Source organism: Engystomops pustulosus, chromosome 3, assembly GCF_040894005.1.
Source record: "Engystomops pustulosus chromosome 3, aEngPut4.maternal, whole genome shotgun sequence".
NCBI lineage: Eukaryota > Metazoa > Chordata > Amphibia > Anura > Leptodactylidae > Engystomops > Engystomops pustulosus.
Genome location: NC_092413.1, coordinates 45,651,405 through 45,939,762, shown reverse-complemented (window position 1 = coordinate 45,939,762; position 288,358 = coordinate 45,651,405). Strand labels below are relative to the sequence as shown.

Sequence of the window (288,358 nt, the reverse complement as noted above, 5' to 3'; positions counted from 1 at the left end):
GCTGTTTAAGGTGCTATAAATAACATAAGGATGTATCAGATGCCTAAATGAGATGAGTATAATTTCTTTTCACAAATATGTTTTTAGTAGTGATTGTCATTGACATGTGAGACTTCCTTTAACCCCTTAACAACCAGGCCTGATATTGCGTAATAATTTTTCTCTCCCCACATTTAAAAATATATATTTCTTTTTTATTTTGCCCTGTAAAGAGCTGTATGCGGGCTTGTTTTCTGCTGAACAGATTGCAGTTTGCAGTGACGGTATTTAATATTCCATGTCATGTACTGGGAAGTGGGAAAAATGCACTGAAATTATTGAATAAAACCCATTTTGTAGCATCAGAAAATGTTCTTTTCTTTTTCATACACAATCGTTTAAAATGTGTTAAAACGCAAGAAAGAACCAAAGAATAGAGCACAGGTGTTATTTGGAGCGCACAGTGAAAGTCGTAAAAACTGAGCCCACAAGAACGTGCCGCTAACATGTTTTTTTTCCAATTTTTCCACATTTGGAAATTTTTTTCCAGCTTCCCAGTACATGGCATGGTCACTTTTTATTCCATTTTTTATGTGATGTAAAATGGTGTAAAAGTTGCGTTTCAGAGATTTGGGCACTATTTTCCGTTATGGAGGTCACCGCCAGCAATAACTGTTTTTATATTTTGATGGATCTGGCATTTTGGGACACGGAGATACCTATTGTGTCTGTGATTTTAACTGTTTTTATTACGTTTTATATCAGTTCTAAGGAAAGGGTGTTGATTTGAACATTTTTTCTTTTTATTATTTTGAAATTTATTGGTTACTATTTTTTTTAGACCCTCTAGGGAACATTAACACTAGATGGTCTGATTGTTCCTACCATATACTGTAATACTACTGTATTGCAGTATATGAAATTTTCACACAGTATTCATTACAATGAGCCACTGGCTCATTGTAACGAATCTTCAGAAACCATGCAGACTCGGGTCTGATGAAGACGTGGGGCTGTCATAGCAACTGATAGCTGCCCCCTGGCGTTCGGGGGAGCAACGATCAGATCTAATATAGCGGTGCCTACGTGCCGCCATCTTTTAAATGCCGCCGGCACCTTTGCAATGTGCAACAACCCCACCTGTGTATGTAAAGGCCCGTGAGCCCTTTACGGCGCGGAGCGTCAAGGAGTTAAATTCAAGTTTGCTTACAAACAAAGGGGTTATCATACAACAGAGTGACATAAAATAGACTTATAATAAAAAGGATAAAAACAGAACTTAATAAATTACGTGGTGTTAGAAATCTGGTGGTTAGAATGGTTGTATTTAAGTCAGAACTATATAATTTATAATTGTAGCCCCAGACCGAAAGTTTTTTTTTGGTCTCTGTGATAATTGGATTTTAAAAATGTCATATGAACCAGGATTAACAATAAAGCTTAATTGTTGACATCTCTGATAATTGCTGTAGCTGTTTATTGTAGCCTACAATGCCTCAGAATCTCTATATGATAATCTCTATATGATGCCCATGCGGGCATCCTACAAACTTGGTCTTACTTCCATCTTTTACGTCATGTTGTCCCGCACAAATACATACTAAGTTATTTCATGGCAGTTAACTTATTGGGAGTTATTTTTCTTGCTATGGTGTCATTCAGTGGCCTTTGACACAGAAACAGCAAAAATCTGGATGGAATTATTATGGAAAACCATGTGGCCGAAATATGAATTATGTCACATATTTCTTTGAGGTTTATTGCAAGATGGGGGATTCTAGATGTGACCTCAGGGTCGTCTGTAACTCGGGTACCCTTGGGGACCGGTAATTTATAAAGTATGGTAAGTGTTTCTGGTGCTAAAATTGATTGGCACAATCAACGCAGTTAAAAGTTGTTCTTTATTATTACGCAGCAATAAATAAAAACATTGGGGCACATTTACTTACCCGTCCCATTGACACCGCCAATCCGGAATGTCCGACGAGGATTCAGAGCTGCCGCGATTCACTAAGATCGTGCGTCCAATTTCCTATATGTGTCCCTTCCCCCGCTGAGGTCCACCAGAGCTTACCTTCTTTTTCCCTGTGCATGTGAGTGCTGATCTTGCGACAAAATTTCATTTTTAAATTTTGTGGTTTGTCCGATGCGCCACAATCTGGTCATGTGCGCCAAAAAACCCAGGGCAAATTGGAAAAATTCTTGAAATCCGACGAAAATGCGTCCGACGGACCCTTAGTAAATGTGCCCCACTGTGTCCATGTCCATGAACAAAACGTTTGGATAATGTCTACATGATAATAGTATTATCAGACAAATTCAGTTGTGTATTATACCTGGTATATACATGGGCAATATTCTACCAAGTTAAATGTTTGTAACGGTGTGAGGTACCTCACCTGTCTCCGAGACCGAGCTCCAGGTCTCACTTATAGTAATGCTGTCTGTGCAACTTCTTTTTCCATCATTCCCCTTGTTTAGCATCGCAAACCAGAGAATGCACATTGGTAGTTGCAATAACCTCTATAGATACCTAGCTGGCCTCTGCTTTGGATTGGCTGTTGATCAGACCAATGAACAATGGTACTTGTAGTTGTTTTGCAATATTTAGGAAGGTGATATGATGATGAGGTAGCTTGGGACACAGGGAAGAACAGACAGGATAGTAAGCCCTAAACTGAGCCCCCCAAAAATGTCACCTGCCTACTTACTGTTTCTCCCTAAGCCACAGTTCACACATGGAAACCCCAAAAATTAACACCACCTATCTGCCAACTTCAAACAGAGGAAGATCTTGGCACGTAACAGGTTTTGGATAATATCTCCAGTGGATCACATGTTATTGTCTCTGGGAGGGTCTCACCATAAAATGGGTTATAATGGATGTATATGGCACAGCATTTGGAGCTTTGGCGAGTGACACTTGTATTCTGTTGCTCTAATATTGTAGCTATCTATCATAGACCCTTACTCCTATTGTTCCATGTGGCTGTTTGTACTCTGTAATGTAATATTTTATTTCTATATGTCCCCTATGATTTGTAAAGCACTACAGATTAATATGAAGGCGCTATATAAATAAAGAACATTATTATAATTAGCTATATTTGTTTCAGTGGTGATAGACAATCTTGAAAGATTTTAACTAGAGATGAGCGAACACTAAAATGCTCGGGTACTCGTTATTCGAGACGAACTTTTCCCGATGCTCGAGTGCTCGTCTCGAATAACGAACCCCATTGAAGTCAATGGGAGACTCGAGCATTTTTCAAGGGGACCAAGGCTCTGCACAGGGAAGCTTGGCCAAACACCTGGGAACCTCAGAAAAGGATGGAAACACCACGGAAATGGACAGGAAACAGCAGGGGCAGCATGCATGGATGCCTCTGAGGCTGCATAATCGCACCATTATGCCAAAATTATGGCCAACAGCATGGCCATGACAGAGTGACAGAATGAAGCTAGATAGCATCTAAAACATCCAATAATTGACCCTGACACTATAGGGGACGGCATGCAGAGGCAGCGGCAGCAGCGGCAGGCTAGAGAGTGGCATGGCGACATACCCTAAATGGACTCAGGCTTCAAACCAATGGGTGGCAGAGAGGAACCAAAGGAGGTGAGCAAGAAGCGCTCAAATAATATCGGTACATGATAAAAGTTTGCCAGTATATTTTGTGGATTACACAGCAGGGTGGCGACAAAGTTAACATGGAAGCCATGAAAACAACCCAAAATTCTGCCTGACACAGCTCGTTTGATAAGGGGACCATGTATGGAGGCAGTGAACTAGTAGTAGATTAAAGGTGCTGCAGTTAAAACTATGTTAGTTGGATCTTGGCATGGAGCTGGCGCTCCGCTGCCAGGCGAGCTTTCGCCAATCCAAGCCCCTGTCTATAGGCTACTCCCCAAACAGCACTTCTAAGAACCTTTTGTATAAGATCAAGTGTAGTAGCGTTCTTATAAGTTTAGGATATGGCGGGTGAGGGGAATGTAAACAGATGCGCAAGAAGCGCTGAAATAATATCCCTAAATGGTAAAAGTTTGCAAGTATATTTTGGGGATTACACAGCAGGGTGGCGACAAAGTTAACAACTTTGATGTGGAATGCCCTGTAATAGCTCTTGGGCGGTGTGCCTTTTATCGCCTAGGCTCAGCAGTTTCAGCACCGCCTGCTGTCGCTTAGCGACGGCACTGCTGCTGTGCCTAGAGCTACCGACTGATGGCGCCATGCCCACGGATGGTAATTCGGAGGAGGAGGAGGTGGAGGAGGGGTGGGAGGAGGTATAGTAGGCCTTTGAGACCTGGACCGAGGTAGGCCCCGCAATTCTCTGCGTCGGCAGTATATGACCAGCCCCAGGGTCAGACTCGGTCCCAGCCTGCACCAAGTTAAGTGTAGTAGCGTTCTTATAAGTTTGGGATATGGCGGGTGAGGGGAATGTAAACAGATGCGCAAGAAGCGCATGATGCGCATGGAGCTGGCGTTCCGCTGCCAGGCGAGCTTTCGCCAATCCAAGCCCCTGTCTCTAGGCTACTCCCCAAACAGCACTTCTAAGAACCTTTTGTATAAGATCAAGTGTAGTAGCGCTCTTATAAGTTTAGGATATGCCGGGTGAGGGGAATGTAAACAGATGCGCAAGAAGCGCTGAAATAATATCCCTAAATGGTAAAAGTTTGCCAGTATATTTTGTGGATAACACAGCAGGGTGGCGACAAAGTTAACAACTTTGATGTGGAATCCATGAAAACAACCCAAATTTCTGCCTGACACACCTCGTTTGATAAAGGGACGATGTATGGAGGCAGCTATATGGACGACTTTTGGAGGTAGCAATGGAGACAACGTGTGGAGGCTGCTATGGAGACAATTTAATTTGGATAGTGCCTGTATGTGGCAGTCCCAAACATTTTTCAAACCAGAGGAGCAGGTAGGTGGCCCTCCAGTAAAATGGGATAGATTGAGTGCCTGTATGTGGCAGTCCCAAAAATGTTTCAAACCAGAGGAGCAGGTAGGTGGCCCTCCAGTAAAATGGAATAGATTGAGTGCCTGTATGTGGCAGTCCCAAAAATTGTTCAAACCAGAGGAGCAGGTAGGTGGCCCTGCAGTAAAATGGAATAGATTGAGTGCCTGTATGTGGCAGTCCCAAAAATTGTTCAAACCAGAGGAGCAGGTAGGTGGCCCTGCAGTAAAATGGAATAGATTGAGTGCCTGTATGTGGCAGTCCCAAAAATGTTTCAAACCAGAGGAGCAGGTAGGTGGCCCTCCAGTAAAATGGAATAGATTGAGTGCCTGTATGTGGCAGTCCCAAAAATTGTTCAAACCAGAGGAGCAGGTAGGTGGCCCTGCAGTAAAATGGAATAGATTGAGTGCCTGTATGTGGCAGTCCCAAAAATTGTTCAAACCAGAGGAGCAGGTAGGTGGCCCTGCAGTAAAATGGAATAGATTGAGTGCCTGTATGTGGCAGTCCCAAAAATGTTTCAAACCAGAGGAGCAGGTAGGTGGCCCTCCAGTAAAATGGAATAGATTGAGTGCCTGTATGTGGCAGTCCCAAAAATTGTTCAAACCAGAGGAGCAGGTAGGTGGCCCTGCAGTAAAATGGAATAGATTGAGTGCCTGTATGTGGCAGTCCCAAAAATTGTTCAAACCAGAGGAGCAGGTAGGTGGCCCTGCAGTAAAATGGAATAGATTGAGTGCCTGTATGTGGCAGTCCCAAAAATTGTTCAAACCAGAGGAGCAGGTAGGTGGCCCTGCAGTAAAATGGAATAGATTGAGTGCCTGTATGTGGCAGTCCCAAAAATGTTTCAAACCAGAGGAGCAGGTAGGTGGCCCTCCAGTAAAATGGAATAGATTGAGTGCCTGTATGTGGCAGTCCCAAAAATTGTTCAAACCAGAGGAGCAGGTAGGTGGCCCTGCAGTAAAATGGAATAGATTGAGTGCCTGTATGTGGCAGTCCCAAAAATTGTTCAAACCAGAGGAGCAGGTAGGTGGCCCTGCAGTAAAATGGAATAGATTGAGTGCCTGTATGTGGCAGTCCCAAAAATTGTTCAAACCAGAGGAGCAGGTAGGTGGCCCTGCAGTAAAATGGAATAGATTGAGTGCCTGTATGTGGCAGTCCCAAAAATTGTTCAAACCAGAGGAGCAGGTAGGTGGCCCTGCAGTAAAATGGAATAGATTGAGTGCCTGTATGTGGCAGTCCCAAAAATGTTTCAAACCAGAGGAGCAGGTAGGTGGCCCTCCAGTAAAATGGAATAGATTGAGTGCCTGTATGTGGCAGTCCCAAAAATTGTTCAAACCAGAGGAGCAGGTAGGTGGCCCTGCAGTAAAATGGAATAGATTGAGTGCCTGTATGTGGCAGTCCCAAAAATTGTTCAAACCAGAGGAGCAGGTAGGTGGCCCTGCAGTAAAATGGAATAGATTGAGTGCCTGTATGTGGCAGTCCCAAAAATGTTTCAAACCAGAGGAGCAGGTAGGTGGCCCTCCAGTAAAATGGAATAGATTGAGTGCCTGTATGTGGCAGTCCCAAAAATTTTTTAAAACAGAGGACCGGGTAGGTGGCCCTCCAGAAAAATGGAATAGATTGAGTGCCTGTATGTGGCACTCACAAAAATTGTTTCAAACAGAGGACCGGGTAGGTGGCCCTCCAGAAAAATTAAATGCATGAAGTACTATAGCAAGAGCCAGTGGGCCCTGTCAAAAAATAGCCATTTTCCTCTGCTTTACTGTACAAAGAGGAGGAGAAGGAGGAAAATGAGGAGGAGGAGGAGGAGTGGATCAATTATTCAGGTTGAGCTTCCTTCACCTGGTGGAGATTGGAAATTCTGAGAAATCCAGCCTTTATTCATTTTAATAAGCGTCAGCCTGTCAGCGCTGTCAGTCGACAGGCGTGTACGCTTATCGGTGATGATGCCACCAGCTGCACTGAAAACCCGCTCGGACAAGACGCTAGCGGCAGGGCAGGCAAGAACCTCCAAGGCGTACAGCGCCAGTTCGTGCCACATGTCCAGCTTTGAAACCCAGTAGTTGTAGGGAGCTGTGTGATCATTTAGGACGATGGTATGGTCAGCTACGTACTCCCTCACCATCTTTCTGTAAAGATCAGCCCTACTCTGCCGAGACTGGGGACAGGTGACAGTGTCTTGCTGGGGTGACATAAAGCTGGCAAAAGCCTTGTAAAGCGTACCCTTGCCAGTGCTGGACAAGCTGCCTGCTCGCCTACTCTCCCTCGCTACTTGTCCCGCAGAACTACGCACTCTGCCGCTAGCGCTGTCAGAAGGGAAATACTGTTTCAGCTTGTGCACCAGGGCCTGCTGGTATTCATGCATTCTCACACTCCTTTCCTCTCCAGGGATGAGAGTGGGAAGATTTTGCTTGTACCGTGGGTCCAGGAGAGTGAACACCCAGTAATCGGTGCTGGAATAAATTCTTTGAACGCGAGGGTCACGGGATAGGCAGCCTAGCATGAAATCTGCCATATGCGCCAGAGTACCAACGCGTAAGAATTCACTCCCCTCACTGGCCTGACTGTCCATTTCCTCCTCCTCCAACTCCTCCAACTCCTCTTCTTCTGCCCATACACGCTGAACAGTGAAGGACTCAACAATGGTCCCCTCTTGTGTCTCGCCAACATTCTCCTCCTCTTCCTCCTCATCCTCCTCCACCTCCACCTCCTCCGATATGCGCTGAGAAACAGACCTCAGGGTGCTTTGGCTATCAACAAGGGAATATTCTTCCCCCGTCTCTTGTGACGAGCGCAAAGCTTCCGACTTCATGCTGACCAGAGAGTTTTTCAACAGGCCAAGCAGCGGGATGGTGAGGCTGATGATGGCGGCATCGCCACTGACCATCTGTGTTGACTCCTCAAAGTTACTCAGCACCTGACAGATATCAGACATCCACGTCCACTCCTCATTGTAGACTTGAGGAAGCTGACTGACCTGACTACCAGTTCTGGTGGAAGTTGACATCTGGCAGTCTACAATCGCTCTGCGCTGCTGGTAAACTCTGGATAACATGGTCAGTGTTGAATTCCACCTCGTGGGCACGTCGCACAACAGTCGGTGAGCGGGCAGTTGGAGGCGGCGCTGCGCTGCCCTGAGAGTGGCAGCATCTGGGCTGGACTTCCTGAAATGCGCACAGATGCGGCGCACCTTCGTGAGCAAATCAGACAGATTGGGGTATGTCTTGAGGAAACGCTGCACTATCAGATTTAACACATGGGCCAGGCATGGCACATGTGTCAGTCTGCCGAGTTGCAGAGCCGCCACCAGGTTACGGCCGTTGTCACACACAACCATTCCCGGCTTGAGGTTCAGCGGTGCCAGCCACAGATCAGTCTGCGCCGTGATGCCCTGTAATAGCTCTTGGGCGGTGTGCCTTTTGTCGCCTAGGCTCAGCAGTTTGAGCACCGCCTGCTGTCGCTTAGCGACGGCACTGCTGCTGTGCCTAGAGCTACCGACTGATGGCGCCGTGCCCACGGATGGTAGTTCGGAGGAGGAGGTGGAGGAGGGGTGGGAGGAGGAGGAGGCATAGTAGGCCTGAAACACCTGGACCGAGGTAGGCCCCGCAATCCTCGGCGTCGGCAGTATATGAGCAGCCCCAGGGTCAGACTCGGTCCCAGCCTCCACCAAGTTAACCCAATGTGCCGTCAGCGATATATAGTGGCCCTGCCCGGCAGCACTCGTCCACGTGTCCGTGGTCAGGTGGACCTTGTCAGAAACGGCGTTGGTCAGGGCACGGATGATGTTGTCTGACACGTGCTGGTGCAGGGCTGGGACGGCACATCGGGAAAAGTAGTGGCGGCTGGGGACCGAATACCGAGGGGCGGCCGCCGCCATGAGGTTGCGAAAGGCCTCGGTCTCTACTAGCCTATAGGGCAGCATCTCCAGGCTAAGCAATCTGGAGATGTGCACATTAAGGGCTTGGGCGTGCGGGTGGGTTGCACTATATTTGCGTTTCCGCTCCAGCGTCTGGGGTATGGAGAGCTGAACGCTGGTGGATGCTGTGGAGGATCGTGAAGGCGACGATGGGGTTTTTGTGCCAGGGTCCTGGGCAGGGGGCTGACTAGCAGCTGACACAGGGGAAGGAGCAGTGGTGTGCACGGCCGGAGGTGAACGGGCTTGTTGCCACTGAGTGGGGTGCTTAGCATTCATATGCCTGCGCATACTGGTGGTAGTTAAGCTAGTAGTGGTGGAACCCCTGCTGAGCCTGGTTTGGCAAATGTTGCACACCACAGTCCGTCGGTCATCCGGTGTTTCCTTAAAGAACCTCCACACTTCTGAAGATCTAGCCCTCGCCGCAAGAGCCCTCGCCACGGGAGCTTCACTAGTTGACAGTGGCGCTGATGCACCAGCTCTGGCCCTGCCTCTCCGTCTGGCCCCACCACTGCCTCTTCCAACCTGTTCAGGTCGAGGACTCTCCTCCGTCTCAGAAGCACTGTGTTCACCCGGCCTCTCAACCCAGCTTGGGTCTGTCACCTCATCATCCTCCGATCCCTCAGTCTGCTCCCCCCTCGGACTTCCTGCCCTGACAACAACTTCCCCACTGTCTGACAACCGTGTCTCCTCATCGTCGGACACCTCTTTACACACTTCCACTACGTCAAGAAGGTCATCATCACCCACAGACTGTGACTGGTGGAAAACCTGGGCATCGGAAAATTGCTCAGCAGCAACCGGACAAGTGGTTTGTGACTGTGGGAAGGGTCCAGAAAACAGTTCCTCAGAGTATGCCGGTTCAAATGCCAAATTTTCCTGGGAGGGGGCAGACTGGGGGGGAGGAGGCTGAGGTGCAGGAGCTGGAGGAGTGGGGATTTCGGTGACATGGGTGGACTGCGTGGAAGACTGACTGGTGGTGGACAAATTGCTCGAAGCATTGTCAGCAATCCACGACATCACCTGTTCGCACTGTTCTGGCCTCAACAGTGCTCTACCACGAGTCCCAGTAACTTCAGACATGAACCTAGGGAGTGTAGCTCTGCGGCGTTCCCCTGCTCCCTCATCAGCAGGTGGTGTCTCACCCCGCCCAGGACCACGGCCTCTGACCCCTGCAGTAGTTGGACGCCCACGTCCCCGCCCTCGTCCTCTACCCCTAGCCCTCGGGTTAAACATTTTTAAAATGAGAGTTATAACTTTTTTTTTTTTTTTACTTCTTTTTGTTTTTTTTGGTGTTTTTTTGTGTGTTTTTTTTTTTTTTGTGTTTTTTGTTTTTTTTTGAGTTTTTAAAACCAAACAATCCTATCCTATTGCTATGGCTATTTTCTAGCCAAGTATCAAAGGAAGCACACTACTATGCCAGATGAGATGACACTGAGTTATTGCCTAATAGAAATCCAACCCCTACTGAATTTTGCCACTTCGGCCTTTGCTATGGATATGTGCGCCACTAAGCGCAGAACACAGCGGTCGCAAGTCTCACTACAAATTGCTCAGAATTGGCAAGTACATGCACTGCAGAAACTACAGCCACCAGCAGATCAACCAGAAATCAAATATATAGAACGCTACTGTAGGCTTCAAGAAGCTGTTTGTATTCTCCTATGGCTATTTTCTAGCCAAGTATCAAAGGAAGCACACTACTATGCCAGATGAGATGACACTGAGTTATTGCCTAATAGAAATCCAACCCCTACTGAATTTTGCCACTTCGGCCTTTGCTATGGATATGTGCGCCACTAAGCGCAGAACACAGCGGTCGCAAGTCTCACTACAAATTGCTCAGAATTGGCAAGTACATGCACTGCAGAAACTACAGCCACCAGCAGATCAACCAGAAATCAAATATATAGAACGCTACTGTAGGCTTCAAGAAGCTGTTTGTATTCTCCTATGGCTATTTTCTAGCCAAGTATCAAAGGAAGCACACTACTATGCCAGATGAGATGACACTGAGTTATTGCCTAATAGAAATCCAACCCCTACTGAATTTTGCCACTTCGGCCTTTGCTATGGATATGTGCGCCACTAAGCGCAGAACACAGCGGTCGCAAGTCTCACTACAAATTGCTCAGAATTGGCAAGTACATGCACTGCAGAAACTACAGCCACCAGCAGATCAACCAGAAATCAAATATATAGAACGCTACTGTAGGCTTCAAGAAGCTGTTTGTATTCTCCTATGGCTATTTTCTAGCCAAGTATCAAAGGAAGCACACTACTATGCCAGATGAGATGACACTGAGTTATTGCCTAATAGAAATCCAACCCCTACTGAATTTTGCCACTTCGGCCTTTGCTATGGATATGTGCGCCACTAAGCGCAGAACACAGCGGTCGCAAGTCTCACTACAAATTGCTCAGAATTGGCAAGTACATGCACTGCAGAAACTACAGCCACCAGCAGATCAACCAGAAATCAAATATATAGAACGCTACTGTAGGCTTCAAGAAGCTGTTTGTATTCTCCTATGGCTATTTTCTAGCCAAGTATCAAAGGAAGCACACTACTATGCCAGATGAGATGACACTGAGTTATTGCCTAATAGAAATCCAACCCCTACTGAATTTTGCCACTTCGGTCTTTGCTATGGATATGTGTGCCACTAAGAGCTAAACACAACGGTAGCAAGTCCCCCTGCTAATTCCTCACAAAATGGTAAAAGATGCAAATTAAAATAAAAAAAGTAGAACGTTATTGTAGCCCTAAGAAGGGCTGTTGGGTTCTTTGAGAATCACTCCTGCCTAACAGTAAGCTAATAGAACACCCTAACGCTTTCCCTGACCAGCAGCAGCTCTCTCCCTAGCGGCATCCAGACACAGAATGATCCGAGCAGCGCGGCCAGCGGCTAGTCTATCCCAGGGTCACCTGATCTGGCCAGCCAACCACTGCTATCGACGTGTAAGGGTACCACGTCATGCTGGGTGGAGTGCAGAGTCTCCTGGCTTGTGATTGGCTCTGTTTCTGGCCGCCAAAAAGCAAAACGGCGGGAGCTGCCATTTTCTCGAGCGGGCGAAGTATTCGTCCGAGTAACGAGCAGTTTCGAGTACCCTAATGCTCGACCGAGCATCAAGCTCGGACGAGCATGTTCGCTCATCTCTAATTTTAACGTCATCACAGCAGTTAGACCCAAATTGTTCCATCATTTATCATGAAAATGCTTTTCAGGACTGTAAGATGTAATTATCTCATGAGGTTTTGCTTCTTGGAGTGAGATATTCAAATATGCTTCAATTTTCTTAAATCCTCTATAATTCGAGAATGATCCTGAAATCTTCTTGTTCTTGGACCATATTTTACATTATTTCAGCGCAGCAATTTATTGCCAAGACTAATGAGTGCAGCTCGGGACACCAGAAGGCTCGATTCTATATAGCTTGTCCTTGACCTCCAGTTACTGCTATCGCTCTGTGGAATATTACTTGAACGTATATCCAAGTATCTATCTTTTACATCCTTTCTCCTATGTTTTAAGGCAAATTGTTTTAAAAGTCTATACATTTTACTAAATATCTTTTGCATTGGAGGAGGATAATGATTTTTTTTCTTCTTCTCTGAGACTGTCCCAGAACACAAATGCAAAAGTAACCACAAATCACAAATAAAACAATAGGTGCGCCATAAGCCTCTGCCCAGCTCAGTAAACTAGAATGTTCACATGTATAAAAGATAAAAAATTTCTTATAAATGTCAAATTGATGGGAATGGAAAAATGTATGTCTTGTAAGCTTGGCCCCCTGGACAGTCATAGCCATGGCTAGTATCTTCTCCGCATTTGACCTTTGATGGTTTTGATCAGCATGTCCTTATTATTTATTGAGCTTACTGGTGTCAACAAATGTCCAAGAACAAAGCACTTTTCATAAGGGACGGGGCTTGGAAAGTCGGCAGAAAAGAGGAAAACGATGTTGGAACTGGAGGCTTTCAAGTTTTTATTGCACCCATGGAAGTTTGGTGGTCTACTTCTTTGTATTCAGATATTCTGGCACCTCTAACTTTTTTTCTCCCTGAAAAAATACTTGAACCTATGGGGTGTGAAAACTATATTACAGTATATTGTAGATATACTGTTTCTACATTACAGTCTCAGACTGTAATATAGCACTGACCAGCGCCTTCGAATGACATCACGGAGGGGTACGACCGGCATATAAAGATGGCGGCATCCAGGAGTATATATAAGGTTCCTCAGTAGGCTTAACCACGCATCTAAAAAGTTAACTGCCATGATCAATTTGGGACCCTAAACCAACTACAGGTCCATACAGACCTGTGGTTTAGGATCCCATATCGAACTGTATAGTGGGTGGGGTAAATTTTTAAAAATGTAAAATTAGAGTCCAAATGAAGCTGAAAGTGAGAGGAAGTCTCTGTGTTCAGTGAAAAAGGCAAGTATAATTTTGTTAATTATTGTTAATTTTTTGTGACATTTCAAAAAGTTACACTTCTTAAATCCAGATAAATATTGGCAATGAAAGTGGCAGTAAATTCCCTGTGGAACTTTTTGACAAAAAAAAGTCGCAACAAACGTGTGACTTTTTTTCTTACCTTTTTCCGCCCAAAAGCCAACGTAAAAAAAAATTAACAATTTCCCCCTTTTCTCTCACAGACCTTTTATATATTTCAATATTTTGTACATAAAGGGGCTAAGCTAATATATCATTGTGCAACTGTGTACTTGGTCTGTGCCTAACAAATTTTGAAATAATATTTTATTCTTTATCCTGCCACTCATATGGTAAACTACAATATCAGATGTATTTACAAGGAACTCAACTATGAAATTTGTGTGACAGCTTTATATGCCAGTGATGGCGAACCTATGGCACGGGTGCCAGAGGTGGCACTCGGAGCCCTTTCAGTGGGCACCCAGGTTGTCACCCCAAGACAGAGTTCACCAGACAGGACTAGAATCTAACCCAGACATCTTGCTGCTCTCAATGTTTATTTAAGGTGACACATCCTTGACAGATTGGAACTGCAGGAAATGTGAGAAGGTGTAAACAGGACCAGATTATCTTCCTCTTGCTGGCCCAATGATTCTTCCTGTACAGAGAGAACCTGGAGAAAAGCTATAATGATGTCTAATTTTAAATTGCCATTTTGGCACCTGATGGTAAAATAGTGGGTCTTGGTTGTAGTTAGGGCACTTCATCTCTAAAAGGTTGGCCATCACTGTTATATGCAATTACGGTACTTCATTGAGAGAATCAGAAAACAATATAGATCTTTCACACACAAAGAACACTTTAGAAAGCTACAAGACACAGGTTTCCAGCATTATTGCAGGAGTATAGAGGATTAAAAAAAATTTACAAGATTGACAAGGTGGTGCCTTGTTTTGCAGGTTACTCCACATTAGGTACTTAAGATGTGCACAACTGATACATACAGGGGCATTAAACATAATCAGGTGAATTTCAGATTGGGGTGAGTTTCAGTTGCTACTTCTTTCTTGTGCCCAGGTATTATAATACATAGAATCATAGTAGATAAGGTTGAAAAAAGATGAGTCCATCAGATCCAACCTATAAATCATACAGGGGCATATTAACAAAGGGTCCAAATCACGTTTTTCTGGGGGGTTTTCCGAATTTTACTGTTTTGTGCCGAATTTCCCTGGGTTTTTGGCACACGCAATCGGATTGTGTCGCATCAGCGCCGGCTTGCATGCGACGAAAAACAGGGGGCGTGGCCGACGGAGAACCCAACGGAAAATCGCGATATTTTTTTAAAAAACACACACACTTACATGCATCAGGAATAGGATGGTGAACTCCGGCGGACCTCGGCACAGCAGCGACACCTGGTGGACATTGGGCGCACAACCTTAGTGAATCGCCAAATAACCCGAATCTTCGTCAGAGAACGCGCCGCTGGATCGCGACAGGACCGGGTAAGTAAATGAGCCCCACACTGTTGATCCCGAGGAAAGAGGAAAAAACCTGCAAGGGTAATGCCAATTAGGGTGAATTCCTTCCCAAGTCAAATATATAGCAGTACTATTGATTCGACATTTTATTAGTTGAGTAGGCTATAAATAAAAGGAGTCCTCTCACCTCATCTAACATAATGTGGTAGCATTTGACTATAACCTTTCATAGTGTTACACAAGCCAGATAATTAAATTAAAATTGACATTGATAAATACCTAGATACCTCTCAAGACCTTGTTTTGATAAGGTAATTTATGATTAAATTTTTGCAAGGATAGAAGCCAGTTAAAGCAAATGAAATCTTCTCCCACCTTTTTTTTTCACTGAAGCCATCTTGCCTTATGGACACTGTCAGAGTTCAGGGTCAGTGGACTCCCTGGACCACCACGCTAGATGGTACTAGCCGACACCTGGGACAGGAATCTAAGTGGCTCCTGGTTTTCCCCAGAGCCCGCCGAAAAGCGGGATGGTCTTGCTGCAGCAGGGTGCCACCAGGTCGTTCCACAGGTGCGACCAGCCCGTGGTGGCAGCAGAGGTAGAGGTACAGAAACTGAGTCCAGGCTCAAGGTCAGGAACAGGCACGAAGTCAGAGCAGGCGGCAGAGATGCGGAGGTCAGAGGTCAGGTCCGAGGTCACAACAGAAATCCAACAGAGCAGGGAACACAGGTACACAATGGGAAGCTGTCTCAATGGCAATGAGCGCAAAGATTCGGCTGGGAATCCTGGGAACAGCCGGCCTTTAAGGAAACCTGGGAGAGCCAGCGCCAATCAGTGATGCGCTGGCCCTTTAAAATCTAGGGTGCCGGCGCGCACGCCCTAAGATGCAGGGACGCACGCTCAGTCAAGCCGGACGGAAGCAGGAGCGTGGAGAGGTGAGTTTGGAGCTGGGAACGGGGGCAGCACCACGGAGAGTGGCACGGGTGAGTCCGCAATCCGAGACATCGATCACGGGGTCATCCATGACAGACACATACAGATTGGTTTTCTCTTCCTATCTTTAGTAATTTTTCACTGATGCCTTACTGAACCATTCTATTCAATGGGATTTATCACAAAAAAAGTCCCAACTCCCAAGTGGAAAAAATTGTGAAAAATCACATTGAAAAGAATGGGTTAGTAAGGCATCACTGAAAAATCACTGAAGGTGGTATGTATGTGTCCATAAGCCATTGTTAATCCACCCTTAGACCCATTCCACAACACCTTCCCACAATGGTTTACAAACCGCAAAATCAAAGTACACTTTTGGCATCACGTTACAGAAGTCCAAATAAAACACATAACCCAAATGAATGAGGTACTGCCGTTCTCCTTGAAATGTAAATGTTTCAAATGTGGGATCAAACTAGCTTTCTCAGCATATCAGATGCTTGATCCGAATGAGATCTGCTGAATCTGTCATGTTCATCAAACTATTCCTGGACCATTTTGCAGTGTGTCATTCACATTATACTATTGATGGAGATATACGGTTACTATAAAGGGGTTTATTTGGGTTGCAAGAACGTTCACATTTAACATGGCTAAGAACATCAAACTGCTTCCTCCGGTATAGATCCTCCTGGAACAAAAATGTTGCCATGCACATTATACAGGCGTTCCCCTACTTAGGAACACCCGACTTACAGACAACCCCTAGCTACAAACGGATCTCTGGATGTTGGTAATAACTGCATTTTAGCCCCAGGCAACAAACATCAGCTGTAACAGTTACCAAAGGTGTCTGCTATTAAGCCTTATTGTTAATCCTGGTTCCTTTGACAATCCAACATTTTTAAAATCCAATTGTCAAAGAGACCAAAAAATTTTTGGCTGGGGTTACAATTATAAAGTAGACACGACCAGCCTGGCCCACCACAGTACCAGGGAATCCTACTGGACCCCATTGATGAAGCAGAAAATAGCCTAATTAGAAGGCTGTTAGGGTTTTTTTCATTGGGATATTGAATAGTGGGCCCTCGGACTAAATTTATCTGCTGGGCCCAAGGAACCCTAGTGCAGGACTGGGGACAATAAGTCTCTTAGCGAGTGAAGGTGATTCCACAGAAAAGCTGCTGCAGCACAATTGCTATGAACATCTGCTGTCAATAAATGTCCTTCCTCTTTTCTAGATACTAACCATTACATACCGCACATTATTACATATGCATACAAATCTTGTGTACCTGTGCCGATGCCAATGATTCCCTATTCTAGAGCTGCTTCCTCTGATAACCAAGAGTCGTTATGTATATAACAGTAGCCTGACATAGCAGAATAATTAAAGCTTTATCATTTTCACCACTTACATATAAACATATGTTATAACATGTACATGACTGAGATTACTGCTACAACTGATGTAAGGGAGGGCGTTACCTGCAGCTTACTGTTCCTAGAATACAAAGAAAGATCAACCTGACATTTACTTAGTATTGATGTCAAACATGTAGGAGACTGACGCCCACATATATTAAATTTGTTTTCTGCTTGGACACAGAGTGCTGGTTTTACTTTCTGTGTAAAAAAAGTTCTTTAGAGAAAATAGTGAAGGTGTCAGAAATAGCAAAAAAGTATGAAAATGAATCAACATTTACCATAAAAATATGTGCGGTTAGATAAAACATGCAGTTCCACGCTGCATACATTCTTATAAGCCACAAAGCAGAGCACCCCATTTACTCTCTCATAGTCCCAAATACAAACGGCATTACCTTTCACCATAACCTGCAGCACAGGACATGCCCCAAGTACAAAGGTAGCCAACCACAGTATATAGGTAACCCAGTACATACTCTGGGTATATAAGTTGCCCACTGTATGCCCTTAGAATATAGGTAACCCATACTCTGGGTATATAAGTAGCCCACTACTTGCCCTCAGAATACAGGTAGCCCAGCACACCACCCCCAGTATATAGGTAACCCAGAACATGCCATCAGTATATACATAGCCGACAGCATACCCCAGTATAAACGTTGGCCCAGCACACTGCTCCAGTATATAGGTAATCCAGTACATGCCCCTTTATAGGTAATCCATTACACAAGTAGCCCATTTCATGCCCCCAGCAGATGACCAAAGATAACCAAGCACAATGCCCCCAGTATGTAAGTAACCCAGTACATGTCCCCAGTATAAACGCAGCCCACTGCATGCAGCCGGTATAAAGGTAGCCCAATACATGCCCCCAGTATATAGGTAGCTTAGTCGGCAGGAGAACAGAAGGGAGCTGCAGGGGAGCGCAGTATCTGGAGCACGAAGGTGAGTACAAGGTCTTTTAACGGGGGCCGGGGAGGCTATGTATACAGGGTTAGAGGATGTGTATACAGGGGGAAGCTGTGTATACGGTAGGAGAAGTCGTTCATTACATATATATATTAGAAACAAGCTACCATTATACTGTAATCACTGTACTACTTTTAGGCGCAGTTGTGCTGCAAAGAGTTGAAGACGTTTGAGTGTGAATTCAGCGGTGAAAAAACCAAGGCCGGGAGAAATCATAGAGAAAATCTCTTCCTGATAAAGCAGATAGTCACCTGTAAGGTACTAAATAATAGGTGTCACTAATTTCTGTTTCGAATGACTGACTAAGGTAACCCAGTACATGCCCCTGTTATATACATAGTCCAGGACATGCCCCCAGTATAAAGGTATTCCTGCACATGCCCACATTATATACATAGCCCAGGATATGCCCCCAGTATATAGATAGCTCAGCACTTGCCCCCAGTATATAGGTAGCTCAGCACATGCCCACAGTATATAGGTAGTCCACTGCATGACCCCATAGCACAAAATGTAAAATTATACCTATCGACACTCCTCGCAGCTTCTTCCTTGGCCCGCGCTTCTCCTCCAAGATGCTGACAGAGTGATGAAACAGGTGGTGCCGACAACCTTTGATTACTATTGAGAGGCTTGGACATCAGGGTGGTAGACAGGGTGGCGCCCTAGGTCAGGGCCAGCTGCAGGTTTCAGTGGGCCCCTGGGCGATAGATCCTCAGTGGGCCCCTTAACAGTGAACTCATGTGGCGGCATGGCCTTACCACCTGAGCTCAGACAAAATCATATATTTCAATTACAAAGGCAACAAGGATGCCGTTGTTGATGTAATTAAATTTTCTGATCAGGGGTGTAACCAGCAGAGGATGGGCTCCATAGCAGACCATTGAAGGGGGCCCCCATTCCCTTAAAACACATGTTTTTACACATTTTTACACATGTTTTTACACATTTTTACACACATACAGTATATACACAAATTTACAACATACATACACATGTATCCAGTATGTACATCATATATACACACACATACAGTATATACAACACATACACACAGCTATACAGCATATATACACCATACACACCATATATACACACACATACAGTATATACAACACATACACACAGATATACAGCATATATACACCATACACACCATATATACACACACACATATAGTATATACAACAGATACACACAGATATACAGCAGATATACACACAAACACATATACAGCAGAAATACACGTAAAAACATATACAGCATACAAACACATTTACATGTGTAGCAAATATACTCACCCCAGCCGCAGTTGAGGGCAGACATGACGCGCACAGGACAGCTCCGGCACGGAGGCCCGGACTGAGGAGAAGCTCACAGGCCGGGCCGGATGAGAGGCACGCTGGTCGGGTCAGAAGAGAGGTGCGCTGGCCGAAATGGAGGAGAAGCACACAGGTTGGGGCCGGACGAGAGGCGCGGGATGCGCCACGCCATGCAGGAGAGGTGCGCAGGCCGGGCCAGACAAGAGGATGCTGGCCGTGTCAGAGGAGAAGCGCGCAGGCCGGGCCGGACGAGAGGCAACTGGCCGGGATGGAGTAGAAGCGCAGGATACGCACTGCCACATGTGAGGTGGGCAAGGTGGAGCGGTCCTCATGTGAAGTGGGCAGGGCAGGCCATGCAGGCCATCCAAGCTCCTTCAGGAGCAGTCAGGTCACGGGACGGGCCGGGAGTGGATGCGATCATACTTTGCCGCCAGGCCCGTCCAACTACCTCTCCGCCCACCTCCTAAGCGGCCTGCAATCAGGGGAGGTAGTGAACGGGCCCGGGGGCACTTAATAGGGCTGGTATTGTTACGCCACTGTTTCTCATGGATCGTCGTGGTGGGCCCCTTTGGAGCTCTGGGGCCCCGGCACTTGCCCAGGTCAGCCGGGTGCTGACGCCAGCCATGCCCTAGGTGATCACCTACCATGCGTACCACTGGGCGGTTCAAAAGAAAATGCTTAAAAAAATTAACTAATGAAATTGGCCTGGACAAAAGTGGTAACATCCTTAACTACTATTTATTTTTACAACCTTTTGAGGCAATCGCTGCAAACACATTATTTCTCTATGAATAAGTCTTCTGCAGCTGTCCACAGGTATTTTGTCTCACTCCTCGTGCGCACACTTCTCCAGTCGTCTCTGCAGCTGCAGATGAGCATGACTGTATGGGGTTGTATTTTAACCCCTTATCACCGACACTAGTTTTCAGCTCAATGACCAGACTCGATTTTTCCAATCTGACATGTCTCACGATAATTGGTTATAACTTCGGAACGCTTTAACATATCCGGGTGATTTTAAGACTGTTTTCTTGTACTTCATATTAGTTATAAAATTTAAGTGATAAGTTTTGCGTTTTGTTCTGAAAAAAAGTGAAAATTTGGCAAAAGTTTGTAAAAATTCTTCATTTTCCAAGTTTGAAATGTTCTGCTTTCCAGACAGGAAGTAAAACTACCCAAAAAGCTTGATAATTAACATTTACGGAATGTCTGCTTTATGTTGGGATGATATTTTATCCGTCCTCTCCTTTTTCTAGGATGTTATGAGGCGCAGAACTTTAGGTGCCATTTTTCTCATTTTCATGAAAATTGCCAAAACTCACATTTTGAGGGACAACTCAGCTTTCAAGTGACTTTGAAAGGCCTAAATAATAGTAAAACCCCATAAATTACCACACTATAGAAACCCCTCAACGTATGTAAAACAACTTCTATTAAGTCTATTAACCCTTTAAGTGTTTCACATGGCTTAAAACAATATGGACTTTAGAAACTTTTGAATTTTTTTGGAAAATACATTCATTTAGGCCACAACTGACAGTTTCAAAATAAATCAAATGATGAAACGCATTGCAACGTATAATGCCCAATTCCTCCAGAGTGTACTGATACCACATATGTGGTGGTAAACTGCTGTACGGGCACACGGCCGAGTGTAGAATGAATGGGGGCGCCATTCACAGCAAATTTGTATTGTCACATTGTACGACCTATAAATTTTTATTTTTTTTGGTAATGCAAACATATGAGGGCGTATTATTTACGAGATGAGATACAATGTATAGATAATTCCTTTTGGGTTCTACAGCTTATTCATGAGATTTTATTAACTATTTCAAGGGGGACACAAACAAAAACATCAATTTTTATTTGGGATTTTTAGCATTTTTTCCCCCGCTCCCCGTAACGTAAAAATAATATTTTATCTTTATTCTCTGGTTCACTACGATTGCGGTGATACCTCATTTATATAGTTTTTCTTATCTTTGCTCAATTTTCCTGAGCAAAACCAATATTGGAGAAAATCACATTGTTTTTACTATTGACAACTTTTCAGGGCCATAACTTCTGTATTTTTCTGTTGTCAGATCTGGCTGAGGGCTTATTTTTTGTGAAAAGAGTTGTTCTTTTCAGTCGTATCATATTAAGGAACGTAACTTTTTTGATCACTTTTTAGAACATTTTTAGTGATGGTGTTTGATGAAAAATTGTATATTATGGGAAGTTTTTCGAGGTTTTTTTTTACGTCGTTCGCCGAGCGGGTTCAATATTGATTTAGATTTATTGTACAGATTGATATGGACGTGGTGATACCAAATATGTACATGTTTTTGTGTTTTATATACAGGCGGCCCCCTACTTGAGACTTACATACAACCCCTAGTTATAAACGGCAATTTACTGTACTTTAGTCCTAGGCTACAATAAGGAGCTATAACAGTTATCACTGCTGTCTACAATGAAGATTTATTGTTAATCCTGGTTCTAATGACAATCCAACATTTTTTAAATCCAATTGTCACAGAGACCCAAAAAAATTTGGCTGGGGTTACAATGATAAAGTATACAGTTCCGACTTACATACAAATTCAACTTAAGAACAAACCTACAGACCCTATCTTGTATGTAACCCGGGGACTGCCTGTACTTTATTTGCATTTTATGTGTAACTGGGGAGATTATGGGACTTTTATTTTATTTATTTAATTATATTACAAAATAACTAAATCTTTTTTTTTTTTAAATTTGTTTACATTTTCTATCCTTTGGCTTGAACAAGCGTTCATCCGATCGCTTGTTCAAGCCTTTTCACTGCTTTACACTTGTATTGCAGTGTATAGTGTAAGTAACTGAGCATGCTGAGGCGGAACCCGGCCCAGAGAGGAGCCGACAGCTTCGGGTCACTCGTCGGAACCCGGGGCTGCAGCAGGAGGGATCGGATCCCCCGGTAAGCACACCGGGGGGTCCGATCCACGGTGTGGACACGGTGAAAGTGCCGGGTCTGGGCTGTGATATCCGATGTCCCGAATGTCTCGAAATCTTCTTCTGACGAATCGCCGTAGAAAGGCCACTTCTCAGCATGTCATTTGACCAAGCAATGTCATCTATGGTCCTTTACCGAGTTACATTTGCAAAGTCTACTTCATATATGTATCTGATCACATGGCAGTATTGTGGTATGATCACAGTATTCCTTAGTGGACTTCTACTTTTCCCGATCCTCCAAGGAGGCTGCTGTGATTTCATGTGATCAGATACATATATCGGGTAGACATTGCTAATAAAATAGGACCTTGGATGACATCACCCTGGTCGCATGACATTAAGAGGCCATTCACGATAGCAGCATGTTCTGTGGCAGTGAGATGTGTCAGTCCGGAACAAGGAGGCAGGGTTATGCAGTAACCCATGAATATGCAGGACTTCATTGGACTTACTTAGTGTGATGGATTTACATCAGGTGCATACGATTTTTTTAACATTGCAACCATGGAAAGGAACCATTTAAGGATAAGAGCAATGCTTTCTAATCAATAGAGTTTTTTAATACTAATTTATTTCAGGTGGGTTAATTTGCATAAAAGGTTTCTTTAATGAATCTTAAATTGAACCTGTCACCAGGAATGTCATATTTAGCTGGTCGGAAAGAAGAGGACCTGCGGGGTTGTCGGAAAGTGGAGTATTCACTTTTATATTTTATGTGCAAGACATACTGGGGGTGGCTATATACTGGGGGGCTGGCTGACTATATACTGAGGGCTTGCTATATACTTCTGGCTGCCTGGCTAAATACTGGGGGGGCAGGGGGCTGGCTAGCTATGCACTGGGGGCAGGGGGCTGGCTAGCTATATACTGGGAGGAGGCTGTGACCAATGCATTTTCCACCCTAGGCTTATATTCGAGTCAATAAGCTTTCCTAGTGGTAAAATTAGGAGCCTCGGCTTATATTCAGGTCGGCTTTTACTTGTGTATATGCGGTATATAAAGTATGATTCTGAATGCTGACAAAGGCATTTTTAAAATCAGCATAGCATAGGTTGTTAGAAACTGACACCAGCTAAAATTTACATTTCTAGTGACAGGTTTGCTTTACTGTAGATGACAAGAAATAAGCAGAGAAGTTGTAGGTTAATGCAATCGCCTGACTGGCCTTTCTGAAACTAATCTCCAGATTTCCAAAATAAGTCCTGGACTGACTCATTAATTTTAGCTGTACTGCTTTAGCCCTGGAAATTTTGGTATTGACCCCCACCCAAAGGTGTTGTAGAAGTAACAACCGACAATGTTGTTCTTCCTGGCAGGTGTCTACTTCACTTTTCCTAATGAAAACATACATACTTGGCAGTGCCAAAAGCCAAGCATAGGGGAGTTGGAAAAAATAGCTGACAACAATAACCAGCGGTCTAGACCAGTTTACCAACTTCCAAAATTAAAACCAAAACAAAAATGTGTTGGGCACTTTATCAAATTTAGTATAGAAAAAACTTAGCACCTCTCCGGATCAGTCTGGAATTCCTCTGTAATCCAAAGCAGTACAAAAACAAGAAAATCTGTGTCAACAACAGGCCGCACTTCAATTCCATAAAAGTTGATCTGAAAATATTAAAAAACTAATTGTATAAAGAAGTAGGGGTGGGGATCTTAGAATAGAAAAGGTTTTGCTTGTGGGTATATTTGGGCCATAGTAAAGCTCTTCTTCCTGAAAGGCTTCTCTGGAGGTTGCATAACATGACAGCTTTCTTCCACAGCTCCTCTTCTAACCATGTGTAGTGTGTGATATTGCACACCTCTATACAGCTGAGCTGAAATATAACCACAAACCATGGTCAGGTGTGCCACTGTTTTTGGAAGAAAACAGTCAAGTTTTTCAACCTCATGGCAACCCCTTTAAGATTGGAAAACTTCTCACATTCCATAAATCCATAGCCACTTGGATTTTAAAGCTTCTCTATCAAGAGACTAGTGAACTGAGCAAGGTTAAGAAAGGTAAAGCATCCGAGGACGAGAACTCAATGGGAAAACCTGAAATGTCTAACAAAATAACAGCTAAAAATCGTGACAGCATTACTGTATACTGGCAACTTTCCAGAAGTCTGACTCACACACATTGCCACACACCCTGGATGTGCTACAATTCCTTGTCTCCAAAAGACATTCCTTAACATAAGCTCAAAATTGTCAAATAACTGGAAATAACCCAATAATAACAGCCATCATTTGGCCGATCTGGTGAACTTGATTTAGACCAGGTATGGATGTGGCACACACAATCCAATAAGACAGTCTGAATAAATAATGCTGAATTTAGTCTTAGGGAAAATATAGAACAAGACCGGAATGTAAATTATACAGTAGTCAGAAGATTATTGCAGATTTTTGACAAGTACAATAAAGTATATAATTAGGTTCCTCTAGTAAAAAAAAAAAGGTTAACGATTAATAATATATATTATGTATTTACAGTATGTTTATTTGGTGTCATAAGAAAATTAAAGAACCTTCCGGATCCATGTGTCACCTTCCCACGGGATAGGTAATTAATGTATGGAGGATGGGTTGAGTTTCAACCACATGGGCCCTCTGTCACAAATATGCCCAATGCTTCAGTCAATGTCTATGGGGCTGACAGAGATATCCAAGATCACTTTATAGTAGTACATTAAGAAAAAGGATATGCAAATTAGATTTCCTGGGCAGAATAATCAAAACTGGTCCTCTAGTGCCACCTATTGAATGAAAGTTCCCTATAGATCAGTCCCCAACTTTGAAACAGATGTCATGTCACAAGGGCTTTTTGAAAGTTATGGCTTCTCATCAGAGCAGAGCAGGGAATTTGTCTATTTGTGTGAGATATGTATAGACGTCGGAATGGAGGGGTAATTTTTCTCCTTGTGGAAGCTCCCTTACAGGCTCCTTTTGCTAAGATAAGCATATTTTCCCTATGGAAAACATTTGCAGGCTTGTATCATAGCATTTTTTTTTTTGCCCCAGTGACAAGCGGAGTTTCAAAATTTTTTGCTTTAATGGGAGCAAGGATTATCAATAAAACTTCATTACAGACACATTACTGCTGATCATTGTAGTCTGGGAGTAAAGCAAAGCACATGTCAGAGCACATGAGAATCATAAGGTATAAAGGAACTGCCCAAGGAGCTCTGAGACAGAATTGTGGCAAGGCACAGATCAGGCCAAGTTTACAAAAGAATTTCTGCACCACTCAAGGTTCCAAAAAGCACATAGACCACCATAATCCTTAAATGAAAGAAGTTTGAATGATCATAACTGTTCTTCCATCCAGCAAAACTAAGAATTCGTCGGAGAAGAGCCTTGGTGAGAGAGGTAAAGAAGAGTTCCAAGTCCCAAGATCGCTGTGGGTGAGCTTCAGAGATGTAGTGGGGAGATGGGAAATGTTCCACAAAGTTAACCATCACCAGGGCCACCACTAGGAATTTTGGGGTCCGACATGAGGAATGAGATACCTCCTCCAAAACGTCACAGGAAAGACTGGGCGTTCGTATACTCAGTGGAAGCCATAAGAAATGTAGCATGGATTTACTAGTGGACTACAGACTATGGCATAATAAGCCGAAGAACTGTGATGTAGCTAGGCTTTTTATGTCTTGGATTTAATTTGTATATAAAAGAAAGTTGAATACATGGTTGGTCTATGAATTGTCTATGAATCTTATATTTGATCTTACTAATTGGTTACAATTGGTAAGAGTGAAAAATATAAATGGGTCAGAGTACTTCCTGTACCCACTGTATGTCAGACGCAACAATGAAAAATTCTTGCACTTCTAACTTTGTGCCAAAATTTGCGACTTTTCCAATCAACTAGCAAATATGGAAAAGTGCCAAAAAAGTCACAAATATAAGAAGAAGAAAAAAGAGAAAAGCACAAGATAAATAGACCACAGGCAGCCCCCGGGTTACATACAAGATAGGTTCCGTAGGTTTGTTCTTAAGTTGAATTCGTATGTAAGTCGAAACTGTATATATAATTGTAGATCCAGACAAAAAATTTTTTAGTCCAGTGACAATTGTAGTTTCAACATTTTTGGATGTTATAAGGGATCCAAGGATTATCAATAAAGCTTCATTACAGACACCTTACAGCTGATCATTGCAGCCTGGGACTATAGTAAAGCATCCAGAAAGCTTCACCATAGGTCACAGTGGGCAGGGGGGTCCGTCTTTAACCAGGGGTCGTCTGTAAGTCGGGTGTCCTTATGTAGGGGACCGCCTGTATAGCGAATGACATTTTGCTTTGTATTAGGCTGCAGAAAAGTCATAATGCAGGCCCATATCCACCAAAAAGGTTCCTTTTATAGTCATGTAAACAACTGGAACAGATATTGGAGCAATAGAGGAAGGGGGCCTAGTACATCCCCATGACTGGATGTGTATGCATCGCTAAGGAAGAATTTACACCGCCATGCACTAGAAGAAAGATGACAAACCAGCGGAGATAGTAGAATTCTCTTAGCAATTTCACACCGATTCCTGCCATAATTGTGGATGTTTCAGCAGGACAGAGCTTTTTCAGCATCACGAAGACAAGTCATCTAAATTTGATTAAAAAGAGTTTTATATCCTGCATTAACCTTCAGACAGAACAGATAACTATAGAAAAGAACACAAACTCTATAGAAAACATTCAATAGGGAAGATTTATGAGAAGTGTCTGAGGTAAAACTGTTCTAGTTGCCCATGGCAACCAACCAGAGCTCAGCTTTCATTTTCCCACAGCTTTTTATAAATAAATAAAATTAAAGCTGAGCTCTGATTGGTTTCCATGGGGAACTAGAACAGTTTTACCTCAGACACTTCCAATACATCTCCCCCAATATAGTAGGATTATACTAGTTGTAGCTTAGCTGCAATTTCTATCTGCACAGAAGTAACACTCAAACATAGAACGCAATAAGATTGTGTCAGTCTTTTGCTGCACATCACCAAAACTCTGCTACATATAATTATGTAGAGGAAATATAATTTACTATAATCAACAATTGGAAAAAGTGTGATGCTTGGTGTATACTACAGGACAATATGTGTATTTATATAAACTAATATGACATTTTAAGTTTGTGAAAAAAAGAGCAAAAGCACAAATTTATAAAATACGTATAACACTTGTGATTACTTTTTGAGAATTTTTTTGTCTCAGTTGAAACAAATAAGTCCCCGACTGATTCTCAAATCATAGAAGAAACCAGTGATAACCCCCATCCACTAATATCTTTGGTTTCTAGGTACTATAAAACCGAAGATAGAGGTATCTAAAGTTACTCTCCCCCTGCAGCCTCTAAACTTGACTCTTCTCAGGCAAATAGGACTCTTCACTGCTCATTTGCATAGGACCATGGAGGAGTTTTTAGAGGTAATGTCGTGAGATTTCACGTGGAGAGAGTTCTAGAAAGGACATTTCAACTCCTACCTGAGGGGGGCTAGTAGTTTAAATGTATACTATCTGAGTGCCCCTTTAAATTGTAGACATAAGCTTCCAGTGAATAAATATTGATATCGCACATCCAAAAAAAAAAGGATTTTTTTTTTTTTTACATTGTAACTTCACAATAACATCAGCTCTCCAAAGACTTAACCAGGCGATGTCGTGAAAATAATATCTTATTGCACTTCAAACAAAATGGATATAGTTAAATAAAAGCTTACAAGAAAATAAAGGAAGCTTTGCTTTTCACGTACAATATGTAAATATCATTAAATAATTGCTTATATTTGGTACAACAAACATTTACTTAGAAGGAGGAAAAAGGAACCATTTTTACGTAAGAATCCTGTTCATCTTTAAAGGAATATACCAGTAACTGTATTTCCAAATGAAACAAAGAATAGACAAAATCGCACTACATTCTGCTTCTTGCACAAAAAGCTACAAACCTGGAGGTACATAGTTTGATCAGATTGGTTTCTCTACTTTTTTGGGATGATTGCCTTTGGATGATATAGTGGAGGAGACAGAGAGTATACAGTTCTACTAGACAGATTTAAAGGGGCTGTCCATTATACCAAACTTTAACAGGACAAGTGTAAGACCCTAATAGGGCTTCCCATATAGTACTTACACTTGCATGTGATGCTGGGAGCTGAGGGTCACTAAATTATGACAACATTGGCTTCTCTATAAAAGTACCCCAGATTACAATAGACTATTTATTTAAGTCCACTTGTATAGTCATATGTCACATATCGTTCTAGGTAACGTTCTTTGTCAATATCTTCCATCATGGTGTCGTACCCCATTGAAAAGAATGGTTCAGTAAGGCATCAGAGAAAAACAATCTGTACTTGTCCATAAGCCAAAATGGGTTCAATTAAAAAAAATCATTGATGAGGAAAAAAAAAAAAAATAACCAATGTGAACCCACCCTCTTTGCCCCCTCCCCACACAAAATTGATTAGAATAACTGCAGTTCCATAGGGAGACTAACAAAGTTGCACCTTTGTAACAACGCCGGAGCAAATCCAACCAGCTTTGCGGCAGGTTCTGGTGAAGACCGGGTGCCTTAGACTTAGACTCTGGTCTCAGGTGTCGGCTTGTGTCCGCATCCGGGGTGGTCCAGTGGGTTCACTACCCCTGAAGCCTGACCCAGTTCAACACATACTCAAACTTCAGAGAGAAGCGATAGGGCTATAAGCAGACAGTGTAGATTTGGCTAAAATGGTTGGCCTGTGCACTGTGGTGCCGCCCCCCTGAGGGAGCTGCTATCTGCCACCCAAGGCAAGATTTTCATCTTGACTCATGGCAGATGCATCCCGGTTCTAGTTAACTCAGATGTTGCCAATAAACATCAGAAGCTTCCAAATATATGACACCATCATATGGTCTGTCCCAAATGGTTTAAATGCATAGAATCTTAGTGAATGTATACCTTTGATTATGTAGAAAGTAATAAAAATTATCTCTCAATAGTCTGGCATTTCGCAAATATAAATAATTTTTGTAATTTTAATTGACTGGCTTCCATGCGACACAATTTAGGGGGTGTGCCGTTGGATGATCCGACTGATTCTGACTGAGCACATGATTTAACTTACACTTACATGCACCAGGAACAAGAAGGTGAACTCTGTCAGACCTGAGCGGGGAAGTGACACATGCAGGATATCGGGCGAACGATCTTAGTGAATCGCGGCAGAATGCATTATTCTCAGACAATGCACTATCCAGGAACTCACTGGACTGGGTAAGTAAATGTGCCCCATAGTTTTGCTTCCACATACTGGAGAAGATTTATTATACTACAAAATAGCTGGTGGACAAGGCATGTAATACGCCAGTTTTCCAACAGTTTAGTCAGAATTCCACTCCTGGTACCCCCAAAGTGAAATCCCATAGGCAGGGTCGGCTAAAGGTTTCAGTAGGCCTCTTTGCAAAAACTCAAATGGCAGCATTAAAAATTCAGAAATTAAAAAAACAACAGTCTCCTGTTTCCTAAAATATTTCCTAGTTTATCATCCCAAACAGTCCCCACATGGGTATTTTATATAAACCCCCAACACTCTATGGATTCATTAGACACAGCCCACTTCACCCCCATTGACTCCTTACAGCCATATGTGGGCCCTCCATCCCCCTCAGCAGCTCTGGGCCCCGACACTTGCCCAGGTATGTCCAGTGCAGGCGCCGCCCTGCCCATGGGTATGTATTACAAATTTGAATTCTCCACCAAGTCAGACCTGGGCTAAATTGGTTTTTCCTGTCAGGGGATAAAACCAAAGTTAAATATGTAAAAAATTACTTCTATGTAATATGCTTCCACTATAAAAATTGCACATTTTCCACAGAATATAATATAGACCATTAGTACATTATTGATTGTTCCCAGTTATCTTTCATCTCATGAAACAGCTGTAGTCAAGGAATTCCCTGTTCTAATATTCCATTGAGGAACAACATGTCATCTCACTTGGTTTTGCGTCTCGTTGCCAGTGTTGAGGAGACCGCAGCATTCCTCTTCACGAGACCACACAAGATGATTCCATTTTCTCTGGCTGTCAGCCTATTGCACTAGCTACATGCACAATATTACCTAACCAGACTGCTCCGTATGCCGGCGGCTTATGTATGAATAAGAAAAATTGTTGTTAGTGTTCACAGAGAGGGTGGGTGCTAAAACCCCTACAATATGCAAAGGGGTGCTTAAAAATTGTAGCAATAAATTTGGGAAATCTGCTGCTACACTACTGCTCTTCTTTACAAAACGTATTTTTGGATATCAATGACAATAATCTAAAAAAAAAAAAAAAGAAAATGGTGGAAGCAAGGCCCTCGCTAACTACAAAAGGGGTTGTCCTATTTGGGATGTTGTAACATCATGGGGCAGATTTACTTACCTGGACAATTCGCGATTCAGCGGCGCGTTCTCTGCGCTGGATTCGGGTCCGGCCGGGAATCATTAAGGTAGTTCCTCCTTTTTTTTTTCTTTTTAAATGTGGCGGTTTTTCCGAATCCGTCGGGTTTTCGTTCGGCCACGCCACCCGATTTCCGTTGCGTGCATGCCAGCGCCGATGCGCCACAACCCGATCGCGTGCGCCAAAATCCTGGGGCAATTCAGGGGAAATCGGCGCAAATCGGAAATATTCGGGTAACACGTCGGGAAAACGCGAATCGGGCCCTTAGTAAATGACCCCCCATGTATGTATTGGTTAGATGGACAATTTACAAACAAAATAAAGTCCAAAATCTCTGACTCCAAAGCTCAGAGAATTCAACACAGACCATTGAAGTAAAAAAGGAATGTGTTAAATGCATCTGTCCTGGGGATCTTAACCAAGACCATAAAACTTCTCCAAGAAATTGCTACACTCCTCCTTCTAAAAACCAACTTAATGGTGAGCAGTCTGTGAGCTCTGTGGGACAACAGGTCCTGGAGTGGAGGCTGGAGCAGATCATTTCACAATTTATATATTAACTAATCTACTTTTGCTCTAGGATTAACGATATAGGAAAGTAAATGTATGCATGAAGCAGCTGTCTAGAAAACAATCATGTACAGTATATATCACGTATATTCTAGTTATCCATAACTATTTATTAGATGAAGGATTCACAGCCTACATATAGCACAGCATTTCATATCTCCAAAGCTTCCAAAACTCAGAGAATTCAACACGGAACATTGAAGAGGGAACAAAGAAAAGTGCCAAAATGCCTCTTTCCTGGGGATCTTGTGCAACATGTAAAGGGCTGCGTCATCACCCTTGGCTGCCGATTGCCTACTGGACACTTTCAGTCATACCGGAATAAGAACCGGAAGAAGAATATAGCAAGGCCCCAGACACCAGCAGAGTGACAAAGGATGGGGATTGATGAAGGGGTATATAAAGGTATTTCAGGGTTTAGTCATTTGAAGGACTCCCAAATGCAATTTTTATACCTAATAAGTATAAGATAATGTTTACTTCAAGTTTTGACAGATAAGTTCTAAGAGATCATACACCTTGTTTCACAATAACAGATTAACCCTATGTAGAAAAACCCGAAAGGAGGCAGGAGTGTTGGCGCTTAGAAAATCCTCGATAGGTAAGTATAAATGGCTCAAAAAGAGCACTTTTTCATTTTACAAAATAAAAGATATTTCTTTTAAAAGATTGTTAAAACAATATTGCTGGGATTTTCTAAGCGCCAACACTCCTGCCTCCATTCGGGTTTTTCTACAATGATCCTCTTCAGCCTCGGAGCCTGGCCCGAGTGCTGCTGATCTACAGGAGACCACCGGCTGCTGGTATTACACTTTACATAGCATTATGCCTATGTAAATAGGTGAGTGACCAATTTACCCATCCATTCTTTCCCTTGTGCATTACTGTCTTCACGAGGTTGCGCTCTCTCTTTTTCTTCTCTCCTCTATTACACACTGATTGGATATCTTCTGACGAGGTGTATATAGAAATCCCAGTCTCAAGCAAGATTAACCCTATGTCACTGAAGGGCTCTGGGATGTGCAGGAAGCCTTAGGTGCAGGATTGTAGGTACATGCTTTTGTTTTTTATTAGCACCCCCTTCTTCCCCACCAGTGCTGCAGAGCCAGTATAGGGGCAGAGGGGGCAGGTGCTACACCTCCACAATCACCTATCAATGTCCAACCCAGAGGATGGGTTAATAATAATTTTGGCCACAGAAAACCCATTAACCCCTTCAGTATATAGAACATGTCTGGTTATTCTGTAAGAATATACACACTTTGGGAGATACTTGGTATTTTTCTGATTGTATGGGTGTCAGCCTTTCACCAATACTGTGTTTGGTGTTTGGTCTATAGAAAACCGAAAGCCAGAAGCTGTTCCCTCATCACTGGATGAAAGGATGAGCCATCAATCCAAATTCCTGGAAATCCCCTTTAAGTCACCACTTACATTATGAAGCTCCTGATGACTCTAACTGGTTTATTATTACTGTATAAGTTGTGTTTCCTCCGTACATCCATTCTAAACTGTGGGTTCCTGGGCTGCAGTGTTGTGTCCATTACCGAGAGAACACAGTTTCTTGTCTTTGCTAGGGTTTTCACTTTGACCATCTGGCTCACATTAGGAAAGTATCAGACACATCTGGTGTGTTGACTCCATGTCATTTATTTTTGCTCTTTCCTCTGAAGAGCATTCATTTGTTAAAAATATTTGCATGGCACATTTCCTCTGTGACTGAGAAAGTACTTTCCAGCATAAAAACTGTAGAGAAAAGTTCAGAGATGATTAGATTCATATTGTTAGAAATGGTCTTTAAAGAGAGAAAAGTAGAAATACAGATCATAGAAAAAGGTTCTATTACAGCAAAAGTTGCATAGGAAAACCTCCCTGGGTTTCTTTACAGTGTATTTTTTAATGAATGGGCCAAAAGTAATATTGTATTATCTGGTTTTTCTTGAATTATCATACATATATTGGCACATGTTTATAAAAAGTGTCCTAAGGTTAAACAGTGCAGAGTTAGACGACAGTCTTATTCTGCACCAGATTCATACAAGTGTCTAATGCTGGATGATAAGTCTGTCTACTGGGACTCTGCACCTACTATTACTTGGCTTACTTGAATCTGCACCTACTATTACCCCATTACTTGGGGTTTTTTGACGCGAGGCCATGCCCCTTTTGTCGAGCTAGTCGTAGGAGAGCCACCCTGTATAAATGTGCTACAGACACTTTTTTAGGGCTTTGTTTGCATACAGAGGTGAAGTAGTAACGTCAGATCAACATCTGCGAACCTGCTATAGCCAGGGACATTTTATTTAAAAAAAAAAAAAAAAAATCCCACAAGACCCCTTTATCAAGTTAAAGGTCAATTACATGGAAATACAAAACAACCACAGCCATCAATTCCCAATATTTCCCTGTACTGCATAAAAGCCCCAATTCAATTGACAGTTAACCCCCCCCCCTTATTATTCCTTGTTTTATTTTCATATTGCCCCTATCACTGTCAGTGATGATTATTTAATGGCGCTAAGAGAACTGCATAATAGATCACAAGTTACCTGGACTAGGTTGATAAAGCAAGAGGAAGGAACTTTTTTTTACAATATACACACCTATTATTTTCTCATAAGTTAGAGGTATATTACAGGAGATCTGTCACTGACAGGTCTCTACATGATGTGTCTCTATACATTCTGGTTCTACTAATTTACATGTTTCATACTGTGTAGGGACTCCTGGAATGGTAACACCCAGTTGTCAATTTATTGTGAACTTTCTAGGCAGAATAACAAAAGGAATCCCAGAGTCCTAAGAAGAACTGCTCCAGAATAGTTATTCATGAGAAAAGAATTTACTAAAAACAAAATCATGGAAACTTACAGCTCCTCTGTAATGACTACACAATAAAACTTCTCTGTAATGACCACACAGTAACAGTTACCCGAGAAATAAATGAACACAAAATAACTTTTTTATATATATGTATATTAATATATACAATGGGACAGATTTTACTGCACAAATATTTGAAAATATCAGCTATAACTTTTTAGAAGAACATTATTAGATTTCCCCCACTGTTAGATATTTTACAAAACACATATACTAATCCCCTAAGACCCAAAGATACGATCACATAAGACGGAGCGGTTCTGCTCGGGATGTAAGAAGTGCAACTGGTGTTTCTAGAGATGAAGGTTCCTTCTTAGCTGTTCTTAAAGAGGTCGATGCAGCTTTGTAATAAAGAGATGTTATTCTGTTAAAAAGAAAGAAAACCTTTACTTATGGAAAAAGGACCAGATGTCTTCATTGGAGACTATGATTGTTCGTTACAACAGCAAAATCTAAAGCTTAACCAACTAAAACATGCAGTTTTTAAGGGAATCTACCATCTCCACCAAGCGTTGGCAGCATGTTGTAGAGAAACATACTATGATTTTAAAAAATATCTCTATTATTTTTGCACATTATGCGGTATCCGAGAAATTCCCCTTTTAATCCATATGCTAATGAGGTAGCTGGTACACCTAGGATGTGTCCTTAGCACCCAAAGCACTTCTATTCCTGCCTGTACCATTCCCCAATCTGTCAGATAAGAAGGACATTTGTTTTTTGGGAAGCATGAAGCTACACTAGAAGTGGTATAGGCAATAACAGCAGTGCTCTAGGTGCACCCCTTGCCCCATTAGCCTACAGATCAAAATGGGAATTTCTTAGAAACAGAATAAAATAATGACATGCATGGAAATCACAGTAGATTGACTATAACATGTTGCTGGCAGATTATAACCCTTGGTGGAGGTGGTGGACTACTTTTAAAGAGGTTGTCTATTGAATAAAAATACACAAGGTCAGGATGGTGTAAAAAAAACAAAAATATAACAAATATAGTAATATAAAGGTATATTCACCTCAAAAATCCCCTACCCCTTTATTTCTGACATGAAGCAGTCCCCCAATGGTCTCTATTATCTGGTACGGGAAAGACATCCCAACATTGTGACGCAAGATCTCATCAACAAATCACTGACTGCAATGACCGGCTGCAGGGCTTTTACGTCCCATTGTAGTGATATCATCAATACAGCACAAATATGAAGACCAAGGGGGTACCAGGCAGTATTAGGAAGGGTCTCCTATTTTATATACAAACACATTTATCTTAGCTGAACAAAGGCTTAAAGGGAAACTACCATTTGGAAATGGTCATTGTGACCCACACAGTGGTTCGCGCAGCCACCCTGCTGCACTATGAGAGCCTGCAATGCGCATGCGCTAGTGCTCCTGAGGGTTTGGTGATGTCACCGGCTCTCTGGAGGGTGGCGGGGACGCACACTATGTGCCTGCCCTACTATGCTAATGCCCAAACGTGGATCGGCCTGTGTAAATCGCACAGAAGCGCCGAGTGGGTGATTAGCATAATATAAGAATTGATTTTATTATGAAACTGCCAGATTATGTGCTTGACCAAGATATATTCCTGCATCATCTCAAAATAAAAAGGAGAAGGCCACAGCATCCAATACAATGAAAAAGGTGATAAACCTTTATTCATACGGGCATGAAAATAACTGCAACGTCTCGATTCGCCATGAATCTTTGTCAAGCGAAGATTTGTTGCGAATCGAAACGTTGCAGTTTTTTTCATGCCCGTGTGAATAAAGGTTTATCACCTTTTTCATTATATTGGATGCTGTAGCCTTCTCTTTTTGTTTGGGCTTTCGGATCCTGCACACCAGGGCCTTGGGCTGCGTGCATCAAACAAAATCAGTGTTTGGTAACTACATAGGTTGCTGTCTTTTTTCTTTGTTTCCTGCATTATCTCAGCTACACCTATGTGCAGGTATGTTTGGGTCAGAATGTCCATTTCCAAATGGGAAGTTTCCTTTAAAGTTGATTTCCAGGTGCAGGTGTAAATAATGCCAGCTTTCGTTAAATAGTTAAAAAGGTAGTGAAGTGGCACAAACAGTGAAAGTTAGGTTTTTTTACAGCTTATTTTCTCTGTCCTTTTGCCCATGGGGAGTTTCTGAGAAGCTGGAACACCCCTTTAAGAGTAAACTTGAGATTTACCTGCACACTTTTGTTGTGTTTTTGTCACTTGAATAAATTAAAATTTCTTGCAAAATTAAAAATTAAATTAAAAAAAAAATAGGCTGAATATAACTCCACAAACCTTGGCATGTTTAATTTCTAACTCCGTCATCTCCACCAGGTTTTTCCGAAATGCAGATACTCTTCTTTGTTTGAAGCTAGTCAGTTCTGGAAATTAAAGTCAGAGATTTCTATTAAAGCAGAACAGAACTGTGGAGTCTGGAGTTGGAATGTAAGAAAAGAAGAGAAAAGGAAAAGGACAAAAATTTCCAAACTGGAAAAAATATATTAAATATTGTTGGTCAGTTTAGTTTACTCCTGAATGCAATATATTGCGTAACATAAATATCCAACTGCAAAACGGTTTCTGGACAACACCAGTAACGTGTGGTTACTAGTCATATAGGGAGATATTTATTAAAGGGGTTGGTCACTTTCGCTTATGTTTTTTGTAATGTGTGCAAGTATGAGGGGGCAGGATAATGGGTAATTTACCAATATACATCTTTTAGTAGTTCTGCTCTGCTTCCTTGATATGTTAAGTGGACCCTCCTGTCTTTTACCTCATCAGCCAAACATTCCTGTCCATAACATGGCTGCGGATGGAGGGTCATGTGATCTCTATCTGTTCACGAACAATCACCAGTTAAAGATCACATGTGAGGGAACACCCTCCATATGTGACCATTTTATGGTCAGGAATGTCTGGCTGATGAGGTAAAAGACAAGAGGCTTCACTTGACATATCAAGAAAGCAGAGCAGAAGTATTAATAGGTGTATATTGGTAAATTACCGAATATCCTGCCCTCCACACTTACACACACATTACAAAATACATGAGGTAATGTGTCCAACCCCTTTAACCTGTCTTAATGCAAATTACAACAAATTACAAAACAGAAAAACCTGTCTGCACCACATTTAGGCTACATTCTCACGTAAGCATGCTATATCTTTTCCCAGTGTGCGGCGTGGAACGGTGCCACATGTTTGGCACCAAACCGCAGCCGTACCACCATTGCAGCCGCATATACATCTCCATAGATGGCCGTCTGAATGAGCCCTTATAAAGAGTTTTTAGATAGTTTTCAGGCACTTCTATGACTAATACGACAAAACGGACATGGTCAATGAGGGGGCGTGGCTTTGCTACACAAAAAAGAAAACAGGCGCCAAAAATACTGCTAACCCGACAGAATTGTCCCATAAAATAAGCCAACTAATAGGAGGTGCAAAGTCTTATACTAAGACAGATTTATCACCCAGCATCGCACTCTTATATGAATCTTGTGCAGCATAAGACTGTCTAGTCTAGCTCTGTAGCATCTTCCCTTACAGCACCTTTCATACATCTGCCCATAGTCTCTGAATGATATGAAAATGTGACTCTGCTAGACATATATAGGTTTTAGACAAGTGCAGTGCCCTTGATCGGTTGTGCAGCACTTTGGAATATGTAAATGGTCCTTAGGTATTTCTTCTGTATTAGGCTACATTCACACACATGTATGGGGGACGTTTATACAGCAGACGTATATACGGCCGATATACGTCCCCCATACACTTCTATGGGCTCACAGCCCTGTATGGGAGCGGTAAAGTGCAGCACACATGCCACCGTACCGCTCCGTAGCCCGTAGAAAGATAGGTCCCCCTGCTCCTCTCCGCAGCACCGATGTTTGCGCGCCGTACTACGGTACGGCGGGCATACATCATGTGAATGTAGCCTTAGTGGTATTTTTAAATATTTTATAAGGTTTCTATACAGTGTTCTACTTTTTTTTTTAAGATATCTACTATGGCAATTATATGACTATGGTGCCTTTAAAGGGGTTTGCCCATGAAAGAAAGTTCTTCAATTATAACACCCAGTTTACACAAGAAAGATTATTTTTAAACCCCTTACTTTACAAATTTACTCAGTTTTATTGCCGTTTTAGCTCTTATAACTCATTGACGGTCAGTGTAAGATTACAAAGTATGGGCAGGGACTCTCTCTAAGCAGACACTTCATGAATCCTTTGTGATAGGAGTTGCTGTGAGCTGATAATGTGATTAGATTATCAGGGTACAGGTTTTTCTACACTTATTTAGCTTCTGAACATTCATTAGTATCTGACATAGATAAAAAGAGAGATGAGACAGATCGGAGTCAAGAGATGGATATAAATCACACAATGACACTCTGTTAACTCAGATACCGGGACAACCAAAATTGCGTCCACCAGGAATGACAGAGACTGGTTGGAATTACCGGTATATCTGTGAAATGCTGTATTTTTATTAATAACAGTGAATTAGAGAATGTGTTATTTTGTTATCCTGAGTATATTTAAGTATCTTGTCTTTGTGGGAATAGCCCTTTAAGCCAATGTATCACCTGTAGGAGGAAATGATGTGCATAAAGGTCAACAAAATGGTTGATATTTGGTTTACATAAGGGAAGTCCCACCTTAGAGATATCAGTCCTAGAATACAGAGAGAAACCACTCAAAGAAACGAAGCCCAAACATCATTATCCGTATCGATGTAAACAATGCAAAACAGCATCCGCTCATTAACAATTGCATGCGTTTATATTGAAAATCATAGGGTATGGGGCCAAGTCCCACCCCGTTCCATCTCAATTTGAGGAAAGTGTAAATGTACTGTAGCTACAGCTGTGCTCCACACGTTACTTCCGGTTGTGTCCCCCTGGTTGTAAAGTGCCTGCACATGAGAGGTTGGATAGAGTGATGGAAAAGAAGCAAGACACAGGGGGGGAGATTTATCAAAGTGTCACACATTAAACCAGTGCAGAGTAGGAATAGACCAGTCTTCTGCTGCACCAGATTTATCTCTTTTTTTTTTTTATTCTGAATGGGAAATCTGGAGTAGTTTAAGATGGCCATATCTATTATCCAGTCTACTGTACTGTGGCAAATTTTGGCGCATCGACTTTTCACACCAGGAGGTCACCCTGCCCCTTGTTGGAAAAATAGTCAAAAACTGTTTAAAAGCCTTGGAGATGTGGAGATGGAGCAAAAATAAGCTTAAGTTAAACTATGACCAATAAAATGATGATAAATCATCATGTGTACATAAAACAAACGTGTATTAATATATACAATAAATCCAGGTAGCTCTTTAGAAATGGTGGTTTCCTCTTTTTGATACTTGTCAATCTTTTTCCATTGTTGTTCTTGAAAGGAAGAACATGCAATGTACAGACATAATACCGGAGTAGTTAGGCTAGTGAAGTATGAATCCTGAAGAAGGAAGTGATGACGGAAAAGTGAAGTACCACTCAACCTTACCTTGTTTCCCAGACTCGGAGAGCTTCTCAAATTTCTGGCAGCACTGTTGTTGATGCAGCTCGGCCTGCTTCACGTCTTTGCTTTTCAACCTGGCCTTATCTAGAGATTTATTTGAGTTCTCATATTCAGCCAGACTCTTTGTCCTCCTCAGCAATAGGTCCTGAATCAAGGTGAACAAACATATATAAAAAGCTAATAATGAATCTTAACCCATTTGTCAACTTCTAGACCAACTATACCTTGGCGGCTTCAATGTTCAGCACATAGTATCTTAAGAGTTCAGACATCTTTAAGTCTTCATCTGATGCCACTCGGGCTTCTACTTTCTGGAACAAAAATAAGGTGCATAACTAAATACCGAGAGCAGCAACAAAAAGAAGCAAAAATACACATAAAAACATGGCTTACCCTGAGTTTTTCAAACAATTCTGCGAGTTTTAGGAAATATCTGGGGAGAAAAAAATGAAAATGAATGCGTATAGAACAGTAGAATTCATGTGCAGTAATATGGCGAATTTATTTTTGAAATGCATCCAAACCTAAACCAAAGGCGTCTTTGCAATGCAGGTGTAATGGAAATGAAGTCCCTGGTGACAGGTTCCCTTAAAGGGGCTGTCCATGATCACTAATTTTTCTTACTTTAGGCCCCATGGGTTTATGAAAACAACAAGCACTGAACAGTGTGATTCCAGACATGACATTACAAAGTCCACTGGAAAGTAAACACTGAAGTGTAGAAACTTTGTCCATGTCCTTCTTGTCAAAAATTAACCATGTGTATTATAAAATGAAACCGTGTGAACCTGTGCGTATTCTAGAGATGGATTCCCAGCACAAGAGACTTCCCGAAATCTTCTAATTCCCTGAGTTTCTATCTTAAATTTTATTTTATTGTTTTTTTTAATGTGAAATGGAGCAGACCCCCCCCCCGGATTTTTTTATTTTTTTTTTACTATGGGTCCAAGGGGATATGAAAATATACAATGAATATTCACCTCATTCCACTGCAGCCCAGCGCCCAATGTCACTACTGGTCTCTGTTTGATACAGAGGCTCAGCGGTGATGGCATGTTGATGGTCGTGCGTCCTCTACAGAAGTTGAAAGCGGGTCAGCATTGAGCCTCTGTATACAGAGACCGGTAGTGACGGGTGGTGCTGCGCTACATCATGGTCTGTAGTGGACACACAACCATCAACGTGCCGCCACCACCACTGAGCCTATGTATACAGAGACTGGTAGTGACGGGTGGCGCTGGGCTGCACTGGAATGAGGTGAATATTCATTGTATATTTTCATATCCCCTTGGACCCATAGTAAAAAAAAAATAAAAAAATCCGGGGGGGGGGTCTGCTCCATTTCACATTAAAAAAAACAATAAAATAAAATTTAAGATAGAAACTCAGGGAATTAGAAGATTTCGGGAAGTCTCTTGTGCTGGGAATCCATCTCTAGAATACGCACAGGTTCACACGGTTTCATTTTATAATACACATGGTTAATTTTTGACAAGAAGGACATGGACAAAGTTTTTACACTTCAGTGTTTACTTTCCAGTGGACTTTGTAATGTCATGTCTGGAATCACACTGTATGCCTTGTCCTTATTTTAATATCCGAATGTATTACATCTGTACTGTACCAACTGTGTAAAATGTGTTTAGCACTACAAGTTCCAAAACAGGGGAGACTTTAAGGGAAAAAATAAGGTGAAGTGGTGAACACCAATATATTTACAACCTTTGCAGTTGCCGTATTACTTTGTCAGGGTCATTCAATATATGGTTGTCAATAGAATACATGAATGGTGAGACAGTGCTACATCCTGTAAAGCTACAAAACAGAAGGGGCTTTGGTAAACGCACCAGAGCCCTTCTGCCTCATTAGTAGGATTTTAAAAGTTAATTTTAGAATGTAAGAGGCCATAGATAACAAATATAAGAAAATTACCACAGTGACATTGCCTGAATCTATGAGTAAGTGTCCCTGGTTTATCATGATGGATTTTGATGGTAAATTTCCTACCATTTCAAAATGGTCATTCTGGTCTAAACATACCTTTAGCTTGAGCTAGGTAAACTGATGCTGAAGGTGCTCTTAATAAGGCACATGAATCCACAATTTCTCAAAAAAAAATCTATTTATACACTAAGCAAATGACACCATTCAGCGCTCCTTGGCCTCTGACACACGGCACTTGGTCATGATCATAAAAATGCACGTGCCTTGCATGCAAGAAACTTCTCCCCTCACCCTCGCAAAACTGCAGATTTATGTGCCTTATCAAGACCACCTCCAGCATCAGCTTACCTAGCCCAAGGTAAAGGTATGTTTAGGTGAGAATGACCATTTTGAAATGGTAGGTTTCCTTTAATAATGGTAATTTACATATTCATCTGATCAACATTTTTATATTAAAAACAACAAACAACTAATGGACCCATAAACGATCATTGAAGAAATAGTATGGCATGGCGTCGTTAAGGGGGTATGGAGAATGCTTATGTTTGGGCTGCCCTTAAGAATAAAGGGCAAGGGTCAATATAAATAAAGGAATTATTATTAATCTCCCAAGAAAATGGTGCAACTGTGTTTTTGGTCAGTCGTACATTCCATTTAGACTTTTTTTTTTTCAGCTTCCCAGTACATTGCTTGGAGTATTAAATATACTGGCACTTGGAAGTACATTTTGACCTGCAGATAATAATCCCTCAGTTTAGTAAACAGAATAATAATAAAAGCTACGTATTTGGGAAGGTGGTGAGTGAAAAACAGAATCCCAGCCATGCTCTGGTTTACACACACAGATACCGATTGTGCACGCCGAGTGCACCCTAATAGTGCCAGACGTGTAGTGGTTACTAATGGGATCAGTAGTGTTTCACATAGGTTATCGAGTTTCTTAGAATTTAACCATAACTAGATGATTATTTGAAATATTGGTACAAGAGACCAATATTGGTACGGAGTCACACAAGGTACACAGTAATAATGTAACCCGACATAATAATGTCAGGGTGACCTGTGATATTTGATGGCAATTTTTATGCATCTTAGAGCCAAATATAGAACTGCCTCTAAAATTACATGCAAAGGTTATATTAGGCAAATGACACGTAGAACATGAAGAGAAAAGTACACATTACAAAGATCAACAGGTACACTGCAGCTCTGAGCTTTGGAACGTTTAATTGCAGCCAATTGGTAAGAGGTGCACTCTGCATTCCATCTTGAAAGAAAAGAAATCAGAAATTTAGTTATTTTTTGTTGATTAATAAATTATCAACTGAAATATCACTTGGTCATACGTACTCAGACCCTTTGCTCAGTATTGAGTAGAAGCAGCTTTTGAGCTAGTACAGCCAGGAGTTTCCTTGGGAATGATGCAACAAGTTTTTCACACCTGGATTTTGGGATCCTCAGCCTCTTCATAGCAGATCCTCTCCAGTTCCCTCAGGTTGGATGGTGAATGTTACTGGAAGCCATTTTCATGTTACTCCAGAGAAGCTCAATTGGGTTTAGGTCAGGGCTCTGGCTGGACCAGTCAGGAATGGTCACAGAGATGTTCTGAAGCCCCTGCTTTGTTATTTTAGCTGTTAGCTTAGGGACTTGTTGGAACATGAACCTTCGGCCCAGTCTGAGGTCTGGAGCACTCTGGAAGAGGTTGTCATCCAGGATATCTCTGTACTTGGCGGCATTCATATTTCCTTCAATTACAAACAGTCATCCTGTCCCTGCACCTGAAAAACACCCCCATAGCATGATGCTGACACCACCATGTTTCGTATTTTATATGCCCTGCACTGTGGAAAGTCTTCAGTCGGCACACTCTGCCATAAAGCCCAGACTGGTGGAAGCTGCAGTGATAGTTGACTTTGTGGAACTTTTTCTCCCAACTGCATCTCAGAAGTTCACCAACAGTGATGTTGGGGTTCATGATTACCTCTCTTGCCAGCGCTCTTCTTGCATGATTGCTTAGTTTGGCTGCATGACCAGGTTCATTAAGAGTTTTGGTCGTCCCAAACTTTTCCATTTAAGAAATATGGAGCCCACTGTGCTCTTAGGAACCTTGAGTACTGCAGAAATTGTTTTGTAACCTTGCCAGGTCATGTGCTGGGCTCTTTGGGCAGTTCCTTAGACATTAGGATTTTTATGTGCTCTAACATGCACTGTGATGTCTTATATAGACAGGTGTGTGCCCTTCCAATCAGTTAATTAAACACAGCTGGATTCCAATGGACTCCAGAGGAGAATCATCTCAAGGAGGATCAGAAGGAAATGGACAGCATGGGAGTTATATATGAGTGTCACAGCAATAGGTCTGAATACTTATGACTTATGTTATATGTTAGTTTTTCTTGTTTAATAAATTAGCACGATGGCTCAGTGGTTAGCATTACAGCCTTTCAGCGCTGGGAACCTGGGTTCAAGTCCCAGGGTCAACATCTGTGAAGAGTTTTTATGTTCTCTCTGTGTTTGTGTGGGTTTCCTCCGGTTTCCTCCCACACTGCAAAAAAAAACATACTGGTAGGTTGATTAAATTGTGAGCCCCATGGGGACAGGGACTGATTTGGAAGGTTCTGTGCAGTGCTGTGTAATCTGTGTGTGCTATATAAATAAAGGAATTATTAAAATATCTACATTCTGGCTTTTTTTTCTGTCAAGATGGGGTGCAAAGTGTACATTAATGAGCAGAAAAAGAACTTTTTTGATTTTACCAATTGGCTGCAATGAAACAAAGAGTGGAAAATCCAAAGGGATCTGAATACTTTCAGTACCCATTGCATATATATAAGAAAATTATAAATACAATAAATTATATTGGAAAAGTCACAAGTTCAAGTGGAGGTGCTTTATTATTCTACATCAAGTCTCCAGACACTACCCTCCATAAGGGAGGGGTACATCCCATGAGTTTGAGATTTGCGACATGCTGGAATATTTGTCAAGGGCAATCTAAAGCAATGTCACCCTCTAGTGGTAAACCTCAGCCCTGCACTGAGAAATGTATGGTGAGAATTTATAGGCCTCTGCTAAATGGAATGTGTTTACTCAACAAAAGGGAAGTCATCAAAATCACATCCTACTCCAAATTCTTTTTCCACCCACAACTGACAGCAAGACTTACTTTCTAATAGGAGTGTTCTCCTCATCAGCTAAGGAAACCAGACCGGCAGAAATGTGAATGTAATCGTCAGCCACATCTGCAAAACAACATATGAAACACTTAGTGTAGATTATGTAGTAACATAAAGGTCTACAAGTCCATACAACCCCTCCCAGTCCATGCCTAAGGCAACGTATTGTAAAATTTGTAATTATAAAATTATATTGAAAGTTACACTTGAAAACAACAATATATCACCTACCCAAAGTAAAAGGCATATAAAAAAACGGATGTCAAATTGACACTGGCTAAACACACGTTTGAACATGTAGACAAAGATTTCAGCTTTTACATATTTTTGCCGGACCACATTCAATGCGATATTGATCATCAAAGTATAAAAACTGTAAAATCCCTTTAAAACACTCCAGCTTAAAAAGGCCTCAGCAGTGGTAACCAGCTGGTATCAGCAGTAATCTCAGAACAAATGTTAACATATGAAAAGGAACATACCCGCCCTCCAGCACAGTTAAAATAAAAAATAAATAAATAGTTGGTTAAACTCCTTTAAAAAGGAGCTTAGCTATTTAAGTTATCCCCTATCGAAAAGATTGGAGACAACGAGTTGATGGTTGAGGGACTGACTACTGGGACTAGGACCAATCACAAGAGTGGGACCATCGGCAATGGTGAGAATGGGGGTCTCGTCCTGTTCTTACTGATTGATGGAGCAGTAGATCGAGCATGCGCTTTGCCGCTCCATTCAAGAATATGAAACAGTCAGAAGTGTTCTGCTTTCTCCAACACTCTAATAGACCGCAAAATAAGAGTGCTAAATAGCAAGGGTTAGGGGGAGTCAGGACACACGCTTGAGGTGCTGCTCATTAGTGAGAACAAACACCTCATTCTCTGGATCGTCAGGGGCCTCAGCAGTCGGACCCTCACCAATCAGCTATGTAGTCAGCTAGTCTTGAATGGACTGGCACTGTGCATACTGGACCTGCTGCTCCATTATTAGTAAGAAGCAGGCCCCTGTTCTCCGGATCACTGGGTACCCTGCGCTCTTGAATGGTCAGACCTTCACCAATCAGCTAGTTATCTCCTATCCACAGGACTAGGGATAACTTAAATAGCTGGTTCTACCACAATAAGCGTCGCACTTGATTCCTAGCTTCACCTTTTTTTTTTCCCAATTCAGAAATATTTGGCAATGCTTTTCCCTGTAAACCAAATTTGACTTGACCCTCCTTCCCGATAAAGCAGCTAAGCATCTATTACAGTGAAGATATACTGGCCAATAGCTTCCCAGCAATTTTTCATGCAGATACCACAGAATCAAACAAAAAAAATACACGGAAATATTTGTGAAAAATACACACTTTTGTGAGATCGGGTCATTTTGTCGGATTTGGCGCAGGTGTCCTTTATCCTATTGTGATAGTTGACGAGAAACATTTTTTCTTGCTCAAAGAATTCATCTACTTCCTGTGGGAGAGAAAATATAACATGGAGGTGGTCACTTTAGGGTCAGACTAAAACAATAACGGAATTATTTTATCCTGAAGATCCGTGAAGTGCTCTGCAGAGAACAGTGACAGCTGCATAGCCATAACACCCCACACAGTCTGCTCCAGCCCATAAAAGAGGGTGTGTAGGGTTACCAAAACATGGCCGCTTTACATCAAAGACAGCACCATGTTCTGCAACTCAACACAACAAACGCAACCAGTGGAAACATTTTTTGGTCTTAAATGAGAACACTCCTTACCTTTTGACAAATGGGAATGCTGGTATTAAATGGGTTGTACCACAACAAGGTAATCACTGAGGGTACAACTGCTGGGACCCCACCCTCCGTAATGAGAACAAGACCCCCATCAATCCAGCGAACGGAGGTTTCTCAATAATGGCTGCGTGATTTTATACGGCCATTCGATGGAAGGCTGTATTGCCCAATGAAAAGAATGGGGATATAAATACAATACCAAAAAGGACATAGGAGCCAGAGCGGAATAAAATTTAATTTAATCAGTATTACATAAAACATATACAGTATATACAGACCCACAAATATATAAAAATGTCAAATATTGGTGTATTGCCCCAACGTTTAAGGAGAAATCACGGTACAGGCAGTCCCCGGGTTACCTACAAGATAGGTTCTGTAGGTTTATTCTTAAGTTGAATTTGAATGCAAGTTGAAACTATATATTTTATCATTGTAGATCCAGACCAAAACATTTTTTTACCCCACTGACAATTGAAATTTCTAATTTTTTTTCTGTAATGGGAACAAGGATTATCAATAAAGCTTTATTGCAAACATCATTGCAGTGTGAGACTATAGTAAAGCATCCAGAGAGCTTCACCAGAGGTCACAGTGGGCAGAGAGGTCCGTCTGTAACTAGGGGTCGTGACCACCCATAGGTGGTGGACCTAGTGGAGCAGCAGGGCGCTCCTATAGACAATGAATGGAGCAGCAGGGCACATGCAAGTCCAGCATGCTCCATCCATTAGTGATAAATTGCCTGTTATCCAAATAGTTGGAGGACCCGTTCTTAAGATCAATGAGGGTCCCAGCAGTTATCATCTTGTGTATAGGTGATAACTTGTACAACACCTTTAACCTCTCTACTACCCAAGAAACCAATTAATGAAGTTTTTGCCAGCTATGACAGGATCTACACTACGTTACCCTTTGGAAGAGAATGTCTATGCCTATGTTTTTCACGCCCGGCTGCTCTTTCATGCCAAAACTTCACTTTAGCAATATGCAAATTACTCTCATAAGCTGGAGTGCTTTGGGGGGTATAAGAGCACCTCAAGGCTCTATCTACATATCTCGCTGGACCTAAGTGTCATATAACTGAAGGGGAAAGTATGAGAGAAGCTGCTGGGCAATGTAGTAGTGGGGGCATTATTACTGCTGTGGAGCTGGTGCCCTGAGGCTCTCTGATAATGCCCCTAATTCACTTAAGCCTCATTTGCATATTTATATGCAGCTAGACTATATGGAGCTAGACTATAAAAACAAAACTTATGGGTGATGTGTGGGCATAGTCCTATGTAACATAGTAGTTAGTGCAGGTACTGTAGGCTGCTGGTACTTAAAGGGAACCTGTCACCAGGAGACCCATTTCTAGCACTCCCGCAGTCCCCACAGAGCATAGTACATACACTGCCAAAGTGTTTTTGTATAAAAAATTGGTTTTACAGAAAAAAATATGTGTTATATTGTACCTTTCATTAGCATCTGCTGTGTGAATAGGCAGTTGCCTTTTGGGAGGAGCTGGAAAGGAGCAGTTTCCCCCCCACCCTTGGGAAACATGTGACCTTTTCAAATATATGAATAACTCCCCTCACTCAGGATTGGCTGTGGAGGAGCAGGGGGCGTCGCTAAGCCCAGTGATGGGTGTTTTCATATATTTGAAAAGGTCACATGGAGGAGCTGTTCCCCAAGAGTGGGGGGCGGGGGGGACTGCTCCTTTCCAGACCCTCCCATTTGGCAACTGCCTAGTCACACAGCAGATGCTAATGAAAGGTACAATATAACATATCTTTTTTTCTGCAAAAACAATTTTTAATACAAAAACACTTTGGCAGTGTATGTACTATGCTCTGTGGGGACAGGGGGAGTGCTAAAAATGGGTCTCCTGGTGACAGGTTCCCTTTAAGGAGGGACTATTATTGGTCATTACATTTTACACTGTGCAGGCTCCATCTATAACTCTCAGATGTCCTTATCAACAGGGTGGATATTCCCTGCTAACAGAGCACACAGAGAAACTTGTTATTTTGTTCCTGGTGCTGCATCTATGTGCAATATATTTTTTACTTGGGTTATAATCTCTCCCATCCCTATAAACTGTTATGGGCAATATAATCTGATACATCAGTGAGCAGCAGTAGATCCAACAACAATTTAAAAGTTAATAAAAAAATGTGAGTAAACAAGGAAGGAGGGGGCAGAAAAAATCACAGGGAACCTGTTATGACAAAAAAAAAACTCTAGCAGTATGTTGTCAAGCAGCTGAACACTTTCCAGATCAAGATTTTTTCCATGGTCCACTGTGGTGATATCATCCAGAAAAACAACCTTGACGTGAGATGTAAATTGCTTGTATAAGTCAGAGACTGAAAGAATAACACAGAAGTCAAGCTCTCCCTGCATCAGAACATCCCCCTGCTGTGACTGACAGTACTGACAGATCCTTGGACATCATAACTGGCTCTTTTGAAGACATTCAAAGTGGAACGAGCTTGACTTCAGTGCTGGACTCTCCACTTCAATGACTTTATAAAACCAATTTACATCTCACTTCAAAAGTTGATTATTTGAATGATGCCACCACACTAGGTCATAAACATGGAATGACATTTTCATACATTTAAATACATAAAACGTTTCATATATTTTCCTGTACAGATGGGAAACATAACAAAATTCTTACATAAATATATTAAAATGTTAGCGATCATTTCATTTTCATAACACTATTAGTCATTTTTAGATTGCAGATTATCTCACCTTTACTCCAGAAAGTAGAACTTCATCTGCACTTTTCACCATGCTCCGGAAAAACCCACCAAACATCTCTTTTGTATTTTTTCTTCTTACGCTTAACTAAAGTAAGGAAAAAAACCTTTGTTAGCTATATAATATTTGTAGCATTTTGCATTTACTAAAATCAAGAATCCTAATATAAATATATAATTTACATAAAATATATCAGGGCTCTGGTGGTGAAACAAGGGCCCGTCCATGTCCTGGCTTCCCAGGCTTTTACAATGTACAGGAGCACCATCTCTCTACCACTGTGAGAGATTACAGAAAGCAGAGGGAGCAGGGGTGTGGTGAGATGTACTTCTGCACAGTTTAACAAACTGTAAAGCCACAGCATGGAGGGGCTCATGTAACCACCAGAGCCCCTCTATGCCACAGATTTATGGTCTGTTTGACAGCTTCTCCCCTGCTTCCAGAGCACTTCCACCTCCCTCTGCCTACTGTAATCTCACTTCAGCAGAGGAAGTTTCAGCACACGGTAGGAGGAGGATGTGCTCCTGCACAGTGTAACAGCATTGAGGGGGGGAAATCACCAGGCATTACTTCTGTCATTAGAAGGATAGTTTTAAAAGTTGATTTCAGAAAGTAGGAGGTCGTGCATAACAAATATAAGAAGATTACCAGTCACAGTGTCTTGATCTATGAGTAAGTGCCTGTGGTTTTTTATGCTTGATTTTGGTGATAGATTTTCTTTTATCTTTGTTCTATTTAGAGCTGTAAATATAGGATGTCTATGCTTAAAGGGGTTTTTGCGTGTCAAAAGTGATGAGACCCCCACAGACCCCCCTCGTTGCTCCATCAGACTAAGGGAGCAGACGGCTGCGCATGACCGTTCTGTTCCATTAATCACTATGTAGTTGGCGGAGATTGGTGAGCGCGGCGCTCTGCAATTTTTGTCAGCTATATAGAGCTCAATGGAGCAGAACGGTCATGCGCGGTCGTCTGCTCCATTAGTCTGAGGGAGAGGCGAGGGGTCTGACAGAGGTACGTAGCACCCCATCGGACCCCTTGTTTTTGTGATCTGTGGGGGTCTCATCACTGAGACCCCACTGATCAGCAAGTGAGGCCCTATCCCGTGGATAAGGCCTAACTTTTGTTCGAGGGAAAACTTCTTTAACCCCTTTGCGCCGCAGCGTTTTTTCATTTATTTTTCACGCTCTACAACTTTTTCATTTTTTCCAGGTTCAGAGCTGTGTGAGGGCTTATTTTCTGCGTAACAAATTTTACGTCTCAGTGACATTATTTATTATTCCATTCCGTGTACTGGGAAAAAATCCAAATGTGGTGAATTTGGCGAAAAAAATGCATTTATGTCACTTTCTTGTGAGCGAAGCTTTTACAACTTTCACTGTGCACTCAAAATGATACATCTATTTCATTCTTTGGTTCGTTACGATCACGGTGATACTAAATTTATATAGGTTTTGTTTTAATTTTTAAAAATACAATGTTGTGTTTGTAAAAAAAAAAAAAGTGTTGCATGCAGTTCTATGTTTAGTTTTTGTTACTATTTTTTTAGACCCACTAGGATGCTTTAACCCTATTATAAAAGTTTATTTTTGAAGGAAGGAGACCATAACAAATATAAGAAAATTACCAGTCACACGGGATGGCTCCTGGTCAGGGGCGGACCGGCCATTGTACCCACCGGGAATTTTCCCGGTGGGCCGGTCGGTCCTGGGCCGGTGTGGGGCCGGTCCGGAGCCGGCCGTACTCCCTACAACTTTTCATCTAATCTATAGTACCTGCATCGTACGATCGTACGATGCAGGTACTATTAATTAGTACACAGACGCAGCACAGCACCGCTGCTTCTGCGTCTGTGTATAACGGGCAGCTACACAGGTCGCGCAATTGACGTCATTGCGCGACCTGTGTACCGTGGAGGAGGCTGGCACTTACCATGTCAGCTGTCCGGCCCTCCCTGCAGCTCCGCGGCTTGGTGTGGAGGCGCGGAGCAGTGACGTCACTATCCCGCGCCTCTACACCAAGCCACCGAAGACCGAGGGAAGAAACCTGTGCTTAGAAGGGTGAGTATTATGTTTTGTTTTTTTTTTTAATGATAGAATGGGGACAATAATTATTTCTGGGGCGGGAGGGGGGGGTGCATTAAGGCTGGCAGGGGGCATAAATTATATGTCTGGGGCAGGGGGGGGGCATTAATTATATGTCTGGGGCGGGGGGGGGGACATTAGGGCTCGCAGGGTTCATAAATTATATGTATGGGGCGGGGGGGGCATTATTGTATATCTAGGGCTGGCAGGGGCATAAATTATATGTCTGGGGCGGGGGGGGGCATTATTGTATATCTAGGACTAGCAGGGGGCATTAATTTAACATCTGGGGCTGGCAAGGGGCATCAATTATATGGTAGGGGCATTATTGTATATCTTGGGCTGGCGGGGGCATTAATTATATGTCTGGGGCGGGGGGGGGGCATTATTCTATGTCTTTGGTAGGCTGGGGCCATTATTCTATGTCTGGGGTAGGCTGGGGGTATTAATTCTATGTCTGGGGTAGGCTGGGGGTATTAATTCTATGTCTGGGGCAGGCTGGGGGTATTAATTCTATGTCTGGGGCAGGCTGGGGGTATTAATTCTATGTCTGGGGCAGGCTGGGGCCATTAATTCTATGCCTGGGGCAGGCTGGGGCCATTAATTCTATGCCTGGGGCAGGCTGGGGCCATTAATTCTATGCCTGGGGCAGGCTGGGGCCATTAATTCTATGTCTGGGGCAGGCTGGGGCCATTAATTCTATGCCTGGGGCAGGCTGGGGCCATTAATTCTATGCCTGGGGCAGGCTGGGGCCATTAATTCTATGCCTGGGGCAGGCTGGGGCCATTAATTCTATGTCTGGGGCAGGCTGGGGCCATTAATTCTATGTCTGGGGCAGGCTGGGGCCATTAATTCTATGTCTGGGGCAGGCTGGGGGTATTAATTCTATGTCTGGGGCAGGCTGGGGGTATTAATTCTATGTCTGGGGCAGGCTGGGGCCATTAATTCTATGCCTGGGGCAGGCTGGGGCCATTAATTCTATGCCTGGGGCAGGCTGGGGCCATTAATTCTATGCCTGGGGCAGGCTGGGGCCATTAATTCTATGCCTGGGGCAGGCTGGGGCCATTAATTCTATGCCTGGGGCAGGCTGGGGCCATTAATTCTATGCCTGGGGCAGGCTGGGGCCATTAATTCTATGCCTGGGGCAGGCTGGGGCCATTAATTCTATGCCTGGGGCAGGCTGGGGCCATTAATTCTATGTCTGGGGCAGGCTGGGGCCATTAATTCTATGTCTGGGGCAGGCTGGGGCCATTAATTCTATGTCTGGGGCAGGCTGGGGCCATTAATTCTATGTCTGGGGCAGGCTGGGGCCATTAATTCTATGTCTGGGGCAGGCTGGGGCCATTAATTCTATGTCTGGGGCAGGCTGGGGCCATTAATTCTATGTCTGGGGCAGGCTGGGGCCATTAGTTCTATGTCTGGGGCAGGCTGGGGCCATTAGTTCTATGTCTGGGGCAGGCTGGGGCCATTAGTTCTATGTCTGGGGCAGGCTGGGGCCATTAGTTCTATGTCTGGGGCAGGCTGGGGCCATTAGTTCTATGTCTGGGGCAGGCTGGGGCCATTAGTTCTATGTCTGGGGCAGGCTGGGGCCATTAGTTCTATGTCTGGGGCAGGCTGGGGCCATTAGTTCTATGTCTGGGGCAGGCTGGGGCCATTAGTTCTATGTCTGGGGCAGGCTGGGGCCATTAGTTCTATGTCTGGGGCAGGCTGGGGCCATTAGTTCTATGTCTGGGGCAGGCTGGGGCCATTAGTTCTATGTCTGGGGCAGGCTGGGGCCATTAGTTCTATGTCTGGGGCAGGCTGGGGCCATTAGTTCTATGTCTGGGGCAGGCTGGGGCCATTAGTTCTATGTCTGGGGCAGGCTGGGGCCATTAGTTCTATGTCTGGGGCAGGCTGGGGCCATTAGTTCTATGTCTGGGGCAGGCTGGGGCCATTAGTTCTATGTCTGGGGCAGGCTGGGGCCATTAATTCTATGTCTGGGGCAGGCTGGGGCCATTAATTCTATGTCTGGGGCAGGCTGGGGCCATTAATTCTATGTCTGGGGCAGGCTGGGGCCATTAATTCTATGTCTGGGGTAGGCTAGGGCCATTAATTCTATGTCTGGGGTAGGCTGGGACCATTAATTCTATGGCTGGGGCCATTAATTCTATGTCTGGGGCGGGCTGGGGGCATAAATTCTATGTCTGGGGTAGGCTGGGGGCATTAATTTTATGACTTGGGAAGGCTGGGGCCATTCAATTTATGTCTGGGGCAGTCTGTGGCATTGATTCTGTGTCTGGGGCAGGCTGGGGGCATTAATTCTATGTCTGGGGCAGGCTGGGGGCATTAATTCTATGTCTGGGGCAGGCTGGGGCCATTAATTCTATGGCTGGGGCAGGCTGGGGCCATTAATTCTATGGCTGGGGCCATTAATTCTATGGCTGGGGTAGGCTGGGGGCATTAATTTTATGACCTGGGAAGGCTGGGGCCATTCAATTTATGTCTGGGGCAGTCTGTGGCATTGATTCTGTGTCTGGTGCAGGCTGGGGGCATTAATTCTATGTCTGGGGCAGGCTGGGACCATTAATTCTATGTCTGGGGCAGGCTGGGGCCATTAATTCTATGTCTGGGGCAGGCTGGGGCCATTAGTTCTATGTCTGGGGCAGGCTGGGGCCATTAGTTCTATGTCTGGGGCAGGCTGGGGCCATTAGTTCTATGTCTGGGGCAGGCTGGGGCCATTAGTTCTATGTCTGGGGCAGGCTGGGGCCATTAATTCTATGTCTGGGGCAGGCTGGGGCCATTAATTCTATGTCTGGGGTAGGCTGGGGGCATTAATTTTATGACTTGGGAAGGCTGGGGCCATTCAATTTATGTCTGGGGCAGTCTGTGGCATTGATTCTGTGTCTGGGGCAGGCTGGGGGCATTAATTCTATGTCTGGGGCAGGATGGGGGCATTAATTCTATGTCTGGGGCAGGCTGGGGCCATTAATTCTATGGTGGGGCAGGCTGGGGCCATTAATTCTATGGCTGGGGCCATTAATTCTATGGCTGGGGTAGGCTGGGGGCATTAATTTTATGACCTGGGAAGGCTGGGGCCATTCAATTTATGTCTGGGGCAGTCTGTGGCATTGATTCTGTGTCTGGTGCAGGCTGGGGGCATTAATTCTATGTCTGGGGCAGGCTGGGACCATTAATTCTATGTCTGGGGCAGGCTGGGGCCATTAATTCTATGGCTGGGGCCATTAATTCTATGTCCGGGGCGGGCTGGGGGCATAAATTCTATATCTGGGGTAGGCTGGGGGCATTAATTTTATGACTGGGGAAGGCTGGGGCCATTCAATTTATGTCTGGGGCAGTCTGTGGCATTGATTCTGTGTCTGGGGCAGGCTGGGGGCATTAATTCTATGTCTGGGGCAGGCTGGGGCCATTAATTCTATGGCTGGGGCCATTAATTCTATGTCTGGGGCAGGCTGGGGCCATTAATTCTATGTCTGGGGCAGGCTGGGGCCATTAATTCTATGTCTGGGGCAGGCTGGGGCCATTAATTCTATGACTGGGGCAGGCTGGGGCCATTAATTCTATGACTGGGGTAGGCCGGGACCATTATTATTACACCTGGGTCATAGTCGGAGCTCTATCAATACTGGGGTGGAAGTGGGGGGTTAAGGAGGTTAAAGGAGAGAAAGAAGAAATACATTATCCTTACATTATGGGGCACTATTTGTGTGGTACTAATATTGTAGGGGGCTCTATTACAGTATTTGGGGCACAGTATTGGTGGTAGCAAAAGTTATAGTTATATTCTTGTACATAGGGGGCAGTATTATAGTAGTTATATTCCTGTACATAGGAGAAAGGTATATAAGGCTTACCGGGTCGTGTTTTTCTGCATCATTTACTGATCGACAGGTCACATTCTTTGCACATTAGATTCACTTACTAGTAAAAGATGTTCTTGTTTTGCGTTAAGGCCATCTACCAACAATTTGTCTGTTATAACCCCACCCACATTATCTGACCACACCCACTTCTTTTGACTCCGCCCATAAAATGGGGCCACTTTTACAGTTTTTTCCAGGGCCATTTTAAATTCCCAGTCCGCCCCTGCTCCTGGTGTATCATGCTTCATTTTGATGGTAGATTTTCTTTAAAAGGGAACCTTTCACCAGGTTGTAGAATTCTTCTTTATAGGTTACACATAAAAAAAGGAATTCTAAAAAGGTAATTTCATGCCCTGCCTGAGGGGACTGGTAGATTAATGGGGTAAAACCTGGCAACCCGTTTCATTTAGGCCTATTGCCCACAAGCAAGTTTGATCATTGCAACTCGCATCCTGTGCTGACTGGAAGGTCCGGCCGGAGTGCTCATAACCTGGAACTGAACAGAAATCCGGGGTTCAGTTCCGGTTTATGAGTATTCCGACCGGACCTGACAGTCAGCACAGGATGCGAGTTGCAATGATCAAACTCGCTCGTGGGCAAAAGGCTTTAAAGTGAATCTGTCAACATTATTTACCTACCCAAAGTAATTGCTGTTACATCTCACCTTTATCATCCGGCTACTCCTTACGTCCCACTTTACATCACCTTAGAAATATGCAAATTAGGCTGAAGGGCTTTGGCAAAGCACCACAGTGCTCTGCATCTCACTGGACCCATGACTGGAGTCATGTGGCTAAAGGGGGAAGGATGGGGAAATGATGAAGAAGGTTATGAGGGGATAAAGTGTAGCAGGAGGTGTTATTGCTGTGGAGGCCGAGCCCTGAGCTGCTCTGGTAACACCCCCAATGACTTTAGCCTCATTTACATACGTCTAAAGTGAAGTTTTGGGATGAAAGGAGCATCTGGAAAATAAAATCAAAGGTATTGGTGGCATGTGTGGGCATATCCCTACATAACATAGCAATGAGTAGGGAATCTGTCACCACAACTTACCCATTCTTTTTTTTTTTGACTGAAGTAAAACATTTATGAGAACTGATGCCACAGATACCATGAAAATATAGACAAACTTGAGATCCCTGTGGTCAGACCCCACAATCAGCACGATCGCCCAAATGCTGTACAAAGGGGATAACATCTGAGAGATTGTCCAAAATATTTTCTTGTCAAGGCCTATCCACATCACCATCTGAGTGGAAAACCCACACAGCAATCATTGCACTGGCCGAATGATATTTGTATATCCTGAAAATAAGCCATAAAAAAAAATTCTGAACAGCCCCTCCAAATCATGACCACGGATCCTAACAAGTAAGCAAACCTCACAAGTGGAAGTGATAATCTAATGGGAATGTTATCTCCGAGGTTCATATCAAGGTTTCATGAAGTACTAGAAATGTCAGCGAATAAATGTGCCGTCTCAGCATTCACGCTTCACTTTCTACACAGGAAGGAAGGGAGCTTACATCTTGGTCGTATTCCAGGAATATATGGAAGTTGTGGTCTTTGCTTAGGATGGGATGAGATGCAATTCTTTGGAGGAAGACTTCATGCACCGACACCGTCTTCTTAAAAACTGCCAGGTATTCGCTGTCAGGACAAGGAAAGCAGAGTAGTAAGAGATCGCTTACATTATTTACTATCCAGTACTTCTAAACCATGTTGGTTCTTTTACAACAAGCACTGGAAGCACAGGCTTGAGCCTTATATAACCTGGGAGAAAAGTTGGAACCTTGTTACCACTCCTGAATGTTTTAGCATACCACGAAATAACACTTCCAGAACTTTAAACTTTTTTTAATTTTTGTTTTTTTAAATTCACATTATACAACCTTCCCCTCATAGCTATTCCTCCTAGAAATATATATATATTTATACACCCATATTACCTACAGGTTCAGCAATTTATCAATGTCAATAAATAGAGATGAATGGGATTCCTTTTAAAGTTCAGGTCCGGGGTTCAGGCATGTCTCACGTGATCCGAACATCTTGCCGCATTGGAGGCAAATTGACACTCCGACCTTCAAAACATATTAACCTGCTCAGCTCCCGCTATAATATTCTGCCTGCAAATAGGACACTATGGGGCTCATTTACTAAGGGACCGAACGCCGCACTTTCGTCGGGTTTCCCGAGGATTTCCGATTTGCCCTGAATTGCCCTGGGATTTTGGCGCACGCGATCGGATTGTGGCACATCGGCGCCGGCTTCCACGCAACAAATCGGGGGGAGTGGCTGTCGGACAACCCGACGGATTTGGAAAAACCGTGGAATTTTAAAAAATAATTTGTGTCGCAAGATCAAGCACTCACATGCACCAGGAAGAAGAAGGTGAACTCCGGCGGACCTTGGCGCAACAGCGACACCTGCAGGATATCGGGCGCACGACCTTAGTGAATCCCGGCAGACCCGAATCCACATCGGTGAATGCGCTGCTGGATCGCAACTGGACCGGGTAAGTAAATGAGCCCCTATGTACTAGCAGCTCAGCAACTCCTGCTCTATATAATGCTGCCTGCAGATTGTATCCAATCTTGTATATAGTGGCAGGTTTACTGCAATGACTATTATGTGACAAATCATGACACACATAGTCACACCCCCACTTCGAAGCCATGCCCCTTTGGTCTTACACTAGGCCAGATTTATCAGCCAACTACAGACAGTGAGAAATTTGGTAGCAGATTTTTTTGGAACACAAACTCAAGTTATATATAGCTTTTTTTTTTATCTCAGACAACCCCTTTAATTAACAACCACTACAGCAGCTGGATAACAAAAGTTGGAATTAAACCAAACCAGTAATTACCGTACCTAATTTTAACACAAAAAACCTGGGGAAAAAACTATAAGCCGAGGGCAGGAATTGCATTGGTGCTAGCCTGCCCCCAGTATATAGCCAGCCAGCCCCCTGTCCCCCGGTATATAGCCAGCCAGCCCCCTGTCCCCCGGTATATAGCCAGCCAGCCCCCTGTCCCCCCTTATATAGTATAAAGATGTTCTGTTTAAAGAGTTCCAGTAACTTTACATGATCGAGTGTTTACAGCATAAAGAGCTAAAGGAAAAAAAGCAAATATCCGTGAGGACGACCAGCATGTAGTTTACAATTTATACATGTAAAAAAAAAAAAAAACCTCCGTCTAAGCCTTCTAAATAGATTTTCACTTTTTACCATGACTGCTCACACTTGGCTTGGATTTATTATTTTTGTTTTATGACACATCACATAGTTTATAAGCAAAATGCTAGAAAATTTTAACGTTATTTGTTGTAAAGTACACTAAAAGTACACTATATTTTGGTTATGATTATTTTCTCCAGAAAACTTTATACTCCTACGTTAGGTAAATTTTTTTTAAAAACAATTAGCACCTACATACAGGTTTACACCATTGTGTGGCCATGGTAACTGACAACCATTTGCTTTTAATTGTTTTTATCCATAATATCATTACATATGAAATTTGTATGTGTACTTCTTGATATGCATTGGCTTTTCCTACTTTCGTTTGTAATATTTAATTCCAAGAAATGGAAAACCCCTTCTTATTAGACTGTATGTGCTCCTCATTTACAGCAATGTAAGGAATAGGTTGCCAGGGTTAAAGGGGTTGTCCACTTTCAGCAAATTATTGATATGGTTTGTTTCATGAAAAGTTTTCCAATCTGCCAATATACTTTCTGTATCAATTCCTCAGGATTGTCTAGATCTCTGCTTGCTGTCCTTCTACAGGAAGCTTCTATGTTCATTCATGTGAATAGAAATCTGTCCATAGTGATGTGATAACTGCTTGTGCACCTGCATGTCTAACACAGAGAGCAATAGGAGTTGTATAATACTAACGGCTCATGCACATGCGTGTCCATTACATCACTATGGACAGATTTCTATTCACTGGAGTAAACATAGAAGCTTCCTATTGAAGGACAGCAAGAAGAGACCTAGAAAACCATGAGGAATTGATACTGACAGTATATTGGAAAATTGTATAACACAAACCATATCAATTATTTGCTGAAAGTGGACAACACCTTTAAATTATTATGTGCCATTTTAAATAGAGACATCCTACAAATGTACTATTTTATCACAATATTTTTTTAACTCGTTGAAGTAAAATATTGCACATAAGCATTACATTAGATAAAGGATTTAAAAAAATATTTAATGAGAACTATGGGCAAGTCATAAGCAGTTATGCAGAATGTGAGTCACTGCTTCTTTTGAAGAATTGCTCACAATTACATGTCACATGCAAAACTCAGTGGTCAGGGGTGCGCAGTAAACAAGTAGATGCTGAATCCAGCTGTAATATGTCTCATAAAAGCATAGAAAAGCTGCCAGGTTCTTCACTGAGCTGTAACATATGGGTGTGGAGAGGGACAGACTCCATGTACAAGAGCTGGCAGAAAAATAATACGTTGTCTTGTGCTCAAAGACCCAAGTAAAAACAGATCATACAAAAAGGCTATATGCTGTATCATTAAAAATGAGAATGGGGTAAACACGATCATTACATACATATACACAAACAAGACATTGTCTATTAACAGCCTGGATACATACGCTTCTAATTCTTGCTTCATTTTAGCAAACTCATCCTTTGTCATGGAGCCCTCGCCTTCTCCAAGTTTCTGCATTTTGTCTCTAGGTCCATCAAAATCAGGTTTTGCAGGAGCTGGCGGGATCTACCAAAATATAATATAATTCTAAGTGTAAAACACAAGGAGTTCTGTAGATCACTTGAATGATTAAATGTTATACAAAACAAAATATATAAAGGTGAAGTTTTTCAGATCTTCACAAAACAAAGTAATTTTGTCCTTCTTCAAATAAACTATAACGCATCATGTCCATGTGTCGAGGGGGCCGTGTAAACCAATAGCATTAACGCCTGTATTACTTTTTAATATATACAACATATGTCGTACACTCATGTAATTACAGCAGTAACAGCACTGAATCTACATTTATTAAATTATTAAACATTGTAATAAAACCAGATTGCAAAATGAATGCTAGGCTTTCTTCTTCCAGAGAAGTTGTCTTCTAAATCACGGCTTAGATTCATTGAACCATCAGGCGAATGTGTTACAGGCCCTTTCTTATGTTGTTACAATGGTCGCCATCAGGGAGGGTTTAATGGGACCCCAGTCACAGGCCCGGACAGAAGAGGGGGCCCGGCCCTCAGAGTCACAGAGACATCCCCTCCCAGTGTAGAGGAGAAAGGAAACTGCTATCCTTGCTATTAGGACCCAGAATAACATGTCAGACATGTGGGCCCCCTGCAGAGGCTTTTAGAGCCGGTCACACATCACTGGTTACTGACCACAGGAGGAAAGAAGGTGGGGGATTGGAATCAGTCACGGAGAGATGGCCGTGGAGGCCATCCTAGTGTCAGTATTTAATATTTCATGGCATGTACTGGGAAGTTGGGGGAGAAAGTCAAAATTTTACTACTCTCCTACCATTTTGGATACTGATCTGTTGTAAACAAAAATGTGCAATTTGTAAATTTTTTTATGGTTAATGGATTAACCACATGGTATATAATTTCATGTTTTTATATACCTAGCATTATGCAGGGATATTTGATTTGTTGTTATTTTAATTTTTATCTCTGTTCTATGGAAATTTGGGTGATTTTTTTTTTACTTTTATGTATTAAAATGTTTTAGGCCACCTAGGGTGTTGGGACCTGGGGTACCTGATTGCTGATACAATATATTGTATTAAAGAATATTGGCAATATATTGAATCTGTATTAGATCCCGCCTTTAATAGAGTCTAATACAATGCATCTATGTGATTGTCTTGGTACAAGTGCTATATTTATGTGGTTATACGGATTCTTGTAATGCACCTATATAGTAATCTTGATCCTGATAATGCAGTGTAGTAATCTGTGTTCTGGTAATGGATCTACATAGTTCTGGTAAAATATCTTTATTGTAATCTATGTAGTACTCCTAGTTCCATTACTTTCACTATGTGGTAATCTTGGTTCTTCTATGTAGTGATCTGGGTTATAATTAAAGTAGTAAACTTGACACAAAGGTAAGTAGCTGTCTTAGTTGTGGTAGGAAAATTGCTTCTGGTATGTTTTCTATAAAATAATAGCATATGTATGTAGAAGTTTGGTTCTGTGCTGTATCTATGTAAAGTAACCTTGGTTCTGTCTTCACGCTCCAATTTGACTGGACCTTGTAGTTCCAGGAGTTGTGGCCGCACCTCAGAAAATATTCATTGCAACTTAGATGACGGAACCAATTATACAAACCTGAGATTGCGGTTTGTAATCTTTATTCTGGTATTTTATCTATGTAGTAAGCTTGGTTCCCTGCTAGATCTATGTAGCATGACTGCAAAAGTGGTGCTTATGTTTCTGTGTTAAAAAAAAATAAAAAAATAAAGATTGATGCAATGGTTATAATATTTAAATTTTCATTTTTTGCGCCTTTGTTTTAATGTCACTAGGGTGTGCAGAGGGCAGGATTACACATATTGAATTACAGTTCCCATGTCTCCCCTTTCAGAGACTCTGCTTACATTCCTCCTACTAACATCTGTGCTTTAATCATGTATTGTATTTACACATAGGAAAGAGTGAAAGGGTAAGATAAGATGGATAACCCCTTTAAGTCAATAGGTCTACTTGTAGTTAAGACTTACAATAATTCCTCCATATTCCTCTGTCTCAATAAGTGCATCATGTAACCAGATGAAGTCTTCATGTTGACGGGTGACAGAAAACTCGGGGCTCTGAAAGGAGTTCAATGTGGTCTGAAAACCAATGGAGAGACTCGCTCATTAGTAAGTCAAACGTTATACCCCAAGAGAGAACAGTAGAAACATTGAGCGATCCACTATCTCACCTTTGTATGGACGGTAAACTTGACCTTATCCCGCTCGCTTAAGGCATCTGGAATATCAATCTGCAGAGATGGATCTATGTTGAGATCTACAGATACAGACCTCACCTGAAAAAAGGAAAAAGGAGTGTTAGATTAAAATTAAACATTTTCATGGAAAATCAAGCAATTGGGAATAAGAATTCATCGCAAAATCCCATCTAGATGTCCCAACGACTAGAGAAAAGTCCAGGAAATTCAGATGTTCGGTATGATCCTCACTATTCCATTTTATCAATCATGTAAGTGCACCAGCACCTTCTTCACAGAGGCACGTGCAGTGCTTCATTATGCTAATCACCTGGGGGGTGCGACGGTCAGACCCCCAGTGACCTGTAACTTATCTCCCTTTCTGTGGGCAGAGGCACGGTTACTTTTGTGGAACATCCACATTCAACAACCATAAGAGGCATTTTGTGACAGTCAAATGTGTATCAGAGTCAAGTGGATGTTCTCAAACATCTGAAGACATCAAAAATGAAATCTGCCATTTTGGATTTGAGAAGGTGTTCTTGCTAGATAAATAATGGTGGCAGTAGGATTAAAGGGAACCTGGCATCAGGTTTTCCCCATTAAACTTTCCCTTCTAGAATTCCCTCTTTAAAGTGAAACTGCACCTGTTTACCTTACAAAAAAATCTCCTCCAATATACAAGAACAGAGAACAGTCATAATTTGTCTGAGATGAGTCAAGCATAGAGGCAGCAGGAGGCAGGTCACCTCATATCCACCCATCTTTGCTTCTATGATAGCTAGAAACATTTGGTGTCATATTAAAAGTAACCTGTCACCACATTTGCACATATATAGCTAGTGACAGTTAATAGAGCTCTATTGGAACCTAACTGACACCCTTCTTTAAGCTAAATATTGTTTCTTTCACATCCCCATAAATCAATTTTAGATTATATTATCTGGAATCAGAGGGGGCGTGTTTTCCACAGCTGGCTCCTCCCACCTACTCCACCCTATGCCTCCATACAGCAAATTTTTGGTGATATGGGGAGCTCTTGTAACCCTGTATCTGTTAGTCATGGTGGTAAAATTCTGGTGACAGGTCTTCTTTAAGGATAAGAATCTCATCTTTCAGATCATATCAGGCTTGTGGTTCTGTGTGTTTGTTACAGAGCCATAGTCACAAACGGTTAAAAGAAACCTGTCACCAGGGACCTAATCTTCACTAAAGACAGGTTACAGAAGCCTATCCCATCTGCATTGCAAATATGTCTTTCTGCTTTCTCGATGCATTTACATTAAAATTTACTTGTATGTTTTAACTTACCTGGCTGCTTGACAAAATTATCTGTTTTGTCCCAGGGGTTGACTTTGGTTTGGATGCATGTAAAAAAACACTTGCCTTGTCTGTGCTGCTCACTCCACAGCTATCAGCCACCACCTTTGTGCTGCTTTACAGCTCCTCCCTCTCCCTTCCCCCCTAAGCTGTGAGCTCCATTCCTGCGAAAGAGCACAAAGGTGGGGGCTGAGGTAGCGTTTGCTGCATATTGCCGGTAACACCCATGATCTGTGGCAGTACAGATTGTAAGCAGGTGGCACGTGGGAGCCGCCATGTTGGCTTAGAGTGTCGCTCCCCATGGCACCATCGAAGAGCGGCTATCTGTTTCTATGACAGCCTTAACACAATGGGGCTCATTTACTAGGGGCTCCGTGGCCGCACGTTCGTTGGGTTTCCCGAATTTTTCAGTTTTGCGCCGAATTCCGACAAGATTTTGGGTCACACGATCAGATTTTGGCGCAATTGCGGCGGCTTTCACGCAAAAGAAATTGGGGGTGTGGCCTTCTGACAACCCGACGGATTCGGAAAAAAATGCATAATTTAAAAAACAAAATGTGTCGCAAGATCAAGCACTCACAAACACTGAGAAGAAGCAGAAGAACTCCGACAGACCTCGGTGCAGCAGCGACATCTACTGGATATCGGGGGCACGACCTTAGTGAATCCCAGCAGAACCCGAATCCACGTCGGACAACGCGCCGCGGGATCGCGACAGGACCGGGTAAGTAAATGAGCCCCAATGTATTACAATGTGGGATTTGAAGTATGGCAGGATCAATCAGACAACTTAGGGATAAAGTACCCTAGGGGATCCAAAAAATAAAACCTGTATTAATCCTTGTAATCGTATCGACCCAAGTAATAAAGTAGACATGTTATTTGGAGCGCAAAGTGAAAGACGTAAAATCCAAGGCCACAAAAAAACTGTGCATATGCACGGCATGGAATATTAAATACTGTCAATATGAAGTGCAATTTGTTTTGCAGAAAACAAGTCCTCACACAGATCTTTACATGGAAAAGTAAAAATGTTATGGGATTTTAAAGGTGCGGAGTAAAAAATGAAAACACAAAATAAAATGAAAAAATGCCAGAGAGTTAAGGGGTTAAAAAAACCTATTTTTTTATGCGGCTTGCATTCCAACAAACCTAATGCAATCTTAAAGATGAGATTCTTATCTTTATTATGACAAAAGATACCATAGAACAGAAGATAAGGGCATCTGAAGCAACACTCCTGCTGAAGCCTCAAAACCTTACTCATCTCTACACATCACCAGGAGTTAGATTTCACATAAAGTAGGATATTCTGGAAAGGAAATTTCATACCCTGAGGGGGCTATAAGTTTAATGGGATAAAATCCAGGGACATGTCCCCTTTAAATGCCCTTAATCTCTTTGCCTCAAGCCCCTCCCCCTCTGCATTACAAGAAAAACTCAGGCACTTCTGCCAGCAAGCAGGGTGCAGAGCCTTACTCTACAAACTACAAATAAGATAAGGTCTTTAGAGCAGGGGAAGAAGTATAGTTGTGCTGACTGTGTGCTTATAGCTGAGATATAGCAGAGCTGAGAGTGTCATTGTGGTTTATATCCATCTCATGGATCTGATCATATCTGATCTGTCTCATCTCTCTTTTTCTATATGTCAGATACTAGTGAATATTCAGAAGCCAAATTAAAGTGTAGATAAACCTGTACACTGTTGATCTAAGCACACAGCATCTCATAGCACAGGAGGGATGATGAAGTGTCTGCTTAGAGAGTCCCCGCCCACATTCTGGAATTTTACACTGACCATTACTGAGTTATAGGCGCTAAAAGTAAAACTATGTAAAATTGTAAAATAAGGGGGTTAAAAATTATCTTTATTGTGTAAACATCACTAGTGGATTAACATTTGAGAACTTTATTTCATGGGCAAACCCCTTTAAAAGAAAAATATGGGGTCACATAATCCCTGCCTGCATAATTTGTGGCCTCCAACTGTTGTATTTAGGTGAGGAAATTAGATTTAGTCTCTCTTTTCTACAAGCACATGGCATGTGCACTCTAAAGATAAAATCTGCAGCACAACATAGAAGCAGCAAAGTGGATGAGATCATAACAAATATCATCTACGAAATGCAAACAAAGTTCACAGAAGAAACTGACCTCCAGATTTTAAATCAGTAGGATGTCAATTTAAAAGTTAAAATGTTATTTCCCCTGTAACTACTGCTAGAAATGTAATAATAAATTGACATCTGGGAGTAACCAGATGGGGGTGTGCACACTCTGATACTGTCCAATCAATACTGGCGCTACAGGACACACCTCTCTTAAAATGGTAAACATCAACACCCAGGAGGAACAGAGGCTCCAGGAATGTTTTTTCATAGAGAAGACAAGTATTTCGTAAATCAGACACGTCAGCTGAGCAGACTTATGTCCATGGATATAAAATTGGGTAACGTAGATGAAGTACTGTAATTTATTACATGTGGTAAAACAATAACCCTACAGTATTCCTGCATATAAAACTAGAGAATAGAAGTGGAATAACTAGTTCATGTGGCAGAGCATCAAGAATAACAAAGACCAGTAGAATGTGATAAAGTCATCAGTGGGGAAACTCCTGGAGAAAACACTTCCTTTTGTATAACACTGGATGCAGTGAAAGTTACTAAGCGGATGTCATAGGTTCAGTGAATGTCCATTTCCTTCTTTACTAAAGGCCAAAACCAAACAACCAGAAACTGCTGAATGGGGGAAAAAAAATAGATAAGCAACAAGAAACAACATCCTAGAAGATAAAGGTCAGGAAACCCATGGATTTACTTAAAGGAACAGTCTACTCTGACGTCCGGTATAATTCAGCTCATCATTGACCACACTGTATATAGAAGTAGTATCTTGTGTTTCTATATAGTAGGTCTAAAATCTAATATAGAAAGATGAGTGTATGTCAGCTAAAAGAATCAGCACGGTCGCGTTTACAATCATCAAATTTTGCATAGCCGCTCACATCGACTCAGGGACCCAGATTTTGAATCGCTCTGCTTTCCAAACTACACTTATTAACCACCATATACAGGAGCCATTGCCTGCTGGCTGCCATCACAGTTGGCAACCAATCACATCTCAGTTTCTATTTTGCCACAGGTCATTTATATGAGCTCGGATTAGTGACTATAGGCAATGAGTATAAAACAGATTATATGTGAGGCAATATATATTTTCAATTCCTATGCTTGCATCTGAGTCACATCCAGAGCTGCAGCCATACCCTTGTCTTTAAGTACTTCAGTCACATGCAGAGCTGTACTCATCTATCTACTGTTATATCCTCTCAGATGACTGCAGCTCTGGATGTGACTGGAGTATCTGCTGTTATATCATCTCGGATACTCCAGAGCAGAAGTCTTAGATCATCTCAAATACTAGTCACATCCAGAGCTGCAATCTTCTATCTAGCATGTGACTGGAGTATATTAAACTGCCATTATTATAGCATCTCCTGTTTTTGCACCAGAAAAAAAAGGAAGAATGTGTTTTTTTTAAAAGGCTCTGGCATAAGGAGTTGCAGACAATTATTTTGTTAATCTGTGTTGCATATATGAGGTGTTGAACATAAGATTAGATTTTTCTATGATTTTTTTTTATTTTTCATAATAAAATGTCCGTCTTTGATTTGATCTTTGAGGGCAAAATATTTGTTAACACATTCTATTTTGTTATAGTTAAAGGGGTTTTCCAACATGCAAATTAGGCCCTATCCACAACTTGCTGATCGGTGGGGGTCTCAGCGCCACTGTCAGCTCCTTAGAGATGAATGAAGCAGATCGGTCATATGTGGCAGTCTATTCCATTCATCTTGCGGAGCGGAGAGCTGAGAGCCCCACCGATCAGCAAGTTGGGGCCTAAATTGTTTGGTGGGAAAACCCCTTATGAGAGCAGCTATTTACTGAAAAGTCCAGTTAAATTTGATAGTGTTATTTGGTGTGACTATTCCACACCAGGCAACAGTGGCAATTTTACTTTTATGGCATCTGCACGTGTAGCAGAATGGCTGTGGGATTTTCCCCAGAGGTAACCCCACAAAAATTCTGTGAACTACAGGCTGTCCCCTACTTAAGAACACCCAACTTACAGATGACCCCTTGTTACAAACGGTCCTCTGGTACCTGGTAATTTACTGTACTTTAGCCCTAGGCTACAATAAACAGCTTAAACAGTTCTTAAAGGTGTCCGTAATGAAGAAGCTTTATTGGTAATCCTGGTTCTTATGACAATCCAACATTTTTAAAATCCAACTGTCACAGAGACCAAAAAAAAAAAAATTGTCCGGAGCTGCATTTATAAAATAAACAGTTCCGACTTACATACAAATTCAACTTACAAAAAAAAAAAAAAATCTACAGAACCTATCTTGTATGTAATCCAAGGACTGCCTGTATATGGCCAATACAGTTGTCAGAAGACGCCATTTTAAAAACAGGAGCAGCTCCCAAACATAATCAATAATACATTTTCAATGTAGAAACATCTCCTTTAACTTGCTATATTAACTAGATTAAAGCGACAATACTTCTATAATTATGGTTTTAACACTCTCAAAATTACAATGGATGGGGCAACATCCAGATGATAATATGTAGTAAAATAGTCCAAAATGTTGCAACAAACCACGAATTCTGAGTATTTCCAGATATATCAGAATACTTGTGACATCTTGATGACACAGGAAAGGACAAAAGATAAATCTCTACAATAACTACAGGATCCCACAGCCTCCAGGCTGATGACAGTAATACTGCTTCTTCCCGTGTGCTACAAGCAGGGTCCATCCCCCAGCATAAAAAAAAACTCCAAAAACATTTTTATTACGACTATTAAGACTGGCTGTTCCATTCACCTACAGCTAAAAATGAAACTGTAATAGCACAGATACATGTAAAATTTCCAAGGACAGCAATCTTGTTTCTAAGGCACAACATGTCTACATTTACAGGAAATTATTTTCACACTGGTCATTTTCTTGCATTTGCATGGCAACTCAATGGCAGATTAATTCAATTAAATGTGAATAAGATAAGAATACCCCTTTAAGGCAACTTTTGCACTGCTCGCCCCTCCCTTTATCCATAGTGATGCACAGCCGTATATAAGGGGGAAAGATGGAACAGGCTTTATTTTTTTCCCGTGTGCGTTACGATACAGGCACCTATAGATACAGGCATCTATTGGGATGTATTTCTGGCCGCAAACTATCTATTATGTACATGATTTGTGAAGAACTGTATGATCACAGGAAATCTGATCACTCAGAAGGTCCCAAGTTCTTGTTCACTCTTCCCCATATGTGGTGTGTGGAGTTTATGGAGAGCATTAAAAAGTCTATGAGACTAACAAAAACTGAATATTTTAGTAAGGAGCACTCACCCCTCCCCTTCTCCAGCAGGCGGTATGGCACAGCCAGGGCCCAGGCATAAGATACTTTTCCTCTGAAAGGAGCATTAGCCTTACACAGTATACAAGCTGGGAGCATAATACCTTGTGTACTGGTTCAGTAACCTGGCACAGACACTACACAGTGTACAGAACAATGGCCATTACCAATGCTGGGCAGTATGTGCCATTAGGTGATTGTGGGGGTAGCAACAGTATGACCAGCAACACTGGTACCGATGAGCCAAAGATGGCTCTTCAATGGTAACATCCCGGCTGTACATTTTATTGCACATGTAGGTTCCCATTTGAGCCAAGAGAAGGGACGTGTTATAGGTACTGATGCAAAAACACAATGGTGATAACAATGAAAAAAATCTTTATTTCCATAAATACAAATGTACACCCAATGTGTAAGCCAAAACAGTAAAAACAATTAAAAAGCACAGTAAAGTGCGGAGTCTCAATATAGCAGCAAAGAAGGTATAATGTGCAAAGACAATAAGCACTTGTTGCTAAAAGCAACCCTGTAAATCTAATGCTGAAGGAATGAGCTAGAGAGGTTGCTAACCCAACTACCCTATATAGCCCGGCGAAACCAGTGCATGACTTGTGAAAATGAGAACTGTTTGTAATACATAGATATGAGTCAAGCACAGGACAAATGCACCAAAATACAAGCAAAGTAATGAAATGAAAAAATATCATAGCCCCATCTACCCAAAACCCGGTGATATTTTTTCATTTCATTACTTTGCTTGTATTTTGGTGCGTTTGTCCTGTGCTTGACTCATATCTATGTATTACAAACAGTTCTCATTTTCACAAGTCATGCACTGGTTTCGCCGGGCTATATAGGGTAGTTGGGTTAGCAACCTCTCTAGCTCATTCCTTCAGCATTAGATTTACAGGGTTGCTTTTAGCAACAAGTGCTTATTGTCTTTGCACATTATACCTTCTTTGCTGCTATATTGAGACTCAGCACTTTACTGTGCTTTTTAATTGTTTTTACTGTTTTGGCTTACACATTGGGTGTACATTTGTATTTATGGAAATAAAGATTTTTTTCATTGTTATCACCATTGTGTTTTTGCATCAGTACCTATAACACGTCCCTTCTCTTGGCTCAAATGGTATGATTTTCTGACGTGTGGTACTTTCATTGGCCTTTATCTATTTTGTGACATGTAGGTTCCCCCAACGTTGAAGCCATCAAATGTAAGGATACGTTGGGCAGAGTCCTTACAACGGAAGGGTTAGAACGTATTCCACTGTGTCCTTATACAAAGGGACACATTATCCTTTTCTGGGAGGAAGGCTGGCAATGGATGGCTGCTACCAATGTTCAGGGTGTTCCCCCAGTGATGTCACTGTCCTTATAACTGGGGAATTCCTTGAGTGTGCACTCAGCGAAGGCCGAGGATGGATGCATTACAATGCATCCGTCCTCCATAGGCTATTATTGCTTCCTCTAATTGTGTAAGTCTCTCACCAGGACACAGCAGGATGGAAAGATGAAGTTTGCTGCACAAAATTACATTGAGGATTGTCATAATGTAATCCGCTGCATATTTTCTGCACATAAATCCACACAGAAAATCTGTAACATTTGTGGACCATGTACATGGAATTCCTATTTAAAATGTACAACATTCAATAAAATAAAAGTTAAAAAGTAACAGATTGCACACAGAGCAGAACTTCCAAAACAATGGATCTAAATAATGTATTAAGCCAATAAACAAAGAACAAAGCGAGGTCATGGTACCAAGCCATTATTAACCACACAAGGCTGTAAAAGGGTTAAAAGCAGAAAGTGATTTCACATGCATACACGTCTTTGATTCCATCCCTCATTCATTTTCCATGCAGGGTCCAGCTTCACTGTCATTCAGCCGTCGCTGGGAAATCTTCCAAGTCATTTACTTTATCGGATGATCTCCTGAATGCGATCGGGTTACCCATCAGTAAATGCACATGACTGCCACCAAGAAGACAGACATTAGGTAACTTCATGTACTCTTACTACTTATAAAAAGTGAGATCCTGAATGAATACTTCCACTCCGTCTAGGAAATACTGGGAATTATTTCAAGGAAAAGACTCACTTCCCACGACCAGAACCTTTAGTCGAATTCCTTTTGTGAGGCTTGTGTGACATTTCTTTTAAAGGAAAAATCAAGCATGATAAACACAGCTGTGGTAACCTGCTTATATTTGTTATCCATGGAGGGTGTTATGCCTGTGCTGCAGCTTCATAGGCTGTGACAGTGTGCAGGAGAACTTCCCCTATCCCAACTTGTGAGATTACAGCAGGCAGAGGGAGGTGCTAAGGGAGCAGAGGGGGGAGGGGTAGACAGTGTAAAAGCCTGTGAAGCTTCAGCATGAAGGGGCTCTGGTAACACCTTCCATAGCAGGATTTTAGAAAGAAGAAGGCCATGGATAACAACATGAGCAAGTGCCTCTGGTTTAACTTATTTGATTTTGCTGGCTCATTTGCATATAGTCCTTCATCCTGGTGGTAGATGCCCTTTAATAACTTTTTCATTTGCTGCTTAAGAGGTTTCTGGTGATGTGCTGATATGTGGTCCTATGGTCACTTGTCGCCCTGTCGGGAAAATAAAATATGTCGGACTTCCAGCACTAACCCTTCCTCTGTCCCTAACTGGTGACATAGTTGTTCGAAATTTCTAGAAGAAATATTTGTCGCATGTTAATTTTAGAGAAAATAAATGTATTTCCTAAACCAGACAACTCAAATTAGATGACCTATACAGATGGCCCGTGTTTGATAATAGTGAAAACATTTCACCCAATTTTGGTAAGTATCTGTCTCCATGCCTAGTTCTGATACTGAAGCTCCTCTCACTGAAGACAGGGGCTCTCCCTACAAAACACAAAAAATACAGCAAACGGCTCCAGACAATCACAAGAATAAATACAAAGCTGTGACCTATAACAGCTGATGTGTAGTTATGAATACAGCACATTCTAGTGCTACCAAATCTCTTCCTTTTGACTCATTTTCCATCCCATCATGCAATCTGCTACATCTGAAGAATGCAGAGAATGTCGTTTGGGTCATTTCTATACAGATTTTAGAAAAGGGGAAAAGGAGTTGTTGTAATAAAGAACCCCTCTGATGTGAACATACAAGAGAATGAAATTACATGAAACACATGACCCCTGACTACTATAAGTAGTTTTTGAAGCGCGAGTTCTGCGCATGCTTTTGACGTGCAGAACTTGCATTGCACTCTGTCCCATTGTTTACAATGTGCTTGTCCTTATTTGCGGTTTTCACGCACGTGCGTGCGTTTGTTTTGATGCGCGTCAAAATCGCAGCATGCTCTACTTTTGCGTTTCATGTGCGTTTTTCAGGCCCCATTCAAGTCTATGGAGACGCATCAAAAACGCATTGCACTCGCAAGCATTGCAAGTGCAATGCGAGTGTAATGCGTTTATAACAGATGGGTTGCTAGGTGATGTGAAACAAAGTCATGAAGTACAAATTTAAGAAGGATGTGATTTAAAAAACGCGTGTGAAAAACGCACCAAAAACGCAAGCAAAAAGCGAACAACACGTGCATGAAAAACGCAAAATATCTAATGACTCCAAGGAAAAAAAGGACCAAAAACGCAGCCAAAACCGTCAGTTTTTCACGCATTGCACCCTGATGTGAACTGCAACGCAAGTGCGGAAGGGGCCTTAGGGTCAGATACGTGGCCATGCTCTCGTGGCACCTTATTTTACATCAGAGATGCAGCACCCTGCATGTTTACTGTGACATCTGCTTCCCATAAGAGTTCAGTGACCAAGACACTCAAGTTCCTGGCACTTACTTGGCTGCCCAAGCGATGAAACACACAACCTTAACCGTGCATATACTGAAAAAAAAAGAAAAGAAAGAAATGAAACCACATTTATCACATGTATTACAGTCATGGCCATAAATTTTGAAAATGACACAAATATTATATTTTCACATGATCTGTTGCCCTCTGGTTTGTCAGATGTTTTTATCACATACAGAAATACAAGTGCAATCATATTATGGGTAACAAAAGCTTTTATTGACAGTTGAATGAGTTAATGCAGCAAGTCAGTATTTGCAGAGTTGACCCTTCTTCTTCAGGACCTCTGCAATTCTCCCTGGCAGCTCTCAATCAACTTCTGGACCAGATCCTGACTGATAGCCGTCCATTCTAGCACAATCAATGCTTGGATTTTGTCACAATTTGTTGGTTTTTGTTTTTCCACCAGTCTCTTGATGATTGACCCCAAGTTCTCAATGGGATTACGATCTGGGGAGTTTCCAGGCCATGGACCCAAAATCTCTATGTTTTGTTCCCTGAGCCATTTAGTTATCACCTTTGCTTTATGGCAAGGTGCTCCAAGGCATTGTTGATCACCAAACTGCTCTTGGACCGTGGGGAGAAGTTGCTCTTGGAGGACATTCTGGTCCCATTCTTTATTCAGGGATGTGTTTTTAGGCAAGACTATGAGAGAGCCGATTCCCTCGGTGGAGAAGCAACCCCACACATGAATGGTTGCAGGAGGCTTTACAGTTGGCATGAGACAAGACTGGTAGTATCGCTCACCTTGTCTTCTCCGAACAAGCTGTTTTCCAGATGTTCCAAACAATCGGAAAGGGGATTCATCAGAGAAAATGACTTTACCCCAGTCCTCAGCAGTCCACTCCCTGTACCTTTTGCAGAATATCAGTCTGTCCCTGATGTTTTGTCTGGAGAGAAGTGGCTATTTGTTGCCCTCTTTGACACCAGGCCTTGCTCCAAGAGTCTCTGCCTCACAGTGCATGTAGATGCACTCACACCTGCCTGCTGCCATTCCTGAGCAAGCTCTGCACTGCTGGTAGCCCCATCCCCAAGCTGAAACACTTTTAAGAGATGGTCCTGGCACTTGCTGGTCCTTCTTGGGTGCCTTAAGCCTTTTTGGCAACAATGGAACCTCTCTCCTTGAATTCCTTGATGATGCGATAGATTGTTGACTGAGGTGCAATCTTTCTAGCTGTGATACTCTTCCCTGTTAGGCCAGTTTTGTGCAGTGCAATGATGACTGCACGTGTTTCTTTAGAGATAACCATGGTTAACAGAAGAGAAACAATGATGCCAAGCACCAGCCTCCTTGTAAAGTGTCCAGTGGTATGATTCTTACTTAATCATGACAGATTGATCTCCAGCCCTGTCCTCATCATCACCCACACCTGGGTTACTGGAGAAATCACTGAAACAATGTTAGCTGCTCCTTTTAAGGCAGGCCTGCAATAAAGTTGAAATGTGTTTTGTTCATCTTTATAACATTCTGGAGTGTGTGCAAATTGCCATTATAAGACCTGATGCAGTAGACTTTAGACAGTAAAAATTAACATTTGTATCATTCTCAAAACTTATGGCCATGACTGTATTGAACAGTCCTGTCATGTTGCCTGATCTGCGGGCACATCTTATAGAGCAGAACGCACTGGGCTGTAAATACATTTATATATTGATATATAGTTTTGGAAAAAAATTTACTTTTTACTGCCAAATTGTCAAACATTAAAACTATCCAGTGGACACCTAACCATCAAAATCTAATCCAGGGACCGTGACTGTGGTAATCTTCCCTTTGTTATCCATGGCCTCCTTCCTTCCAATATCATCTTTTAAAATTATGCTAATGAGCCTTGTAATACACCCCAGAGCTGTAAAGTGCTGCAGACTGACAGGGTGTTATACTGTGCAAGAGCACTTCCCCCTACCGCTGAGTGCAGAACCTTCCTCCGCTGCAGTAAAATTAAAGCAGGCAAAGGGAGGGGGAAGTGCTGAGGAAACAAAGGCGGAGACAGTAAGAGCCTGTGACACGTAGAACAATAGTGACCACACACTGTTGGATGGTGGTGCTCAATGTGGGATTCTCAGTCCGCCTTAATCCATGTAGAGAACATGGCACACTCCAGAATAAATTTTAATGATTTTATTTCAGTGAATATTGCACACAGCATAGCCTTCACAGTAGTATATGAACACAAGATATACGTTACACAGATCAAAAATAGTTAACAACGTTTCGGTTATCTCGACCTTTGTCAAGTAAGACCATTCCCTATAGACTCAGAAACTTAGTAAAAGCCTGTGAATCTTCAGCACAGAGGGGCTATGGTAACATCCGCCAGAGTCCTTAAGGCTATTTAGCATAGATTTAAAATTAGATTTTAGAAGAAAGGAGGCAAAGGATAACAAACAATCCTCTCATTTGGTCTCACGTGCTAACATATTGGGGAACATTTACTTACCCTGTTCCTACGCAATCCCCCCCTCCCCGATTTGTGTTGCATGAAAGCCAGCGCCGATGCGCAAAAATCCGATCGCGTGCGACACAATCCTCTTCTAAATGTGAACGGAAATGTGAACGGAAATCGTCTGAACGGAAATCGTCTGAATATCCGATGAAAGTGTGGCTTAAGGACCCTTAGTAAATGTGCCCCATTTGTCCCTTCTTCCATTAGAAGTTGTGGGTGTCCCACATATTCTTGTTGGTGTCCTTATACTGAGGTTCATCATTTCTCCTCTAATATCTCATTCCTGTAATGTCAGGGACATTTTAGACTGCAATCTAAAAAATAAACACATTATATTTACCTAGAGATGTGTCCGATGAGGCACATCAGACTCTTGTGCTCCCTGTTCCGTCGCAGTTCTGCAATGAAGCCGAATCGCTACACGCCGGCCACACTGCGTGTCCATGAAGGGACACGGAGCACCCAACCAAGGCAGGTATAAAGTTTTTTTTTTTATCTTAATAGCGGCAATAGAGGGACTTAATAAAGGGCGATTTGGGACACTAAACCACCGGTCCATAATGATCTGTAGTTGGTTTAGTGTCCCAAATCGCCCTGAAAAGGTCCTCTTCAACCCTTTCGCTCCCAGGTGTTTCTGGAAATTTTGTTGCCTTATAGGCCAGAGCAATTTTTACAGTTTTGGTGAGTACAATTAAAACTGATATTACAGCATAAAGAATTATAATAAACCCCAACAAAGCAGACACTTTCAAACTTGCATTAAAAGAGTTTATAGACATAGGTACCTTCATGCAATATTGATTCAAAGTGTATAATTTTATATAAAATGCATAAAAATGTATTTTGATGGCAAAAATATGCCCCATACTGAAAATATTTAGCTTCACATCTCCTAAATGTAATAGATGAACAGATTTCACAGATACCTCATAGTCATAAGTTCAAATGAAGAAATCATCATATTTATCTCCAAAACTGAAATAACCAAAAATCTGCTTTTCAGCTATAAATGACAGTCACACAACCTGAAAAATAGAGCAATAAAACAGATTAATAAGTAAAGGCACCCCTAAAAACTTTGTATTTTGAAGGCAGTCTGCCTTCCCGGCGATTGCATTAGTTTTGATTAAAAGTTGACAACCAGTACCCCCATCATGCAACTTTGTGACAAACACAAATTATTAAAAATAAAATGCATTGAAAATGCAATGCAAACATATATGCACAAAAATAAATTTAAAAACAATAAAGTGAGCAGATTTACATACATCACAATACACAACATCAACAAGAATTTACACTCCTAAAAGTATATCAAAATCGTATTTTTTCAGAAATAACCGGCTACCATGTACACAAAAATAACTTTTCAAATCATACACACTACCACCTTCATGCAACTTTATAGCAAACAGTGATAAAATGCAAAAATTACATGAACACTCCTAATTTCCATTTAACTTTGTAAGATCCAGAATACTTATACAGGCAGTCCCCGGGTTACGTACAAGATAGGTTCTGTAGGTTTGTTCTTAAGTTGAATTTGTATGCAAGTTGAAATTGTATATTTTAAAAATGTAGTACCAGACAAAAAATTTTTTTGCCCCAGTGACAACTGGAGGTTAAAAATTTTTTACTGTAAGGGAACCAAGGATTATGAATAAAGCTTCATCACAGACACCTTACAGCTGATCATTGCCATCTAGGACTAACGTAAAGCATTCAGAGAGCTTCACCAGAGGTCACAGTAGGCAGAGGGGTCTGTCTTTAACTAGGGGTCATCTGTAAGTCGGGTGTCCATAAGTAGGGGACCACCTGTATAAAGAAAATGTATTTTCCTTAAATCAGTAAGATGTGAGAAGTTCATACATAATCCATACGTGTATATTCACTAAAATATGCAGCAAAGGGAATGTTAAATCTACAGGGGACACCAAAAAATTTTGCAGAAAATTGCACTGAGCTTCACAAAGATACACAACAGTAACCAAAATAAAAAAAAACATTTATAAACCAAGCTAATAAGATAAAAAAAAAGTTTTAAATGTGTACCTTTGTATTAGCAGCATAATAACGGAACCTTTTGCGGTTCATAGGAATTTGAGTAAGAACGCCATAACGTAGGAATGTGTGTGTGTTGTTCATGTTACATATAACTTTTTGGCCATATTCTTGGTCAGGGTGGTAATATGTAGCCACATTAGGCAAAGAGGATCTAATGTGAATCTTTTCACTAAAATTACGTTAAAAAAAAAAAAAAAAAAAACACATTGCTCAATGTATGTATGAGAGCAAGTTAGGAAAGGGTTAAAAACATTATTATCCCTTATCAAAATATTGCAACATATAAAGTCATAAAAATTTACATAATCGGTGAGGTGCAACCAACTATGAACCCATAAAAGTGTATGGGGGACGTATATCGGCCGTATATACGTCCCCCATACATGTGCAGAAGAATCTCTGGTAATATTCATTTTAAAAAATGGTCACAACCAACATAAGTTGTTTCATCACAAACATCTCTTAAAGGGTCAGATTAGAAATGTTGCGGTTTCATATCATAGTATCATAGTATATAAGGCTGGAAAAAGACGCAAGTCCATCAAGTCCAACCTTTAAGAATTAAATAAATGTTTTATCCCCATAACCCGTGATATTTTTTCTCTCCAGAAAGTCATCCAGGCCTCTCTTGAACATGTACATAGAGTCCGCCATAACAACCTCCTGCGGCAGAGAGTTCCATAGTCTCACTGCTCTTACAGTAAAGAACCTTTGTCTATGGTGATGGTAGAATCGCCTCTCCTCTAGGCTATGGTAGAAACCTGGTGTCTCTCCTCTGTACCCGTTCCAGCTCTACTATATCCTTTTTATACACCGGTGCCCAAAACTGTATACAATATTCCATGTGTGGTCTGACCAGGGATTTGTATAAGGGCAAAACTATGTATTTATCATGAGAATCTATTCCTCTCTTGATACATCCCATAACTTTATTTGCTTTAGCAGCAGTCGCCTGGCTCTGGTCACTAAAATTAAGTTTACCATCCACCAATACCCCCCAAGTCCTTTTCAGCTCCAGTTTTATTAAGTAACTGACCGTTTAGAACATAAGTATACTTTTTGTTTCCATGGCCCAAGTGCATAACTTTACATTTATCTACATTAAACCTCATCAACCATTTCTCTGCCCACTCCTCAAGCTTCCACAAATCCCTCTGTAATGCTAAACTATCGACCTCAGTATTTATTACTTTACACAGCTTAGTATCATCTGCAAATATTGAAACTTGACTGTGTAAACCCACTACAAGGTCATTAATAAAAATATTAAAAAGAAGTGGCCCCAATACTGACCCCTGTGGCACTCCACTGGTAACGTCAACCCAATCTGAGAATGTGCTATTAATGACCACCCTCTGTTTTCTATCACTAAGCCAATTATTTACCCAGATACACAGATTTTCCCCTATTCCCAGCAGTCTCATTTTATATACCAACCTTTTATGTGGCACGGTGTCAAATGCCTTTGAAAAGTCGAGATATACAACATCCATAAAGCGATTCTCTACTTTTTTGGCACATTTGGGCTTCACACTACTAAGAATTCCTGTCACAAATATGTCCACTGCACAGTAAGCAAGCAATACTGGCAGGCCATTCTTGTACAAGAATGAAGAAGGCATAGGTGTTTTTCTGCTGAGGTAGCACAAGGATTTGTTTATACGGGTGACAGCACTAGTGTGCAGCGATAAAATGACAGATAGACAACCAAAATATAGATCATGGGGAAGACAAGTTACAGTAAATACACTGTCCAAGTTACACCACTATGTCTACTAAGAAACCAAAAATCTCACTGGTATGCAGAAATTAGTCAGTTCTGAGGCAAATGAGAAACTGAAGTATAGAGACTGCCTCCACAGACCAAGCAAAGAGTTATGACTCCATGGTCTCACATCACAGATATTTAATGCAGGCAACCAAATGGGGGCCGGTAATACATCTCCACAATATGCGGCCTCATCGACTATGGAGTCCTCATCGAGCACATGGTGTCTCACCACAGCGTCCAAACTTGGTCAGACACTATGTACTCACCGCACTGTGACTGGGTGCCATATGATGACTATGGGGGCCACGATGAGACCGCATATTGTGCAGCTGTATCATTGGCCCCCATACGTTTGTCTGTCACAAAATATAGGACATGTCCTCCAATTCGCCATTTTTATGGCGCAGGCGCTCCACTTTCAATAGAGAGGGCCACAGCCACTGGGCTACGGTTCAGGCGAGTATAGGATTTTGTGCATGAGGCCTCCCAAAGAATTCAGTGATGGGCAATATACAGATTTATATGTCCATAGATGTCCTTAGGATCAAAAGTAATTTTCTTTCCAATATAATTTTTTAAAATGAAACCTGTCAGCAGAAATGGATCTAATAAAACATTACCAATATGTCATCAAGCACATGAACACCTTCTAGATCATGTTTATTTTATGACCCTGTGCGATGACATCGTCCAGAAAATCAACTTTGAAGTGACATGTAATTTGTAGCATAAGTCAAGGAGGTGGAGAGTTTAACACTGAAGTCAAGCTTTCAGAATGCCCTCTTCACTGTAATCGATGGGCCTACATCCAGACATATCTTTAACCAGATCTCCTTCATTGTTAGGTGATTTAAAAGCTGAGCTCTCCGCCTCCATGACTTTATACATCCAATTTACAACTCACTTTAAAAGCTGATTTTCTGAATGTTGCCCCCAAGGTGGGCCATGAAAGAAACATGATCTGGAAGGTGTTAATCTGCTTCACAACATACTGGGAATGTTAAATTAGGTCAATTTCTGATTACAGGTTCCCTTTAAAATTAATTGTATAGTAATTTCACTTATTAGATTTTAAATGGGTGGAAATTCCCCTGTAATCTTTTGTTGATACTATGTGGGCAATGATACTATGTGAGCGGTAAAGAGCCATTTTCTACACTATATAAAGTTGGTGTTAATTTGGAAACAGTATGCCCTATATGGGAATTATACTGTATGGTTTTTACACACAGGTGCCCTTTATTATGTTTATAGCAGTGGTGGAGCTAGGATATGTTGCATTCAGTCCTATTTCCTGGGGCTGCAGGAGGAGTAAGGTGGTGTGGTTACCGTGATTCCTTCTGTTCAAGGGGACCCTGGAGGGAAGCAAAAATGATAATCAAATTTTCCCCTTACATGTATTTCTATAACAGTAATATGTCCTCCAATGCAAATAAGATTGAAAGCGATGGCAGAGCAGGGAGAAATACTTTCTGATTAAAATTTCAGAGTTGATAGGGTTTTTGGCTGTAGTTTGGGCACTCGGCCTCTTAAAGGTTCACCATCCCTGCCATATAGGGATGTAGTGCCATAGGTCTCATGTAAAATGTGCAGACCTTTTTTTTTGGAACTAACACAAGGCCCCATTACTTTCTATATGCTCATGTCTACAGCGTGGAGCAAGCCGACTCCCCGCACAGCAAATTAAAAAGTTAGTACTATTCCTGCCCTGACACTCATACTCTATTGACACCAACATATGATCAGACCCCATACTCAAAAAAAGGGCCACAGACAAGGAATCAGGATCCCTTGTTTGTAGCGTGCAAAGAACACACAGGGGGAAATTCATAAACCGCTCTACGCCAGATTTCTGGAGTCATTTCTACATTTATTGAGGGTTTTTGGACATTTTCAGACTGTTTCGCTGCTTCTCTGAAATTCCATCGGAAAAGACAAAATAACGTCCAGTCCTAGTGCAGTTTGTAGAACACTTGGACAGCACACAGACAAAAATGCAGTCATCTAAATGAGGCTTACTGACAGATATATGAAGCAGGCAGAAGAAAATTAAGCCCACAATCTTCTCCAGCATGTCTCAGTAGGTCCCAGCGACCCAGCATTGTACAAGGTAAATATGGATATATTTCTAAGAATATATTCATAATCCAGGACACCATGATAAACCATTTACAAGCAACGACACTGTTCTTGATTCTGTGACTATGATCGTTTCACCAGCTTCCCCATTAAGCAGTGTATATATCTATATACTACTCCATATCAGGGTGATGGACCCCAACCACCATTTATCACCATTTTTACAATGTCACAAGTGTTTCCCGTTATTAAACGGCAGAGTTTTGCCATTCAGATACTTTCATGTTTTCACATGACTACAGTGAGGAAGACAAACCGTGCCACACCTAGTCATACACAGCTCCTACCGTCATCGACAGCTGGGTTTTATGTAGTTCAAAGCTGGAAAAAAACCGTCTCTATTACCAGTGCCTGAATAAGGGTAAATGACGTTACCGTGCCATGTGTACCAAGGCTCATTATGGAAAGGACTAAAAATGCCATACGTTTAGGCCAGCTGAAGTAGAATGGGTTCGGCCCATGGAACAGATCCATAAATTGGTTCGATTCAAAGCACTTGGCACATTGATGCAAAGATTCCGGTCCTGTGCCTACTAAAATATCATGCCAGGACTCCCAGTCTGCCCACCAAAATGCAGGACCAGTACTGTAAGACCTGATACAGTGCCAACGCTTGACAATAATTTACCATGTTCAGTGCACCTGGATCAACAAATGTGTCCTGTTATAAGTGACTAGAGATTCACTAGGTCCCAAAAGTAAACATCTACAGACTATAGCAGAAGCAACCAACTAGCTGGAAGAATAATAGGGCAAAGGACACATAGTGCATTCACCTGAAATCCAGTTACTGCTGCAAGTATTTCTGCTCATTTGAACATGAAAAAGTATTAAATCCACCAGTAAAATCCCCTGTGTTAGTACATGGGATGAAAATCTCATTTAGAGACAGTTCCTATCTGTGTTTTGGCTTCGGACTGTAATTTAAATGGTAGATTGCTGGATCGATACATTAACAGCAAAGCATCCGGTTTTTAATTATTTTATATCCACACATTTATTTATTCCTACTATCCACTTAAAAAATGGTAGATCTAACAGAAGATGTAAAATGCATAGCTTTGCAAGTGCGTTGAAAGCAACAGCAAAAAATGTTATCAGTTATTTATCAGTTTTTCAACTACAAGATTACATGTCAAGTCGATTTGGGTGCATAAACTAACTACAGGTCTCATGGACCTGTGGTTTAGGGCACCTAATCAACCTTTTGGAGGTCTTTACATTTAAGAAAAATGTAAAATAATAAATATTTATTCTCACCTAGATGCGAGTTCGATGAGGCACACCAGACTCACATTTTCAGAACCTGCGCTGACACCTCCTCTAGGGATGCGGGATGTGAGGCCGGGACAGTATCCAGGCTTCACTCCACATGTGCAGGCTGGGAGACCACCGTGACTCAGAGGGTCCACTAGTGTTTCACCTGCTCTGCTATAGGGCATTCCAAACCTACACTGGAATTTTGTCCTTTTGGCCGAAAGCTAATGCTAATTTTCTGTCAAAATTACACCTTGGCATGATCTGACCATAGTAATTCAGTGCCCCAACTATATGACAGATGTCAAGGATGTAATCAATGACATTTTAGAAGAAAATACAGCGCAGACCTTGGACTCCAATTCCACATGAAAACTGATTTCTGCAGATTTTAAAGTGCACAGCATCAGATTCCCAGCTCCTAAGGATGTCCCAGAGTCTTTTTTCTAATTTTTGGTGAAAACTGAATGCTGGGAGCACTATTATTGTAGAACCCACAATATTCAGACAGAGGTGATTGCTAGGCAGCAGGCTGCTGACAGGCACCATAACAGAAACAGTCACAAGCAGGATAACAGCCATAGGCAAGTACTAGGTCTCCCACTGTGACAGGGGTCCAAGAACTAGGAAGCAATTACTAACAGACAAATAGTCTGGGCTGTTTAAGGAATTTGTTAATGATGTCAGGTAGTTTTCAGTACAGTTCACCCCAAAAATGGATTGTACAGACTGGTCCTCCCCACCCAGGTCTGATACATGTGAGTTGAGCCCTATGGAATGTCCCACCCCATCTATATCATGTATACCACTACTGTACTACCAGGGGGAAACTAAGGTGACGCTCCCTCTCACACTAGAAACTTTTATACTGATACTTAGATCATTACAGAATAGGATGACATGTAGATCACATACTATGGCAGCCATTATTATAGAACATGTCATGTGATAGTTACTCAGGTGCACACCTGTAAGTGAGCAGGGACCAGAGCACCTACACAGGGTTAATAGTGCCTCCCAGGGTTACACAGACATTCGGATCAGATATGAAGAAGTACAATGGACGCCAGGGCACAGAACTCAGTCTGTGATCACATGAGAACACAAGTGAAACTGTACACAACGTCTCAATTCTGCAGAACATAAACCCAACCACATGATGTGTGCACTGGAATCAGGAAGTGCCAGTGCGGTACCGCAGCTCATAAGTAACAAGACGCATCAGTTGTGTACCTTGTTGGGGCCGCTCTCTTCTACAGCCAGGGAGGCCATGCCGGTGCCGGACACCTCGATGTATGTAGTCGGCAGAACTTACTGAGCGCAAGGACTTTCCTTCCTGACCTAAAGTGCACACTGCACCGGCAGCACACAGAGCTCAGGCCACGCCCACTGCCTCCAGGGCCTCCCCCGACTGTGTAGCCACGCCCATAACAAGACGTTATACGCCTATCCCCGGACAGGCCACGCCTCTTATGGAACTTGTGTCAGGAGCTTGTTCCGCTTTGCAGTCTGTGAAAACTTCGTAGCTCCACCTATTTCTTGACCACGCCCACTACAATAGTAACTTTATTGACAAGGCTAGGCCATCTTATGAGGAAGAGCCTTGTATCATTCATGGAGAACATGAGGAAACTGATTCTTTATACTATTATATGACTTCCTCTATTTCTGTATTTATAATAATAGCAGCCACCAGTAACACACGTAAAACGCATATAACACATGTAGTAACACACATGTAACACACATCTCCTACATTGGAATGAGATATACACATATTACACTATGTGCACAGATAGCACATGAGTCGCTGTTTTTCATGAAGATTTGATGTTTTTCTTTTAAACACAGCAAAACGCCCGGTGCTGGTTCCTGATAGCCTGCGTCTCTGTGCAAACCCATGTACAATGCGGACAAGCCCCTTTCATTGTGTTTGAATTGAGTTTAAAAGCGCAGTTGAAATGCGACGCATGAACGCAACATTAGATTCTCAAACAGCCAAATGGTCTACCAACATAACTGAGCCCCGATAAGACTATATATGTCTTTATGTGTTACTGGGGTAACGCCGTGTTTATATGTATTACTGGGGGTGACGCTGTGCATATATGTGTTACTGGGGGTGGCGCTGTGTATATATGTGTTACTGGGGGTGGCGCTGTGTAAATAAATGTGTTACTGGGGTTGGCTTTGTGTATATGTGTTACTGGGGGTGGCGATGTGTATATAAAGGTGTAACTGGGGGTGGCGCTGTGTATATGTATTACTGGGGGTGGCGCTGTGTATATATGTGTTACTGGGGGTGGCGCTGTGTATATATGTATTACTGGGGGTGGTGCTGTGTATATATATGTGTTACTGGGGGTGGCGCTGTGTATATATGTATTACTGGGGGTGGCGATGTGTATATAAATGTGATATTGGGGGTGGCCCTGTGTATATATGTACTACTGGGGGTGGCTCTGTGTATATAAATGTGTAACTGGGGGTGGCACTGTGTATGTATGTGTTACTGGGGGGGCACTGCGTATATATGTGTTACTGGGGGGGCACTGCGTATATATGTGTTACTACAGGTGGCGCTGTGTATACATGTTTTACTGGGGGTGGCGATGTGTATTTAAATGTGTTACTGGGGATGGCGCTGTGTATATAAATGTGTTACTGGAGGTGGCGCTGTGTATATATATGTGCTACTGGGGGTGGCGCTGTGTATATATATATGTGCTACTGGGGGTGGCGCTGTGTATATGTATTACTGGGGGTGGTTCTGTGTATATATATGTGCTACTGGGGGTGGCGCTGTGTATATGTATTACTGGGGGTGGTTCTGTGTATATATATGTGCTACTGGGGGTGGCGCTGTGTATATATGTTTTACTGGGGGTGGCAATGTGTATATAAATGTATTACTGGGGGTGGCGCTGTGTTTATAAATGTGTTACTGGGGGTTGTGCTGTGTATATAAATGTGTAACTGGGGGTGGTGACGTGTATATCAATGTGTTACTGGGGGTGGCGCTGTGTATATAAATGTGTTACTGGGGGTGGCGCTGTGTATATAAATGTGTTACTGGGGGTGGCGCTGTGTATATAAATGTGTTACTGGGGGTGGCACTTTGTATATAAATGTGTTACTTGGGGTGGCGCTGTGTATATAAATGTGTTACTAGGGGTGGCTCTGTGTATATATGTGTTACTGATGGTGGCGCTGTGTATAAATAAATGTGTTACTGGGGGTGATGCTGTGTATATATAAATTTGTTACTGGGGGTGGCGCTGTGTATATAAATGTAGTAAATAGCCAGCCAGCCCCCTGTAGTACATAGTCTGCCCCCCTGTAGTATATTACCAGCCTACCACCCGTAGTATATTGTCAGCCTACCGCCCTGTAGTATACAGCCAGCCCCCTGCAGTATATTGCAGGCCAGCTCCGTTTAGTATATAGCCATCCCTGTTTAGTATATAGCCAGCCCACTTGTAGTATATAGCCAGCCAGCCCCCTGTAGTATATAGGCAGCCCCCTGTAGTATATAGCCAGCCCACTGTACTATATAGCCAGTCAGCCAGCCCTCTGTAGCCGACCAGCCTCCTGTATTATATAGCCAGTCAACCAGCCCCATGTACTATATAGCCAGTGAGCCAGCTCCCTGTAGTATATAACCAGCCAGCCCCCTGTAGCATATAGCCAGCCCCCTGTAGTATATAGTCAGCCCCCTGTAGTATATAGCCAGTCATCCAGCCCCCTGTAGTATATAGCCAGCCTCCTGTAGTATATAGCCAGCCAGCCCCCTGTAGTAGATAGCCAGTCAACCAGCCTCATGTAGTATGTAGCCAGTCAACCAGCCTCATGTAGTATGTAGCCAGTCAACCAGCCTCATGTAGTATGTAGCCAGTCAACCAGCCTCATGTAGTATGTAGCCAGTCAACCAGCCTCATGTAGTATGTAGCCAGTCAACCAGCCCCATGTAGTATATAGTCAGTCAACCAGCCCCATGTAGTATATAGCCAGTCAACCAGCCCCATGTAGTATATAGCCAGTCAACCATCCCTATGTAGTATATAGCCAGTCAACCAGCCCTATGTAGTATATAGCCAGTCAACCAGCCTCATGTAGTATATAGCGAGTCAACCAGCCCCATGTAGTATATAGCCAGTCAGCCAGCCCCTTGTAGCATATAGCCAGCCAGCCCCCTGTAGCATATAGCCAGACAGCCCCCTGTAGTATATAGCCAACCCACTGTAGTATATAGCCAGCCAGCCCCCTGTAGTATATAGGCAGCCCCCTGTAGTATATAGCCAGCCCACTGTACTATATAGCCAGTCAGCCAGCCCTCTGTAGCCAACCAGCCTCCTGTATTATATAGCCAGTCAACCAGCCCCATGTACTATATAGCCAGTCAGCCAGCCCCCTGTAGTATATAACCAGCCAGCCCCCTGTAGCATATAGCCAGCCCCCTGTAGTATATAGTCAGCCCCCTGTAGTATATAGCCAGTCATCCAGCCCCCTGTAGTATATAGCCAGCCTCCTGTAGTATATAGCCAGCCCCCTGTAGTAGATAGCCAGTCAACCAGCCTCATGTAGTATGTAGCCAGTCAACCAGCCTCATGTAGTATGTAGCCAGTCAACCAGCCTCATGTAGTATGTAGCCAGTCAACCAGCCCCATGTAGTATGTAGCCAGTCAACCAGCCTCATGTAGTATGTAGCCAGTCAACCAGCCTCATGTAGTATGTAGCCAGTCAACCAGCCCCATGTAGTATATAGTCAGTCAACCAGCCCCATGTAGTATATAGCCAGTCAACCAGCCCCATGTAGTATATAGCCAGTCAACCAGCCCCATGTAGTATATAGCCAGTCAACCAGCCCCATGTAGTATATAGCCAGTCAACCAGCCCCATGTAGTATATAGCCAGTCAACCAGCCCCATGTAGTATATAGCCAGTCAACCAGCCCTATGTAGTATATAGCCAGTCAACCAACCTCATGTGGTATATAGCCAGTTAACCAGCCCCATGTAGTATATAGCCAGTCAGCCAGCCCCTTGTAGCATATAGCCAGCCAGCCCCCTGTAGCATATAGCCAGACAGCCCCCTGTAGTATATAGCCAACCCACTGTAGTATATAGCCAGCAAGACCCCTATAGTATATATCCAGTCAGCCAGTGCCCTGTTGTATATAGCCAATCAACCAGCCCCATGTAGTATATAGGCAGTCAGTCAGCACATAAAAAAATAGACTGAGTACTCAACATTCCGACGCCCCGGGCAGCTCCTCTTCTACCTTCAGAGTTTGTGCACTGACGGGGCTGTACCTTATACCTGAGTATAAGCCGAGTGGGTCGTTTTAAACGCGGCTTATAAAGCACTAGCAACATTTACTTTAGTGAAAAAATCTGGCCCTGCTCACACCAATGACCAAACACGTTCAGGGACACAAACATGGGCAGGTACAAGATCTTTTGCGCCTCGGGTAGCCCTCGCATGCATGGCCTGTGAAATTTAAAGACGTGTGTATGGGCCCATAGAAGCAAATGAGGATGTGCGCTGGCTGTAGAAAATTCGACTTTCACACTGGCTCATTTTTTTCTGTGTAGGTGTATTGCTTATGTTATTGATGTCACTGGCTGCTGAAAAAAATGTAAAACAAAATTTTATTTTAAAGTTGAAAGTTTAAAAATGTAATCTGCAGGGGAGCCTTTGCTTTAGTCTATAACCCACAAGCGTGTCTGCAACAAATTCAAATCTAACTCGTATCTGTGCTTGTCAAAATGTCCATCCAGAACATTCAGAGACCGAAATCTGAGCCCAGCATGTCAGTTCAGTTCCTGTCTCTGAAGGTGCGTTCACGCATTCCGCTAGCGTCGCCTTCATAACGTGACGCTAGCGCACAGGGGGCGGGGCTTGTGTCAATCGCATATTAGTTTCCAGAGAAACGCATGCGATCAGGTTATCGATTGCATGCGTTTCCCAGGAAATGCATATGCAATCGGCCCGAGCCCCGCCCCCCTGTGCGCTAGCATCGCGTTATGATCACGAGGCTAGAGGAACGTGTGAACGCCCCCTGAGTGTTAGGGACTTGGTTGCATCAGACTCTCTTGTGGGTTCTAGGCCTCAGGCTGGTGGATGATGGTGGATTGTACAGAATCCTATATTTGGCACTGTGGGTGGTCCATGAGGATCTCGCATCACATTCAGGCAAAATTTTTGGTAAGATTGGGCAGCAGCAAAGAATAAAGTTATTTAACTCCACATATAATTGTTGTATCCGTAGATAGGACACGCTGCCAGGCAATCACTGCTTCTCTCAATAAGTGAACGGCTGGTGCCACACGCACCGCTTTGTCTGCGTTTGCAGAGTTGCATTGGGGGTATTAATATTGGAGCGGTTGGCCAAAGTAAGGGGAATTGTGCTATGAAGGGACCATCAAGGTCGATATTATACTATGCTTGTTGGTGAGACAATGGGCATGGTTTATTAAAAGGGGGATGGGCTTTTTGTCCCTCTTTCTCTCGCCCAAAAAATGGAAGGTATGGTTTACATGTAAAACTCGGGGTGCTTGTTAGGCCGCGGTCACACGTACCACTAGGCGTCCGTTCATAACGTGAAGCTAGCGCACAAGGGGCGGTCCTCGGCCCGAACGCACATGCGTTTCTAGAGAACCGCATGCGATTGATAAGCCGATCACCGCCCCTTGTGCGCTAGCGTCGCGTTATGAACAGACGCCTAGCGGTACGTGTGACCACGGCCTTACAGATTGCATGTGTTTGAAACGTGTATGGGATGGAGCCGAGCTCCGCCCCCTTAATAATAATTCTTTATTTATATAGCGCACACAGATTACAACGCTGGACAGAGCTTGCCAATTCGGTCCCTGTCTCCATGGGGCTCGCAATCTAAACAAGCTACAAGTATGTTTTGGAGTGTGGGAGGAAACCGGAGGAAAACCATGCAAACATGGAGAGAACATACAAACTATTTGCAGATATTGACCTGCATTGCATATCTACATGTGTGACCACCCTTTTAAACGATAACATGACAGTAACTCTCAGAATGTATTTTATTTTACAGAATTTTCTGCTTTATTTAAAAAAAATGCCAACAAATGAAAAATAATTAGGGCTCTGTGCAAAACTGCGATATTCTGTTCATTAAGGGGTTGGAGTGTCTTCTCAGCAAGTAAGGTGACACCTTCTACAAGGTTTCGGCAATATTAGGCTTGGGTGGACCATGCAGGGAGTGGACACGCGTTTTTGAGGGATTGTAGCGACACAGAGGCCACAGGTCACACACACAGGTAACGCGCCACCAAGCGGCCGCCGCCATCCGCTACCAATCACAGCGCTCACAGGCGCCTCGCGTAGCTTTTGCATTATGGGTAATGTAGTCTTTCTTTGCAGGACGCGCGCGCTATTGCACCGAAACTGAAACTACATTACCCAAGATGCAGTTGTCATCAAAGTCATGGCCGATGACTGGGAATGTGACTAGATGGCTTATGCTGCATTTCTAGGCGGGTAAGTGACGGGCGGGTGTACAGGATGATCTGATATGTGAACACTTGCGCGGAGTGATAGAGGCTGCTCTGTTCTATACATTCACCGCAGCTGCAGAGGTTCTTATGGACACTACCTGATCGGGAATATAATGGAGACTATAGGAAGTAATGACAACCTGTCAGGAGTATTAGGGACAATTAACCCCCCGTGTCATGTTCTTAAGTGCCATGTATTCCCATGGTAAGCCTGTCTACCCATGGAGGGACTTTGAGTGACGTGTATAAACTGCTGCCGCTTAATGCCCCTGGCTTCATCTATCCAGAGAGACGCCCCCTACCTGTCAGGGTTGAATTGCAGCAATATGTCGCTGCTTTCCTGCACATGTAACTGTCATCAAAACATTCACAGCATAGCCCGGGTGTACTGCCCCGACTTCACTGTGGATGGGCGCAGCCGTATATCGCGGACACATGGGGGGAGATTTATTCTCGTGCACCACTTTCTTGCCCCTGAAATATTGGCAATGCCTAGCGGACCTCCAAGCATTGCCTGAATAGACGTCTTTTACACCTGGGCAGGATCTTGACAAAGCCGGGCAGCTGCGCTGTGAAAGATAGGTCAGGTCCTATTCTGCCCATGGATACACTCAACCTAAACGCTATAGTTTAAAGGGAGTCTGCCACCTCCACAAAGCGCTATAATCTGATGTAGACGAGAAATGCAGTGTTATTTCCAACAAAACTTTAGGCCTGAAGGGTTACTGAACAGACCCGATTTTAGCGCACGTCAATGGGATTTTTAATTGATACATAAAACCTCAGTTGCAGAATGAGTGTCCTGTCACTTGGTTGAGGCAGGCGATTCACAGAATACATATAAACCCATTCATTTCATTTTAAACTAATCCTTGTACAAACTACGAAGCTGCACCAGAAATCCACGGGTCAACCTCAGATTCTTGTCATGGAAATAAAACTCAGACTTTGATCTGATTCCTGTCTTTACTTATCATTTTTGTTACCATTGTGTGTCTTCTGGATTGGAAAGTATTTAAAAGAAAAATAGAAACTTTATTAATTTTTTTTGTTTTTACCCCATTATCACCAACGCTTGTTTTCAGCTTAATGACCAGACTCTATTTTTAGTGTCTTTTTCAAATTTTCTTCTATGTGAAATAGTTGCATGATGGAGCGGTTTCCCCAGGGTGGGGCAGGGGGAACCACTGCTCACAGACCACTCCCATGGGACACAGGACACAGCTCTGCAGAGAGAAAAGTAACCTTTCATCAACTTTTCTTTTCATCGGAAAAAGCCAGTTTTATTATAAAAACCACTTTGGCAATGTGCACACTATTCTCTATGGGGACATGGGGTAGTCAGTTCAAGGGCTCCTGATGACAGGTTCCCTTTAAAAGTCAGAATAGACCTTTGGGAACTTGAATTTAACTTTTCTACTGTGCCTGGGGTTGCTGGTGTTGTAGAGAAATGCAGTGAGCTTTCCAAGATCGTGTATCTGGTGTGCTGGCAGTCGGCGGTATTCATTAGGGGGCGTGCCGACACACCCCCAGCACGATTCATAAGGGGGCGTCCCTCTGGTATACATCATATACTGTGGAAATCGTAGGATGGAATGACGCTGCAATGTACCTTCTTCCATCCTGCTAAGTGACGTTTATGCTGAACCAAGGGTATTAGAGGCTTTGGGTGATGGATGTAACAGTATTGCATCCACCCCCAGCCTCCGCTGAGTGTACATTCTGGGAGGTCATCAGTAATGTCACAGGTTAGTGTATAATTTTTTAGCTCATAACTGGAGTGTCATTTATTAGGCTTGACCATTTGTTTTTGTTTGTTTTTTTTTTCGTGAATTTTTGTAACTTTGTTTCTTTTCCTACAGCACATTAATCCTCTTTCTTTAGCAAGTCGCTATTGTTGTTGTTGACAATGAAACCGCTTCAGCTACTGGGCAGACATTGCAATAGACTGGTTAATGCTCTGCCCCATCCACTCCTCTCGGTTTTCTTATCTACATCCTGTAGTATCCTCAGCAGGAAGAAAAAATTGAATGGTTATGAATACGTCGACCAGGAGAAATATGCAGATTTAGTTCGTACAGTAACCACTTCCAAAACCAGTTCTCAGACCCCCGAGAGGATATTTGAAGAAGACAGTTTCTTGTATGGTAAAGTAATGAGATCGAAGGGTCCATTACAAGAATCGGAACCAAAGGTCCCTCAGAATCGCATTCCGTTAAATAATCCTAATAAAGTCCTTTTGGCTGTGGAGAAGACTGATCCCAACATCCCAGTGAAAATCGGCCTCCCAGGGAAAAGCCAAATGACCAATGGTAGACTGCCAAGTGTCACCCGAATCCTTCAGCAGACCATGCCCATGGAGCAGGCCTTCTATTTGGAAAGGTGGAAACAGAGGATGATCATGGAGCTAGGAGAGGAAGGCTTCATAGAGTACACGGCAGGTATACATACTGTACATACATGTCAATATTATGGGTAACAAGGATTTCATTTGACTTTTTGTAGGTGTATTTGTTAAGGAATGGCTGGAAGTGAAGTTTCTGAGTCTGTTTGAGAGGGAGTCTGTCATCAGCCTTGACCATAGGTAAAGGTCCTGGAGGGCTGTGGAATCATACCTTTGCGTATGTATTGAGTAGCAGCAGGAGAGTGAGACATGAATTTTTATTCCAGGTGTGCAAGTGCTCTGTGTGGGTCTTCCAGGCTGAGGAGCTTTCTGCTCTTTACAATCAACAGTTCTGCATCTCCCCTCGAATCATAATCCCAGAGGGTAAGAGGCTGTGGAGCAGCAGAGAGCGGAAAGACCTAAAAGACCTATCCAGAGCCCTTACAAGAGCTGCACAACTGAATTATAACTTCACTTTTTCACTTTCCTGTGACTAATAACATACACAAAGGTAAGATTAGACAGATATCCTGGGCCAATACCGAACACTGGGAGAGATCTATCAATCTGACTGTATACCAGAATTCTGGAGGAACTTGCACCTGAGATGCTGTGTGCCACAAGGTTTTAAGGCCATTTTTCCAACTGTAAATTGGAGTGGCCTAGCCCATGCACCAGAAAATACCGTCAGAAACTAGACCAAGAAATAGAAACTACTCCGGGTATATCATCCATCTTGAAATATCTGGCGTACAATACGACTGTGGAGTATAACTCTGCACTGGTCTATTCACAAACACTTTTTATACATCAGCTTCGCATGGTCAGAAGTTCTGACAGGTTCCCTTTAAACGTAAAGGTTATTTAAAAATGTTTAAGGTGTAGCAGGGAGCTTATAACATTATAAAGAAAAATAACCTTATGTACCTGTTGCAGTATCTCCCATTCCAGTGCAGCATGTCAGGTCCCCTGGGCTCACAAGCAGAAGTATTGATGAGATAATGACACATCTATTCCTCACATGACCATTCAGCCAGTCACTGGCCTCAGTAGTTATATGTAAATGACTGGCACGTGACTGCTGAGTCCAGTGAAAGGCTGAGCTGTCATGTAAGTGATGCAAATGTGAATATCTTTTCTGGTCCAACAAAGACCAGAACCCCCAGAAGGACCATTCTCTGCAGTGTTTGATTGGAAGATCCATTTAATAGGCAGAAAAAAAATTCTTTATTTATTTTATTCATTTAGTAAAGGGCTATTTGTTCTCTGATTCAATTTAAAATTCTCAGAAAGCCCTTTAACTTTATGGCTTATTTCTATCTACGTTGTGTATTCTGATCATCTGTTTAATTCCTTCCAAGCTGTGTTCTCACAAGGAAAGCTCTTCCATGCTCAACTCGAGGACTTGCTTTTGTCTAAGGAACCTTACACCCCGAAACCAGATGATACGGAACAACTGGTTGGCTATATGAACAGTGTAGACCATGTGCTGCCTGATATTGTTGGAGTCCGGACGCTGGAGAGCGCAGTTCTGCATTCAGAGCTCCAGTACTTGGGCTTTGTAGACTGTGTGGCTAAGTATAGGTAAGTTACATTGTGTTATTTTAAAAAGGGAAACTTTTTAGTTGAATGGGTGTATTTGTTTCATGGTATATCCACTGGATTGTATATATAAATGTCAGATAGATGTAAATCCCACCTTTGGAATCCAAATCTGTTTCCAGCATACGACTGATGTGACATCGGCCGCAACAAACTTGGGCTACTTTCACTTTTTTCACTTGAATTGGGTTTAGTAACTCAATTCCAGCACAGGGGGGTGGGGAGGGGGGGTAGGAGCTTTCTGAAGCATATGCGCATAGACTTAAACATTTGTGTTTGGGAACAAGTAACGTGTTTTGTCTTGTTTATCAGCATAAGGGTGATTGCACACGTGGCGTTTTGAACGCGTTTTTGGGCCGTGCGTTTACGTGTAGCTCCTTATCACCCTTCCCCTTGTGCTTGAATTTTGTTTCCAAATGCAGGGTGTGAACACAGCCTCAAGGGACCCTCATCAGGTTATACTCCCGTTCATACAATAGCACTATAACATGTTTGTATGGCACCTTTTATGAGCTCAAAAAGGGAGGTTTCTGTTTATGAGGTGAAAGAGGATAGTCATATATCCCAGACTAATTATTCATTAGCATTAATATTATAATATTTAAATCAAATTAGAGAAAATGAATGAATATATATTAAACTTTCGCCGCACCATGACATTCCCCAACGTCACAGTGCCGCGACGAGTGTATAACGAGGGCTCACAGGCGTAATGCAGCAAACACTGACTAACACCCAAAATCAAAGCTCAAGCAATTGCAGATGTTGAATTAAATGCCAGTGGCTATCGTGGGCCGGATCGTCAAACACCCCCTTTGTGATGTCATCGGGGGAGGGGGTGTAAATCCATTGCTGTGTCAGCTCGTGGTACACTGTTCTAGATCAGTGAGGAGATCCCCCAAATACTGAAAGGCAGTATATGTCAGGATCAATCAGACCACCTAGGGCAGTGATACAAACCTTTTAGGGAGTGAGTGCTGAAACTACAAGAAAAAGCCACATATTTTTCACTAAGTGCCGAATTAACTCAAAGGTTTTAAACATATTGGCATCCTGAGGACAGCCTTGCACTAGAAAGAAGGGGAAATTCAGATTATTATTGTAGTTTCCCTTTAAGGTTCCCTTAACAGGATGAATCACAGGTCTGGAGAAGGGACTACAATGATAATCAAGCTCTGTCGCACCTCCTTGGTCCTTCTGCACTTCAAGTCACTTTAAAACAGCGCTGAATGTGGCACGTCTTGGGATTCCTATGAAAGCAAGAGGAGGTCTTGAGTCGTGAATGGTGACCTTTGTGCCGGGTGATGGCCTGGGTGCCCACAGAGAGGACTCTGAGTGCCACCTCTGGCACCCGTGCCATAGGTTCGCCACCACTGTCTTAGGGAGTCTAAAAATACAGTAGAAAAATAAAATTTGAATAAATACAAATCACCACCCTCCCCTTCCATAGAATTGATATAAAAACAATACAAATGAAATCACAAATTTGTGAGATATCATCAAAATATAAAAAATGGTTACTCCTGGCGTGAACCCAATAACGTGAAATAGTGCCTGACTGTCCGAATTGCCACTCCCCCCCCCCCCCCCCAAAATAAAATAAAATTATTTTAATTAAAAATTGAACTGAAGTTTATGTAGTCCCCCAAATGATAGCAATGAAAACATCATCCCATCCCTCTAAAAATGACACCTTACACAGCTCCGTACAGTTAAGTATGAAAAACATTTTGGAAGAATGAAAATTTTTTTTATTTCTATTCTATTTCTCTATGAATTTGTTTTTTTAAATCTATTAAACATATAATAAAACCTAGATAAATTTGTTATCTCAGCGAATACCCGGGAGGTGTCATTTGGAGCGCACAGTGAAAGCAGAAAAACGGAGCCCAAAAGAAAATGGCTCAAATGTGGGTTTTAATTTTTTCCATCATGCCAGTATACGGCATGGAATATTACATAATATCACTAGCAAGTACAATTTGTTACGCAGAAAACAAGCACTTATTCAGCTCTGCACACAGAAATATAAAAAAGTAGGGAGTGAAAAATGGAAACACAAAAATGAAAGGGTCTTGTCCTTAAAGGGAACGTACGACCACGATTCTACCTATAAAGGTAGAACGGGTGCTAGATGGATGTATGGGACGTGAGGATAGCCCTTTTTTAGAGCTAATCCTCACGTCCCCGCGATTTTTATAAAATCTTTAATACCCTAATATGTACATTTTCTAAAGAGGCTACTGGGGAGTGGAGTAGCCGGATATGAGGCTACACTTCACTGTTACTCCACGCCCCAGTAGCCTCTTCTCCTCCTACCCTGACATCTTCAGCCCGCAGCTCCTCGTAGCTGCACGCCCATGTCTGCGAAGACACCGTTCTGGGCATGCTCTGGAGCTACTGCGCATCCGGCTTCTCAGACGAGGGCGCACAGCTACGAGGAGCTGCGTGACGAAGATGTCAGGGTAGGAGGAGAAAAGAGGCTGCTGGGGCAGGGAGTAGCAGCGATGTGTAGCCTCATGTCCGACTACTCCACGCCCCAGTATCCTCTTAAGCAAATTTACATATTAGGGTATTAAAGTTATAAAATTATATTGGGGACATGAGGATTAGCTTACCTCACCTCCCACCTACCTCTATAGGTAGAATCGTGGTGGTAGGTTCCCTTTAAGGGGTTAAAATACATCTATATTTAAATCCAGCAGCTTGTCCTATTTCCAGCACATGTTACAAGTAGAATCAAACCTTTCTTTCTCTGTATGTTTTTTTAAAAGCCATATGCACAATGTCCGTTTTTCCGCAGGGGGAAGTTGTGTGTGATCGACTGGAAAACCTCTGAAAAACAGAAACCCACCTTAAAGAACACGTTTGATAATCCACTGCAGGTGGCTGCATATATCGGAGCAATCAATCATGACAGTAATTATAACTTTCAGGTAAGCGATTGGGAAATTTCATGTAACTATACGCCTGTGTCAGCACAAAATCATAGTCAGATATCTTATAAATGTGGTGCCTATAGTCGGAGTCTGGAAAGCATCATTTACCTTTATCAGATTTTACCATATTGTTTAGTTTTATAGTGAACACAGCCAGGATCCCAGGAAACATTATTAAAGCACATCTGCCACCAGAATTAACAATTATGCAAATGAGCCTGATGGGCTCTTAACTCAATTAACATCTATGGAGCCCAGAGCCCCTCAGCTTAATTTGCATAATTTTTAGAGCCTTTTTTTAAGTTAAAAACCAAGACATAAGAAGCTAAAAGAGCTAATCCCGCCAGTGTGTGCTTGGTTTACAGTCCTTCATCCTGGTGGCAGATTTCCTTTCATGGCTTCTGTGCCTACTATTTACGTTGTGTTGACCCTATAAGAGTGGGAAAGAAAGATTTAAAGCGGTTTTCCCAGTATCTTGTGAACTAGCTGATTCGTGGGGGACCCATTGGGAAGACCCACAAGGATCAGAATAACAGGGGTCTGTTGTGCTCCCAAATGAGCAGATGGTCACACATGTGCCTGCTGCACTATTCATCTAGCTGGCCAATCATAGCCATGGATAGTTGCTAGTGGTATCCATTTGCCGCACTGGCTGTTCGCATACCAATCTGGTAATATGCCTGGATAAGCCGGCCGAACTCTGAACCCAAACTTCGGGTCCGCCAATTCCTAGTCTTGATCTATAAGGTTCCATGTATCCCAAATTAATCGAGAATCCAGTTGTACATTCGTACTACCGCTCCATTTACTGTCTATGGCACTGATTGAAGAAGCAGAGTTAGGCCAGCGCCACACGTGGCGTTTTGAACCTGTTTTTGGGCCGTTTTTAAGCAGACCGTTAAGATCATTGGTAAAACCAGTCAAAAATGAATGCGTTTTCAAAAATCGCATAGGTTTTTTTAATGCATGCGCTTTTTACAGGCTTAAAAATGGCCCAAAAACGGGTTCAAAATGCCACATGTGTATATCTTGTTGGACAACCCCTTAGCAGTGCTGTGGGGGTGTATGGAGAGCGCTCACATGCTGAACTCTCTCCATGCACAGCTGCTGTTACCTGTTACTGCCAGGGTTGGTGGCAGTTAACCTGTTGAGTGCCACGGTTGAACCCCCCCCTTACGTTATCGGATGGTGGCTATTGGTTACCATGATAGCTTACATTCTCATGTATAATGATCTCCATTATCATCCTATCAGAGATCATCAGTAAAGTTTCTATATACTGCAATACCGTAGTAATGTGGTGTATAGTATGAGCACTCAGACCCTGCAGGGTTACAGTACCCGATAGGGTCTGAAAAAATAGTTAAAAAAAATTGATTTTTAAATTTTTTAAAAAAAAGTTAAAATCAAACAGTAAAAATCATAAACCTGATCAAAAAATGATAATTCTGCCTGTGAACAGCTCCTAAATGATTGAATCAACACTTTTTCGCCATTTTTCCAACCATGAATATTTGAATAAAAAATTATCAGTCATATTCGTTTCAAATTAATAGAAGTTAATACACCAGCACATACCACAAAAAATGACACCTTACATAGGTCTGTACACCAAAGTGTAAAAAAGTAATTGGCCTCAGAATTTTGCAAAATGGCAAATATTGTTTTTGTACAAAAGATTAAAATTTTTTAAAATGTAATAAAACCTTTATAAATTTGCTATCCATGTGATCGTAGCAACACAAAGAATAAAGAAGTCTCATTTGAAGCAAAGAATAAAAGACATTAAACAGAGCCCACAAAAAAGGCCCAATATGTTGTTTTTTGTTTTTTTTTGTCAATTTCACCGCACTTGGAATTTTTTTCCAGCTTTCCAGTACATTGCATGGAATATTATATGGTGCCACTAAAAACTACAATTTGTCCTGCAGGATAACAAGCCCAGAGTATTATCAATACAAGGTTTACATCCTGCTGTTGTCACAAGAATTATCTGCCTGATTAGAACGTTTAAAAGTCTTTAATATCTTTATTCAAAATATAATTAAGAGTCTGCTAGAAATAGCCATAAGTATTTATTCAGGCTTTTCTAGGTACACCTTCAGATGGCAATCCAAACACATATGTGCCAACCGAAGTCTGATAACCCGCGCCAAGAAACAAGTAGGCGCAATCACAGGAGCACAGGCCCCGCTGTAACACCTATTATCAGTGTTTGTATATAGTAGGTCTGTCTCAATTATGTCCCTGTCTGACGTGTTTCTGCCTCGACCCTACTGATTGATGCGTCATCAGAGGCATACCAGAATACACTTGGACATACAACACTTATTTAGCGATTGCCCTAGCTGCCCGATATTGCATTGGCATTGCAGCTAGAGCCTGCTCCACACACACACACACCCAGCACTGTTGCGGCCGTGGGCATTGCCTGTAAGGGTTGTGCTCAGTAGAAAAAACACAGCGCATGCGCTGGTACCATTACCCGGACTGACTATGGCCGTGTGCATAGAACCCAATGGATCATATTGAGCGAGAGACTTTCATCTGTAATATAGAGATCAGGACCCCTGAAAGGTCATTGGTGGTTGATTTTGTTTTGCAGGTGGATTGTGGTCTTATAGTCATCGCCTATAAAGATGGGTCACCTGCTCACGCCCATTTTTTGGACTCGGATACGTGTTTGCACTACTGGGACAAATGGCTTTTACGATTAGAAGAATACAAAGAGAAAAAGGAGAAGCAATAACATAAGAGCACGGAATATAAACTCACTAGATGAAGGCGGCCATCATAAATCCTAATGCTCCTCCTGGGCATGAAATCAGTATGACATGTACGAGGACGCTGTCTACAACCACCTGCTGATTCTGAGAGATTATGGATTCTATAATGACTGATTTGAGGCATTTTATATAATTCAGATAATCTTAACCGTATAATAATTGGAACAGACAAGGGTTACATATTTTTGTATATTAAATTGACTGTTTTTAGGTGAATGGATCCTTTTATGTGCAGTACATAATCTGTATTTTGTATGAGGTACATGTACAAAGATTTATATTCTGACATAGAAGATGGGAATGGGGAGCTCATGGCATTAAGAATCTCATTGATGGTTAGTAAGAAGGGAAATGACGGTCCTCTCAGTGACGCAGGTGCACTGTAAGTACTTGTATGTAAGTATATTTCAGAAGACTTGTATAAGATGCACATTTTAGATATATGAAAAGAAAGGAAGACATTCCTGACATGTTTGAAAGTGGATCAGTACTGCCTCCTAGTGGTAACTGTTGTCCAATCTGTTCAATGAGAAATAATACATATAGGGTGGATGAAAATCAAATGGGAGTGGAGAGACAGGAGATTATTCATGAAATTATATTCACAAAATCCGCAGAAGATAAGGTGAGATTCCAAAGTTACACACAGAAATCCATATGTTCTGCAGAATTCCCCCCAAAAATTCACATTCAATCGTCATGTATTAGATGCAGATTCGCTTCTGCATTATGGACTGGACATAATTGAGGATTAGTTGTGAACTCTGCAATCGACTTCAGAATTAAAAAAAAAAAAAAAAAATCATAAAATTCAAACTACTTTTTTATACACGGCTTTAAATATTAGAGGTGGCTGGGGAAAAAATGGGCTCACAGCATCGCTGTTCATGTGTTCTTTATATTCTAAAGCCAAAACTAGAACTGGATGATAAGTTGTTTCCTAAAAAATAAGTAGTTATCCTAAAAACATTGTGTGCAGTGTGTGAATGAGGCATATATCTTATTTGTTCACCATGTTATACAGTATGTTATAGTACAGTGGTCTTCCCACCAGCATGTAGGGGATCAGGGTGTGTAGTCAGAGTGCGGCTACCATCCTCTAGGACTGACAGAGCCTTTTCTTCTGGTGGCCAGAATCCTTGTATTGGGACACACATACTCATCCTGCGGATATTGGATATGAGCCATTACTGCGAAAACCTCTTTAATAAGTCAGATCCTCCTTTCCTCCGACTAGTAGATCTGCACAGTCCACTACACCGTCCCAATCACACGTCGGAGAATAGGATATTTTACACATTAACTTCTATGAATACGCAGCTAAGAGTGGGACCCAGCCGTCTGAATAAACATGTAGTCAGCGGGGAAGACTTTAAAAACAGACATTTTATAACCGACCCTTTATATGACAATAAGATATTAGTCTGTGTCATTACTGAGTATAATAAGAATATTGATCATAACGAAGTATGAAAACATATTCTGATAACTACAAAGATCTGGAAGGAGGAGTTGGAGTTGACTGCTAATTTTGTGGAATAAATATTATTTTCATACAATGTTTTTCTTTATTAAATGTATTCTCTCAATTTCTATTCCTTGTGTTATTTCTTGTCACAAGGGAACGGGTGGAAGAAGTAGCCTCCAACAGCTCTTAGAATTTATCCCTGAAACTGGTTTATGAGGCGCTGGAAACTGAAGTCTTGATAACGCTTCCCATTTTATTTTTCTGCTAAAGGCCTTAAAGTTGGAAGGGACTCATATCGGACTTGCCAGAGCATGTAATCGGGTCCTACTAGCTGACTGGAAGACCTACACAAGTTGATGGAGCACACTGACTTCTATGGGAATTCTAGATTGTGACACAGTTGAGCCGACACACCGCAGTCTAGATACACCCCATATAATATATTGTCCACTCTTGTCTTGATCTTCAGAAGCTTTTTCTTACATATGTTTTATGCATACATCAGCAGCAAGACAAGAACATAGTCTAAATTTTAAATCAATCTCAAGGTATATCCACAGGATTGACGATAGCTCGTGGGACCCCTAAGAATCACGAGAACAGGCGTCGCACACACTTTACATAGACTGCCCGGAAATCCTTTATTCTTTTACAAACCAACGTACCCTAATCTAATTCAATGGGCGGTGTTCATTGTAGGGTTCTTGTTCACATGTTGAGTAGATCTGGAGACAAGGCACACACTAAAAAATGTTTTTTGCTTACTTATTGAATGCTTGTATCATTAGCCTTCGTCATAACTGAAACTTCTTTTTTTTGTTAATAGAAGATTTGACAGATCAAAAGAATTACAGTGTTTCTGTCATCTCAAACTTTATCAAGTGTGTCTGTGCAGTTCAGCAGTAGGATAATGTGGGTGAGGCAGATGCCCACAGGTTAAAAACGCAGTTGTCAGTATTCTGAATATTGCCTCATTTTATAAAAGTTTATTTCCTGGCTCCCTGCCAGATTCATGTGGTGAGTCCCAGGGGAAGTGCAGCAGACTGCCTGTATCTCAGTCTCCTCTTGTCCATACCCATCCAGATTCTTTTGCATCATGTGCATTGAGCTGGAGGGTATGGTGTGGAGGAGAGGAAGAATGCATCAAAACTAAGATACAGGTACACAGGCCGCTGCAGTTGCTCGCCACACGCTGCTGGCAGGGAGCAGAGTAATGTGAAAATAAGATTTATAAAGTACTGAAATGATGCAGAATGCTGTTAAAGAGGATCTGTCACCTGTAAAAACTGCACTAGGAGCTGCTTACTAAATTAAGCAGCTCCTAGTGCTACAACAGACAGAGCAGTGTTACACCGCTAGCGTTATCGGAACACTAACACTGCTGTGTCTGTTGTAGCACTAGGAGCTGCTTACTTTAAAATCAGCGTAGCAGGAGGCTATTGGAACCTGTCACCAGCTAGAAATGACATTCCTGGTGAGAGGTTTGCTATTAGCTCTAATGATGCGTCTGTTCAGAGATATATCATTGGTTAACACCAGAAAACCAGTTCCATTGGTATTCCTACAACCCAGTCCATAGCAGCGCCTCCGCATTGTGTATTATACATACTTCAGATCATGTGCCTTTTCTTCACTTTCTCTTCTACGGATCATTCTACTACACGTTGCTTTTTCTTTCATCTCTCTATAGACTCTTATTCCAGATTCTATGGGGGAGATTTATCAAAAGTATCGTAGAGCAGAACCAATCAAAGCACAGCTTTCATTTTCCCACAGCCGTTTTTAAAATTAAAGCTGAGCTCTGATTGGTTTCCATGGGCAACTAGAACAGTTTTACCTCAAACTTGATGATAAATCTCCCCCTATATGTTTATGTAAGAACAGCTCAACATGTTGATGATTAGGTTTTTAATTTACCTGCATTTAGAAAAACCCTTGTTTGTAGGTTTCTTTAATATGAAATTAAAATTTTTGATGAAAATATGGAAGAGAACACAAAATGTAAATCTTACATTTATTACAAAGGCACCAGCACCCATTATATATAAAACCATAAAAAGTACAATATTAAAAAAAAAAATCATAGTATACAAATTTTTTTTTTTTTTTTTTTACAATGGTTGGTAAAGACACTTAATATAGTTTTACATCTATCATATGTCATATTATGTACACAGCTCTTGACCCAGTACCAAAAGCAGGGAATTAAATAATGAAAAAAATGTAGCCCTTTTTTCCTGTAGTTTTTTAATTTAAAAAAAGTCAGTAGTTTCCTCCTATGATAAATTCATTGTATTAGAATGTAGGCTTCCCTTTGCCTCAGTAAAAATAATAAAATTAGCAGTAAAAATATACATATATATAAAATTTATATAAAAGTTCTTATTACTTGTAAACATCTGTGCAAATAGTTCATGTACTTCTCACTCCACTTCTTCATCTGGTTTAGGACTCCCCTGGAGCACGGATGCAATCTTGTTCTGTAGAAGAGCGTTGAGTTTTTTGGTGGTTTTCTTAAGGAAGGCACTGCCAGGGTGGGTGTTGTAGACGTGTAAATACAAGTCCTCCTGGGAGGGTCCGGTGTAGCCGCACTCTTCACACACAAAGAGCTTGTCTCTCCTCTGCTTATACGCATAACCCTGCTGCACCCCGTGGATCTTCTTCAGGTGAGACTCCAACGAGCAGCGCTGTGTAAATGCCTTGTTGCAGATGTCACATTTATACGGCCGGATGCCTGGAAATTTTAAAATTGTTAGAAATTAACTATATTCTCTATGTTTGCATCATACAAATGATCATTTTCTTATACAGAATTGACCTGTACATTTTAATGCAGGTAAGGCTGGATTTACAGGTGTCTGTGATGGATATATTTCCTGGACCGGTCATGTCACAATCGTATAGTTTTTGATAAAGGGAGCCTCATCCAAAACATGAAACTGCTTATTTTTAACCATTTAAACTACTAGTCCTCTCAGGTAGCCTTTCTAGAATTCCTTTTTTTATGTGACATCTTATTCACTTGCCTGTAACATAAATCTCCTCCTAATTCATGAGAAACTGAGAAGAGTCATATTTTATCTAAGACGAGTCAAGTTTAGAGGCTGCTGAGGGAGTGTCACTTAAGACGCCCCCATCTTCAGTTCTATAGTACCTATAAACATGCTTTTTCTGTCACCCCGAAGATACAGGCATTTGGAAAAAATTTGGGGAAAAAATTTGGATTTTTAATTGCATTACCAGTTTTATGCATCACAAGACTCTAAAATATGTCTCTTTTCCCCATTTTTAACATGACTTAACATAAAAGAGGGAATGTGTCCCTTTTAAAGAAATGCTGACTCGCTACTGGGCTGGCGCTCGCAATGTTATAGGTTACTATGATGCGCGAAGTTCAGGTCAGAGCCACATTTACTGAAAAATACAGTCGTGACAAGGGCCAAGTTTCCTGTACCAAAAAGGTCACCTGAAACTGCAATTTTATATACTTTTTAGCAATTCACATGAAACAAAAGTCTGAGTCTTAGGTCGTGTTTGGATGATCCATCTAGTAATGTGAACTACACATTGCTCTAAAACAGAGGTGCCGTAGCTGCCCAAAAGGCGCAATGAATGGGAAGTACCGATACGGTTTGTTTATTTATTTATTTTAATTTACTAACGTCTTGCTAGTTACTTGATAATTGATAAAATAGGGGGTAACAGCAAGTTACTTGAATCAAGACAATTAAGAGTGCTCCTGTATGAAGTAATCATTATACTGCTCCTAGTGGTTGAACTATGACCTTAGAACCTTAACAGGGCTGGTTTCAGGGTATATCCATTGCTTGGTCTGGTTCAGTTATGTCTGCCTGGATCTACTATCAGCGTTGGCTATTTCTGATGGAAACAATCCACGTGAATCATACGGTTATCTCCTGGGTGGAGGAGGAACTGCACCCAGCACACACAGGTATAGCGATGGGTTTGTACCTTATATCTGGGATCACACTATAGTACCAGCACCATGATGCACACCAGGGAGTTTACTCAGGCTCAGACTTTGAGCTTGTAATCCATAACTTTAGATGCAAGAAGCTGACAAGAAAGGCAAGGGTTGTGTTTCCTTACATATTAACCCTTGATAGTGCACACAAAATGCAATTATACAATCATGTCACATTTCCCAATTGTCACCATTCCTTATGTGCAAAACACATGTGAGGAAGGACATAGGTTTATGAATAACACTTCTGCTTTCCTATTCCATTTATCAACAAATTGTTAATGGTCACCCAGTTTTTTAGGCTACTTACAAAATACACAGATACATTGACAAATCGTTGCAAGACACCTCCAACTAATGCCACTGTCTATGCTAGTGATATGCTTCTTGTCCTAAACACAGAAAAGTGGATAATAGGGCTATAAATCTATAGGGTCCTGTCTACTGGGACCCCCCTCACTGATCAGCAACCATGGAGGTCCCATTTTAGTGTCCTATGCTCTAGCACTGTGCTCAGCAATTTCTGACACCTAATGGAGCGCACGTGTTCCACCAGTCATTCCAATTAGTGTCAACTAGACTTCTATTCTCATGATCAGTGGGGTTCCCAGAAGCTGTACCAATCAGATGGTTACCTCTAATGCTGCGCATAGGGGGTAACAAGCAAATTTGATACAAACCCTTATGGCTCCTTCACATTGGCTTTGTTTTTACGTCGTGGTTCAGTGATTTCCAAGGATGCCTCACAAAGCCATTGTTTTCATGTTAAAAATTATGAAACGTCCCTTTTTTTTTTCATGCATTGATTACGGAAGGCAATAGAAGTCCATGGTCCACAAAAAAAACTGATGAAACATCAGTTTTTTTTCACTGATGATGGTGAAAAACCAATTTTTTTTGCGGACACGGGGACAAAACTCAAGAAAAACTGAGACAAAACGTAACGGATGTCCGACTGAAGCTGAGCACCAATTCTAATGTGAAAGAGCCCTTAACCGGGGGTGTTATCTCACACAACCTAAATGTATTTACTAAAGAAGAGATGACAGAATAGAACCATTTAGAATCCGCACCTATAAAGTTACCTGCACAATGCGTGTCCCCATATAGGCCCTGTGCAGACCTTACTAGTAATCCCACACACCCGCATGTACGGTAATGAAGAACACGGGTGCCCTGCAGGGGGCAGCAGACACATGGCAGAGAGAGAAATGCTTCCTACCTGTGTGAGTCCTCACATGTCTCTTCAAATCAAACGTATCGTTGAATCCTTTCCCGCAGAAGGTGCAGAGGTGCCTTTTAACCTGGTTATGACACTTGAGGTGACGATTGAGCATGCGCTGCAAGCGGAAGCCTTTACCACAGATGTCACAGCTATAAATCTCCTCACTTAGCGATCCAGTGGTGACCTAGGAAAACACCCAACACATCGAGCTGAAAACAAACAGCGGCCATGGCATCATGTCTCGTGTGAGTGATGTGTGAGGCATGGCTTTCACGTAGCTAGCAGTAAATACTATAAAGAAGCCTTAGGCCCGGTCTGACCTGCTGTACGAGTTTATCACTTTTATAAGACGCGACACTGTCTAGAAAGATAAAACCTCTAGCATCAACAAACACCCACCTACAAGTAATATGTACAAATTCAAGAAAGTCATACACCTTATACAAGACATTTCTAATGACTCCCCTTTACACCCGTCTCCCACAAGCGAGTTTGGTTTGACTGCACACAGAATTATTGATCCCAGCATGTCCGTTCAGTTCAGTGATTCAAGGTTCGGTCCAGTAAATCCTGCAAGCATACCAAGCGAGTTTGTTGGAACATACTCACTCATAGGCTTTAGGATTTATACACATGCACACTTGTATCACCACTAGAGATGAATGGACCCAAAGTTTGTGTTCCTGTGTGTCCTGCATGACGCAGACATATTGGCAGCCAAATAGCCTTTGCGGAATATTGACCCCCCATTCTACTAGCCATGACTGTGGATGGACAGTGGAACGCACCCAAACCCTGAATGGAAACTCTGGGTCCGCTCATCTCTAGTCACCAACCTGGATAGGAAAAAAAAAAAAATTGTTAAGTGATCTAATGTTAGGAGTGGACGTGAATTGGTGATAAATTGGGAAAACGTGTTACAGTATTTTTCGGACTATGAGGCGCACCATCAATAAATGCCTGCTAAAACGTCTAGGTCCATGTATAAGGCGCCCTGGATTATAAGGCGCACCTGATTATAAGGATGAATGACCAGCAGGTGGCAGACCTGTGCACAGTTCAAGGCAGATGTTGTCTTTAAGTACGGTTCATATATAAGGCGCACTGGACTATAAGGCGCACTGGACTATAAGGCGCACCTTTGATTTGTGAGAAAATCAAAGGATTTTTTATGTGCCTTATAGTCCAAAAAATACGGTACTTGAAGTTTTGTGACACTATATATACAACATTATAGAAGATAATTTGTATCTGGTTTTCCCCTTTAAACTCCCTGCAGCTTCCCGTTTAGGCCGTCTCTAGAATAGAGCATGACATAAACAGTGGCCTATTCTTCCTGGTATGGAACAGAGGACATCTAGGTGTATAATCTGAATGTCACACACCTTCCCTGCTCTATTTATAGGATCCCACTGCAGTAAAACTACCATAACCTGACATTAAAGAGAGGTTGAATGACTAGATGGTGTGTGACAGTCATATAGAAATATACATAATATTCTATAGCTAAATAGATCTAATCCTCCAGGAAGCCTACAGAAAAGATAATAAGACATGCTTTTCTCATTATATGACCCATTGTTCGCCTTCCAGTTGTAACACATCTTCAAGTAGGCAAACAAAACCAGCCCTAGTCCTGCCAGTATTGATGATGAGGATTGATACTCATGTAGGGACTGATTTCTAAAAAAGTGTCCAAAATGAACTTAGCCTAAAACTGATCTCAACAAGTTCACACCTGCGGCACGAGTCTTTTTTCCCTGCTATACATAACAGGAGCTACATGGAAGTCTATATGTGACGGGAAGCTTCTAAAAATGGTACAGGTGTAAAGTGAACCTTAAAGGAAACTATGAGGAGTCTACTATCAGAATAGATTTGATGGTAGATTCCTCCTGTCTACGATTTAATAATCCTGGCATTTAACCTAACATTATTTTAGTAACATGCTAATTAACTGCAGAGGCTACTGGGGCGTGTACTAGCCTGGCCAGGCACTAGGAGCTACTGCAGTTAATTTGCATATTACTAAAATAAAGTTTATTTTTTAACAAGTTATGTTACGTTCCAGGATTATTAAATTACAGATTAGGGTGGGGAGAGGCAGGAGGAATCTACCATCAGATCTACTTCTAATTGTAGATTCCTCATGGTAGGTTTCCTTCAAACTTCTCCAGTAATATGCAAGTGTCTAATACTGAATGATAAAAGACTGAAAGATGGTGTAGACTTACTTTCCACTAACAGAAGAGTTGGCTTAGGTTACGCAAAAACAAAACATTTGTATAATTTTTGCTGAACATCCATGTTTCCTAAAGCTCAACCTGAAGTACAACCAGTTGGAAAAGTGTCTAAAAACCAGAGGCGCAAGGTATTTTAGACCAGGAGACTCTGAAACACGATCTGATCATATATACTTTCGTTGTAGTCAGCAGGAAGAATGGTATAGAGCAGGAGGAGAGATTTAGTGCAAGACCAAATTCACATCTATGTTCTGCTCCCTCCATCATTACATTTTGTTATTTATAAAAGTAAAAATAGTGCAATACTCAATTTTTGCTGCCATAAATAGTGGAAACTTGATGGAAAGAAAGCCTCTGCACAAGAAGACCATTCCTTAGGGAAGAATAGGATCAACCTTATTCATTTTTTTTTACATAGAAAGTGAAGACATTTAAAGGAAATCTACCATCAAAATCCATCATGATAAACCAGAGACACTTACTCACAGATCCAGGCACCGTGACTGTGGTGAACTTCTTATATTTGTTATTCTTGGTTATCTAACCTTCCTTTTAAAAACAACTTTTAGAATAATGCTAACGAGCTTGAGCGGCTCCTGAGGGTGTTACCAGAGTCCCTGTCTGCTGCAGCGTCACAGGCTGTTATACTGTCTTCCCCTGCTCCCTCAGCGCGCTGTAACGTAATGGCAGCAGAGGAAGTCTCAGCGGACGGTAATTTATATATAGGATAACAATGTTGAAATGTAACAGCCTGTGAATCTGCAGCATGGAGGTGTTCTAGTAACACCACCTAGAGTCCTTCTGGATCTGAAAGTTGATTTTAGAAGGGAGGGGGTTGTGGTAACAAATATAGGAAGATTACCACAGTCACGTCGCCTGGATCTATGAATAAGTGTGTCATCTTGATTTTGATGTTAGATTTGCTTCAAGTGTATAAAATCCATGAAAATCTATATTCTTTTCAATCTGTTCAGTTCCTCCTGCTCTATAACGAACTGCAGACTACAATGCATTTACATGGTGACATCTTCCCTTTAAAAGCTGAACGCATCCCACAGATCCCTTTGAACTCCAATGAAAAGTGTAAAGTCTATAAGGATAGTTCAGCTGAGCCAAGTTTTCCCCGAAATCAGGGCTGATCCTGAGTCTATGGCCGGGTGTGCATTCCTTCAGCTCAGCCATTGTGTTAATATTATTGATCTGAGGAAATAGCAAGGAGCATTACTAAGTAGTGACCGCACATTGTAGACAATTCCTTCAATTTATCTGCTCCGATTTGTAATTAGAAGGAAAAGTTTATCTGCCAGTGATCAAAGCCTCTGGTGCTGGAACAAAGTAGCTCTACAATCACAGGCTATGCCCCTGAAGAGACGTGTTAGGTCACATGTGACTGGCTCTGTATAATGCAGCTATATCACTGCGCTCCCCATTTAACCTTAGGGTCCCTACACTTACTTTTGCCACAGATCCACACCCAATCCACATATGTGACAGCAATTCAATGTGAATGCTGGCGAATCCAAGTGTTCCTAGCAAAACCAATGGGTCTGGCGTCTGTTCTATTCATCAGAATGTTTGCCAAAACAATTGCATTTAGATTTTCTAGTCTGCCAAGTGTTAATATACCGCAAGGAGATCGTTAACAACAGATATCTTAATCTTAGACCAGTATTAAGCGTTACAATGTCAGCTACTTAAATATTACTCACTGTACAATGCAATTTTGCACAGTCTTTCGGGTCAATTTTTCACAGTTAATAAAATCTCTGCATGATATCATCCAATGACTTATCCTATTGAAGATCTCTGCTTGCTGTTATTTAAGAGAAATTCACACAAAGTATTTTACAAGGTTGTATACATTATAAAATATTTGGAAATATCCCCAGGTAGATGTGTAGTTTCTCGAATGTGTAACAACCAAGAAAATATTTTATACAATTCCTATATAAATCAACAGACCAAATCTCCATCAATTTACAGGCATAAAGGCGGGCATTTATTATTGGCTTAGAGCCAATCTTTTGGTGGCGTTTTTTTTTATTTAATGTTGCTGCGCCATATTTATTATATGTCAGTGCCACAATTTAAAGGAAATCTACCATTGAAATCAAACATGGATAAACCATAAACACTTATTCATAGATCCAGGCACTGTTACTGTGAAAATCTTGTAAAATTTGCTATCCATGACCTTCTACCTTGTAAAATAAAATGTTTAAAATTATGCTAATGAGCTTGAAGGACTCTGGGGACATTACCAGAGCCCCTTTGTGCTGCAGATTCAAAGGCTGTTACAATCAGCAGAACATGTCTCCTCTCATGCTCATTAGTATACAGGCAGTCCCCGGGTTACATACAAGATAGGTCCCGCAGGTTTGCTCTTAAGTTGAATTTGTATGAAAGTCGAAACTGTAATAATGGTAGATCCAGACAAAACATTTTTTTGCCACAGTGACAATGGGAGTTTCAAAAGATTATGTAATTGGACCAAAGATTATCAATAAAGCTTCATTACAGACACCTTATAGCTGATTATTGCAGCCTGGGACTATAGTAACATCCAGAGAGCTTCACCAGAGGTCACAGTGGGCAGAGAGATCTGCCTATAACTAAGGGTCATCTGTAAGTCGGGTGTCCTTAAGTAGGGGACCGCCTGTAATTTTAAAAGTTGATTTTCAAGAAAGGCGACTATGGATAAGAAATATAAGAAGATTATCAGTCACTGTGCCTGGATCTATGAGTAAGTGTCCCTGGTTTGTCATGCTCAATTTTGATTGATTTTCTTTAACTTCTTTTCTTTATAACTGTGTTTTTATTAGGTTTTTTCATTTTTTCCATGCTTATACAACAGTAGAGAATGTTACATAGTCTACAATTGGGATATATCATTAATACATCTGTTTTAAAACATAGTGATGAGAGTAGGTCTTGCCAACCTGCAAAGATTCATTTATACAATAAAGGGGGGAATCCCCAGGAACCTAAACATTAGGAAAACATAAGAAACAACTCCCTAAAGAGAGAACAGAGTAAATTAACCAATGGGGGAATTTGAGACAAGACAAGACACAAGGTGGAGAGAGGTGAGGTTTGATATCCGAACTAGCTGAGTGGTGGGTGCTTCCTGTCATGGAAGCTGTTTCCTAACAAACATTCCGCCCCGTCCAATAGTCATCCCACGGAGCCCAGATGCCATTAAAGGTATCTATCTTATTCTGCAGGAGTGAAGTGAGATATTCCATAGTTCGAGTCTCTTGTATACGAGTACATAGCTCCACTCTAGAAGGTGCTGTGGGTTTTTTCCACTTCGCGGAAATTAAGCATTTTGCTGCAGTGAGGAGGTGCAGTAGCAGCCTGGATGAGTGTTTACGCATTCCTGCCGGGTAGAGATTCAGTAAACATATACTGGGGTCCGTGGGTATCTGATATTTGAGAACCGAGGATAAAACTTTAACTTCTTTTCTGACACTCACCCCCTTTTTTTTTGAGCTTGCACAATTTGGGCTCAGCTTTTGAATCACAAAATCCTGCACTTCTAGTTTACCTACACCTTTTTCTGGTGCGCACCAAGACCCACAAAAAGCAAGTAACACCTTCATGAACGTAGAGTCACTTCAAACACTTTCTGAACTGCGCCAAAATTATTAAGCCCTTGCGACACAAAAACACCAAAACCACTCGCCAACAAATGCAAGTTTGCAACAAATTTGATCCAAGTGCACGCTGAATTCTCCAGAACAAACCTAGACTTGCTGAACGTGCACGACAAGTTCGGGGCGTTTGTCCACTGATTTATCTGTCCTTAAAATGGACAGTAATATCACTAGGGACCTTCTTGAGCAAAGCTTAGGCCAGGGGTGAATGCAATACAGTTCCATCCGTCCCTCCTAGGCTATTATGGCCTCCACTGGGTGTGTACGTTGCACAGTAGAAGGGACCAGGATGGAAAGACATTTCTTGCTGCGTCTTTCCATCCCGTGTTTCCTACAGGATACAATGAAGCTTGCCAGGATATGTCTATGGATATGCTCAGAGTATAGGTCAGGAGCTTTCCCAGGGTATACGGTCAGCGTGTGAATATAGCCTAAATCTTGCACAAGTTTGCCAGAAGACCCATCTCAATCCCCAAATGCCAGAGGGGGGCAGAATTGTAGCTGGGACCCAGAAAGGGTGGTGACACACATGACGTTTTTAGGCCGTTTTTGGTCAGTGTGTTTTCAGATCCTAAAAAACTCATGCGTTTGAGTTTCAATTAAGATAATTGGTCAAACCTGTCAAAAGCGGCCTAAAACGCCACGTGTGTCACCACCCTAAGTGTTTAAATGAGATTAGGTCAGAAGTGCATCCATTTTATTGTTTCCCCTTCTGAGCAGGTTTAAAAATGACTTGTCATTTTTTTTCAATACAAGTAAATAAAAAATAAATATGTAAATTAAAATATGTGCGGGGTACATCTGTCATACAAGCCACCGTAGTATGGCCACACAGGGTCAAATTGCTGCAGCATTTCGTGTAGTACACTTATATGTTTTTAGCCAGTTGCTTTATTTACAACATTGCACTTGAACTTTGATGTATTATTGGAAACATCTTCCTAAATTTGTATTTTCTCTATTTTGTGAAGGTACCATAGTCGAGTATAAGCCTAGTTTTTCAGCACAAAAAAAATGTGCTGAAAACCCAAACTAGTAAAATAGGTTTTACTAGGTTTTTGTGGTAAAATTAGGCGCCTCGACTTATACTTGGGTCGGCTTATACTTAAGTATATACGGTATTTTATTTTTGGGTTTGGTACATACTGTGTGGCTGCCTAAAAGTTTTCTGTTTTCTGTTATCAGATGCTTCAGGGTGGTGGCACACGTGGCGCTTTGAACCTGTTTTTAAGCAGTCCAGTAAAAAACGCATCTGTTTTTGACCGTTTCCCCCAATAATCTTAATTAAGATAATTGGAAAACATTCAAAAACTGATGCGATTTCAAAAAACGCATTTGTTTTTTAACTGAGTGCTTAAAAACAGCCTAAAAATGGGTTCAAAATGCCACGTGTGCCACCACACTCAGGCTGACTTCATGAATAAAGCCGCTATCATTAACGCCATAATGTTAGGTGATATCTCTGTTTCACTCAATAGATTGCACCTAAATATTCCAAAATGTCTTGAACCTATTTTTAAGCGCTGGGGAATTTGACGGCGCTATATAAATAAAGATGATTATTCTTATTATTACTAGAGGCTGACGATCAGCATTCTGGCAATCTGCCCTATCACAGCTTAACAAATACCTTAATTTTGGACCTGACTGATGATTTCTTAAGATCCAGAGCTTGTTCCTCTGCATTCTCTTCACTACTTCCTTTTGCCTCAGGCGATGACTCTTCTTCACACTGGTCAGCGCTGTTGGGGGTGGTCAGGCAGAGGCTGGAGTCACTGCTGCCCCTCTCAGGACTATCTCCTACAGGGTCACCATTGCTGCTGCTGTTACTCAGGCTGTCCTCGGTCACATACTTGAAGATGCAGTCTATGCTGTCTGCAGACAAACACAAGGGTGGAGGTGAGCAGATAAGTTGTACAAAAGGAGAGCATCACCTGCAGGGTACAGTCAGCTAAAAGTGTGGCTTTTTTTTTTCTCTAAAGTGAAATGAAAGGCAAATATGTAAAGCTGATCCCTTTTCCCCAGAGCAACAATCATTAGACTGGGAGGTGGTGGGGGAGGAGGAGGCAGGTGAGGGCTGCGCTGTTTGAACTGAGGGTGTAGTCACAATGTAAGTCTCTCATTAACAAGTCAATGGCATAAAGCAAACACATAGGAGCTGGAGTGATGGCGTGGACTTTCCGTTAGATTGTGAGAGAAGGAAAACAAACATAACACAGATAAGAGCCGGCCTCAATCCACCAGACCCCCAAATATGAATTAGGCCCCCCTACACCCCAGACAAGTCATCCCATGCAGCCCCTGCCCTATACTGATCCTATTGTTCCAAAGACAAACATAAGATCACCCAGCATGGCACCTGCGCCACTTGTGCAAACAGCTCAGGTCCTGGAAACTTAACAATGGAGCTCCACAGGTCCTGCACTGACAGTCACAGTATGGATTAATAAGATTAGTCCAAAAACTGTGTAGGTAGAGGATAGTGGTGACTGTGACTCAGGGATTGTATGTATAAGTGAGAGAGGTGTCCAAACACGTACCTAGTGTATGGAGGCTGCGTGGGTTACAGAGGCATGTTCACAAATTCATAACACTACTCAGATTTTTAGTTTCATAAAAAAAAAAAAAAAATTGGATTGCAAGCGGGAAAAGGATCCATTACATAACAGTAATCAATGCAGACATCTCATAGGTCCCTTGGACTAAAAGGGGATCTGGGAAGAGGGCTACATTTTGCCAGAACATATCATGTAACAAATCTGCTACTAAGAAAAACTTTATGCTGGTGTGAATGCAGCCCAAGAGAAGCACATAGTATAGGAAGACTATACAGAATTACTGTATGCATGGAGGCTATAGAGATATAAGAAGACACACACACATATATATATATATAGGATTTAACGAAAAAAATACTTTTGTAAACTAGAAAAGTATATACAATAATGATTTTATAATTTTTATAGAATATACAATATATTATACTATAGAATATGTGATCTAAAATGTATTTTGGAATCCAAACTATACAATAGAATAGCTCCATTACAGCGCACATGAGGGGCTCTGCAGTTAGGTATGTGTATGATGTGCTGGACCTACCTGGGATGTAGGTGTCCGCTCTCTCCTCGTCGGGCAGCTCGTCCCAGCTGCGGAGCACGGGCGGCGGGGTCCTCCTCTTCACCAGGAAGGCTCGGGGCATGGTGAGCTGGCTGCGGGCACGTCTCACCTCCACAACTAGCGGGACAGGACAGATCCCAGGTGTCCTCCGCTACCTGGATCCACTCTCCAAAAACGTCCGAGGAGAGAAAACCGCACCAGGAACTGCGCCAGTGCGCATGCGTCCCACAAATATAACGGTGTCAACAAGCTCCTTACCTGTCCGACCGGTTGGAGCAGCTCAGTCCTGCCCTTCTCATGGAGTGTCTGCACAGGAATGTAACAAAGCCCAGCAGACACCGAGAGCCCATTCATCCCTGCAGCCCAGGGCCAGACACTGAGCCCACCCCAAATAGTGTCCTTACCTGCAGAGAGGGGCCAGTGCCTCACCACAGGAGGTAACAACATATGCACTAAAACAAGTTTCCTATCACCTTACACTATTTCTATACATAACAGAACGAATTGTGTGGCATTAGTTGGCTTCAGGTGTATATGCCACAGTTTGAACAAAAATGTTGAATATGCTAAATTATTTGATGCACCCCATAACAACAAATTGAAACCCAAAAGATCCTTATATCCCCTCTTGTTAATGGAATAGAATTACTATTAATGGAATAGTTACTCAGTTTTGAAACACATTGCAAGCATCAGGCTAAACAGATCCCCAAATGCATATGCTAATATAAGATGTAGGATACTAATGAAGAGTGTGAATATCAAAAGATATATTCAGGGGTGTAACTACAGCAGTAGCAACCGCTATGAGGCCCCATCATCCAACCTGACACTAAAGAATGGAGGATGTGCCCCTTTATATACATATTATTCTGCACATTGTACACCATAATATGTATTTAACATACTATATATACTCTAGGCCAGTGATGGCGAACCATTTGGAGCCTGAGTGCCCAAACTTCAACCAAAAGCCACATATTTATTGCAAAGTGCCAGGGCAGCAATTTAAGCAGTAATGTATTTCTCCTTGTTCTTTGACAACTTTCAATCCTTCAGCCTCCTAAGGACACCAACGCAGTTGAAAGGAGATCCAAGCTCCAGGCTGTTCCTTTATATCTTTACAGTGGCAAAGAGGTGATGGCGCTATACTGGCGTCGCTCTGTTCCCCCTTCACTACTGGACTTAAATACACACCTTAGAGATCATAGATCTTACTGCTCTTCTGCAGCACACATTTGGACAAATGTAATGACACAGGGTCTCATTGGGACACCTACAATGCTCGCCTGCTTTCTTGATAATTTTTGGTACTACATTGAACTACTTATTGTGATACCATGCTTATAACTCTCTTTTAATGTTGAATTGTGAGTGACAATTGTTCTTTGTTATACAACTTTTGTATCACTGTATTTCCTTGTTTATGTTCCTTCTTAGTAAATTCTGAAAACTCAAAAGTAAAGAGCTGGTTAAATAAACAATGAATGCCACAAAGAGCTACAAAACACAGTATATAGCCAAAAAAGACATAAAGTGGATAGTTATTAATAAAGTATGTGAACAATTATTTTACTGTTATTAGATAATTGAACAAGGAGGAATCGGTCCAGTAGAGAGTGATGTGTATATGCTCTATATATGTATGCATATGTGTGTAGAGTGAAGAGCTGCAGTATATGTACACCAGGATCACTACAATAGATGATAGAAGTACTTGGGTTTCTGTGATCAGTATCACTATTGATAATACATCTGATCTAATAACCCCGTCCCTTGCACCACCATTATTATCTCACACTGGGCTTTACACTCAATGTGTAATTTACACGTTTTGAGGGTCATCAAAGCTATTGTTAAAGCATCTTCTCTGTAAGGGAAAGATAACACTTAGTGACCTCCACCCTTTTACTACTACATGAACAAAGGGGCATTTACTAGGCACTCTTGTTTTCAGTGTCTAATGTTAATATAGAGAGTCAATGAACTATCTACACAATAATAGCCCCTGCCTACATGGGACTGGAACTTGATTAATCTATCATTATTGTTTAAAAGTCCCTAATTCCCTTCATGGCAGCCCAAGTTCCAACCGTCTCCTTACTGGACCATAGATGGTGACGTGCAAGTCCTGCAGCCAATCACTGGTATCAGCAGTGTCGTATATACGGTACATAATCACCACCAAGATCAGTGATCGGCTACTGCACTGTCAGTATTAAAATTTGGGACTTTCCATAGAGTTTTTTCTATTTTTATTTACATGATATACCTAATATAGGAGAAAGGAACACTTGTATTAGACAAATTGTATATCAGTCATACTAGTGTAGATGGATATCTGTTGAACCCACTGATTTTAATATGTTTGGCCAACTATCTAATGTTTACAGAGGTGTCCTGTCACTTAGATATCAGGGAAAAAGGGATGAAGGGTCAGGCATATTGCATTCCTTTGTTCTCAATGGCCGTAAGGTGTCTGACAGCTTTCGTTACATTCTCTACTGAGAACAGAGGTTTGGCTGAGCATGCATGTGTATTGGCTGAGCTGCTGGCCTCACAAGCCGTTTAAAGGGGTTATGCCATAGTAGATGGAAGTGGGAGGATGTATGGGTTACCCAATGCTACTCTATCAATTAGGGGGACTAGGACATCAATTTTTTTGCGTTAAGTGGGGTTCTCAGGATTCTGGCCCCTAATCTTGAAGCATGTTCTGGAAAACCTTTGTACATTTGGATTCCAATGAATCATGCTTTGGAAATTTACACTTCAGTGTGAGCTGTATTATGGATTGTACATCTCAAAATTGTAATATAACTTGATACATGAGCCTGCAAATGAGTTTGGAAATTGTAATGTTGATCACGTTGGATGTAACTTTTGTCTCAGAAACTTCTATTTAAAAGGTGATTTTTTTTTTTTATTGTGAGTTAACGCTCTTAAAATTGTATTGACAAGACACAGTGTATACCTTTTATACACTTCTGCTTTGTTTGATGATGTTACCACCAGGAACACAGTTACCTCCTTTATTTTCCATGTAGAAATGTCACACAACAAAGCAGTAAAAAAGAGGAGGAGAGTTTGGTGCCATGAATGTGCACAGTTTGGGTGGTGCCCGTCTATGTCATTCACTCCACAATTAGGATCATACAATGTGAACAGTCCTGTTTATACCAGGTGTTTTCTTAGAATTAACTTTGGTAGGGGGTGAAGATTTATGAGAAATGTTTATTTTGTCTTGGTATGTTATCTAGACCTTTATGTCATACGACCAGGTGTTGTTAACAACTTAAAAATATAAAATAAAATTGGATATTCCAATCCAATGTTTTTTTTCATTGTCAGCTTTTTCTACATTTTCCCCTATCACAGGCAAGTTGCATTCAATTACTTGCAAAATGCCAGGAAATGCAATTATTTTCCCCTTCATGCCACCTTGATGCCAAAAGGGTGTGTAGGATTGGCGTGAAGGGGGGCAAATGGAGGGGGCTGGCATATGGCGTATCTGCCTCACGCCTGCACACTTGCCAAAGCCTGTGAACATCCACCAATGAACATTTGCAGGATTTTGTGCAATTCTACGCCAGACAGGATTGGTTTAGAATTGATAAATTAGCATGTGATAAATTCCCATCAACAAAATATGCAATGAAACCTCTAGAAACGCCCAGGACTCTGCGGTGAATATTTCTGTAAAGGGGGTCATCTGCGGTGGACATTTCTGTAAAGGGGGTCATCTGCGGTGGATATTTCTGTAAAGGGGGTCATCTGCGGTGGATATTTCTGTAAAGGGGGTCATCTGCGGTGGACATTTCTGTAAAGGGGGGCATCTGTGGTGGACATTTCTGTAAAGGGGGGCATCTGTGGTGGACATTTCTGTAAAGGGGGGCATCTGCGGTGGACATTTCTGTAAAGTGGGGCATCTGCGGTGGACATTTAATGTGGTGCGGCTGCTGCTGGGCATTTTATTAGAATAGCGGCTGTATTTCCTACTCTGGGGGAGTTCAGCTGCAGAGCTCAGAAGAAGCATCCACATCTCCTACACTGTCTGGGAGATCTGGACAGGAGAGTAGTCGGGTGATGGGTTTCATGCGGTTAGGGAATGTGATTGACCTTCCTAAATAGATGGATATAAGAGCATGTGTGAAGTTCATCATTACATTACTTTTTTGAACAGTATAAGATTAGGGATATAAAGAGGATGTAGAGTAGTACCTAAGTCCTAACAACTGGGCACATGTTGGTATGGACGCTGGGGGGCCCCTAGCCGTGTGAACAGCCCAGGACCCTTGGGACACTTAATCTGCCACTGGATACATCTGATAAATTTCTCCCAATGTATGTACTATGTATGTAGGTACCCATACAGCAGCAGCAAGAGGCCAGGTGTCACACATCTCTGTAGACTCCATAGCAGCTTTTGAGAATAACTGATGCAAAAAAACAGTGATACATTAATTGAAAATCCAGATCAATTCAGTTGCAAATATTTGACAACTGTCGATAACAACATATGTGCCATGTATATAAAGTTTTGAAAATCTTATTAACTATTAAATCAGGGCGCGCTCACACGATGTAATGCGTTTTTGACGCATTCAAAAGGCTTCAGCCTTGATCACATGCTGAGGTTACATTGCATTTTAGCAAATGCAGTGGAAACGCAATGTAATCTTAGCATGTGATCAAGGCTGAAGCCTTTTGAATGCGTCAAAAACGCATCAAAAAACGCAACACATCGTGTGAACGCGCCCTCAATCTCAAGCAAAATCTGACTCTTCTCTGCATATTTTTACAAGACTTTGGATCCATTTTTTTATTGGTAAAAAGGAGATAATTTCTTGAATTCCATCTCATACCTTACCTGTGGGGACTAGTAATTTAATGATGCAAAATCTGGTGATGAGTCTCTAGAAACAAAACTCATCCGGTGTTAGAAGTACATATCATATAACATATGCAAAACTGTTATGGTTTCTGTTATAAATGGAAACCACCATGTTAATGTGACAAATCCTTACTACTTTTACTGTACAATAGTGTAAATGGTTTCTGTTATATATCATTGAAAGTAAGTGGTAGAACATAACACGGATTGGGGCTTTTCAACTGTTAAGGTACCAAAGGTCCCAGCAGGTCGCTACTTGCCTCCTCCCAGAAGCTGGAGAGCCACATGTTTTCTGGTGTTTGCCACATACATCCTTGTAGACTCTCTCAGACATACCTCTATCTTCTGAACATGCCTCCAGCATTGGGAGGTAACCGCTTACTAACCTGACACCTCACCTGCGTGGTAATGAAATGTGAGCAGTCACAGACATCCAGAGGCCCAGTAATCACGCAAAGCAATAGCTATCCACCTCCAGGGTGACCTTTGGAAGCTGAGCGCTTAACGGATCCTTCCTTCTCCACTTAGGCAACAATAGTGATTTTCTGGAGATAGAGAAGACATTACACAATGCAGTCATTCTTCCACGACCCGCAGTGCGCACATGTGACCTACATCTCTCCCAAAATACCAAACACTATCTTACATTCACATTGAAAAGCTCCAATTCTCTGCTCATTTTGTACCTAGTATATCCATTCATTTGCTAATACGACACCACAGTGAGAACTCCTGCACTGACCCACCTTCATTCAAGCATTTTTTAGGTGTGTAATTCATCTATGAAACTATTTACGACAACTTAGTTTTTTGGCTTTCCAGATAATGCAACGTGTGTAATTTCTGCCCTTAAAAATCTTTTTATGTGTGCACCACGTGATTTCATGTTCCAAATCGCATGCAGTTTAGTGGAACGCATAAACAATTGGGCCAAGCCCCTCCCCTTTGTGCTACCCTTGCGTTACAAAAAGCAACCCACATGCTGTGAGGATGGAGCTTGTCCGGTCATTGATGCGTTTCCATTGAAATACTTGCAATCAGGAACAAGCTCAAAATATTTGCTTATAGACTATGCAAAAACATGTAAAAAGATTGTCTCTCTTTTTTTGGGTAATTATAGCCGTTTTGCAAAGTTCACCATGATTTTTACACTGCTGCACCAGATTTATCATAAAAATCCAGATGTGATGGTGAGGACTAATTACCGTGTGTTATTTGGCGTTTTTAAATGCATCCAAACTGCATGCGGGATGGAGTTTGGCCAAACGTGTATGCTAAAACAAAAACGCCGTTTGTAAAATGTGAAATTTTTGCCCAAATAACCTGGGCTGGTGTAGGTAAGGGTCGCTGAGGCTGCATTCACACATGGTGTTAACGTAGCTTTTTGCAAATTTTGCATTTACAAAACACTGTGTTAAACAACATATGTGTTAACACTGCTTTAACATATGTATTTTGTTAACATAATGTTACCAAATACTGTTGTCTTTTGTAAACACAAATGTTAACAGCAACGTAATTAAACAAAATGCCTCTCATTACCTGCTTCAAAATGAAATGCAAACGCGACATGTTAATGCAGCCTCAAACGATTGAGAGTTTTTTGTGACTTTTCAGACAAAGGCCGCGGTCAAGTGTACCGTTAAGCGTCCGTCATAACGCGACGCTAGCACACAGGGGGAGGTCCCCGCCTGAACATGCGTTTCCAGGGAAACGCATGCGATTGTTAAGCCGATCGCATGCGTTTCTCTGGAAACGCATGTGCGTTCGGGCCGAGGACCTCCCCCTGTGCGCTAGCGTCGTGTTATGAACGGACGTCTAGCGGTACGTGTGACCGCGGCCAAAAGTCTCAGAAAACCAACATACTCAGATGCCTAGTTTATTAACCACTAAGATAAACCAAGTATCCCAAAACCTTAAAAAGAACCCCAAAACTGGACACTCTTTGTATACTGAGGGTGATGCCACACATGGCGTTTTGAACCGTTTTTAAGCAGTCTGTCTGAAAACGCATCAGTTTTTGACCCGTTTTAATTAAGATAATTGTTAAAACCGGTCAAAAACGGATGCGTTTTTTAACGGACTGCTTAAAAATGGACCAAAAAACGGGTTCAAAACGCCACGTGTGCCGTCGGCCTAAGTTTGAGGCGTGGGCAGACTTTTTATATGTCATCGATGTGTGAACGCTGCTCACCTGCCGAAGATATTCGGGCCTACAGGACTGTTGCATGTGGCCCGTGAAAAGCACTTAATTGCATGCAGGTACGATTAAGATCTGAATCGGAATTTTTTATGATCATTGGACCTTGAAACCTGAAAAATTGAAGAAATTAATTTAATGAGTTGTCTGATAGGACAACGTGAAACCTGCAAATTGGGTCAAGTGGACAGATATCTACAGGAACCCAGCAGTAGGCAAACAATTCCACTTGGCTAATTTGATCATATGCAAAACGAAAATGCATATTAATGTAGATATATCATTTAGTGGCATCCATTTCAGCATCAAATGTGTTAATGTGTGGATAGGTTCAAGACAATACCTTACTCAGTCTGTTGAAAGGATTTTTAGACTCCCACCCCGAGACAGAGAATTTCAGGCACACCCATTCATTCTTTGAATCACTCATATAGTGACTTAGGAGAATTAGGACACTGCCCTGCTTCTTTCACAAAACCAGCAGTTCCTCTAATGCTATGCTGAAAGGAACCTATCCATACCTCCCAACTTTTGTGGAGGAGAAAGAGGGACAAAATGGCGGCGCGCGAAGCGCGCCGCGGCGAATTTTTTTACCCACAGAAGCCACACCCTAGCCACGCCCCCTAACCACACCCCCTGCCCACGTCACTGCTCATACCTTCAACGCATCCACTGGCACCAATGTATATTTATGTATATAATTGGGGGGCATATTCCACTCCCCCTAGACAACGAGCATGTCCCCCCCCCAGACAACGAGCATGCCCTCCTAGACAACGAGCATGTCCTCCCCTAGACAACGAACATGCCCCCCCCAGACAACGAGCATGCCCTCCTAGACAACGAGCATGCCCCCCCCCAGACAACGAGCATGTCCTCCCCTAGACAACGAGCATGTCCCCCCCTAGACAACGAGCATGTCCCCCCCAGACAACGGGCATGTCCGCCCCCAGACAACGAGCATGCCCCCCCTAGACAACGAGCATGTCCCCCCCAGACAACGAGCATGCCCCCCCTAGACAACGAGCATGCCCCCCCTAGACAACGAGCATGTCCCCCCCCTAGACAACGAGCATGTCCTCCCCTGTGGCTGCGTGCCCTTTTTGTGTGTTTGTGTTATTTTTGTCTTCCAGGACCGTGCCTGCTGTGGACTGCTTCGGATTCAAAGGATTACGTCGATGACCGACATTTCTAACAAATAAAATGGTCAACGAGGGTGTGTCTGCGTTTTTTGTCAAATAAAATTTTCTGAAAACGGTGTGATTATTTATTTTTTTGCGACACTCTTCATAGTTTGCCATAGTAGTGGTGCCGGCTAGGTGACGGTGCTCATTACTAAGGGCTGGCCTTAGTGTTTGCCTTAATTTTTTTGGCAAATTCACACTAACGCCCATACCATTACCCCGGTACCCACCGCCACCAGGGGTGCCGGGAAGAGCCGGGTACAAACCAGTACCTGACCGTCTATAGATGGTCAGGTAGTGGGGCGGCTGCAGGCTGTTATTGTTGCGCTGGAATAGCCCCCTAACAGTGGCCTATCCCAGCTCAGTAATGGCAGGCTGCTGCTGCTTTATTGTATCAGGCTGATTTGAAAAATAGGGGCACCCCATGCCGTTTTTTCTTCAAATTTTTGACAAAAATATGCGTGGGGTTCCCCCTTTAAAGGGGGCTCCCAGGCTGTTTCCCCCATTTTTACAAAAAAATGGGGTGAAAAACGGCATGGGGTGCCCCCTATTGTTCAAATCAGCCTGATACAAAAAAGCAGCAGCCGCCATTACTGAGCTGGGATAGGCCACTGTTAGGGGGCTATTCCAGCGCAACAATAACAGCCTGCAGCCGCCCCACTACCTGACCATCTATAGACGGTCAGGTACTGGTTTGTACCTGGCTCTTCCCGGCACCCCTGGTGGCGGTGGGTACCGGGGTAATGGTATGGGCGTTAGTGTGAATTTGCCAAAAAAATTAAGGCAAACACTAAGGCCAGCCCTTAGTAATGAGCACCGTCACCTAGCCGGCACCACTACTATGGCAAACTATGAAGAGTGTCGCAAAAAAATAAATAATCACACCGTTTTCAGAAAATTTTATTGAACAAAAGACGCAGACACACCCTCGTTGACCATTTTATTTGTTAGAAATGTCGGTCATCGACGTAATCCTTCGAATCCGAAGCAGTCCACAGCAGGCACGGTCCTGGAAGACAAAAATAACACAAACACACAAAAAAGGGCACGCAGCCACAGGGGAGGACATGCTCGTTGACTAGGGGTCAGGGGTAGACATGCTCGTTGTCTAGGGGGGGGGGGAAATGCTCGTTGTCTAGGGGGGGGGACATGCTCGTTGTCTAGGAGTCGGGGGGAGACATGCTCGTTGTCTAGGGGGGGGGAAATGCTCGTTGTCTGGGGGGGGGCATGCTCGTTGTCTAGGGGGGGGGCACATGCTCGTTGTCCAGGGGGGGAGAAATGCTCGTTGTCTAGGGGGGGAAATGCTTGTTGTCTAGGGGGGGGGACATGCTTGTTGTCTAGGGGGGGGGAGACATGCTCGTTGTCGCAGTAAAGGGGAGGGGTCCTATGGAGCGCAGTAAAGGGGAGGGGTCCTATGGAGCGCAGTAAAGGGGAGGGGTCCTATGGAGCGCAGTAAAGGGGAGGGGTCCTATGGAGCGCAGTAAAGGGGAGGGGTCCTATGGAGCGCAGTAAAGGGGAGGGGTCCTATGGAGCGCGCAGTGAAAGCCATAAAAACCACATTTGATATTTTCCTTCCCGCTTCCCAGTACAGGGCCTGGAATATTTAATACTGTCACTAGGAAGTATAATTTGTTACGCAGAAACAGGCCGCACACAGCTCTGTACATGGAAAAATAAAAAAGTTATTGATTTTTGAAAGTGGGGAGTGAAATATGGAAACGCAAAAATCGTTCCGTCAGAGTAATGGAGCAGACGGCCGTGTATGACCATTCTGCTCCATTACTGTCACAGAGCGATGACCTTATGTGGACCCCAACAGACCCCTCGTTTTCATGATCTATGGGGGTCACATCACTGAAACCCCCACACATCAGCAGGTTAAGCCCTGTCCTATGGATAGGGCCTAACTTGTATTTGTGGGAAAACCCCTTTAACCCCTTAACGCTCTGCGCCGTAGCTCTACGGCGCAGAGAGTATAAGGAGTGTATGAAGAGGGCTCACGGGCTGAGTCCTCTTCATACAAGGTGGGGGGTTTTGCATGTTGCAGAAAACCCCCACCGCTAATAACCGCGATCGGTCATTGTCGCCGGCAAAGTCTTTTTTAGAATCGCTGTGCCCCCGAACGTCATCGGGGGGCGGCGATCGTTTGCCGTGGTAGCCTCGGGTCTTCTTTTGACATGAGGCTACATGGCTTCTGCAGATTCGTTACAATGAGCCAGAAGTATTGCTGTATATGGTAGGAGCGATCTGACCATCTAGGGTTAATGTACCCTAGAGGGTCTAAGAAATAGTGTAAATAAAAAAGAAAAAAAAAGTTTTAAAAATAAAAAAAATGTATAAAATATTAAAAATTCTAATCACCCCCCTTTCCCTAGAACTGATATAAAACATAATAAACAGTAAAAATCACAATATTAGGTATCGCCGCGTCCCAAAATGCCCGATCTATCAAAATATAAAAACGGTTACGGGCGGCGGTGACCTCCGAGGCGGGAAATGGCGCCCAAATGTCCGAAATGCGACTTTTACACCTTTTTACATCACATAAAAAATGAAATTAAAAATGATCAAAATGTCGCACAGACCTCAAAATGGTAGCAATGAAAACGTCGGCTCATTTCGCCAACAATGACACCTCACACATCTCCGTGCGCCAAAGTATGAAAAACTTATTAGCGTCAGAAGATGGCAAAATTTTTTTTTGCACACATTCGTTTAATTTTTGAAAATGTATTAAAACACAATAAAACCTATAAATCCGGTATCACCGCGATCGCACCGAACCAAAGAATAAAGCTGAGGTGTTATTTTGAGTGCACAGTCAAAGTCGAAAAAACTGAGCCCACAAGAACGTGACACGTGCGGTTTTTTAAAAAAAAATTTCCACATTTGGAATTTTTTGCAGCTTCGCAGTACACGGCATGTTAAAATAAATAACATTACGGGAAAGTAAAATTTGTTACGCACAAAATAAGCCCTCACACAGGTCTGTACACGGAAACATGAAAAAGTTATGAATTTTTGAAGTTGGAGAGCGAGAAATGAGAGAAAAACCCTGCGTCCTTAAGGGGTTAAGGGATTAAGTATATGGTACAATAAAAGCAGAATAGAAGGGCACTGGGGGAATTAGGGATGGGGGCAGGGGGTCTATGGAGGAAAGTTAAGTGTTTAACCCTTTAGCTGCTGCCTGCAGTCCCTGTAGAGTACCTGTTATCACACTGCAGCAGCTGCACACACTCGGCTCTGCTTCATCAGACGAACTTCAGTGAAGAGCAGGAGGAGGTGGGGGCAGGGAGCTATTGATGTAGCAGAGCTGGAGAGTTCCTGCCTGCACGGAGGCTGATCCCCTGGGGCTGCTGTGCAGGGGCAGTGCAGAGAATAGGACACTCTGCACTGATCCATCCATCCATCCATCCATGTGCCTGCAAGTGGCAGCTTGAGGACAGGGAGGGCTCTGCCTCCCAGGGGAGGGGATGGGGGGAGGTGCCGGCTCTGCAGCAGACAGCCCGGGAGCTGGAGAGGAGGAGGACGCTGCACCCCGCCCCCTGGCTTCTCTGTATCCTGAGCAGGACGGGGGCGGGACTCGGGGGGGCGGGACTCGGGGGCGGGACAAGACGGAAAAATCCGTGAAAACGCAAAAAAAACGGGACTTTCACTTAACGATCCGTGCAGGCGGGACAAGGGTTAAAAAACGGGACTGTCCCGCCCAAAACGGGACGGTTGGGAGGTATGCCTATCAATAGCGGCGTGTAACACTTTACAATGTACCAGAGTCTTATTTCTATTATATTATGGGGAATCTGACTTTTTAAGCAGTCTCTTTGCAGCTATCGGTTACATTGCACACACTCCAAAGCCCTCTGGCTCTGAAACTGTGGTATGTTCACAAGCAGTTTCACAATGTACCTGTAATGTACAAAGCCATTCCGTCAGTACATGTATTATTTTTTTTATACAGACATTTGCTACAGATGGGATCATTTTAGTTGATTTTATCCGATTCACATTTTTGCTTAATGTGGTTGTCCACTTTCAGAAAATAATTGATATTGTTTGTGCAATGAAACAAGTTAAACAATTTTCCACTATACTTTTTGTATCAATTCATCATATTTCTTTAGATCTCTGCTTGCTGTCATTCCACAGGAATCTTCATTGTTTACTTCCTGTGGATAAAAAACTGTCCCTGGTCATGTGATGTCACACAGGTGCATGGCTCGTTATAGGACATCTACCATCACATTTGGGTGTGGTAGACTGTCACCAAATGCAGGCTTGTTACCTTTCTAGTGTATTTTTTGTCAGGTCACATAGAGGTGTGGCAAATGTCTTACAGTAGAAAATACAAGAATGTTGGCACACGAGAGGGGACCTGCTCTTTTAAAACACATGCTATTATTTTCTATATATATACTTTGTATATTGTAGGAAACACAAGGTCCCCCGGCAGCTAATATGCCTATTTCCCTTCTAGGCCAGGGCCAGATTAAGGCTGGAAGAGGCCCCTGGGAGTAAACTGGTGATGGCCCTCCTGTAATATATATATAGCCCCTCGAGTAACACATACATATACAGCCTCCTCAGTTATGCAAATATATACTGCCCCCCCCCCCCAGTAATACATATATACAGGCTTCCCTTGTAATGCATACTGTATATACAGCCCCCCAGCAAAATAACAAAACTTTACTCACCTTCTCTCCTGCTCCCTGGATGCATGGCGTGCCCTCTTTCTCTCTACAGTACTTCCCTCTGACGTCACTGTGGCTCCTGCGACAGGATTGTGACATCCCATGTGTCCCTGTCTATGAAAGAGTGGAGAATATTCTGTTTTACTTGTGTTGCCATAGAAAGCAGAATGTGTGGGGAAGGAGGGATCCAGGTCAGTCTCCGGTTACCCCTCGGATTCGGTCCCCTCGCATATAGTGGTGGTCTGGAAAAGAAAAGAGAAAAAGAGCACTTCATGTATAGAGAAACATTACGTAATCAGTTAATGAATGGTAAAGTTTGGTGCTCACCTTTCAGTGTTGTGTAGTCTAGCACAACATGTATACAGCCCCTAATGATTGTAGATCTGTTGCCTCGTCAGGGAGCTCGTCACGGTGCTCCAGAAATGAGTGGCTGTAGCAATATGGTTTGGCCTTTCTATATATAGGCTTGATTGTGGTATTCCTTCCAACAATCCCCTTTTCACATATAGTTGGCAATTTTGGGAGCCATGCAATCACCCAAATCACTGTAATCCACCATTGATTGATGCAGGTCCATTTAAGAGGCAAGTGGTGGAGGCCGTGGGCTTGCACCCCAGGAGCCCTGCCCCTAATCCAGCCGTGGTTACGTCCATTATCTTCTCCACAGGATACTTCTACATCTATCTGATACTTGATGTGAAGAGGTCCTAGAGAACTATCCAATAATCTGAATTTAAATTCTGCATTGATATGTACCTAGTTTTCCCTAGTCCTTCCATAATTCCAACCAGATCCTGGCCAGGTCTTCCAGGTCATGATGTTAATTTTGTACACAAAGATCCAGCAAGAGATCTCATGTTCAAACTGTAGAGAGTGCCACTGTTGTGGACTCTTAGGGGCAGATTTATCATTAGGCAGGACCTTACTAAGTTTTTTTAAAGCTCTGTAGATGTCTTTTACACATCAGATTTATTATATTAGCTTATACACCTTGATAAATGTGACACATGAGGTGATAATGTCTGCAGTGGACATGCAACTTTTTATTTAAAAAGTTGCTAAAACAAATCACACATTTGGTGCAAATTGCCAGATGCAACAACTTTAAGACCTTTTTAAAGACAAAAACTGACGTAACTGCGTGGACCACAATGTTCAGGTCTGTGCTGATCATGCACCCGAACATCAGCCAGAAGTTCAGGCTCACCCCCATGGTAATATCCATGATCAGCGTTGGCCGGTGACATATAAATGCTGGTGGTGCATGCAAACCATTTTCTCTAACATCGTTGCTCTTTGTCACAGGAAGCGACAACCCTAGAGAACTTGAAGGGGACCCTGGGCAGATTGAGAGCTAACAATTAAATCTAAGTATTGACAACATGATTCTAGGTGAGGCTTCATCAGAGAGGGTAGTAATAGTATTTTTTTTTTTTTATATATATTCCAAATTTTATTGAATTTTTTACATACCATAGAAAATGTATAACATGCAAACATTGATCATCCCAAAGGATGATTAAAAAAGAAACCAAACATTTTCTTCTTTTATACATTATTAACCTTGTACAGTATGCTAAGACACCCTCCCCCCACTCTTTCCCTTCCACCCCACTGGCAAGAGAGAGAAAAAAAAATAGTAATATTCTGTTATTAGAAATAGTAATATTTCTAATGATGTCTTCGTGGTGTTGGAAATCTGGGCTGACTCCTATCCCCCCCCCCTTTTTTTAAATTATTGAGGCCATGAGACAGTTCCTAAGAGACGCACGTTGTGACTCTGTTGTCTATTGAATATGTCAATATAGAAGTCACAGGATTATACTGGGTAGAAAGAAGTAATATCTTACTACAATATATCTGCTCGATATGTCAAACATGTGCTTACTGAACGTTGTATTTCCAATGTTAACTGTATAACATTTCCTCTACCCAATAAATATCTTTAAAAAAAAAGAAAATTGACCACTCAAAAAGCACAAAAAACTTAGAAATACTCAGCTCTGCTCCTCTTCATCTTGATCCTGGAGCTGTCAATCGCTAGTCTTAACACATCGGGATCACCTAGAAAACAAACTTAGGTTATGCACCCCTCGCCACCTCCGTCTCCCATACTTAAACGAGCAAAGTGATGTCACGCAAAGGCATGAACTCACGGCAGTATGGGAGAGGGAGGTGCGGGGCGTGCATAATTAGCAGCCCGGAAAGCAGGTCATCTTGTCTCCGCGCTCCTAATTATAAATTTCTATTCTAGGTGATCCCGGCGTGTCAAGACTAGTGACAGAGAGCGCCGGTATCAAGGTGCAGAGGAGCGGAGGTGAGTATTTCTAGGTTTTTTGAGTGGTTGATTTCCTTTAACCAATGATGAGTGGACTTATTTCTTTAAATGCTGCAGGCAAAGCCATTCCTGGCTGTCACAGTTCATAGGGGGCGAACTGTCAAAGAATCTCTTAGGGAAGAGGCTGTGGACCTTGTGGACCACCGCGGGAGATGATGATGGTACTAGCCGACACCTGAAACCAGAGTCTAAGTGGCACCTGGTCTTTGCCAGAGCCCGCCGTATGGTCTTGCTGCGGCTGGGTGCCACCAGGTCTTTCCGCGGGTGCGACCAGACCCCCAGTGGCAGCCAATGTAGTACAGAAGGAGATGCAGGACTCAGTCCGAGCCTGAGATGACAGCAGGTGTACAGCTTGGAAGGATGAGCTGGAACTCATGGCAGGACCACAGGAGCTGGCACACGGTAAGGGCAGGCAGGAACTGGTACACGGAGCAGGCAGCCAGGAACAGATGAGAGGGCTCAGAGGAACACTGAAAACACAGAAACACGGAGGAACACTAGTAGCACAGGAGGGCTTTCACTTAGCAGGAAATGATGCTAAAGATTCAGCGAGGCAGGAAGGGAGGTGCCGGATTATAATGGCGAGCCGGATTAACGACCTCCAATCAGGAGGACGCTGGCCATTTAAGTCCAGGAGAGCTGGTGCGTGCACCCTAGGATCGGGTGACCTAGTCGGAAAGCAGGAGTATTGGAGAGATAAGTCTGGACCCGGGAGCGGGACACCCGTGACACTGGCACTGTTCACCGGTGTTACTAGTGGGTGTTTCGGGTTTGGTTGAAGCTTTGGCCAAACTCGGCAAACCCAAACCTGAATGGTTCTGCTCATCACTAGTCTTGGGCCTTGAACTACAGCTTCCCAGGGTCCACATCTGCAAAGAGGTCGTATGTTCTCTCCATATTTGCGTGGGTTTCCTCCGGGTCCTCCGGTTTCCTCCCACACTCCAAAACATACTGGTAGGGTGATTAGATTGTGAGTCCCATCGGGGACAGGGACTGATCTGGCAAACTCTGTGTAGCGCTGCGTAATCTGTGTGCGCTATATAAATAAAGAAACTGTTATTACACTCAACAATCCAGAAAATCTTTTTTTATTGTCAGGTGAATTATTTTCTTATTACTCATGTCTGATTAGGGGAACAATTACTGTAGATTCATGATCTTCAAAAGATACTATCTTTTTTCAATTAAGGTGATTTGTAAGGTTGAAAAATTGTCAAAATGGACAAAACTTAAAGAAGAGTTTGTATGTTCTCTCCGTGTTTGCGTGGGTTTCCTCCAGGTCCTCCGGTTTCCTCCCACACTCCATGGGGCCAGGGACTGATTTGGCAAGCTCTGTGCAGCACTGCGTAATATGTGAGCGCTATATAAATAAAGGAATTATTATTAATAATTATTATAAGAAGTACATTTTTAATCAATCTTTGTGGATCAAGATTTGCAGTGATTTAAATTAATTGTCCAGTAAATCACAATATAATTTTTTGTGCCTTTCCCATCTCCATCTTATCTTATAGTTCAGAGTACAAATCATGAATGGGATAAAAGTGGGAACTGAATAAGAGATAATAATTATGATTATTTCATACACTGTATACATTATGTAATAATAAGGTAAATAAAAAGTCTGTGATCATAGAGTTCGAGAGATCATATAGGAATGACTCATAAGACTTCAACATGAGTAAAACAAGACATAACAGATGTAACAAGGGCAAGAACGGAAAATTCCTACAATACAAATACTGTATACCAAGGCTTCAAGGAAAAGGAAGCTTAAAGTGCATATGTCAGGTGACCGTGTAGCGTCAATCCAACAAGATTATGAATGTGATCTTTGATCTCTAACTGTCCCAAACTTTACTACTAGATCCTGTTATCTGTTTTGCTTAAACCAATATGAGACATCTGTTTACTAAAGGATTATCATATGTAATTAACATGTCAATTCTACAGAAAATCTTTGTATTTTATACAACCTGTGAAATAACCAGCGAGTGGTTCTAAGGCACCATAGCTCCAAATTGGGTTTGTGTTTATTTATTTATAAAATAGCTGCCTCTAAGGTAAAAAATATGTATATAAATTAATCTTTGAATAAATCAGGTTCACGACGGCTTTTCATCTGTCATCCCACACACTTGAACCATTCAACTCCTCATGGCTGCATTCTTGGTTTTGAGGAGAACACAGGACCCTATCCTGGTAATCGGTAGGGTCCCGATCCTACAGCTGTCATATATACAGTGTTGGTTCATTCTACAAATGTATGGTATTGTTTAAGGCTATTGATAACTCAGCAAAAGGATTGGCCATGCTGGATTTTGACCTGCCCAATCCTTTCTTTGCCCACATTAATTTAACTGTCACCTAAGGTTAGTGAAAGTAACTAACTCCTCGCCCTCCTTTGTGAACACATTGATGATTACCAAAACTGCGTTAGCCTGTTTATGGGGAAGGAGGTGAATAGGAATAGGAACAACTATCTTATAAAGAAGTGAGATAGGCTCAGTTCATACCTTTTTGTACAGAAGGTTTAAAAATGTATTAGTGCCATATGACATACATACAGTGCCATATGCAACATACTTACATACAAGGTATACAGACACCATATACACATCACAGATACAGCATATATACATCACAGTATATGTTATATACATATTATGCTGAACATGTGCAGTACAATATACACTCACCGGCCATTTTATTAGGTACACCTGTCCAACTGCTCGTTAACACTTAATTTCTAATCAGCCAATCACTTGGCGGCAACTCAGTGCATTTAGGCATGTAGACATGGTCAAGACAATCTCCTGCAGTTCAAACCGAGCATCAGTATGGGGAAGAAAGGTGATTTGAGTGCCTTTGAACGTGGCATGGTTGTTGGTGCCAGAAGGGCTGGTCTGAGTATTTCAGAAACTGCTGATCTACTGGGATTTTCATGCACAACCATCTCTAGGGTTTACAGAGAATGGTCCGAAAAAGAACAAATATCCAGTGAGCGGCAGTTCTGTGGGCGGAAATGCCTTGGTGATGCCAGAGGTCAGAGGAGAATGGGCAGACTGGTTCGAGCTGATAGAAAGGCAACAGTGACTCAAATCGCCACCCGTTACAACCAAGGTAGGCAGAAGAGCATCTCTGAATGCACAGTACGTCGAACTTTGAGGCAGATGGGCTACAGCAGCAGAAGACCACACCGGGTGCCACTCCTTTCAGAAGGAAGGAAACTGAGGCTACAATTTGCACAAGCTCATCGAAATTGGACAGTAGAAGATTGGATAAACGTTGCCTGGTCTGATGAGTCTCGATTTCTGCTGCGACATTCGGATGGTAGGGTCAGAATTTGGCGTCAACAACATGAAAGCATGGATCCCTCCTGCCTTGTATCAACGGTTCAGGCTGGTGATGGTGGTGTCATGGTGTGGGGAATATTTTCTTGGCACTCTTTGGGCCCCTTGGTACCAATTGAGCATCGTTGCAACGCCACAGCCTACCTGAGTATTGTTGCTGACCATGTCCATCCCTTTATGACCACAATGTACCCAACATCTGATGGCTACTTTCAGCAGGATAATGCGCTATGTCATAAAGCTGGAATCATCTCAGACTGGTTTCTTGAACATGACAATGAGGTCACTGTACTCAAATGGCCTCCACAGTCACCAGATCTCAATCCAATAGAGCATCTTTGGGATGTGGTGGAACGGGAGATTCGCATCATATGGACCAAAATCTCTGAGGAATGCTTCCAGCACCTTGTCGAATCTATGCCACAAAGAATTGAGGCAGTTCTGAAGGCAAAAGGGGGTCCAACCCGTTGCTAGCATGGTGTACCTAATAAAGTGGCCGGTGAGTGTAGATATAATGGTGCACATCCTCTATTCTTTATTGTGTCAGGTCGGATGACGGGGCTCCCTGACACTGCGGGCCCCATAGCGGCTGCTATGGCTGCTACCGCTGTAGTTACACCTCTGATTGCAGCCTATGGTTTATGGCCACAAAGGCTATACTATTTACAGATTATTAAAATAGATCACAGATAAAGGTGCATTTGTATGTAAATACCAGACTGAGTTATGGTAACAGATGATTGCAGGTAATAAATGCTAGCTGTAAATTACATTTGTTACATTCAGAGTTGGATGGCTCAGTGGTTAGCAAGACAGCCTTGCAGCGCTGGGGACCTGGGTTCAAGTCCCAGGGTCAACATCTGCAAAGAGTTTGTACTTTCTCTCTGTTTGCATGGGTTTTCTCCCACACTCCAAAATATACTGGTAGGTTGATTAGATTGTGAGCCCCATTGGGGACGGACTGATTTGGCAATGTGTAGCGCTGAGTATCTGTGTGCGCTATATAAATAAAGAAATTATTGGATGAGATGAACCATATATTATTAGCTGACTTTTCTTTTTACAAGAACATTAACAGGCATCTTGGTACAGTGGGCAACACTTGAAATCAGGGGCTGTTTCTCTAAAACATATCCCCACCCTGCCGCTCCACCCACTAGTGAGAACAGCATCACCATTCTCTGGGGAGCTGTTACACTGTGCAAGGAGCATTCCCCCTCTCCCACTGTGTGCTGAAACCAGCTCTGCAGCAGTGAGATTACATCAGGCAGAGGCAGCTTTGCCGGCAGGATCGCTGGGATAACACCCGCGATCGGTGCTAGCGCCGATCGCGGGTGTTACCGGTAAGTCTTTGCTGCAATATGCAGCAAAGACTTACTGGCTATGGAGAGGCCTCAGCCCGTGAGCTGGTTAAATACCCTTTTATGGCAATCATAAGTAAACCACATATGGTTGCCATAGTTTGCTCACAAGGGGCCACATTTATCACTTTTGTGCGCCTAAGTGTAGTAGTTGCGCCTAAATTCGGGCGCACTGTTTTGCCAGAATTATCACAAGCTACAACCATCTGTGATAAGTATACTTTCTGCCTCTTATTAATCACTTTACTTTAACACAGTTTAGGCGCAGTTTAGGCGCAGTTTAGGCGCAATGTTAGATTCGGGCACTTACATGTGATCCTGCTACAAGCTCCTCTCTGCTTCTCCCACAGCCCAGCATGAGAATGACCCCCACAGCAGCACCCAGGTGTGTGACACCCAGCACCCAGTGACCTCCTCAGCAGTGGCTTCTCCTGGAGGGGATCCCCCAGTGCTGGTCTCCTGCTGCACCCCTGTAATTCTGCACAGTATCCCCCTCAGACACTGTGCAGAATGACATGGGGGACACTTGTTTGTAGTATCTGCAAGCTTCTGCAAACTTGTGCAAACTTCTCTTGCTCTTGCTGTGAGCTCAGGTTTTGCAGAATGTTTTGTAAATAAAAGGTGATGAAGTGTAAATAGTCTGCAGCTCCTGTCTGTAATGTATCTAATTGTATCTATTATATGTTCCAGTGTCTGCAGAGTATCTAATGTATCTATTATATGTTCCAGTGTCTGTAATGTATCTAATTGTATCTATTATATGTTCCAGTGTCTGCAGAGTATCTAATGTATCTATTATATGTTCCAGTGTCTGGCTGAGCTCTGCTGCTAGAAATGAGCTCTTCTGCAAAGGGGCTCAGTGCTTTCTTCTCAGATAACGCCACCTTCGGGCTGGAGTGTTTTTGCGCCCGTTTTTGCGCCTAAATGCAAAAGTCGCACGTGATGAATATCATTAGGCGCAGCAAAACATCTGGAATTGAACGATAGATGAGGGAAAGGTGGTTATTTTAGCTGCGCGGCTAATTTGACGTTTAATCGCAAAAATGGCGCAAAAACGGTGCGCCTAAACGAAAAGGCGCAAAAACAACAGAAAAAACAAGTGATAAATGTGGCCCAATGTGTTTGAGTATCTTAAAATGAATAAAAGCTGATAATAACACAATTTATATTTGTATAGGTAATATTATTCAATGGTTCTGTTCAAATCCTAGTACTAAGTGTTGTCAGTTTAATAATAGGGAACCCGAGAATATGGAAGCAATATTAGGTGTGTAAGCACTGACATTAGTTCAACGACCGAGTCATTCCTGTGAGTTTTGAGGCAATTAAGCTAATCAATATCAATCCTTTATTTATCTGTTAGAGGACATTGACCCCTGCTATCTGTTTAGATTGTGTGTAGCCATCTGCTTCCATATTTTCTGTACATTGCTCTGTATGATGAATAGTAACGGGACACGTTTTAACACTTGGTTGTCAAGATAGAAGACTAATCTGATGATAACTTGCTCCCAGACCCTGATAAAAGCAAAGGACATGAATAATATAAATATCCAGTGCCCATCAGTTGATTTATCTCCCTAGTTTGTGCTAGACCATGCAGATAATTCTCACGCTTCTATGGCTATCATAGATTGATCTGAATTAGACCCTATCTGCTACAGCGACCAGGCAGCCTAAGAAGCCACAATAGAAGCAAGTCTATCAAAATATACAAATGATCATTCCATGTGCTGAACCCCAAAATTCTAAATCTACCTTTACAAATCAAATAAAACGCCATCAAAAGGGAGTAGAGGGCACCTTAAAGTGAACCCGTCACCAGGAATGTTAGTTTTAGCTGGTGTCAGGTTCCGATAGCCTCTGTTATGCTGATTTGGATGAGTGTGGAGGAGAGAAGACTGCCACAGGCACACATAGGCTGCAGCTGCCCCCCCCCCCCTCTTTCTCTGAGACTCACCACAAGCTGCTGGTAGATAGACAGGTAATGAGAATTCACATTCCTGGTGACCATTCAAAATCAAGCATGATAAACTAGGGGCACCTACTCATAGATCCAGATACTGAATGTGGTAATCACCCTATATTTGTTATCCATGGCCTCCTTCCTTCTATAATCAGTTTTATAAATTATACTAAGGAGCCAGAAGAGGTGTTACTAGAGCCCCTCAATGCTCTGAATTCACAGGCTGTTCCACTTTCTAACCTTCCCCTCTGCTCCCTCAGGACTTCCCCCCTCCCACTGGCTGATGTTATCTCACAGCAGCAGCAGAAGAAGTTGAAGTACACGATGTGAGAGGGACACAGTGTAAATGCCTCTGCACAAAGAGTCTCTGGTAACATCCCCCAGAACACTTCTGGCTCATTAGTATAATTTTAAAAGTTGATCTTAGAAGGATGAAGGCCATGGATAACACATATTTGATGATTACCATAGTCATGGTGCCTGGATCTATGATTAAGTGCCACTGGTTTATCATTCTTCATTTAAACTCCATGGTCAGTTTCAGGCAAAGCCATTCCCCCTTTTTTCCCAGGCCATTCTCTTTTGCCAAATTTGTTGGAAAAAATGTCTAAGAACCAATGATACATTTGGCAGAAGGCAGTATGACGACAGAAGTCTGTCAAAAACAGATTAATAAATCTGCCCCAATATCTTTTTGTTGGGATTTTCTAAATTTTAACATTGTGACCAATGTACAGTGGGTACGGACACCTTTAAACTTTTCACACTTTGTTTTATTGCAGCCAATTGGTAAGCTCAAAAAGGGGTTTTCTTGCTCATGAATGTACACTCTGCCCCCCATCTTCACATAAAAAACAGAAATGTAATATTTTTTCTAATTTATTAGAAAAATATCTAATATCACATGGTATTCAGACCCTTTGCTGTGACACTCTCACATTGTCCATTTCTTTCTGATCCTTCTTGAGATAGTTAATTAAACTGATTGCACACAAAAGTACAAAAATATAGTTGACCGCTCACCTCCAATTGTCAGTCTCTGTGCTGGCTGCTACTCGGGGACCTCGGGGACCACGAGCATCGGACGAATACGGGACAGAAGAAAACGCATGCCGCACCAGATGTAGATAAAAGCATAATTCTTTAATTCCAATTCTTCAGATAAAAATGGTGAAGGTAATAAGCATGTGAAAAAAAGCTGTAGTTATGCATCCTGATTGACAAAAAAAAAAAAGTACCAGAAAAAATGTATGAGGCAGTGTAACCTACGCGTTTCGGACGTACCACGTACACCAGCCATGAGTAAGGACGTGTGGTACGTCCGAAACACGTAGGCTACACTGCCTCATACATTTTTTCTGGTACTTTTTTTTTGTCAATCAGGATGCATAACTACAGCTTTTTTTCACATGCTTATTACCTTCACCATTTTTATCTGAAGAATTGGAATTAAAGAATTATGCTTTTATCTACATCTGGTGCGGCATGCGTTTTCTTCTGTCCCGTAAACTGATTGCACTTGATAAGAAGCTGAGACAGAATTGTTGCAAGGCACAGATTTGGCCAAGGTTACAAAATAATTTCTGAAGCTTCCTAAAAGCACAGTGACCTCCATAATCCTTGGGTCAACTACAACTCTTCCTCGACTTGGTCGTCCATCCAAACTAAGCAATCATTTGAAAAGCCTTAGTGAGAGAGGTAAAGGTGAACTCCAACATCGCTGAAGATGAGCTCCAGAGATGCAGTAGGGAGATGGGAAAAAGTTCCACAAAGTCAACTATCACTGCAGCCTCCACCAGTCGGGGCTGTAAGGCGGAGTGCCGATGGAAGCTTCTCCTCAATACAAGACATATGAAAGCCCCATACAGTGTGCAAAAAAACACATGAAGGTCTCCCACACTATGGGAAATAAGATTCTCTGGTTTGTTGAGACGAAGGTTGCACTTTTTGGTGTTAGGCGGTATGTGTGGAGAAAATTAGGAAATGCTCATCACCTGCCAAATACAATCCCAACAGTGACACAGGGTGGGGGCAGCATCATGCTATGAGGATTTTTTTTTCAGCTGTAGGGACAGGACGACTGGTTGCAATTGAAGGAAAGATTAATGTGGCCAAGTACAGAGATATCCTGGATTAAAACCTCTACAGTGCTCTGGACCTCAGACTGCAGCCTGCTCTGGATCTTCCAACAAGACAGTGGGGCACATTTACTTACCCGTCCCGTCCTCGTTGTCCGAGGATTCGGAGCTGCCACGATTCACTAAGATAGTGGGGCAGATTTAGTTACCCGGTCCATTCGCAATCCATCGGCGCGTTCTTTGCGGTGGATTCGGGTCTTCCAGCGATTCACTAAGGCAGTTCCTCCGACGTCCACCAGGTGTCGCTGCTGCGCTGAAGTCCGCCGAGGTCCGTCGGAGTGCACGATCCATTGCTGGGTGCAGGTAAGCGTGTGTCCAGTGACAATTTTTTTTTTAATGCGGCGGTTTCTCTGAATCCGTCGGGTTTTCGTTCGGCCATGCCCCCCGATTTCCGTCGCGTGTACGCCGGCACTGATTTGCCACAGTCCAATCGCGTGCGCCAAAAACCCGGGGCAATTCATGGAAAATCGGCGCAAATCGGAAATATTCGGATAACCTGCCGTAAAAACGCGATTCAGGCCCCAGTGTGTCCAATTTCCTGTATGTGTCGCTTCCCCGCTCAGGTCCGCCAGAGTTCACCATCTTCTTCCCATCGCATGGCTTGTGACACAATTTTGAATGTTAAATCCGGCGTGTTGTCCGAATCCGTCGGATCATCCGTCAGCCCGCCCCCTGATTTCTGTTGCATGAAAGTTTGCGCCAAAATCCGATCGCCTGCGTCAAAAACTACTTCTAAATGCGGCGCACATCGGAAATCGTTGGGTATTCCGACCATAGTGCGGACTGCGGACCCATAGTAAATGATCCCCAATGACCCTAAGCATACAGCTAAAATAACAGAGCAGTGGCTTCAGAACATCTATGTGACCATTCTTGACTGGCCTAGACAGAGCTCAGACCTAAACCAAATTGAGCACCTCTGGATTGATTTAAAAATAGCTTCTACCAACGTTCACCATCCAACCTGAGGGAACTGGAGAGGATCTGCAAGAAAACATGGCCGAGGATCCCAAAATCTAGGTGTGAAAAACTTGTTGCATCATTCCTAAGGAGACTCCTGCCTGTACTAGCACAAAAGATGCTTCTACTCAATACTGAGCAAAGGGCCTACTTCAGTTTTTTTCAGATGGGGTACAGAGTGTGCATTAATGAGCAAAAAAAAAATAACTTTTTTGATCTTACCCATGGGCTGCAATGAAACAAAAAGTGAAAAATCAGTCCAATATATCGGACGTGAGTGCTTCCTGGTTCTTTGACATGACCTTGTTTCGCAACAGAGTGACAAATGTATAGGGCGGATGGGGATCGCAAGGCGACACCCACCCTCTGACATCACAGAACCACCTTGATTGGTCCTGCGATGACGATCGCTGAAACTGACCAGTCAATGCATACTAGCCAATGACAATGATCTCAGTAGTGCCCGCCGTATGGGAAGGAGGTTGTGGTGCACACAGTTTGAGAAGTTTGCTCTCAAAATAAGTTAGATAAGTTAAAGTGTTAAAAAGTTATTATGACACGAAAAGACATTGGTCAGATTTAAAAAAAACAAAATGGGCTGAGCCTTAACGTGCAAACTATCTGCGTCCTTAAGGGGTTAAACTGGTAAAAAAAATGAAGGTAAATTTTTTTAGTATTATTATTTTGACCCCTCATGACATAAATGTAGGGCAGATATTGGAACATTAAATATGAAGCCTGCCAAGAAAAACACAAGAATGTATGTAGCATTTGTGCACAAAGAAGTATAAAATGTATTATCTTTCATTAACAGGAGTGTCTGATGTGATAAATTGACAATTCTAGAATACCAAACGTATAATATGTTGCCACACCCGTTCTAAAAAAGATGTTTATACCTGCTGTATCCTTAACTATAGGTCATGAGGATGTGTCATCATTTAATTAACAGATATTTCAGGAAAAATAAGCCACAAAAAAATATTCTAACCTGAATCAAACAGTGAAACATTTTTTATAACCTGACATGCGTTGCTTTATATGGTTATAACTTGAACATACTACCAAAGTGAGAGGTTTTTTTTTGTAACACTTCATACTTCATGTTGTCAGGCACCTACCGAGTAGGCATCAAGCTGGAATGGTTTCTCTAAATCTGGCTGTGTCAGAACAGGAGCAGAAGCAAAGGCAGACTTCAGTTTAGAAAATGCTTCCTCAGCCGCCGGAGGCCAGAGTCTGAGATAAGCATCTTTTCTCTATCTTCTCTCGTATCTCCAATTGTGGCCTTAACAAGAAGTGTGGAATGAATTGCCAATCATAATTTGCGAACCCCAGGAATCTCTGTATGGCAAAAAGCCCTACTGGGCGAGGCCACTGAAGTACCACAGACAACTTGGTTGGATCCATCTGTAGGCCTTTATCGTAAATGATGTATCCGAGAAACGGAAGGCTCTTCTGATGGAACTGGCACTTCTCCTGTTTGGCATAGAGACGATTGGCCCTTAGGCGCCTAAGAACTTGTCGCACGTGGACTTAATGAGACTCCAGGTCAGAAGAGTATCTAAGTAGAATATGACACAGGTGTATAGCAAGTCTCTGAAGATATCAATAACAAATTCCTGAAATTCCACTGGCACATTGCACAGTCCAAATGGCATGACCAGGTAATCGAGGTGCCCGTTTCGGGTGTTTAAGGCGGTCTTCCACTCATTGCCATCACGGATGCGGATAAGATTATATGCCCCTCGAAGATCCAATTTAGAGAAAACCATGGCACCATGGAGGCGGTCAAAGAGTTCCGTGATCAAGGGTAGCGGATACCATCACTTTATTGAGCCCCCTATAATCAATGCAGGGGTGGAGAGATCCGTCTTTCTTGGCCACAAAGAAGAAACTGGCACTGCCAGGAGAAGAGGATTTGCGGATGAACCACTTCTGCAGGTTCTTCTTGATATAGGCCAACATGGCCGCAGTTTCGGGCACAGACATTGGATAAATTCGACCTTGTGGAGGTGATATGCCCGGCAGCAGCTCTATAGGACAGTCGTATGGACGATGCGATGGTAGAGTCTCTGCTTGCTTTTCAGAGAAGACGTCAGCATAGTCCAGATGAGCAGCAGGAAGACCCTCCAGAGACTTGAGAGACGAGGAGGATGGCATAGCAGAGACCGGATGGAGAGCCATAAGGGGCTTATTTACTTACTTTAAGGGTCCGCATCTCTATTCATGCAAGGCACCAACTTGCAGATATAGTGGTTCAGTGCGATACTGGACTGGGTCGCATAGTATCTGCCCACTGACGGATGAGATAAGCAGCGGCTTCTCTAGACGAACCACAGGGAAACGATCCCGGGAGACCAAAGCAGCATCCATGAAATTTCCTGCAAAGCTGGAATCCAGGACGGCTGAGACTTGAACCAAACCACTGGTTCCAAAACTGAGCACAAGAATATGCAGGTGTGGAGATGCATTGTTCTCACCTAGGGACGCTTCTCCCAAGAACCCTAGGTGAGTGCGTCTCCCTGGACGCGGAGAACGGCAGGGCAAATCTGCATTCTGGACTGGCACAATAGAGGCAGAGATTCTCCAGACGTCTGCTCTTGCGGAGTCAGCCATGCTCTATCCACCTGCATGGGTTGGGTCCTGACGCTTGATCAAGACATTGCTCTTCGAGGTGCTCAGAGAACTGGACATCTATCTGAGTAGCCAGGGAGATAAGCTCACTCAGGTAAGACGGCATGTCCTGTGCAGACAAGGTGTCTTTGATCGGTTCTGAAAGTCCTTTTTTAAAGGTATGGATTTGAACTGCGTAGTCACCAACGGAAGAATCCCCTTGGCGTAAGTTCAACAGGGCAGTCTCAGCAGATGACGCCTGGGCTGGTTCCTCGAAGACGGATCGGAATTCTGCGAAGAACGTGGTGAAGTCACCCATGACCAAGTCTGTCCTGTCCTAGAGGGGCGTAGCCCATGCCAAATCTTTCCCAGATAGAAGGTTGATTACGGAAGCCACCTTCGACCTCTCCCTGATGAACTTTGTGGGCGTAAGCTCGATGTGCAGAGAGCACTGCGTGATGAACCCCCTGCACAACTTGGGGTCAGCATCGTATTTGGATGGCATGGATAGACGCAGTCTGGGTGCTGCAGATGCCAATTCGGCCGCAGTAGCGGTGGGTACCGCAGGAACCAGATGCTGCTGCTGCCGCCGGGATGACAATAGCTGCTGTAGCATAGCAGAGACCTGTCCGAGTTGCTGACCTTGCACGGCAACTGCTTTGCCACCATGGTGGTAACATCAGCCAGAACAGGTAGCAAAACGTTAGCGGGATTCATGGCCGGATGTTACTGTCAGGATCAGTGGGACTGGTTTTCACCAGAGCCCGCCGCAAAGCAGGTTGGACTTGTTGCAGCGTGGTACTACCAGGTCATTCCATAGGCGTAACTTTGTCCATGGTGGCGGCCAAGGCAAAGTACAGAAACGTAAGGCAAACTTGTGGTTGGGGACAGGCAGGAGGTCAAGACAGGAAGCTCAGGATTGGAATCAGGGACGCAGCAGGTAAGACAGGGAGGGGAGTCGGGGACCGCGGGGAGGCACGGGTGTGCCCGTGACTTAGGACGTGGGGCGCAGGGGCACCCGAATGCCGAGTGGCATGGTTGTGCCTGTGACCCGGAACGTTGGTCGCGGGAGCACCCGTGACAGTCGCCATGTGAGGACTTCCTTTTTTTGTGGGATAAGATGTAATCTTTAGTGATTATTATGGGGTAGCTATGCTCTATTAATAAAAATGTATTAACTTTTTGTGAGGGTGTAGGAAAACATCAATTCTGTAAATGAGTTTTAGCTTTTTTTTTTTTTTTTTGGTGTTCACCATAAATTCTAAACACGTTACCTGTGTGAATACAATTACGGCAATATTTTCTTACATTTTACAAAATTTGCAGAATAAAACATGTGTAAAAAATATATAGTTTGCCATCTTTCAAGAAGTGTAACATATGGAAATGGTTGAGGGCTTGTTTTTTGCTGGACATTCTGTACATTACACCAGTTCCATTCTGTAGTAGATAGGTTTTTTTGATCACTTTTTATTGCATTTTTGGCCCCCAATTCCCCCCCCCCCCCCCCATGGCTGCTGCAGAACCTCATTAAGCACATCTCAGCTGCTGCAGAACCTCAATATACCCATCTCAGCTGTGGGTGTCTGTTGGAGGAGTGTAAAGGACACTATAGGCACTTACCTACAGCTGATATGGTTATCAGAGGCAGAATCATATAAGTCACCCTTCCAAGCAGGGCCACGATCATGGCAGTCTTGGGGGTGCTACTGTGAGGGGCTCAGTCACAGTGTTGTTGCTTGAGTACTAATGTAATTATGGCTAAAATTACCAACCAGCCCTTACACCCGAGATGGGAGGCAAAGATGGAGGATGCAGGAGCACAGAAAGTTAAGTTCATTTATTATTTTATTCTCCATTCTAAAAACTGTGTTAATTAATTCTGCAGGGCACTAGATCTAATATAATTATTCCTGTGTGATTATACCTATTATTATTTATTCCGCTGGACCCTAGATCTAATGTAATTAATTCTGGGTGGCATTACCCAGTATTATTCTGTAAAAATTATAAAGACCATGTGGGATATTTATCAAAGGGCCAGAGCAGCAATAGATTCAAATGTATAAAAATAGAATTAATCTTTATTGAAAATACACAATTACAGCATATATAATCCTCAAATGGGAAAAATAATAAATATCATATAAAGGGGACACAAATAGCCCCAGATGAAAAAAGGGCAATACAGGAGACCGGTGGCCACCCCTGTTAGTCCAGAGTCGAAATCATATATTGGAAAGTACACATAGTATGGTCATAATATTAGACTCAAATACATTTGGGCAAAAAGTGGCAGTAGTGCAGTAAAGGATACATATACCATACACAACACTGGAGGTACCACCCAGTGCTGGTAAAAAAACATCACAATACTATTGCACACTTACCCGAAAACATAATGGATGGACACTGGACACTTCAGGGGAAAGCCAAAGGATACACCCCAACGCGCGTTTCGCACGAATGCTTCGTCAGGAGGGGGCTATTTGTGTCCCCTTTATATGATATTTATTATTTTTCCCATTTGAGGATTATATATGCTGTAATTGTGTATTTTCAATAAAGATTAATTCTATTTTTATACATTTGAATCTATTGCTGCTCTGGTTCTTTTTGGTATTTTGAGTGCATTGTTGCAGAGGCTGCATTTAGGGGTATTTTTGGTTTTGTGTTCTGATATTTATCAAAGGCCCTGAAATAATCGCAAATGCTAGCTTATTGCAGTGTGTGTGTGGGGAAGGGGGGCGCTATCGTACGCCCCCAAATATGCCCCCATGTACTCATTTCTATCCACACTCCAGTTCAGCCACAGCACTGACAGTACGGTGCTGTCCCAGCCACTGCCACATGCCTGCTATGGCAGGAGTTTCAAGCTGTAGCAGAGGCTGTAGAGACTGGCAGTGGCAAGGGGCGCCGCAGTTCAACAGGAGTGAGAGAAGTGAGTATAAGCCATTTTTACAGTTCCTTCAGTCATTTATCATTTTCAATTATTCTGGGAGGCACTAGATCTAATATAATTTATTTTGGGGGCAGAATGATTTATTCAGGGGTCAGTAGATCTAATTTCATTTATTCTGGGGGACATTATTTCTATTATTATTTATTCTGTGGGGCTCTCAGTAAAATCCAATCAGTTTTTTTTGGGGGGGGGGGCACGCTGTATCTATTATAATGCATTATGGTACACCTGCACTTTATGCAATGTAATTCGGTATGAAGGCCTTGACTAATTTGGGGGTGCTCTATATAGTAAATTTTTCGAGTTTCATAGTTTATACGGTTGAAAAAAGACACTTGTCCATCAAGTTCAACCAAGGAAGGGTAGGGATTGGATGAGGAAGGGATTTAGGGGAAACAATCCTATATAGCATAACAATCAATGTTATTTAGCTGTAAAAAGGCATCTAAACCCTTCTTGAAGCTCTCTGCTGTCCCTGCTGTGACCAGCGCCTGAGGCAGGCTATTCCACAGATTGACCGTTCTCATAGTAAAAAAGCCCTGTCGCCTCTAATGATTAAACCTTGATTTCTCCAAACGGAGGCAGTGCACCCTTGTCTTTTGATTTGATTTAATCTGGAACAACTTACCACCATATTTTTTGTATGGACCATTCATATATTTATATAAATTAATCATGTCCCCTCGTAGTCGTCTCTTTTCCAGACTAAATAAATTTAGTTGTTTTAATCTTTCCTCATAACTAAGACCCTCCATACCCCTTATCAGAGTTGCTGGAGATAATTTATTAAGAGTGTGTGCAGTATATATTAGAGTAATTTTATGGGGGGCACAGTATATATTTACACAAGAAAAATATATAAGCATATATATAATTTATTCAGTGGGGTGCTGTATAATCTCCAGAGGGGTCACAGTGTTTTGGAAATATTGTGGGGTCACTTTGGGTGCAGTCAGTTGTAGTGTGGTGTGGCGTATATATGATACATGAGATGTGATTAGTTCTGGTGTATGGGGCCTAGTCAAAAAAAATCTGATTATTACTGTAGTCACCATTAGGAAGGGGTCTGTGAAAAATGTTTTTGCCATTAATAAGTTATTTATTTGATACCTCAAGGAATTTGAAACTACAGGCAGTCCCCGGTTTACATACAAGATAGGGTGTGTTTCCTTTGTTCTTAAGTTGAATTTGTATGTAAGTCGGAACTGTATATTTTATCATTGTAACCCAAGCCAGAACTTTTTTGGTCTGTGACAATTGGATTTTAAAAACCAGGATTAACACTAAAGCTTCATTACAGACACCTGTGATAACTGTTACAGTTGTTTATTGTAGTCTAAGGCTAAAGTACAATAAATTAACAATATCCAGTGGTCCGTTTGTAACTATGGGTCGTATGTAAGTCGAGTGTTCTTAAGTAGGGAACCGCCTGTAAATTGTGTGCCTGGAATGGGAGAAAGGGCACAAAAATTGCATGTGCGATTCCCCAAATTCCTGATAGAAGCAGGGCCAGTGCCTGAAAGAGAATATCTTCTTTCAAATGAATTTAAAATTGTGTTTCATGGTGTCAGGGAACCGGAGATATTTACATTTAGGGTAAAAAAACACTCCCGATAGCACTTTAACAGTTAATGTCTCCGGTTCCCTGACACGTAGAAACACAAATTTAGATTCATATAAAAGAGGAGACTCTCATCTTTCATAGGAAAAAAGAAAAGATTCTAGGTGTCACAGAGACAAAGATAGAGCCCCCAGATCCCTAGCCAGCAGCTACAGGGAGAATTTTCTGCACACAGGAGCTGCTGCACCTCACAGATAATGGAAATGTTTACTTTATATGTTACTACATTCTGATAAGGAATAATATCAACTAATGTTCATGTTTTTAACCTTCTCCTATCCAGAAAACTATTGCTCTCTTATTGCCTTTTATTTTGTGATAGTTTTTTTGTGAAAATTGACTGATTAATGGGGCTAAATATTAACACCGCGACCCAGAACATGTCCAAATAGTTATATGTAACACCAACAACATACACGTTCCGGTTTTAATTTCACACCATCCTGCCTTTTTGATACCTATGGCGTCCTTATTCAAATTCTTATGAACCGTGGAGGGTTCTGTTATTGCGCAGCTAATATATTGGCGCAAATCAAAAAGTGACTTTTATCATCTTTTATGGATATATATTTATTTATTTGGGTTACCATTGTGTAAGGGAGCAGTACAATAGTATATGTGTGAAGCGCAGTGCAATTTTCGGAAAAAAATGTTTGGCGCCCCCTGTGGACTTAAAGAGGACCTGTCACCCTATAAAAACGCACTAGGAGCAGCTTGCTAAATAAGCAGCTCCTAGCACTACCCAAGATTTAGCAGTGTTAAAATGCTAGCTTTATCGGAACCTTTCTGATAAAGCTAGCAAACACTGCAGCGCCGTACTCTCGGAGCTTACATCGGTCCGGCGTATTCATGAGGGGCCGATCTGATGGGGCAAGTGTCTGCTTTCAGAAAATATATGGTTTGTTGGGGTTTACTATAATTCTTTTTACTGTAACTTGTTTTTTTTTGTCAATGTCAAAATTGTAAAAATTGCTCTCACCAATAATGCAACAAAATTTCCAGAAATGCCTGGCAGTGAAAGGGTTAATACCTCTTGGTTGAATGTCCGGGTTAAGATGCTTATCATCTATCTCCTGTCTATATCATCTATCTATTTATCTATATATCTCCTATCTATGTATCCATCTATCTTTCTTCTACTGTATCTATCTCTCATATCTATCTCCTATCATCCTTTTAGCCATCTTTATATAATCTACTTTATATGTATGCATATATAAATCTAAATGATCTTTCATATTCATCTTATATCATCAATCTACCCATCATGTCTCCTATAACATTCTCCTACAGTCCCATATTACAGATACTTACCTACTACTTGTAAACTACAAAGTGTTATTATTGTGAAGGTGAAAAAGAGCCTATTACTGACTGTGATTGTTCATAAAAATAGTTTTATTTTGGGGCCCCACTTTTATTTTTGCCCTGAGTCCCATTTTATCTAAAAATACTTAACCCCTTCACGCTCCGTGACGGATATATCCGCCACGGAGCTGTGAAGGTTGTATGAAGAAGGCTCACGGGCTGAGCCTTCTTCATACAGAGATGGGCTTTGCTGCATATCGCAGCAAAGACCCATCGCTATCACCCGCGGTCGGTGCTTGCACCGATCGCGGGTGTTAACCTTTTCTTTGCCGCCGGCAAAGTCGCCGGCGGCACTTTAAATTTGGCGGCGCGTGGGCGCCGCCATCTTACCTCCGATCGCCGCTCCCCCGAACGTCATCGGGGGGCGGCGATCGGTTGCCATGGTAGCCTCGGGTCTTCGTTTGACCCGAGGATACATGGCTTCTGCCTATTCATTACAATGAGCCTGTGGCTCATTGTAATGTATAGTGAGCAGAAATGCCATATACTGCGATACAGCAGTATTGCAGTATATGGCAGGAGCGATCAGACCATCTAGGGTTAATGTACCCTAGAGGGTCTAAGAAATAGTGGGAAAAAAAAGAAAAAAAAAAGTTTAAAAAATGTAAAAAAATAATAAAATATTAAAAGTTCAAATCACCCCCCTTTCCCTAGAACTGATATAAAATATAATAAATAGTAAAAATCACAGACACATTAGGTATCGCCGCGTCCCAAAATGCCCGATCTATCAAAATATAAAAACGGTTATTGACGACGGTGACCTCCGGAACGGCAAATGGCGCCCAAATGTCCAAAACGCGACTTTTACACCTTTTTAGATGACATAAAAAATGTAATTAAAAATGATCAAAATGTTGCACAGTCCTCAAAACGGTAGCAATGAGAACGTTGGCTCATTTCGCAAAAAATGACCCCTCCCCCAGCTCCATGCGCCAAAGTATGAAAAAGTTATTCGCGTCAGAAGATGGCAAAATTTTTTTTTTCTTTTTTGTACACATTCGTTTAATTTTTGAAAATGTATTAAAACGCAATAAAACCTATATAAATTTGGTATCACTGCGATCGCACCGAACCAAAGAATAAAGTAGAGGTGTTATTTGGAGCGCAGAGTGAAAGTCGTAAAAACTGAGCCCACAAGAACATGACGCACATGCAGTTTTTTTCAATTTTTCCACATTTGGAATTTTTTTGCGGCTTCCCACTACATGGCATGGAATAATAAATAACATCATGGGAAAGTAAAATTTGTTACGCACAAAATAAGCCCTCAGACAGCTCTGTACACGGAAAAATGAAAAAGTTATGGATTTTTGAAGATGGAGAGCGAGAAATTAGCGAAAATACCCTGCGTCCTTAAGGGGTTAAAGGAAACCTACCATTTCAAATGGTAGGTGTAAGCTGTAAGTACCGAGCACCAGCTCAGGGTGAGCTGGTGCCGGTACTTACTTTCGTTAATGTTATAAACCGCGGTTTTAACACTTTTTAAACTTTATAGCAGAAGCTGCTTCGGCGCTGCGCGCGACCATGCACGCGCAACGCCTGTGGCATTTCCTATGTAGGCGCGCGCACGCACACAGCGCCGAAGCATTTTCTGCTATAAAGTTTAAAAAGTGTTAAAACCGCGGTTTTAACACTAACGAAACTAAGCACCGGCACCAGCTCACCCTGAGCTGGTGCTCGGTACTTACAGCTTACACCTACCATTGAAATGGTAGGTTTCCTTTAAGAAGCTAAAGCCAGTTCACATCTGCGTTTTGGCTTCCGCTTTGCAGTGCCTTTAATCTGATACCTGTAATGTAATGTCTATCGGATGGTAGTGGTAAGGAACAAGAGACATGCTACTAGATATTGGAGTAAGTTGTGGCTCACATCTACGCCAGCTTGTAGCTGCAGAACCAGTTTTCATAAATGCCCTCCATTGTGCTCACATATTCTGCCCGCTTCAGAATCTATGGGCAGTTTTGCCAGTAACTGAAATGAAAGCTTCGGGAAGTTTGTCCCTCGTTGCCTCGCATAACGCTGCGCCTCATTTCCTGCTCCGTGCGTTCCATTGTAGCTCCTCCCCATCCGGAGTGTGGCAGGCATGTCTACCCGGTCTAAGGTGGTCCTGGGTATCTCGGTGGTCCTGTCTGTCGGTACCGTGGTTGGGGTGCACTTGAAGCAGAATTTGGATAGAGAGGTGGGTGCGGGGGTGACCTAGGATTCGGCATCTGTGACGTTTACGGTTTAGTGAAGGTCAAGCAGGACTGTGTGAGCGCAGTGACCAGAATGGGGTCCCCGTGCTGTGTACTTGTCGGGATGGACGGCGGAAGCTTATCTCACGCAGGGGAAGGAGTATTATAATTAATGGGAAATAGTAGCCTATCACTTATCTGCTTTTATTATCCAGACTTGGAGGAATGCAAGCTGCCTTCTGATTGGTTGCTGTGCACAACAGTTTTTTTTTTTTTTTGCAAAGAAACCAGTTTTCACTTTTCTCTCTGTTTATAGAAATGTTCCTAACTGGAGATGCCTGACATTTATAGGTTAAAAGGGTTTTCATAATTGTGTGGGGGGAAAAAGCACAAATAATAGATTATACCACAGTGCCTTATAGCTGAGCAGCTGGCTGTTGGTTATAGAGCAGGAGGAGCTGAGCAGTTTGTACATAGTGTCCTATTTTCAGGCATCATATTATATAGCAGTAAGAGCTGATATATATTTATTATTTTTTATTTATTGAAAGATATAAAGTATAACTTGTTATTCATTGCGTGGTAGCTGTTCTCAGTTAATGCTTAGGAGACCAGTGGAAGGTCCTTCTTAGTGATTTCCAGTGTTCACCATATCAAGTGTGCAATAGAGACAGCTGTCAATGATAACACCACCCACTGGATACCTGCCACAAAAATAAACTGACATTTAAGTGAAATAACAATTACTACTGAATCTATTAGTCTTCTCTGCTCCTCCTGCTCTGTAACATTCTGCCTACAGATAGGACACTATATCTTCTCAGCTCCTCTTCCTCTTCTATAACATGTAACCTACAGATAGGACACTATTTTCAATCTGCTCTATAACATGCTGCCTGTTCTTCATGAATCTGGCGCACCCGACACTTCCCTGACAGTGCACCACTTTTTTTTGGGTGCATTTTAAATTTTGGCACACAGTCGAACTGAGCACTGGAACAAAAGAACTTGCAAAGTCTGACAAAAACCTGTCCCAGGGACCTTAGTAAATGTGCCCCACTATGTTCAATTCTACATCATCTTCTCATGTTACATAGATTACTGAACTTATTATCACAAGAGATGTATGTGCAGTTTTATTGATTTAATGATATTTATTACTACTTTTTTTTTTAATTGATTTTAGAGGCTGCGTTTGGGTGTCGTCCATGATATTGAAAGACAAAAACGAAAGGAAGAAAATTTGCGCCTTTTGCAGGAGCAGATTGAGTTAACCAAGCAGTTGGAGTCTGAACGAGAGAAGATTTTTTTGCGTGAAGCATCAAATAGATCTTAACCCCGTGCATGCTGCTGACTCGTTATAAATAACAGGATTATTCTGGGTAGTTTTGTTTGTATATAAATCCACGTCTTGGTGACTGATGATCACTTTTGGTACTTTAACGATAGACTACCTCGTGGACTTCTAATAAAAGTGCCATATCCTCTATGAACTTGTCTAGTGTGGTCTCTGCTGGGTTACTTGGCTTGATGTTGTCAGATCTAGAGAGACATATGGAAGTTACTCTGTCCTGGACTTAAATTAGGTAGATATGATCATCCTGAAGCTTGTATGCGAATAAACATAGACCATGGATACTTCTTCCCATATCACGCCTGCGGATGATGATGCTACTAGAACCTCTGCCTCTGAGGGCTTGGAGGAGGGGGAAGTGGAAGGGGAGACTCTACTGCTGGTAGAGTCTGAAGATCAGGCGTCTATTGACTTGTCCCATGATCAGAGTGGTGATTCGCTGAACAGTGACGTTGGTGAAGACAGTGATCCACCATGGATGGAGGAGATGCCCTATCATTGTGACAAATGTCAAAAATGGATTCCTGCAAGTATGTATTGGAAGCAATTTATCAATTCATCTATTGAATTTATTTATTGAATTTATTCTTATCTGAATTTGACCGCGGATCCCCCCTTTTCTTCAAGCATGATTCCTTGTCCTTGCGTGGTTTGGATCTAACCATTTGGACCTCCCCAACCTATAATGTTAAGATATCCGATCCTTTATTTTTAGTTAAGAAGTCACAGAAAGCGGCTTTTTTCACACTTTCCAATTAGAACATTGATAGAAAGCGCATTCATTTATCACTATGCACAAGTCTTAAAGGCGTTGTCCTGTGACAACAAGTTATCCTCTATGGTGCTAAAGGACATAATAGTGGCGTGCGACTTGCCACTCCATTCTTTTGGGGTGCAATGGGAGTACAACAATGGTCCCCATTGCTTTGATCCCTGGGGGTCCAGTTGCTGAGACCACCCAACCCCCCCCCCCCCCCGATCAGCAAGTTATCTCTTATCCTGTGGATTGGCGGTTAACTTTTGTCACTGGATCACATTTTGTAATTGTTACAGCTTTCAATTATTGCTGTTATGGTGGTAATCTGCTGCAATTCTATAACATGAGGAGTCTGAACATAAAATTCTCTGGTTGTAGGAAAAACATGCACCAAAGTGAGAAAAGGCTTTGCATTCTTACCTCAATATCACATAGTTCACATAGTCTGTCATGGGCTGCTAGACCACATAAGGTAAATGAGGGAATACCAGCGACCTTAAAAGATTCCATACTCTTTATTGAAAATCCATAAAATAGACCCAACTCCTGTTGCCCTAGATGCTCTGTACCGGAAGCAAAGCCTCCGGTAGTGAGGAATCGGATATTAGTTGATTTGTAATTGTAACCCTTTGTTTTTTGTCTTTTTTTTTTTTTTTTTTTTTTTTATTGTGTGGAAAATGAGAAAAAACTCTGTTCTGATTTTGAAAAAAATCCATAAAATGATGTGGTTATACAGCAAATCGGGTAAAGGCTAGAATTTAGGAAGAGGAAATGGGACTACAACCTAACTAACTTTCAAACTAACAATAAGTTCTTTGCTTGACAATGAACGCATTGTTCAAAACGTGTCACAAGGTCGCTTTGCCTCTTCCTAAATGTTAGCCTTCACCCCACATCATTTTATGGATTTTTAAAGGATATAGATTTTTTTTCAGAACGCTGGAATTCCGTATTTTTTTTTCTTACAACCTGTTAAGGAGGAGCAAAGGATTGGGGACTCCTAAATAAACTTTCCCAGTCTGATTTAACATTTACATCTTTAAATGGGGTTGTCCAGCCTCTTCCAAATGTGTGCAGCAGGGAACCCTATAAAACAAGTAAGGGTCCATCACCTTGTAAAGGTCGCTTCAGTCTATCAATGATCGTCAGATTAGAACATTTATAAATTAAGTGACTGCTCAGCCAATCACTGGCCTCGGTGGTCTCATGCCATTCCGGCACATGTAACCACTCTGGCAGTGATTAGCAGTACTTTGTTTTTAACCATGTTCTTAATATCATCCTTGATTGAAAATTCAGTGAAAAGCTCTATGATCAATGAATCAGTTTTTTAAAACTTTCATGTTTTTATATTCTATAATTTTCCCTGCTGTGTCAAATTTAGTAACCACTGTATCTTTCAGAGGCTTAAAGAAAATCTACAATCAAAACCAAGCGTTCTAAACCAGGGGCACTTACTCATAGATCCAGACACCCTGACTGGTAAGCTTTTTATATTTGTTATCCGTGGCCTCCTTCCTTCTAAAATCAAGCTAGAAGGACTTTGGGGTCATTGCCAGAGCTCTTCCATGATGAGTCTTTCACAGGCTGTTACACTGTCTCGCACCTGCTCCTTCATCCAGTTGTAATCTCTCACAGCCGGAGGGGGAAGTGAATCTTCAGAATGTAACAGCATGTAAATAAACATGACAGAGGGGTCCTGGTAACACCCTCCAGAGCCCTTCAGACTCAATGGCGTCATTTTAAAAGTTGATCTTCGAGGCAAGGAGAACATGGATAAGAAATATAACATGATTACTACAGTCGCAGTTCCTGGATCTATAAGTAAGTGTCCCTGGTTCATTAAGCTTGATTTTGATGGTAAAATCCTAAAATATTAATGACGTGGAAGTCCATAAACTCTTGCTAAGGGCATCTAGCTAAAGGGCATCTATCACCGCGTTTAAGAATTGTAAACCAAGAGCACTGACATATTGGTGTGTGCCCCCTCTGTCAGGATCTGCTCTTTGAGCTTCCTAAGCCCTTGTGTTTATGAAAAAATGGTTTTAAAAATTATGAACATGGACCTGAAGGGCTCCAGGCTCCATTGACATCTATTGAGTCTGGAGCCCCACAGGCTTATTTGCATAATTTTTAGATCCTTTTTTTTCGTAAAGACAAGGGCTTTAAGAAGATAAAGAGAACATATCCTGACAGAATGGGCACACACCAGCATATAATTATGGTTGGTTTACAAGCCGTAATCCTGGTGGTAGATGTCCTTTAAGAATAAAGCAGACGATTAGATATTATGATCTTCGTTCCCGTTCAGCCACTAAATTTGCATTTGCCATTTGCAGGTCAACTCAGCAGCGATCCACCAAGTCAGTTGAAAGGAGATAATTTCTTTAAATTGACGTGTACCGACTGCTCTGAGGATGGAAAAGAGCAGTTTGAGCGTTTGAGGCTAACATGGCAACAGGTAGGTCTATGTACCCCACATCATTACATTTTTTTTTTTTTTAAGTGTAACAAACCTATTTCTTAAAGCTGAAATATATATATTGTAACTTTCTAGGTTGTCATGTTGGCCATGTACAACTTATCACTGGAAGGATCTGGCCGTCAGGGCTACTTCAGATGGAAAGAGGACATCTGTTCCTTCATAGAGAAGCACTGGACGTACCTACTGGGAAATAGGTGAATACATTTTAACTGAAATTGAGGTCTAAAGATGGCCATACACCAGTTCTTAGCATGCAGCCTTGGTTCACCCATGTGTACATTCCGAAATGGAAGAGGGTAGAATGCAGCTGTCCAAAACTTCTGGTGTCTTGTCAGCATTTAGGCTCAGTTCACTAGATCTGTCCTTTCTTTTAAACTCCCTAATGGAAACTAAAAATGGAAGATTGACGCTGTTTAATATTTTAATGCAACCCATTGAACACTTGTGTGAACTTAGCCTTAGAGCAAGGGTTCAGCTTGTTGAAATTCATTCTTGTTTATTTCAGGAAGAAGACCTCCACTTGGTGGAGCACAGTTGCCGGATGTCTCTCAGTGGGAAGTCCTATGTTTTTCAAATCTGGAGCGCAGGAGTTTGGAGAACCAGGGTGGTGGAAGCTTGTCCACAACAAACCACCTGTACTAAAACCAGAAGGAGACAAGTATACAGCTTCACAAAAAATGAAAAGTATGTATTCTAAAATGTCCCTTTGTTGCCCAGAACCTACTAACTTTTAATCATTTTATTCACATCTTTAAAATGTTCATTGCCTGAAAATTCTGTTTCACATTGAATGTCCAGAGGTGCACAGAAATCTGAGGTCCAAGTGCCGCTGGTCCTCCAAGTTAAACTTTATAGCCTTTTAATTACACAAGCAGGTTAAAGGGGTATCTCACCGACGGTATCTATGACGTATCCATAGCTGCTTACTCCTTAGTAAACTTACTAAGAAAGTTTACACTCCATTAACCCCTTAAGGGTTTTTTCGCTCATTTCTCGCTCTCCACCTTCAAAAATCCATAACTTTTTCATTTTTCCGTGTACAAGTTTTGTTCGTAACAACAAATTTTACTTTCCCGTAATGTTATTTATTATAACATGCCGTGTACTGGGAAGCAGGAAAAAAAATTTCAAATGTGGAAAAATTGAAAAAAAAAAACGCATGTGCATCACGTTCTTGTGGGCTCAGTTTTTACGACTTTCACTCTGAGCTCCAATTAACACTTTATTCTTTGATTCGGTACGATCGCGGTGATACCAAATTTATACAGGTTTTATTGCGTTTTAATACATTTTCAAAAGTTAAATGAATGTGTACGAAAAAGGAAAAAACTATTTTTACCATCTTCTGATGCTAATAACTTTTTCATACTTTGGCGCACGGAGCTGTGTGAGGTGTCATTTTTTGCAAAATGAGCCGCGTTTTCAATGCTATCATTTTGAGGACTGTGCGACATTTTGATCACTTTTCATTACATTTTTTATGTCATGTAAAAAGGTGTAAAAGTCGCATTTTGGACATTTGGGCGTCATTTCCTGTTTTGGAGGTCACCACCGGTTATAACCGTTTTTATATTTTGATATATCGGGCATTTTGGGACGTGGCGATACCTAATGTGTTTGTGATTTTGACTGTTTATTAGTAAAACAGTAACTGTTTATCAGTTCTAGGGTAAGGGGGGTGATTTGAATTTTTAATATTTTATTAATTTTTTTAACTTTTTTTTTTCTATTTCTTAGACCTTCTAGGGTACATTAACCCTAGATAGACAGATCATTCCTACCATATACTGCAATACTACTTTATTGCAGTATATGGAGTTTTTGCATATGATACATTACAATGAGCCACTGGAGAAACCATTCAGCCTCGGGTCTGACGATCGGGGGAAACGTTTTTAGTGCCGCTGGTAACTTTGCTGATCGCGGGTGATAGTGATGGGTCTTTGCTACAATATGCAGCAAAGCCCATCTCTGTATGAAGAGGGCTCAGCCCGTGAGCCCTCTTCATACACCCTTCATAGCTCTGCGGCGGATATATCAGTCCCAGAGTGAAGGGGTTAACAGGGTTGTCCATTCACAACATGTTTCCCCATACACAGGGTAGAGGATGGGAAGATGCCTCCATGGATCATGAGAAAAGGGGTCCGTTGAATGCAGCGGTGGGATGGACATGCACGCTGCTGCTTCATTTGGTGTCTGTACAGAGCTCGGCCAACTCCATCAACGCCTTAGAGGTGTATGTGTCATCCGGGGTACATCAGGCCCCCATTTATGTGATCAGCAAGTTATCCCTTCTCCTGTGGATGGGAGAAAAACTAGATTTTTAACTTCAGGGGACAATCCCTTTAATGAAAGTGAGTGAGAAGGAGGTTAGTATGTGGACAAGGATCTATCAAATATTGGACATACCATATGGATATGTTATAACTACACCTATAACTTACCTCTTTACTGCCTGTAATAGGGGTCACTTCAAACAATCTTTTGGATGCTCAATGTGGACAATTGTAAGTACCTAGGAATGAATTAGCGGACTTAAAATTGTCCGTCTTTAGTAGGCATGGCTCCACTAGCTCTTAGGCACTTGTCTGCTCCCACTAATGCCTTCATTGGAGGTCTGCTTTAGTTATACCTTCTTTGCGAGCAGGGGTTAGCCAATGACGTAATTCTGTACCGACCCACCTCCTTGCATGGACAGAGCTAAGATTTTAAAGAGCCGTGAGTGCACCGGGAACACGCGCCATATTAGTGCCGGCATCCTGAATAGCACGACCTAACATAGCCATAAATGAGTCTAGGGAGCCAGGAATGTCCATATGATAAAATTTGCTCCTGTCCCATATTTTGGGTACCTGTGCAGCCCACACAGGAATATGTCTTTGTTAAAAGCACCTCCTGAAGAAATACCATCAATTCACATTATGGGGAAACGCATTAATTGTGAACAATGTTGAAACATCTGACATAGTCAAACAAATGTTATAGTTGGGTGGTGTGTGTTGTATCGGTGTCCGATTTTATAAATGTCACAAATGCTGCCCTAGATCGTAATGGGGCTGCTGTGAGAGACATACTAGGCACATGATATTGTAGCCGTCACCTACCCACCTCCTAAAACTCTATCGTTACATATGGGCTTTTTATAAATTGAGCAGCCTGATGGATTTTAAGCATATCAATAAAAGATTTGTTTTTAGTGATCCCTATTACAGGCAGTAAATCAGTCCATTTTTGGGACATGTACCTGCTCCATTGCGAATTGCATACCTCGCATTTTTTGTTTAATTATAACTCCCCTCTTCTCTTGGTGGATAGATCATAAAGAAATAATCTATCCCTTTCCCACCAGATTGTTTTGTGTCCTACTTCTAGAAACCCCATCGATCACCAATACATTGGGGGTCAAGTTGTATTTAGTCTGTCTGAACTGATGAGGATAGCCCAGCACATCACTTGGATATCATCAGAAGTCCTATAAACGTTATATGGAGCTGTATTATGTGCTCCTTAGGACCCCCATTCTTAATGTTCATTTCCCCCCACCACCACCAGTCATACATGTATCACCCATAAAGAGGTGATATGTTTAGAGAAAAAACCCACTGTGCTGGATATTCACTGGAAGCTGTATTTTCATGCTTGATGCTATTATGACTCCTAACCTCTTTCTCCTAACAACTTTTTGGTGATTTTTGGTTTTGCTTACAGTCCATTGGCTATCAGGGAAATATTCTATGGGATAGGCACAAAGCTGGAAGCTTCTTATGAAAGTAGAGAGTTTTTCATTCGGGTTCATGCTTTACCTTCTTTTCTTTGGCCTGATATTTCTTCCTTTGTCTACAATGTTCAGTTTATGTAATTTACAGTAAAAAATTAAAACTAAATAGATTAATTATTTGGAAATAATGACACATTGGAACAGAGAAACGACCCAGAGGGGCACAACCCAAATGTGTATCTTGCACCACAATATCTACTTTAGTGCCTTATGTACAGTGTACAACAATTACAATATTGCATACTCATCTAAATAAGTAAAGCATGCAAAATTGGATGGTATTTTATCTATTTTCATATTCAGTATGCCTTTGCCATTTGATATTTAAAAGGAATCTATCATCAGTTTTGCCATTTTAAAATCCGGGTGGTGTTAGGTATTGGCCATGGAGATCTGTGTGACCATACCTTTATGTAAGTAGCAGCAGGACAGTGAAAAGTGGATTAATATTCCAGGATTGTAGCTGAACTTTGAAGACTGGTGTGTGAGTGAGATCTCTTAACTGACACCAGCATAGCTCCTCCCCCCCTAAGTAGCTGTTTTAGCATTCAAACACAAGCTGCTACATCAGGGGGAGGAGCTGGGCAGTAGTACAGTGAAGAGATCTCACACAGCAGGGCACTGGAATGTTCTAAATCCAGCTACAATCCTGAAATACTTTCATAGTCCTGCTGCTAATAACAGAACACACAAAGGCATGGTTAAAAATGTCCAGGGCTGCTACCTAACACTGTCTGTAGCTTTGTATGCTCCAACCTACTGACAGATTCTCTTTAATATGGCTCTGAAATATGATTCATGTATACTAGTTAGGAAAGCTGTTACAAAGCACAGTTCCCTTCTGTTTGTGTTTTTATATTGTGCTTGCTCTGGGGTTTCCATAGAATAGAATAGAATAGGTCACCTGAGCAAGCACAATATTACCCCCATAAGAGATCAGGAAAAGCTACACAGCACAATGTGTCATTATTTTTCAGTTAAAATCTATTTAGCTACATTTTTTATTATTGATGGTACAACACCCCTTTAAATTTTAGGGATAAACGCATTTTATAACAGCCCAATTTAGTGGTTTGTGGACAATGTATTATGATTTCTCTAGCTCCTGGTAAGTCTAGCTTGGACCCAGTGATCACAGTAGATGGACTCAGAAAGAGATCTAGAGGGAACCCGGTAGAATCCGCTATAGAGCTAAAAGAAAAGAGATCCTGTACCCAAGAGGCAAAAGACATCCGAAGGGCCCAGAAAGAAGCCTCTGGATTTGTGGATCGCAGCTCTTGCTCTACCCCTGTGAAATTCTCCAGCAGTCGGAACCGTCGCCCGGATATTGAGAAAGGAGAAGTGGTAGACTTCTCCTCTATGAGTTCATCCGACCAGACGCCCATGACCAGTCCTTCTCCATCTCCTTCCTTGGATTTCTCTGCTCCCGGTACACCGGCTTCTCACTCGGCAACTCCGAGCCTACTCTCTGAGGCTGATCTAATCCCAGATGTCATGCCACCCCAAGCTTTATTCCATGGTTAGTATAACTGATAGCTGTCATAAGAACCAATCTGTTTTCTGTAGCCTCTATTATACACAAGGTAACTTCACTTCTGTACAGAATGGGACACAGGAATGGTTTCTTATCTTTATGTAACAAGTTATATTGAACTATGAAGACCACAACTCAGAAAACTTATTCAAACAAGTTTCTCCACTTTTTATGTTCTTTGTGTAATACTGTGATGAGTAGTGAACGTGATTATTTTTATCTTCTGGTTCCCTTTGTATGTTTTGTTTAAGGATCAGAAACCATTCTCTGTGACCAGTATATAATGGGTGCCATTCTCTTTCATAGCACAATATTGTAAATTATTGGGAAATGTGACACTTGACTTGTATGTTTTTGTTCATTTGTACGGAATATCGTTGTTTTCTGTGTTTTTTTTTTTTCCCGCTAGATATGTGGAGACAATCAATTAAAAACTGACTACAGTCGCCTAATATTTTACCCATTGGTCTTCAACACATTGTAAAAACTGCAGTCATTGCTATAATTAATGGGTTATTCCTATCTCATACAGTGATGGAGTATTATCTCTATGAGTTTATGCCTGAAAGGACTAATCACTAATCCTCGGAAAGGATAGGCTAATTTATCACAAAGGCTCATTCACATTGGCATGTTGGCCCAGCTGCTATAAGCTTTAGTAACAGCCAGGAATTCAGCCCCCCCTCCCAACCAGAAAATGGCTGAAACCCTAGACCAGACTATGGCCCATGCCTCACCCCCACAGACCAGACTATGGCCCATGCCTCACCCCCACAGACCAGACTATGGCCCATGCCTCACCCCCACAGACCAGACTATGGCCCATGCCTCACCCCCACAGACCAGACTATGGCCCATGCCTCACCCCCACAGACCAGACTATGGCCCATGCCTCACCCCCACAGACCAGACTATGGCCCATGCCTCACCCCCACAGACCAGACTATGGCCCATGCCTCACCCCCACAGACCAGACTATGGCCCATGCCTCACCCCCACAGACCAGACTATGGCCCATGCCTCACCCCCACAGACCAGACTATGGCCCATGCCTCACCCCCACAGACCAGACTATGGCCCATGCCTCACCCCCACAGACCAGACTATGGCCCATGCCTCACCCCCACAGACCAGACTATGGCCCATGCCTCACCCCCACAGACCAGACTATGGCCCATGCCTCACCCCCACAGACCAGACTATGGCCCATGCCTCACCCCCACAGACCAGACTATGGCCCATGCCTCACCCCCACAGACCAGACTATGGCCCATGCCTCACCCCCACAGACCAGACTATGGCCCATGCCTCACCCCCACAGACCAGACTATGGCCCATGCCTCACCCCCACAGACCAGACTATGGCCCATGCCTCACCCCCACAGACCAGACTATGGCCCATGCCTCACCCCCACAGACCAGACTATGGCCCATGCCTCACCCCCACAGACCAGACTATGGCCCATGCCTCACCCCCACAGACCAGACTATGGCCCATGCCTCACCCCCACAGACCAGACTATGGCCCATGCCTCACCCCCACAGACCAGACTATGGCCCATGCCTCACCCCCACAGACCAGACTATGGCCCATGCCTCACCCCCACAGACCAGACTATGGCCCATGCCTCACCCCCACAGACCAGACTATGGCCCATGCCTCACCCCCACAGACCAGACTATGGCCCATGCCTCACCCCCACAGACCAGACTATGGCCCATGCCTCACCCCCACAGACCAGACTATGGCCCATGCCTCACCCCCACAGACCAGACTATGGCCCATGCCTCACCCCCACAGACCAGACTATGGCCCATGCCTCACCCCCACAGACCAGACTATGGCCCATGCCTCACCCCCACAGACCAGACTATGGCCCATGCCTCACCCCCACAGACCAGACTATGGCCCATGCCTCACCCCCACAGACCAGACTATGGCCCATGCCTCACCCCCACAGACCAGACTATGGCCCATGCCTCACCCCCACAGACCAGACTATGGCCCATGCCTCACCCCCACAGACCAGACTATGGCCCATGCCTCACCCCCACAGACCAGACTATGGCCCATGCCTCACCCCCACAGACCAGACTATGGCCCATGCCTCACCCCCACAGACCAGACTATGGCCCATGCCTCACCCCCACAGACCAGACTATGGCCCATGCCTCACCCCCACAGACCAGACTATGGCCCATGCCTCACCCCCACAGACCAGACTATGGCCCATGCCTCACCCCCACAGACCAGACTATGGCCCATGCCTCACCCCCACAGACCAGACTATGGCCCATGCCTCACCCCCACAGACCAGACTATGGCCCATGCCTCACCCCCACAGACCAGACTATGGCCCATGCCTCACCCCCACAGACCAGACTATGGCCCATGCCTCACCCCCACAGACCAGACTATGGCCCATGCCTCACCCCCACAGACCAGACTATGGCCCATGCCTCACCCCCACAGACCAGACTATGGCCCATGCCTCACCCCCACAGACCAGACTATGGCCCATGCCTCACCCCCACAGACCAGACTATGGCCCATGCCTCACCCCCACAGACCAGACTATGGCCCATGCCTCACCCCCACAGACCAGACTATGGCCCATGCCTCACCCCCACAGACCAGACTATGGCCCATGCCTCACCCCCACAGACCAGACTATGGCCCATGCCTCACCCCCACAGACCAGACTATGGCCCATGCCTCACCCCCACAGACCAGACTATGGCCCATGCCTCACCCCCACAGACCAGACTATGGCCCATGCCTCACCCCCACAGACCAGACTATGGCCCATGCCTCACCCCCACAGACCAGACTATGGCCCATGCCTCACCCCCACAGACCAGACTATGGCCCATGCCTCACCCCCACAGACCAGACTATGGCCCATGCCTCACCCCCACAGACCAGACTATGGCCCATGCCTCACCCCCACAGACCAGACTATGGCCCATGCCTCACCCCCACAGACCAGACTATGGCCCATGCCTCACCCCCACAGACCAGACTATGGCCCATGCCTCACCCCCACAGACCAGACTATGGCCCATGCCTCACCCCCACAGACCAGACTATGGCCCATGCCTCACCCCCACAGACCAGACTATGGCCCATGCCTCACCCCCACAGACCAGACTATGGCCCATGCCTCACCCCCACAGACCAGACTATGGCCCATGCCTCACCCCCACAGACCAGACTATGGCCCATGCCTCACCCCCACAGACCAGACTATGGCCCATGCCTCACCCCCACAGACCAGACTATGGCCCATGCCTCACCCCCACAGACCAGACTATGGCCCATGCCTCACCCCCACAGACCAGACTATGGCCCATGCCTCACCCCCACAGACCAGACTATGGCCCATGCCTCACCCCCACAGACCAGACTATGGCCCATGCCTCACCCCCACAGACCAGACTATGGCCCATGCCTCACCCCCACAGACCAGACTATGGCCCATGCCTCACCCCCACAGACCAGACTATGGCCCATGCCTCACCCCCACAGACCAGACTATGGCCCATGCCTCACCCCCACAGACCAGACTATGGCCCATGCCTCACCCCCACAGACCAGACTATGGCCCATGCCTCACCCCCACAGACCAGACTATGGCCCATGCCTCACCCCCACAGACCAGACTATGGCCCATGCCTCACCCCCACAGACCAGACTATGGCCGCATCTTTAAATAATTTATTTTTCTTCATTTTTTGACAATTTTTTAATTTGTGTGTTTTTATTTTTTTTTAGTTTTAAATTGTTATATGCAGTTCTTTTATACAGATGACATATAACAGTGATCTTATGGTAATCTCCTATCGGATCTGTGTTATTCATGTTCTGCGTATCGCATCTTCCCTGCATGCATCTCACTCTTATTATAAGGGAATCTCTGTGAAGCCATATCCAGGGCTGGCACTAGGACTGGCCATACCTGGGCAAGTGCTGGGGCCCAGAGCTGCTGGGGGGGCCCACATAAGGCTGTACATAAGGAATCCATGGGGGTGAGGTGGGCTTTGTATAAAAATAACCATGAGGGAGCTGTTGGGAATGATAAACCTGATAATATTTTACAGAACAGGAGACTGTTTTAGTTTGTGAATTTTTAATGCCCTCATGTGAGTTCACTTTAAAGTGGCCTGTCGCCCAGGGGCCTACTAAAACCTGTGCCGGCCCTGGCCATATGAGTGATCCCCCTGAATAACACTAATCTGGTCACATGATCCAGCAGGGGCCAAGGACTGCAGCAGTAAAGGGACATGAATCGGCAGCAGTTGGCGGCCTGGCAGAGGGAGAAAACGCTCATGTGTATTTATCTGCACAACCATTTAAATCGGGCTCGGCACAGCAAGGGGAGAAACAGACACGTATTTGCACTATAATATTCTCCGTTAACAGTAAAGGTTGTTTTGGGACAACCTTCAAGAAAATCTACCATCAAACTCAAGCAAGGACACTTACCCATAGATCCAAGCACCGCGGTATTCTTCTTTTAAATGTTATCCACGACCTCCGTCCTTCTAAAATCACCTTTTATAATTATGATAATGAGCCAGAAGGGCTTGGGTGGCGTTACCAGAGCTCCTCCTTTATCTTGCTTCACAGGCTATGACACAGTCTCCCCTTTCTTCCTGAGGCAGCAGGTGTTCCATGAATAATGTAACGGCCTGTGTTCATTAGCATAATTGTAAAAGTTGATTTTAGAAGGAAGGAGGCCATGGATGACAAATACAAGAAGATTACCACAGTCACAGTGCCTGGATCTATAAGTAAGTGTCCCTGGTTTATCATGTTTGGTTTTCATGGCAGATTTCCTTTTAACTTATGCAATCACATTTTGCATGTTTATACGTTTTATGCAATGTATTCTGTAATAGGTGGACTGTGTGAAGCTATTTTTCATCTTGGATATTTGTGATATCCATCGTATTCTAGATCTCGGACTTGTCTCTAGGACCTGCACGTCAAAGATGCTACTATGTAACAAGGGCCCTCAGACCTACCTTTATTCTAGATATGGTTATGCTATAAATGTCTAGAAGATTAATGTATAAATGCATTTAACACTTTTCAAATGTTTTTGACCTTGCCAATTTTTTCTTTTTTGTCCTGAACGTATTTTCAAGTTTCTTGTTTCCTCTACATACAGTATAAGCAATGATCCCCGGATCATATTGTTTTGTAATAGGTGATCATAAAAGTCATCTGTGACATTCTTGAAGTTATCAGTAAATTCTGTGGCTTTCCTGAGAATTGGTTCTTGTTACGTTCTAAAATTGTTACATTATACAAGAAATGTGAGATGTATCTTTACCTACAGTGAGAAGGTATTGGGGAAGGGGTTTCTGAGCTGCCAGTATTTTGTTCTTTTACTTTTGGACCATGAGCAGAACTGGTGTGATAATCCGGACTGTTATGTTATAATATATTTGGGATGATTAAACGCTTTCCTATATGATGATTTCAGATGATGAAGAGATGGATGTTGATGGTGTCATTGATCCTGGGATGGAGTACTTACCTTCTCCCAGCACCTCGCACTCTACTCCTGTACATCCAAAGAATTTCAAGTCTTCTGTACATGTGAAGCAAGAAATAGAGAGCGAGGAGGAGAAACTGGAGCGGGTAGAAAGTGAACTGCACAAAGGTCTATCTGCGGATAGAGCCCGTGACAAGCGGCGGCCTCAACCTATAGAAAAGGATAAACACAAAAGCACTCAGTACCACGCCATCAGCCTGTATGAGGAAAAGCTTCTCTTAAAGCGACTGGAGACCTGTCCTAATGCTGTCGCTGTCACACCAGAAGCCAGAAGGCTGAGACGGCAACTGCTGGTCCGGAAGGCCAAGCGGGAAAGAGGTTTGCCTCTGTTTGACTTGGATCAGGCAGTGAATGCAGCGCTAATGCTTGTCGGAGGGGTCTATGGAGCCAGGGAAGGGTCCGTGTCTAGGCCAGTACCCACCGGGCCCGAGTACAGACGAACAAGCAAGGACCTGCGAATCTTGGACAGATATCAGGTGAGCAGTGCCGTCAGCTATTGGTGCTGTATAGGAAACAAAATGTTTGTTTTTGGGGAATATTTCAGTTCACAAGATCCGTAAAGTGAGTCTAATTCTTATACCGCTAAGAACTCCCTATCCCTATTACACCCCCTCTATTATTCACTTTTTGTTTGTTATAACATGAGACCAATGGAGCTAAAGGAAGCAGCAGCTTCATTATGTATAAGAACATCATTCAGACTGACTGAGGAAACGCTTTAACCCCTTGTCACCTACACTAGTTTTCAGCTTAATGACCAGACGCGATTTTTCGAATCTGACTTGTATCACAATAATTGGTTATAACTTTTCGAATGCTTTAACTTATTCAGTTGATTTTGATATTTTCTTGAGACACATTGTACTTCATGTTGGTGGTAAAATTTAAGTGATAAGTTTTGCGTTTTGTTCTGAAAAAAAGTGAAAATTTGGCAAAAGTTTGTAAAAATTCTTCATTTTCAAAGTTTGGAATGTTCTGCTTTCCAGACAGGAGATAAAACTACCCAAAAAGCTTGATAACTAACATTTTATACATCCTCTCATTTTTCTAGGATGTTATGAGGTGCAGAACTTTAGGTGCCATTTTTCTCATTTTCATGAAAATCGCCAAAACCCACATTTTCAAGTGACTTTGAAAGGACTAAATAAAAGTAAAACCCCATAAATTACCCCACTATAGAAACTTCACCCCTCAACGTATGTAAAACAACTTCTGATGAGTCTGATTAACCCTTTAAGTGTTTCACATGGGTTAAAACAATAAGGACCTGCAATTTAGAAACTTTTGAATTTTTTTGGAAAATGCATTAATTTACCCAAAAAACTGACAGTTTCATAATGAATAAAATGATGAAATTCTCTGCAATGTTTGATGCCCAATTCCTCCCATATGTGGTGGTGACTGCTGTACGGGTGCACGGCCGAGCATAGAATGAATGGAGATGCCATTCACAGCAGATTTGTATTGTCACATTTTACAGGATACAAATTTTAATTTTTTTGATAATGCAAACATATGAGGCTTATTATTTGCATGGTGAGATACAATGTATAGATAATTAATTTTGGGGTCTATAGCTTATTCTTGAGATTTTATTTACTATTTCAAGTGGGACACAAACAAAATCATCAATTTTTATTTTGGATTTTTGGCACTTTTTTTATCCCCCACTCACCGAAACGTACAAATATTTTATCTTTATTCTCTGGCTCACTACGATTATGCTGATACCTCATTTATATATATTTTTTTCTTATCTTTGCTCAATTTTACTGAGCAAAACCAATACTGGAGAAAATCGCATTGTTTTTACTATTGGCAACTTTGCACGGCCATAACTTCTGTATTTTTATGTTGACAGATCTGATTGAGGACTTAGTTTGTGTGAAAAGAGGTGTTCTTTTCAGTTGTATCATATTAAAGTACAGAACTTTTTTTGATCACTTTTTAGGACATTTTTTGTGATTGTGTTTGATGAAAAATTGTACATTACGGCAAGTTTTTCGTGTTTTCTTCTTGCCGCGCATTTTCAGTTACTTACAGCCAGGTCCTGCTGACACCGGCACCACCGAGACCCGATGTCCCGCAATCTTCTTCTGACACGCCGCCGTAGAAAGTCATCGTGTCAAAAGAGGTACCCTTAATGACCGCTGTAGAATCCCAATAGGGCGGTCATTAAGGGGTTAAAGGAAATCTACCATTTGATTTGATGCATTATGAAGTAAACTTACCTTGAGAATGCTGTAGCTACCCTGATGCAGAATCATATCTTGGTAAATCTCTGTGCCCCAAGGTCCCCATGACCTTAGGAAAGCTGGGTGCCACTGGCTGCCTACATAAACACGTTACACACAGGCTTTTAACCCCTTAAGGACCAGACCTTTTTTCGTTTTTGCGTCATTATTTTTCACTCCTCACCTTCAAAAATCTATAACGTTTAAATTTTTCCATGTAGAGAGCTGTGTGAGGGCTTGTTTTCTGCGTAACAAATTGCGCTTCATAGTGATGCTATTTAATATTCTATGCCGTATACTTGGAAGCGGGAAAAAAATTACGAATGCAGTGAAAATGATGAAAATACACATTTGCGCCATTTTTTGTGGGCTTGGATTTTACGTCTTTCACTGTGCACCCTAAATGACATGTCTACTTCATTCATTGGGTCAATACGACCATGTGGATAACAAATTTGTATTGGTTTTATGTTTTCATACATTTACAAAAATTAAAACCTCCTTTATTTTGCAGTATTCTTGCGCTAATAACTTTTTCATGCTTTGGTACACAGAGCTGTGTCATTTTTTGCGAATTTTGATGTTTTCAATTCTTTAATTTTGAGGATTGTACGACCTTTTGATCACTTTTTATTGAATTTTTAAATATTTTTCAAAATGGCAAAAAAATTGCCATTTGCGACTTTGGGCGCTATTTTCAGTTACGTGGTTAAACGCAGTGAAAAACTGTTATTATATTTTGATCGGGCATTTTCGGACGTGGCGATACCTAATGTGTTTATGATTTTTACTGTTTATTTATATTTATAGGACTTCTAAGGAAAGGGGGGTGATTAGAATTTTTAGGTTTTTTTAATATAATTTTTTACTATTTTTCAGACTCCCTAGGGTACTTTAAACCTAGGTTGTCTGATTGATCCTTCCAAATCGTACATTGTAATAGATGGCCTCAATCATGATAGCCTCGGATCTTTGTTTGATCTGAGGCTGTCATGGCAACGCACCACCGGCTCGTTAATGCCGCCAGCAGCTTTGCCGGCGGTGATCAAAGGGTTAACACCCGCGATCGGTGCATGCAGCGATCACGGGTGTTAGCGACGGGTGTTTGTTTCATTGTGAAGCAAGCACCCGGTGAGTATGAAGAGGGCTCAGCCCGTGAGCCCTCTTCATACTCCCCCATACGCAGGTACGTCTTATTGCGCTATGGGGTTAATTACACATGGAGCTTAGTGAAGACCTGACTAACCAACCTGAGCTGGATCACTCATACACAGCAGCTGGGGGATGGTGCAGCAATTGATTATCCTGCCTGAGGTACATCCCCGGGGATTACATCATTCTCTCCTGCAGTGAAAAACTTGCGTGCTAGGAGTGGCCAGGCGCAGAAGTGAAACTGCTTCATTATCATCATTTTATAATTGTTTTATCAGCAAAACCACTCAGCTCAGGGATCAACCAAGATATGATCATGCATCAGTGTAGCTACAGCATTCTCAAGGTATGTTTACTTCATTGTGCATCAAATCAAATGTTAGGTTTCCATTAAGGCTGAATGCACACAAATGTATGCTCGCCCATGCCATACCCGGGGTGAGTGCTCATCACCCTTCCCCGCTCAATAGTAAACCGAGCGGCCTGGTCACGGTTTGGTGAGACAGAGTGCTCATTGCACTGTGCCATAGACCTCTATAGGGGACGTGAACTGGCCGCCATAGCACTTGTGTGCATGAGACCTAAGTGAGATTTATGCTTGGTACTGATGTGTGCTACTTTTTATTCCCAATAGACTGCAGTGCCTGCAACTAAAAGTGTCCGTCACTCGGCTGTGCGATTCCTGTATCGACTCGGAGCTGTTGAAGATAAAGATGCAGATCTCAGCATAGTCAGTCCTTACACTGCTCGTATCCTCAAGCCATATATACGGTAAGGCTGCACACATGTGACTTTAGCTTTCTGATGGGTTTGAAGGAGGAGTATGTTGGAGATTATAGAAGGATGTGCCGTACTTTGGGAGTCACTATTGGATCGAGCAGAGAAGACTACTAAATCAGACCTACAAAACTGGGGCCCCCTATTTAGTTAAATGGGCAACTCCTCCAGAAAGAGAGGTAACCAGGTTTTTTTGTCATGGAAATTTTGTTATAGACCTGAAGGACTACTTTAACATTCCTCCCATCTTTTGTGGTAGAAAAAGAGGGATAAATCCCCCCCCCCCCTCCTTTCGTTAGAGCTGATGTAAAAATAAACATAAGAACTAATAAACATGTTAGGGCGCCTCACACGTGCTGTTTTTGTGATGTTTTTAAACGCATTCAAAACGCAAGTGAGAGGGGTTTAGGCCAAAACGCATATGTGTTTCCAATGAAACGCAACGAGACGCATGGGTTCACACGCGGGCAGGCCGCTATTAGCGTCTATGGGGGCGTAATGTTGTGTGAATGCCTTTATCTTTAGGTATAGTCTTGTACCGAAAAGCCTGAAACTCTCAAAATATGATAGCAGTTATTTCCCGGCATTGAACCCTGTAACGGAAAATATCCCCCTGTTGTCATGGTCATCAGTCCATGTGTAGAATGTCCTGTTGGAAGTATCAAAATTGTTTTAAAAAAACACAGACACAGAAGAAGTCAAAACTGTGTCAAGTTTCTATTTTCAGGAAAAGGAATTGTTAATATCTTTATTAAGGGTGATGTCACACCAAACCAGGAGTGGAGTAAAAATAGAGTAAGAGTAGCCCTTCCTAATGATAAGTCCTAACCCATTACGGTCCACACCTGCTTTTGGCTTCAAAAACTGCATCTGAAAAACTGAACTTGTGGCTGCACCCTAAAGCCCTATGGTGGGGCTGATGGTTAACCCTGAAACCTCACTTTGGAGGACCACCATGGAGGACCACCCTAACAGGGACCTGTCCCTCACTACAGTAGCCCTGTTTATGTTCTCCCTCAGTGTAACCATACCAACTGGTTTCAGCCACAGATATGGGTGAGGGTGCCATAAGGGACCACCCTTACCTTCCATATGCATGTTATAAAAAAAAAAAAAAGTAAATGTGTGAAGTTAATGTTGCTGTGCCTTTGATACTAGATTGTTGTACAAAGAAACCAATAGTTTTATCATCTGAAATGTCCTGGAGTTACTGCAGGCACATACAACCTACACAAACAAACGCCAGACTTCACACAGTAAAAATATACATACATTTTTATTAATTGTCATCCAAAATTAAGAGGAAGGACAGATATTTAAAAACAAATACTATTGTACTACAGAAAAACACCAGAACCATCTGTATGACACTGGCGTAGTAGAGGTACATATATTATGGGTACAACATTTATGTACAGATACATCATTTAAATCCCCCAACCCATTAATAAATCAATTCATAAGATTAAAGCTGAAGTGCATTAGTTATATGAATCTTAGTGACTGGATCCTTTCCAACATTGAAAAACAATCCACATTAGACAACGAGTCAGACTATAGATTCCATAAGGTCAGGAACGGATTTCACAGTCTATAAATAGATGTACCAAAACCATATATAGTGTATCATACCTGAGTTTGGAATCGCCGGCATCTACCCGGATGACTGGAACCCCAACGTGCGTTTCAGCACCCTGTCTTCTTCTGGGGGTGATGGAGAGCCAAGTATTTGCACAATAATGCTCACTGTTATCTTTAGAAGTTGTTTTGGGACAATCCTAAAGGAAATCAAAATCCATCATAACCAGGGGCATTGATTCAGGCACGGTGACTGTGGTAATCTTCTTGATTAAAGACCTGTACATAAAAAAAAATAATTAATTAATTTTAAAAAAAATCATCTTTTTTTCTCTTTCAGACGTGATTATGAGACCAGACCATGCAGATTGCAGCTTCTGGCTCAGATCAGGGCTTTTACTCACAGAGATGATCCCAGCTGGGTGCCAGAACCAGAGTCTCCAATTGACTACTGCTATGTCCGTCCGGGCCACATCCCCTCCATCAACTCTATATGCCAGGAATTTTTCTGGCCAGGTAGGAAACTGATGGGACATTGACCGTAATCGTTCTTAGAGATTGGCCAACATCCTCTGCTGAACCTGAGCTTGTGTGCTCAGTAGGATTTATACATCTGCTCTTCTTTATATTTTATGTCTGTTTGAGACTTCCTAAAATCAGTGGTGTGAGCTCTAAATGGTATAGTATGATGATCAGTATGATATTATAGTAAAATATTTGCAGAAGTAGCCAACTTATTATAGAATAAATAGAAAAAAATATATATATTATATATATATGATTTTTTTTATTTTTTAAGTATAATAAATAAGAAGTGCTCCCTGTGTTTGTAGGTATTGATGTTTCGGAGTGTTTGCAGTACCCGGATTTTAGTGTGGTCGTCCTGTACAAGAAGGTTATTATAGCCTTTGGCTTCATGGTGCCCGATGTTAAATACAATGAAGCGTATATTTCATTTCTATTTGTCCATCCGGAATGGAGGCGAGCTGGCATAGCAACATTTATGATTTACCATCTTATTCAGGTAAGGATTGACTCGCTAATTTTGTACTGGCAGTTTAATATATTTTGCCATGTTTTGTTTTTAAGTGTAGGATTCTAGAGACCAAAGAGGTTTACTAAAAATCAGAAGCCCCTACCTGAAATGTATGTGCAGTAGTCCTGTCTTTTAAGTAGGAATCTACCCATTTGCACCGTAACTTTGGTACCTTCTGCACTGCCGGTGATGTGAATGCAGTGGCCTCTCTTGTGCCTATTCTTGTGCTCTTACTCCCCATTATCTTGCCTGCAGTATGAGTTCCCTCAGCATTACGAAACCTGGTTCTCACACTTCTTGTAGAAAATACCAAGATATTAAAATATTTTCAATATGTATTGTAGCCCTTTATCATGTCAATATCCCTAAAATCAACTTTCAGCAAATTTATGTTATATCAATTGAAGTGTATATTGTTTGTGTAATTGTTTGTAAAAAAAAAAAAAAAAGTTACACAATTTTCCAGTATATTTTCTGTATTAATTCCTCAGTTTTAGATCTCTGCTTGCTGATACTCTATAGGAAGCTTCATTGTTGACTTCCTGTGGATAGAAACCGGTCCCTGGTCATGTGATGTTACACAGGCGCACGGCTCGTTATTTATAAAGCGAAATCAGAGCTGTGTGATGTAATGTGCCGTGCACCTGTGTGACATCACATGACCAGGGATCGGTCTCTATCCACAGGAAGTAAACCACGAAGCTTCCTGTAGAATGACTGAAATCAGAGATCTAAAAAAAACTTTGATTAATTGGTACAGAAAGTATATTGGAAAATTGTCTAACTTTTCCTTAGACAAACAATATCATTAATTTGCAAAAATCGGACAAACCCTTTAACTCTTCACATTTTCTTTCCCTTCCTGACAGACCTGCATGGGGAAAGATGTCACTCTCCACGTTTCCGCCAACAATCCGGCAATGCTGCTGTACCAGAAGTTTGGGTTTAAGACGGAGGAGTACATCCTAGATTTTTATGACAAGTACTTCCCGATAGACAGCAAGGAATGTAAACATGCTTTCTTCCTGCGGTTACGAAGATAACAAGGTTGAGCTGAATACTGATAATGGTTTAGGTTTCTGCCTTTTATTGCAAAATATTCTTGGGAATGACGTATCTTGTAGCACCGATGCCTAAGGGAAGGCATCTGTCCAATAAAGCTCTTGTGAGCACTGCTTATATTGTTACACGTACAACAACAAAGACTCCGATTTTGGTCACAGGCAGCCATTATTCTCCGAAATGTCATCTTATGCTGTTAATTAGTGAACATGTTCCTGGTGTGTGCATCTGGATTGTTCAGGGGGTTAGCAATTGGGTATGAGGAGACGCGTTATGTAAGATGATGTAAATGATTAGAGATCCATCACGACTAACGCAACATTGCCTGATTTGGGAAAGGGAATGTTAAAGTAGGTTTGACCCCCTCAAAATGTTTTTTTTTCTCCATTAAGTCTCACAGGATTTCTCCATCAAAGGATCCTTAAAATCTCCAAACCAGAAGACACCCCTAGTGTTCCTCTGGTAGACCCTAAAACCGTTGTCGCACAAGAACAGAGGGACTGGTTTACGGAGCATCGGAGCCCAAATACTGTCCCTGCTCCTAGATTCAATTTGCTCTGAAATTTTTCAAAAGATTGGCTTTTGGGCTGAATTTATTCGGTCCAAACAATGTTGCCCCAATTGTCCTGGAAACTGTTATATAACTCCCACTAGTCTTCTAAAATATAGATTTTCGTGAAAAAAAAAAATCTTGTTTTGTTGACTATTACAAGTTTTTTCATTTTCTCCCAGAGTTCTTGGATGAAATGGCAAATTCCGTCACGCTGATCTGGTGATATGAATTATTGGAAGCCACTGAAAACCTATTTGAATGGGAATGCCACAATAAAATGTTGGTTACAATGATTTAAAATACGGCAAGAAAATGCGCCATACTCCCTCTCAATTATTATTTACAATAATAATCCACATTATTTCCCTGATTGTTGAAGCCGCAGTGTTTTATATTGTATCAGCAATTTTTTTTTTGGGTGGTTCCGTATTTCCGTATATATATGTGCACTGAGAATTTCAGCCTGGACATCAGTTCACATAATAACATGAGGATATATAAGTAAATTACAATGACAGCGCTGGTCAATAGTCACATATCCAAGTTTTTATTGTCAACTTTATTGTTAGCAAATGTCAGTCAAAGTGAATAAATCGTTTTGTTTACTTTTGTAAAAAATCTGATTTTGTTGTCCTCTTTTCTTGCAACGGGCATTGTCCTTTATTGGTGGGGTTATAATAAAAAATTTGTTACATTGAAGCATAAAGAAAAATGCACTATTAGTGTCTTTTGGACATAAAATAAATAATTCTTTCATTTATATGCACATGACTGTATTTAGGATACATATTATTCAGCACACAAAGTCAGTAATGGATGTTGTACCTGTTTGGGCCTCATTACGTAACTTCAGTGCTTCTAGGGGCAAATAAGATGGAGGAAGCACACGGAGCATCTATGGATCTATAATAGGAGATCCTACCGCAAGAGCCAGTTCTCATCCGCGCTTTTTATTTCTTATATGCTTTCTTATAGAAGGGCCTCAAACAGACTACTGAAAGTTAATGGAAGGTCTTCTGTTATCTTTAGCACATATTTATTATTATTAAATATGGAACCTTTGGAAATTGTTGGTTACAGCGCTCTGCCATCTCCTGACACTCTCTTAGTATTGGATGGAGTGACAGGACGCATGGTCAGCCTGTCGCTCTATCAATTAGTGAGAATGGTGGAGGTCTGTTCTTGTAATTGGTAGGAGCAGTCGGATCCACACCTATCCGATTGTTATCTCTTATACAACTCCTTTTACCTTAAAAAGGTTTTCCCACGAAGAAAAGTTAGGCCCTATCCCGTGGATAGGGCCTAACTTGCTGATCAGTGGGGGTCTCAGCACTGAGACCCCCACAGATCCCGAAAACCAGGGGTCCGTCCATATGGAGCTGACGAAAAAGTGCTGTGCTCACCGATCTCCGCCAGCTCCGTAGAGATTAATGGAGCAGAGCGGTCATGGGCAGCAGTCTGACGGAGCAACGTGGGGTCTGACGGACCCCTCGTTTTCACGATCTGTGGGGGTCTCAGCACTGAGGCCGTATCCAATGGATAAGGTCCAACTTTTCTTTGTGGGAAAAACCCCTTTTAAAGGGCACCTGTCAGCAGAAATCGATCTAATTAATCACTACTAGCATGTTGTCAAGCAGTTGAACAACTTCCAGATCATGTGTCTTTTATGGCCCAGTATGGTGCAAAAAAATACCCCCCAAAAAATATTATCTGAATTGGTTCTATAACGTCAGGCAGATGTAGAATTTAGTACTGAAGTTTTGATATCCCCCACCTCAGCATGCCACCTTCATTGTAATAGAGTGTCTTGCATATGGGAACATCATAACTGGTTCTCTGAAGTCTGGTGGATGAGGAGACATTCCAAGGCAGGGAGAGCTTGACTTCAGTGTTCAGTGCTGAAAACTGCTCTGCCTCCATAATATTATACAACCAATTTACATCTTGCCCAGTGTGGATGATGCCATCACACTTGTCCAATGAAAGTAACATGAACAGGAAGGTATTATCCTGTTTGAGATCATAATGGTAGCAGTTATTAGGTCAGTTTCCCTTTAATACAATGTCATTGTCAAAAATACGATCCATTGCGTAAAAAAAAACAATCCCTCATATTTCTACATTGACAGATAAATTAAAGAGAGCTGTTTCTTGTGGAAGGTCAGGATACAGAAAATAAATACTAGTCCCTTGAGGCCCAAACTGGCTATTATATGAAGGGGTTAATAGGAAGTGCAAGGAACTTGGGTAGAAACTGAAGGTTCCTGCATTAGCTTCAGTCAATGAGGCAGAAAGGGTGCCCTAGACCAAGGGATATTCTCAGGAAGTGACCTGTTCCACATCACTGGCTGTCGGCTCGTCTTACCCGTGTAGTGTTCTTCTAAAGATGCAAACCATTTCCAGGAACGGATCAGTGCGCTGGAGTAAAAGCCCACACAGATGCAAAGTAAGAACACATTACACACATTTATTGGAAATATAAAGGCACCGTATACATAATGTATCCAATCAAGGCAGATCATTTCTGGATTATAGGAACATGATTGGTTAAAGATCATTGGATTCTGATTTGTCATATGAAATCTCGGATCAGAACACGTCCAGACTGATGTTCTTTGGCTTGGTGAGCTTGTCCAGCATTCCCTGCCCCAATTTAGAGGCAAAGAGTGCGGAGATCTGGTCATTCCCGCTCTTCAGGGCCAGGTCATAGGCCGTCATCCCTTTATCATTTTTCTTTTTGATACTTGCATTGCACCTGGATAAAAATAGGACCAGCTGTGAGACCCCACAGCACATGACATTTTATCTGTGAGGTGTAAGGTATTTATCATATGTGACTGTTAATTTCTGTGTTTTGCTTGATTCCTGGGATTTTTAATTCATATGAAAAAGAGCAATTTTATTGAAAAGTTCATGAAAATTCAGAATTGTGAGCAAATCCTACACTGAGGTGCAAAATATTTAATAGTGCCATATTATTCCAGATAATAATATATTACTGTATGATGAACTTCGTGCATCTACACTATAGTCTTGGCTTTACTTCAGCTGCTGGTTGCATAAACATTTTCACACTGTTACAGTGCAAGTGTGAAAGGGGCCTTACTCCAAGATCCAGTCACTGTGGCTCTAGTACCATATATACTCGAGTATAAGCCGACCCGAGTATAAGTCGAGACCCCCAATTTTACCACCACAAACTGGGAAAACCTATTGACTCGAGTATAAGCCGAGGGTGGGAAATGCATTGATGACATACCCCACCCCCAGTATATAGTCAGCAAGCCCCCAGTAGTATACAGCCAGCCCAGCCTGCCCCCAGTAGTATACAGAGAGCCCAGCACTAAAAAAAAAAAACTCATATACTCACCCTCTGGTGGCCCCGATGCGCAACGCTGCTTCCCCGATGTCAGCGTGGGTCCTCTTCTGTCTTCCGCAGGGCACCACCATGTTCTTCCCGGCCTGCAGGCGCATAGTATGAGGCGGCCGCTGCTGATGTCATACTATGCAACGGCCAGGAGAAGAACATGGCGGTGCCCTGCGGAAGACAGAAGAGGACCCACGCTGACATCGGGGGAGCAGCGCTGCGCATCGGGGCCACCGGAGGGTGAGTATATGTTTGTTTGTTTTTTTTTTTAGTTCTGGGCTGGCTATTGACTTGTGTATAAGCCGAGTTGAGGATTTTCAGCACATTTTTTGTGCTGAAAAACTCGGCATATAAACAAGCATATATGGTAATCATCTTATATTTGGCCTCCTTCCTTCTAAAATATACTTTTAAAATTATGCTTAGGAAGTGATTTAGAGCGTGTTACCAGAATTCCTCCATGCTTGTGCTACTCAGGCTGTTATACCCTTGCTCCCTCAGAACTTCCCAACTCCCTCTTTCTAATGTAATCTCATACAGTGAGAGGGAGAAAGTGATCCTGAACAGTGTAACAGCCTGTAAAGCTTCAGCATGGAGGGGCTCTGCGCTGTTCTGGGTCATCAGCATAATTTTAAAAGTTGATTTTTAGGAGGAAGGGAGGCCATGGATAACAAATGCATATGAAGATTACCACAATCACGGGGCCCGGTTCTTTGAGTAAGTGTTCCTGATTTATCATGCTTGATTCTGATGGTAGATTTTCTTTAAATAGGCTTGATATCAACTCTTACCCTAACAATACTTCAATACATTTCTTCCTCTCCAAGCCAAGCAGGACGGCCTCATGTAGAGCAGTATTATTGTGTCTGTAAGGAAAAAACAGCCATATTAGATAATTTTGTTGAGATATGTACAAGAAATAAAACCCTGGAGCTGCCTGTTTCATATTATATCTTTATTTATATAGGGCCATCAAATTACGTAGCACTATACAAATCAATAAATAAATTACTGCTAAATTTGACTAAAAAGTTGTCTACCTAGTCTAAAAATTTATATTAACTCATCCATCAAAATGGGTATGGGGGCACAAGATGGCAATATTATTCTGAAACTGGCCATGCACATTGGGTTAATGCTGGTCCTCCAACTCTTACCTGAAGGTGGGTATAAAAGACAAAGCATTTTGATCCCTGATCTTTCATTTTTCTGCTTACTTCCCTCTTCTACTTCATAACTTCAATTTGGGTTAGAGAGGATTCACATTGGCATTTTTTTTTTGTCTCGTGTCCCATGTGGTCAGTGAGAAGTGGACCCACCCCCTCACCCCTCGGGAAACCGATTAGTCATGCGCCTATTTGCCTATTTCAAATAGGAGGGATATAGTCATTTTTTAAATTTGATATAGAAGCATGACGGATCGGTTTCCCAAAGGGGGGGGGGGCAGAAACCGCTTCTCCTCACTAGCTACTCCTATGGGACACTGCTCTGCAGAGAGATAGGTAAACTTTTCAAACTTTTCTTTTAATTGAAAAAAGCCTATTGAAAAGCATTCAGTAAGGCAGCAGGGAAATATCACTGAAGTTGTCCCAGGTTTAGAATTTATCAGCAGGATCACACCGATCATGAGAACAGGAGAAAGGAGATCCAACCCTTAGTAGTGGGTGCAGCCGCAGGACAAGCATTTAAAGAACATTTAGCAACAGGAGTAAAGACTATGTGCAAATGAGCCTGAGGGGCTCCAGACTCCAGTAACACCTATGGAGCCTGGAGCCCATCAGGCTCATTTGCATACAGTCTTTCATACTGGCAGTAGATGCCCTTTAACCTTCTGCTCCATTTTGTTCTATGATAGAGCTGGTGATAGACGAGCGCTGTGCTGGGCTATCTCCGGCAGTCACGTAGCTAGTGAATGGAGCAGCAGGACACATACTCCTCCTGCTGCTCTACCCACTAATGAGAGACGGATCTCCTGTATCTGGATTGCTGGGGGTTCGTCCAGCAGTTGTACCCTCACCAATCAGCTAGTTATCACCTGTTATGTGAATATGGGCTAACTTCTAAACTTGGGACAAGCCTTATTACACAAAAAAATCACAGGAACTGAATATGTGGTATAATACGAGGGAGAGAGAGAAGAGAAAACTAAGTGGTAGAAAAAGTTAGAGGAGACTTGTGGAATTTTCTACATTTCTGCTTAATAAGTTTTCTAAGTTCTGCCTGATAATTTGTGCCTTGTAAAATACATATAACCTAGGGTCACCCGTTACTGCAAAATGTTTCTCCACAATGAAAATCTTTCTTGCTTCTTTAACAGCAAGCATGGCCGGCGCCAGCACCCGGCTTACCCGGGCAAGTGCCGGGGCCCCAGAAGTCCCAGAGGGGCCCACAGCACAAACTGGCAACATAAGTAAGCTCAATTACATCGGCATACTTCGCCGATGTAATTGAGATAAGCGCCGTACTCACAGTGCCGGCGCGGCTGACAAGGGGCGGCACCGCAAGTGGACCACTACACAATATAAATGCATCGGCGCTGCCGATGTATTTCTGCTGCGGAGCGTCTAATACTGTGCAGGACGCTGCCGGCGTGATGACGTCACGCCGCCAGCGTCCCTGCTGCTGCACGACAGACACTGCTGTCACTCGGAAGATGTAGAAGATGTGTGCAACGCTTCAGGTAAGTTAGCGTTTATTATTTTTAGCTGGTCACTAATAATGTGTTTTTTATTAATTCATGGAGCCTGTCTGGGGGCTATATTAATTAATGGAGGGTGGTGTGTGTGTGCGTGGGGGGAGGTATATAAATTAATGGAGCCTGGGGGGGAGGAGGGGGGGTGTATATAAATGAATGGAGTCTGGGGGGGGTGTATGTAAATGAATGGAGCCTGGGGGGGGGGGGTGTATATTAATAATGGAGCCTGGGGGGGGGGGGTGGAATATTGGAGCCTGGTGGGTATATTTATTACTGTATTCTGGCTGGGGAGGGGTGTATATTAATTAATGGTGCCTGACTGGGGGGGTGTATATTAATATTCGTATCTTAAGGTTTTGCGTTTTTAATGCCACCACATGAGTTCACTGCTAAGGGGCCCAGTGAGGCACTGTCGCCCAGGGGCCCACTGAAACCTGGAGCCGGCCCTGACAGCAAGCACATAAGAAAGATGGAAATATGGAAATAGTGAGTGAATAAGTGAGGACAAACTCTACTACGGTTTTGAATTTTGCAAATGCAGGTTTTCATTGGTTCAGTTAAAGGGGCACTCCAGGATTTCTTTAATTGATCATCCTATGGTTTAATATCAGATCAGCGGGTGTATGGTTAGCTGTTAGAAGAGAGTATAGAGCTCAATAGATTAATGTGGCTTCTTTATATACTACCAAGCACAGTGCCATGCATTGTATAGTGTCTGTATTTGGTATTGCAGCTCAGGCCCTTTCATTTGAATGGGTCTAAGCTGCAGACAGGCCATGTGTGAGAATGTCATGACACCACTTGGCTAGAAAGCGAAGCAATGCAATCACTACTGATCTTCAGGGTAAGTGATAAAGAAATATAAATCATGAATATCCCTCTTATCAGTATAACAGAAGAAACCCAAGTAATATGTATTGTTTTCTTCCAGTTTTGGTGTAAAACATTATTAAGGTGTAAGCAGAAGAATAAACACTTACGGTCCGGATTGCTGATCTATATCCGCTCCTTTCTGAACCAGGACTGGAATAACTTTATCATGTCCATTCAGGACGGCCACAGTCAGCACTGGACGGTCTTCATTATTACAGCAGTTGGGATCTGCTCCCTGCAACAATGGGAGATGCAAAATGATTAAAACCTCATTTATTCCTTTATTCTTCTGTCAAACACAGTTAAAAGGAGTTTAGATCCTACTTTATTAATCACACAATATAGGATCTGTAAATTAGCTCATGCCATTTTGTCCGTTCATGTGACGCGAGTATACAGAACCTGGTCTAGTTACCACTGAAAACAGACAATGGTCAGATATTACATAACTATATGTCTGGTGCAAACCACTGAAGTATTATAACTACAGCTCTGAATGTGAACAGAAAAAAAAAACTTAAGGCAAATATAAAAAAATTAATAAGAATGAAGAAATGTGAACAGAAGGCTGCTTTTAGGATAGAACTGGTTCTCTAACAAGCCATACAATTTGGCAGGGGTCTATGGTACGATGTGTTACCTACCTATACCAGATCACCTAAGGATGATCTCATCCATTCTGCCCCATGTTTTGCCAGTCATTTAGATCAGAGGTCCCCAACCGCCGGTCCGCGGACCAGGACCGGGCCGTTGCAGTTTATCAGCCGGTCCGCGCAGGGGGCCGCGGCTCCGCTCCCCCCGTTGAGTTGTCGGCTCAGGCTCCAGGCCGAGGCCTAGTCCACAGAGAGCAGCCCCGAGATGACGGCATTGTTGTTCACGGGGGCCCCTGACACAGCGGCTAGGCCTCCACCGCCTCTGAAGGCCAAGGTCCTGCGGTTCATCTCCGCACCTCACACAACACACGGGGCCCCGGGAGTGCCCGCGGGGGAACTGCTGCCTCCCCCGGTACAAGACGTGATGTGCCCGCTGTGCGGTGCCGCTACTGCCGCGAGCTCTCCGCTCCCTCCGCCCTCCGCCCCCGGCTCTCGACTCCCTGCCCCTGCTGAAGCTCCACGCTTCCCTACCGCTCCCTCTGCCCCCCGCTCAAGGCTCTCGGCTCCCTGCCCCTGCTGAAGCTCCACGCTCCCTCCGCTCTCCGTTCCCTCTGCCCCCGGCTCTTGGCTCCCTGCCCCTGCTGAAGCTCCACGCTTCCCTACCGCTCCCTCTGCTCTCCGCTCCCTCTGCCCCCCGCTCCCGGCTCCCTGCTCAAGCTCCACGCTCCCCTACCGCTCCCTCCGCTCTCCGCTCCCCCTGCCCCCCCGCTTCCGGCACCCTGCTCAAGCTCCACGCTCCCCTACCGCTCCCTCTGCCCCCCGCTCCCGGCTCTCGGCTCCCTGCCCCTGCTCAAGCTCCACGCTCCCCTACCGCTCCCTCCGTCCCCCGCTCCCGGCTCTCGGCTCCCTGCCCCTGCTCAAGCTCCACTCACCCCTACCGTTCTTCACCTACCCGCTTCCGGCTCTCGGCTCCCCTTTCACTCCCGTCTCAACCTGGCTCCGCTAACGTCCCCCCCTCCAGGCTCTCGGCTCCCTGCTCCCCCTTCCTCCGCTTAAGCTCCAGGCTCCCTGGCCTCCCGGCTCTCACGAACTACCCGCTCCTGGCTACCTCACCGCGCCACCAACGCTGCAGGACAAGGCACCGAAATTTCCAGGAACACAATAGAGAGGTAAGGTTACTTTATCTTTGCATATATATGTGTAATATGTGTATATATGTGTAATATGTGTAAATATATGTAATATATGTGTGTATATATATGTGTTTGTATATATGTATATGTGTGTGTGTGTATATATGTATGTGTATGTGTGTGTGTGTAAATGCTGTATCTACTGTTTGTTTATGTGTATATATGCTGTATGTATATTTATCAGGGCTTCTATTTTGTACTACATGGCAGTACTCTGTATGCATTTTATACTACTTGGCGGTACGTTGTATCTATTTTATAATACTTGGTGGCATGCTGTATGCATTTTATACTACTTGGTGGCACGCTGGATGCATTTTATACTACATGGCGGTATTCTGTATGCATTTTATACTACATGGTGATACGCTGTATGCATTTTATACTACTTGGTGGCACGCTGGATACATTTTATACTACATGGCGGTACTCTGTATGCATTTTATACTACATGGCGATACGCTGTATGCATTTTATACTACTTGGCGGTACATTGTATCTATTTTATACTACTTGGTGGCACGCTGTGTGAATTTTATTCTACTTGGTGGCAAGCTGTATGCATTTAATACTACATGGCGGTATGCTGTATGCATTTTATACTACATGGCGATACGCTGTATGCATTTTATACTACATGGCGTTACGCTGTATGCATTTAATACTACATGGCGATACGCTGTATGCATTTTATACTACATGGCGATACGCTGTATGCATTTTATACTACATGGCGATACGCTGTATGCATTTTATACTACATGGCGATACGCTGTATGCATTTTATACTACATGGCGATACGCTGTATGCATTTTATACTACATGGCGATACGCTGTATGCATTTTATACTACATGGCGGTATTCTGTATGCATTTTATACTACACGGCGATACGCTGTATGCATTTTATACTACTTGGTGGCACGCTGGATACATTTTATACTACATGGCGGTATTCTGTATGCATTTTATACTACATGGCGATACGCTGTATGCATTTTATACTACTTGGCGGTATGCTGTATGCATTTTATACTACATGGCGATATGCTGTATGCATTTTATACTACATGGCGGTATTCTGTATGCATTTTATACTACATGGCGATATGCTGTACGCATTTTATACTACATGGCGGTATTCTGCATGCATTTTATACTACATGGCGGTATTCTGCATGCATTTTATACTACATGGTGATACGCTGTACGCATTTTATACTACATGGCGATACGCTGTATGCATTTTATACTATATGGCGTCACGCTGTATGCATTTTATACTACATGGCGATATGCTGTACGCATTTTATACGACATGGCGATATGCTGTACGCATTTTATACGACATGGCGATACGCTGTAGGCATTTTAAACTACATGGCGGTATTCTGTATGCATTTTATACTACATGGCGGTATTCTGTATGCATTTTATACTACATGGCGGTATTCTGCATGCATTTTATACTACATGGCGGTATTCTGCATGCATTTTATACTACATGGTGATACGCTGTACGCATTTTATACTACATGGCGATACGCTGTATGCATTTTATACTATATGGCGTCACGCTGTATGCATTTTATACTACATGGCGATACGCTGTACGCATTTTATACTATATGGCGTCACGCTGTATGCATTTTATACTACATGGCGATACGCTGTACGCATTTTATACTACATGGCGATATGCTGTATGCATTTTATACTACTTGGCGGTATGCTGTATGCATTTTATACTACATGGCGATATGCTGTATGCATTTTATACTACATGGCGGTATTCTGTATGCATTTTATACTACATGGCGATATGCTGTACGCATTTTATACTACATGGCGGTATTCTGCATGCATTTTATACTACATGGCGGTATTCTGCATGCATTTTATACTACATGGTGATACGCTGTACGCATTTTATACTACATGGCGATACGCTGTATGCATTTTATACTATATGGCGTCACGCTGTATGCATTTTATACTACATGGCGATACGCTGTACGCATTTTATACTACATGGCGATATGCTGTACGCATTTTATACGACATGGCGATATGCTGTACGCATTTTATACGACATGGCGATACGCTGTAGGCATTTTAAACTACATGGCGGTATTCTGTATGCATTTTATACTACATGGCGGTATTCTGTATGCATTTTATACTACATGGCGGTATTCTGCATGCATTTTATACTACATGGCGGTATTCTGCATGCATTTTATACTACATGGTGATACGCTGTACGCATTTTATACTACATGGCGATACGCTGTATGCATTTTATACTATATGGCGTCACGCTGTATGCATTTTATACTACATGGCGATACGCTGTATGCATTTTATACTACATGGCGATACGCTGTATGCATTTTATACTACATGGCGATACGCTGTATGCATTTTATACTACATGGCGATACGCTGTATGCATTTTGCATTGCTTTATTTTTACACCAAACCGATATGATGGATCTGGTCCGGACACTCCCTGATATCTTGTATTATAAGCTCCACCCATCCATAACCCCACCCCATATGACCAAAGCCCCGCCCCCACCGGGCCATGGAAAACTGGTCTAGCTTAAAGCCGGTCCCTGGTGCAAAAAAGGTTGGGGACCTCTGATTTAGATAACGCCCTAGAAGGACATAAAATTTATGGCCGTGCTACGGCCAGTCCGATAACTGGCCTGTCTGAAATGGACATGTTTTTTTGTTGTTTTGTTACCCAAAAACATTTGTATGGTGAGAAATCATAGAGTCATATTTTGGACAACCTGGATCAGACACATAGGGGCAGATTTATCAAGTGTCTGAAAGTCAGAATATTCCTAGTTGCCCATGGCAACCAATCACAGCTCCCCTTTAAAATATTCATGAGCACTGGTAAAATAAAACCTGAGCTGTGCCATGGGCAACCAGGGATATTCTGACTTTCAGACAGCTTGATAAATCTGCCCCATAGTGAACCTAGGTAACTTCTCCTTCTACATACCTCATCCAAGAGCTCCTCTATTGTAGAAATCTTCCCTTCTCCTTTAGGTCCAACTTCCTTCAGAAGCTTGCGATCTTCAGGCTGTGAAGTAACTGAGTGTTAGTAGTTTTGTTGTGAAAATGAAAAAAAAAAAATCATCATGTCCTATATTGCTCACCACACCGTGACCAGGAGCCATAGACGTCAATGAGGACTGATATGCGTCCACAAGTGGCACGGCCGCATATCGGTTCCCATTATGATTGTGGGAATGAGCCCTTAGTCTGTGTTATATCCATATTTTAACTTAGCTCCAGACAAAAAAATTTTTTGCCCCAGTGACAACTGGATTTTCTGCTGTAATAGGATCAAGGATCATCAATAAAGCTTCATTACAGCTGATCATTGCAGTCTGGGACTATAGTAACATCCAGAGAGCTTCACCAGAGGTCACAGTGGGCAGAGGGGTCAGTCTATAACTAGGAGTTGTCTGTAAGTCGGGTGTCCTTAAGTCGGGGACCCCCTGTAACACATATTAACAATCACTAACATACCGGGAGCCGATCTTCCTTCTGTAGAGGTTTTCTGATTTTTCTCTTGGACCGTTTAGCTTTTCCATTGTTGCTTCTTGCACTCTGCCCATCTTCACTTGCTGCACGGGGACACACAAGTAATATACAATAATACATCGCAATACACACTGGTGACAGTCACAGCTAATTCTAGTTACATGCAAATTTTAGTTACTGAGAACTTGACAGTAAATTGGTGACATGTCTAGAAAAGAACCTTGTCCTAGTAAACTTCAAAGAGCATCTGCTGGTTCTGAGCTGCCATTCAGTCTGTATTTAGAGTGTTGTGTCTTTAGCGCATATCAGCGCTGGTCTATCGGATAAATGTGCTCTTATTGAGACGTGTCTACAGCTATTATACAGATTTACCTGTAGTCACAAGGCACCAAGAAAACCCTGTGCATCTAAAATAATATAAAAAGTATTTTACCAATTTGTGTCTACTACTCTTATATAGACATAAGTGTCTTCATGGATACAGACTACAAACCGGCTGAAGAAATTCTTCTTATAAACCTACAAAATGTATATTAGCTGCAGATTAGCCTCCCCCATAAATCTATTACAATGTAAAATTGCATACACACAGATCTTCCATCAGTTTGTGTTTACCGAAGGCCGACACATCATGGAGAGAAATATCGCATTTCTTTCCACATATTCTGCCTGTCCTGTTAATAGACCCCATGAATCTAGAAAACCCTTATGGGGCCGGAGCAAGTATGCTTCATTTTCTGGAAAACCCCTTTAATTCAATTATTATTTATTAACTATATTCCTTATATTCCACTATGTGGTTTCTCCATGATCCTCAGAACAGTCTTATCCAGCACAATGCACAAGTCAATATTTGTCCTGCAAGAAAAACAATGTCATATGAAAGGCACATGCACAAGTCAATAAACACATTGTTACAAGGCTTCTTTGATTTGCGTTCACCTATTGTATTCACCTATAATTTATGATATCCCATTAATTACTAAAGTATAGAAGGCATAGAGCTTCTGATATTCCCTTTGCCAGGGCTGCCACTCTCCTAAAACATTGTTGTATTTATTAAAGGGGTATTCCCATGAAGCCAAGATAATTACATGTACTCATAGTAACAAAATAACACATTCTGTAATTCACTCTTATTAACAAAAATACAGCATTTCACAGATATAATTCCAACCTGTCACTATCAGTCCTAATGTATACAATTTCAGAAGTGTAGGGCCGCGCAGGGCAGATTTTCTCCTGTCTGACGCTGCACTGAGCTCCTCTCTGCAGTGGCTCCCACCCTTCCATTCCAAGATGAGCACACACACACACACACGCACGCACGCACGCACAGTAGTCCTGCCGGTAAACAGCAGCATTAGGAGAATAAATCTACAAGCTACAGGCAGATAAGGTCTGTATCCACGGGAGGGAGGCACAGCAGAGGTGACAGTGTATGTTACGGCTAAGATAGCAGAGCTAAGAATGTAGTTGTGTGTTATATGCATCTCATAGATATCATCATCTCTGATCTGTCTCATCTCTCTTTCTATGTGTCAGATACTAGTGAATGTTCACAACTTAATTGAAATTGTATATAAACTTGTACCTTGATAATCTAATCACATTGTCAGCAGAAAGCATCTCATAGCACCGAGGAATGGTTACACTGACCATCACTGAGTGATAGGAGCTAAGTAAAATTGTAAAGTAAAGGGGTTAAAAATTATATTCATTGTGTAAACATCAATAGGGAATTTGAGAATTTTCTTTCATGGGCAAAACTCTTTAAGGTCCTATGCTTTATAGAGAAAGATATAGCTGAATATGTGTTACTCTATGTAAGAGAATGGAGTTCTGTAAGGTACATGAAACATGGTAATTCTAAGTGCAAAAACAGGATGCAAACAGGGTAATTTTTGTGGCCCTTTTTGGCCTGGTGGAGATGGGAGGGGTGACAGCTGCTAACCCCTCCCATCTCCATAGGAGCTGAGGTTTTTTTCTTTTTTTTGGGGGGGGGGGGATACAAAACTATTTTTATAGAGAAAAAATTATGATGTGTACTTAATTTTACAGTATTTTTATACACTTTCTTAGTTACACTTTCTATGGTACCATTAATAATAAGACTCAATCTCTGATATGTATTGCAGTGGATTACATCACAATGACTCAAGGGAGGTTTCCAGTTGGTACCGAATTATCATTGAAGCCTCCTGCTCCAAACCCCGCAATCCTGTTTGGGGAAACCCCAGAGTGGAGCTCCGATGATAATCAAAGCTTCCTCTCCGGAAGACGCCGATACTGTTGAAAGCTGTGGCAGAGCGGGGCGCAATAAGTCAGCGCTGTGCTCTGACACACGCACCATGAAGACAGCGCACCTGTATCCCAGCGCCGGTGATGCAAAGAATTGATGTCCCCACATCTCTGGCGCCTGACTACAAAGGCTGAGTACCTGACCCACACTAGGAAAGAAAGTAAGTATTCTTTTTTGTAATTGGAATGCACAAAGGTGGCACAAAACATATAAGGGGTATAAAAAGGGGATTGCTAAAGCACAAAAACATAACGGGGCAAGAAGCGAGCGGAAAAATATAAGGAGGCACAAAAACCATGAGGGGAATCAAGATCTATAAGGGGAACAGAAATCATGGGAGGGTGGCACTAAAACTGTAGGTGGCAGGAAAGAGCATTGAACTTCAAAGGAGCAAAATCCCATTGGGGGCTGATACACAAAACTCTGGAGGGAGAGATTTTTGAAATTTACCAGTAGTTGCTGCATTTTCCACCATAGGCTTATACTTGTGTCAATTAATTTTTCGGCTTATATTCGGGTTGGCTAACACTTGTAGATTGTAGAACGTTTCATTACACAAACAATTTCAATTATTTACTTAAAGCAGACAGCCCCTGTAAAAAATGATTGCCAGAGCAACTGATTGGCACTCATTTATCATGTTGTGGGAGCTATTGCATCTAAGCCAGGATCAGAATATCACCATCCTGGGGGCTCAGCTACAAGTACATTTCCCCATGAACTGTATATGTAAATCAGAATGCACAGAGAGGTCCAGGAGCTGCTACATTTCATTCAGAAGAGCGGGTTTAGGCAGGGGAGTGTAAGTAAAGCCAATATCATAAAGTAATAGTTAAGGCAAACATATGGACTGTGTTATACGACTTACCCACACTGGACTGGGTTTCATCGTGGTCATATCTTCCCTCCGTCACATTGCTCAAGAAGTGATCGTTGGACAGCTTCAATGGCTTCCCAGTTAAAGCATCCTACGGGGTGTACAAGCATTGCTCATAGGTGAATATACTGTATACCAAAACATCCAATAAAACGATACAATTCTAAAGACCACAGAACCACTGTGATCATAGGAAAGAAGGACCAAAAGTTACCCCGTGAAGGGAGCGTTGGTGTGGGGCTACTTGTATGGGGCTACATAATGCTGATCTTGTGGCCTTCCTCCAATTCAGTGTCATAAACCCCTTTTGGGGATTAAAGCCAAAACAGTATATCCAAAACAGAAGGAACAGATTCCCAACTCTAGACAGCACTGTCTGGATGTCTTTGCATCTCATCAGTAGAATGTAGGGAACTGGTGTAGCTGAGTGACTAGTCCGGCAGATTCTCTGATCTGGGGACTGTAACTGGGAACCAGTAATCTAAATTACAATCATTTAATCCACCATCTGCCTGGGGAGAGGACCCCTTGGAATAATATAACTGATAGGTTACATATTTCCTTAACTATTAAAATGACAAGTCCTGATCCGAAAAAATGCCCGTTGTCTCCACATACAATACGTTTGTTTGTTGGCGTTTCATGAAGGGATTGTCCTGTTTTGTCTATGTAGTAGGAAATACCACCTCATAAAATAGTAATGTGATAGGTAAGTATTCCCAGAACCAACCTTGTCTGATACTAGCACATAATTCAGCCTCAGACTGACTTCATAGCCATCTTCGTGCATTGTTGCTGAGATGATCTGCAATTGAGAAAACAGAACCCATAAGTGCCGAAAGGTTGAAAAAAAACGTTTTTTCTCACAAAACATTAATAGTTGCAAATTCTATTGTGATAGTTGACGCAAAAAAATAAGGCCAAAAGGAATGATTACAATAACGGACTGCTACCCTCCGACACCTCCAATAAATCCACCTTATTAAATTGTCCAAGAACATTCTTCATTACAACAATTAACATTGTCACAGCAAAACCCAAAATCATTATTAACGGAATTCATACATTTTCATATTATGAGATATTGAATAATCCGTAAACTGCCCGCATACGTTATGTAGCTGCTTGTCAATGTGTTCATGCTCACTTGTGAGTAAAGCAGTGCAGCAATTTCACTAAACAATTTGCAATTTGACTATGTAACCTACAGACGTGCACTGTGTGATACTACATGTTCTTACTTACTCTTCCCATCCGCGGTTTTCCTATTAAAGCTTTGAATTCAGAATCATTCTGCGTGTAGCAGCGTAAATGAGCGCAGATATGATCCAATTGCTGCCTCCAAAATCCTAGGGAAAAAATGAGTTAATACATGTCTCCAGTGTTTATGATATGGGTAAATGGAGTACATAGAATTAAAGGGGTTGTGATACTGATGAATCTCAGGGGTACAGACTTAAGGGAAATCTGCCATGAAAATCCATCATGATAAATCAGGGGCACCAAATATAGATCCGGGTACTGGGACTGTGGTAATGTTTTTATATTTGTTAATCATGGCATTCTTTCTTCTAAAATCAACTATTACAATTATTCTAATGAGTCAGGAAAGGCTACTGGGGCAGTTCCCAGAGCCCCTCCGTGCTGAAGATTCACAAGCTGTTACACTGTCTACACATAAGGTTACACATAGATCCAAGTGCTGAGCCGGAGCACAGGGGGATGTGTTCCTGCTCAGCACTTGGATCTATGTGTAACCTTTATAATTATGCTGATTTGCCTGTAGCCTGCATCCCATCCGTGCCGAAGATTTTAGAGGTTGTTACACTGTGCCTGAATCTAGGTGTCCCTGGTTTATCAATGCATGAGATTGATCATAGAGGTTGGAATCCTTACACATACAGGGGTTCCTACGGAAGTTATCTATCCTGGGATGGGGACTCCAAAAAAGTGTATGATGCGCTAAGTATTATAAAAGGGTTTTTTCCCACTTTTGGAGAACAGGGCTCCACACATGACCCTTTGTGAATTGGCTTAATATGTATGTATGACAAGTGTTGAATTCACTATTATAGGACTTGGAGTTGTAGGTGAATGTATCGATGGGACCTCTCGGTCAAGGTGAATGTATCAATGTTATTGTCTTATTGTCCTTTGTTGCTGCCAATGAGGCTGTAAATTGCATATTGCATTAGTAATACCATGTTCTGCCTGACCCCTGTGCCGACTTGTCTGCCACACAGTAGGGCTGCTCACCTCTGCCAGGGCTGACCGCTGTAAGCAGAGGCTTGCGATCACTCATCTTCTCCTTCTTTTCTTTCTCAGACAGTAATTCTAGCTCCTTCTTCTCCATCAGCTTGCTGGATGGGTAGAACAACCCGACTGTCTGGGTTCCTTTGTCCATTTTGTCTACATCTATTCTTGCGTTTGGCAGCGAGACTGATAAAGGCTGCCAGGAAGCCCGACCATCTAAATGCTGAAATGAAGGATGACATCAAGCATATAGATTATTGGTGACTATCTTATGTGTATGGGGGCTTTCCAACTCCTCCATGACAGATGATGTCAGGGACAGGAAGGGTTAAGAATGATCAATTGCTAAACTATTGTTCCATGTTCCACGGCCCTATTGGGGACCAAGGTTATGTGGGATTGTGGAGAGAGGGGTGAATACCAGAAATTTTAGATCTATGATATGATATCTGATAGATCCTGGGGTATGTTCACCTTCATTATTATTCTCCACACATTTCCATTTCCTACAGATGCTGCTAAGAATCTGACAACACACTGCTACATTATCTGCCTGTATTCCTGTGTATTGTCAGTGGCATTTTCAATCAGATTCTGATTCTTTGTCTCCGCTTTGAGTAAACCTGTCATGCACGTTAACCCACCCAAAATAAATACTTCATTAAAAACTATGGTTAAAAAGCATTTCCCTTTTCCCTAAATAGTTAATTTCCATGGCTGAAATGTTACAAAAATCAGTTTGGTAACTCATATGCACCTGAGGCGAGTCCAATGAAGCCCTGCATATTCAGGAGTTTATTGCATTGCCCTGCCTCCTTGATCCTAATTGACAGGCTATGATATTCTGCTGTATGGTGAGCTCTGTTAAATCATTGGACACGTAAAGTCATGTGACCAGGATGACATCATCAAATGCCCTATTACATCAGCAATGTCTAACATATGTTTGTAACTGATCACATGAAATCACAGCATGCCTCTATAGAGGATGGGGAGAAGTAGAAATCTATGGAGGATGGGGAGGAGTAGAAGTCCATGGAGAGGGGAAAATGTATAAATCTATGTAGGATGGGGTGGAGTAGAAGATCATGCAGGCTTGCTGTGATTTCATGTGATAATATATATATACATGGTATACAGTTTGCTAATGTTAAGAGGCTAGAGGACCTGTGATGATGTCACTCTGGTCACATGACATGCTAAGAAGGGACATGGGGAAGAGTAGAGGAAAGGGGCTAGTCGAAAAGAACACGCCTACTTTGATGCCAGGGAATATAATATAAAGTTGATTTATTTGGATGTAAGGGAAACAATTTTTTTTATTTAAAAGAAGGGTGTCAGTTAATAGGGCTTTATAGAAACCTGTCATTAGCTGTATATTTGAAAATATGGTGAAAATATGGTTCCCTTTAAGGGGAACCTGTCAGCATAAGTAAACCTAATAAACTACTACCATTCAGCAGATTAAAGCCTTCCAGATCATGTTCCCTTTAATGGGCCATAGCAGTGGCATCATCCACAAAATCAACATTGACGTGAGATGTAAATTTGTTATATAAAGTCAGAGAGTCAGGCGGAGAGTTAAGCACTGAAGTCAAGCTCCTAATACCTCCGAATGCCCCCACTGCTGTGATTTCATAATCTGGGGATAGCTTGACTTTCATACTAAACTCTCCGCCTCCATGTCTGATATCACCACACTGGGCCATGAAAAAAACAATGTGGAAAATGTTAGTCTGCGCGGTTTCTTAGGTAAATTTCGTCTGACAGGTTCCCTTTAATTCCTCTCAGACCACCCGGTGACTTTAGACGCCAGCGGGTGCAGGTCCGGAGTCTGCAGCGACATCTTTGGACAAAAAGCATCGCCATAGTCGCCCCATTTGCCCAAGACTATGCATATTATATATCAAAATGACCAAAACTAAATAGGGAATTTATTAATAATGTTCATTGTGAGTTAATTTAAAAATGAAAAAAAGTACTATAAATAAAAAAAAAAAAACTTTTTTCCAATTTTAACCCTAAATAAAACTAAAAATGAAAAAAACAATTAAAAACTTTTATCACGGTTAAACTAGCTCTATGTGTCCCAAAAAAAAAACACTTCAAAAAAATTTGAAAGGTAGCACACAAAAAAAAAAGTTAGGGCCCTTAAACCGCCACATACGAAAATTTGCTAAAATGCCCCGGTCACTAGAGCCTTTTCCGGCTGCGTCACTAAGATCTTAAAATTTAGATGCAGATGTAGCAAAGTTCTTTAGCAGTCCGTTTGTCTGACCAAGGAAGTATTTAATTATATGAGATTACTAAAGTAATGTCTAAAGTTTATATTGTAAAATAAAGTCATAAAAGCAAGAACCATTCGGCTTACACCAGATGTGGTTAAGCGCTCTGCTGTCCGGGCCCCCCCATTCTGGTAGGTGGAGAATCTTGCTGGAGGCTCCAGGTAGACCCCACATGATGAACAGAAGTGGGCATATGGCTGGTTGTTAGCACTGCACTTGGAGCAGGTCAGGTAACTCACAGAAGGACCGGGCTACAAAACAAAATGTCATATCTTTGTATTAATGAAGGAAGATGGCAGGAATAGGAATAGGTTATCAGTAAAATAAAGGATTACCTTTGCCCCGCACCAGTCACAGAAGCGAGCATCTGCCAGGTTCACACGGCCGCACTTGGAACAGCTCTGCATTTTGCCATGCTGGTTTGGTAAGGGAGGTGCAGAATCCCCACTGAATATTGTCTGCTAATACACATGGGGGAGATCTATCAGAACTGGTTGCTCATGGCAACCAATCAGAGCTCAGTTTTCATTTTCCCACAGCTGTTTATTAAATGAAAGCTGAGCTCTGATTGGTTTCCATGGGCAACAAGAACAGTTTTACCTCAGAAACATGATAAATCTCCCCCTATTTATAGTAGTTATTATAGATGATGTGTATAACTGATCAGCCTCCTGGTATCAGTACAAATAATATAAAAAGAATGGCTCCTACCATGTGGGTGTCCGGCAGCTTGGCCTCACAGGTCACACAATGCTTTAGATTAATAGGATTTCCAGTTCCACAAAAACGACAGATTGTTTTATCCTTAAAATAAATTAAAAATGATGTATTACGGTATTTCATTTTGGGAAAGTCAGCATTAACATAATGGGATTTATTTACTAAGGGTTGGTAGATCGTATTTCCGTTGGACTTCCCGCCGTTTTTGGGATTTGCCCTGCTGGGGCAGGTATTTAGAAGGGGATTGTGTCACACGCAATTGGATTTTGGCGCAACTGCACCGGCTTTCATGCGAAATCGGGAGGAGGGCTGTCGGACGATCCGACTGATTCGGACTGAGCTGCACTTACATACACCGGGAAAAAGATGGTGAACTCTGTCGGACCTGAGTGGGGAAGCGACACATTCAGGATATCGGGCGCACGATCTTAGTGAATCGCGGCACAGTGCATTGTAGTCGGACAATGCACATTCGGGAACTCTGAGGGACCGGGTAAGTAAATGTGCCCCATTCTCTTGGCAAAAGAATGCCCTGAAAACCATTTGTACCAGAGAAATATAGTCCTTATGACTCTCCATAATTTAGATACATTATTAACCATAGTTTAACTTACCTTGAGGTGGATACTAGCTTGAGGCTGCATTTGGGCATATAGTGGAGCTTCACACACAATACAAGATGGAGTGTTCATCGGGACCATTGTCCTACACTCCACACACAGCCCCATCTGCAAAGAAGCAGATGACGATCAGGAACTCAGTCAGTAACAATAATAATAATAATAATTCCTTTTTTTGTATAGCGCACACAGATTGTGTGGGAGGAAACCGGAGGACCTGGAGGAAACTCACGCAAACAAGGAGAGAACATACAAACTCTTTGCAGATGTTGACCTGTAAGGCTGTAATACTAACCACTAAGCCATCTTGCTGCATATACTCAGTGAGAAAGATTTACAATCTGAACCTGAGGTTTTATAATATCAATGTTATATAGAGCTCCTATTCTTGTTCTATCAGTGACATCACCATTATTAAAAATTACAGACCTCTTAATAACTACAGGGCATCTCAAAGCTACATGTGAGCTAGAAAGGAAGGTATATGGTATAATTTGCATAAAACTATAATCATGGTGTGGTGCTCCTGTCTCCTCCCCCAACTTTAGTGGAATGAGAAGCGTAACAGAAAAGAAGTGGAGCTTCTGCATTTTCAATACATTCACCCTATTGTACGTATGAGTAAGAGGCAGTGCAGTCAAATATGGGGTCCATACCACTAAATACTAAATGTGCTGTAATATGGTGTTGGGTCACAGGTATTTTCTCTTTGCATCTACCCTTCAAGTGGACAAACACATGATCCAACATCCCTCCATTACTACAGTCATATCCATGACATCTTTTGTGAAAAACTAACATTAAAATGGCTACCTGTCCTCCCTCAGGGGGTGGGAGACGACGTCCAGGCACAGGGGGAACGGGAGAGCCACATTCTTGGCAGAAGCGAGCAAAAGGATCTGATGGCCGAGGGGCTAAGCAGTGAGCACACCTAGGAATGGATACAAATAGCAGACTGATAATGAATGCTGAATGGTGAAAGAAATAGCATGAGAAAGTTGGTTGAATTCAAGAACAACCTTAATACATTCATTGAAATGTGTGTGAATGATATTTGGATCATCCCTAGATATAAGTTTTTATGGGCTGGTTAGGTTGTGGGTGGCCATAGAATTCCCTGGCATTTGTTGTTCATAAAAATTTTTTCAATAAAAACATTTCTTGGGACAAAGAAAAGCCATCAGTAATAAGCCTCAAAGCTACAGGGTACAATTGGTCATATGGTGTTTTACTGACACCTGGTGGTCAAAATACAGAAAGGCAAATCAGAGAACAAGACAAGGGAAAACAAAAATACTTTTTAACTAATCAAATATTCATCATTTCTTATCGGAGAATAGGAGAACTTATAAAGTAAAATGTATTGTCTTAAAATGATTACAATGACAGACATATAAGTGTAGATCACAATGATGACCCCTGCAGCATCATGCAGACACTAGCCTATACGGGGTGGAGGGGGAGTGATACACACGTAGTATAGATCTGGCATTAGTTGCTATGTAGAATCACACTTACTCACTTGTTAAAATGAAAGTTCACTGTTCCATGTATTGTCTAGTTTAATCGATACATAATGGATAATCGATACAGAATTGACACATATCACCCATCTACTGCATAGTTAGTGTGTGAACACTCTTGGGTCTACAAGGCAATGGCCATATATATGCGCTGCTGTGAACATTCACACACTCTTGTATGCAAGTCGATAGGGGATTCCTTGCCGACATAAGGAAACCATGTGGGGAGGGGTCAGTAATGTTCTTTGTATAGAGGCCTTTGCTGATGAATGTCATCATGTCATGTCGATCAATGTTCATCCTGCCTGGAAGCTGTCAGTACCAATACAGGTATCATAAAAGGTCTCCTGTGCTATAGAATGTGCTCATTTATTATCTATATACAACATAGGAAGCTATTCTAAAAGCTATGAGGCTATGTATAGCTGTTGGCATTGTATATATGTTGGTGTTTTAATGTTTGTGTTACATCTATTATGGGACTAGGATCGTGTTGTTTGGTTTCTCTACTGTAGATGTTTCTTCTTGTCCGCACTGAAGGCTGTTTTTTCCTTCTACAGTGAAATCCATCAGAGAAGCAGCCTGACTGTTCAGTGTGTATTTCGTATCTCTGTTCTCTGAGGTGTTTAGAAATAGGTATGGGAAGTTAAAGTTCTCGTTACAGAGACTTTGCCAATTAAAGCCACCTTGCAGGCATGTGGAGACTTATAGACATTGATGCTTTACTGAGAGGTTCTGGGAAATGTTCAAATAAGTTTTCCAGGATGGGACAAGGAAAACCACGCCTCACTTGCTACTTTGTAAGGGAGCCTGCTTACCTCAAAGTATGACTTATAAGAATCCTAATGACATGATGAGGGATTTAAGCCGAAAAAGTATATCTATTCCAGAAGGAACAGATTCTAAACTGTTTATAAATACTATTTTCAGCTGACTTCAAAACTTAATTCAACTTAAATAAGTGTTTCTAGCAACTTCAAGACAGATAAGCCATGCACACAGAGACCTCAGTCTTCATTTATATTGTATTTCTCTGCAAAGAGCCACCAGTGAGTGTGAGAGAAGACATCTACACAAGAGAAGCCAAGCAACATTTTTGATGAAAACCCAAAATAATGAGAATAATTTTTACCCTTACATAGATTACATCCAGGGGCGTAACGATCACGGTGGAGGAAACACATATGTGAGGATGGAATCAATTGTATGTGTGTTAAGACAGTTGTGGGACCCGACTGCTCTTCCCTGTTTTTCAAATCACAGCAGGTCCTTGGAATCAGGAAGAGACAGTCCAGGATCTGAATCCACTTCCTCTAGCAGTCCAGCATCCTCCCCGTTAGTAAGAACCACACTACAGGCTGGTTCTCACGACCCTGTAACCATCGACTTAGGCTTTGCCCCCTGACTCAAAGGCATGAAGGATGTAAGACATCTAAGTGTAGTTCCCTGAGCCGGCTTCTCCCTCCATTATAAGTGTTTTTGGACCTGCAGTGCATTGGTTCTGCAGCACTACACAGACCTTGTGTTGCACCAGGTTCTGAATAATAGTACATTTGGTTGGAGAGGTCAAAGAATGGAGGGTGCACAGACACCATTATATTATGCTGCAGTCGAGTCTGTGAGTAGAAGGAGGAGTACAACAGCTCAGGAAACAGATAGAGGAAACACTTTGACATGAGCTGCTGTGACCTCTCTGTATGGAGCTTTATTTTGTATCCCCCCCCCACATACCCACACTCAGTGCCATCCTGGGGTGGGGGTAGGGGGATGACAACTGATAAGAAGACAGCCTACCAGACCAGTTATAGCATGGAGATCAGTGAATGTGTGCATTCATGTAGGAGTGTGTGTATTCAGATACACATGTGAATATGAGCCTAAACATTTAGCCTGTATATTATATGAGAGTGTTAATATCTATGGCATCTATAGCTGTGTATTATATGAGTATGTTAATAGAATAGTGTCGACATTTAGCACAATGTTTAGATGTAAAGTAACAGACACCATGACATGACTAGGTATAGATATTAATATGCACCTATAATTGATTGTTTCATATATGGGGTGTTTGTATGTGTAACATGTGTGTAAATGTAGCATATACTTGTGGTCTATAGGGCAGATTTCTCAATCTGCCTAAGAGTAAGAATGTGTTTAGTTGCCCATGGCAACCAATTACAGCTCCCTTTTAAAATATTCATGAGCACTGGTAAAATGAAAGTTGCCATAGGCAACTAAGCACATTCTTACTCTTAGGCAGCTTGAAAAATCTGCCTCTCTGTGTCTAAAATATGTATAATGCTATAATTATTTTATTTATGATGTGCATATATAATGTGCGTGTGCACAGATATGTACAGTACACACCAAGAGTTTGGACACACCTTCTTATTAGAAGAGTCTTCTGTATTTTCACACTGAAGGCATCAAAACTATGAATAATAATTCCTTTATATATATAGCGGCTACAGATTACGCAGAACTGCACAGAGCTTGCTAAATTCGTCCCTGTCCCCATGGGGCTCACAATTTAATCAACCTACAATAATGTTTTGGAGTGCGGGAGGACCCGGAGGAAACCCACGCAAACATGGATAGAACATACAAACTCTTTGCAGATGTTGATCTGGGTGGGACTTAAAGGGGTTATCCGGGTTTTAAAAATTACCTAGGGCCGTGCTGGGCTAGTTAAACATAATAAACATGTACTTACCTTGTCCGGCGCTGCTGATGTCCCGCGCCGCGGTCCCTTCAATCCGTGCCCCTGTTTGTTTGCAGGGGCACAGAAGCAGCGCACAGGGAGCTTCCGGTCCGCGATGTGGACGGCTCCTCCCATCTGTCCCTATCTCTCAGCGTTGTAAGCGCTGGGAGATGGTGTCGCATGGGAGCACCCGGCCGGCCGGAAGCTCTCTGTGCGCTCTTGTAATGAAACCGGCGCACGGAGAAGACCGGCCGCGGCGCGGGACATCGGCAGCACCGGAGGAGGTAAGTACATGTTTATTGTGTTTAAATAGCCCTCCCCGGCCCGGCCATATGAAATTTTTTAAACCCGGATAACCCCTTTAAACCCAGGACCGCAGAGCTGCAAGGCAGATCTGCTACCCACTCATCCGATGTGCTGCCCATATTATTAACACATGTGGAATTATATACTTAACAAAAAAGTGTGAAACAACTGAAGATTCTAGGTTCTTCAAAGTAGCCACCTTTTGCTTTGATTACTGCTTTGCACACTCTTGGCCTTCTCTTGATGAGCTTGAAGAGGTAGTCACCTGAAATGGTCTTCCAACATTATTGAAGGAGTTCCCAGAGATGTTCAGCACTTGTTGGCCCTTTTGTCTTCACTCTGTGGTCCTGCTCACCCCAAACCATCTCAATTGGGTTCATGTTTGGTGACTGTGGAGGCCAGGTCATCTGGCATAGCACCCCATCATTGTCCTTCTAGGTCAAATAGCCCTAACACAGCTTGGAGGATTGGTTGGGGTCATCATCCTATTGAAAAATAAATGATGGTCCAACTAAACACAAACTGGATGGAATAGCATGCTGCTGCAAGATCCTGTGGTAACCATGCTGGTTCAGTGTACCTTCAATATTGAATAAATCCCCAACAATGTCACCAGCAAAACCCCCCTCCTCCATGCTTCATGGTGGGAACCAGGCATGTAGAGTCCATTTGTTCACACTTTCTGTGTCGTACAAAGACACGGTGGTTGGAACTAACAATCTCAAATTTGGACTCATCAGACCAAGTCACAGATTTCCACTGGTCCAATGTCAATTCTTTGTGTTCTTTAGCCCAAAAAAGTCTCTTGTACTTGTTGTCTGTCCTTAACAGTGGTTTACTAGCAGCTATTTTACCATGAAGGCTGCTGCACACAGTCTCCTGTTACCAGTTGTTGTAGAGATGTGTCTGCTGCTAGACCTCTGTGCGGCAGTGACCTGGTCTCTAATCTGAGCTGCTGTTAACCTGCGATTTCTGAGGCTGGTGACTTGGATTAATTTATCCTCCGCAGCAGAGGTGACTCTTGGTCTTCCTTTCCAGGGGCAGTCCTCATGTCAGCCAGTTTCTTTGTAGCACTTGATGCTTTTTGCAAAAGCACTTAGGACACTTTCTAAATTTTCCACATTTTTCTGACTGACTGACCTTCATTTCTTAAAGTAATGATGGAAACTTGTTTTTCTTTACTTAGCTGCTTTTTTCTAATAAAAATTCCTTTATTTATATAGCGCACACAGATTACACAGCGCTGCACAGAGCTTGCCAAATCGGCCCTGGTCCCCATTTATAAGGCAAGAAGTCCCACTTATCAAACCTGACAGGGCACCTGTTTATGTGAAAACCTTTTCAGGTGACTACCTCTTGAAGCTCATCAAGAGAATGCCAAGAGTGTGCAAAACAGTAATCAAAGCAAAAGGCTACTATGAAGAACCTAGAATATAAGACATTTTCAGTCGTTTTACACTTTTTTTTAAGTATATAATTCCGCGTGTTTTAATTCATAGTTTTGATGCCCTCAGTGTGATTCTAGAATTTATATAGTCATGAAATACAGAAAACTCTTTGAATGAGAAGGTGTGTCTAAACTTTTGGTCTGTACTGTATGTGCTCAATTATGTGTGGGACGGTGGCAGCAGTGAGGTTTTAAGTGTATGAGGCCCCAATCAAAAGTTTGCATCATGGCCCATAGGAGTCTTGTTAGGCCACTGATTGCGTCTTATAAAAAAAAAAGTGCTCAAGAAGGTGCACATAGCCATAAAAGTCTTCTCTACAGACTTTTTATAGTCCACATATAAGACTTACTTGAGAAAATCAGTCTCTCTTTGGATTCTCATGCTCTGTGTACTTGTCAAACTCTTCCGGAGTATAGGTTCTGATGTTCCATTGATCTTAAACAGAAATTATATTATTAAGAATAAACAATAATAATGTTATCAGTTACTGACTGTATATATTATGTACTGAAACAAATCGTTTATCCAAAATGTATAAGTTAATATGTAGATTATTAAAGGGAAGTTATCATCATGAAGAGCATTTTTCAGTGATGACTGGTTCCAAAAGACATGTAACGCTGAATATATTTCATGTTTCAGTTATTCTTTAAATCATTTACTTCTTTACAATCTTTTAGTTTATCTTTCCTGGCTCCCTGCCATAATCCTGTGCTGAGTCCTGGGGAAGGTACTCAGAATAGGAGAGTAATTATGGGTGCATTCCCAAGAACGTAATGGGGACCCATATCCGGTCGCACTATTTTCGGCCAGATATCGGTCCCCATTGACACATATGCACATGTTACCTCACCCCACCAGTCGCTACTTTCATATGGAGGTTAGAGGACTGAATAGTGATCAACCCTCCCATGTCCACCCCACCGAAACAGCCAGGGAACTTTCCTGTTTGCGGTCCGTTAGTGCACACAGTGGTATACAGGTTGTTGTTTATACCTGAGATCTCTGGGTCTGAGGTGCAGATGTTGGTTCATCTACTTGGATGGATTTACCTAAACGACTGTTCATAAATCTTGGACCTGTAAAGGATCTGTTGCTCGGTCTGTTATCTGCTTCATGGTCTGCAAAAAAGAGAGATCCTTCAATGTACACTGAAATACTGTAAGGCCACTGTATGGCGATTGTGCTCTTGTTAGGAAATTATTCCTGCAACTCGAGAAAAGTCAGATAAATCTACAATAAAGAGATAAATCGGCACTCATACGGTAATGGAAAATGAATGGGTGTATGATAAATAACCCCCAAGGAGAGCTTGACTTCAGTGCTATGCTCTCTGCCTCCACGACTTTATACAGTAGAACAAATTTACATCTCTCTTCAAAGTCATGGACCATGTAAGAAGATTATGTGAAAGGTGCTTAGTTGCCTTATAACATACTAGTAGTGGTGTATTAGGTGAATTTCTGCTGACAGGTTCCCTTTAAACTGTTTTAATATTTTAATATTTATGACCTATCCTTGGGATATGTCTTCACTGATGGTTTGGGTCCAACACCCAGCAACCCCTTCGAATCAGTGTTTCTCCGATACAATGTAACAGAACGCAGACAGCTCCACTTTCTGCATAGTGGTTGAACTGAGACACTGCAGCTCATCTCTCATCTCATCTGAATGAACGCCTGATCTGGAGTAACCTGGTCGGACACCAGAAAAAGAGCTTTCTGATTCTTACTTCAATCTATGTTTCACTATATATTTTGTGACACAATTATGGTGCAGCGCAGTAATCAATGTGGCGCTAACTAGGAACACACATTACCAGACCTTTAGGTGCACAGTTTGCAAAAGACAAAATGCAACCGCGACACAATTGTGGCACAAACACATAATAGATACACGTGCAAGCTCCAAAGACACTATTTTTCATGCAATCTTAGAGAAAAAACTGGCGCGGACACAATAATATATCTGGGTCAGTCAATTTTACCTCCAAAGGTTTGTGCTGTATCAGTCCAGGCTGATGTTCTTTGTAAGGTCACATCTTTCTTTTTCGGCTTTGCAGCAGAAATTACTTTATTCTGAAATACAGATATAAATATTCATGTCATAAATAACTACAATCTGGGGGCTTCTCCTGAACTAAGCATGCTCATTTAGGTTCATGCTTCTGGGATTCAGTAAACATGAAAAATTCAGCTGACTGAGGGTGCATGTGTTTGAAGGAGTCAACAGATATTGTATGGCCAACTTTTCACTGCCGGTGGGATACTTTACCTGCTTGGCAAGCTCTTTTAAGAAGTTTTCGTCATTGTCTTCATCGGAGGAGTCTATCTCCGGGGGAACATATTCAACAATAAAAACTTTAGTAACTGTCCCACTTTCTCGACCATCTCTATATGGAAAAACAACAATAATTAGGAGAGGTATTTCTCTTTTACTATAAAAGGCCCATGAAAGTCTAAACTATTAATAACCTTCCAATAATATAGATGACCAATGATTAATTAGCTATTTCACTATTGAAAATAAATAATTTAGGACTGAAAACCCTTTTTACTTGTTACCCAAGATTATATTACTCTGTATGCCAAAGATATCAACTTGCCCCGTAATGATTGCATGGCCCCTTTCATCAGCCAGAAGTCTCAGGAAGTCCCACTACAGGCAGGTCACGTGACCAATAAGCTCCTGGCAGCTTTCGACAATCTTCACCAGGGTATATACACTCACCGGCCACTTTATTAGGTACACCATGCTAGTAACGGGTTGGACCCCCTTTTGCCTTCATAGATTCAACAAGGTGCTGGAAGCATTTCTCAGAGATTTTGGTCCATATTGACATGATGGCATCACACAGTTGCCGCAGATTTGTCGGCTGCACATCCATGATGCGAATCTCCCGTTCCACCACATCCCAAAGATGCTCTATTGGATTGAGATCTGGTGACTGTGGAGGCCATTTGAGTACAGTGAACTCATTGTCATGTTCAAGAAACCAGTCTGAGATGATTCCAGCTTTATGACATGGCGCATTATCCTGCTGAAAGTAGCCATCAGATGTTGGGTACATTGTGGTCATAAAGGGATGGACATGGTCAGCAACAATACTCAGGTAGGCTGTGGCGTTGCAACGATGCTCAATTGGTACCAAGGGGCCCAAAGAGTGCCAAGAAAATATTCCCCACACCATGACACCACCACCACCAGCCTGAAGCGTTGATACAAGGCAGGATGGATCCATGCTTTCATGTTGTTGACGCCAAATTCTGACCCTACCATCCGAATGTCACAGCAGAAATCAAGACTCATCAGACCAGGCAACGTTTTTCCAATCTTCTAGTGTCCAATTTCCATGAGCTTGTGCAAATTGTAGCCTCAGTTTCCTGTTCTTAGCTGAAAGGAGTGGCACCCGGTGTGGTCTTCTGCTACTGTATCCCATCTGCCTCAAAGTTCGACATACTGTGCGTTCAGAGATGCTTTTCTAACAGCTCGAACCAGTCTGCCCATTCTCCTCTGACCTCTGGCATCAACAAGGCATTTCCACCCACAGAACTGCCGCTCACTGGATGTTTTTTCTTTTTCGGACCATTCTCTGTAAACCCTAGAGATGGTTGTGCGTGAAAATCCCAGTAGATCAGCAGTTTCTGAAATACTCAGACCAGCCCTTCTGGGACCAACAACCATGCCACGTTCAAAGGCATCAAATCACCTTTCTTCCCCATACTGATGCTCGGTTTGAACTGCAGGAGATTGTCTTGACCATGTTTACATGCCTAAATGCACTGAGTTGCCGCCATGTGATTGGCTGATTAGAAATTAAGTGTTAACGAGCAGTTGGACAGGTGTACCTAATAAAGTGTCCGGTAAGTGTATATTAGGGTATTATACTTACCCTGGTAATTTTTGGTATAAGAACCCAGCCCCTTTAATGACCAGGAGTATAACTAGGAGTACAATGTCAGTAGAGACTGTGATGTCTTTATACAATGACTTACCTGCTTACTGCCACAGCCTTAAGGGTTATTTTGCCCTCAGGCAATGTAAATGGTCCTCGATATTTTAAGGTAGTGTTCTCTGGGTGACTGCTTTTCTTTAAGATATCTGGCTTGTTCCCATCAAGCGTATAAAATATAGAAACCTCTGGGGTATCTAAAATACAAGTAAGTGAAGAGAAAAGTTATTAAGGCTCCTACATCATGAAAAGTTGTCTCATTTACTATTATATTGCTGTGTCAGGACAATAATTTATATCACTGGAGGTGATGTATCATTTTCTTTTTTGTCTATGTATGGTGTTTTTTTGGCGCAGCTGTGGTGCAATTGCTGTTTTGCGACTTTTCCATTGGGCCAAATGAACATAGGACAATGCAAAGACACATTGACATTGACCCTGCTTGTATCAAATTCATTAAACGTGCATAGCCAAGTTTTTCATAATAGGACTGAATTCATGATTTGCGCACAAGTTTTGGTGCAAACTGACGCCTGGTCCTACCTTGGTCTCTGTGCTCCTATCTTTGATGGTTTTTTGCAACTTTTTATGCCATCGCAAACAAACGCCACAACCGGCATAGAACTGTCTGTCGTAAGGATACGTCCTAATGATATATTACCCCCAATGTTTAAGACCGGAGATAGGGTCCTGGAAGAATTTACCATACCTTAAAGGGGCGCTCTCATCTAAGATATTTATAAAATATCAACAAGATATGGCGTATATGATAGATGCTGGATCCACTTCTGGGTTCTGTATCTTCAACATCTATTAGGTGTTTATCACCTTAAAATTTCTAAGATGAGAAATACCCCAATCTACCACAAGGGTAATATTATAGGCCCTTAAATGTTCCGGCATGAAGGTAGAACTAGAATTAACCAATAAATGCCCATGACAAAATTTCATGTGCCTCGGAGATTTATATTGCCATTTTTATCAATCTTTACATTATAATTTTTGTCAATAGTACAATGTAATTTATATTTACATTAATGTATATAGGATAAGATCTACACAATGACCCTACTACTAAGTTGAACATGTCCAGAGCACTGACAAGAAGTGTAGTCTTAAAGGACATCTACCACCAAGATGAAGGATTGTAAACCAAGCACACTGACATACTGGTGTGTGCCCCCTCTGGCAGTTCGTCTTTAAGCTTCCTATGAAAAAATAATTCTTTAAAAATTATGCAAATGAGCCTAATGGACTCCATGCTCCATAGGTGTTAATGGAGACTAGAGTCCATTAGGCTCATTTGCATAATTTTAAAAGCATTTTTTTTTCTTTGTAAAAACCAGGGCATAAAAAGCTGAGAGAAAAGCAGGTCCTGCCAGACTGGCCACACACCAGTCAGTGTGTTTAGTTTACAATCCTTCATCCCGGTGGTAGATGTCATTTAAGTAGGAAAGATACAGATGTTACACTTCAAAGACTGTTAACCACCTAATACACGTAATAATAATATTAATATTAATAATAATATTATTAATAATAATATATAAACAAAACAATTATAATTATTTTAAAATCGTTTTTATTATTATGCTTTTTTTAAAATCACCTGATTTTATCTCGATCGGTGTACTAGTGTCTACTTCATACTTCCCCTTGCCAGGAACCGGGACACGGAGGGGTATAATCTGCGGTACACATATAGAGCCTGCAGTCATTCTTTAGAAGACAGGACCTACAGAAAATAACATTGGCATTACATACATGACAATTCACTAATACAGGCAGTCCCCAGGTTACTTTAGCTTTGTTCTTAAGTTGAATATGTATGTATGTCAGAACTGGTATATTTTAAAATTGTAATTACAGACAAAAAATGGTTTGTCTCAGTGACATAGGATTTTCTAAATTATATTCTGTCATGGGAACAAGGATTATCAATAAAGCTTCGTTACATACACCTTACAGCTGATCACTGCAGCCTAGGAATATAGTAAATATAGAGCGTTTCACCAGAGGTCACCGGGGGCAGAGAGGTCCGTATGTAACTAGGGGACGTTTGTAAGTCAGGTGTCCTTAAAGGGGTTTTCCCACGAAGAAAAGTTATCCACGGGATAGGGCCTAACTTGCTGATTAGTGGGGGTCTCAGTGCTAAGACCCCTACAGATCACGAAAACGAGGGGACCCTCGTTGCTCCGTCAGGCTAATGGAGCAGACGGTCGGCATTACTGTTCTGCTCCATTAATCTCTATGAAGCTGACGGAGATCAGTGAGCGCGGCGCTCAGCAAATTCCGTCAGCTCCAAAGAGGTTAATGGAGCAAAACTGTCATCTGCTCCATTAGTCTGAAGGAGCGACGAGGGGTCCAACTGAGGTACGTGGTACACCATTGGACCCCTTGTTTTTGTGATCTGGGGGGGTCTCAGCACTGATAGGGCCTCACTTTTCTTTGTGGGAAAACCCCTTTAAGTCAGGGACCACCTGTATTTCAGGTAGTGGTGCCCTTGTGCATCTGTGTGAGAGAAAGCACTATACCATAGCTTTTTTATGTTAATGTTATAATGACTGCAGGGAACACTTTTCTTACTCTAAAAGTAGGGTCACTCTGAAACCCCTATAAAATTGACAATCCTATCACTGCAGGTGTACTTTAAATGGGAACATTGCACAGTGGCATTTATCAGTGTCATTTAAGCAGATGTTAATCTATAGAATAGGCCTCTCTCTATCTGCATTGCCTGGGGTCTACTACTCTCACAAATACTAACAAACCTATGAGAATGAAAGATACATCACAATGAGGCCTGTTCAGGAAGTCGTAAAAGGATCTCTAGTACTACAGAGGTAGCCATACATTCTACTAAATCATGAAACATGAATGTTTCAAAAATCTCATCTACATGCTGTGGCAACAATCAAGGTCGGCTCCAGGTTGGAGTAGGCCCCTCGGCGACAGAGCCTCAGTAGGCCCATTTGCAGTGAACTCACATGGCGGCATGAAAAAATTGAGAAACTAAAACGGTCCCCTGTCCCCTAATTTATCATACTAAACAGTCCGCTCATGGTTATTTTATATGAGTCCCCCCTGACACCCTACGTATTGATTAGCTACACCCCCATGGATTCCTTATTAACAGCCTTATGTTCCCCCCACAGCAGCTCTGGGCCCATGTATGCCCAGTGTTGGCGCCGGCCCCGGTGACAATGTGTCATGTCAACTGTATGCTGCACACAGAAGGTAATGATCATCCATTAAGACCCTTACATGAACGATTTACCGATTGTGGAATATAAACAGAAGCCCCCACCACTATCGCCAAAATGTGACTGTGCATATGCAACATGTGCAGTTACCCTAATGTATTGGCTGCAGATCTGCTGTGCAGTATTTCCATGTGGCAAATCCGCAGTGTAATACAGTAGCGTTGTAGTATACAGGCAGTCCCCGGGTTACATACAAGATAGGGTCTGGAGGTTTGTTCTTAAGTTGAATTTGTATGTAAGTCGAAACTGTATATTTTCTAATGGAAGTTCTAGACAATTTTTTTTCTTTTGCCCCAGTGACAATTGGAGTTTCAAAATTTTTGGTGTAATTGGACCAAGAATTATCAATAAAGCTTCATTACAGACACCTTACAGCTGATCATTGCAGTCTGGGACTATAGTAAAGCATCCAGAGAGCTTCACCAGAGGTCACAGTGGGCAGAGGGGTCCGTCTGTAACTATGGGTTGTCTGTAAGTCGGGTGTCCTTAAGTAGGGGACCGCCTGTATGGCACTGAAGCCAAACTCATACACCCAATGCGGGAAAAAATTCTCATCGTCAATAAGTAAATCACTTACTACTTTGGAGAATCATGTTGGGGTACACATGAGAGAGAAGATTTTGACTTGTTTCGGATGCTTGTGGAATGGATACCGGATTGCCACTGGTAACGCTGGTATCCTGCAGCCATTCCACAAGCATCAGAAACAAGAAACTTGCACGTTTCTGATGCAGACCCTGGTTTGATTTTGTTGCGACTCAAGGGCAGAGCTCTTTTGTGTACACTATTGTATTGGAAAGGTTGAACTCTGCAAATGATGCACAAGAATTAGTGACATGTCGCTTAATTGCTACGGTCGAGAATTTTCTCCCCCCGCATTTTGTGTATGGGATCGACTTCAATGCACTAACATTTTTGCGTTTTGCACTGTAGAAATTATGTGCGCCAAATCATATGCCCCCTGAGGAAGCGACAACAACGCGAAACGCGCGTTGGGGGGATATTGACCACAGCACAGGACCCAGGAGTCTTTCTTGAATGGGTAACTAATCTCTAGATGTTGATGTATATTGAGCACGATTTCAACATGGCCACGGTGCCATAATCATTTTTTTGATGGAAGAGTAATATGTTTACCGATTAGTCTTTATATATATTTTGCACTTAGACTTTTTTCTGCAATATATTTCCTGGATTTCGGTCTAGATGGTAATATAGTCTATTTTGGAGTACCATTACTGAGGTTTTTTAATATTATTCATATTTATTTTTATGTCTTTTTTTCTTAATAAAGTATTGATTTATTTGTACCTGAATGCACTTGATTCTTTTTTGGTTTTATATTTTGTATATGGGATTGACTTCAATCCTGTGTACTAACATTTTTGCTGTATTATGCTGCGTTTTACATTGTAGAAATTATATTAAGGCTTCTCTGTCTCTGCTCTCCCACCAATTATGGATCTTCCATGGATGTTTCCAGTAACGTTACTAGAAGAGGCTGGGCCCCATGGCAGACTTCTGAATGGAGCCCTCTTCCCCCGTTAAAAAAAAAATACATATTTGTATACTCACACATGTAAGTTATAATCACACACAGTATATATACAACATACATACATACAATACCATGAACAGAAATACAGCATAAAAACCCAATATCATGGATGCTGGGGCCCCCTGACACTGCTATGGCTGCTACCACTGTAGTTACGCCCCTGGATGTTTCACCTTGGACCTTCCTTACCTGATCAGTCAATGAAAAAAAATGAAATGCATAAACACATGTCACATATAGTTTCACCCAGATAAGTTTTATAAACCCTGATCAATAATAAGCAGAATAAAGTGAGTCCTGCATTACGTCCCATTGATATAAGGAGCTATATGGGTGACAGCACATCCCTCCCCCACCCTCCATCCCCTCCTTGTTACCCGGGGTGTATTGCAGAGCGCTGATAGAAGACACTTGCTGTTCGCTGGCGGAAGCTGCGGTCCCGTTACTACAGACGCTTCTCCCGGTGGAGGCTGCACCTTTCAGGACGGAGCCCAGTGATTGGCGCATTCCCGTTACCTCAGTAACCAAAGATGCGAAACATACCCCTGCCCCTATTTCGCGGAAGAGAAGAACTTGACGGGAAGAGCCATCTTTAATAAGGGCAAAGGCTTCCGGTGTAAAATAATCTTGCATGACAATTATAATAGTGTGAGTACACGGATTTGTGGAGGTAATCATACAATAGCCTGTGCTGCCTTTTGGTTAGATTTAAATTAATGAAACGCTACGGCTACTTAGGTTTGCCCTCAAACAATATGGCCGGCGGGGATTCAGCCACGAAGCGCATGCGCAGTAGGGAGAGGGTCTATGATGAGATGGTTGAGTTTAGTATGGAGGTGCTCATGGTAGATTCTCACTTTCAAAACAACAACATTCATGACAGTGAGATGACCAGACTGAGCAATTCCACTTCTCCAGGCACTTAGGAAGGGGAGATTTATATACAAATGTGTAAATGAAAAACTAGCAACAAAGGCGGTTGTTATTTTAGGCGGTTTTTATTTTATTCCTGAAATGATTAAACTTAAATTGGTTGTAGGCTACCCCATAAAAATATTTTAAACGTAAAAGTTATTAAAATAATTGTTATTTGGGGGGGGGGTGTTAGCTTTTTGCTAGCCATAAATGTTAATAAAAAGTTTTTAAAATAATTGTTATTTGGGGGGGGGGGGGGGGGGGAAATTAGCTTTTTGCTAGCCATAAATGTTAATAAAAAGTTATTAAAGTGTCATACAGTTCCCAAAACGACATATATATATTAGTCAGAATTAATCCCAGAAAAAAATGTCATCATTCATAGTCTTATAGAAAGAAGAAAACTGTGAAGGAGGTCACAGCTCAAACAAATTTAATGCAAAACACCGGCAGCTCGTTCCCGATCGCAGGCATTTCCATAGAAATGCCAATGTGATCGGGCCGCGGCTTTGTCTGCGTTTTCAAGCAAAGACAAAGCGGTGCGTGTGGCACCAGCCTAAGGCCGGCGCCACACGTGGCGCTTTTGTCTGCGCTTGCAAACGCAGACAAAGTCGCGCCCACCGGGGCGGGCCTCGGTCCGATCGCATCGGCGTTTCTATGGAAACGCCTGCGATCGGGAACAAGCCGCCGGTGTTTTGCATTAATTTAACGCGAAACACCGGCGGCTCGTTCCCGATCGCAGGCGTTTCCGTAGAAACGCCGATGCGATCGGACCGAGGCCCGCCCCGGTGGGCGCGACTTTGTCTGCGTTTGCGTTTGAAAGCGCAGATAAAAGCGCCACGTGTGGCGCCGGCCTAAGGGTGATGCCACACATGGCGTTTTTGGTCCGTTCTTAAACATCTGTTTTCAGTCTGTTTTTGGCCGTTTACCATGCGTTTGGCTGCTTACAACCAGTATATCTATTAAGATAATTGGGAAAAACGGACCAAAAAACAGACCAAAAACGCCATGTGTGGCATCACCCTAAAACTTTCTAGATAGCTTAGGGATATATTAAGAGCGTTTATATAACAAATCATATGCTATGAAAACTATACTCTCTATGCACTTGATTTCTGAGCTGTAGTGTGTGGTGTAATATAGTATTTCTTGCCCATAGAGATAGATTTACAAAGTATAACAGGAAAAACTTTTTGAGCATGCCGCTCACTCACTTGGACCGTTGTAATCCCAGGATTGTGATGAGTTGTGTCCGGCACTCCAGGCTGATGGTAGAAAAACTTGTTTATTTAGGATACATTAAAAAAGAGATGAACTTTGCATAGTCCTGTAGACACAACCCTCTTTTTTTCTAGTAGAAAGTATACCTGGTGCTAAGTTACTGGAGGAAGCAAGGCCAAGCTAAGTCCTCTTTCACATGAACGTAGCCTACCCTACAGCCGCACACTGTAACCAACGTAGCCAAGCCTACAGCCACACGCTGGAGAGGCGGAAGGATGAGCGCTTCCCACCCCTCCCCTCTCCATAGGAAGGCATGGCGCCTGGCCGTAAACACAGGAAAAGATAGAGAATGCTCTGTCTTTTCCCCATTCACAGTGTGGTAAGGTAGCACACGTGTGCTCACAGTACTCCGGCTGGGTACCATAGGTGTCTATAGGGACATATATCCAGCCGATATACATCCCCCACAACATCCATGTGAAATGGGCCTTAGTTTGTAGATGATAGTCCATAGTATCCATGTGGTTATGTCATGTCTTCCATATGCCTGGGAAATCATATTGTCTTGCTGTGCGGAAGAACAATGTGATTATGTGCTCAGACTGATAATGACATGTGCCACATGTATAGTCCAGTATCTCCTTATATACAAGTAAAGTGTTATTGTAGCGACCCATCTGAATGAGGTCGCCTTGACGGGGCAGATGGGCTCGCACAATCTAACTGTGCGCTAAAAACCTCAGAACTAATTGCTAAACTTGAGAATATAGAGGTAGAATATTCTTATGTAAATCTCCACTTCCGCAGGATATGACCCCACCAGAGAGTATGTGGAAAGTAGATGAATTAGTTCTGAACCCCACTTCTTCTCAGCTTCCTGAACCCATACACAAAACGTAGTAAAACATCTGCAGTGTAAATGCCTTTCTTCTGCAGATGTATGAGATACATTAGTGATCTGTCACTTATTGCTGCGGATTATGTAATGCAAAGAAAATGGGGCACTTCTGTGGGCTACAGAAATGGGGCATATTATGGGATCCACAGTGGGGCATATACAGTGAGGGAGCCATAAAGGTGGGTATTATACTGTATGGATCTGTTAAGGGATGGGATAAAGCAGAGGTTCACAATCTGTCACAACCCCTTTGGTGGATGAGTAATTGTTTTATTTAGTTTGTGGAAGAATGTCAAAAAGGTTTTCCGATGGTCTTAGAGATCGAGACACCTCTCATCTTTTTGTGTCAAATGTTTCCTGACTATTCCCCTCTGTAACTGAATGATCAAATGCATGTGCGTCTTTAAGGGCTCATTCACACAGCCGCATATACGTCCCCATAGACAGCCGAGCGGCGATACGGTGCCACAGATTTGTGGCACCGATACGCGCTGTACACCGCAAAAAGATAGAGCATGATCTTGCGAGTGTGTGGTCGTGTGCCGGTCAGTTTTCTATAGAGGGAGGAGAGGTCACTGCATGGCAGGCATACCGCGTGTTAATGTACCCTAAGGCCGGCGCCACACAGGGCGCTCTGTCTGCGCTTGCAAACGCCGGTGTTTCGCGTTAAATTAACGCAAAACACCGGCGGCTCGTTCCCGATCGCAGGCGTTTCCATAGAAACGCCGATGCGATCGGGCCGAGGCCCGCCCCGGTGGGCGCGACTTTGTCTGCGTTTGCAAGCGCAGACAAAGCGCCCTGTGTGGCGCCGGCCTAAGACTCACATACATTTTATTGGGAAATTAGTCCTTACACAGAGAGCCCCAGAAGACCAGAGAGGCTATGGAAGCACAGGCTGTAACATCCCTGTGACTGCTGGCTACTGTGGCACATTCCTGTGACTGCTGGCTACTGTGGCACATTCCTGTGACTGCTGGCTACTGTGGCACATCACTGTGACTGATGGCTACTGTGGCACATCATTGTGAGTGCTGGCTAATGGGGGGGCAGTCCTGTGACTACTGGAAACTTGGGGCAGGTGATGGATCCTTGTGACTACGATTCATAACATTACAGTTATGAAGTAGCAATGAAAATAATTTTATTGTTTGGGGTCACCATAACACAAGGATCTCTATAATAGGCCTGTAGAATTAGGAAGGTTGACAAGCACTGGGATTGAGGATGGGGCAAAGAGCGTAAACATTTTCTGTGACTTGCTGCTCTCTTCTATGCAGTAAAAGTTGGGAGATATTCATATATCCTCCCAGGGCCGGATTATAGGCGGGGCTCACGGGGCTCAAGCCCCGGGGCCCCCACCAGATCGCACCTCCCGGGCCACCCGTCTGAGATGTCCGCTCCCAGACTCAGGTGACCGCCTCCCCGCTCATCTCCCTGCACCACAGAGACGCCCCCGTCAAAGGTGACACCGCCTCCACCTCCCAGGCCGCCCCCTCAGCACAGGTGACACCGCATCCACGGCCGCCCCCCTCTGCACAGGTTACAGCCCTCCCGCCCGCCAATCCCCATGCATGCGTGGCCGAGCAACCAACCCCCGCCGGCCCGCCTGAACAAGTTAAACCCGCTCGATTGCCCTGCCCCCCGCTCCCGCTCGAACAGGCACCCACCGCCCCCCTTCACATCCCCGGCCGAACAAGAGAGCCCCGGCACAGGTGACTGCCTGCCGGCCCGCCCAACCCCCGCCATGCCTGGCCGTAACTTCCACCCCCCCTGCTCGAGCAAGGACCCGGCGCCCCTCCCCGGCCGAACAAGCGACCCCCCCCACTCCGCTCCCTGCTTGAAAAAGCACCTGGCGCCCTGCTCCCCGTCTGATCAATCGTCGCCCCCCCCCCTCCCCCCGCATGAAAAAGCACCCGGCACACCCCCTCCCTGTCCGAACAAACGACACCCCCCCCCCCCCGCGTGAACAAGCACCGCCGACCCCCTCGCAGCTGAACAACAACCGAAAGACCCCCAACCCGCCTGAACACCCACCTGAAGCCACGGCCGGTCACCCTAAAAGGTAAGTATATACATATGTATTTATTTGTGTGTATATATGTATATACTGTGTATATATGTATATACTGTTTATTTATGTGTATATATGTATATACTGTTTATTTATGTGTATATATGTATATACTGTTTATGTGTATATATGTGTATATATGTATATACTGTTTATGTGTATATATATGTATATACTGTTTATGTGTATATATGCATCTACTGTGTATATACTGTTTATTTATGGGTATATATGCATCTACTGTGTATATACTGTTTATTTATGGGTATATATGCATCGACTGTGTATATACTGTTTATTTATGGGTATATATGCATCTACTGTGTATATACTGTTTATTTATGGGTATATATGCATCGACTGTGTATATACTGTTTATTTATGGGTATATATGCATCTACTGTGTATATACTGTTTATTTATGGGTATATATGCATCTACTGTGTATATACTGTTTATTTATGGGTATATATGCATCGACTGTGTATATACTGTTTATTTATGGGTATATATGCATCTACTGTGTATATACTGTTTATTTATGGGTATATATGCATCGACTGTGTATATACTGTTTATTTATGGGTATATATGCATCTACTGTGTACATTTAAATTATATTTGTGTGTATATACTTTATGAGTTTGTATATACTCTGTGTATTAGTGTATAAATGTATATGAGTGCATAAATGTGTGTGTATATATGGGTGCAAGTATATGCGTTTAGAACTTTATCTGTGTGTATATAAGTATATAAAGGTGTGTATATATCAGTCTGGGGGCGAGGCGGCTGTATGTAGCTGTGTTACTGGGGGCCAGGTGGCTGTATGTAGCAGTGTTACTGGGGATGAGGCGGCTGTATGTAGCGGTGTTACTGGGGATGAGGCGGCTGTATGTAGCGGTGTTACTGGGGACGAGGCGGCTGTATGTAGCTGTGTTACTGGGGGCCAGGCGGCTGTATGTAGCTGTGTTACTGGGGGCCAGGCGGCTGTATGTAGCTGTGTTACTGGGGGCCAGGCGGCTGTATGTAGCTGTGTTACTGGGGGCCAGGCGGCTGTATGTAGCTGTGTTACTGGGGATGAGGCGGCTGTATGTAGCTGTGTTACTGGGGATGAGGCGGCTGTATGTAGCTGTGTTACTGGGGGCCAGGCGGCTGTATGTAGCTGTGTTACTGTGGGCCAGGCGGCTGTATGTAGCTGTTTTACTGGGGGCCAGGCGGCTGTATGTAGCTGTGTTACTGGGGGCCAGGCGGCTGTATGTAGCTGTGTTACTGCTGGGATAGTGGAAAGGAAGCCGGAGGACGTGTATGCACGCTGCACTCAGTGGGGGCCTCCACCAGATTTTGCGCCCAGGGGCCCCCACCAACCTTAATCCGGCCCTGTATCCTCCAACATATATTACTGTACAAAAATATCACTTCCCTCCTCCTAACCCCTCCGACAGGCAAACTTCCCCTCTTTAAAAAAAAATCCCCTCTCATCATGCAGTCCCACGTAAAAATATGAAGTCCTGTGTAAAGATAAGATAGATAATGGCGTGTAAAACATCACTGTCCTCCCAGCAGCCCCATGTAAAACACATCACTGCTGTTCCATGTAAATATCATTATCCTGCGCTCCCCCCGCCGTACACGCGTAGAAACCAGTGTGACAGCCACTACTGCTCTACTTCCTGTTACATTGTAGGATTAGCAGCCCCGCCCCTCCACGTGACATCTCCCCCATAGCCACGCCTCCTCCTGTGAATGGTGTCGCACAGCGGCGTGGAGGTCCCGGGGCGCTGTTAGATGATGGCGGATGTGAAAGTGAAGCAGGAGGGCGGAGAGGCGGCCGACATAGAGAGCAGGTGCCGTGCCCGTGTGTCTGACTGACAGCCGCTCCGCTTACTGACATGGCGTGCTGCTGTGTCAAGATAAAGGGGATCTGCTCGGTCTATAGTCAGGGCTGAGCGTCAGTTTGTGATCTGTTGTGCTTCATTAACCCTTTGTGCAGCTGTGAGACTGTCATGTCGCTCTGGTGGAGTAAAGTTGGTCACACTGTTAATTTGTGAAGTGTTTGGCCTGGCATCAGGGTTGTGCCAAGAGTTCCCAAAAATCTGGTTACTAAATTGTGCCATCCAATGCATGACCACCATCCAATGCATAATACCCCAGTGCTGGGGGGTAATAGGTCAGAGTGACCCTAATAGGTATCTACCCTGCTGTAAGTATAGGTCATTAGACCAATGATCAGAATTGGTCTATAAAATACATCCATCTTATAACTGCAGTGTGACAAGCGATGGAGTAACATTGGTTCAGTTAAGTTTTCCAAAGTTCGTTATCCCCTTTCCAGAGATCTGATCAGGGAGGGTCCGACAGGGGTGATCCCCATGAATTCTGTGAACTAGGATCCTGTCCCGAATAATTGAATAATGTGATAAGTCAAGCACGCGTCCTACCACTCCATTTAGTATTGTCAAAAATTGCACAGCACATTCGGGTGAAGTATGAATGGAGCAGCAGAACACATCCTCAACCTACTAATTAATTCCGTTAGTGAGAGCGCGACCCTCTGTTCCACTGATAAGTGGGTGTCCCTTTGTTTGGACCTCTACTGATCCAATTATAATCCTGCACTCTGTGGACGGAGGGTAATAATTAAACTAGGGACAAGCCTTTTAATGTTGGGGATGCAATAGCATCAGAGAAATCTCGCACAACTCTGCTGCAGTGATTTACAGTCACACTATAGTGGATAGGCTTTACGCAATATACATCCATATGCTGCATAAAAAAACCTGCCACAAAAGAATTTACATTGTAAAGTTTTGAATCTGTATTATGTCCATTGCATTATTGCTGTGAAGGTTACTGTAAGAATTAAGGAAGTTTGAAATCTGCAATGCACAGGTAACTCACAATGGAAAACGGTTGCAGAAACCATCTGCGTTATGCAGCCGTATGTCCAGTTTAGTTATGTTGCAGTGATAATGTCCCCATCTTGCATGTTCTTGGCAGATTGAACACTTTGCAGGGGACAGGACTTCATAGTAAAATATGATGCAAGGAGTCCCTGCTTCCTTGCATTATATATCTCTGTTATGCACATTGGTCCTGGACATTGTGTTTTATGGACAGATCAAAGTAATGTGACAATGCCCTAAAGGATACATCACTACCTGGTGATGCATATGCTTGGGGCATCACGTGCACTGTGCATGTTGGAGCAGTGGATAACCTGTACATGTACATAACGTGCTGTAAACTAGGGTTATAGGAGTTGTATAGAGCATTGGAAGATGCTGGCATACTAGAGATTTTAGAGCATTCCCTGTTTGCACTTTCTTTCTATACAGATGACTGTGACTGGTACCCATCCAAAAGTAGGTATCTGTGGAAAAGATTGTGGCGTGTTTCTATATTTTAGGTGCTATCCTTAGGAAGTATTTGTGCCAAAATAAAGGGTCACATTCTATCTCTTGTGATGTCATCCAAAGCAATTAAAAGGAATAAAAAGTCTTTCTAACTAACTTTAACAAATAACTGTATTGCTGGTCCCTTAAAATTAGGACCTGTTGGGTCATAAACCAGATCTCGTTGCTATAATATTGTATGGGTCCTTCATGTATGTGTCTATGTTTTAGGATCATCGAGCTCTGTCAGCAGTTCCCTCATGGAATCACCGATCAAGTCATCCAAAATGAGATGCCGCACATCGAAGCAAAACAGAGAGCGATGGCTATCAACCGTTTGCTGTCCGTTGTAAGATCGATAAAGCTATATATCGTCATGGATAGAATACGCAGATGAATGGAAATTATTTCCGCTTTCACCAAAATATGTTGCATGGGAAAGAACCCCTAAAGTGTACAAAGGGCCTTTAATGCTATCTGTTTTTTCACCAGCTAGTGCACGTTCCCATGTATTTCACGGGGTCATGCACAGGGCTGTGGTCTACAAGACCCACTTGATTGCAAAGGTATTGGCTGTAGACAGTGGCATAACTTGAAGCTGATGGGCCCCAGTGCAAAGTCTGTGCCAGGCCCCGACTATAATGTATGGTTTATAGTAATAGTCTTCTCATATAGGAAAGTGACACAACAAGGGCCCCCTAAACCTCCATCGCAACCTCTGCACCCCCTAAAGTTCCGCCCCTGCATGAGAAATTTTGGAAAGAGGCGTGGATTTTTTGGCAAGGCTTATTCTCCTGGGCTTTAGGTACGCCCCTGTAATTGTTTGGAGGGAAGTACAGATAAAAACCTTTTAAAGGGAACATGATAACTGTATTCTAAGAACAGTTCACTGATATTTTCTGTTTAAGCACAACTTTTATTAACTGTTTGACTCTCTAGGGACAGTTGGACCTTCTTAGAAGTGGTACTGGCCTGTTATACAGAATGAAGGACGCACAGACTGCTAGGTGAGGATTATTGGCATATGTTCAATGACTGGTGTCATTAGAAGCTAGAAAAACATAAATTATTTTCCTTATATATTATAATATTTTACTTCAAGGGGTTGTCCGGGTATATATATATAAAAAATAATAATAATATACGGTGGGAAAGCGGTTGCAAAAAAATAAACGCTACTACTCTCCAGTTCAGGTGTGGCGCCACGTGTCACCGCTGCCCCCTCTTAAAGATGCAGCAGGAGTTGAATGCTGTAGAATGGGAGCAGCTGTTAATGTGACGTAACTGCTGGCCTTTGTATACAGATGCTGGCAGCAACAAGTGGCATCACAGATGGATGGGAGCCCAGAGAGAGACGACTATAAGTGGTTTATTATTATTTCAGCCCCCAACCGTATATAAAAAGGTTTTTATTCCTGGATAACCCCTTTAAAGCATAAAATGCTTTTGTTTTAATACCCAGAACTAGCTGTTCCTATATATGGCATTGTGAACTTAAACTTACTTTATTGTTGGTAAAATTATCTTTCTTGTTCTCATAATTTAATATGTATATAATTTTATATGTAATTGCAGTGATTTGTAGTTTTTCAGTTGTTTTCTCTACCAAATATTTAATGCAGTTGACCCTTTGCCCTAACCAGGAGGCTTGTTAATATTTTTTTTTTGTGTTTTGGTGTGTAGTAAAATGAAAGGTTCTGACAACCAGGAAAAGTTAGTATATCAGATTATTGAAGATGCTGGAAATAAAGGTATGTTTAACTATGATCATGTCTGTCATCTGTGTTGTGTTTTACCATTGTGCAGCAAACACAATTATTGAACTAGTTTTGCTGTTAAGGAGGCCCATAGATCTTATAATTAGCTGGCGGCTAAATTTGTCTCCGGCCCAGTTAACACCAGTATTTTGGATTCCAGTAATTATCTTCCAGAAAACTCACCAGTCTTATACTGCACCAGATTTATCATCCAGCATCAGACACGGATGGATCTGGCGCAGCACTGGTCTAATGACCAACACATTATTCATCTCTCCCAATGACTTTTGTGCTTTCCTCACTTCAAACACTTGAAAATGTTCACTCTATAACCACATATAACATGAGTTTCACTTTTTAAATTACTTGAAAAAAAAACAAAAAAACATTTTGCTGATATTCTAGTGCAGTGATTGGGAACCTTTTAGAGATTGAGTGCCCAAAATGTGACCCAAAACCCACTGGCTTTTCCGAAGTGCCAACATAGCAATTTTGGTCAGTAACGTAACTTCTTGCTCCCTGCTCTGCCACAGCTTGTAATAGTGTCAGCGTCCTGAGGACTCCTATACTGTTAAAGAAGATGGGGGCCCTATGAACAAGAAAAATCATTAAGCTCCAATAGGACCTTGTCCACAATTTTTCACACTTTGGACAGGCCCAGGATGGGTCACTTTAAAAAAGCGGGGCACTACTTGGATTGCCTAAGACTGCGGGAAGATGCCATGTCTGGCAAACTCTGTGCCTGGGAGATAGCCCGCGTGCCTAGAGAGGTCTCTGTGTGCCTGACTTTACAAAGTCTACTGATCACTGAACAATAGCACACCGAGATGTTGGATTTGTTGTAGCGTATACAGTGTATACTGGCCACCTTCCGTTTGAGGTCTAGAAGATCATTATTTCACTTGCAGTCATCTGATGAAGATGTATTACAATTTAAAATGTTTCTGTTTTTTTTTTTAGGAATATGGAGCAGAGACATCCGGTATAAAAGTAACCTTCCACTTACTGAGATTAACAAAATCCTGAAAAACATGGAAAGCAAGAAACTTATTAAAGCTGTCAAGTCTGTAGCGGTAAGTCGTCAGATTGTTTGTTTGCTTTGGCTTTTTTTTTTTTTTTATATGAAGATTATTATTAGATCCCTCTCTTTCCGAAATCTAGCAGCAGATGTACTAGAATGTTGGCACAAATTTTTTTTTTTTTTTTTAATTCTTTTTCCATCTGCCACACCTGATTTTAATGGGTATAGGAAGTCCAGCCATGAGAAAAGTAGTATTACAGGGTGACTGGTATAAAGATGGTAAAATAGGGGTCCGTCCCGTACATTAACTTTAGACTCTAACTTCTAGAGTGAGACAAGGATTTTCTGCTGGATGCTATAGCTGTTACCCCATTTTATATATTAATAAAAAATTGAACACTTAGGGATATATTTATCAGAAAATGAGAACAAAACTGTTCTATTTGTCCTATCAAAGCTCAGCATTAATATTATTAACAGCTGTGGGAAACGGAAAGCTGAGCTCTGATAGAACAGTTCTGCTCTCAGACACTTCTGATAAATCTAATCTTTTAATAGCGCCATCATATTCTGTAGCGCCATACAAATCCTATGTACAATTAAAATAATACATTAGAGTATGAAGCCTCAAATGAAACAATAGGAGTGAGGGCCCTGCTTACAAGATCTCCCCCTACATTGTAATTATTTAAAATTATTGATTTACTGTTTGTTCCTCCTCAGGCTTCAAAAAAGAAGGTATATATGTTGTATAATGTACAGCCGGACCGTTCAGTGACCGGGGGTGCGTGGTATAGTGACCAAGACTTTGAATCCGAATTTGTAGAAGTATTAAACCAACAGTGTTTTAAGTTCTTGCAAACGAAGGTAACTATAAGACAAATTATAACGATTGATTTTAGAAAATAAATAAATGTCATTTATAACATGAGTGCTTTTATCTGTATTGGGTTACCCGCACATGAATGTGCGCTTTAATCTGGCCCCAACGTGGTCCGCTGTTTGCAGCCCGTGTGTCATGCTGGTAACGGAAACCGCTGAGAAGTGCCACTATCTAGTTACCTCCTGGCATTTGTGTAGCGCAATGGGGACCAGGGAAATGGAACCTTTTTTTTTTTTAGCCAAACATGACTTGTAGAGATCTGAGGTACGGCCTTGGGTTTCTGCCTTGGTTTGCACTAGTGATCCCCATTCAGCAAAGGTAGAACATTCTGATTTCATTTTCCTAAAACTTAAATCCATGCCGTTGATAACTAGTGTTTCCTAATTGCTAATTAAAGGAGACAACATAGAGCTTTATTCTTTATTCTTCTATTCAAGCTGTGAACCCATGTTATAGGGCTTGAACAAAGTTTTCAAGTTATCCCCTACCAATCACTTTTTGTGGGAGTGCCAGGGATAGCTGAGCACTGTAATTTCTAACACTTCTGTACTATAAATTAATGTCCTGAATATAATATATATCACTTATATGTACAGTGAGGGAAATAAGTATTTGATCCGGTTTGCATGTTTTTCCGCCGACAAAGAATGGAGAGGTGTGTAATTTCTATTGTAGGTTCACGTCTTCAAAAGTGAGAAACAGAATCTTAAAAAAAAGATCCAGAAAATCACATTGTTTAATTTTAGACATCATTTGCATTTAATTGCATGAAATAAGTATTTGATATTATTGGAAAAAAAGAAAGTAATATTTGATACAGAAACAAATTATAGAGGTCAGACGTTTCCTGTATTTCTTGACCTGCAGCAGGGATTTTGGCCCAGTGCTCCATACAGATCTTCTCCAGATCTTTCAGATTTAAAGGCTGTCATGGGGCAACATTGAGTTATAGCTCCCTCAAAAAATTTATTTTTGGGGTTAGGTCTGGGGACTGGCGAGACCACTCCAGGACCTAGAAATGCTTCATATGTAGCCACTCCTTAGTGTTTTGGTTCATTGTCAAACTGAAACGCCCAATCCAACTCTCCTATTGAGGGAAGGAGGTTTTTGTCAGAAATCTTGTGATACATGGCCCCATCCATCCTCCCTTCAGTACAGTGTAGTCATCCTTTGCAGAAAACCACCCCCAAAGTATGATGTTTCCATCTCCATGCTTCACATCAGGGACAGTGTTTTGGGGTTGTACTCATCCTTCTTCTTCCAAACCCTGCAAGTGGAGTTGATGCTTAAATTTTGATCTCATCTGACCACATGACCTTCTCCCATGCCTCCTCCGGATCATCCAGATGGTCAGTGGAGAACTCCAAACAGACCTGCAAATGTGCTGGCACGAGCCCTGCATGATTTGAATACATGACTGTGTAGTGTGTTAGTAACGGTAATCTTTGAGACTGTGTTCCCAGCTGGCTTCAGGGCATCGATCGGGTCCTCCTGTGTAGTTCTGGGACTCCTTACCCCACAAGGTGAGTTCTTGCATGGAGTCCCAGACTGAGGAAGATTGACAGTCATCTAGTGTTTCTTCCTTTTATCTAATAAGTTGTTGTCTTCTCACCAAGCTGCTTACGTATTGTCCTGTAGTCCATCCAAGCCTTGTGCAGGTCTACAATTTTTTCCCCGGTGTCCTTAGAGAGCTCTTTGGTCTTGCCCATCGTGCAGAGGTTGGAGTGTGATTGTGTCTCTCACAATTGTAGTGTACCTACAATAAAAATTACAGACCTCTCCATTCTTTGGGAACTTGCAAAATTGGCCTGGAATCAAATCCATATTTCCCCCCACTATACACTGGTGGTAGGTGGTGCACTTAATATTTTTGTGTGTAAGGTTCAGCTTTCTGAGAACTTACAGTATTGTTCATTGCTTGTCCCAGGCAGAAGCAGCAAGAGACAGTAAACAAAACCCCATGATCCAGAGGAACAGCTCCTTCGCCTCATCACATGAAGTTTGGAAGTACATCTGTGAACTTGGCATAAGCAAGGTAATTGTAGAAACACACCCTTCCCAGGATAGTTTTTATCATTTTAGCGTACACAATTGAATTGTAAAATTATATTTAACTCTAAATAGCCCTGTACTAATAATATAAAACAACTAAACCCCTGACATCTTGTTATAATTGTACAGTCAGCACACGTTGATTTCACAGAATAGTATAACATTTTGTAACTAAACCTGTGATTTTTACAAGTGATAATGTTTTGTGTGTTAGGTTGAACTCTCCATGGAAGACATAGAAACCATCTTGAACACACTAATTTATGATGGGAAAGTAGAGATGACAATCATTGCAGCTAAAGAGGGGACAGTGGGCAGTGTGGATGGACAGATGAAGCTTTATAGAGCAGTGAACCCCATCATACAGCCAGCCGGCTTAGCGCGTACTCCCTGTGGTCTGTGCCCTGTAAGTAAACATCATGAAAGTTTCATGTTCTATATGCGTTGTGTATATATGTGGTATATAGTTAGAAAATGATAGAGACTGAAGCTGGCACATAATGCAGCCCACCATTGAGTTTCAACCCCTTCGCACACCCTGACATAATTGTACATCATAAGGTGTGGGTAGTTATTGCACCATGACGTACAGTTATGTAATGGTGATCGACCAGGATCCCACAGTAGCAGCTGGGATTGCGTTAATAATGCAGCACTAAAACCGCTGAATACAAAACATTTAAAATGTTCTGCCTCTAGGATCATGGTGATGCAGAAACAAGTGAATTTCTCAGGAAATGAGTTCTCTATTCTGCAAAACAAGTCAACCATAAAGTATAAATGGGTTATCGCCACAATCCTGGTAGATAACATACTATTTTTATCAAAATCATAACAGAAATCCAGCACTCTTGACCACACTTATATTAGGACGTACACAAAATCTTCTTTATTTGATAAAAACCACAGGCTGACAAAAGTGCAGGTCCAGACGATCGTCTGAGGAATTGTTAAGCCATCACAGGAACTAGTTTCCTGTGCACACTAGGATTCTCATCCCCTAAAATTGCGAAAGTGAAAACTAAACAGTGAGGTCATTGAATAAGTGATCATCACTGTCAGGAAGAAGCACGGTATTTTCATTAAATAAGAATAATGCAAACCATTTTGTCACAGTTTGAAAGGTAAAACTCTGAGAGAAGGCACGTCTTCTCAACATCTGATTAACATCAATAATCCTGTAACATGTGGACCAAAAAAATAGTTCCTTGTTAGGACATTTAGATTAAAAAAAATTACTTAATAAAACGATTCTAGATCACTGACAGGAGTTTCATAGAAACAGTAACACTTTTTTTTTAATTTTGTCATTCTAGGTATTTCATGATTGTCACGAAGGTGGTGAAATCTCTCCATCTAATTGTATATACATGACAGAGTGGCTGGAATATTAATGAAACCTTCACTAATAATATTCCATACGTCACCAGATGGTCAAAATGAATGGAACAATAGACTGAAAGGACGAACTATATTTATTTTAGTATTTTATTACATTTGGCATTGGATGAAGATTTTTCTCTGCAGAGAATCGGCGCTTTTATTTAAATGATTCCATTCTTCATTTACACTCGGATGATCTAAATTGTTGGCATGAGCAGAGACACGTTAAATCCTTGGATCTTATTTGCAAAGCAGATACATGTCATTGCTTGTTAAATAAGTGTTAATAAATTTCTATTCTGTGGCTACTGTGTCGCGGATCCTGAGGCGAATGGATGTGTGTATTACCTGTCCTTACAAATTTACATTAGGATGCCAGACACTTCAGAACTTGGTCACTATGATTATACTAGCTGAGGGCAGGATAGAGATGTGATTCCAGCGCTGGCTCACTTTCTATCTTTATTTCATTACTTTTTATGAACTTACTGTTTAGTAAAAGCAGGAAATCTTGAACTTTCTATTTAGAATCTTCAATGTTGTATAAATTTTATCTACTCTGCTGTCAATATAAATCGCTGCAGTTTAGTTCTGTTGCAGCCAACACACAAGATTTCACCAAGGGCTCGTTCAGAAGAACATATTCAGCCTGTGAATCCCGGACCAAAAATTGCCAGAAACTGGACTCTTACTATCATAGTTATGTGTGATACAAGGATCAGCCACAATACATCCGGACAACAACAGTGTACTGAGAGCATGATTACAGAACAGGGTGGTTGTTCCTCTGGGAAGAAGGGACTCCATGTATAATATATAACTATGATGCTTGGAGTCCGGTCACTGACACAGTCCAGGATTCATGGATGGAGCATGTTTGTCCAGGATTGTACATCATACCCTGTGATAAGTGCATGCAGGACACTTGGGAATGGTCCTTAGATAGTTGGTGACTGGTAGGTTTCACTTAGGTATTCTTAAAGTAATGTTTTGTCTCCATGTGAATGATACAACAAAAAAAAGAGCAGTAAAAAGCCTCTTTGTGTACTATATAAAAGCAAAGATATCGGATCCCTTCTCCTTTGAATGAAGCTTCAAGATTCTGTGATCTTATCCGAATGTTCCTGATAACATTGTTCATTTATGTCATACGGGACATCAATGGGGATTGTTCTTTGACATCCCTATAATGGCACAAACCTACAGGGAAATAAGCACTGTTCACACTGCATGTTTGGCATAAAAGCCTGCCTTATGTCATACAGCCAAAAAGAAAGCTACTTCTTGACTATACTGTCAGAGAAAATAAGGGTCTTTTCAACTTGTTATAAAGTACACCAAGGGTAAGGATATGTAAATTAAATAGGTATTCCAATCATGTAGAATGATAACATATATTATGAGTATATGTTGTATTCTATGATGGGAGAAGTCGGCCTCTAGAGGCTTACCCATCCTAAGAATATGGCCTTAAAGGGTTGTACCAACTTTGCAAGTTTTCTCTATCCGTAAGAGACCCCCCTGCAATCCAGAAACAGGTTGCATGTTGGTTAAACTGCACAGCAGTTTCTGACACTGCCATAGTATTGAATGTAGCGGTGAGATACCTGCTTGTCCTGCTGCTCCAAGCATTGGTGAGAACATGACATTCATTCTCCTGACTGCTCTAATCATAAAATTAAGTTTTTCATTATTTTGTATGATGCAAATACAATTCTAATTATAAGAAATTCTATATTTAGGAGAACAGTGACGACGAATTCTCATATTTTAATACAATACTTTACATGCAAAAAAAATTCCATCAAATCAATATACAATGTTGAGGTGTATAAATCCTGACACATAGTAATACACAGAATAGACAGCAGAACTGGTTTATACAGGAGTGGGGACAAGTTTCTTCACTGCGTCCACCAGATCAGTAAACTCTGTATTCTGGAAGTGTCCGCGCTCCGTGTACTTGTGTAACTTTGCGCTTAAATTATCAGCAACTGCCTGCTGCTCGCTCCAAGGAAGAAACGGATCATCTGTAGAACCAAACTGAATGATATGCTGACAATTGGATTTGATCTTTTCCCATTGCCAAGGACGACTGAAGTAACCTGAAAACATAATCATTGATCAGTTTCATATTAGAAATCACACCGTAAAATACATGCCAGACACCCCCCCCCCAAAAAAAAAAAGTCACGTGTAATCTGTATTTTCCAATCTCCGTATTTAATTTCTGGTTTTGACATAAAATTACATACATTGAAGCAACCTGTAATTATCAACCCACTTTCCATGGAACACATATAAAAATAAACATGTGAAATGCCCATAATATAAAAATGTCATAAAATAATGATACCATTTGGTGAAAGTTTTAAACAGAGAAAACTATCACCACTTTGTTGCTACCCATACATTTTTAGTTTAAAAAAAAAAATATGATCAAAAGATAAACACAAAAGGGTCTGCACAATTAAGGGGTTAAAACATCAAAGTAATTGTCATCGCTTTGCCGGATCTGGTTGCAGGAGTATGGCACTGCTGGAGTGACTTTTTAGAAGTGTGTCTTAAAGTCTAAAGCCATTAATTTATAATGCAGATAAAATAATTCACTCCTCTCTAATCCTTTGATTATGATGATGCTATATAAATATTTATTATTATTGGCCAGGGCCACCCACAGCATCTTCTGCCAAGTTTCCTCTAAGATTTGTATATACAAAGAAAAGGAAGATGGTGGACAACGTCCAGTAAAAATATAGAAAAAAAAGTGGGGAAAAGTTATAAAAAGACCAAAAAATAGAACAGATACAAACCATGTTACGCACTCATCCAATATGTTATTGTATGGAAGCCCTTTGTGACCAAAGGTTGTGTTTTGCAGTTCTGTTTTGCTCTTTAAATGACAATATGTTTTGAACAACTTTACATATCATAAATGTATACTTAATGACATTTGAGACTTTATAGAACAATTGTATTATTAACATTAATAAAATAAGCAAACAACTAAAAATGTGGAAATATGTATTTTTCCCATTCATTTTTATTTTATTAAGCAGCAAAACATTACCAAAATATGTTATGAATATGTAGTGTCAATATATCATAGAGGGTGCATGTACTTTTATAAAGATTCTTCTGTAGCTCCACCTGCATGTTTCCTTCAGCTGACAGGCTGGATTAGGTGCTCACTTCAAATGGGCATATCTCCTTAACCTTGGCACCTAGAAAAAACTTTTGGTAACCTATTTCTTGTAATTTCACTGTACCTTAATTACAGATGTTTTTATGATATGCAAATGAGTACACACGAGTCATATTCTGAATAGAAGAGTCATGTTTGCTCAGGTTGCCAGTTAACCACGCCTCCTTCTTTTGATTGAATGCAACAAGTAAAACCGTATGAGAGGAAGAAATAATACAGCAACCAGAAGAGTATATTTACTGGAAAACCCAATGTCTATTGCCAACCTGAGGAACCTCTCATACCATTTTACCTTGACTCTTCTATTCAGAATATGACTCATCTGTACTTATACGCATATCATAAAAACTTCTGTAATTAAGGTACAGTGCCTCAGTGGCAGATCATTTTAGGTGATATGTGGAGGACTTTTAACCTATTACCAGTGGGTATAGCTGGTATAAGGGGTACAATTCTGGTCACATGTCTTCATTAACTTGGGCTTTTTTTGTACGGGCCAGTTGGGAAGTCTTCATCCCAAGTTGGTTTTCAGAGACTATGGTCCCTTTTTAATTTAGTTTTTATTGTTTGTGGGTGAGACAGGGGTTTTGCATTGTTATAAATGGATGTTGTTTGTTATATATTAAATACAACAAAATATTTGATGTGTACTTGGTTGGTGTCTGTTCTATTTTTGTGATTTTCATTGCGGCATTTTCATTTGTATAAATCCTATTCATTCTGCCGTTAATATAAATTGCTACAGGTTGGTCACAGATCAATCAGATGGATCTAACCTGAAGTGAACCTGCCCAGTCTGTCCCTAGCCTATGTCAATCTTTGCTTCTTGGAAAATCAATAAAAATAATTGAAATAAACGATGAGTTGCCTTATCTGGTGCCCCAAATACCAATGACTTCCTGTAGGATGATATTATGTTATATATAGATGTATTTTTACCCCTTTATGTTTTGAGTGACGCCCCATCGGTGCTGAGTTTAGTTGTAAGACAAGGTCATTTAAGTGTGATTAGGTTGAGGTTACATACCGCTCTCTCTTTCATTTTCATCTCCCAAGTCAGAGGTGTATGCCGCAACTAGAATTATTGCAAACAACTGATGCGTTTCGGCAAACCTAAAGAGAAAGACACATAACGTTTTACAAATGGTCACTGTAAGAATCTATCAATTCTTGTGTTGAATATCTATGTGGCAAACTGACAAGAGTGTGAATATTGGTCTCACGTTGCCCTGTTTCTTGGCTAAAACCTCTTGTACACGAGATTGGTTCTTATGTACCGCAGATTAAAAGAAGGATCGAGATTGAAAAAAAATGTGGAAAGGATAGGCTCATGGGAGAGGAGGGGGGGGGGGGGGAGGGGGCATCCCTTCCAAAGGGGGGATGTGCATGGGGCAGCAAGGGCCCCAACAGCGTCTCACAGAAAACACGGTTCACGCGATCCACAGTTGTCAAGTCTTATGGGACTTGGCATGTGTGCCATGAATTGTAGAGGATATCTACAATTGATTGTGCAGGATATCATCACTTTGGCAGACTACTGGCAGTCACTGGGGGATTGGTCTGCTTCCATAGAATCAGGGTACAACATCTCACGGCAAAGATTAAGAAAAAGGAAAGGAGGGTACAACTGCAAATCAACAGCATGAGATGTTATAACTCCTGCCAAAAAGGGGAGAGCAATTTCTTGATTGGTGAGGAGAAAGTGGAGTGGAGGTGGGATTGGTACCACCCAAAAGAATATGTCTAGGTATGATCTAAAGCAATATATCAATTTGCATAAATGCACAAATATATGTTATACTGGCTCTGCGAAGTCAAAATATATTGAAATATCACGGTTCAATTGTTTGTATATTCTGTGTTAAAGGAAACCTACCACTTAGAATGGTAGGGTAAGCTGTAAGTACCGAGCACCAGCTCAGGGTGAGCTGGTGCCGGTACTTACTTTCGTTAGTGTTATAAACCGCGGTATCGCGGTTTTAACACTTTTTAAACTTTAGAGCAGAAAACGCTTCGCCGCTGTGTGCGCACGATCTTGCGCGCGCCTACATAGGAAATAGCGGAGATGCTGCGCGCGCACGGTCGCGCGCACGGTCGCGCGCAGCGCCGAAGCCTCTTCTGCTCTAAAGTTTAAAAAGTGTTAAAACCGCGATACCGCGGTTTATAACACTAACGAAAGTAAGTACCGTTACTTACAGCTTACCCCTGCCATTCTAAATGGTAGGTTTCCTTTAAGTGAAAGTAAAAAATTTTCAAGTGAAAAAAAAAAAAGGGGAGAGCAACCGACAAGACCAAAAAATGTGAGAAAAGCTGCCTTCCTCCCCCCACATCTCCAACGCGTATGCTGGGACCTGTGTAAAGATAATATGCAGCCTGGTGGGAACTCTATACTATCGGGCTAGGAGTTTATTTGCCACTTCCTGGTATCTGGAGCAGATGGAGGCACTATATATTTCAAATATCCTAGTCTTTTGTTGGACAGGAGACATGCGCAGACTGAAGAGAGAATATGGCAGAGCAAAGGCTTTTTAGGGAGAATTAAGAACATGGAGACAATGGGGCATATTTATCAGGACCTCTGCGCCACGCAGAGCCCCTGAAATAATCGCACATGCTAGCTTATTGCTAGCACTTGCGATTATTTTGCCCTCTCCGCCACCTTTACATCAGTGGGCCGGCACAGGGCGTTACTGTCCGGCACAGGGCGCTGCCGGTGTTTTCATACGGCGTAGGATAAACGCTGCGCAGCCGGCTGCCCCGATACATCAAGAGACGGAAGCCTCTTGATGTATCCCGCTGCAAATATGCAGCGGCGGGGCTATCATACGTTGGCACACGAGCGCCAGCGTATGATAAATATGCCCCAAAGACTAGATAATGTCAGTTGTTGAGGCTTCCACTCTCCCAAAGCAATAGGATCTGTAGAGTTCATAAACAATTCTGTGGATAACAAATTAGAATCTTGCAAAAATTGCTCAGCCCTAAATCTACATTTAGATGTGTATCCCCCATTGTGTCTGGTATTTTTAAGACTATTCACCAATGTTGTCCTGGTTTTTTTTTTTTTTTACTTCTACAACCTAGTGTCTAAAATAGTCACTTCATGGAAAAAACTTGTTTACATGCCCCCTTCTCACGTGCCATTATTTCTTATCTTTTTATGGCACAATTTCCCATCATGCCTTATGTTTCCCATATGTCAGCTTGGGAGGAAGGTATTGCGGCAGATTTACTTACCCGGTCCATTCGCGATCCAGCGGCGCGTTCTCTGTGGAGGATTCGGGTCTTCCGGCGGTTCAACTAAGGTCCATGCGCCCGATGTCCACTAGGTGTCGCTGCTGCTCTGAAGTCCGTCTGAGTTCACCGAAGTTCACCATCCTACCCTGGGTGCAGGTAAGCGCCAATTTTTTTTTTAAATACGGCGGTTTTTTTCCGAATCCGACGGTTCTTCTTTCGGCCGCGCCCCCCCGATTTCCGTCACGTGCATGCCGGCACCGATATGCCACAATCCGATTGCGTCCGCCAAAAACCCAGGGCAATTCAGGAAAAAAAAAAAACGGCGCAAAACGGAAAAATTCGGGTAACCCATCGGAAAAACGGGATTCGGGCCCTTAGTAAATGACCCCCACTGGGTGGGAGTTAGGAACCAAAACTTGGTCGGGTATATTTTCCCATTTTGCCTCGATTAATCTTTCATTGCTTGAGGCGGGGTATAAATCTTTGTTACGGTGGTATTTAACAACACACCATTTACATAAAAAATATAGAGTAGAGCAGCACTGTGATATGCCGAATAATGGATGCAGCTGCGGGTGGAAGCCTCAGCGAAGCTGGCTGAAAGGTAAGCAAACAAGCAATCCAAAAAATAGAAAGTGAGGCAGCACTTGTGGAGTACTAAAGTGTTTATTCACCCAATGTGAAAAGTGCAATGTATTATTATTATTATTATTCTTATTATGTATATTTGATGGGAATGTACTAGGGTAAAGAGGTTTTGGATTAGGGTCCATCAACTTCTCTCACTGGTGTGAATGTACATAAAACGCCAGAGCAGGCCTTACTACATTGTTTCTCTTTTAAGAATCCTAGGCCTACTAAACGGTTAATAATGTTTTTTTTTTTGGCCACCAGTGGAAATCACCATTAAATTAACTGTTTAAAGAGAAGTTATCCTGGATAATGATAATGGTAAATGATAAATCATCTGGTATCCTAAATGATAAACTGTCACTGTTTAGCGCCATGTGGGATTCTTGGATCCAATATGCAAACAAACCTTAAATTAGGGCGAGACTGTGGAGTTTGGTGCCATGCCCTCCGAAATGTATCCTGTGTTTCTTCTGATGTCTCATCTTTCTGTCCCCATGAGTTTCGTTTCCTGTTTATCCAATCTGTTCTTTCCTTCCCCTTTATGTTAGTTTTGTCATGTGCTAGCTCAGGTCACAGCAAGTAAAAAATTTGGAATTAACGGATTTAGACTGCGGATAGGAGATTTTGGTTATGTGGGCCCTTTTTGAGTAATAGACCCTGCATTGAAAGTAAGTTGGCCTTGATCTTTTTTGATTTTTCCAGGTTGGTTTTTGGGCTATGGGCACCTTTGTACAGTTTCCTACATGCTCAGGATTTGTTAAAGGACATCTGCTACCAGGATGAAAGACTGTATGCAAATGAGCCTGAGGGGCCCCAGGCTTCATAGGTGTTAATGGAACCTGGATACCCTGAGGCTCATTTGCATACAGTCTTTCATCCTGGTGGTAGATGTCCTTTAAGTATGCATCTCTGTTTCTTGACTACAGTGTATCATTTTTTTTTATTTGTTATGATATGCAATACAATAATAAGATAAAATAGTCCCGTAATGAATAATGGCTGCGCTATTCTGCATATTGTGTCTGGTATTTCTGAGTTGCAAAGGTCCCAACTCTGCCGGCCAGTTATGCCACAAATTATCCACATACCTCATGGCGGCAGCTGCTCCAGAACTGTGACCAATGACTATAGTCTTGTTGTCACACTGCAGGTCTGATTCCATGAAAGACAGCCATATTGATTCTCTTGCGGTAACTGCAGTTCAGAAATGACAATAATGTACATGATGATACATCAGGAACACATGATGTGTCTTGGTAAAGGAAATCTACCATTAAAATCCAGCATGATAAACCAGGGACACTTACTCATAGATCCAGGCACAATGACAATGATAATCTTCTTATATTTGTTATATTTGTTGCCTCCTATCTTTTAAAATTATAGTAATGGACCATAAAAAGTATGGGTGTGTCATTAGAGCCCCTCCGTGCTGTACATGCACAGGCTGTTACACTGTCAAGGAGCACTTCCCCCCTCTCACACTGTGTTCTCACTGCTGCCGAGATTACAAGAAAAGCGATGGGAGGGAGAGACTGATACCTGCTACTGCAGTGTAACAACAGCCTGTGAAGCCAGAGCACAGAGGGCTTCTGTAACACTTGCATAGCCCTTTGGGCTCATTAGCATAATTGTAAGTATTTATTTTAGAAGGCCAAGGATAACAAATATAAGAAGATTACCAAAGTCACATGCCTGGATCTAGGAGTAAGTGTCCCTGGTGTATATTGACTTTGATGGTAGATTTCCTTTTAATGGGTCTATACATCTAACTGTATTCATTTTTTGTTTTTAATAGATTACAAATTTACAGGAATTTCCTGTATTTCTCTTATATCCTAAAATATGTGCACCAAAGTGAGCTTGGGTACATATATGAAGTACATAGATTCGTGCATATTTTAGTATAGGATACAGTAAATTGTGCCAACAGGAACCTGGCAGTTTAAAGAAGCTGAGCAAACACTCAGATTGTGTGTGTGTGTTGTAGATGGATGTGCCCAATTACTGGATATTTAAGCAAATATTATTATGATAACTTTATGAAACATGCTAAGGCTAAATTCACACTAATGTGTGTCTGCCGTACCGTAGCACGTTGAGCAAACGTCGGCACCGGGGAGAGGAGGAGGGGTGAGCGCTGCCGGCCCCACCCCTCTCCATAGAGATACATGGGCCATGTCCTATCTTTTCCCGGGGTACGGAATGGTACGGTGCCACACTTGTGCTGCACTATACCGCTCCCGTACAGCATTGTGCGCCCATTGCCGTCTATGGGGGACCTATATCCGATGTATATACACTCACCGCCACTTTATTGGGTACACCTGTCCAACTGCTCGTTAACACTTAATTTCTAATCAGTCAATCACATGGCGGCAACTCAGTGCATTTAGGTATGTAGACATGGTCAAGACAATCTCCTGCAGTTCAAACCGAGCATCAGTATGGGGAAGAAAGGTGATTTGAGGGCCTTTGAACGTGGCATGGTTGTTGGTGCCAGAAGGGCTGGTCTGAGTATTTCAGAAACTGCTGATCTACTGGGATTTTCACGCACAACCATCTCTAGGGTTTACAGAGAATGGTCCGAAAAAGAAAAAATATCCAGTGAGCGGCAGTTCTGTGGGCGGAAATGCCTTGTTGATGCCAGAGGTCAGAGGAGAATGGGCAGACTGGTTCGAGCTGATAGAAAGGCAACAGTGACTGAAATCGCCACCTGTTACAACCAAGGTAAGCAGAAGAGCATCTCTGAACGCACAGTACGTCGAACTTTGAGGCAGATGGGCTACAGCAGCAGAAGACCACACCGGGTGCCACTCCTTTCAGCTAAGAACAGGAAACTGAGGCTACAATTTGCACAAGCTCATCGAAATTGGACAGTAGAAGATTGGAAAAACGTTGCCTGGTCTGAAGAGTCTCGATTTCTGCTGCGACATTCGGATGGTAGGGTCAGAATTTGGCGTCAACAACATGAAAGCATGGATCCATCCTGCCTTGTATCAACGGTTCAGGGTGGTGGCGGTGTCATGGTGTGGGGAATATTTTCTTGGCACTCTTTGGGCCCCTTGGTACCAATTGAGCATCGTTGCAACGCCACAGCCTACCTGAGTATTGTTGCTGACCATGTCCATCCCTTTATGACCACAATGTACCCAACATCTGATGGCTACTTTCAGCAGGATAATGCGCTATGTCATAAAGCTGGAATCATCTCAGACTGGTTTCTTGAACATGACAATGAGTTCACTGTACTCAAATGGCCTCCACAGTCACCAGATCTCAATCCAATAGAGCATCTTTGGGATGTGGTGGAACGGGAGATTCGCATCATGGATGTGCAGCGGACAAATCTGCGGCAACTGTGTGATGCCCTCATGTCAATATGGACCAAAATCTCTGAGGAGCTTCCAGCACCTTGTTGAATCTATGCCACGAAGAATTGAGGCAGTTCTGAAGGCAAAAGGGGGTCCAACCCGTTACTAGCATGGTGTACCTAATAAAGTGGCCGGTGAGTGTACATCAGCCGTATATACATCCCCCATACAGCTGTATGAAGGCACACTTAACAAGAAATACAGAACTGATGTCCTATCTCTAAATATACCCATTAAAAAGACACTACAACAGACACAAAGCCATTCTGAGAAGATCAAATTTAAGGACTCTTTGACCATAATTTATGTCTTTTTATTTGATCCTTCCAATGAATTTATCATAACAGCCTTCCATGTCAGACTAGCATGACGGTCTAGTCATCTTTACAGCAACTATTATTCATTTAGAAATATTTGGATAGTGACACAATCTTCACAGTATAGTCTCTACAAGACACCACCAGAACCTCCCGCACAAGCGCTGGTGTATGATAAATGTCCCCCAATGTTTGTGAGGCAGGCCTTAAAGGAAAACTGTCACCAAAGGGCCATTTTTAGCTGGTGACAGGTTCCAACAGATACAGTACTGTATTTCTTACCTGTTTTTAAAATAGCTCTGCGTTCTATCATTATTGAAATCTCAATTCCACTTGCGTGGGGAGCCCTTGCTAGGCAATGAGGCACTGTAGTGAGTTGCATACCACAGTCGCCTAGCAACCGGAGTGAGGTGCGCAACACATGCGCCCTAATAAATTCTCAGTGCGCATGCCGCAGGGAGAGGGCTCAACGCGCTAGCGCTAAAATATATTGCTATCAGGGGGGAGGAAGAGAAGAAAGCGAGGATGTGGGAGGGGATAGCATAGAAACAGTCACTGGGGGAGATTTATCATCAACTTTCTGAGGTAAAAATGTACAAGTTGCTCATGGAAACCAATCAGAGCTCAGCTTTCATTTTATAAACAGCTATGGCAAAATGAAAGCTCAGCTCTTATTGGTTGCCATTGGAAACGAGAACAGTTCTACTGTAAGAGACTTCTGGAAAATCTCCCCCATTATGCATACTTACATGGATCAGGCATGTTGCGAAGCAAACACTTGAAATTTGGAATCTGCAAACAAAACAAAGTAATAATAAATAATGTTGCCACACAAAAAAGAATGTCATGTGAACATGCTAATCTCCATAGGAATGTTAGGTTGCACTCACACATTTACATCTTGTTTTGAAACACAATACAACAGCTGACTAGTGGAGATTTGCTATTAACATTTGTGTTTACATAATGCAATGTTAACACGTGACACCATTTACATAACGCAAATGTTAACAACAATGTCATTAGGAGAATAATTGCAACGTAAACAACACTGGGGAGATTTATCACTGCTTCTACTCCAGTTTTCTGGTGTAGTAGCAGTGAAATAATCACAAATTTTGGAGCAGTGCAAGAATTAGCAATTAAATAGAAATTAAAATAGCAAATATGGATGGATGGGTCGAACAGGGGAGTCGAAGAGCTTTTGTTTGCTGCGCTAGGTCAGGCCGGCATATGATAAATCTCCCTCCACGTGTGAATGCAGCCTAGGGGTGTTGCAACTCCAACAATGTCACATATAGGAGTAAAATTAGTATCCAACATGTTTGAATTTAATTTCAGATTTCATTGCAAATAATGAAATCTGCACCAAATCCACAGCATTTAAGCTACAAAAAAAGGACATATGTTGTGCTTGTTTTTCTGCATCGTTGTACAGGGAAGGAAGCATACAACATTTCTGAGATGTATTTAACATGCAGTTAAAGGAAAACTACTGTCAAACTTTAGCTGTATTAACCCAACATATCCCAGCAGTGTGAGAACACACACGTTTATACAGAGCTTTTCTCCTGTGCTTTGGTTATAAAATAAACTTTAAAATTTATTTTAATAAAGTACAAGTGCTGCTGTTTCATGGAAGAAGGGTCTCCCTGCATCAAATATCAATATTATGCTTGGAGTCCCTTCTTTCCATGGAACAGCAGTGCAGAACTGTAATCATGATTACGATAGGTTGTATGGTTCAGATTAGTGATGGAAATTCTGGCTCTTCCTAGTGATCAGGCTCCGCTCACTAAGAAGAACCGCCTCTCCTGGCTACTGAACGGCTCCCTATTAAATATATAATACGGAGCTGCAGGCCTGTCAGTAACCCCACACCACACCACTTTTAACCCGATTATATTAGGTTAAAGGTGGGGGTGAGACGGTTAGGGGCGGGGATAAGTGAGCCAGCTCTTACGCCAACAAAACATAAGTACAGTAGTTCAGTAGGTGTTGGGGAGTCCAGTAGAAACAACATCAGAACTGCATTGTAAAAACCTGCACAACATTCAGTTTTTGATACGATATTGATAATATAAGCATATTTATATACCATAAATTTTATAAAAACATAGCCACTTTCTTTCAAAAACAGCAGCTCTCCAGTGTGTGGTACTGCAATAAGGCTCCATCCATTTCAATACAGCTTAGCTGCAATACCAGTACCAACCGTGGTCAGATCTGGAGCTGTTTTTGGGAGAAAGCATCCATGATTTTCATCCTCCAGACCAGTGATTTTCAACCTTTTTTGAGCCGTGGCACACTTTTTATACTTAGAAAATCCTGAGGCACACCACCAACCAAAATAGCACAAAATGACACTAAAACAGTCATATTATACATATAGTTAATAATATAGATTCTAAATTTATTTAACTCACTCAGTGTGAAACCTGGGCCTGTTTTTAGTATATGGTGCTGATTATTATGTGGCTCATACACTGCAATATAAAGGGGTACAATGAGAAGTACTATGGCCATGAGGCCAGAGTACAAGTGCCAGCTCATATACTCAGCACATGAGCTGGTATTTGTAGTACTCCAGCCTCATGCCTATAATATTTCTCATTTTACATTTCTCATTGTTATATGCAGTATACTGCTGGAGTACTAAAAGTACCAGCTCATATGCTGAGTATTCTGCCAACAGTTCATATACTCAGGCAAAAGCTCATATAGTCAGCATTATTGGTGGGCAAATGCGAGAGTCTCTCCGCTCCCAGGATGATGCGCTGGCTTTGGTGACGTCATTTTGTCGCGCGAGGTTCAAATCTTGCACATGTGTTATTGTACACGTCTCCTACATTGTAAGAAGCCGTGACTGCGCATCGCTGTGCATTGCCAGGAAACAAAACACAGGGGGCACCATAGTTTGGGGAACTTTCCCCGCGGCACACCTGACCATGTGTCGCGGCACACTGGTTGAAAATCACTGCTCCAGACAATCTCTTGTAGTTAACAACTTCGTTCAGCAGCTGTCATCATGATCTGTTATTTATAGAAGAAAAATATTACTGCAATGATAGGGGAAAACATTACAGAAGCTAACTTGTTGTTCATGAAAAGGTCTCCCGTATTTTGTACCCTCTACACTGTTCTAGAACAGAAGAGCATAGTGGAAACCCACTACACAAACGTGAACTAGGCTTGACCTGTGAAATAAAAAATTGGGTCAAAACGGCATGCATTTTTGTGAACAAATTTCAGCTATTTTGCTTCTTCTTGTATATAAATATATGTACGGTATGTATACATTGTCACAATATTTGTAATTCCTTATACCCAAAATAGAAGAATAACCTTAATAACCTTAATAACCTTTCTTGCTTGTATGTCATCATTCACACAGCCTGCAGCAATGGGAGATTCTAGGCTATAACTTCAGTAAAACTCTTCTCCAGGGGAAAGGTGTCATCTTCATCCATTTATGTAGAACTAAGATAATCTGCAGCCCATTACACAATTTGTAATCACTGGCCCCTGTCCCAGCAGAACTGACAATCTAATTACTCCGTCCTGATAAACCAATTAACCTAAGCTGATTAGTAGCCTCTCATACATTGCTATTGTACTTTCTGCAGACTAACTAATGATACGCTTCGCATATCCTCTTACCTTGTCAAGTCTCTTTTTAGTCCAACCATACCAGATACATGACTCCACATTCCCTCCCCCATTGCCGGGTACTATGACAGCTTTCACAGGGGAAACTACTGCTGCAGCTGAGTCTTCAGACATTGCTACCAAGCACGCAGGAAGTGATCTGCCTGAGAACTGCACCATGGGAGTTGTAGTTTCTTAGCGCAGAAAATTCCAACTATTGGTAGAAGCAGATTATGGTTTTAAAATGCATAAATAAAATCTATTTGTTAGTTTTTTGTGAATCAAATTAACAAATAAATCAAACAATACCTAAAGGGGATGCAGCAAATGGCACATATGGTTGTTTTTTTTTTCCCAATTTACTTTTATTAAAAGACAAACATTTTTACAAAAGAAAACCAGTATTACTAAAGTCATAACATGAGTTTAGAAAGTGTGCTGATACAGATTACAGGCGGTCCCCTACTTAAGAACACCTGACTTACAGACGACCCCTAGTTACAAATGGACCTATGCATTTTGATAATTTGCTGTACTTTAGTCCCAGATTAAAATAAACAGCTGTAACAGTTATCAAATGTATCTGTAATTAAGCTCTATTGCTAATCCTGTTTTTTACGACAACCCAACATTTTTAAAACCCAATTGTCATAGAGACCAAAAATTTTTTCCCTGGGGTTATAATTATAAAGTATAGAGTTCCGACTTACATACAAATTCAACTTAAGAACAAACCTGCAGAACCTATCTTGTACGTAACCCGTACAAGGGCGAGGTCCTTAAGGGGTTAAAGGATTTAATATTTACATACAGTATCAGCAGTTTGTCTATTTTTAGCATGACTGTATTTAACTTGACAGATATTTTACACATAACATAAAAGCAGAGCTGTCACTCCAGGCCCTGGGAACATTTCCATAGTAACCAACTATTTGCCCACATTCACAACTGAAGGCATAGCCTCTAAGCAGGGAGACCCGCCCGGTGCCATGACGTCAGAGAACTGGCAGAGCCGGTTCCTTCAGATTGGGCTCGTGCGCGACTCCGGCTGATGACGTAGCTGTGTAGTAGGGCGGATCCTCAGGCTGATTGGTTAGCGCTCACTTACGTGGCCCGCGGCTTAGTACGTCCCCTCGCACTGACGTCACTTCGTACAACCGGCCTATTGCTGAGCTGTACTTTCTGGCCGGAATCTACACCCGGATACCGAAACCATCCAGACACCGAGCGAGCAGTGAATGAGATAGAGGTAAGGAGAATACAGAGCGTGTGTATACGTATCCCGGCACTGTGCTGTACAGGAAATTGTCTATATATCTGTATCTTATATACCGCGACGCCCTGTGACACCCTATGCCGGTGCAGGGATCGTGCTCCGTTCACACTTTAGTTGAATCCGGTTTTTGATGATCAAAGTAGCGACATATTCTGTTCAATAAGAAAACCTGATGGGTTTACTGTAATGCAGGGGAACAGATCTGGACGCCACCAGACCCAGTGTGAATAGTGTCTTACATTTACACGTCCCCAGGGAACAAATGTTTCACTGCTAATGGAACACCCCTTTAGTTTTTAGTGATATCCTCCATCACACAGATGTATAGCGCTAGTAATTGGGGTGTCTGATGGATAGAGAAGAGGGATTGTTATGGGGATGTCATCCAGTTCTTTGGATCTAGAATACTGTGTGAGGGATGATGAGGGTGACCTCTTACCAGGTGATGTAACACACATATTATGTAAGCATTGATCCCTCAGAAATGCCAACATACCTCTGAAATGAATATTTTCTGGTATTATAGGACAGTAATAATGTACTCCCCAATGATCTGTTGCTGTGATCGCAGCTCAATATAACAATGGAAGAGACAACATTGATACCTAAGATCCAAATATATTGGGATATAACGTGACTGTAATATAAAGACCTCTAGGTATTGCAAATATTGCTATGTACCCTTTTAATCACCCTACTTTCCCCATTGACTGTCGTGTATCTCCAGTTAAGCTTCCATTTATTAATAAGAAGTGGGCTGCTATTTTTCCCCTGCTATTTAATAACAGAAGTAGGAACAGAACCTGTTGAACGTGAGTGTGAACCAAGATTTATAAAGTAATGTTGATGTGTTGGGGGCCGACCTCTAGAACCCCCCCCCCTTCCCCCAACAAGAATTGAACAGACTGTAATGCAGTCCCCATCACGGCTGGAAGCTGGGTGGCACTGTATAGGGTCAGCGTAGAAGGACATACAGTCAGTGGCGGAGCGCCTCTTAAATACAGTCTTTAGAGGATGCAGAACAGTACATGGAGTACCCACAGATCTGTGATGTGCGGCTTTTATGGTTTCTTGGAACTCTCCTTATAGAATAGATTGTAAGCTCTTGCGAGCAAGGCCCTCACTCCTATTGTTTCATTTTACTATGTTATTATAAAATGTCTTATTTTGTCTGCATATGTACCCCGTAATAGTGATATAGAAATTTACTAGTATTAGGATACTGTATCTAATGGAATATGCAACTTGTTTGGGTCATTCATTAGTGCTGTGACCTCTTGTCAGTGGTGGTCTCAGAGGTCAGACTCCACCAATTATTGATAAGTGATCGCATATCCTAGCAATGTGTTTTGGAAAGATGGAAATGCTGTGATCATACAAACTAACATCAGATAGCATTTGTCGCTAAATCTGAGCAGCTGTGGCCTCTATAGGTTGTATGTATAGCTGGCTAAGCCTGACCTCTATGGCCATCCCCTCCACCCCCTGTGGTGTGCTCAATGCTTCTTTGGCCTTTAGTACTCCATTTCTACACGTTGCATTGAGACTGCTGACGTTCAGAGTTATTGTCAGTGTTGTCGTCTTGTTTGAGAAGTGAATTTGTGATGTTACAAAGTACATGTGCCTCGCTGATCCCTGGTATTGTTGCTCGGGCTATGGAAATCTTTTGTACCTGTGGAATATGTGACATTTACACTTGTTTAAGGAATGATATTTCTAAATTTTTAAGCTTTTTATCAGATTAAGTTGCACTCCTGTTCCTGTTATTGGCCGCTCCTTGATTGCATTAACGTAGAGCATTCATGGCTGATGTACGGGAAATGAATGAATCGTTTGTTCTAGTAACTTGATTACTGAAAAGAATGTTAAAGGGATTGTCTACCACAAACTTGAAAATACTTGTGAGGCCAATGATTGGCTGTATTAGTGACCTACTCACATACCATCTGATGATGACAATAGTGGAAGCCAGCATTGGATCACATAAGGAGGAAGATAGTTATTTTAACACCGCTTTATTTGTGGTAGACAACCCCTTTAAGTTGGCTTAGTTGGAAGCCCTTGCTTCTGACCACCCCATACAGGAGGTTGTTCAGCTTCACCATATGGACCAGGTGAATGATTGTTGAAATCCAGTATACCTGACCCTGTGTTGGTAGTGAGTGAGGGCACCTCATTTCCTTCCACAATTGATCCTTAGGCGAACATTTATCTAATATGTGTGACCAGAACTGCCTCACCCACATTGACTTCATTGGCAATAGATATGAGAATAACTAGTCTGTCTCTCATGGTCTGCTGTCAGTCTTGGGGTGATGCCACACATGTTTTTCGGTCCGTTTTTAAGCATGCATTTTTAAAAACGCACACATTTTTGACCGCTTACCATGCGTTTTGCTGTTTCAAAAACAGATGCGTTTTAAAAAACACTGACTAAAAACGCCATGTGTGGTATCACCCTTATGCTCCATGCACATGTCACAAATGGTGGCTGTGAATTGGCATCGAAAACGGCAGCTAACTCATAGACCGCAAATTATAGAGCAGGTCCTATTCCTTCCAGACTTTGTGGTCACTCAGCTTTCTTTGGAGAGGGAAGGGCTGAACAGCATTCAAGCCCCCCACCCCCCTTTCCCCTTCCTTCTCCACCCGGCTTGTGGCTCACGGCACACATCCGATCACATGGAAGTGTGCATGGAGCCTTATCCAGTTGCTTTTCTCTCTGACATCAGACATGGTGTCAGATCTGACCCCTATCTTATAGCTATAGTCATTATGGGATTTTATTCTGTTTACACTGATGGCTGATTGTACCTTTTTCTTTCATTATTTATTTATTTTTTTTTTGTAGCACTACAGTTTCTATGGCAACCTACTTGGAATTTATTCAACAGAACGAAGAGCGAGATGGAGTGCGTTTCAGCTGGAATGTCTGGCCATCAAGTCGGCTGGAAGCTACACGGATGGTGGTGCCCCTAGGATGCCTTTTCACTCCACTTAAGGAGCGGCCGGACTTGCCCCCTGTGCAGTATGAACCAGTCCTCTGTACAAGGCCGACCTGCAAAGCCGTCCTTAATCCACTCTGGTAAGGACTTAGAAGCGCCTCTTATAACCTGCAGAGTCTAGATATCAATCTGGATCCAGAGAACAATTCCACGGTGCAACTGGAACGCCTCTCTGGGTGCAGAATTTTGTGGTGCTGGAGACATAACGCAGCTGCGCCATGAAACAGGCGCAGACATTTCATAAATACCTGTGCAAGCAGTTTGCACATTTTTTTTCAGAGCAAAGTCAGACAGAAGACATGTGCCGCCAGGAGAAATGTGGCCCGTTGTGATTTTTGCATCGTTTACTGCCAAAAATATGCGTTGCTCACTCTAAACACACAGTGTGTGAATGCAGCCTGATCGAGGTTGGGAGCTGAGCCAATAATAGCAAGCTTAAATTTGGAGAAACACTATTCATGAAGGTAGAGAGTGGGAAATTATCTGTTGCTCTATTTGATTTATATTTTTTATTGCATTTTTTCAGCCAAGTTGACTACAGAGCGAAGTTATGGGCTTGCAACTTTTGTTTCCAACGGAACCAGGTGGGTGCCTTATCTTGTGCAAAGTAGAAGTTACTTATGATGTGCAGGTCCTACCACTTAATGCTGCAGTTTGTTGCACAATGAGATTATCTCAGGACCGTACCTAAGTTATTAAATATTAACCAAAACTAGATGCGCAATCTAAATATTCTGTAACTAGGTTTCAGTTATTTTCTTAATGTTTATTCATTCTTCTTCTAGGGTGGGCAAATATGCTTTTAATATAACTTGTTCTAACTTTGTTGTAATGTTGTATAATTTTAGTTCCCTCCTACATATGCCGGGATATCAGAGGTGAATCAGCCTGCCGAGCTGATGCCACAGTTCTCCACCATTGAATATATTGTCCAGGTACAGACACAGACTTGAATGTCTATGATAACAGTTTTACCTTTTACTTGTTAATAATGGGGTAAAATTACATGTAAGGGTGCATTCACAAGGCCCAGACCGCATCCCTGGTGGGCATAGCGCTGGGAGGGGGTGGAGGGAGGGGTAAGTGCTCTTCACCCCTTCTCCCTCCCATGGGTAGACGAGCAGCCGCCTGATACGGTGACACACCATATGCTTACTGCACCGTCACCGGGAGCCGTAGAAGTCTATTTGGGTCCTTATTTGTTCACAAATTGTGTCACCAGATCACGGCCCCCATAACGGCTGCACGAATGAGCCCTAAGGCGCAGTTCACATTGTATGTTTTCTACATCTAAAATAAACTGAAAATATTCCTACATATACAGAGATGTATATCTTATGTGTTCACCATGGTTGGAGCCATACTTGGGGTGATTCTCCTGACTTGAGCATATCCTTATGAAAACATCATTGTGCATAGTGTGTAATCCTATTAGATAGATAAGGGACTATTTGTTGGAGTTTCAGATGTTTCCCTCAGTAATCATTGTATAGACAGGAATAACAAAACCTCAGCTCTTTGATCATCAGCCATTGTGCTGTTTGCTAATGTAACTCCTGCTTTGTATACAGTTTCTGTCTTTTTACACAAAAGGGGGCAGAAGTGCAAATGAACGCTATCTTGGTCACTATCTACTATGCTTTTGTGTTTGAGAGGAGTGATCTGTACCACTATCTATAATGAATTCTCTCTTACATTTACAAATAATTTTTCCAGATGTTTACTTTATACTTAATCTTATCCGATCCATGAGATGTTCTAAAATTCAAATGAGTAATATTGTCCCAACCTAGAGATACCGCCGGCCGAACAGCCAATCCTGCAATTTGATGCCCTTAGTAACTAACCATCGTTATGATAGAGATGATTGGGTCTGCTCATCTCTATTCCTGATCCTGAATATAGACTGAATGGGGTGGTCAGGACATCAGCCATCAGTTTCCAATCAGGAGCGATACTGTTCAGGACCCCACTAATGTGATACTGGTGGCCTATCCTACTGAAAGGCCATTGTCACTGTAGTCCTAGAAAATCCTTCTAAGGGCTGGGATTATACATTTTGCTTTAGGAATGGGTTGAGAATTCTGCTGGTTTCCCGATAGATTGCCCCAAGAGCAACATTATTTGACAGGTTAAAAGGGGGAATGTTGGAGAGCCTAAACGCCTCCCCATAAACATGCACACTCAGCCTGACCTATACAACATACAAGGACTGGCTGCTACTGTTCTTTGTCATTGTAGTAAAGTATTGTATTAAATGTATTTTTTGTATAATTGCAGAGAGGCCCACAGACTCCGCTGATATTTCTGTATGTGGTTGATACGTGCCTGGAGGAAGAAGATTTGCAAGCTCTTAAGGAGTCCCTACAGATGTCCCTTAGTCTTTTGCCTCCGGATGCCTTGGTGGGATTGATTACCTTTGGGAGAATGGTTCAAGTACATGAACTCAACTGCGATGGGATCTCAAAAAGCTACGTCTTCCGAGGAACCAAAGATCTTACTGCTAAGCAAATACAGGTAGAAGCTTCTGCTGTTATTGTTAACGGGCTATATATAAAATAATGATACTCTCCACAGGGAATTCTGGTGAAATCACTTCTCCCTTGGTTGTGTTGCCTCTTTAGTGATGCAGGTAGCTGTATTGTAAGGGAGTATATTGTGCAGCGTTCATTTTACTTTTGTCGGAATTATGGAGCCTCATGTTGGCGTTCACGACTCCAGGATAACGGCATTCGTTTTTGGTTTAAAGGAAATCTTCCATCAAAATCAAGCATGATAAACCAGAGGCACTCGTAGATCCAGGCACTGGGACTGTGGTAATCTTATATTTGTTATCAATGGCCTCCTACCTTCTAAAATCAACTTATAAAATTATTTTAACTAAGCCATGGGGCTACCCTAGACTCTTATCTGGCTTTACAGACTGATACATCCCCTCTCCCCTGCTTCCTCAGCACTTGTTCAGTGAGAACTTCCTTCTGTAATCTCAGTGCTGAAGGATTTTAGAAGTAAGGAGGCCATGTAAAGCGAATATAAGATACCAGAGTCACAGTGTCTGGATCTATAAGTTAGTGTCCCTGGTTTATCATGCTGGATTTTGAGGGTAGATTTCCTTTAGATGGTTACTCCTGATACACATTTAAACTTGGACAGAAATCCTATGTTGGAGATAAGAGATCTAATCCAAATCCACTGCAATGGATACTTTGCAACTGCAGATCATGTAAATTCTTGTTGTGATTGTTCTCGCACCCTGTGAGAAGTTGCCAGTTCACTCCTTCGTCCTGGCTTTCTGTTACACTGTTCGTTTAAAGAAAGTTAAAAACTGAAGTTCTTCCATTCCCCATAGATATTTAATGAGCCTTCCATTACTGATCCAGTCCATATTTTTTTTCCCAGCTTTTAATAATGGAATGTGTTATAGAACCTGCCTAACTTTCTATTTGGCTACCTGATGTTTTTAATATTTAATACATGTGCATCTACTTTTATACAAGTTTTGGGGAGACCCTGGTCCATATGTCTCAAGCAATAATCCAGTTTTGGATACCTTTTTGAGCAAGATCAAGGAGATACAGGTTATTTATATCTCCAGATGACTTATCCATCATGTCTTTTCTCTACATCAGGATATGTTGGGTCTTTCTCGACCTGCAGCCCAAGCACAACCGGGACGACCACAGCAGCCTCAGGAGCAGCCTTTCTTATCAAGCAGGTACATTTCTTTTTTTCCCCCTGTAATGACTTTTTCTTATGTGTGAACAATGGTACAATTAACCTTTTCATCCTATTTCTAGGTTTTTGCAGCCGGTTCACAAGATTGACATGAATCTAACAGACCTACTTGGGGAATTACAGCGCGACCCATGGCCTGTTCCCCAGGGGAAGAGACCGCTGAGATCCACAGGGGTGGCTCTATCTATTGCTGTTGGTTTGTTAGAGGTATTTGCTTTCTAGTAACTTCTTTTACAACTAGACAGCTACTCAATTTAATTTGTAAATGGATTTGAGCTATAAATATTGAAATGAGTGGTAAACAGATTAATAAGAGAAAGCAGATGGAGACAATACATGTTCCCAGACAATGTCCATCATATGTCCATTAACAAGTCTTTCTTCTGCTCTTAATGCCTTTTCATATTCTTATGACTCCATTCATTACTATTCCACCAGACAATAGACATACATTCAATTAGGATTATATTTTTAATCTGTGATAAATAATTGTTTTTACTCACATTTAGAATTTTTGTTATTGTATGTTTCACTGTATAACTATATTTATGTTATCTTTTTATAGGGAACCCTTCCTAATACTGGGGCCAGAATCATGTTGTTCACAGGAGGACCACCAACACAAGGACCAGGGATGGTTGTAGGAGATGAACTGAAAACCCCAATCCGATCCTGGCACGACATAGAGAAAGACAATGCCCGCTTCATGAAGAAGGCTACTAAGGCATGAACAATTTTATTTCCTGGGGGTTGAATTTCCTTTGTTTGGGGAAAATGTATCCATTGTGGCAGACAATAGTCTTTTCTTTCGCTCCCCAAGGAATGCACAATGTGGGCCTTTGTATCCTAAGGAATTTCCTACAGTTTTGTGTATTCTGAAGCTCTTGCTTGTTTAGAAATAGCGGGTGATATAACTAATTGCTGTTATAAAACTTCACATTTAGAAGTGTAAAAAAATGTGTAAATGATAAATTTGTGTTCTCTGTACACAGCACTATGAAGGCCTGGCGAACCGGGCTGCCACCAATGGTCACTGCATTGACATTTATGCTTGTGCACTGGACCAGACTGGTCTCCTGGAGATGAAGTGCTGCTCTAACCTCACTGGGTAGGTCTAAGTTACTTGTAACATAGTGGCACTGATGATGTCTTGTATACGTTCACAAAAGTAAGTTTAATATTTATTTTTATTTTTAAGAGGTCAGATCGTCATTGGAGATTCTTTCAATACCTCTTTGTTTAAGCAAACATTCCAGCGGGTGTTCAGTAAAGACTTGAATGGAGCCTTCAAAATGGCCTTTGGTGCTAACCTTGAAGTTAAGGTGAGTGTCTGTCTGTGCAGTAGTGTTCATTCCTTAGGCAGGCGGCACACAACCTTGGTGGGACTGTGAATCAAAGGCCATGTGCTAGCTGGATTTCATGAATCAACCAGAGGATAGGACTCCATGCATCATTGTGAGATATGATACAAGGAGTTCCACCTTCCTCACAAAAAGTGTAATCATGTCTTGGTGCAGCGCTGCTATTTGAAGATGCGATTCCTTGTATCTCATATAACAATAATTCCATGAGCCCTGTTTCTGCACTGTAGTCAGCCTGTCCAGCCAGTGTAGGGTCTATGATTTACAGACAGACCATGGTTGTGTGCTGTTGGCTTTAAGCCAGCCATAGACATGATATTTTAGCAGGGCTAGGTGACCATTTATTGTGTATGAAGGGCTTCCTAAATCTTACCCAACCACAGATATTGGGGAACAGAAGGGTTTGGAGTGTTCTCATTTATTTATTTATACATTGATTTTATTGAAATGTATACAAAAACTATTTATGCTAAGAAATTTTAATAATAAAGTTACATGGGCACTAAGTTCAAGCAGATCTTTGATGCATGTTATCAGGCTTGGGCCTTTTGTGTTACAAAATTTATTGACCAAAAAAGCTAAACGTATATTTACAGGGGGGTGTCTGGGATTAGATTTTATTTTTTTTATTGGGGCTGGGGCGGGTGTGAATAAAAATAGAAATGCACTATACCCACCCCTCCGGGTGGTCTCTGTAGGGTCCTGGAGCTCATGCTAATGCATGATTGTAGACCCCCACATCACGGATGAGCTTCTGTATATAAACAGCCGATCATGACAGGTGACGCCATGCTGGACTGTAGTATTGGTAATAAGTGGATATAGGCTTTGTGTTGTCTTTAGACCCTCTGCGGACCAAAATAAAGCCCTTAATTTATATTTTGCCCTTGATATTCATATTTCATAGTCTACATTAGAAGTTGATCTTCCTCTTAGTAAAAGTTTTGTTAAAGTTTTCCCTAAAATTTTGGTGTCTCCAACAGACTTCAAGAGAGCTGAAAATTTCAGGTGCAATTGGACCCTGCATTTCCCTAAATGTGAAAAGTCCATGCATTTCAGAAAATGTAAGTTGCCATCCATTAATGCTGATGTATTATGACATTTTGTATTTAGGATAGACTCTCCCTCATTACAGAACATCTATTATCTTTCTAACAAAAAGCATGTGTTATAGAACTTAGCAACTGCTGATTCCTACTATTTTTAGAATATGCGACCTATAAAGTTATTAACTGATGTGACAGAAGTCACTTTACTATTAACATCACTTAATAAAGGAGTTTTGTAGGTTTATGCAACCGATCTGCTATTGTCTTGAAAAGGAGCTCGGCTACAGTTCTTGTGGACACTACATACAGAGTTGGGGTATATTTAGTCGGCCGTTTGTCGGGATGTATATGCAGCCACATATACGACCCTGTAGATGGCAATGGCGGCCCGGGGGCATTACGGTACCACACTTGTGTGGCACAGATCCACAGCGTACATGGGGAAAAGATGGGGCATGCTCTTGCTTTCTAAGGCTACATTAACACAGATGTTGGCCGTCGTACCTCTCACCCCCGCCTCTACCGATAGCGATATATATGGCGCACTGCGCCGTATGCTGAGCAAAGATAGGACATGTCCTATCTCTTAATGGCTATGGAGCGTTAGTGCCGCACGCCCATTGCCGGCCTATGGGGGACGTATATGCGTCGTGTGAATGAGGCCTAAATGTGTGTTGATAACGGATCCAACCTTTGGGACCCCTAAAGATTATGAGAATGGGCTGCAGCTGCTATCTGTAGTCTACTGTTGTGCGCTACAGAACATATAACAATATGTATTGTTTCTCTCAGGAACTTGGAGTTGGAGGAACATGTCAGTGGAAGATTTGCAGTCTGGATCCGTCTACAACTTTAGCTATGTACTTTGAAGTGGTGAACCAGGTACAGCGGCTTCTTCAATTGTGTTCTCACGCAAAGTATTCTTTTTTATAGATGCAGATCAGACTTGTTGTTGTGACTTCATATTTAAGGCCATTATTATGAATTGCAGGTTAATAATGTAATTTACATTCTAGGCAAAACTATGAAAAGTAGTTTATAGAGTAAAAACTTTGTAAGATCATAGGGAAATATGTCTGACACCATGTATGTGAATAAATGCTGGTTTGTCTCTCTTCAGCACAATGCTCCTATTCCTCAAGGCGGTCGTGGAGCGATTCAGTTTGTCACTCAGTACCAGCACTCCAGCACACACAGACGGATCCGAGTCACCACAGTTGCCAGGAAGTAAGTCTGTACTTTCTAGTATCTCTAGTCCTCATGATGCCACCTGCAGAGAACCCAACTAACGTTGTGCGCCTTTCCCCTATAGCTGGGCAGACGCTCAGACACAGCTGCAGCACATTGAGGCCGCCTTTGATCAGGAAGCAGGCGCAGTGCTAATGGCTCGTCTTGGGGTTTATAGAGCCGAGACAGAGGAGGGACCAGATGTTCTCAGATGGCTGGACAGGCAGCTCATCCGGCTGGTAAGTGTTTTGTAATGATAACATCATACAATCTGCTCAGCAACACTGGTTTTTAAAATGTGTACGGTCAAGGTTAATTTGACTTATGTTAGAGGTGGGACTCAAGAAAGTAAGGTCTATTCAATTATGTTACCTGCTAAAACCGTACGCAGAATTGACTGAGTTTGCTTACAGGGGGTTTGGTTAATAGAATTGCAACTTTAGGGTCTGTCAGTCCCCAATGGGACGAACAGTACAGGATTCTGCTATAGTCTCATTGACGATGACCTTTTGCATTCCATCTCTGACAAGTCTGATGTTATTGCTCTGTAATGTCTTAATTTGTTGACGAGCTGACGCTATATAAATACAATTCACCGTACTTGGATTTATGGGTGTTTCAATGTTTTCTTAATGCAAGTTATTATTTCTTCCAGTGCCAAAAGTTTGGACAGTACAACAAGGATGATCCCACCTCCTTCAGACTTTCAGATGCATTTTCTCTTTATCCTCAGGTATGTACATTTTTTTTTCTTTTCTTTTAAAATGTTGTATTCTATTTTTTTTTTTTTTTTTTTTTTTTTTAATGAAACTATACTAAATATCCCTTCTTGTGTTACAGTTCATGTTCCACTTGAGGAGGTCGCCTTTCCTGCAGGTCTTTAATAACAGTCCAGACGAGTCGTCTTATTATCGCCATCACTTTGCCAGACAAGACCTGACCCAGTCTCTTATCATGATTCAGCCCATTCTCTACTCCTATTCTTTCTATGGTCCTCCAGAGGTAAAGCAGTTCCATGGCCACTTTATAAATGACTGTAAATAAGCAGAAATCGGATGGGTACATTTTACTCCATTACTTTTTTCTAATTCTTAACAGCCCGTTTTATTGGACAGCAGCAGTATATTGGCTGACAGGATTCTGCTTATGGACACTTTCTTCCAAATTGTCATCTACCTTGGAGAGGTAAGTTTTTTATTCCTGGAAAATAGAGAGAATACAATGGATACAGAAGGTTAAAGGTTGTGAGATTGGCCTTATGGAAGTCTAAAGCAACAACTAGACTGGTTGCTCTGGACAAATTTCCCCAAGTGTTTTCCTAAGGACGTGATGACGTGATCTAACTATTCTAGATTGTACATGAATTCGGAGCTGTAAAGATAGATTTATGGTTGGTTTCTTTAGTTTTGACCATGATCTGTCACTAGATGTCAGGATAGGGACTCCTCTTTAATTTATTCCCTTTTTATTCATTGGAAAAGCATACACACTTAGGAGACCTAAATTGGCCATACACTTCAATAGAGGGTAGACCTTTTCCTAAAGGTAATTATTTTATATACAAAATCTAGCTCTGTAAAGATGTAATTTTTAATATGTATTCTATATATCCTTGCAGACTATTGCACAGTGGAGAAAAGCCGGTTATCAGGACATGCCAGAGTATGAAAACTTCAAGCAGCTTCTCCAGGCACCTCTAGATGATGCCCAGGAAATCTTACAAAGCAGATTCCCAATGCCACGTTACATTAACACAGAACACGGTGGCAGCCAAGTAAGTAACTGCTGTTGATGTAGAGGGCAAATGGGGATTTTATGTTATTCTATTAATCTTCTAAAGATTATAGGAAAGAAGATCCAAGCTGCGTGCTAATATTTTTCCTCTTCATTTTTAGGCTAGATTCCTGCTCTCCAAAGTCAATCCCTCTCAGACACACAACAATATCTACAGCTATGGACAGGTAAGAACCTGGACTAGACACAACTAGAAGTCAAAGTTGGGGGTACAGAATGTGAATTTTGTATGGAGTTTATACTTTTGGAAGGGTTTGTGTGCTATATTTCAGTTACCAAGCTCCAAATCCCTATCCATATAGATGTATAATTAAATTCTCCAAGTCTGACTAAGTGTAGCCACCACTAGAGGGAGCTTATATCAGTGTTTTCGAACTCCCTGCAACACTATGTAATATGCTGCAAAACATAAATGTAAGAATTGCATGTCTGTGAAGGTAGACACTCTTTAAGTAATTGGCCTGGTCCCCCCCCCCTTTTCTATTCAGGATGGTGGAGCCCCGATTTTGACCGACGATGTCAGTCTACAAGTTTTCATGGATCATTTGAAGAAGCTGGCCGTGTCTACTGCCTCCTAGTGCAGACATCTGTGGACAGAAGACAAACACAATGGAAACACATGCCATTTTTAGACAAAAACACATTCCCCCTTGAAGTCCAAGGAACTAATCAACGTTTTACCAGAAGCTGAATAAGATGTGAAGTTAACGTTTTTGAATGTAGAGTCCTATCTTAGGTTTAATTTATTATTTTTGTTTTACAAATAGAATGACAGTTCCGTATGTTTAACATTGATTGTATATATGCAGGATGCCTTGTTAATTCTTCTCTCGTCACCTTTTGTTTATTGAGTACATACAAATCCATAGTAAATTTTTCTGCCAAAATGAGTTTCTCCTTAATATTCTGGACGTTTTTGAATCAACTTGTGTGTGTTGAGTAGTGTGCATTATAATGAAACCAATATATAGAGATTTAGGAGTATGTTTAAATATAAAAAGACAGAGAAAATGGCAATACCTAGCGCACAATTATCTTTCATAAATTGAGGAAGTTAAGAAAAAAGGTATACTAACCTCGACTTGGTAACTAGCACAACTGACCACAGCCTCGTCCTATCCCCTGTGCTGTAAGTGGCATCATGGGTGTGTAGTAGCGATAAATTAACCTAGGGTAGGTCGTTGACGGTACCCCAAGGAGTGTAAAATGAACGTATTAGAAATGGCGCTGATCCAAAATAATTTGAAAATGGTGTCCGTTTATTGGGAAGATAAAAATGGTGAACAACAAAGACTACACGTTTTGCACTTCAAGTTGAGTGCTTCTTCAGGTCTGTGTATACTCTGGAGCTGAGATAAGATCTTGGCACACTGCCTGCCTTATCTCAGCTCCAGAGTATACACAGACCTGAAAAAGCACTCAACTTGAAGTGCAAAACGTGTAGTCTTTGTTGTTCACCATTTTTATCTTCCCAATAAACGGACACCATTGGGAAATATTTTGCATCGGCGCCATTTCTAATACGTCCATTTTGCACTCTTTGAGATATTTCAACTACCCTACGTGCAGTTATTGCTAATATATAGAGCTTGTGGTATGTGATCATCAGCTGAATCCATAAATCATGGGGGCGTATCCATAGACGCATACTGGTAGAGCAGTGATTTTCAACCTTTTTTGAGCTGCGGCACACTTTTTATACTTAGAAAATCCTGGGGCACACCACCAACCAAAATAGCACAAAATGACACTGAAACAGTCATATTATACATATAGTTAATAATATAGATTCTAAATTTATTTTACTCACTCATTGTGAAACCTGGGCCTGTTTGGATAAACACAAAAGGGATATCCTGGCAGGAATGGTGGAAAGACACACACGAAGCTCTTCCTCAACAGTTCTCAGTTTCTCCCTGTTTTTAGTATATGGTGCTGATTATTATGTGGCTCATATACTGCAAAATAAAGGGGTACAATGAGAAGTACTATGGCCATGAGGCTCGTATACTCAGCATATGCGCTGGTACTTGTAGTACTCCAGCCACATGACTATAGTATTTCTCATTTTACATTTCTCATTGTTATATGCAGTATACTGCTGGAGTACTACAAGTACCAGCTCATATGCTGAGTATTCTGCCAACAGTTTATATACTCAGGCAAAAGCTCATATAGTCAGCATTATTGGTGGGCATTACCTTGGCGGTGGGCAAATGCGGGATTCTCTCCGCTCTCAGGATGTTGCGACGGCCTCGGTGACGTCATTTTGTCGCACGAGGTTCAAAGCTTGCGCATGTGTTATTGTACACGTCTCCTAGATTGTAAGAGGCCGTGACTGCGCATTGCTGGGAAACAAAACACAGGGGACACCATAGTTTGGGGAAATTTCCCCGCGGCACACCCGACCATGTGTCGCGGCACACTAGTGTGCCACGGCACACAGATTGAAAATCACTGTGGTAGAGAGAGGCATCCCCCCCTCCTCCACAGTATACATATCCTCTGGGAAACGTAGGATAGAAAGATGCAGCTATCTATGTCTTTCTATCCTGTTCCTACTGCTATGCGATGTAGAGGCCATAATAACCTATGGGGGAAAGATGCAAAGTATTGCATCTATACCTGGCCCCGCCTGAGCGTACCCTCTGGGAGGGTGATGTATCCATTTGAGGACAATTATATAACTGGGGGAACACCGTGAACACCAGGAGCTGCTCCTCCTCCTCCATTGTAAGTGTACGTCACCTACATCCATTGTACCAAATACAGATTGTTGCTTTGCTTGGTTGTTGACCCCCTGATCTGCAAGAACCTGCAGGGAATCTTGTAACATGCTCTCGGAGTAGTTATCCGCTATCAACTTTTATTTACTTTTCCAAAATGGGAGCTTTGATGAAGTACTCCATAGGTGGTCACTAGACCATGTGTAGCTTTCTACTTCATACTGGATACAGAGCACTACAAGCGGCTGACAACAGAAGATTGGTGACGGCGTCTTGTGTGGGACAAGTGTTTTCCTGTTTTGAACACAAATAATTAAAGGGTTACAAAAACATTGACTAAAAAGGCAGCCAGAAATCACTCCATCATGATAAGTGGTCAGTCGCACTGTATAAAATAAGTGGTACCGTTTCCTGGATTCTTTATTAGTTGATACAAGGAAAAAATATTTCTCCAGGATGGAAAAAAAGTTGCTGCTCCATGGTAGTGAGGGATGCAAGTGATTTGGTTAAAATCCCAAACCTTTGTCAGGTACAAATGATAAAAGCACATACGTTTGTGACTGTTTACCATGGGTTTGGCTGTTTAGAACCTGTTTATCTTAATAGATAAACAGCCAAATGCATGATAAATGGTCAAAACGGATCTGTTTTTTAAGGGACTGAAAACAGGATGTGGCATCACCCTTACAAAGACCATGGGGCAGATTTATCAAGCGGTCAGAATATTTCTAGTTGCCGATGGCAACCAATCACAGCTCAGCTTTCATTTTACCAGTGCTCATGAATATTTTAAAAGGGAGCTGTGGTTGGTTGCCATGGGCAACTAGAAATATTCTGACTTTCAGACATCTTGATAAATCTGCCCCATTGTTTTTAATGGGGGATTTCACATTGACTTGTTTTTTTTTTCACCGATCCATTGTCTGTGGAAAAAATACAGATATCACCTGTGTGCCTTTTTTTTTTCCGCCTGCGGATCCATTGACTTCTGTAGAGGTCCGTGGTGCATGCTGCAATAATTTTCTCACTGTCTGCAGATCCGTGACATGTAAATGGACACATTGGAATCAATGGGTCTGTTATCCATCCAAAAAACCCAAAAAAAACGTATAGCATGTGGATCTTGGAAACGTCCATCTGAATGAGCCTCTATGTTTTCAAAGCAATGTTAAACAATCGGTTTTTTTTTAAATTTTGTGGAAGAGGAGTCAAAACGGAGACAAAATACAACAGATGCATAACAACAGCTCAGCCCGCACTCCAATGTGAAACTCCAATGTGAAAATGAGAATGACCTCGGTGCCTCTGCTGTGGGTGGCGGAGGAGCCTGGCAGGCGCGGTGTGATGACATCACGGCCCACACAAAGCCACGGAAGAGAAGAAACGAGAGGAGTGTTATTCCAGGAAAAGGGGAGTAGTACAATACAAGAAAGCGGGTATAAGGGTGATGCCATACATGGCGTTTTGAACCAGTTTTGAATCCATTTTTAAGCAAAAAGCATGTGTTTTGCTTAAAAACAGGCCAAAAACGGATTTGAAATGGTTTCAAAACGCCATGTGTGGCATCACCCTAAATATAGTATATATAGTAGAGTTATATTGGTGGGAGGCATTGTAAGGGAACATTTTCTAGTGTGGGGCCAGTAAGAAGGGGATATTACACTTTTTGGGCACACTAGAGGTGAGGCACACATTACAACTTTTATTTCTCTTGTCCCTAATGTTGGGCTGAATGCACTTGGCTAAAATCCACATGTGTAACACTACCTGGTGCTGTATAATCAAAACATTTAAGAGAATAGTTAATTTTTATTATGTGGAGGGGTTTCTCCTTACACAGTTACATGGCTCCTATAGACCGCCGTATAATTATGCATGTTTCGTGCTCCCTCTAGTGGTGGCGCTGTGTAATGACGCGCGCTCTCGCATCTCCCTATGTCCCTGTCATGCCAGGATGTCGTTATCACGTGATTATTTGCGCGCACCTGATTGGCACATGGGCCCGTCCCGGCTTCCTGTGCTGTGCAGTCATGGTGAGGTTAGGGCATGTGCTGAGGATCCACACTACAGAGGTCAGGCGCCTCGCATTCTGGCGCCCCACCAGCGGAGAGAACTGGCGCAGCCGTATGGCCCTGACGTACGCCCTCAGCGTGTGGAGCATGATCGGCTTCGTGGCCTTCATGGAGTGGACGAAGAAGGACACATTCCAGCGCCCCAAAGCAGGTGACTTTCCAGCGCATTCCCTTCACCAGGCGTATAGTAGATAGCGACACCTGGCGGCGGGAGGAGGGAGCGCACGGCAATCTCACAACTGGCCAAGATCTACCTTATACCTGCAGGTGTATATAGTCACAGTATAGACTGCTGCACATTATATTATACCTGCAGCTGTATATAGTCACAGTACTGCTGCACATTATATTATACCTGCCGGTTGTATATACTCACAGTACTGCTGGAGATTATATTATACCTGCAGCTGTATATAGTCACAGTGCACACTGCTGGAGATTATATTATACCTGCAGCTGTATATAGTCACAGTGCACACTGCTGGAGATTATATTATACCTGCAGCTGTATATAGTCACAGTGCACACTGCTGGAGATTATATTATACCTGCAGCTCTATATAGTCACAGTGCACACTGCTGGAGATAATATTATACCTGCAGCTCTATATAGTCACAGTGCACACTGCTGGAGATAATATTATACCTGCAGCTCTATATAGTCACAGCGCACACTGCTGGAGATTATATTATACCTGCAGGTGTATATACTCACAGTACTGCTGGAGATTATATTATACCTGCAGCTGTATATACTCACAGTACTGCTGGAGATTATATTATACCTGCAGCTGTATATACTCACAGTACTGCTGGAGATTATATTATACCTGCAGCTGTATATACTCACAGTACTGCTGGAGATTATATTATACCTGCAGCTGTATATACTCACAGTACAGACTGCTGGAGATTATATTATACCTGCAGCTGTATATAGTCACAGTGCACACTGCTGGAGATTATATTATACCTGCAGCTGTATATAGTCACAGCGCACACTGCTGGAGATTATATTATACCTGCAGCTCTATATAGTCATAGTGCACACTGCTGGAGATTATATTATACCTGCAGCTCTATATAGTCACAGCGCACACTGCTGGAGATTATATTATACCTGCAGCTCTATATAGTCACAGCGCACACTGCTGGAGATTATATTATACCTGCAGCTCTATATAGTCACAGCGCACACTGCTGGAGATTATATTATACCTGCAGCTCTATATAGTCACAGCGCACACTGCTGGAGATTATATTATACCTGCAGCTGTATATAGTCACAGTACAGACTGCTGGAGATTATATTATACCTGCAGCTGTATATAGTCACAGTACAGACTGCTGGAGATTATATTATACCTGCAGCTGTATATAGTCACAGTACAGACTGCTGGAGATTATATTATACCTGCAGCTGTATATAGTCACAGCGCACACTGCTGGAGATTATATTATACCTGCAGCTGTATATAGTCACAGTGCACACTGCTGGAGATTATATTATACCTGCAGCTGTATATAGTCACAGCGCACACTGCTGGAGATTATATTATACCTGCAGCTGTATATAGTCACAGCGCACACTGCTGGAGATTATATTATACCTGCAGCTGTATATAGTCACAGTACTGCTGGAGGTAATATTATACCTGCAGCTGTATATAGTCACAGTACACACTGCTGGAGCTGATATTATACCTGCAGCTGTATATAGTCACAGCGCACACTGCTGGAGATTATATAGAGCTGCAGGTATAAATAGTCACAGCGCACACTGCTGGAGATTATATACAGCTGCAGGTATAATATAGTCACAGTGCACACTGCTGGAGATTATATTATACCTGCAGCTGTATATAGTCACAGTACAGACTGCTGGAGATTATATTATACCTGCAGCTGTATATAGTCACAGCGCACACTGCTGGAGATTATATTATACCTGCAGCTCTATATAGTCACAGTACAGACTGCTGGAGATTATATTATACCTGCAGCTGTATATAGTCACAGTGCACACTGCTGGAGATTATATTATACCTGCAGCTCTATATAGTCACAGTGCACACTGCTGGAGATTATATTATACCTGCAGCTCTATATAGTCACAGCGCACACTGCTGGAGATTATATTATACCTGCAGCTGTATATAGTCACAGTGCACACTGCTGGAGATTATATTATACCTGCAGCTGTATATAGTCACAGTACAGACTGCTGGAGATTATATTATACCTGCAGCTGTATATAGTCACAGTGCACACTGCTGGAGATTATATTATACCTGCAGCTCTATATAGTCACAGCGCACACTGCTGGAGATTATATTATACCTGCAGCTGTATATAGTCACAGTACAGACTGCTGGAGATTATATTATACCTGCAGCTGTATATAGTCACAGTACACACTGCTGGAGATTATATTATACCTGCAGCTGTATATAGTCACAGCGCACACTGCTGGAGATTATATTATACCTGCAGCTCTATATAGTCACAGTGCACACTGCTGGAGATTATATTATACCTGCAGCTCTATATAGTCACAGTGCACACTGCTGGAGATTATATTATACCTGCAGCTGTATATAGTCACAGTACAGACTGCTGGAGATTATATTATACCTGCAGCTGTATATAGTCACAGTGCACACTGCTGGAGATTATATTATACCTGGAGCTCTATATAGTCACAGCGCACACTGCTGGAGATTATATTATACCTGCAGCTCTATATAGTCACAGTACAGACTGCTGGAGATTATATTATACCTGCAGCTGTATATAGTCACAGTGCAAACTGCTGGAGATTATATTATACCTGCAGCTCTATATAGTCACAGTGCACACTGCTGGAGATTATATTATACCTGCAGCTGTATATAGTCACAGTGCACACTGCTGGAGATTATATTATACCTGCAGCTCTATATAGTCACAGCGCACACTGCTGGAGATTATATTATACCTGCAGCTGTATATAGTCACAGTACAGACTGCTGGAGATTATATTATACCTGCAGCTGTATATAGTCACAGTGCACACTGCTGGAGATTATATTATACCTGCAGCTCTATATAGTCACAGCGCACACTGCTGGAGATTATATTATACCTGCAGCTGTATATAGTCACAGTACAGACTGCTGGAGATTATATTATACCTGCAGCTGTATATAGTCACAGTGCACACTGCTGGAGATTATATTATACCTGCAGCTGTATATAGTCACAGTGCACACTGCTGGAGATTATATTATACCTGCAGCTCTATATAGTCACAGTGCACACTGCTGGAGATTATATTATACCTGCAGCTGTATATAGTCACAGTGCACACTGCTGGAGATTATATTATACATGCAGCTGTATATAGTCACAGTACAGACTGCTGGAGATTATATTATACCTGCAGCTGTATATAGTCACAGTGCACACTGCTGGAGATTATATTATACCTGCAGCTCTATATAGTCACAGTGCACACTGCTGGAGATTATATTATACCTGCAGCTCTATATAGTCACAGTACAGACTGCTGGAGATTATATTATACCTGCAGCTGTATATAGTCACAGTGCAGACTGCTGGAGATTATATTATACCTGCAGCTGTATATAGTCACAGCGCACACTGCTGGAGATTATATTATACCTGCAGCTGTATATAGTCACAGTACAGACTGATGGAGATTATATTATACCTGCAGCTGTATATAGTCACAGCGCACACTGCTGGAGATTATATAGAGCTGCAGGTATAAATAGTCACAGCGCACACTGCTGGAGATTATATTATACCTGCAGCTCTATATAGTCACAGTGCACACTGCTGGAGATTATATTATACCTGCAGCTCTATATAGTCACAGTGCACACTGCTGGAGACTATATTATACCTGCAGCTGTATATAGTCACAGCGCACACTGCTGGAGATTATATAGAGCTGCAGGTATAAATAGTCACAGTGCACACTGCTGGAGATTATATACAGCTGCAGGTATAATATAGTCACAGTGCACACTGCTGGAGATTATATTATACCTGCAGCTCTATATAGTCACAGTGCACACTGCTGGAGATTATATTATACCTGCAGCTCTATATAGTCACAGCGCACACTGCTGGAGATTATATTATACCTGCAGCTCTATATAGTCACAGCGCACACTGCTGGAGATTATATTATACCTGCAGCTCTATATAGTCACAGCGCACACTGCTGGAGATTATATACAGCTGCAGGTATAATATAGTCACAGTGCACACTGCTGGAGATTATATTATACCTGCAGCTCTATATAGTCACAGTGCACACTGCTGGAGATTATATTATACCTGCAGCTCTATATAGTCACAGCGCACACTGCTGGAGATTATATTATACCTGCAGCTCTATATAGTCACAGCGCACACTGCTGGAGATTATATTATACCTGCAGCTCTATATAGTCACAGCGCACACTGCTGGAGATTATATTATACCTGCAGCTCTATATAGTCACAGTACAGACTGCTGGAGATTATATTATACCTGCAGCTCTATATAGTCACAGTACAGACTGCTGGAGATTATATTATACCTGCAGCTCTATATAGTCACAGTACAGACTGCTGGAGATTATATTATACCTGCAGCTGTATATAGTCACAGTGCACACTGCTGGTGATTATATTATACCTGCAGCTGTATATAGTCACAGTGCACACTGCTGGAGATTATATTATACCTGCAGCTGTATATAGTCACAGTGCACACTGCTGGAGATTATATTATACCTGCAGCTGTATATAGTCACAGTGCACACTGCTGGAGATTATATTATACCTGCAGCTGTATATAGTCACAGTACAGACTGCTGGAGATTATATTATACCTGCAGCTCTATATAGTCACAGCGCACACTGCTGGAGATTATATTAACCTGCAGCTGTATATAGTCACAGTACAGACTGCTGGAGATTATATTATACCTGCAGCTGTATATAGTCACAGTACACACTGCTGGAGATTATATTATACCTGCAGCTGTATATAGTCACAGCGCACACTGCTGGAGATTATATTATACCTGCAGCTCTATATAGTCACAGCGCACACTGCTGGAGATTATATACAGCTGCAGGTATAATATAGTCACAGTGCACACTGCTGGAGATTATATTATACCTGCAGCTCTATATAGTCACAGTACAGACTGCTGGAGATTATATTATACCTGCAGCTGTATATAGTCACAGTGCAGACTGCTGGAGATTATATTATACCTGCAGCTCTATATAGTCACAGCGCACACTGCTGGAGATTATATTATACCTGCAGCTGTATATAGTCACAGTACAGACTGCTGGAGATTATATTATACCTGCAGCTGTATATAGTCACAGTACACACTGCTGGAGATGATATTATACCTGCAGCTGTATATAGTCACAGCGCACACTGCTGGAGATTATATAGAGCTGCAGGTATAAATAGTCACAGCGCACACTGCTGGAGATTATATACAGCTGCAGGTATAATATAGTCACAGTGCACACTGCTGGAGATTATATTATACCTGCAGCTCTATATAGTCACAGTGCACACTGCTGGAGATTATATTATACCTGCAGCTCTATATAGTCACAGTGCACACTGCTGGAGACTATATTATACCTGCAGCTCTATATAGTCACAGCGCACACTGCTGGAGATTATATTATACCTGCAGCTGTATATAGTCACAGTACACACTGCTGGAGATTATATTATACCTGCAGCTGTATATAGTCACAGCGCACACTGCTGGAGATTATATAGAGCTGCAGGTATAAATAGTCACAGTGCACACTGCTGGAGATTATATACAGCTGCAGGTATAATATAGTCACAGTGCACACTGCTGGAGATTATATTATACCTGCAGCTCTATATAGTCACAGTGCACACTGCTGGAGATTATATTATACCTGCAGCTCTATATAGTCACAGCGCACACTGCTGGAGATTATATTATACCTGCAGCTCTATATAGTCACAGCGCACACTGCTGGAGATTATATACAGCTGCAGGTATAATATAGTCACAGTGCACACTGCTGGAGATTATATTATACCTGCAGCTCTATATAGTTACAGTGCACACTGCTGGAGATTATATTATACCTGCAGCTCTATATAGTCACAGTACAGTCACATAATTAGAAGGAACCAAGTACCTCAGTACCTCAATGAACTTTAGTTAAAGGGTTTGTACCAAGGCTATCTACAGGTTACAGGATAACAACCTGATCAGAGAGAAGAAGCTTCTCAGATAAAATGACTCTTTATCCTTTAGAAATCGTCCTGGTTTTTTAAAAGAAAGTTCTTATTTACTGACTGCAAGCAGAGATCTCATAGACTAGTTAATATAATACATTTACTATACAAAGAACATCAGTGAAGCTGAATGTTTGTCAAGTTAATCCAAATGTAGTGCTGTTATTATAACCCTATAATAACCTCTTCTTCCCCTTAACAGATGAGGAATTTCCTGTTATAGAAGATGATCCAGTTGAGAAAAGAAAGCAGAGGTTCGAAATTTCAACCTCCGTTAAGTATAGAGAAAACCAAGTACCTTTCAGCACCAAAATATACGAGTATTTTACATCAAGTAACAAGACGTCTGACAGTGGATCTTCAGAAAACTAATGGACTGAACATTTGTGTGATTAATACATTTATTTAATATAGTTCTCACCGTGTCTGATTATTTATTAAGTGCTATGCAAATTTTTGGAGTGAAACTTCACTGTGAAAAAAATGGAGACGGATTAGTAACCCCTTTGGCAAGTGGGTTGCGTTCAACATTGCTTTGCAAAGGCCACTGATATGCCTGGGATAAATAATCTGCAGAATAAAGGAGATTTATTTTCTATGTTGTGTGTATGGGTTTCTCATCAGTCCCATACACTACAATGCTACTGTATTATGCTGCGGGCAGAACCATAGGTAAGCCGCAAGATATTTGTTTTTCTTGTTTTGTTACTCAACATTCACTTTAATTATACGTTTTTCAAGACAATTTGGGGTGGGTTTGCGTTTTAAAGGTCACCAGGGACCTCATTTTCACAAAAGAAAGGTTACAGAAGCCCATTTACAGATGCAGTGCAAATATGCCTTTCTACTTCTCTAAGGATTGGCATTACAATTTAATTGTCTGTTATAACTTACCTTGCACCCTGACAGAATCCTCTGTGTAGTCCTAGGGTTTGGGCTTTGGTTTGGATGCATTTAAAAAAACAACATGTGACTTGACTGTGCTTTAGACTCCTCAGCTCTCAGCCCCCACCTTTGTGCTCCAATACAGCTCCTCCCTTTCCCACTGATGTCAGCTCACCAGGCTGTGACCTCTGTGAAGGAGTAGGAGGGAGGAGCTGTACAGGAGCACAAAGGTGGGGGCCAAGAGCCGAGGAGTCTGCAGCCAGACTCCTCAGCTCTGAAAAGGGGGGACTCCTTTATAATAATAATTATGATCATGACGATCATATCTTTCTCTATTCCTGGATAATATCTGGATGAATTGGTTATAAGAACCTTGGCGTTTACTTATTACATCCAGAATATCCATTTAATAATTGTTCATAAAGAATCAGATCGATTACCCCAGGTTACATGCAATTCTAGTCATGTACAATGCTCCGAAATGTAGGTGACAGACATTTTGCATGTGCACGGTCATCTGTGAACTATTTTACACTATTACAAATTACTACAAAAATAAAATGCCATTTTTATGCCAAAACTACCTTATACAGCGCTGCATATAGAGGTCAGAGGGGTTATCCATGAACACTTTACCCCAAGTACAGAAATACATAAAGTAAAATATTGGAATATTGTTAAGCCATAAAGAAAGATATAAACTGTTATATTTTACCCTCTTATCACAGCTTATCAGTCATTCCGTATCTCTTCTCTGTAACTGTACAGTAGGTGGGCAGCGCTGCCGTACCACATGGCCCTGTCTCTTGCCTGCTTTACTTCCAGTACTGATCCCTCTCCAGAATCTGTCAGCATCCGTCTCACAAATTGGCTATAATCTTAATATTCATAATCGATTGAAGGGGACACAAATAACATTTCTGAGTATTAAATTTTAGGTAGTGAAAAATAAATTGTCCCAGCAATGATAAACAACCAAAGATTTAAAAGGGAACCTGTCATCAGCAATTGATCTATGAAACCATTGATAGTATGTTGTCAGGCAGCGTAACGCCTTCTAGTTTTTGTTTCTTTCAAGGCACAGTGGTGGTATCAACCACAAAAATCAATTTAGTAGTTTATGTAAATTACATCTTTAACCCCTTAACAACCAGGCCCTTTTCCGTTTTTGCGGTTTCATTTTTCAATCCCCCACCTTCAAAAATCCTCTTTTAAAAAAAACTTGTTAAGATCTGTATGAAGGATTGTTTTGTAAGAAATTGCACTTCTTAGTGACAGTATTTAATATTCCATGCCTCATACTTGGAAGCGGGAGAAAAATTGGTGTGAAAGTGGTGAAAGAATGCGATTGCTTTATTTTCTTGTGGGCTTTGATTTTACAGCTTTCACTGTGCATCCCAAATGACAGGTCTAACTTATTCTTTGGGTCAGTACGATCAAGGGCATAACACATTTGTACAGGTTTTATGTTTTCATATATTTACAAAAGTTAAAACTTCTTGCACAAAAAAAAAAATTCTTAATTTTGCCATCTTCGGAGCTGTGGGTGATGTAATTTTTTGCAAAATCATTTTGATCACTTTTTATTACATTTTTTATATTTGGCAAAATGGTGAAAAAGTGGACGCAATTGTGACTTTGGACGCTATTTTCCATTAAACTGGGGGGGGGGGTTAAATGGCAAGAATAACTGTTATCATATTTTGATTTATCGGACATTTTGGGACGCAGCGCTTCCTAACATGTTTATGATTTTTACTGTTTATATTGTTTCTAGGGAAAGGAGGGTGATTAGAATTTTTAGGTGTTCAGTTATTTTTTTTCCTTAAATCAGTATCTTACTGCTCCCTGTTCAACAACTTTCAATCATATTGGTCTCCTGAGGACAGCAACACAGCAGAAAGATGGAAAATTTTCATCATTTTAGCTTCTTTCCAGTTTCCCTCTGGGGCCAGCAGGAGGTCCTCCAAAAATATTTCGACCCTGTCTAATTCTCCCTTTTCCTACAGTCCCAAGTAGCAAAGTAAGTATCAAAATATGACTGAAAGCTTCATCTTTTAAGTTGCTTGGTACTGCAGGAAGATTCTTTTGAGTCCTGTCTGGTGTGCTGGGGTGATGGCCCGGGTGCCCACAGAAAGGGCTCTGAGTGGCGCCTATGGCGCCCGTGCCATAGGTTCGCCACCACTGCCCTAGGTTATCTGATTCTACCATATACTGCAGCTGTACAGTGAGTTGTACTCTGAATGTCTTCTCCTCTGAGATTGACATTGTGCACTGGATGTCAGGAGATCTGGTTAGTGATGTCTCTTGATGTAGGGCCATCAATTACAGAGTGTGCATGAATTGCCAGACTGAACTGAGCTCTGCATATCAGTTCAGGCCAGTAGTTTGTTCTCGCAAATCTTGCACATGTCCACAAGTGAGTTTGTCAGAACAAACTTACTCAAGGCCAACTGAAAATCAGCCTTTGGGTACATTCACACAGTGGAATTCCCCCTTCCCTCTTCGTAGAGAAAAGAGGCGCATGGCCACACACACGGGGAAAGATAGAGCATGCCCCCCCCGGACGGCCTTGTGAATGAGGCCTATGGGGGACATTTATCAGGGCTTGTAAGCCAAGACTATTTCCCCCTTTATGCCTCCTCCTTGCTAAGTGGGCATGGCAGGATGTCTATTGTTTTACGTTATGTTTCTGCTTATTGTTTGACTATAAGTGGACAAGGCAGGGGGTGCACTCGTAGGCTGAGGGGGTGTTCCTGCCACACGCCTGCACCGTAGTTATGGCCCACACTCGTCCAGGTCAGAATGTGCATATTTTATTTTGCAAATCTACTCCAGCACAGCGCAACCGCCTTAAAAATGAGGCCGAAACCTGCTAATATATTTAGAGGGATAGGAATGATAAAGGTTTTACCTCACAGTGCTGAAAATATATCCATATTTTTCTCCTCTATATGTGAATGGTGTTTTCTACTCTTGTCGAGTTCTTTCAAGCCAAATGCACATGGTCTGGAATATGCACAGAATTTATAGCAAAAATATATAGCATCATGCATTGCCGACTGCGTAAAATATCTTCTATAGCAATACAATAATGCAAAATAAACCTTCAACAGAAAGCAGCTAATTTTGGATGCTTTCTGCCGCGGTGGAAATGTTGTGCTATTACTGATGTGTATATCTCATCGATATTCCATTGGCATCAAGTTTATGCAAAAAAACTTGACTGTATAAACATAAACTGCTGGATAATGCATTTTTTGTGTCTGGTCTAAGCAGGGCTGGTACGGGACTGTAGGAGATAGATGATAGGTAAATTGATGATATAGATTTATAGATGCATAAATATAAAGTTGATTATATATAGATACATTAGAAAATTGATTGATAGACAAAAAGCTAGATGGATAAATGGTTAGACCGATATATAGGATATAGACAAATGACCAATCTAAATGATGAATCTATATGTTGAATTCTGTAAGAACCCAAGGTTTTCTGTTCATTCTACATTACACAATTCCATTTTCTTGTATTGTTAGCTCAGGGGGATAGATAACAACAGCCCTTGAACTATTTGCTCCCATTTATTGTGTACGATTTCCTTCCTCAGCAAAGTACAACTTCCAACACAAACTAAACAAAGTCAAAGTACAGCAGACATATAATCAGTATAGAGGCAAACATAGTGTAATTGTTATAACATCAGGTAGGTTCTGATCACTTTCCATGAAGTGACACCTACTGACTTGCTGAATTATCTGATGACTGGTTATCCAGCCACTGATAAATACATTAACCCTTATGTCAAAAATCCAGGTTCAATTGATATTTTATTAAAGTATTGAAGGCATAACATAGGATCAGTAGGGGTCCATGAGACAACCACCAAAAATTCCAGAAACAAGTGGCTGCTGGACTGTGTGAAGACCTGGCAGCAGTTCAAAGCAGTAGTAGTTTTCTTTTGGTGGCAATGACTATTCTCAGCTGAAACAAATGGCCTCTAGAACAGAGGTTATTTGTTGTAAAAGCCATTTGATGGTCTATTTTTAGACCTTAACATGACAAAAGGGGCTTTAAAGAGTCTCTCCATTTGTTCACTTGACATATTTTGTTTTACCAGTGGAGTAACCCAACCCAGAATCTGAAGCACAATAAATTATTAAATGCAACAAAGCTGTGAATTTGTGCATGTGGTAACTCACTGAAGTTTGTGCTCTACTTTGTGAACATTCACACACTAATATGGATATCAGATCGCACTATAGAAAACTACAGTACATTGAATACATTGAAATCAAATGGAGTTGGATTTCGTTGCAGAATTGAAATTATATTGAGTATCATTTGTGGGGGGTTTAACAAATGATAAAATATCACAATAAAACAAATGACATTTCTAGGATGGGAACCTCCCAATAACCAGACTGTGCTTGCAGCCTTGAATGTGTTACTAATCCACAGTAAATCCCTGAAATCTACAAACCATTTATAGGCCGCACACATGTAGTCGAAATCATAAATGTCTTTATCAAAAAATCCAAGACCACAAAAACCAAGTATAATTTGATAAGCTGTCGCTGCTGTTGTCTCCGGCTCAGTTGGGAAGCCCATGCAGAAGGAAAAGGTAGTCGGTGCAAGGTAAGTGTCTTAAAAACCCTTTAACATAAAAGCCTAGTATCACTGTATTAACACAGAAACATATTATAGTGTAGGTATAAAATGCATAAAAACCAACCAACACATCCTATAATGCTAATAAAGGCAATGTCGTTTCTCTGATATAAGGTGAAAAACAATAATAAAAGGAATTGGTTCTAGACCCATGTATAAAGTAGGATGACATTTGACCCCTCAGCACATCCAATACAAAATCTGCACTTATTCCATTGAATTGGAATTCAAATTGCTGCAGAATTCTGTATTTACACGGTGAAATCCAAAAATATAACAGGATTTGTCCAACACTGCTGCATGTCAATCCTTCCTTATACAAGCTTAATTTTTTTATCCATATTTTGTTCCCCAAACCTTTGGAAACGGATAAGGAATTTTTCTATGTGATGCTCATTATACTGGAGAAGTGTCACTTCTGGATCTGCAGAAAACTTGTATGGAGCAATTTCAAATAGATTTTGCTGTAAGCAGGAGGGAAGTGGTTAATCTCTCGCCCCTCCCCAGTGGTTATAAGGGTAAGGCCAGTCACCTTCTGTCTCAGTAATCTCTGAACATACTGGATGGCTATGGCTCCTGTGTCTCTGTTACTCCTCAGCCTGATTCCTTTATTTGGGACTGCTGTACTGGCTGAAGAAAACCGCATTAATGGGTTACCTCCATTCTGTGGCAACTACGAGTGTCCTACATACCAAGTGTTGAAAAGATACAACGTAAGTTATGTTACTATTTTCCATGTGATATTGCTTCATCACCAGCGCCTCTTACATTCTCATGGCACATAACAGCTCAGCTCAATGGGTCCAACCATTAATAATCACATGTTATAGCCTAAAGAGCACTTTGATATTCTATCCTATATTATGTATCTGTAACAGAAAGGAATTGTATTTTACTAACTGTTTACTATCTTTACTTTTTGTTAAAACTCAGAAAAAACGATGAAAATAGATGAGGTCTATTGTTAGCTTTCAAAGCACATGACTGTTTTCTATCTCCGTTTATAAGTTCCTTCTTCTTTTGTGCTAACTTTAAAGGGAACCTTTCATCAGAAATGGGCCTAATAAACTATTACCAGTATGCTATTTGGCAGCTTTACATCCTCCATATCATGTTTATTTCACGGCCCAGCATGGGTCCACCATCCATAAAATCAACTGTGAAGTGAGATGTAAATTGGCTGTATAAGGTCCAGGAGGTGGAGAGTTTAACACTGAAGTCAAGCTCTCCTCACCTCCTGTGCTTGACATCGTGCACTGGATTCTGGAGATCGGGAGTGCAGGATCACTAAGGCTGGTGCAGGATCATCAATTACAGGGGCTTTCTGAGACAGAGAGGGCTTGATTTAAGTGTAAAACTCTCCCCCTCCATGACTTAATGCAACCGATTCACATCTTACTTTAAAGTTGATTTTAAGGATTTTGCCATCACACTGGACCATGAAATAAATATCATCTAGATTTTACCAGAATGTTGTCAAGCAGCTGAACACATTCTAGATTCTAGAATGTGTTCAGCTGTTTGACAATATGCTGGTAGTGGTTAATTAGGTCAATTTCTACTGACAGGTTCGCTTTAAAGGGAATCTGTCATCAGAAATTAACCTCTACCAAAATTTTGTCCATCGCCCAGTGGCATCATCCACAAAATCAACTTTGAAGTGTTATGTAAATTGGTTGTATAAAGTCAAGGATGCGTAAAGTTTAGCACTGAAGTCAAGCTCGCCCTATCGCAGCCATCTGCACTTTTATTGACAGGCTACAGGAAAGCTGTTTAGTGATGAACCTGGACATAAGAGCATCAAATATAGTAAACGGGGCAATGTTAGGTGGGGAGAACTTGACTTCAGCGCCTCCTTGACTTTACATCTTGCTTCAAAGTTAATTTTCTGGTTAAGGCCTCCACATTGGGCCGAGAAATCAATGTGATCTGTATGGTGCTAGTGGTTCCTTTAAGTGGGCTCATATGGCATTAATTGATTTCAATGGGAGACAACTTGATGGGAGGGTTTGGCATTTCTGAGGCACAAAGTAAAATTTAACTCTGGGGGTGTACCTAATGGATGACTCCTCTCTAAATAGCAGAGCAGCCACTCTATTGTTTCCTACATTCCCATCATTTTAAAGGAAATCTACCATCAAATTTAACCAGGGACACTTACTCATAGATCCAGGCACTGGGACTGTGGTAATCTTCTTATATTTGTTATCCATGACCTCCTTTTCCCCCCTAAATAAACTTTTAAATTATGCTAAAGACAATGAAGGGCTACTCGGGTGATTCCAAGAGCCCCTGTGTGCTGCAGATTCACAGGCTATTAGACTGCCTTACCCTGCCCCTTTGCTTCAGTCCTGCCCTTCCCCCTCCCTCTGCCTGATGTTATCTCACTGCTTTATCATGCTTGATTTTGGTAGATTTCCTTTAAGTGGGATACTGTTAGCAGTTTTGACACCTGACACTTCACTAGATTGGGAAAGCAAATCTATGATGCTCTGAAGTGTATATGTGAGTTGGCATCCCACTTTTGCTTTATAGGTACAGAAACTCTTTGTTTCATTGCAACCAATTGTTAATATTAAAAAGTTTTGAATGTACACTCTGAACCCCACCTTGTTGGAAAAAAAACCTGAAATGTACATATTAATTTATTATTTAGAAAAACTGAAATATCACATGAGCATAAGTATTCAGACCCTGTGCTGTGACACTCACACATGCTGTCCATTTTTTTCTGATCCTCCTTGAGGTGGTTCTACTCCTTCATTAAAGTCCAGCTGTGTTTAATTAAACTGATTGGACTTGATTAAGAAAGGCACACACCTGTCTATATAAGACCCTATAGCTCACAGTGCATGTCAGAGCACATGAAAATCATGAGGTCCAGGCACAGATCTGGCCAAAGTTACAAAAGAATTCCTGCTCTCATATATAAACGGGCCCCTGGGCCCCCACTACCCAGTGGTGGATTTTACTGTGTGCGATTTGGTCGATCGCACAGCCGCCCGAATTGGCCATTGGATGGCATCACCTCCCTGTATCTTCTGAACAGGCTGTTAAAACAGCATCTGGTGCAGAGAATTTGGCAGTAGCCGGAAAAATGCCCAGATACCAGTGTGTGGGGTTATCTATGGCAGAGTGAACGATACGCTCCCTGCTCTGCATATGTATAGATGCCACATCAGTTGTGAATATATGATATGTGCAAATAATTGCCACATGGGCCCAATCTCTAAGATCTAAGTGGGTCCCTAATATATTGCATATAAGGAAAGTAATGAATCTCATGATTTATAGTGGTTTGTTGCAGGGGTTCTTTATGATATCAAGTAGCCCATATGTTTGTTTCTACAAAAGGGTCGTCGTGGCATTTTTTTTTTTTAATGAAGAACTCCTAAGGCAGTGGTAGCACTTTAAAAATAGATTAAAAAAAAAAAAAGTTTCTTGCTTCTGGTCTTGTTGAAGCAAAAGAGATGATATCATGTATATTGTACATATGATGACAATAGTGATAATACTTGGCATAAGTTGTGAACGCAAGGCCAGGTTTTGGCTCAGGCAACAAGTCCAACATTAGTCGAGAGCTACACTGAAACCTTCCAGACTCCGTTCTTTCATCATTAACATTTAGGGGGAGATTTATCGTAAGTTTCTTAGAGCAAAACTGTTCTTGTTGCCAATGTTCAGCTTTCATTTTCCCACAGCTGTTTATAAAATTAAAACTGAGCTCTGATTTCCATGGGCAACTAGAACAGTTTAACCTCAGAAACTTCATGATAAATCTCCCCATTAGACTCTAAACATTTGGTCGCAGAAGATCTGACAGCTGGGTCACTGTGTACATGATCAGGAAGAACATTTGACAGAAAGTACTAAAACCATAGGGTCATCCTGTCAGCCATGCCACTACTCTATTGATTGCTATGAGATTTCTGACGGGGCTTTGAGGTCAAGTTGATGGCGGAGGTCTGCAATACAGAGCATAAGGGGACCAGTGGTCCTAAGGATAGGGATACATGTCCATTATGATAAAACCTTGAATGTATTTTATTCTTTTATTCTATTTTTAAACAAGTGCTTCCAACTTATGTTTTTTTAGCTTGTAATGGAAAACCTGTTTCATATTAAAATCAATAAAGGATCATAGGCTTTGTATCTATGTATTGTGCAGGCTGTGGTTGTTTACGCTGCCTAACAACCGACTGACTTCCTGTCTGACAGCTATTCTGCTCTAAATAAGAGTGGTCACATGCTATCTGCCATAACAACGTATTGGGAGATGGCAACCAAATTGCAGTCAAGGAGAAACAGTTAATACAACAAGGTGATGTCAAAGTACAGGGACAATACACACAGTGATGTCCCAATACAGAGATAATACACACAGTGATGTCACAGTACAAGGATAATACACACAAAGCAGTGTCTCAGTACAGGGAATACACACATAATGAAGTGTACGGACAATACACACTATGATGTCACAGTACAGGGATAATCCGCACATTGATGTAACACTACAAGGATAATACACACAGTGATGTCATAATACAGGGTTAATACACACAGTGATGCCACAGTATAGGGATAATACACACAGTGATGTCACGGTATAGGGATAATAAACACAGTGATGGCACAATACAGGGATAATACACACAGTGATGTCACACTACAAGGATAATACACACAGTGATGTCATAATACAGGGTAAATACACACAGTGATGTCACAGTATAGGGATAATACACACAGTGATGTCACAGTATAGGGATAATAAACACAGTGGCACAATAAAGGGGTAATACACACAGTGATGGCCCACTACAAGGATAATACACACAAAGTAGTGTCTCAGTACAGGGAATACACACACACACAATGAAGTGTACGGACAATACACACTATGATGTCACAGTACAGGGATAATCCGCACATTGATGTAACACTACAAGGATAATACACACAGTGATGTCATAATACAGGGTTAATACACACAGTGATGTCACAGTATAGGGATAATACACACAGTGATGTCACGGTATAGGGATAATAAACACAGTGATGGCACAATAAAGGGATAATACATACAGTGATGTCATAGTACCGAGATAATACACAAAGTTCTCTCATAGTGCATAAGTAATAGAAACAGTGATGTCACAATAGAGGGATAATTCACACATGATGTCACAGTACAGAAATAATATACTAAATAATATAATATACACCTGTCATGTCACAGAACCCAAATACTGAGAAATTTGATGTCACAGGGACAATACACTCAGTGATGTCAACAATGATAGAATAGTGGAATTATACTAATAATCACAGCTAATTTCACTCCGAAAGGGATAATGCACATAATGACATAAAAGCACAGGAATAATTTAAAGCTATATAAACAAATACTGCAGTGAAGGGATAATTGATGCACACACCATCATAGTAAAATTTTGTATTACTACGGTAATTATGGATGGAACCTATGGTATTTGTTGAAATGGGCCTCTTAGTTGTTGGGTCACATAGCAGCTGCTATGCCCACTACGCTAGCTGTTATGCCCATGTATACAGGGCTGTATCATTCTAAATCATGTCAAATCAGCTGAATTTACCACTCCGATCTAGGGGTAAAACTAACTCAAAGATGATCAAAAATTTGCAAACTTTCCTAAAACTCAGATTTTATGTTCTTATCATGGGCTATTAAGTGTGGCGGTCTTCCGATCTTTTCCACTGATGGCTTGGCCAGGCGTGACTCAAAGGAAGTGACGTGTTGGGCAAGCAGTCAGTGCCGAAGACCTAGAGACGACCCTGATGCTGGGACTGGAGCAGAATATGTACACATCCTGTTTTTTTTCCCGTCAGTTATACTCCAGCCCCCATGTTTATTTTCTAGGCTGGAAAACTCTTAATTAAAAAACTCTAGAATTTTAATCCAGTTCATTGCCTGTTTTGGCTTGGTATTTCCAGATTAGTAAATATATCCAGGTAAGAATTTGGAACAAAATTAATTTAGCCTTATCACGTAAGATAGTAAGATAAATTATTGCTTAAAACATTTGTAGATTACTGTAGATCTTATTAAGGTTTTGTTTTTCGAAGTTTTGTTCTTTATCCTTTATTTGATTGCATTCATTTTGAATTATTATGGGCTAACAAATACTTACATTCAAGTTTCACGGTCATATTTTCTAGACATTTGAGCTCAGAAGATATGATGGCGCCAACTGGGTGACAACACAACTGGAAGCCGACATGTTTGGTCTTGGAATAATGAAAAGCTTCAAACGTCTCTTTAATTATATTAGCGGAGAAAATGTAGCAGGTATGTTGTGTATTTTTACTTCTTGACTGAGCTTGTAAAAACACAACCCTTTAAACCAGACACACAAAGATCAATTTTTAAAATTTTGGTTCAAAGCAAGGAACCTTTTAGCTTCTGCATTCCTGTCCTGTCCTGAGAAAGGCATGTGGTAGTTTTACAATGACGCCGAAAAAGACAAACATCCAATCAGGCATTGTAAACTTATGTTAGAAAATCTAAAAATGCGTAAGTGGCTTAGCCCCTAGGCACCTATTGGTTAGCTTAGTTTGAGGCAAGATTGAAAGAAAACATTTAATTTTTTTATTTTATGCCATAAATCTTTTAACTAAGCAGTATCCCTTTAAGCTTAGTCCTACCCCCATCATTTGAAATAAACGCTACACTTTTTTGCCAGTGGAGATTACAATGCAAAGAATCCCATCCCTGGAGTGTAGTCATTCATTCTAATTGGGCACCTGGCTCTGACTTTGCACTGAGGACTGTCAGCATGAAGTTACGCCACTAATAGGCCCTTCCTTTACACCCTTCTACCTATGATTGATACATCAACTGCAAGTTTTAGAAAAATTCCACAATAAGTTGACTTCTGATGTCTTTTTCAGGAGGCTGTTTGCTATCTGAGGAGGTCCTTTATTTTAAGTGTCCACATGTGTCAGGGCCAGTAGTGCAGCTCCTTGCCATAGGCCAGCACTAGTACTAACATTATGTGCCCTTAAATGAAGGAATGAACAACCATGCAGTAAATGTAAACTCAACACAGATGCTGACTTAATAACCCAAACCGACATAAGCCTCACAAATCTCCTCTAATGCGGCTTAGAAACCACATTAATATATATTAATGCTTTATTGTGACTGCAAAGAAATGGGATATGTGCTAACTATATGTAGCAATTGAGACCTAGGTGTGATTCTAGATTTTCTTGTTTAATACAGAAGAGATCTCTGACAAATAACATTTTTGGAAATATTTACATTTGATAAAAATGCAATTTAGAAGATAAATGTATAGAAAAATATATACTTTGCATATAGCTAAATCTAGAGTTAATATCTGTAAGGATTAAAAGTGGAAAAATTGATTTGATAAGTGGAATTATTAACACATCCATCCTATTGTTTAAACCCTGCCCAATAAGTGCCGTAAAATAATCTACTTGCCATATCTCTGTTTATATGATTATATGTATTTCACAGCGATCACAGGGGCTTGTGCACACTGCTGCAGGGGCTTGTGATTGGCTGGGCTGATCATGTGATGCTTATTATCATAAATAAATGCAGTTTATGTCTCCCCGACTACATCAAAAGATAATTCTAAAGATAAAAAAAACTTACAATTTTTTGACTGATGTAACAGTAGTCTAAAGTGATATGTCTGGCAGCCTTTTTCTGTAGCAGGAGGAGCTGGTACCTGTCAATCACAGATTAGGACCACCCATAGATCTCCTAAGCATAAAATAAGAGATATATAAATCTATACAGCAGGGGTTCACAACCTTTACCGCTCTGAGGGTCCGAATTGTTATATTGCTCACCTTCAATAGGCCACACTAGTAACCACCTGAAAACCACAGAATGGCACAAATGCTGCATTTTTACAAAAACCAATATAGACCCAAGTGCAGACTACAAATACAGTGGTCAAACCAGACAATAATAATACAGGAGACCCCCCATAGTAGATTATAATAGTGGGGAACCCTGGATCTTACGTATAAGAGGAGATTAATAATACTGGATAACCCCAGAGCATTAACCTAATAGTGGAGACCTTCAATGCTTACTCAAACACAGTACTGCAGCTGCTTAGGGTCCTGAAACTGGTTGTACTTGCCGGCGTTGGGACCCCCGGACAGTGCAGCACCCTGAGTGGTGAATACATAAGAGCTGACATGTACTCACCACTCAGGTCCCCTCTTGCTCCAGGCGATGCACTGCCTTGGGTTCTTATGCCCCACGTCCGTAGCCAGAGCACAGCAGAAGATACTGGGAGAGGTGTATACTACTCACCGCTTCCCAGCGTCCTGCAGGCAGCAGCGTGAAGATCGCAACCCAAGGCTCGGCAGGCCACGGGTTGTGCAACCCTGCTATACAGACACAGAGTAGTATGAGTGGGGGGTTAATTATATTACATAAGATTAATAGTTTTTACCCTCTGTTTCTTTAGGTATCTCTATCAAAATGAGTGTTCCTGTTCGTGCCATTGTCCCACTGCATGACCCATCTATTAATGCCACAATGTCTTTCTTTGTGCCAACTTCTGTTGGGAATCCCCCGGCACCCAAGGACCCCTCTTTGCATTTGGAAAACTATCCTCCAGCATCTTACTATGTCAGGTAACAGCAATCAAATAAAACTGCTTGGTTTGTGGGACAGTTATATAAAAATAAAATCCCTTCTAAAATATGATTTTTTTGCAGTCATTTCAATAAAATGATTCTAAAATTCTGTTCCCCATTTATTCTACAAAAAGTTTATAACTTTAAAGTTGTTATACAGCCAAAAATATTTTCAGGATTCACTTGAGTGACCTTCATATGTGGTAGACACCGTTGAGCATCTTTCTGTCTGACAGATCTTTTAAAGCCAAGTTTCTATGTTGAAGTTAGTCGGACCATGCGCCGCATTTATCATGCAATGTCCTACATAAATGTGTTGCATGTTCTATGTTTAAGGTGCACCAAAAAAAGTTGGTGCACTCTATCAGGGGGCGCCATATTTATGAAGAACAGGCTCCACAATTCATGAATCTGGACACTACACAGTTCACACTGGGGCTCATTTACTAAGGGTCGTGAATCACACTTTTGTCAGACTGTTTGAGGGACCCAGGCTCCATAGGTGTTAATGGAGTCTGGAGCCCCTCAGGCTCATTCGCATACAGTCCTTAAAGGAAACCTACCACTTCGCATAGGGCTTCTAAGCAGCAAATGCCGTGCACCAGCTCAGGGTGACATGGTGCTGGCGCTTATCTTCGTTATGTTCTTAAACGGTTTTAAAGCATTTAATCACTTTATTAATCTTTATATCCAAAGTAGTTTCCCCGCACTGTGGTCCCCGCTTGGCGCACCATGCACGCGACCACTTCCTATTCAGGCGCATGCACGGTCGTGCGCATGGTGCGCCGAGCGCGGACCACGGTGCGGGGAAGCTACTTTGGATATAAAGATTAAAAAAATTGGTTTAATGCTTTAAAACCGTTAAAGAACATAACGAAGATAAGCGCCAGCACCAGCTCACCCTGAGCTGGTGCACGGCATTTGCTGCTTAGAAGCCCTATCCGAAGTGGTAGGTTTCCTTTAATGCTGGTGGTAGATGTCCTTTAAGTACTTGCAGAAGTGGTGTTCACTTTCTCAGTCATGCTAATGCGAAAAATCATTTACCTAGATGCCCGATCTTCTGTCTAGCACCGTCAGCAGATACAGTAAATTCCCTTCAATGATTTTTTACATAAGAGCCCCTTTCTTTTTGTACTTGTAACATGTGTTATGTAATTAATGAGGTCTTTGCTCGTCTTTTACAGGTCATTTGGTGGGTACGCCCTGAAGTCTGACTATGAGAAGCAAGCCAAAGCTCTATTGGAGGAGCTGGACGCCCTGGGTCTTGCTTATGATGGGAATTTCGGAATAGCAGCCGGCTACAATGACCCTCTGACATTCTTTAAACGTCACAATGAAGTCTGGTTCAGATCACTAAACTAGTGAACACGAAATGAAGTCATTTTATGTAATAACTATAGTTCAGCACTTTGTGGGTACTTATTTGTAGTTTTCTTTTTCAATACCCGGAATATATTGTTACCCCCCCCCTTTTTTTTTTAACACAAAAGATGTTCTGGCTCGACGCATCAGTTTGGCCACAATTAAAAAGAGGCTTCAAATTGTCCTTTTTTCTCCTTTTGAGGTATTTTAATTTTTAGCTAAAACGTGTTGCCATCACTGCACCGTATCACACACTGGGGCTCACTTACTAAGGGTCCGCGGGTTTCCTGATGATTTCCGGTTTGCGCTGCATTTAACAGGGAATTTTAGCGCATGCGATCAGATTTTGGCGCATCGGCACTGGCTTGCACGCAACACAAACCGCAGGGCGGGCCATCGGACAACCCGAAGGATTCGGACTACGCACAGGATTTAACATTTCGAATTGTGTCACAAGACACGCACTTACAAGCACCGGAAAGAAGAAGGTGAACTCCGGCGGACTTCGGTGGAGAAGCGCACGAGCTTCGTGAATTGCGCCAGACTTCATCTTCGTCGGACCGTTGGAATCGGGGATCGCGACAGGACCAGGTAAGTAAATTTTCCCCACTGTATTTCTTCTGAGTACATTGCAATAACTTCACTGCAGAGAAGCTTCCTGCCCCATCAGAAATCACCTTTTAGATTTCTTTTTCTCTACTATCAATCCTATGATACCTCAGCACAGCATCACAAGGACAGTTAGAGCCAGTACCCTCTCTGCCTGCCAGGAGGACAGAGTATCATAATTCTCTATGTTATTCTTCTACAGACAAGAACCTGTGGTACAGGGGGACACACCTATCGCATTACCACATTGGAATTGAAATATACATTGAGGGAAAAGCTATGCAATAAAAATACAAATAAGAACCGAAAAACATGATTACAGTGCAGCTTTCAGAATATACTAGTTCTTATACTGTAGGGCAGTGGCAGATAATCTATGGCAGGGGTGGGCCATCTGTGTGGGCATCGAGGCCATCACCCGAGCAACGATCTAGTCAGACAGGTTGAGTGACTCAGTCCTGAGTAGCCTGGGATTTGCTGCATTCAGCGCTATTATAAAGCAACACTATGTGAGCTTCTTGGGACTGCAGGAGGTGAAAGGAGGTGTGGACATGGTTGGATTATGCTTAGAGCTCCTGCCCCGTGATTCTTCCTGTTAATGGAGGAGTTTATACCTACAGTTGACCACTGAATAGAGGTGAAGCCGATCACATATTTACCCAAGTATGTAACCTGGTCAGTAAGACATAGTAGCCTCTAGAGTCATGTAGAACACCAAAGCCTAGGGCTATGAATAATAATTATAAGCCTATAGTTCTTATATGGTAAAATAATGCTTTATTAAATTCAACGTACAATAGAAATAAAGGTACACGAATAAATATAATTGATACTGTAAAAATGTACAACCACAGGTGATGCGTAGACAAGGGAGTTACACCACTTGGACACAAAGGGAAAACCATGCGTCATGTGTTATCTAAGACTCAGGCAAACTTAAAAAGATATGTGCCACTATTATCGTAAGGTAATGTTATTGCATGTATATAGTTATATTGCACTTGTACCGAGTGTTAAGGTAAACAGCTTCTCTTACCCATAATCAAAATGCAGGTTCCCAGGTCCTGGGTGACTCCAGCCCCGACGCGCGTTTCGGCTCAAATGAGCCTTCGTCTGGGGGAGACGAAGGCTCATTTGAGCCGAAACGCTTTCAGAATATACTAGTTCTTATACTGAAGGGCAGTGGTGGACAAGCTATGGCAGGGGTGGGCCATCTGTGTGGGCATCGAGGCCATCATCCGAGCAACGATCTAGTCAGACAGGTTGAGTGACTCAGTCCTGAGTAGCCCGGGATTTGCTGCATTCAGCGCTATTATAAAGCAACACACGCGTTTCGGCTCAAATGAGCCTTCGTCTGGGGGAGACGAAGGCTCATTTGAGCCGAAACGTGCGTCTGGGCTGGAGTCACCCAGGACCTGGGAACCTGCATTTTGATTATGGGTAAGAGAAGCTGTTTACCTTAACACTCGGTACAAGTGCAATATAACTATATACATGCAATAACATTACCTTACGATAATAGTGGAACATATCTTTTTAAGTTTGCCTGAGTCTTAGATAATACATGACACATGGTTTTCCCTTTGTGTCCAAGTGGTGTAACTCCCTTGTCTACGCATCACCAGTGGTTGTACATTTTTAACCAGTATCAATTATATTTATTCGTGTACCTTTATTTCTATTGTATGTTGAATTTAATAAAGCATTATTTTACTATATAAGAACTATGTGTTTTATGCCCTGGTCCCGCTCTCTCCTTGTGTGGACAAAATAGGCTTATAATTACTGTTAAAGGAGGACTCTAGGGGAAGCCACAATGATTATCCTAATTTCTCCTCCTTCTTTCAAAGGTATTGCTATCCTCAAGATGCCAATACAATTAATAGCTGTGGCAGAGCAGGGAGCAATAATTTGCTGCTTATATTGCTGTGTTGGCACTTTGTGATAAATAAGCAGATTTTTAGCTGTAGTTTGCGCACTCCTCTGTTAAAGTTAAAAGGTCCACCATCACTACTGTAGGGCAATAACAGTTCCGACCAGGGAATGTATTAGATATCTTTCTTTGCTCATTTATACATTGAGGCTCATTTACTAAGGGCCGTGCACCCGTTTTCTGTGAGACTTTGCATGTTCTTCCTAGTGAAAACTGCTTGCAATTTAAAGATTGCTAACGTTATCAGAAACCTCCGATAACGCTAACAAACACTACAGCGATGTACACTAGAAATGCCGGACGCTCTCAAAGCGGTCCAGCATATTCATGAGGGGGCGGGATTGGGGGCGTTACTTGCGGCAGTCAGCTCTGGCCTATGGAGAGAGCGGTCCGGCTTTTCCTCATAAGGAGTACTAAATAAATCATAGCATTTAGCTTTAATTCACCATGTGACCACGGACATACCATACAGCGACTGCACACAACCAAAACCTTGCTCACCTGCCATGCTCAGTGGCTGAGCGATTTTGCTGGCAATGTTGAGGTATAGCTCAGCCTTACATGTAAAATGTTGAGGCCATTGGGTGCCACAGCTTGACACAAGAGGTTAAAGATGACTCATTGACCTTTAGGGCACCTGCATGGGATGGATAAGACCGCCATGGGCCCTGCGCTGTATGAATATTATAGCCCCTACACGTCTGGAATTCACTTCTTACATATGGTACTAGAATTTGGGCTACCACCCAAATCTCCATCATCAGTGGTGAGGATTTTTTATCATCTTTCTATCCACAGTATAGTGGAAGGAATATAGGGGCACATTTACTTACCTGGTCACCGGAGTTCACAGAAAGTGCATTGTCCGACTATAATGCATTGTGCTGCGATTCACCAAGATCGTGCGACCGATATAATGAATGTGTTGCTTCCCCGCTCAGGTCTGACGGAATTCACCATCTTTTTAGTGGTGCATCTTAGGGCTAGGGTTTGCGACACAATTTGAAAGTTAAATCCCACGCTCAATCCGAATCAGTTGGACTGTCTGACTGCACGCCCCCTAATTTGTGTTGCATGGAAGCCAGCGCAACTGCGCCACAAAAGGATCGCGTGTGCCACAATCCCAGTTAACACACTTATTAAATACCTGTGCAAGCCGTGTAATCCCCGAAAAAGGCGCACAGCATGACAAAAGTGTGCATGTGACCGTTAGTGAGCCCCATAATTTTTTGTTTTTATTAGATTTGTATAAAATTGTAGATAACAAACTTTTGTGCGCCATAAAATGTATGCAGCAGGTCCCCTACTGAAGAACACCCTACTTACAGACAAGCCCTAGATGTTGGTAACTTACTGTACTTCAGCCCTAGGATACATTGATCAGCTGTAATAGTTATCAGAGGTTTCTGCAATTTAGTTTTATTGGTACTTCTGGTTCTTATGACAACGCAACATTTTTTCCAATTGTCACAGAGACCAAATAAATTTTGGTAGAGGTTGCAATTATAAAATATACAATTCCGACTAACATACAAATTCAACTTAAGAACAAACCTACAGAACCTATCCTGCATGTACAAACTATAATGAAAATAAAGTAATATCTGTACGTGTGAGAATGCTTATTTGGGTTCTGTTCTCATGTTTCAAGTTGAATTCTTTATTTGTTATGTAAATTAAGAATATATTTCCCTTTCTAAATGACCTGTACAACACAGCAGAACATGTTAGCACTATCTAAATAAAGATCAATAGATAATCCGTTAACGTTAACGCCCTGTACTTCTTCATCCCCTATTGTTACTTAATGTCTGGAGAAATCAAAAGGTGAACAATTCTGTTAGATAACATGGGAGCGGATCCCATGAGGGGGGAAAGCAGCCCCTCTATACAAGCGGTTATAAAACCCTGCACACATCCTCAGTCTTGTCTACACGTGAGGAAGGAGGGAGATGGGTTACTTAACTCTGTGTGTGGGTCAGTTACACAAGTCCCTGCTCCACCCCTAGCCCAGGGTATAATAGCTGCTGAGCATAGCCCCCAGTCACACACAGACATGGAGACCAAGGTGGTTCTGCTGCTGGGGCTGCTCGCTGTATGTGGCCTTTCACAAGCTTCTGATGTTCCCAATGAGAACCAGTTGCCTAAGTTTTGTCGCACCAGTGATTGTCCAAGTTATCAACTGGTGAAAAAGTATGATGTAAGTATACAGAGGGGGCTGTGCATGTAGTACCCAGAATGTGCTAGTGTTAGGTTTTTTTCTATATTTTGTAATATTATTTTCAACAAATTGAACTAAATGATCAGTTTGCATCTATCAAGTGGTTAAAAATTCTTCTTCACTACTATAGAACTGTATATATCCGTTCTTTGGAAAGTAGAGTGACAAGTAGTAAAGAGAATGACAATGAGAAATTTACCAGAATATGTGGCTGTGCTTTATATGTGTCTGTTTGGCTTTATAAATCTATGGTGTATTTTTTCAGGGGTCTGAGAAAGTAGAGTGTCATACCCCATGTTTTATCTATGGTAATGCTGACTACCAATTCAGACCAAGAAACTGCTTAGTTGCAGCAGTACTACAAAGGACACACGTAGGGAACATGCTGCAGGCACTCTGCAGTGTCTTCCTTTGTAGCAAAAATTTGATTTTTTTTTTGCTGTGGTGAACTGCAGATTTCAGACTTTGCATTGCATCTAAATTGGTTCTCCGTGGTTAAACCACCCTACATTCTGGGGGCTGTGTGTTCAGAGAATAGATCTCACACTCCAGTGCACCACATTGCTCAGAATCCAGCTACAATCTTAGAATATAAATGTATTTTTTCACAGTCCTGCCGCTCCTAACAGTACATAAGTAGTGGCCTTGAAGAAATACTTTAACACTGTGTAATGTTCGTGCCTAAACTTCGCACTATCCGCAGATTGCGGAATAGATGGCGTTTATTTGTGTGTGAACTGTGGCTTACTGCTTGTGTTTGGATTAACTGAGCCACCCCCTGCTCCTTGCATTTCAGTCCTGCCCAGCAAGGGTTACTAGCCTGATGGACAGTTTCCCCAGTGTGCTGCTGGAGTTGGTCTGGGAACTGCCTTATATACCTGCCTATGCCCATGAGACCTTGCTGGTTATTCTTAAAGTCTTACCTGTGTATCTAGCACTCTTACTATCTTGTTCTGTATTGTGTTTTGTACCCGTTTCTGTGCCCTTACAGCCATCTTGATCTTGACCTATCTACGCTTGTCTGTCTGTATCTGAACCTGACCTGTATATAACCCGCTTGATCTTGATCTTACCTGTGTATATCCCGCCTCTACCTGTATCTGGACCTGACCTGTGTATATCCCACCTGAAGACCTATATAAATGTTGTTTGCCCCGCAGTATCGTTTACCTCTTAGTATTATCCCACTTTCCCTGTCTCAGACCTGTGTTAGTATTCTGTGCACCAGTGTGAACACTGGTCTATTCATGTATTCCGGTTACCTGTCCACTCCACCATCCAGCAGCTGCCAGGCAAAGTAAGTCTTCCTGTCATCTTGTAGGGTCGCTCAGGGTCCGTCAGTTAGGTTCCTGAGGGTACCCTTATCAGGGTGGTTTATCTGCCCTTATCAGGGCGGTTTATCTGCATTAGGCAGGTCCTTAGCCCCCAGGGACTTCGCAGGGTGAGTTCGCCACCACCTACCTAGTCTGACAGCTAGTGCCAAGCCTGTTTGTGGTTGCGCGTTTGTTGGACAGGTGCAGATAATGTTATGAGCCTGTGTATGATAATGCATGTAGGGCTATGTAAGAGTGGGGCACTGCAAACCAAAGTTTTGGATCTTAACCAACATTCACACCCCCTGCAGGGCTCTCTCCTATGATCACATGAAAAATTATTCAATCTCCACTTGCACTGAGGGGCAAACATGGTGGCATCTTGGTACGATGTAGCATTACCTCCATCCTGTTCACCCCCAGTACTTTATGGCCAGTCCATGAGCTTCAAGTTGAGCCTTTGCTGTGTTCCTCTACTTGTATGTCCTGTGTGTTTATGAAATGTAATTCCTTTTTATTGTTCACCATATCTGTAGAAGATTGAAATGCAGACAGTTTATGGGTTATTGTAGTCTGATAGTCTCTATACTTTTAGAACTTTGAACATCGTCAGTATGAAGAAACCCGTTGGGTGACCACCTCGCTAGAACAGGACTTTCTCGGTTTTGGGATGGTGAAAAGCTTCAGACGTCTGTTTAGCTATATAAATGGGTCCAACTCTGAAGGTAATTTGTGCCTTTGTATTTTATAAGCCTCTGCTCACATGTTCTTTTGTAGCTACATGGGAAATTCTTACCATTAAAATGATTGACACTCTGAC

The 288,358-nt window shown here is 42.1% G+C and overlaps 12 protein-coding genes across 20 annotated transcripts in view; 8 read left to right on the top strand and 4 right to left on the bottom strand.

The window, feature by feature from the left end:
• Positions 1-34,278: 34,278 nt before the first annotated feature.
• Positions 34,279-83,997, bottom strand: SNX5 (sorting nexin 5). The gene is made up of 13 exons (XM_072140661.1): positions 83,811-83,997; positions 62,289-62,393; positions 62,086-62,196; positions 59,980-60,101; positions 56,876-56,999; positions 49,400-49,495; positions 46,251-46,356; positions 44,893-44,968; positions 40,176-40,215; positions 40,007-40,093; positions 39,768-39,927; positions 36,553-36,638; positions 34,279-34,635 (listed from the first exon to the last, which is right to left on the bottom strand). The coding sequence occupies exons 1-13, from the start codon at positions 83,847-83,849 to the stop codon at positions 34,585-34,587; spliced, it is 1,203 nt and encodes a 400-aa protein (XP_071996762.1). The 5' UTR covers positions 83,850-83,997; the 3' UTR covers positions 34,279-34,584.
• Positions 83,998-89,984: 5,987 nt separating this feature from the next.
• MGME1 (mitochondrial genome maintenance exonuclease 1) lies at positions 89,985-101,417 on the top strand. Its single transcript, XM_072140660.1, has 5 exons — positions 89,985-90,095; positions 91,975-92,553; positions 93,857-94,079; positions 96,901-97,033; positions 99,642-101,417. Exons 2-5 carry the CDS (start codon positions 92,022-92,024, stop codon positions 99,783-99,785), a joined length of 1,032 nt encoding a protein of 343 aa, XP_071996761.1. The 5' UTR covers positions 89,985-90,095; positions 91,975-92,021; the 3' UTR covers positions 99,786-101,417.
• Positions 101,418-103,292: 1,875 nt separating this feature from the next.
• On the bottom strand, positions 103,293-116,232 carry OVOL2 (ovo like zinc finger 2). The gene is made up of 4 exons (XM_072140658.1): positions 115,502-116,232; positions 114,030-114,274; positions 106,498-106,684; positions 103,293-104,024 (listed from the first exon to the last, which is right to left on the bottom strand). The coding sequence occupies exons 1-4, from the start codon at positions 115,599-115,601 to the stop codon at positions 103,714-103,716; spliced, it is 843 nt and encodes a 280-aa protein (XP_071996759.1). The 5' UTR covers positions 115,602-116,232; the 3' UTR covers positions 103,293-103,713.
• A 34,957-nt stretch (positions 116,233-151,189) lies between these two features.
• Positions 151,190-152,831, top strand: PET117 (PET117 cytochrome c oxidase chaperone). Its single transcript, XM_072140659.1, has 2 exons — positions 151,190-151,347; positions 152,529-152,831. The coding sequence occupies exons 1-2, from the start codon at positions 151,252-151,254 to the stop codon at positions 152,676-152,678; spliced, it is 246 nt and encodes an 81-aa protein (XP_071996760.1). The 5' UTR covers positions 151,190-151,251; the 3' UTR covers positions 152,679-152,831.
• A 142-nt stretch (positions 152,832-152,973) lies between these two features.
• On the top strand, positions 152,974-175,508 carry KAT14 (lysine acetyltransferase 14). 3 transcript variants are annotated; one of them, XM_072140656.1, is made up of 11 exons: positions 153,086-153,226; positions 154,857-154,935; positions 155,793-155,914; positions 156,011-156,132; positions 156,444-156,622; positions 160,819-161,235; positions 166,743-167,290; positions 170,835-170,971; positions 172,896-173,071; positions 173,389-173,579; positions 174,461-175,508. In XM_072140656.1, exons 4-11 carry the CDS (start codon positions 156,017-156,019, stop codon positions 174,632-174,634), a joined length of 1,938 nt encoding a protein of 645 aa, XP_071996757.1. In that variant the 5' UTR covers positions 153,086-153,226; positions 154,857-154,935; positions 155,793-155,914; positions 156,011-156,016; the 3' UTR covers positions 174,635-175,508. The 3 variants fall into 3 exon arrangements, with proteins under 3 accessions (XP_071996756.1, XP_071996758.1, XP_071996757.1); XM_072140655.1 differs by lacking the exon at positions 154,857-154,935 and having other exon boundaries at positions 152,974-153,226; XM_072140657.1 differs by lacking the exons at positions 154,857-154,935; positions 160,819-161,235 and having other exon boundaries at positions 152,974-153,226.
• A 2,145-nt stretch (positions 175,509-177,653) lies between these two features.
• Positions 177,654-213,506, bottom strand: DZANK1 (double zinc ribbon and ankyrin repeat domains 1). Of its 3 annotated transcripts, none has more exons than XM_072140653.1 (21): positions 213,433-213,506; positions 208,092-208,217; positions 206,526-206,679; positions 204,805-204,922; positions 204,518-204,608; positions 203,527-203,651; positions 202,880-202,965; positions 197,363-197,480; positions 196,544-196,657; positions 195,921-196,013; positions 195,545-195,670; positions 195,296-195,460; positions 192,928-193,147; positions 191,917-192,020; positions 191,402-191,476; positions 190,663-190,762; positions 187,478-187,575; positions 186,945-187,025; positions 182,249-182,376; positions 179,365-179,439; positions 177,654-177,961 (listed from the first exon to the last, which is right to left on the bottom strand). In XM_072140653.1, exons 2-21 carry the CDS (start codon positions 208,198-208,200, stop codon positions 177,796-177,798), a joined length of 2,346 nt encoding a protein of 781 aa, XP_071996754.1. In that variant the 5' UTR covers positions 208,201-208,217; positions 213,433-213,506; the 3' UTR covers positions 177,654-177,795. The 3 variants fall into 3 exon arrangements, with proteins under 3 accessions (XP_071996754.1, XP_071996753.1, XP_071996755.1); XM_072140652.1 differs by lacking the exon at positions 213,433-213,506 and adding an exon at positions 211,681-211,834; XM_072140654.1 differs by lacking the exon at positions 213,433-213,506 and adding an exon at positions 211,681-211,834 and having other exon boundaries at positions 195,545-195,667.
• Positions 213,507-218,069: 4,563 nt separating this feature from the next.
• On the top strand, positions 218,070-227,207 carry POLR3F (RNA polymerase III subunit F). 2 transcript variants are annotated; one of them, XM_072140646.1, is made up of 9 exons: positions 218,070-218,255; positions 220,035-220,152; positions 220,743-220,810; positions 221,487-221,554; positions 222,521-222,633; positions 223,305-223,448; positions 225,392-225,499; positions 225,731-225,922; positions 226,833-227,207. In XM_072140646.1, exons 1-9 carry the CDS (start codon positions 218,197-218,199, stop codon positions 226,908-226,910), a joined length of 948 nt encoding a protein of 315 aa, XP_071996747.1. In that variant the 5' UTR covers positions 218,070-218,196; the 3' UTR covers positions 226,911-227,207. The 2 variants fall into 2 exon arrangements, with proteins under 2 accessions (XP_071996747.1, XP_071996748.1); XM_072140647.1 differs by lacking the exon at positions 218,070-218,255 and adding an exon at positions 218,332-218,611.
• A 1,442-nt stretch (positions 227,208-228,649) lies between these two features.
• RBBP9 (RB binding protein 9, serine hydrolase) lies at positions 228,650-242,389 on the bottom strand. 3 transcript variants are annotated; one of them, XM_072140649.1, is made up of 6 exons: positions 242,254-242,389; positions 241,326-241,527; positions 238,415-238,457; positions 235,063-235,168; positions 231,132-231,217; positions 228,650-229,004 (listed from the first exon to the last, which is right to left on the bottom strand). In XM_072140649.1, the coding sequence occupies exons 2-6, from the start codon at positions 241,491-241,493 to the stop codon at positions 228,778-228,780; spliced, it is 630 nt and encodes a 209-aa protein (XP_071996750.1). In that variant the 5' UTR covers positions 241,494-241,527; positions 242,254-242,389; the 3' UTR covers positions 228,650-228,777. The 3 variants fall into 3 exon arrangements, with proteins under 3 accessions (XP_071996750.1, XP_071996749.1, XP_071996751.1); XM_072140648.1 differs by lacking the exon at positions 242,254-242,389 and adding an exon at positions 242,049-242,241; XM_072140650.1 differs by lacking the exon at positions 241,326-241,527 and having other exon boundaries at positions 242,254-242,365.
• On the top strand, positions 234,548-255,662 carry SEC23B (SEC23 homolog B, COPII coat complex component). Of its 2 annotated transcripts, none has more exons than XM_072140645.1 (20): positions 234,548-234,642; positions 245,441-245,674; positions 246,121-246,178; positions 246,443-246,529; positions 247,875-248,111; positions 249,224-249,309; positions 249,392-249,536; positions 249,895-250,053; positions 250,322-250,437; positions 250,528-250,651; positions 251,674-251,754; positions 252,532-252,621; positions 252,860-252,966; positions 253,052-253,205; positions 253,622-253,699; positions 253,807-253,968; positions 254,065-254,151; positions 254,585-254,740; positions 254,862-254,927; positions 255,249-255,662. In XM_072140645.1, exons 2-20 carry the CDS (start codon positions 245,454-245,456, stop codon positions 255,336-255,338), a joined length of 2,304 nt encoding a protein of 767 aa, XP_071996746.1. In that variant the 5' UTR covers positions 234,548-234,642; positions 245,441-245,453; the 3' UTR covers positions 255,339-255,662. The 2 variants fall into 2 exon arrangements, with proteins under 2 accessions (XP_071996746.1, XP_071996745.1); XM_072140644.1 differs by lacking the exon at positions 234,548-234,642 and adding an exon at positions 242,406-242,562.
• Positions 255,663-259,467: 3,805 nt separating this feature from the next.
• SMIM26 (small integral membrane protein 26) lies at positions 259,468-266,464 on the top strand. Its single transcript, XM_072140643.1, has 2 exons — positions 259,468-259,709; positions 266,071-266,464. Exons 1-2 carry the CDS (start codon positions 259,517-259,519, stop codon positions 266,238-266,240), a joined length of 363 nt encoding a protein of 120 aa, XP_071996744.1. The 5' UTR covers positions 259,468-259,516; the 3' UTR covers positions 266,241-266,464.
• A 5,490-nt stretch (positions 266,465-271,954) lies between these two features.
• On the top strand, positions 271,955-281,646 carry LOC140121273 (heme-binding protein 1-like). Its single transcript, XM_072140641.1, has 4 exons — positions 271,955-272,140; positions 277,629-277,758; positions 279,929-280,097; positions 281,285-281,646. Exons 1-4 carry the CDS (start codon positions 271,991-271,993, stop codon positions 281,460-281,462), a joined length of 627 nt encoding a protein of 208 aa, XP_071996742.1. The 5' UTR covers positions 271,955-271,990; the 3' UTR covers positions 281,463-281,646.
• A 4,389-nt stretch (positions 281,647-286,035) lies between these two features.
• LOC140121272 (heme-binding protein 2-like) overlaps positions 286,036-288,358 on the top strand; it is a 4,239-nt gene continuing 1,916 nt past the window's right edge. The window contains exons 1-2 of the mRNA XM_072140640.1: positions 286,036-286,204; positions 288,134-288,263. Coding sequence (XP_071996741.1) covers positions 286,061-286,204; positions 288,134-288,263 — 274 coding nt within the window. The 5' untranslated portion in view covers positions 286,036-286,060. The remainder of the gene's footprint in view (positions 286,205-288,133; positions 288,264-288,358) is intronic.

Coding starts and splice junctions, on each gene's coding strand:
- SNX5 (XM_072140661.1), bottom strand. CDS start 83,849: ATGGCCTCCCTGGCTGTAGAAGAGAGCGGCCCCAACAAG. Junction 44,969..46,250: donor AATGACCCGATCTCACAAAA/GTGTGTATTTTT, acceptor GTTGTTTTGCAG/ATGTGGCTGACGATTACATT. Junction 40,094..40,175: donor AATTGTTTGAAAAACTCAGG/GTAAGCCATGTT, acceptor TTTTTGTTCCAG/AAAGTAGAAGCCCGAGTGGC.
- MGME1 (XM_072140660.1), top strand. CDS start 92,022: ATGAAACCGCTTCAGCTACTGGGCAGACATTGCAATAGACTGGTTAAT. Junction 92,554..93,856: donor CTTCATAGAGTACACGGCAG/GTATACATACTG, acceptor ATTCCTTCCAAG/CTGTGTTCTCACAAGGAAAG. Junction 94,080..96,900: donor GACTGTGTGGCTAAGTATAG/GTAAGTTACATT, acceptor GTTTTTCCGCAG/GGGGAAGTTGTGTGTGATCG.
- OVOL2 (XM_072140658.1), bottom strand. CDS start 115,601: ATGCCCCGAGCCTTCCTGGTGAAGAGGAGGACCCCGCCGCCCGTGCTC. Junction 114,275..115,501: donor AGCGGACACCTACATCCCAG/GTAGGTCCAGCA, acceptor GTTTGTCTGCAG/ACAGCATAGACTGCATCTTC. Junction 106,685..114,029: donor CAGTCAGGTCCAAAATTAAG/GTATTTGTTAAG, acceptor GTGTTTTCCTAG/GTCACCACTGGATCGCTAAG.
- PET117 (XM_072140659.1), top strand. CDS start 151,252: ATGTCTACCCGGTCTAAGGTGGTCCTGGGTATCTCGGTGGTCCTGTCT. Junction 151,348..152,528: donor AGCAGAATTTGGATAGAGAG/GTGGGTGCGGGG, acceptor AATTGATTTTAG/AGGCTGCGTTTGGGTGTCGT.
- KAT14 (XM_072140655.1), top strand. CDS start 152,974: ATGGATACTTCTTCCCATATCACGCCTGCGGATGATGATGCTACTAGA. Junction 170,972..172,895: donor ATCCTCAAGCCATATATACG/GTAAGGCTGCAC, acceptor TTTCTCTTTCAG/ACGTGATTATGAGACCAGAC. Junction 173,580..174,460: donor TGATTTACCATCTTATTCAG/GTAAGGATTGAC, acceptor CCTTCCTGACAG/ACCTGCATGGGGAAAGATGT.
- DZANK1 (XM_072140653.1), bottom strand. CDS start 208,200: ATGACTGCAGGCTCTATATGTGTACCGCAGATTATACCCCTCCGTGTC. Junction 193,148..195,295: donor AGCGCTTAACCACATCTGGT/GTAAGCCGAATG, acceptor CCTTCATTTCAG/CATTTAGATGGTCGGGCTTC. Junction 179,440..182,248: donor ATAGATCAGCAATCCGGACC/GTAAGTGTTTAT, acceptor TTTTCCTTACAG/ACACAATAATACTGCTCTAC.
- POLR3F (XM_072140646.1), top strand. CDS start 218,197: ATGATGGCGGATGTGAAAGTGAAGCAGGAGGGCGGAGAGGCGGCCGAC. Junction 220,811..221,486: donor AAGGACGCACAGACTGCTAG/GTGAGGATTATT, acceptor TTTGGTGTGTAG/TAAAATGAAAGGTTCTGACA. Junction 221,555..222,520: donor TGAAGATGCTGGAAATAAAG/GTATGTTTAACT, acceptor TTTTTTTTTTAG/GAATATGGAGCAGAGACATC.
- RBBP9 (XM_072140649.1), bottom strand. CDS start 241,493: ATGGTGCAGTTCTCAGGCAGATCACTTCCTGCGTGCTTGGTAGCAATG. Junction 238,458..241,325: donor CTAAAAAGAGACTTGACAAG/GTAAGAGGATAT, acceptor TTTTGTTTGCAG/ATTCCAAATTTCAAGTGTTT. Junction 231,218..235,062: donor GGAGCAGCTGCCGCCATGAG/GTATGTGGATAA, acceptor CTTTCTCTTTAG/GTTTGCCGAAACGCATCAGT.
- SEC23B (XM_072140645.1), top strand. CDS start 245,454: ATGGCAACCTACTTGGAATTTATTCAACAGAACGAAGAGCGAGATGGA. Junction 249,310..249,391: donor CAGCCTTTCTTATCAAGCAG/GTACATTTCTTT, acceptor TCCTATTTCTAG/GTTTTTGCAGCCGGTTCACA. Junction 251,755..252,531: donor GTCCATGCATTTCAGAAAAT/GTAAGTTGCCAT, acceptor TGTTTCTCTCAG/GAACTTGGAGTTGGAGGAAC.
- SMIM26 (XM_072140643.1), top strand. CDS start 259,517: ATGGTGAGGTTAGGGCATGTGCTGAGGATCCACACTACAGAGGTCAGG. Junction 259,710..266,070: donor ATTCCAGCGCCCCAAAGCAG/GTGACTTTCCAG, acceptor TCCCCTTAACAG/ATGAGGAATTTCCTGTTATA.
- LOC140121273 (XM_072140641.1), top strand. CDS start 271,991: ATGGCTATGGCTCCTGTGTCTCTGTTACTCCTCAGCCTGATTCCTTTA. Junction 272,141..277,628: donor AAGTGTTGAAAAGATACAAC/GTAAGTTATGTT, acceptor CATATTTTCTAG/ACATTTGAGCTCAGAAGATA. Junction 277,759..279,928: donor TAGCGGAGAAAATGTAGCAG/GTATGTTGTGTA, acceptor CTGTTTCTTTAG/GTATCTCTATCAAAATGAGT.